General features: G+C 39.8%; 6 protein-coding genes and 1 long non-coding RNA gene across 10 annotated transcripts; 4 read left to right on the forward strand and 3 right to left on the reverse strand.

The window, feature by feature from the left end:
* Positions 1-9,741: 9,741 nt before the first annotated feature.
* LOC145551478 (uncharacterized) lies at positions 9,742-10,126 on the forward strand. The gene is made up of 2 exons (XR_014087323.1): positions 9,742-9,799; positions 9,870-10,126. It is a non-coding gene; the product is annotated as an uncharacterized LOC145551478 (long non-coding RNA).
* Positions 10,127-12,772: 2,646 nt separating this feature from the next.
* On the reverse strand, positions 12,773-126,581 carry sema6bb (sema domain, transmembrane domain (TM), and cytoplasmic domain, (semaphorin) 6Bb). Its single transcript, XM_081606460.1, has 10 exons — positions 125,461-126,581; positions 43,311-43,438; positions 39,969-40,083; positions 32,314-32,374; positions 32,128-32,190; positions 19,540-19,638; positions 17,489-17,579; positions 14,760-14,879; positions 14,122-14,210; positions 12,773-13,344 (listed from the first exon to the last, which is right to left on the reverse strand). Exons 2-10 carry the CDS (start codon positions 43,417-43,419, stop codon positions 13,090-13,092), a joined length of 1,002 nt encoding a protein of 333 aa, XP_081462586.1. The 5' UTR covers positions 43,420-43,438; positions 125,461-126,581; the 3' UTR covers positions 12,773-13,089.
* A 15,358-nt stretch (positions 126,582-141,939) lies between these two features.
* On the forward strand, positions 141,940-151,414 carry plin3 (perilipin 3). Of its 2 annotated transcripts, none has more exons than XM_008407082.3 (8): positions 141,940-142,099; positions 146,460-146,547; positions 146,769-146,964; positions 147,329-147,411; positions 147,986-148,217; positions 149,242-149,591; positions 149,948-150,163; positions 150,839-151,414. In XM_008407082.3, the coding sequence occupies exons 2-8, from the start codon at positions 146,479-146,481 to the stop codon at positions 150,959-150,961; spliced, it is 1,269 nt and encodes a 422-aa protein (XP_008405304.1). In that variant the 5' UTR covers positions 141,940-142,099; positions 146,460-146,478; the 3' UTR covers positions 150,962-151,414. The 2 variants fall into 2 exon arrangements, with proteins under 2 accessions (XP_008405304.1, XP_008405303.1); XM_008407081.3 differs by having other exon boundaries at positions 149,945-150,163; positions 150,839-151,413.
* Positions 151,415-153,085: 1,671 nt separating this feature from the next.
* Positions 153,086-162,229, forward strand: LOC103463616 (AN1-type zinc finger protein 5). 2 transcript variants are annotated; one of them, XM_008407083.3, is made up of 6 exons: positions 153,086-153,243; positions 154,361-154,559; positions 154,843-154,954; positions 157,913-158,055; positions 160,216-160,323; positions 162,009-162,229. In XM_008407083.3, the coding sequence occupies exons 2-6, from the start codon at positions 154,400-154,402 to the stop codon at positions 162,155-162,157; spliced, it is 672 nt and encodes a 223-aa protein (XP_008405305.1). In that variant the 5' UTR covers positions 153,086-153,243; positions 154,361-154,399; the 3' UTR covers positions 162,158-162,229. The 2 variants fall into 2 exon arrangements, with proteins under 2 accessions (XP_008405305.1, XP_008405306.1); XM_008407084.3 differs by lacking the exon at positions 153,086-153,243 and adding an exon at positions 153,350-153,477.
* Positions 162,230-168,601: 6,372 nt separating this feature from the next.
* abhd17ab (abhydrolase domain containing 17A, depalmitoylase b) lies at positions 168,602-178,904 on the forward strand. The gene is made up of 5 exons (XM_008407086.2): positions 168,602-169,372; positions 170,714-171,078; positions 172,469-172,663; positions 174,255-174,434; positions 176,431-178,904. The coding sequence occupies exons 2-5, from the start codon at positions 170,720-170,722 to the stop codon at positions 176,654-176,656; spliced, it is 960 nt and encodes a 319-aa protein (XP_008405308.1). The 5' UTR covers positions 168,602-169,372; positions 170,714-170,719; the 3' UTR covers positions 176,657-178,904.
* Positions 178,905-180,933: 2,029 nt separating this feature from the next.
* On the reverse strand, positions 180,934-207,417 carry rgl1 (ral guanine nucleotide dissociation stimulator-like 1). 2 transcript variants are annotated; one of them, XM_008407088.3, is made up of 18 exons: positions 206,885-207,417; positions 191,977-192,087; positions 188,108-188,316; positions 187,903-187,962; positions 187,617-187,807; positions 187,381-187,505; positions 186,287-186,502; positions 186,097-186,200; positions 185,833-185,917; positions 185,606-185,695; positions 184,957-185,043; positions 184,708-184,740; positions 184,474-184,595; positions 184,134-184,223; positions 183,818-184,007; positions 183,006-183,257; positions 182,772-182,886; positions 180,934-182,570 (listed from the first exon to the last, which is right to left on the reverse strand). In XM_008407088.3, exons 1-18 carry the CDS (start codon positions 207,044-207,046, stop codon positions 182,383-182,385), a joined length of 2,430 nt encoding a protein of 809 aa, XP_008405310.1. In that variant the 5' UTR covers positions 207,047-207,417; the 3' UTR covers positions 180,934-182,382. The 2 variants fall into 2 exon arrangements, with proteins under 2 accessions (XP_008405310.1, XP_008405311.1); XM_008407089.3 differs by lacking the exon at positions 206,885-207,417 and adding an exon at positions 195,470-195,726.
* Positions 207,418-215,118: 7,701 nt separating this feature from the next.
* colgalt2b (collagen beta(1-O)galactosyltransferase 2b) lies at positions 215,119-243,312 on the reverse strand. The gene is made up of 12 exons (XM_008407090.3): positions 242,998-243,312; positions 228,867-228,977; positions 227,830-227,947; positions 226,716-226,850; positions 226,429-226,633; positions 223,422-223,541; positions 223,135-223,208; positions 222,933-223,039; positions 222,403-222,535; positions 221,545-221,672; positions 221,260-221,466; positions 215,119-218,536 (listed from the first exon to the last, which is right to left on the reverse strand). The coding sequence occupies exons 1-12, from the start codon at positions 243,231-243,233 to the stop codon at positions 218,263-218,265; spliced, it is 1,848 nt and encodes a 615-aa protein (XP_008405312.1). The 5' UTR covers positions 243,234-243,312; the 3' UTR covers positions 215,119-218,262.
* Positions 243,313-255,184: the final 11,872 nt, after the last annotated feature.

A 255,184-nucleotide genomic window follows, 5' to 3' on the forward strand; every position in this document is an offset into this window, starting at 1 on the left:
GATGGGGTCTGGTGTCCACACGTTAGGCTCATTATTTATGACTTAGTGGTGGTGGAAGATTATAACACATTACAGGTTAGACTCAAGATGTTCAGTGTTTCTTTTGTTGTGTAAGTTTACAAAAAGTTAGCAACTGTATAGCTTTACCATGGTGCTAAACATGGTGATTTAAAATGAATAAGTATTTTTCTGAGAAAATGATGTCCAGATATCATGTAAAAGATAATTCTTTGTTTTTGCAATCATTAGGTCCCACCAACCCAAATATCAGACGAATTAATAATGCATGCCATGCAGAGTTTGGGTCTTAGGTGGTTACAAAGAATGTGGAAGTTGAAGTCAACAGTAGTGCCTGTGGTCACTGAAACCTCAGGGTAATGACCCCTAAACTGGAAGAGTGACTCAAACAAATACCTGGAGATACATCAAACTCTTGATACAGAGAAGCACACCTTTGGGAACTGCTAATATACTGTGAAAGACCACTCACGCTCCAAGGCTTGTGGTAGAGGACCCAAGCTTTTTTTTAATTTAATTTCCCTTAGGATAATAAAGTATTTTTGAATTTGAAAGAAGGGATAACCAGTCATCGAGTAATACAGAATTACAAATATAAAATAAAAAGCATTTATTTAAAAAATATTTAAAGTGCCAAAAATATCATGATTACTTATGTTACTGTTAGCACAAAACTTTTAAAATGTATATTTTGTCGTATCTCAATGTCACTACTCTGCATACATGTAGATTGTCTAGGTAGTCTAAATTGTCTATTGGCAGGTACATCAGCCAACCTTTTCTGCAGGTGTTGTGTCTGCCATTAGACAACAGTTTATATTGGATTTTATCATAAAAACAGTTTGTTTTTAAGATAGTGTTTGGAACTGCCCTGCTGCTGAAATGTGCTATACAAATAAACATGATTAATTGATTGAACAGAAATGATTAAAAGAAGTGACATTGCTGGTGGGAGATACCATCTAACTGTTGCCTCTTAAATAAAGAAAAATGTATGATAAACTATTTAACTTTGAAATATTGAATGAAAGTTACAAAATATTACTCAAATAGTTTTTTCTTATTCCTGGAAAAAAATCAGACCTTGTGTGCTTCAGAAACAAAATGGAATTCTCCTTTTGTTGTATCCCTCCTCCTCTATCAACTTGGTACAATCCGACAAGTCCAGGTGCAAGCCATTAGTATTATTTAACTTGTTTCATTTGTTTTGCGTGGAGAAAGAGGTAAGACTCATACAGAATCTCTTAAGACATTTAAGTACATATAGTTTAGTAATTTTGCAGAATGTTGTAGGTTACTTGATGCTTGGATACACCAAAGCATCTGATTGCAGCAGTTTAGCTAGTAATTACAACCATGTTAGCCAGTGTACCAGAGTTAAAGGGAAGGTGCTCACTCCAGAATGAGATAAAACTGTATTTGGTCATTTCTGTACATTATGGTGATATTGTTTCACAGGCACAAATCCTAGATAGTAATCATTAGTATTAAGATGATGTTTTAATTTTTTAAGATTTGAGAACCTGTCATAGAAAGTCAATTATGTAGAACTGTGTACTTCAGTACATCATTTTCGCATAAAATAACACCAAATCATATTATGTACAGCAGGGGTGTCAAACTCAAGGTCTTGAGGGCTGGTGTCCAGCAACATTTAGATGTGTTTCTGATGTCACATGGCTGGATCAGATGGGATGGTCATCAACTTGACTGCACTGAGAGCTATTTCAGTAATATACTTAAGGTGTTTTAGACCAGACAGACATGTAAAAGTTGCAGTACACTGGCCCAGAGGCCTGGAGTTTGACACCCCTGGTGTACAGTATCATGTTGTTACTCAGCAACACATTCTCTGATCTTTGCAGAAGATGTCAGCAAAGAGGTCTCAGAGAGCAAACATGATTCCAATTGTTATTGCTCCTTAGGTGAAGATAAAGAAGGATTTGATGTAAAATACCCCAATTCATTTAAAGGTAAGTTGTGACTTTATTATGCATAGGATTCCAGTGTTTATTAAAGGATTGTTTTTTCCTTTGTTTTGCTTTTTCACTTTTAAACTATTTTTATACTACACATTATTAGCATAGATCATGTTCGATGATCATATAATATATAATATATATATATTATATATATATATAATATATATAATATATATATAATGTGTGTTTATATATATGTATGAGGACTGAGTTTTGAAATTACAAGTACAAAATAATGAGTTGCATTCAGTTGACAAAAAATGTTTAAGTAACCACAGAAAGACATACAATTAGATCAATTGACTGATTTTGAAAAATGTTAATTTCATTTGCTACTATTTGATATATCTGCAATGTTTAAAGTTTATCCTACTTATTATGTGTGCCTACAGGTAGAGGTGTGTTCAGCTAAAGGTGCTTTGCTCATACAGTTGGTGGACTTTATTTATGGAATAATTCAGTGTACATCCCTTCATTTCAGATTTCCAAAGTTGAACTGTCAGGCTGGTGATGTGTACATGCGGATCCTGTTCAACCAACCCTCCAGAGGTAATTTTGGTCTCCAACGACCAACTTATTCTCTAAAATAAAGTAATTGAAATGATATTAAATATTGTTCAAACACACATGTGTTGTGTAATACTAGATATGTTAGCTGCATAAAAAGGAGGACTGAGTTTTGAAAGGACAAGTATAGAAGAATGAAAATTACATTTAGAAGTGCACATACACACAGGTCCTGTGTAATACTCAAAATGTAAGGTGCAGGAATAGGGAGGACTGAGTTTTGAAATTACAAGTACGGAAGAATGAAAGTTACATTGAGGAGCACACATACACACAGGTCCTGTGTAATACTCAAAATGTAAGGTGCAGGAATAGGGAGGACTGTTTTCTACAATGGGAACAAACTCACATATAGTGAGTGTTCTTTACATTTCAGATTTCCAAAGATGAACTGTGTCAGGCTGGTGACGTGGATGCATGCGGATTCTGTTCAATCAACCCTTGCAGATGTAATTTTGGTCTCCATCGACCAACTTATTCTCTAAAATAAAGTAATTGAAATGATATTAAGTACTGTTCAAACACATAGGTGTTGTGTAATACTAAATATGTTAGCTGGATTAAAAGGGAGGACTGAGTTTTGAAATTACAAGTATAGAAGAATGAAAATTACATTTAGAAGCACACATACACACAGGTCCTGTGTAATACTCAAAATGTAAGGTGCAGGAATAGGGAGGACTGAGTATTGAAATTACAAGTACAGAAGAATGAAAGTTACACTGAGGAGCACACATACACACAGGTCCTGTGTAATACTCAAAATGTAAGGTGCAGGAATAGGGAGGACTGTTTTCTACATTGGGAACAAACTCACATTTAGTGAGTGTTCTTTACATTTCAGATTTCCAAAGATGAACTGTGTCAGGCTGGTGATGTGGATGCATGCGGATTCTGTTCAACAAAAGCTTGCAGAGGTAATTTTGGTCTCCATCGACCAACTTGTTCTCTAAAATAAAGTAATTGAAATGATATTAAGTACTGTTCAAACACGTAGGTGTTGTGTAATACTAAATATGTTAGCTGGATTAAAAGGGAGGACTGAGTTTCGAAATTACTAGTATAGAAGAATGAAAATTACATTTAGAAGCACACATACACTCCTGATCAAAATCTTAAGACCAGTTAAGACCAATTAAAAAACTGCAAGAATTTGCATTTCGCACTATTGGATCTTAAGAAGGTACTAAGTAGAGCTTCACAATGTTAAAAGAAGAAATCAGCATAAGAGACAAAAACTTTTGAGTGGGGAATTCATTGAAAACTGCATTTACACTCAAACATGATTTTTTTCAGCTGATCAAAAGTTTAAAACCATAGCTCAAAAAAACCAGAGAACCCCCCCAAAATAGAAATCAGAGTGTCAAAAAAAGGATTCGGTAATGAGTAGCTCCACCATTCTTGTGGAGCTACAAGAATGGTAGCTCTTCAAGAATGATTGAAGTTGATGACTTCAATCATTTAGGCATGCTTGATGCCAATGTTTCCAGGAGGCTAGTGGAAATGTTGCTCCAAGTGTTGAAGATGGCTTCACGAAGGGCATTCACTGTCTGGAACTGATGCCCATTTTTGTAAACTTCCGTTGCCATCCATCCCCAAATGTTCTCAATTGGGTTTAGATCCGGGGAACATGCACGATGGTCAAAAAGAGTGATGTCATTCTCTTGGAAGACCTCCTTTGTCAGGCGGGCATTGTGAACTGCAGCATTGTCCTGTTGAAAAACCCAATCATTACCACACAGACAAGGGCCCTCAGTCATGAGGGATTCCCGCTGCAACATCTCCACATAGCCAGCTGCTGTTTGACGCCCCTGCACAACCTGAAGCTCAATTGTTCCATTGAAGGAAAACGCACCCCAAATCATGATGGCGCCCCCACCACTGTGCCATGTAGAAAACATCTCAGGTGGGATCTCCTTGTCATGCCAGTAACGTTGGAAGCCATCAGGACCATCAAGGTTAAATGTTTTCTCATCAGAGAAGATAACTTTCTTCCACCTTTCAATGTCCCATGTTTGGCGCACCCTTGCAAAGTCCAAACGGGAAATTTTGTGGCGTTGAAGAAGACATGGCCTTTGAAGACGTTTTTTGTTTTTTGTTTCTTGTTTCTGAAGCCCTTCTCTCTCTCGCAGATGCAGTCTGATGGTTATTGGGCTGCAGTCAGCACCAGTAATGGCCTTAATTTGGGTAGAGGATCGTCCCGTGTCTTGACGTACAGCCAATCAGATTCTGCGGCTCAGAGCTGGTGACATCTTTTTGGGTCTACCACTTGACTTTTTTGTTCCATAACCCTCAGGATCATTTAAAAAATGCAAAATGACTGTCTTACTGCGTCTAACCTCAGCAGCGATGGCACATTGTGAGAGGCCTTGCTTATGCAGCTCAGCAATCCTACTACGTTCAAAGTCAGTGTGCTTTTTTGCTTTTGCCATCACGAGGTCTTGACAGTGTAAAGACTTGACAGAAAATGACATGGAATCCAGAGTTTGGCACATCTTTTGGCTTTTAAAGACTATGGTCTTAAACTTTTGATCAGCTGAAAAAAATCATGTTTGAGTGTAAATGCAGATTTCAGAAAATTGCCTGCTCAAAAGTTCTTGTCTCTTGCACTGATTTTTTCCTTTAACATTGTGAAGCTCTAATTAGGACCTTCTTAAGATTTAATAGTGCAAAATGCAAATTCTTGCAATTTTTTGACTGGTCTTAAGATTTTGATCAGGAGTACTCACAGGTCTTGTGTAATACTCAAAATGTAAGGTGCAGGAATAGGGAGGACTGAGTTTCGAAATTACAAGTACAGAAGAATGAAAGTTACATTGAGAAGCACAAATACTCAGGTCCTGTGTAATACTCAAAATGTGAGGTGCAGGAATAAGGACTGTTTTCTACATTGGGAACAAACTCACATTTAGTGAGTGTTCTTTACATTTCAGATTTCCAAAGATGAACTGAGTCAGGGTGGTGACGTGGATGCATGTGGATTCTGTTCAACCAACCCTCCAGAAGTAATTTTGGTCTCAATCGACCAACTTATTCTCTAAAATAAAGTAATTGAAATGATATTAAGTACTGCTAAAACACATAGGTGTTGTCTAATATTAAATATGTTGGCTGCATAAAAAGAGAGGACAGAGTTTTGAAATTACAAGTATAGAAAAATGAAAATTGCATTTAAAAGCGCACATACACACAGGTCCTGTGTAATACTCAAAATGTAAGGTGCAGGAATAGGGAGGACTGAGTTTCGAAATTACAAGTACAGAAGAATGAAAGTTACATTGAGAAGGACACATACTCACAGGTCCTGTGTAATACTCAAAATGTAAGGTGCAGGAATAAAGAGGACTGTTTTCTACATTGGGAACACACTCACATTTAGTGAGTGTTCTTTACATTTCAGATTTCCAAAGATGAACTGTGTCAGGCTGGTGATGTGGATGCATGCGGATTCTGTTCAACCAACCTTGCAGAGGTAATTTTGGTCTCCATCGACCAACTTATTTTCTAAGATAAAGTCTTTGAAATGATATTAAGTACCAGTGGTCCCCATCCTTTTTATCACCGCGGACCGGTGAAGACTTGGCAATTTTTCTGTGGCTCGGGTTCTTCTTTTTTTACCCCGAATTTCCCCTTACAACAATCTTAGAACGTTGCTTGCGATAATCGTAACCGTTCATCCTGCCATCTATGGCATGCTAAGACTGATCGCATCCAGTCGTTGGAACATTGGGACTGCTCCGATCTAAAATCGGGCATATTCTGACAGCTTGTAGGGTTTTCCTTGATTGGGAGCTAGAACTCAACCTGTTTAATTTGACAGGCAGCCAATCAGAAAGCGCTGTGACATAGCTCATGGAGGGGAATCCCAAACAGCTGAGCTGACATTCCCAAAATGAGTCCAGTGGACATCGGAGATATGTGGAAACAGCATGAATGTTTATTCAGCATTTCGTACAAAGAATATCCACAGAAATGATGACGAGTGGAGTTGGAGCAAAATTGCTACCACAGTTGATAAACCCGGTAACTTTTCAGCTATCCATCATTAAATTAACGTGACACAAGGCTATTCATTCAGTCAAGGCTTGATGCTTACACTAGCTATATGCATTGCAGGTAGATTGTAGTTGTGACATCATTTTGTACTAAAGCCTGCTCACATGGCAAGATTTGCTCCTGTTATGTGGCTAGACACACAAACCTGTTGTACTTTTATCAGCTCTGTGGTCACAGAATTTGGAAAATCGTCTGACAATCCTAAAATCTTGCCGTGTGAACCAGACTTAAGACTTACAAGCTATACTCCTCTTTTCTGGTCTCGATCACTGCCATAATGCTCTCTGACTCTGGTCGCTATGCTAACGTTCACACATCCCTTCAATATAAGATTTGAAAATGCCACAAAAACAAATGTTTATTTTCATGAAAATTTTAACTTACGACAATGACAAATTAATGGGAGACCTGAGCTTGTTTCTCTGCAATGAGATGATCCCACCTTGGAAACGATGACACACAATGCAGAGGGTGTAATGGCAAAGCAGTTTGAAGCTCCATTGACTCATTTGTAAGCCGGTACATATTATGCAGAGTGGGCTTGGAACATGGGAGTCACCTACAGGTAAAGGATAAATCCACTCTCCTGTCTCTGGTCCTTTTCCCCTTTTCCAAAGAAACTTTCCAAACATATCGCTTTCTTACTCATTGTGGGCTCAATGTTGGTGAGCAAGACGTAACCAAGAGAATCCGGTTAAAGGGTTTTCAAAATAAACGATCCTCCATACTCAGACAATATGTAACACGAAAATATTTTTCTTGTGCGGCCCGGTACCAATTGGTTCACGGACTGGTACTGATCTGCGGCCCTGTGGTTGGGGATGACTGTTAAGTACGGTTCAAACACACAGGTCTTGTGTAATACTTGATATGTAAGCTGCATAAAAAGGGAGGACTGAGTTTTGAAATTACATATACAAAAGAATGAAAGTTACATTTAGAAGCGCACATACACACAGGTCCAGTGTAATACTCAAAATGTAAGGTGCCGGAATAAGGAGGACTACGTTTTGAAATTACAAGTACAGAAGAATGAAAGCTGCTTTTAGAAGCGATCATACACACAGGTCCTGTGTAATACTCAAAATGTAAGGGGCAGGAATAGGGAGGACTGTTTTCTAAATTGGGAACAAACTCATATTCAGTGAGTGTTCTTTATATTTCAGATTTCCAAAGATGAACGGTGTCAGGCTGGTGACGTGGATTCAGGCGGGTCATGTTCAATCAACCATCCAGAGGTAATTTTGGTCTCCAACGACCAACTTATTTTCTAAAATACAGTTTTTGATATGATGTTAAGTACTGTTCAAACACACAAGTCTTGCGTAACACTTGATATGTAAGCTGCATAAAAGGAGAGAACTGAGGTTTGAAATTACAAGTACAAAAGAATGAAAGCTACATTTAGAAGCGCACATACACGCAGGTCCTGTGTAATACTCAAAATGTGAGGTGCAGGAATAGGGAGGACTGAGTATTGAAATTACAAGTACAGAAAAATTAAAGTCACATTTAGGAGTGCACATACACACTGGTCTTGTGTAATACTCATCATGTAAGTTGCAGAAATTTGGAAAGCTGAATTTTGAAATTACAGGTAGAAAAGAATGAAAATTACATTTAGAAACGCACATACACACAGGTCCTGTGTAATACTCAAAATATAAGGTGCAGGAATAGTGAGGACTGAGTATTAAAATTACAAGTACAGAAAAATTAAAGTCACATTTAGGAGTGCACATACACACTGGTCTTGTGTAATACTCATCATGTAAGTTGCTGAAATTTGGAAACCTGAATTTTGAAATTACAGGTTGAAAAGAATAAAAATTACATTTAGAAATGCACATACACACAGGTCCTGTGTAATACTCAAAATATAAGGTGCAGGAATAGTCAGGACTGAGTATTGAAATTACAAGTACAGAAAAATTAAAGTCACATTTAGGAGTGCACATACACACTGGTCTTGTGTAATACTCATCATGTAAGTTGCAGAAATTTGGAAAGCTGAATTTTGAAATTACAGGTAGAAAAGAATGAAAATTACATTTAGAAACGCACATACACACAGGTCCTGTGTAATACTCAAAATATAAGGTGCAGGAATAGTGAGGACTGAGTATTGAAATTACAAGTACAGAAAAATTAAAGTCACATTTAGGAGTGCACATACACACTGGTCTTGTGTAATACTCATCATGTAAGTTGCAGAAATTTGGAAACCTGAATTTTGAAATTACAGGTAGAAAAGAATGAAAATTACATTTAGAAACGCACATACACACAGATCCTGTGTAATACTCAAATATAAGGTGCAGGAATAGTGAGGACTGAGTATTGAAACTACAAGTACAGAAGAATGAAAGTCACATTTAGGAGTGGACATACACACGGGTCCTGTGTAATACTCAAAATGTAAGGTGCAGAAATTTGGAGGACTGAGTTTTGAAATTACATGTAGAAAAGAATGAAAGTTAAGTTCAGATGAGCACAGACACATGGATCCTCTGTAATAAACTGGATAGGTTCATACATTAGGTGAACATTGTTTTATTTTTAGAAACAATCATTCAGTTTTTATCCCTTCATTTTAGCTCTCCATAGAGATGCCTTGTCAGGCTGCTGAGTTGGATGCATGCAAATTATTTTCTGGCAACTCACCTGACATAAGTTTTATCTCAATGACCTTTTTATTTTCTAAAATAGTCATGAGAATACTAAGTACTGTTCAAACACATGATTATTACGATTCAAAACAATTAATCATAACAATTCAATGGTTTTGATACCTACACAAGTGTCAGGATCAAATTCTTATTTTAAGATTACACTTTTTTCGGTTAACAGTGGTTAACTGTGTGTGAGATCATGATATCATTCATGATGAAATGTCAAGTTTAGAAAAATGTTTTATGTGAAGGACTGTTTTCACCTCTGAAATGGAGTGGTGTGTGATGTAAAGGTAATTTTTTTGAGGATGGGAATTGGGTTCATCTTTTGAATATGATCTTCCATGTCTAGTTGTGCTGTATGTTGAAATTGAGTCATAGTGCAGCACTGACTTTTTAAATACTTATACTACCTCCCTTTGTCAATTCTTACTTTTCTCTGTCTAGTTTGCAACCAGTCCCCGCACAAAATGTGTTATTGTAAATAAAAGGAGGACATCACTGGTAAGCTTTTAGTAGAAATATTCTTGCTGAAACGCTTTCAATGTATACAAAATATGTTTTTAATCAACAGGTCTGTCCAGAACAAAGTTCAAGTGAAGCGATATCATCAGAAGAGGAGTATGCTCCTGATTCCGTAGATGATTCAGACATCTCATGGGATGACAAATGCACTCCACAGAAATATGGACTAGTTATTGTCCATATTTCCATTTTTGGACTTCTTAATGCACATAAATTTTATGTTTTTTGTATGTGTATGCCATGGTCCTGATAAATAAAATTGGCCCTGACAATTACTGTTGGTGTCATGGGCGGAGCCAAGCACCTCATTATCGTTTGTCCTTTTAATACAGCATTGGGTCACATTCTTGTATTTTGAGTTCTGAAGTGTGTATCTAAATTTTTAAGTGAGATCTATGTTGTGTAGCACTAACAAGATTTTTGACAACTTACTACGTCTTTCTAGCATAAGTGGAAAGGGGTGTCCGTTTAGTGTTGCAAAAAACTGGTTTGAAAAAAGTGTCCTGCTAGTACACCAAAACCAGTATAGGTGTGTGCGTGTGTGTGCGTGTGTGTGTGTGCGTGTGTGTGTGCGTGTGTGTGCGTGTGTTCAGGTGGTCCTCCCATCCTTTGTGCAGAGAAGTTAAAGCTTTTATCAGGGAACCGTTTTAATTGTTTTCAGAAAATGTGCTTATTTGTGTACGAGTCTGCATATGTGAGGCATCCATCTGACTCTGCAGGCAGCGGCCCACTCTCCCGCCGCGCATTCTTCCAAACACGCAGATAAGATGCAGCTGATGAAACACTTTTAGGTCTCAGGGAGTGGGAGGCACACGTGGTGTCCATTACAGACTTCCCTGTCCTTGGACTTATCGTACTTCTCATCTTCCTTTTCGTTCACACCATTTTTTTTTCTTTCTTCTTCTAATGTCAGTAGCAAAGATGCAAAAGATTTACTATTAAATTATGTATCTGAAGATGTTCTTTTGCTTATATTCCAAAAAAAAAAAAAAAATGCATACATTAATATGCTGGGATAAAAAAAAAAAAAGCTTGGTAGGTTTTCCAGCAACCTTAACTCTAAAAGTCATTTTATTTTATTTGAATTAGTGAAATTTAGGGAGTTTCTTATGGTATGAGTGATCCGGCTTTATTGCATCACTTCTAAATTTGTCGCTAGAATGTTATTTGATGTTTTTATATTTAATAAAATAAATAAACAAGATGTTGACATCCCCAAAAAGTAACGTATCTTGTTATGCTACATCATAACACTACGAATTTTGTCTCATTGTCTCCATTCTATTGTAGACACTGAGGAGAATAGAGGCACTGACAAAAAAAAAAACAAACTTCAAACTTCAAAGACTCAACACTTGATGGTTCACAAAAATCCCCTTAATTTCCACACAGTTAGACCCAAATTTTAGTTTCGAAGTCGTACCTAGCAAGGCGGTAAAGATCGCTTTTGGTTTCAGCTGACTGATGCACACGCCTCCAGATGGAGTTCATGAAGTGCTTGAACTCCACATGCTTACTTTTGTGATCCAAGTACAGAAAAGGCTTTTTCTCACACCATTCCCAAACACCAGCTGGCATGTTAAGAGTCCCATGGTTGTTATGGTGATCCAAACATACCACTTTGCTCTGTGCTGCAGATCTCTTGCACTGAGCTCTGGAAGCTTTTGGAAAAACTCCATTACAATCCTCATTCAGCTCAGTATCTAGTGGCAAACAATATTTTTTCCGCAAGGAAACAAAAAGTTTCTACATTTTTTTTTAACAGGGACCACACGAGGTTTAGAACGACGGCATATAAAGTGATTTGTGTAGATATACTAAAAAATGCGAGGCAAGGAGATTACTCTGTGTGAAAGAGGAAAGGAAAAAATAAGTATTGGAAACATCAAAGAATAAGCAGAAATGAATTCCTCTGTGTGCATTAATGTTGCTGTAATTAAAGCATAGCTCTATATTTAGATCATAAATAGCTTATCATGGGGTGTACATAAATAATATCGTCTCACATTCCCTCGTTTCCTCCGCTGAACAGTTCCTCTGGTTTAGTGCTTGATTTGTATTTGAGCCTTAAAATCCCCTCAGTCTCTGTGTTGCGACCCTGACCCTCCACCACGCTCGCTTCCCATCTTGACCTCTGCACCTTGAAATCGCCACTGAGATTTTTCTGGAACTCCGTCGGGGTCCGTGGGAAGACTCGCTGTTTTTAGCTTCAGAGATGAACGAACAAACAGCAGCGGTTCAATGAAATTTCAAGGTGCGCCATGTGAATGCGGCTACACACAGGGGGGGGTCTGCCTAGGTCTCTGTTTGAAGGAGGCTAAAATGGGTTTTTATTCATGTGGATCCAGCTGTTCTTGAATATCGAAGCTGTTTTCCTTACCCATTTTCTGTGATTTCAGTCACTAATTATATCCATCTCCAAGTAAGCAAAGCTCTAACAAAGTCTAGGTTAGATAACACGGTATATTCACTCTTCGGATTTTTCCCCCATTCATTAGCCCGATGTGGAACTTTCTTCAAGATGCTGGTAAAACACAAAGCTTCCTAAAATAGGGAGCAGTTCCAATCCCCATAGTTAGATGTTTAAATAAAATGCACTTACCCCGTGCTAAGTTTGGTGCAAACAATGTCCACAAGCAATTAGCCGTTTTTGAAATCGTGTCTGTCAGACATAAATCTGCATTACGTCTGCGTGACAGTCCAAGAAGTGGAAGTAACGCCTTCTTTCTCACCAGAAAGAAAAGGAATGACTAAAAAATGGAAATAAAATGTGTCGAACATGGCTCGCCACAGAAGGGTCTCCTGTCAAGGGATAACATGATGAAAATTATTCAGTGGAGCCCTGAACAAGTTTTCTTCTATTGTTCGTTTCCATATCCATTAAAATGGAAACAGCGCCTCGTGTGCAACAAAACATTACAGTACATAGCAAGTGATGCTGAAGTTGGTAGGGGCAGAAATATATTCACTTTAATGCTAAATTCACAACACGGAGAGTCATATATTAATGGAAATGGTTTAAGTTATATCCACCTGTGTCAGAAGGCAAAATATAAAAAACAAATCTAAAATAAACAAATAGTATTTTTTTACTGAATCAGCAAGGATATGTTCCATAAAGTTTGGAAGAATGCTGAGTTAAAAAAAATATGAACAAGATGAGATGCAGCACGCTGTCAAGGTAACTGAAATGGGTAAAAGCCTCACTCTTACACTCATTAAAGTTAAAGTTCTTCTTAAATGGTTAAATTATGTTATCTTTTCTGAATCTATGAGAGGGGTGGGGGATATATGTATGTGTCGTACCTGTTTGCTGGTGTGGAGAACACACCCAGGATGATGTCCCTGCCGTGCATCCTGATGACGGGGCTGGTGGAGTGCAGCAGGTTGAAATAGAAGTGGGAATCTCCGGGAATGGAGCAGTTGAGCCGGGCCTTGAGGAACGACGTCCACTGCTTCTCCAGGACGCGCTGCGAGCCGCCCTGGTCGCGTTTGCACACGCGAGCGACGCGCGACACCACCACCTGTGAACGTCAGGCCACGGCTGGCTTTGTGATGGGACTTCATAACATAGACAAAACCCTCGAAACTGACGATAAGCTGGGGATGTTTGCATTTTTATCTCCAAAAGGAGACATTCGAAAGCTCTTCGGCTCCGACGTGATAAGTCGTTTGCGTGCCATTTGCAATGCGATATCCCTGTTTTGACAGATCATTGTTTAATAACACTAAAATCGGCATCAATTATTCATGAAAATGTCAGCGAATCCCCAAAATTGGTTCTTTGAACACCCAATTCCGTCGGCGTTTGAGCATCCATTTACTCTGCTCTCTGTAAACACGTCAAAGCCAGAAACCTTCTGCAAACACTTCCCCCAGAATGTGAATTGCTCATTTATTAGATTTGGCACTTCACAAGCTTTTCAAATGCGCCTTAAAAAAAGAAATTACTTTTTAATAAAGATGTGTTATCAGCACTGGAAATGGCATTAAGACTAAAACAATCAACATCTTTGTCAGGGGTAACAGAATCGCGCTCTGTGATTTGTTAGATCAGATACGCACGCAAACAAGTGAAAATAATAAAAGGTCATTGTGGCAGTGAGTAAAAGTGTCAACGCTCCAATGTAAACAATACTGCTGGTTCAGCTTCACCTTTCATGTTTGTATTCTAAACAATGCATTCATATAATCCGCAGACGTCCCTTTTAAAGTGTGCGATGAAAAGACGGCTCCCTCCTCTGCATGAAAAATTCAGACACAAAAGAGGAAATACATTTTCATCTGATGTCCTTTCATACCTTTTCCAAGTAGTTGAACTCCATGGCTATCTCTCTGAAGAAGAAGTAGATGTGAGGTCCCCACTCCACGGCGCTCACAAAATAGGGCTCTGTGTTATTGTGTGGAAGAAAGAACGCATAGATGGCTCGTGAGAAATTACGCACCCAAAAACATCTCCGTTTGTGAATGCAGCGTTAATTCCCACAACGCCGGAGTTAACATGAGGGCAGGGGCACAGAGGCACCAGCCAGGCCTAATTTCATTACATGCTGAAAGGGGATTTCACAGCAAATAATAAGTGAATTATGTCTCGCTGGCATTTTTTCTGAGACGCGACTTTCATGCCGACTCGGGTAATAACTCAGCCAGGACTTTCTGTGACACGTGCTAACGGTAACATCGAACTTGATGCGGAGGGATTTTGCATCCCGCAATCAGTCTGCCGAGTCAAACCTCAGCTGCCGACGCATCCATCCGGCTTCCTGAGTAACGTGGACGTTCAACTCAAACCTATCCAGCTCTGACGAGCAGCAGGAGCAGAGGACGTGGATTCTGAACACAGGAACACACCGCGGCGGGGGGAGCGACTCGCTTAAGAGCACAAACGTACGAGCGCATCTCGACGAGCGCGCGCATTCACACCAGCGCCTGTTGGTACCTCTGAACCACTTGGAGTCGTGCTTGATGGTGCGGAGAGCGGGGCTGTCCCCAAGGCTGCGATAAATCACCGCGTCAATGGCCAGGAAGTCTGTCACCGTAGCTGTAAACAGATTCCCCTCTGAAACACACAAACACACACAGATACTGGTGAGCTGAACAGAATAAAAAAAAGCAACTGTAAACAGAGAAATGCAAAAAATTGACAGACCCCTGGTCGCCCTGAAAATACTTCTGTCAGCTTTGTTTTTTTGTTTTATTTATTTCCTCCTGCCACATCTTGATCCTTTGAGATCTTTGGTTGTTTTGTTATTATTCTCATTGGAATATTTAACTTATTTTTGGACAATCTTGTGATTCAAGTCTATCGGGCCTATAGTAGAATTCCCATTATGTACTTCTTGAGACAGTTTTCATTTTATTTTGATGTGATATTTTCATGCACACTTTTTCCAAGTTATATAAATGTTGCACTATTCAGTGGAACCATTCTGGTGAAATATCCCCTCTGCCACTTCCTGCAACACCTTCAAGACTGATCTGTCCTTGAACTGATGAGTTGGAGAGGCTCGATTCCAAGGACGCTGTGCACATTTTCCAATTTCATTTCTATGCTGGAAATATTAGGGACTGCTCTTTTTATTTTTTGCAAAAATGCTGTGGCTTGTGTTAAAATCATCTTTTGGTCAATTTGGTCAACACAGCAATTTGGAGCCATTTCATTGCTTCCTATTTTTAATTCATTACTGCAAACCATTTTGTACCCATCTACCAATTTTTATTTTTTTTTGTTTGTTTTGGTCACATGTCTGTGTTTTCTAATGTGAGATTAGGACAAATAAGCACACAAAAATAACACACTTTGGCTCACAAAACCAAATTTCCTTACATAAGGAAATATATGTCCAAGCTGAAACATCAGGTGGCTGACTGCTCTTTTTAGTAAATGGAAAAAAAAAGTCAGGAACAAGATTACCAGAACTGGAACAGCATAAAATAAATAAGGGGTAAAATTTAGAGAACTCGGGTGTTTTAGTCAGACCCAACTTCATCTATCTCGACACTGATTTCATCAAAAGGAACCTCAGAGATTTTTCTCTTCTCACAATCTTTTCTTCAGATATGAATTCTTCACATTTCTGCCTTCCAAGTGATTCCCCTTTAAAAACCCTCAACAGTTTCATATGGAGAAAACAAAAAAACAAACACCGACTTTTAAGACCTTATTGGCATTTATGGTTACGCATGGGCCAGATTTGAGTTTTAAGACACTAAATAAACCATAAATATCACATATGTGACTTGTTTTAAAACTTGGGATTCAAAAACCAAACCTTTTTGGTAGACCATTCTATAGGAAAAACATTTTTAAACAACACTGGAGAGAAGATCTTTTACAATAGGACACCCACATATTTCTTATCTCTTCAAATGGTTTAAATCACCTCAGGTGCACATGATAAGCTAATCTGCTGAACTGATAAAGTGAGAATGAACATCAGGGAGATCGAAAGAGCTGTTTTAGGTGTCAGAGAGAAGACTGTAGTGGCATAAAGATTTAAAAATAATTTAAAATCAGACATTTCACTGTATGTATTAGAGTTTACAAGTGGAGAAGCAAGTTCACTATGAAAGCAGACTGCAAGATACAAGCCCTGCATACAATATGGTAATATGTTGCAAGCAAGTCTTCTACATATTATCATGGCGTCTACTTCTAAGGCTGTTTAAAAGTGCACAATTGTACAGTCTAAAAAAAAAGACTCTTCAGGTTTAACTTTCATAGAAGAGAAAACTGTTGCTCTCAAAGAAAAGCATGAAGGTCAGACTGATTAGCAGAGAGAAAACAGACAAAGACTAGGAGATCTGAAACAATATTATTTGGACAGATTACTCTAAAAGTTAATTATTTGGACACCGCAACTCCGGACAATGTTTGGCAACTGTATACTTCTAAAATTAGGTTTTAATTGAATATATATTTTTTTACTTCTTCATCTGTTGGGTCATCTGTTGGTGTTTAAATGAACACTGAATGGGAAATTCACCCATTCATTTTAAATATGTGTAATAGTCTAAACGGCACACACATCTTGTTTTACTTATTACATAATCGGTATTTCAGAAATACTGATATTTTTGTCTACGCACTTTGAGGTAGTTGCTAAGGTTTTTATACATAACATACATTCATTCTGTAGAAACATTTTCATAGCGGTACTTTATCGCCACAGAAGTGAGGTATAAGTAGAAATCTGTAATCAAGCTGAAAAATGCTGAAAGCTGACGACTTCGTTTTTAACACTGTTTGAATCTGAGAGCATCATCCACTTAACTATCTGCAGAGACAAACGATGGCAACCTAAACTAATTCAGGCCATTATAATGAGACACAATAAAGCAAAAATTTTTGTTATCGTAGACATGACAGCTGACAAGACTAAAATATTACTGCAATAAAATAAAAAAAATAAAAAAACATGATGACTGTTCCGTAATGGCTCTCTGCAGTTTGTTTTCACAGAGCTGATGATCACATTATCAGTGAAGTGACGTAAACAGGAAAACTGCAGAGGAAAACTAATTGAAGCTCAACCAGTACGGGCATATTGAAGTGTCATGCATTAAGTTTCATGGAGGAAGCGGGTCATTCCTCAGTCTTTCATCCCTGTCTGACAGCAGCATACAAAACGCAGAAGAGGTGCATGGAGCTTGGAGGGAGCATCTTACCAGCAAACAGAGCAACGTTGGCGTGTTTGGGGTCATAAGGGCACCTCGCCATCCCATTGACTGGGTCACCTATCATCTCCAGAGTGTCGCCCTTAAAAATCACGCAAACACAAACAGGTTTCAATCATGGCACTCCAAACAATATAAATGCATCCATGGCAGCATCATGAAAACAAGCCACAAGAGAATGGCAATTAGACAGTGTTATGGAGAGCGCAAACTAATGACTCAGTGGTGGCAATTAGGCAACAAGAGAATCACATTCTCATACATAAATAAGAGACCAACACACACACGCACGCACACACACACGCACACCCCCACACACATACACACATACAGGCACCCGCATAAAGTCTAGTTAATAATTCACACAAGTTTTCATCCCATTATTATACCGTTCTGCATCTATACGGTGAAATCTCTGCTTCTGTGTCAATTACAGCACATGTATATTTAAAAAAGTAGCCAACAAGCACCTATTTCAACCGTTTCTGGAGAGAAAAAAACAAAAAGCACAACTTTGAGTGCCTTCCATCCACCGTCGAGAGCAAAATCATTTATAAATGTCATTTCATTAAAACAGAGCTATAAATAAAAGAGCAGCTTGCATTGCTAACTAGTCCCCTGAGAAGCAGGCAGCCTATCAGGCGGAGACAGGTGTTGTAGGGCGTCATTAGTGGCTGACAGATAATGGGCCAGGTTTGTTTCTATGTTCCAATGTTGTACCAAGTCTGAAATGTGAGAGAATGAAAATAACACTGATACAAAAAAAAAATCTTTGATGGAAGATTTTTTTTCCGACACGGTTTTTCTAGCTCTGACTACTAGGCTGCGTATATTCCCTCAAAACCTCTGCAGAATGATGCGAAATCAGCTGAGCCTATTATTAATATTTATGTGTATTTTTTCCCCCCCTTCAGCGAGTCTCGGGTTGTCGCCGTAATTGAGTGAGACAGGGATCGCTTGGGAAAGTGAAACGAGACGTGTGGAGGGGGTGAGCTGAAAAACTTGAAGGGTGGAACCTTCGGATTCTGACAATTGTTTTTTAGGGACAAACTGTTTGCGTAACACTCGGAAAATGTGAGATAATTAGCTGAATCACTGCATTTGACTTGTTGCTTTAAACTTTGAGCTTTTATATGTTTACTTCTTTAGAGATCTTTGCAAATGTCTTCATACTGCTTGAACGTTTTTTTTTTTGCATTTCGCTATGTTACAACCACAAAACCTTGATGTGTTTTATTAGTTCTCTACGTTGTAGGCAAACAAAATGAGTGCATAGCTATGAAGCAGGGGGAAAATAATTTACATTTTTTAAAACCAAAATCTAAAAAGTGTGATGTGGATTTGAAATTACTTTACTCTCAAACCCTAAATAAAACGTAGCACAACCAGTTGCCTGCAAAAGACATATAAATAATAAAGTATGCTTTTTTTAATGTAGGAGCCTGCATTAAAATTGATGGTAAGCTGGAAAGAAAAAATTCAAATGAAATACATCAGAGTTTGTGGTTGGAAAATGACAAATTGTGAACAGATTAAACAGGCTGAATACTTTTGCAAGTAACTTCATTTGGAATTTGTTTTTCTTTTTCTTTTACCACGAGCAAAACAAAAAATAAAAATCCAATCAAGTAAACAAGTCCTGTCTCCAGCCTTCCTCTAGGCCACTTTCTTCACCCTCCTCTTGTTCTCCCTGATTTTCTGCCTTTGACTCTTTAACGGGCAGGCCTGAAAGTTTAACCACCAAGAAATAACAAGTGTTGTTCCCCTGAAAAACAAGGAACTAAAACTGCCAGACAGAAAGGATAAATAGCTACTTGGGAGGAAGTCAACACCTCCTCAAGTGCCAAACAAACAACCCAAATCAAGCCGTAAGCTTTCACCTGACCAGACGTACTAATTGCACTGCTGAAGCAAGCTCTCATAGTTAAGCTATTTATCAATTATGTTAAAGCAATTCTCCGAATAACTGAGTTATTGGCTGGCCCACAAAAAACGTCTGACAAAGTTACAGCAGAGCTGGTGGATGCGACGCGGTTGCTTACAGTGTAGTTGGCACAGAGCGGGTTGAAGGCGTTGGTGCCACACAAAAAGAGGCCCCCCTGTCTGCTGAGCAGTACCTTGATAAAGTTGCGACATTCATCCTGCAGGAAGGAAAAAGACAGAGAAAGAAGGGAGAGTTTAATGTGTAGCAGGAGTTAAGAAACAGAACAAAATTGTGGTGCAGGGAAAAATAAATGAATAAATAAATACAGAAACTGATTATCCAAAAATAAAAAATAAAAACTCTGTGTGAATTGAAGCTTTTTAGCTGCCTGATGTGAGGGATTATTACACCATTAACGCTGTCAATCATATTGATACACTCCAAAAGAAGCCTGCAGAGACTTTAAGTGCCTACCTGCTACACACATGTGCACGTAGACAGCTGTTTTTGATTGACAGACTATAATCTAAACCAGCCTAAGGATTTTTTTTTTTTTTTTTTTAACGAGCAACAGACTTAAGGCTAATTTCAACACGGGGAATCACACTCTACTCAAAGCCAGCTGGGCGACTCAATCAAGTTGTGTCGTCGCAGTATCCTCGTTCCATGTTTGTTCTTCAGAACGAGTCGTCGTGCTGTTTGTAAGGCGCCAGATAAGAAGCTGCTTCCCTCCACTGCAACAAGCAGCCAATGAATATAGGCACAATGAAAGTTAATCCCTTTTCAGTCTGCTCCCTCGATAAATGTTAACACAGACAAACTCGTACTTTTAGGCATGCTGGTATCAAATTCAACAACGCGAATGTTGTGTTGTATTTGTATTTGTGTAGTTCCTTCCGCGAGTATTCATACCCCTGGAACATGTTCACATTTTGTGACTTTACAATTGCAAATATCAGAGTTTTTTTATTAGGAATTCTAGTGATACACTAAAAAGAAGTAGTAGATTACTGTGAAGTGAAAGGAAAAATGTCACCTGGTTTTCAATTTTAAAAAAATCTACAGAAATAGTTTACATTTTTCCACATTTAAGTCTTACAGCGGGTTTTCATAATCATTCTGTGTTTAGCTTTATCAGTCCTACCATCAAATATGGAGCTTCCCTGTCCCTGTTGCAAAAAAATGACCCACACAGCACAATGCAGTGACCACCGTGTGTTGCCCGTTTTACCATGCTATAGATGGTTCAGGGTGATTCAATTTAGTTTGAATTTAGTTTTATTGCTTCACTAATTAAGTGCCATCTGGGGTCAGTTTTTGGACTAGATTTTATTTAGCGGTGTTAATATGTGAATAAAAGTTCAACCATCTTTTAGCCCAGTCAAGTTCTCTGAATCTTCTTATGGAGGTGATTGGTTAAATAAGGCTTTTAACAAAGTAAAATGGGACTAAATGAAAAGATTTGTATTTGCAAAAGAAATGTGATTTTCAATGTTCCTTCTACTTCACGAATATTCTCCACTTTGTCAAATAAAACACATTGAGTTTGCGGATGTAGCACGGCAAAATGTGAAAAACGTTAACGAGCACAAAAACTTTTGCAAAAAAAGATCATCTGAGGAAATCTTTTTAAAGCACTTGGGAAGAAATTTCAGTTGAAACTTTTTAAGATATAAATGTCAAAAATCTGCGACAGCAGCTTGCATTTGCAAAGACGAGCAAGCCACCTGTAAGTGGGTGGTGATACATAGCACATCAATGGTAGTCAACAACCAGCAAATCCCCTTCCTCAAATGGCAAGTGTCCCAGCCAGCATGGCACCAGAAGTGAAACACACACACACACACACCCGGGTACACAAACACCAAATGGGGTCTACTTCAAGACCAACACCTGCACTGATGTCATCTGAAAGAGCAGCGGGGCTGAAGCAGAGGCTGCAGAGGAGGTGATAGCTGATATGTCAAAGCAAAGTGTGAGTGTGTGAGTGCGTGAGTGTGTGCGTGAGACGGGGATCAGAGAGAAAGCAGTGATATGGGAGACGAGTGAATGTTATTCCAGATGCTCCACCCTGCCCCCTCCCCTTCACCCCTCCGCGTTCCCACTTCACTCCCTGCAGGGTTCTCGTTTTTCACCGGAAAAACAGACACAGGAAAGAAGGAAGTGTTTTCATCTTCGAGGATGCAGGGCTCTGGCGCTTGGGGTGTTTGGGGTGTGTCGAGTTCGAGCTGTTATTTCTAATGCCGCAGCAATAAGTGACAAACTGTGTGGAGGCCGTGCCAGCTTATCCGAGGGCATGCCACTCGCATACATGCGGCATGCGCTCTGCACAGTGCCTGTTACTCATCTGGCGATGTTTATCAGAGCACAGATGTAAGCTCACATTGGGGAACCATTTGCATGCTGTTTGTTGTTGGGTTGTCAGCTTGGTTTGATCGGCAGTGACAAAGTCAGATGGAGCACTCCTGATAACAACCCAGTCCAACTGCCAACATCTCAGAGAGGGGCGTGAATACCAAGAAGACCCAGACCACCGCACAAAATGTCTTCATTTGGTACTGATTGTACAAATAAAATGAGCGATTTCAAGATTGCGGGACAAAAACAACACTTAGAGCCTTTGTAGCATCAACAATTGAGCTCTGATTGCCATTCCCACTTTGGTACCAACATCAAAATGTATGCAGAGCTGCATATGTGCAGCATCAATTTATCCAAATTCAAATATCCCAGGAAGTGATTCTGCACTTCCAAGAAGGAGTCTTTATTCAAAGCCTAATTCTGCACACCGAATTAAAGCTTTATTATGCTCTCTCCACACAAAATCACAAACCAATTATAAAGGATCAAACAGTGAGTCACTGATTTAAATAATTACATATAAATCCAGAGGCTGTGTGTCCTGTTGTCTGCCTTTTCTCCCACTGCATTCCTCTTGTTTTTTGTTTTGCACACTCGCTTGTATAAAATCCTGACAAAATGCCACGTCTACAAGCTGGTAAAGTTTCCCAAGACTCAAACGACTGCAAACCTTTTCCCATTCTCTGTGCAGCCGTGTTGCCTGTGTCCTAAACGCCAACCTGCAGCAAAAAGGAGTAAACGAGAGCAGAAAACAGAAGACTGATCTCTATGTTGTTTCTAATAATTTAAATTGATAACTAAATCAGGTGGGGTCAGTCTGGCTAGTCACAGTGATATTTCAAACAATTTTATGGATAAATATTTCAGACTTATATTTAACATAGAATACAGTCACTTATCATTTTTGATCTATTGTTTTTGACTCTTATTATATATATATATATATATAAATTAAATAAATAAAACAGATTTAATGTGTTCATTTATAATGTAATTCAAATATACATCTTCACTGTATTTCATTCAGTGTTGGGATGGGAAATTACCGTATGATTTATTCTTAGTGTAGAAACACTTAATACTGATACAAATTGGTAAACCTGTAATAATGATAAATTTTACTTCAGTTATCAAATGTCTTGGTGTGCAGAAATAAAGTATAAATACATAAACGGTAAATAGAATAAAATAAATATGATTAAACAAGCAGTATGCAAGCTACTTTATTTAATAAAAAGGAAAAACAGAAGGTTGAGAGAGTACAAAATGTTTTTTTTTTTGTGTGTCTTTTTTTTTATCAAAACAAGGTAATTAACCACTCTAGTTGTAAGGTATCTGTTGTGTTCATCAGACAGGCAGCCTGGGGGAAGAAACTGCCTGTGTGTTTTTTACAAATAGTGCTCTATCTGCAGGTTGAGTTTTAAACAGAATGTGTCCAGAATGTGTGGTGTCTGCAGGAATATTAGTTGCCCTTTTCTGACCCTAAATCTGTTTGTAAATCCCCTGAACTAATTGTATGATACTTTAGGAACTATTTTCACTGTCATTCTGATGAGATTTTCTATAACTACACCTTTTCCATTTTAAAATAGTAACCACAACTATTGCTTAATGTTTAGTGCAGTTGAGCTGTATGAGGTGGTTGTTGTAGTAGAGTAGCCTTTCTGAAAGTTTTACTGTTTTGTTTTTCTGAGCCTCTGACTGTGTGCAGGTACAGATTCATGACCGATACATCATATATTCATCCCGATAAATACAACAAAACACTGTGATAAGTCCAAATTGCCTATCTATAGTGGCTTGTGGTACTTTTGTGCCTTCATACAGAAGCACATTCCTCAGCATGAATACTGATGTAGCTGTTAATGTTAGAGAAGATGAGTGGAAAAGATGCATAAGCGAGGATATGTTTGGATATGCAAATCTGCAGTAATATAAGCCAGACTCTGTACAGGTAGCACGTTTCAAATCAGCTCCTCGCTCTGGAGAAAGATAATAACCAGGCCACTTTTTTTTTTTGCTCTGCAGACGTTAAGTGAGCAAGTGAAGTTCCCAGCAAAGCCACACATCCACCATCTTTCTTTCACTCACACACAAAATAGACTCATCCAAAAAGCATTTATGGGGATATAAATGCGGCTGACGCACACAGAACCCCAGGACTGACAACGAGCTCTCTGTTGCCACAACACGTCGTCTCCAAACAACCTGCAGCAGAGAGACGCTATTAAAAAACTCAGGGGGCTCTAACTTTAGCATCTGCTTCCCATCTATTGTCTGGAACTCAACCTTTTGCTATTAGATGATAAACAGCTTTTCATTTGACCAAAGCCTGGACTCGAAGCTTGTCCTAATGACGAGAAGAAATAAAATAAAAAGTCTTTATGGGTTTTACCTCCGGCGGCAATCAGCGTTCCCTGTTTTGAAAGTAACAAAGTTACAACATTGTTTATGACAGTAAAACATTTGGCTTACATTGTTTTCGCTCTTTTGGGAGTAACAACAACATATTTGTTGTGTGATGAAATATAATAAAATATCCCAGTGTTATCATGATGACCCCACACAGTAGGAGTCATTTGAGGGAGAACATTGGCGGGTCATCTTTTTTTTTTTTTTTTAAGCAAGCAGCTTCTCTAAATCTCCAAAGTTTCCATTACATGCCTGGCTGGTCCCCTGATGTTCAAGGTGCGTGCTGTTCTCCCAAGAGCAGCTATGAGCCAGAACCCTCCCACACACATGAACTCATGCTGTATACACAATAGACATGCACACAAAGCCCTTTCTGAAAACCACTTCTCTGCTCATTAAGGACAGGTCTGTCATTTTCAGGGAAAAAAAAAAAAAAAAAAACAATCCCTGATGCACAATTCTGACTGAAAACAGAGCGACGCTCTGTGGCAGGAGCACAGCGAGAGTCTATGTTTGTACGGGTGTGGGTGGTGGATAGATTAACAGCGGTACTAATTTAGCAGCAACACGCTGTTCCAAGTGCTGTGGTCTTACTCAGCATGTTAAAGCCAATCTACATCCCTCTGAAACCCCTTTTTAGTGTTTGACAGTAATTCTGACTAAACTGACCACACAGGCCATGAACAAACAATCAGTCTTGAGAGGAAGCGTGAGAAGGGAGGAACGGCGGAGGAGTGGAGATGTGACGGTAAGTGAAGAACAGGAGGGAAAAGAGAAGGTATCAGAAGAGTTTTCCAGGCAGGTCAGCCAGAACCTTGATGGCCAAAACCCCCCGTTGAAAACAGACATCCATCCCATAATAGTAAAAGAAGAACTTTGCAAAGTACTTACATAAATAAAGAAAGGCCAAATGTTAATGCTAGAGCCTTCAAAAACCTCAAAAACGACTCTCAGTGTTCTGGCATGTGGGTGTAACACCACATTGCTGAAAATTGTTGGTATTTTCCATTCGACTCGGGACCCAAGTGCAACGAAAGAATGCAGCTTGCTTCTAAACCTGCAGCACATTATTCGTAAAAAACAAAGTGTAAAGCTCTATTAAGAGTCCTCAATATATTGCGGCTATATTGTCATCTCAAAATAAGTGACGTGATTTATTAGTAGTATCACAAAGTGCTCTTTAAAGACATTTTTACTCAAATATTCCTGGGTTCACATGTTGCATGACAATAGGAGTCTGGCTGCAGGAGATGCTAACACCTGACATAGATTATATATTACATTTATGCTTCAGATACACACGGACAGAGAGTGAGACAAAAACAAAAAGGATCAACAGAACATGGGCACCAGTGATCTCTAATTTTGCAAGCAGCGTCACATCATTAATTAGATTTTTTTAGCAGTTTTTATGAGTAAGCATTATTAAAGAAAAAATGTTTTTTTTAAAATAATTTGAAGGAAATACAGGCTATGTATTTCATAGCTTGTAAGCTATGAAATGGAGTCATGTCCACAAATATTACTTAAAACTCTTCTGTGCAGTGAAAAAGCCTCCTATTAACCTTCTCTGGAGGTGGCTCGGATTTCCCTGGACTTTGGAGCGTCTATAATGGGTCATCATGGAGAATAAATCAGTATGCCAGGACTCTCTTTGCCCTTGGCAAAGCTCGTTTAAACTTCTGTAATTGTGGTGTTATTGCAAGAAAGCACGCCAAGATTCCAGATCGAGATAAGCTGCCTTCGAGATGACATGCTTTCCAGGGATTTCAAAGCAATTTTTTAAACAGACAGAGCAAAACAGTTTTCTGCACTCATTACAAAAAGGCGGCAGTAGAAATAAGAGGGCCTGTATTATACTGGAACGCAATTCTCACCTGTATTTAATAGAGAAGGTTTGAGAATTTTGAACAAGAATAATGGCATCCACAAACTTTGATATCCCTCAAGGTTTATTTTCAGAACTAATGAGGCAAAAACACCTGAGAGACACTTTAAAGATTCGTAACACTGTCAACACTGCACCACAAAATAATATTGTCTAAATTTTGTTTGGATTGAGCTTGTAACGTTGGAATGGATGTATTGCGGCTAAAATACAGCTGCTCAAGAGAAAAACATGAGATGACTTGAGTTTATAGCATCTCTATTTATTCATAAGTTAAACTACAGTCAGTACAGAACCTATTTTACTGTGGATAATAACTCAGAAGCTTACAATGCCATAGCATCATCATCTTGTGTTTTAATCATAACGGGGCAAAAACAGGAAATCTTTTGTCTGATCTAGTGTATGTAAACATCTTACTTAAAATGTAAAGGCCTACAGTTACTTCATTAAATTGGGGACGATGTTGTGTAAATTGAACTTTTTGAGCTCCATGTTATAAAGTTAGAGTCTCGTCAAAAATGTACCTGGACTGTTGCTATAATTCTGTCGTGCATGTTTGATAAACCCTTGAATCTCCCATAACAACCTTTTAGGGGGGTCTTATCGCACTTGGTCGTACGATGTGCTGCCTATTCACCCAAATCTCCTCCTCTGAGCTGCCGTCCCCCGCAGAGCTTCCGCCTCACAGAGCCCACATTCCTCATGACTCCCTCACTCAGCTCCTCCAGACTAGCAGCAGCAGCAATTAGCAAACACCTGGTGAAGCTTTGAGTCTGCTGAGCTCATCATGCAAACTATTTCACAACTCAGCTCCTGAGTTGCAAATGGCGTCATGGAAGAGAATCGATATAATGATATGTTGGCGGTGGAGCGTCTGAAAGAGAAGGTGCTTCTTAAAGAGATAAAGGACAATTTCAAGGCATCAAATTACGAAGTAAAATTTCCTTTACGGCATGTTTAATATATACACCATTTCCATAACAACTGATGGTAGCATAGTTTCTATATTGTGCTATAAAATCACAGAGGCGGGGTTCACCCTGGAGGTCAACAGTCACTCGCAGAGCAACTTGGAGACCTACCAACAACCAAGCACGGACACACCAATATGTAGGAACAAAGTAAGACAAATGAGAAACTAATTGGCCTAAATCCCATGTCTATGGACTGTGGGAGAAAGCCGGAGTACTTGGAGAGAACAACAAGGAGAACACACAAACTCGAACCTTGAACCTTCTTGCAGCAAGGCAGCATTTATTATTTAGCAGCCACCAAACAGCAGAGAAACTGATTTGTTTTTCCACGCTCAAACCAAGAAAATATGCTTTGGTTGGACAATTTAAAACCCAAGAGCATGATCAAGGCAATATTGATTAAACAATCTTGCTAAGTGCTGGTTATAGCAATGCCCAACCACTCTTTAGAAGTGCATGACTGTGTTTGCATGCAAATGCCTGCCGTCATTGCTTGATGCTGGCATGGAGCCATTCTACTTTATTTCTTGCTTCTATTGGAGTGAAAGGGTGGTGGTGGTGGGGGGGGGGGGGGGATTAAACAAGGAGAAGATATGACAGAAAGAGACAATCAAATACCAATGATGCAAAAGAAGGAGACTGTGGCAGGCAACAAACTGATCTGTAGGAATGGTGAGTGAGGCCGGTTGTGGCAACAATCCTTTGGTCAACACAACGAGAGGGAAACAGCAGGAGACGTAGGATATTGAATCTTAAACCTAATTAAGGCAGAATACTGTGTCCTTCCTGATCAGCCAAGCAGAAATATTTAATTACAAAACCAATTCTGAGGTGGCAAGTGTATCACATCTGACACAACCTTCCTCCAAGCAGAACAGGATATTTTCAGAGGGCGAAGAAGAGGAGGAGTGAAGAAGGGGAAGGTATAAATAAAACGACAGCCTTGATTCTGGGGGATTAGGAGGAAAAAAAACTTTAGGATGGACAGAATGAGAAAGAATATTAGAAAAAACTAATTTTGAAGAATAAATGCTCAAATATATACATACTTGAACTTTATGGTGTTATGGTTTATGATAACTGCAATAATACAGATGATGCATATTGTTTGTGTGAGTCTAAGTAAGACTCTGACTGTTACGCGTTTTAAATTAACACCTGGAACCTCTGGCTTCAGGTGTATTGAACATACATGCTTTGCTGCAGACAAATGTGACTTTTATACATTCCGTTGTAAAACTGCACCATCATCACTCGTCTGCTCCACGGTGACTCTATTGTATGTTTAAGCCCTGGTATATTGCACTGCTAAAGCTCATCACGGTAAGCGTTTTAAGTTAAGGAGCCTATGGAGGCACTTAAAGCAGGAACTCAGAAAAAGAAGCAATAGGTGCTGCTGACTGTGCAAAGATTCCTCTGAGACAGTCCAGTACAAGATGCTGGCAGGCAAAGTGAATATGGGATGCCATTGCAGAAAGGCTGGAATAAAGGATGAACATCTGTCCTTAGAATAGACCAAAACTCCTCCTGTCCAAGTGGGAGACTCCACCGAGGATGATTGGAAATTACAGGGCAAATGATCCTGTGAGACTTCCAGCTCCAGAATGACAATCAGATGAGGACGAACCAACCACACACTGTGGGGGGAGAACACCACCAAGGCAATGACGCAGAAGGGAAAGACACCGATTCCACGCAACACCATGAAACTCAAGCATGAAGTAGATCTGCTCCCCAAGCCACCCACAAAACAAACAAAATGGAAGTTGAGATATTTTAAATACATTATTTATACCCATGGCAGTAATCTTTGACTTTCTATGCTTCATCTAACCAGAATGTAGCAAAATTCCTGACTTGAATGTGACAGAGAATGCATAGAGGGAGCCAAAGATTAGGGCGATGACACTGATCCCTTCCAGCCTCAAACACCAAAAGCTCATTGCCAAAGGTAAACGATCAGAATATCAGTGGAGATATACAAAACCTGGCCCGCAATTATAAAGTTTGACTGTCATAAAGATTTTTGATTGATTTTTAAGAGCTATCCACATTTTCAACAGGCTATATCTAAGGATGTCAATAAAAACGTTTATTTATACTCCTTTTACATAATTATATTATCTTTTCATCATCTTTCCTGACCCATTTTCAATCAGAGAGAAAATATCTGGTTTAAAATTATTTTGATAACTGTAAACATGTTTTGCATGAACCCATTCAGAATTAAAAAAAACGTTAACGATTGCCATTACCATGTTTTGAGAAGTTAATAGACTGGTTTGAACATTGAAGAACTGAGCAGAGCTTATTCTGGCAGCATTCAATTGTTTCTTATCTGGGGGTGAACAGCTGCTGCAAGCTGAAAACTTTTTAAAATAAACTTCAGCTACCTCATACAGAAAAGAGTCACCAATTGTATTTTTTAAGAACAGATTCTAGCTTAACTCCTTTGCTGTGTTTGTACCATTTTGTAGGATTCATGTTGATTTGTGTGACGTCATGTTAACTGTGAAGTTTTATCTCTTATTGTAGTTACATTTACAGAGCAGACATTATCTTTAAATTTAATAAATATGCCTTTTTTCTCAATTGATATTGTGCCTTAAACCTTGACATATTACATATTCACACATTAGATTAATCATTTTCCTTTGGGGTTTATAAGTTTTGTTGTTTTTTTTTAAGTTGAAGTGAACTGAATAAACAATTCAATTCACAATTTTGTCAAAAAATATACAAGAGGTAAATTTAAATGTTGGTGGCAGTGGTGAATTTAGAAAATAAAGACATTTTTAATCTGCACTCCGAAGTTGGAACTAAATATTGCTAGTCTATAATTTTCAGCAACTTTATCACATCATCTTTTTTGAAAGGAACAATGAATTTAATTGTTTAACATCAACATGTGTTTTTTTCTTGTTTGTTTTTAAATGAATCCAAACATATTTTCTTCTTCTTGTGTTTTTAAATGTGAATATTTCTGCACTATTTCATCAAACGTAAGAAGTGTTTAAAAGAAAGAGTTCATGTGGAAAATGGCAAGAAACGTTGACCTTAAAGTGACTAAAGGTTTACATACATCTATGCATTTCTATGGGCATCCATTGAAAGGCGCCTGAGCCCTCGGAGAGCTGACTGAAAGGACCTGGCAGTGTTCTTATCTTCCTCGCGTTGCTGTGTGACTCACGGCATTAGCAGGCAGTACAGTCATTAGGGGCAAGAAGACCTTTCATATCTCCGTCAACCCCACAGCCCTCCTCAGGGTCGGCCAGCAGGGACTCGCACGCTCCCCGCCTCTTCCCTCCTCTGAGCTTCGGCTTTTTTGTCTCAGTCCCTCGGCCCTCCATTGTGCCTCCGTCTGGCACTGTCTCACACAGATTTAATGTCAGGTGTTCTCTCGCTGTGTTAAATAAGTCATTTTTTTCTGTGCCTGAGGGGGAGACAGCCCATGTGGCCCCCTTCAACCACATTCATCAACCCCTGCACAAAACCACTCGCACACATGAGCTTAACATGCGCTGTTTATGCGTGGCAGACGGCAGCGCGGAATACGAGTGTTGGAAATATAAGAGGTATTCAGGTGTGGGCTGCTTGGCCGCTATTGGGACATATCACCTCGTCTCTTACTCCCCACACTAGTTTGTTGACACCCACGTACATTTAGTGAGGACGCAGGCCGCGGTGTTAACCCACAATGGAGGGACAAGTTTTAAGCAGGAAGAAATTATTCTATTATTTCCTTCCTGTGTGAGCGAGTGGCTCATGAAAAATATGACTTCCATAGATCAACTTACACTCGAAACTGTGTTTTCTAGGATGGATGATGCATGCTGCGGTTTCAACATGCACTCTTCAAATGTCTTATCCAAATTGTTCAAACAAAAATAATTAAAGCTGATTTTTTTTTCCTAAAAAAGTTTTTCATTTTGTAAGTGCAAGATAACAATCAATAAATTAGAAACTTGTTCCGCTAAAGAAACAGCTTGCTGAGAGGTAAAACAGCATGCCAAGTTAAACATAATGAAAAAATTAAATGCCTGCCAGTCTTCTCCAAAATTGCTGATATTTTAACATACATTTTTCCTCCCTGTTAGTTTTAATTTAGACAGACACCTTAGTTTAATAGAACTTTTAATAAGCACTAGTTACTAATCTTTTCTACATTTGCAGAATTGCCTTTAGCATGAGGCATGTCATTAAATCAAGTAGAACAGATTTTTTTTTCTCTCTCATCGTTTAGGAACGTAGCATCTTCTGGGGAGATTGAATTTAATTACAAAAATCAAATCCTCAATTAGGCATAGACTAGTTTCCCATTCCAAGGTATTAAAAAGTTTGAATTTTAAATAGGTTAAGAAATGTCCATCATGCTGTTCCTACAGGATAAAGACTTTTCAATGAGATGCCAGAGAAGGTGACCAGAGTGTGGTGATGCGGCAGAAAGTGGACCGACTAAAACAAGACTACGCCACTCTCTTATTTATGAGGAAACTAAACTAAAAAAGTGACGTCCATCACCCTGATTAGCTAGTTAATCAGATATTAGCTGTACAGCTTATTAAAGGGCAGAATTACATAAAGGAGTAATATTCTTCACAATAACCAGATTTTACACATATTACTATATTTAGCAGGTCTATGTATTCGACTCGAAACAAGAATAAAACCAGGGGGTTGATAATACAATATTTTTTGATTATTATCTGAACAGATGTAGAATTATTTGCAACCGCTTTGTTTTAAATTGAAGCAGTAAAATCATTTTTGTTTAAAAATTTCTGTTTTAAAACAGTGGAGCCATGAAAGTTGTACTCATGGCTGCTGAAGAATGATAATCTCATATTGACTTATTTGCAAATTGAGGAAAAGAACAAACTGGACCAGTTGCACACAGTACCACGTCAGATAGCTCAACACGACTCCAAGCAAAACTGAGCTCAACTTTGACTAGAGTCTCTGATGAGACTCATTAGCGGTTGGATTTGAGAACAGCTGACTGCAAAATCCCTGTGAGACCTTAACATGTATAAATACAAGAGAGACGTATGAAGAAACTGCATCTTGCCTCATGTTTGCCCTTCATCCTGCAGATCCTGATGTCATTTTTGTTCGACTCCCATGTTCTCTTCTGTAAAGGAAAAGAGACCCAAATTATCTCAGTTCGTGAGCTGCACACGCACGTCTCTGCAGACACAAAGCAATATCTCTACAGAGGTTGTAAATGCTACGTGTGTCTGTCCAGGAGACGTACTTTGCTGTAAAACATCTCATCCCCAGCACTGTTGTCCAACTCCACCCGGAAAAGATCATCCCTGCACAGAGAGACAAAGAGAGAGAAGGTGACTGAGCTGGGTTCGCCGGTGCAGCATTATCCGTGGTTTCAGAGGCACAGGGCTACATTAAGCAGACCATCAAGCATTACTGTCTATGCAAGAGTAGAAAATGGATATTATTGCAAGCTCAGTGCATGATGTCCCCCAACCCCTACGTACGCAACCGCTGTGTATCCTTTTCCAGCCACTGTACAAGTCTGCGTTCTGAAGTTTGTGATTGTAATGTGACAAATTGCGAAAAGGTTAGGGTGGTATTTCTGAAACTAAGGTGCATAAAAACTTAGAAGGAGAATATTTCTAAGTTGTGCAGAGTTTTGCACAACTGCGAAGCACAGAAATCGACAACATTAATTTATTAAATCTAACTGATCAGACAGACCTTCAGATCAGAGTTTTGTGAGGTCTTCCACTTGTCTGCAATCATATGAGAAACGATACCAAACTAAGTTGCAAAGCCTCATATTCCATCTCTCAACTTTTTCCTCTGATCATTAAACTTGACTCGCTGCCTTGAATTTTCTGCTCAGCCTCCCAATTCAGGCTTATCAGTCATACTGAACAGCCTGTAATTGAATTAATGAATGATTTAATCAAGTGGTTACACTGAGGCTTTCACACCCTCACATGCTGCCCACACGTAGCCCAAAATCCTAACACCGTGAATAAATTCACAAAACTCCAAACGCCACGTTATTGCACTTTTAATCCCCAGCTAATTGTGTGGCAACCTTGGATGTTCCTGTGAAAAATGCCGACCGAACAAGAGTTATGCTGGGCAGATAACGGCCGTCGTTTGCATATTGATTAAGGCCTCTGTTTCTGTTGGGATGGATCTGAAGTGCGGGCTTCAGCTGAGCACAGGGCCGCGCTCTGATTGGCCTTATCTGTAAATCTCCGATAGCCGAGTTAGTGCTGCCGTATCGATCCCGTTTCTCATCCAGCGCCGCCCCTCGTCTGTGCCGCGTGTTTGTTCTTGCTTTCACCTTTCCTCTGACGGACGGAGAGGTTATCTCTGTGTACTACCTATGCGAATCCTGTTAAAAACTGAGAGCGAACATCGAGACTTACGTGTGGATTTACAGCGGATTTTATTAAATGAGAAAACTTTAGGAGTGAGCGTCTCTTGAGACTGCAGGTGCCATCAATCTCCGGAGTAATTTATCTTTATTTCCTGTTGTTCCGTTTGAAGATTGCCACCCTTAGTCAGCCTCGCAGAGCTCAGGGGAGAAGAAGCGTCGGCTCAGTGAACCCCCTGCTTAACAGGTCAAAGTCTCAAAAGGGTGTGGAGCCGAGAGTCGGGGCTAATCTCTCCAAGGCTTTGCCTCAGCAATGCATCTGAATAAATACAGTGAATGGACCTTTGGAAGAGCTCTGTAAAATCATGCAGCCATTGTGGTTTGAAAATGTTAGAAATATTAAGTTGAAGACTGAACCAAGAAACATTTTGTGATCCCTGAAGCAGTCAATGGAAGTGTGAGAAATCACATGTGTCAATCTGTAAAAAATATTAATATTATTCTAAATTGCAAAGCATATTTGTTTTCATCGCAGAAGAACCCTCAGATAGCTCTTCTAGTCTGTTCCATTCTGTCTGAACAATACAAATGACTCACTGGCTCTGGGTCTGGTAAAATTGAATGGGATAAAAGAAAAAAAAAAGAAACTCCTCTTATCTTTATTAAAATATTTTTCCCTTAAACTTATTTTAAAATGCCATGTAATTATTATGAAAATGAGCGGGGACACGTTTGTAAGGGAATGAAAAAGAGAGAAAATCACAGAAATGATAATCTGACCAATTAACTGAGTTTTTGCCCCTATAACTACATTTGATAAGAAAAAAGAAAACATTTAAGTAGGAGTGGGTGCTCTCATTACAGGGATCATAAAAGTATGTTTCTAAAAGAGCAAAAAAAAATTCTCTACATTACGCGAGCAGGGATTCAAACGGCTCACCTAAGTTGTTTGGTAATTGAATCTTAATTAGAAAGACTGTGTGAGCATTTGTTTAAAAGACATCTAAGAAATAAATTGTAGTCGAGAGTAATCTCCCTTTTCAAGAAGGTAATTCAGTGTTTCCTGGCCAACTTTATAGAACATGCCCTGAAACTTCTTCTTTAAGAAAATTAAACCAGTCCTTCTTAGATTAACTACAACATAGAGACTGCAGGATCATTTCTGAAGGCCCTCTTGTTGAACCGTTGAGTATTTATGTATTTGGAGGCGATTAACCAGATGTTTCGATAAGCCCAGGTAGGGAGTGCGTTCCCTCTTGGAACAGCCCATGGCTCCTCTCATCCTCATTAGCTCAGTTTGGTCTAACATTTTACACCAAGTTTCATATTTCACTCTGCCAGACCTTGTTTTGGTATTCATAATATGCGTGTCCCCCATTACCTGTCTCGCGTTATTAATGGCCTCAACCCCTCCGACCTCAGTATTAGAAAGTCAACATTTGCTCCAGATAAACTGTCAGCATTTCCTAAATTTTTACTTGACCACCTCATGAACCTTCTTCTTATAGCTCAGCCACACAGCAGCAGAGCTGAGGTCAAGACCTCTAAAGCCTCACATTTTTCTTTTTTGGCTCGCCTGTCTTTAGTAGCTCCTGCGCCGCAGCTCGGTGTGCGAGCTGCAGAAATACTTTCTAGTACACTGAAGAAGAAGTCACTCTAATGAACAGAACAAGGATGGATTGAATCTTGTGTCAGACCGACTTACAGTGTTGTGTTTAAAATTGAAAATAAAGATCATTCAATTTTAGGGCTTGAATTGTTTGTTAAACAGAATCTTCTATTCTGTGAGGCCATCAACAACAATAAAAAACTAATAAAAACAATTAAAAAAGCACAAAAACACAATGCATTCACAATACATGAGAGGGTTGTTCAATCAAACCCAGGTAAACAAAAACTGCAGTGATGAAGGAACAAAAAAACAAAACAAAGAACAAGTATTGCTGATGTCAGAGTCGCTGTATTTGCAGTCTTTAAAGACTATGCTATTGAAAACCAATTAAATCATTTTATTTAAATAATCCCGTATTTCAGCGCCGACTGTGACGCCAAACCTGAAAGAACACATTTACATGCAAAACATCCATGTTGCTAAAATTCAACACTATAAAATGTGGGCGTCCTCTCATCACCTGTGCGAGTCAGTCTTTCAAACACACTTCTGTCTGCATTAAAAGTCTGTCAGCTCCGTCAGACTGGCAGCTGGGACCTCCTGGCTTTCCAGTGTTTATACCAACCAAGTTTCATTGTAGCTGTCTGCCGCGAAGCATTTGACCTGACTGTGACCAGAGCAGGACCCCTGTTGACATCCGAGGTCAATGTCCGTGGGCTAATAACCGACCTCCAACCTGGAAGTGAGACAGCAGTTCAAGCAGACTCGCACACAGAGTCCATTGCACAACTGGAACAGTAGCTGGCTTTGTCCTATTATATTGTCAAATATAAACACTTTTAAAGTGGCTAATATTTGCACGGATTAGCCTTTCGGATCCGAGTGAGAGCTGGAGCCCACAGAATCCACCGCTGCTCGTCTTTACAGCAATGAAACAGGGCTTAACGCAGCAAGGTGCTTACTCCCACCTGGCAGCAGGCAAATACATAGTTTAATTTCATTTAGGAAGGCTGGAAACAGAGCAGGGAGGGGTAGCTTCTCTCAGCAGGTGCTTGCAGCAGGGATTTAGCTCAGCTTGCAGTCTCAGGAGCAGCTATGCTAACAGTGACAGGACTCAGGGATGATTGGGTCGTCTTATCAGGCTGCGCACTCCGTGGGAGCCTCTGGCAGCTATACCCTGCCACTACACGTACTTATATATGCATTATACATTTTAACACTCTGTTTCTGACTTGGCATAGACACGCATTCACGCGTGTATCCGTTTCTTTCAAGCTTAAATGAAAAAAATGAATGGGTCGTGGTTTTCCTCTCTCTTTCTTGGTGTTTCCATACCTGTAGAATAATAAAATGACTCAAAGCAAGTCCACTTAAAAACATCAAGTAGGCAAAAACATCTCAAAAAGTATTACATCATCTACTAATACAAAGATATGCTAGAAGAGATGACAAGTGAAGTTAACATCTGTCAGTTTGAAGGGGGTTTTATAGAGAAACCTCTAAGGTTTCAGGACTCCAGTGAACCACAATAAGATAAATTACATTTCTCAGGGTTGATGACCACCAAGAGCCAACAAAAAGCTCATCCTGAACAACAGCTCATCCTTAACTTCGCTCAGTTAAGGTCAGAGGTCATGACTGAACAGTGAGAAAGAGAATGGGCAAAAAAAGCTTCCATGTGGGAGCCCCAAAACCAAAACCACTTCTGACCAAAAAGGACAAATAAAATTTACAAGCAAACAAAAGATGACACTTTAATAATCCCCAAAATGTCTCAAAAGTATTCTGTGGACTAAACAAACAAAAGCGATGATGCTTTGCTGCTTAGGACTTGGATAACTTGCTGTTATTAGTGGAATCATGAATTCTTGAAGAAGAACATCTTGAACCCACAGGACTTGCCCATAAATACAGCAGAGCAATGATTTGTAGCAAACCCTGCAACGAATGGCTACAAAAAGTCGGCTTAACCTATTAAAAGTTGGTACTTAAATTAGATTGCGATGCCTTGGTGTGACTTTTAACAGCCTCTTCATGAGAATGCATCGATGAATGTGGCTGAATTAAGTGACAAAATAAAGAGCAAATCTGTAACCGGGTTTTTTTTTTTTTTGTTTTTTTTTAACTACTATACCTTTGCCCTCTTGCCTCGTATTTATTGCTGCTGAGGCAGGAGAGTATTTTACTATCATGAGCTTGGTAGAAACATTGATATCCCATTACCTACTTAGTAAAAAAAAATGTACTGCTGTAAATCACAGTGAACATTTTGCAACACGGTTCACGGTTCTGGTTATATTTTAGCACAGAGCTTCAGACAGCAGTAGCTTTGGCTGCCTCAGACAGTTTTATTAGCAGTCTGTTTAAAAACATGCGTGTGTTAGCTTATGGATTGTCTCAGTGCAGACAGAATGGCTGCAACCATGTTACATCGTTTGATAAATTTACTACCACATCCCATGAGTGAGGGGGGACCCGCTGGGGGCCGGGGGGACCGGGTCATTTCCTCAACCACGGTGTCTCTTTATTTTTGGAAAACACAAACTTCTTTTTCTTGATCAGGAAAAAAATAGATCGTGGTTTGAATTATACTACCATTCATCCATTCAAATTTAGTCCAGCTGATGCTTGTTTTCTCAGACGTTGAAGACGTACTGCTGCAGTTTGAACTACAATGAGCTGTTTGTCCTTCGCCTTCAGTCTTGACCACCACGGTGGCGGGTCTGCTCGGGATCAGCACATTCCGCAGACTCACACACATGTGGAGAGCATCATTCCACTTGAGACAAAACAAGAACATGCTTGACCTGCCATTTGTTGGTCAAAGAAAAGGTGTGCCCGGACTGGCACCGATTTTTTTTTTTTTTTTGTAAACGAGGAGTGGCATTTGCGATTTGAGACACATGTCCTTTCGAAAAGGACGCACCAATTATTCTAGATAGGCTACGACAGATTATGAGACGTGTGAAAGGTTAGTTGGCTCCTAACACCTATTTTAACATTTAAAGGCTGGCAAGGTTTCTATTACTGTGAGGACGTGAGAGGAGCCCGACGACAGCTGTGACTTTAAGGACCGTGTCACTAAGGAATGGTTAGCGCCTGTTACCTCTCTTTATTGGGGATTAAATCAGTGCAGTTTTACATACTGCTCAAATGCAGACCCTAAGCCTGTCTGTCTATTCCTACTTACAGTCGTTCGAGTTGCACGGTGCAAATTTTTAATGTTACGTGGCATCCCCTTAACAACTCTGTGTTTTTTAAGGCCTGAGCTTTCCTTAACTTGCTGTGTTTTCTGCAGGAACACTGGTCACTGAGAATAACATACTCAGAGTGAGGAAAAGATGACAATTTGAGGTAAAATACAGCCCTTCAGAATCCTGCATGTTTGTCACACCTCGTCACTGCCTGACAAGGTGGGAGGATCGTAGGTCTCCTGGCTCGGCGGGGTTGAAACCTCATGCATGTGGGCTTCCACAAGCTGTGCGACTGTGGAAAAATAATGGTTTTGCCTTCTCATATCAGATTGACCAAGATTCTGTGTAGAGGTTGAACTAAGGCTACGATTTAACAGTTCATAAAGCTTTCACATAAATGCCAACACTGCAGTTTGCTAAAGTGTTTGGGTAATCCAATAACATTTAATGACTGTGAGGAATAAAACGCCAATAAATGAGGTATTGATACTTGACATACGTGCTGAAAAATTCAATCACTGCATGAAACTGTGCATTTGAGCTACATCTACACGCCTTTGAACCTTTTCACGTTTTTTCGACGCTAAAGCAACAAACTTTGATGTACGTTACTGGATTTTAAGGTAGCAGGAGCAACACAGAGCAGCACATAACTAGGAAGTTGATGGAGAATGATTCACGGTTTTAATAAACAATCTTAAAAGTGCAGAGCGCTTTGCGTTTGAAACCCACTTTACCGATCCCCATAAATAAAATCTGGTTCAATAAACTGCTTTCAGAAGATAAGATAAATAAAACACTACCTGTGCATAGCTTAATTTTGGAGTAAATACAGCTGTTCTTTGAAGTTTTGATTTGGAGAAACTTATTTGCAGTCAGATGTCGGAGATATTTTAGACTTGAACTGATGAAACATTTCAAGTCTAAAATATAGTGCATAGTGAAAACAGGAAAAGTAAGAAGAGAGGGGAGAAAAAGCAAATCTCAAAGAGTAAAGCCTTGTGAAAATAAACAACTCAGCAGCGCCGAATGTAATGCACATATTCTGCCGCATAAAAAGCCATTGTGTTCATCCGGACAAAGGAAGCTTTCATATTTTGTCAGCAAAAAGTCAGTCATACACTCCACAAAACTGCCTTTACAGAAGAACGTCAAAAAAAGAGAGCTTTCTAAAGGCACTCTGTGCAGCCATGAAGACTCCTTCCATATGCATAAGGGTGGAAGAAAACACTTTAAACTGAACATAACCCTGCACACAAAATGCCCATGGTGAAAGTTGGTGGTGGCAGAATCATACTGTGGGAATATTTTTCTAGAGCATGAGAAGAGGAGCTGATCAGATTTTATGAGATTAGATGGAGCTAAAAAGCAATCCCCCCAAAAAAAGACATTCCTGCAAAAGGTATTGGGACTGGGCAGAGGTTCTGGCATAATAATAACCCTAAAACGTCAAAAACATCGCCAGACAGAGCTTCAAAGGAATGGTTCAGATCAAGCTGCCACAGTTTCCTGAATTTTAAATTGTAAAACTAATTTGTAACTTTGTGCAATCCAATCTTCATTTTACTTTCCAGTTATGAACCACTTTGTGCTCTACAATATCCAGAAATTTGGAAATGTAACACGGTGGAAATGCAACAAAGTTTAAGGTTTTCCAAGTCCCACAAATTTCACAGGTATAATTGTAAAACACAGTTGGTTATTGGATCCACAGTCCTATGTGTGAGTGTGCGTGTTGGCATTTCTTGTACCTGGCACCGATGTAGAGAGTCCGGTTGACCTGGATGATCCTCTGGATGTGCAGAGGCTCTTGTCTGAGCCACGTTTGGTGCGGTCGACCCAAGAACGCGGGGTATCTTCTTACCACTATTGGTCAACAACAGGGAGAAGCACATAATTGTCTTTAAAGTAACACTTGGTTTTGCCAATGAAAACTGAACAATAAAAAGGCTTGGTTTGAAAGTTCAGCATTTATAAGAAATATTCATCATAAAGTGGAACATTGTGTCTTTCCGTTTACTGGCTTGGGCAGGGGATTCAATTTAGAGGAATGGTTCATTTACTCCAAGATTCAGGGTTTTTTTCCCCATGTTTTGTTGAATGGTGATTCAAAAAGGAATGTGCAAACATCAGCATCTTCTGTATTTTAGAGAACACTGTATTCTTTGTGTTGAGGGGAAAAGTTAGTTTGTAGTGAGATGAAGGGAGAAAAGAAACAAAATGTCGGAGAATAAGGCAGCTATTTTTAAATAGGCTGGATTACGGCTAAGAATCCTGTACAGCTATGTGCTTTGACCTTCACCTTAGATGCAGAGAGAAAGTTTGCATCTGACATCCTTTCATCATCTCTCTTCTCTACCATCATTACTTTTTTATATCCCCCTCTATAACTCGGCTCATCTCTCTTGGTCTTTTTAACCTTTCTACTTCATCCTTTTTTCTTAAGGTGTTTACCAAAATTTCTTTTCACAAACAAAGATGGGCATCATTTGCTGATTCAAAATGTTTCCATTTCTACATTTATGTGTAAAAACTGTATGCCTAGATACAACGTAATATGCAGTGAAAGCCACTGTTGAGCAATACAAACCCTTATGATGCTTTTAAGACTGTAAACTCACACGGATGTCATGAAAACATTTTACTGAATTTCCAACCTGAAAATGAATCCGAATTGAAAATGAAGAGAATTTAAGTCACTTTGACTTGACTGGTTGTTGGTGCCAGATGTCGAGGTCTGAATATTTCACAAATTGCTGATCTGCTGGGATTTTCACACACAAACATCTCTCTGTTTAGCAGAGAATGGGAGAAAGGGACAAAACAGCCAGATGTGAAAAGAGAACTGGAAGACTGGTTTGAGATGATAGAAAGGCAAAATCAAGTAACCGTTTGTTACAACTTTGAATGGATAACACCATTAAACACCTTAGACCTTGAAGCAGACGCGTTACGACATCAGGAGACTGTAACGAGTGACGCTCATGTCAACTGGCAGGAAACTCTGGCTGCATTTTGCACAAGATTACAAAAACTGGACAATAACAGATTGTAAAAATGTTGCTTATTCTCAGTTTTAGCTGCAACACTCAGCTGGAATGGCCGGAATTTGAATTTGTCATTCACAGCATTAAGCCATGAATCTGTCTATTGTTCAGTAGCAATCGTTTGGGTGGTGTAATAGAGTGGGGGATATTTTGGCACACTTTTCACTCCTCACTACCAAGTACCTTCAAAACACAACAGCCTACCTCAGATTATTTGCAGGCCACGTATCGATCAGCTGATGGCTGCTTCCAGCAGGAAAACGCACCAAGTCAAAATGCTCAATTAATCTCAAACTGATTTATTGAGCAGGACAATAAGTTCGTAGTACTCAAATAGCCTCCACAGTCACCAGATATCATTGCAACACAGCACCTTAGCAATGTGGAGGACCAGGAGCTTCACGCCACGGCGGTGCAGTTAACTAATCTGCAGTGGCTTAGTAATGCTAGCATAACAAAGGTAATAAATGCTTAAAAAATAACTTAATTTTGGAACCAAAAAAGTGTCCAACCTGGTACAACCAGGATGTAGCTAATGAGGCAGGATAACCATGAATGCATGCATCATTCCTAACCCTGATAACGGTGTATGTCCACTTGCAGAAGACAGACCCCTTATGTATTTCTAATACTTATATTGCCTCATTAGATCAAGATTAGGAGGCATAACTTTGGGAAATATAAAAAGATGTGTGAGACTGCAATCTCTCATTGCGCAACATGCTGCAACCAGTAACCAGCACATGTAGCTGTAGCTCCTGATCAAAAGGTTTCCATGTAAAAGCGAGTGACGTTTTTGCTGAAGATTACAAATGATGTATAATCTCACATGTTACATGTATTACGTAATATGTTTCTAAGCAAAACCTTAAAAAGTACATTATTTCTCAGATGAAACTGAGAAGCAGCTACACATGTGCTTCTGATTACAATCAAAAGGAAAATAGTTTCTACTACATTTAACTAGGCTACATTTAACCACTATAGCAGTTTCTTTGCTAGAAATGGCTATAGCGTATGTTTTTCTATCATTATCTTTCATTTTGTACCGTTTTATGCAAGATATGGGACATGTACCAAGGTTAAAAATAAGTTCAAGAACTGTAAAAAATAAACAAAAAGTAGATTTCGCTGTTTGGAAACAATTATGAAAGAAAAAAAAGAAACAGACCTTTTGGCAGCTAATCATCCTTATAAAGGCAACACTATCAGAGCAGAAAGCTTGGCCTTTTAATCACCTAACATCAAAATGTGTTTTCCTGGTGTTACTATACAAATATAGGTAGACTTAGGCAAAAGAGACGATCGCAAAATAACAATAAACAAGTGTTTAATTCTAACTTTCATAACCAATGTATGTTATTTTAGCAGCACTGTTGCTTTTCTGTTTCAGATAAATTGCAATGTGGTCATGGTGTGCAGCTTGGTTCCAAATCTGTAAGTTAATGGCGTATTTTCTTTTTCTCTCCTTTGTAGACGATGTATGTTCCTCTTTGACCGTTTTATTCAGACTCATGTGGGCTGTTGATGAAAGCCGCCCACTATAATTCAGCTGATCCGGTGTGGAGCTCAGTAGCCTGACAATGTCTGCTCTGTATCGATGCTCGGGAAGGGTCTGGACTCGGTTGGGAAGCCATCAGTCACCATTATCGAACTATAATCAATCAAAGTCTGGTCAGAGCTGGAGACTGCCACACTGCCGTGGAGACGCAGAGTCTGAGCTCTGAAGGAGCTGCCGTCTCCTGAGGATCTACGCATGTTGGCGAGGGGAAGCTATGAATCTGAGAACCCCTTCTGACACGCATGGTCTCAATCCTGAACGTGGCCCCAAATCACCTGACCTGGACAGCAGTCAACACCCTTCGTGTGAGAGCCTCTGTGACCTGCATGACCTACGCTACGACCGTTCTTCGTACCCCTACCCCCAACTCTATTCATCACCATGCGTGTTTGGCTGCAGTCCAGAGCTTCCCACTTTGTGTCTGGTGAGAGAGCGCGCACAAGGGAACAAGAGTCTACAAGACAGAAAAGCCAGGAGGTCGTTACCTTCAGAGGGGATGAAGTTCAGGGGTCCGGGTTCCTCTGGGAACGCCAGGCTGGCTGTTCGGAGGATCCAACACATCAGGAACAAGGAGTGAGAGATCCCTGCCGCCATCGCAGCACCACTGCGGATTCTGGGAACAAATACGAAAATAAATGAAAGAAATGAGTAAAACACAACACTGAGCTACTGCACAGTCGGGTTGGTTCTCTGTACTGACGCTTCTTTTTATTTTGTACTCCCAAAGCTCCTCTATCTCCATGCTGAGATGTGCAGGGAGATAAGTGGCCACTCCAACTCGGGGATTAAGACATCCTCTGTGGTGGAACTAGTTTAGTCAGCTCCGAATGCAGCCTGATCACTGTGGCATCAAACATCACACCAATATGACACATCTGAAACCTTTGAGTAAGACACATGAGAGCAGAGGAGCGGCTAAAGATCTCGGGTGAAACAGGGTGGGGGGAGGGAAGAGAGAGATATGCCATTTACATGGATGAAACCAAATCTCCAAAGGAGCAGAGTGAGTGAAGCGCTCCAGACGTCAGGCATTATCTAGGATATGAAAGCGACTGAGAAGGGGAGAGAAGAGGTGGTTTACTAAAATTAAATGCCTTCCAGCGACACAAATCACCCCTCTGCCAGAGTGGCTTAAACTGATGGTGTTTTTTTTTTTGTTTTTTTTTTATCAGGCAGCACTGAGGTGCATATAGGCTCTGCGATGTAATTCATGTGGAAATACAAATGATGCCTAAATGAAGCTACCATCCACCATCAATCTAGAAAATAACTCCCCAGCTCTGCCTCTCTTTGGAGAAAAGCTCTTCTGGGATTGCTACCGACTTGAGCCACAAACCTCAAAGGATATAAAGTGGCTGACCACAGCCTCCGCGTCCCGATACTGCAATTTTGCTTCAAAAGCACATGTGTGACTCAAAGTGTTTCCAAAAGGCACTTTGTCAAGCTGTTACTGACTCATCTTTAAGAATGTGTCGGGTCTATCATCCACCGCTGGCATCAAATTGTGTTTTCACTTAAACTGCACACACAGTAATTTGAAGAATCCTGAAAATGAGCACTCCTCCTCTCATCGAGTAATACGATTTAAAAGTCTCCATTCCAACCAGTGGAAACGCAAAACATTTCTTGCAGTGGTGCGCAACTGCAACATCTCACAATTTGAATAGCCAAAGTTGAATTTCTTTATGCAAAATGTAGAGGCATTCCACTGTGGTTACAGATGTGCATTGTGTGAAACTATGCAAATAACCGAACAGTGGATAACTTGGAGAGCTGCCGAACCCGAGGGGTGCAATCGGCTTATGAAGGGGTTTACATTAAAAGGTAAAATCATGATAATTTTCAGAATATTTAAACAATTCCAGATAAAATTTTGCCACTAACAACAAGTTCTATTACTTCTATCCCAATCCTTAATTTGTCCTATTTTTCTCTAAGGCCAATTACTGAGGAGATAACTTGGGTCTCACTAACTGTACTGGTCATTCATGGAAATAATTATTCTCATCTTTTTCTTTTTTTTTTTTTTTTTGCTAAGAAAATTAAAAATTAGAATTTGTTAGGCCATAGATCCAATCCAAATGTAGCCTAAATAGCTCGTACTTCTGCCACAGGCTGTAAAGTGTTGTCATGGTGTTTTGTTTTTTTTTCTTTTACACCATCTATTGTTTATTTGGGTGAAAAGTATACATCATTGTCTTAATCTCAGAAAAATACAATAGTAATTTTAACAAGCACAAAAAAGAAAAAGAAAAAAAAATCATGTTCATGTTAATATTTTTGTTTGTTACATTACATTTTAAGTTAAATTAGTGCCGGCAGGCCCCATGTTTCCGTGCAGCACTGGATTCAAGCGAAAGTAGGCTTTCGCTTGAATTAATGGCACAGAGTCAGAAATGTGCAGTCTTTTTCAGAGACGTATTAAACGTCTTTTATTTGGTCTATTCAGTTCTGGAAACACAAGTAGAACAAAAAAATTACTGAATCGAGAAAAAAAAATGCATTAGTGGTTATCAAATCTGTAGGTCACGATCAATGGAGCCCAGCAGCTGTAAGATAGAAAGCCTGCAACAATGAAAGCATCTGCAAGGTCACTGAACAGTGCTAGCACATTCTTTCACATAACAAATATACAAGCAGCCGCTGCTTTATTTTTTCTGCCCTGCTGCAGAATTCCAGCTAGAGTCACAAAAATCAAAGCCATAAAAGAAAAAAAATAATTAAATCTTGCCTGGATTTAAGATTTCCATTTGTAACAGAGGCAAAGGGATTTACACCAAACATCGTCCTATGCTGGCTGCTTCAAGTAGGTTTTAGGTGGCAGCAGACACATTTTGTGGCTCCTAAAACAATCTGTGCTGACTGTAAAATGATGCAGCTTTGTTTGTTGCTTTTTCTTTGGTTTGTCTTCATTCCCAGCAATGATCCCCCATTAGTTACTGTTTATGGACGGTCAAAGAAAGATGTAATATGGAAGCAGATGTTGGCTGGAAAAGTCAAATACTTTAAAAGGCAAGAGTTTCATATTTGACAACAGCTGCTCTTTGTTTTCCGTTACTTTTTGCTTGTCGTTTAGCATTAGCTTCGGTCATTGTTTTGTTAAATGCAATTTTCTGTCTAAATAATTTAACGGCTATAGTGAAGTGTAGGTCAGAGCACAATCAAATGAAAGGTTTATATTGACAAATGTGTTTATTTAGCAACCTGACCAACCAAATGTCAAGCAAATGATGTTTTTGAAGTTACCGTGTTGTGACAAACAGCTTGCATAGATAATTGCTTAGACGGCCTTAAGTATCTCCACACATCTGGTTTGTCAGATAGGCTATTAATAGCATCCATATTAGAAAAATGTTGTTCTGATTATACCTTTAACACAAAAAACCTCCAACACAGTCAACCATTTCCAGTTTATTAGTGAAACAAACAAAGTTGTCCTAGTCAATGGAAAAAAAAATCATTGCTGATAAAAAATATCTTCTTAAATTCGGTAAATTAAGTTTGTATTTCTACTAAATCAGTTCAAGAGTACTTTGTAAATGCATATCTGTTTTCATAGACTAATAATATAAAGACGTGCAATTTTAGTGATTCACCAGCGATAGAATGAATAAAACTACTAAATAAAAAGCATAAGAAGAAGAAATGTATGGGTTATGATGAATACAACATCAACTTTGTTGTTTTTTTTTACTTTTAAAAACGTCTGACAGAGCAATCTATATTTTTACTTACTTTAACTGCAAGACTCAAGTCTAGCAATGTTCCTTCTTTTATCTAAGTAAAGACTCCACTGGGTTTTAATGTGCTTTCCATCTGAGATCATTGGGGTTTTTTTAAGTTTCTTTCTCACATGCTCTCAGTCTTCCCCCGAAGGATACAAACAATCATTGTGCAGCCCATCTCTTTAATGGAGTCACAGACATAACCTTATCAAGACACATAATCTTTATGGGACATTTCTCAAATTCCCTGGACTGACACCAGAATAAAAGTGGGAGGCATGCTAATTACTCAACACCCACAAGCAAAATTACAGGAGGTGAAGGTTAAAGAGTCACACTGAGAAGAAAGAAAGTCATTGGCTTGAAAGTGGTAGATTTAGAGAGAGAGATAAGCGAGGCTGAATAAGACGCACACAAAGAGAAGATGAGGAGTCAGAGAGATAGTATATCCAATCAGAGGATCTTTTGTTTCACCTATTAAAAATGTATGACTAAATGTCAGGCAGTATGCATTCGATTAGTATAATTAGACACCCTGGGCTATAGTATTTCGCCGGCCAGCAGAATAAGTAGATACACAAGTCATAAACCAAATGTAGGAGGGAGATATTTTAGCGTGCGTGTGTATGCGTAAAACTGTAATTATGACAAACGGCACCAGCCAAGTCCATTCAGAGGCATCTATGTGGGGTAAAAGCTGTACTTCAGCGTACTATTAACACTGGACAAGGCACGCTGCGGCTCCAATTTAACATTTGAAGTAAAACTCTTAATTGAACACCTGGGTGTCACAAACCTCTGTGTTCAAACTATAAATGTCAGCATGTTTTTTTCCCTGTTCATATGGAAGTTGGCACACAATATGAGCTTCAAGGACATGGAAAAAATTAGCGGAAAAGCGACTCTGTCGGAGGTAAATGGACAGTTGGAGCAACTGAGGAGGGATTTTGTTTCCAGGGCTTTAACATGCACAGTCAGGGAAGGCCTTTATTTGTAAGACTTGCCGGGTTGCCAAGTTACTGCTTGGTGTTATTAAAACAAATCGCAAACAACTGTTTGGTCGAGCGTAACTTGAGCTGAAATGTAAAAATGGGGAATCTCGAACCAGCACAAGATGCCACAATAGGGATGTGATCCTCCCTATATCAGGGGGTATTTAATATTTAGCATTTGCCAAAACCAATTCTTAATTCTACATCTGCAATATTTTACTACAGATATTCACACACAACACACCGTAAGTCACCGATGCCGTGATCCTTTTTACCTTACTGCTGCTCCTTGAAGCCTTTTCTGCTTAGAGTTTTCCTCAAAGTGCCTCGTTTTAGGCTTAGTTAACCAGAGGATCTCATCAATAATGGAGCTCTTTCGCTACCACCGTGATAAATACCAACATATTTCGTTTATATTGTTTAGTTTGAACTGTTTCGATTAGAAAATGCAAGCAACAATATCTGAAATGTTCCATAGTGATATAATGTAAACATCTGATACCATTACAGGTTTTGATGTAAATCTATAGACTATGGGGGATTGGGGTTAGCAGGGCAACTCTCGTTTCTGGGAAAAAAATCAATCGTAATTCTGTGCAGGACAGAACATAATTCAGCTATTTAACCATTTTAGGAAAGGGAAATACCTAAAACATGCAGGACAGGAGCTGACAAACCGGGCACAGACAACCAAGATCAGAGGCTTATTACAGTCAGCTACTTAAAGAAAATAAAATCAATCAATCAAGAAGGCAGCGATCAGGACCCCAAACTAATACTTAGATTTGAAACAGGATATCCCCGCTCAAAGGACAAACCAAGACCGGTTATGGTTTTCAATTTAGTTCAGTATAAAATTGAAAATATCTTGGTGTTTAATCCATCTGTGACCCCTAGTTGTTAGAGATCATTAAGTACCACTGAATGAAATTCTTCCTCATTCCTGCTGATTTACATTACAAATTAGCTGGAAAAAAAAAATCTATAACGTCTACTAAGCCAAACCTCAATGAAGACACAGTCAAGTCAGGTTAAAGCTCAAAGCTTATATTGGAAGAATGGGAATAATTGGATTGAAGAATGTCTCCGGTGCTAAATTAGATGCTGCTTACAGACGGTGACCCTGTATTTTCACAGGTCTGGTTGCTTTGCATGAAAAAAGAACACATCATCATCAAATGAAGACACTGATAAGCTCCAAAATGTTTTTGTTACTTATTACAGTTGCCATGGTGTCTCCTGCTTTCTCTTCTCTTTCAGTCTTTTTTTTTTTTTTTTTTTAATTTCAGCACCATCTCGTTATGCAGCGGTTTGGCTCTGACTGTGCCTTAACCCTCAGACTTGATGATGTATTTTTGTAACACCGCTGTGAGGGACTTGCAGAAAAAAAAGGGAAAGAAAAAAAAAGGAAAAATTGGACTAAAAAGGGGGTTTAAAGAAAGCCAAGATTATGCATGTCCTAGATATAGGAGCCTGGTAATGAAATGCAGCCAAATTAATGGGGGGGAAATGTAGGGTGGTGTAGGTTGGGGAATTTTTGATTAAAATATTTAACAGGATGGTTTCAACTATTATGCAAAAGTATCAGAATGCAATAGTGCATAATATAATCCTTTTTCACACTTGCCGCCTTGCTTCAGAAAGCCTGTGCAGAAGAAACGTGAATGTAAACATCCTCCGTTTCCAATCAAATCCTTTTATCACTATTCCACACTGCAAAGTGTTTTTTCCCCCCTCTGTTCACAGAAAATAAAAGTCTGCTATTTCTTATGTGGATTTCATATCTATTACAAGTGGCTTCATCAAGGCTAGCATATGCTCCATAACAACAAGAACAAAAAAACAAATGGTGCACTGTTAAAGGAGACAATCCACGAATTGAACTCCGATTCTGCACTTAACCTCAGAAATTAACTTTCTTGAGCTTCTAGTATTTAAGGCTCAACATTAATTCTGGGTTTGTCTGGCAGATGCCTTACCAGCTGCAGCAGTCTACAGTTTCAGTGGAAAAGCTCTGAGGAAAAGGTTGTACGTTTTATGTTTGGCAGAAAGTGCTAGCAAGTCAGAACGATGCGCGTCGTATTTAGTGGGTGAAGAGACGGATATTTTACCAAAAACATAAACAGAGAGCAAACCAAAAGTGATATTCATTAAGAACAGAATTAAGACAGCTCAAAATAAATTGTGCCATTGCTGCTGCATGATGAATTGACAGTGTGTCGCCACATATTAGCAAACCCGCTTTGATAAGACGATAATTAAGTGAAGTTTTCCTGGGCTTACAACTTCATGCACTTCCAAGCAGATAATTTGCATAATTAGTGCAGGTTTGAAGTTTTTTTTACAACTTCAGTCATTCTTTTGGTTTCTGTGAATTTTGCACTGATCTGAGTGGAAACATTTTCAAAGAGATCTACGCTCCAAGTCTCCCATTTTATTTAATGCTTTAAGGCAGTTTGTAATTGCGCTAGTAAAACTGGTTGATGCTGTATAAAAATCTTGTTTTTATTAGCAGTCAGAACCCAATGAGGGAAGAGAACTTGGTTGAAAAGCAGCCGCTTTTGCATGACTCCAACAGAGCGCAGCACAACGTAGCAGCTTATTTTTTTTTATTATTTCCCCTAAATGAAACTCATGCTGCTCCCCAAAGCAGAAATAATCTGGTAATTCTCCTGGAAGCTGAATGCCTCGTCTACAAACCTAATCAGATACAAACTTTCTCCACTGTGCACCAATGTTTAGCACTTTAGTTAAGCTCCACACATCTTGACTAATAACTCGCACAACATTGTCCACAATCCATGGATGTTCCTGTGTCAGAGAGGCAAAGTCATGCACGTCTCCATTTTGAAAAGGTTTTTGCTACATTGTAAAAACCTCGTTATGACGTGTCCTTTTTCTGATTCTTTCCAGAATTTCGTAGATATTTACCTGTTGTGTCAAGAGGAAAGTGCCACAAAGTTTGTTACTGGCAAGAAGAAAAACTATTTAGACATAATTCTAATGTACAAAGTTCATGAAACGTTAACCCTACAGGGCAGAAATAACTTTCCGATGATTTTGATGGGGAAAAAATCAGTTTTGCTTTTATGTAAAGATTAGGCTCAAAGGCTTCATACTCAATATGAAAATAAACAAAACCAGATAAACCCTCGTCAGTCTAAAAAAAACTATTAAAATGTATATTCACTTAACTTGAACATTTAACAGACTGACTTTATAATGAAGCATGATGTTCATCACTACTATTTCTCAAGTTCATAATTTAACACTTAAATGTTATGCAATTAGATTGCACACAGTTTTTCCAGGATATAAAAACTGCATTGTATTGTTTTAACTGATCCTCCCATCTATGTACTATATTATATTTTATGCCAATGCCAATACATTTTTAAAAAAAGGCTTTGATCTCAGAGCTCAAAGTTTATATCTTAGACAGTTCTGATCATCTGGGTTTATTCTGAGAATTGCTTGACAAATAATTTATTTATTTATTTAACTGAACCCTGGTCATGTGCTGCCCCATATAATCACAGTTCTGATAGCTTTTCTAATAGTGACATCTATCACCTTGGAATCACATTCATTTCTGTAACAGGTATAATCAAAGTATATGCACAACAATCAGCGCAGCAGTTTTGATTCATTCGCGAACAAAGCGACTCTTGGAGCCGACAAACGAGAAGCGTAAGAAAATCAGAGGAGAATGTCAAGATTTTGACCTTTATCTGATGTCTATGACTCAATGCAATCTTCCAGGTTTCCTTTAGATAGAAACTTTTTAAACTACTTTGGATAATTAACTGAGCTTATTGTACCATTTAATCAGAAGGTATATATAATTTAGTTGAAAACATTTTTCTGTAAAGTGCCTGGAGATGTTTGCTGTGAACTGGCTCCATATAAATACACGTCATTGAAATTGAGTTGAGCTGATGTATTTGCTGCATCTGTTTTGGTTCTGTGTTCAGTTGCTTGTCTAAAAGTTTGCTTCAAATGTTGGCATAATGAAATGTGATTATGGTTCATTAAAAAAAAGAGAGTTAAACCAGCAGGTACAATGCCTGACAATCGGGGATAGGACCCCTATCAGGACTTCAAGTCTTGCTCACCTTAAAAAGTCATGCTCTGTGGATAATTAAAAATATATTGAACCGAGGTCAAGACAGACAAGGCCTATTACTGTTTAGCAACTTTTATTACAACAACAACAAAACAAACTCAATAAACTACGGCTTCCAGCAATAAACTGCAGCTTCCAGCAGGCAGGGTAGTGGGAGACACTGCGATGACCTTCAGGCTTCTGAACATGAAACTGTGCAGGAACACGAGGAAGGATGTTATGTGAGCAGTTTTATGATTGTTCCACTTTCTCCATGTGGACTAAAAGACAGCTCATAGATTTCCAGCAGACTGGGCTAATCATCTTATTAGAGAGACGGGAGAGCCTGCTTTATGGTCTGAGTAAAATCAATGACAGGTGAAAGCCCAATGCTCCTCGGATCTCCTTCATTCGACAATGACACAAGAAACTGCGGGGAGAGGATGACGAACGGGGATAAAAAGGTGTGAAAAATAAGCCTGGGAACGGGGATTTAGGAGGTAGCTTAAAACAAACACCGCCACAAAAGATCGGTGGAGGAGGACACAACACAAGGAGAAATAAAGTGCAATCAAAATGAAATACAAGAAGCCAGCTATCCAAACAGAGAGAAGGAGTCACAGAGGAAATACAGAGGGGAAAGCCAAAATATGTGTGGAATGAGAGAGACGGAAAGGCAAAGACTCAGAAGAGGAAGAGTTTGGAGCCAAAAGGACTCGTGTGCTGCCAGATTTATCTGCACCGAGAGCCAAGAGCAGACTAACAGCAAGAACCTTCGAGCTCGTCGTTCGCCTGGTATGCAGCTTATCCAAAGAGTACTCCTCGTGTAGTGAGCGATTGTATATTTAAATAATTGCTGGGGTAAATCAAAAACTTCCTGCCGCAGGAAAGGTATCACAGTCTTTATCCGTGGGAATAAATCTCAACGGTATTGTTGATGTTATTGTCTTCCAGAATGATGTTGCCAATGGATCAGCATTATAAATCTGCTCATTTTTTGAGTATATTAAAACTTTAATACAAAATTTTAATAGATCTTAGTTTTAATGGTTGCATCACCCCCCACATTTTTCAAGGTCAGCTTTTCAATCCAAGTGTTTTCAGTTTTACTTTAAAAAAAAAAAAGACAGCACACCTCTGCTTGATTAATGGACAAAACTGGTAGAAATCCAACACCGCCTGACATCAGCTCTCCGCTCACCGAGGAGCATAAAGGAAGAATGCGAGGAGACCTTTGTTTTACTCTATTTTCAGACGTTAAGTGAACTGTTACTGGATCTTGTTGGTAATGCTTGCACTTAGAAAGGCCTCCGTGAATATCTTGCATGAGAAATAACAGCAAGGAGCAAAAAAAACTGGGAATCACGTTGACGGATGACTTAAATTACACTGTTATGACTGTTAAAGGAATGAGTGGTTTGAAATCTACTATATTTGACTTGTTCTTTTTTTTTTACCCTCAGACAGGCTTTAAGAAAAAAACGTGTTTTGTTCTAAAGGCCTCCAGGAAAAAAAAAAAAAATCAACAAAGCTTTTATCTATAAGCATTTCATAACAGATTACATGTACACTATATATATATATATCTATATATATATATATAGATATATATATATATATATATATACATACAGATATCTCATTCATGGTGACTCCACTATCCCTGTATGCAACATCAGCATAGCAAAGAGCTACTTAGGCTGCAATAAATATCAATATAATTATTTAAGTACCATGCATTGAGCGTCTCTCTGCCTGTAATATATTTGGTGATGTCTGTTTAATGCAACAAAAAGAAAAAATATGTTTCAGAAAGTCAGTCAGAAGAGAATCATTCTTCTCCACTGTCACCAGATGCTTGGTCCGGATGAAGGACTGCTTCCACGGCAACGGCTTTACGCAATTGGCTCAGCTTCTGTGGATAAATAACTCTTTACGAATTGGCATAAGATGATCAACTCAATTTGAGGGTAATATATTACAAAGAGGACAAGGCTAGCTTTTATCTAATTGGACATGAATCTCACAGTGCGACTGGGTTTTATTGGTTTCATTGGAAAGATCTGGGTTGAATTTGAGCCAAATTTGACTCTGCATAAACTAGATATGAATTGAACCTATGCCATGTTTTGAATGGGTGATACGTACCCACACACCGAGTAGGAATGGATACAAAAATCTGCTACCAAAATAGCAACTGTTTAGGAGATTTAAAGCAATAGTTATTCCACGTGAATGTTTGGGCTTTTCTGTATTTAACCTGAGTAAATATTCTTTCTTGTATCAACGGAATAAATTAGATAAAAGGCATATTTGTCTTGCACTGTAAACCAGCGCCAACAAACATTTCTTCTGGGTATTGTGTCTTCGCTTAAGTTAAACCATAATCGTCTGCCTCCATCTCTCTCAGGGCCAAGTGGAAAAAAAAAAAAAAAAAAAAAGCATCTAGGAATTCCCTCCACCGCCAAGTTATGAACACACAATTTCATCCCTTTCGCCTGGCACTTGAGTGACCTGAGGTCTGTTTACTAGAAATTTACATCAGCATGAAATCCTGGAGCCTTAGTAACATCACACATATTTAAAGTGAGAGACGTTGTGTGAGGGGAGAGAGCAGGAAGGAGAGAGGGAGAAGGGGAGGAGCGGATGGTAAATGAAGGATGAAGAGTGACCTTTTTGCACAGAATGCTTATTTTCCCATGCACGGAAAAATAGCAGAGACGCATTTTGTGAGAGAGATGCTCGGCCTCGGTAGCAGAACAAAAATTCATCTCTTTTCCCCATTTTTGCTGTTATTAAATCCTGAGACTCCCTACCGCATCATTACTTTCCGACTACTGCTGATAGGGTCTTTGTGTACTGTATATTGTTCACTGGACTTTTATTTCTGGACTTTGTTCTTCTTCTCATTATCGTTGGGTACAGTTACGTTTCAATCACGACACGTCTCGGTTTGGAGTAGCTTGTCTTTATATTCAGTGTGCCTGAGATTGTTCATTTTTATGTTGTCTTTTTTGTGTTTTATTTTCTTCAATTTGTGTAAAGGTAACAGTGGTTACCTTTACACTTTATATTAAGGTTTTATGTCCCAAAGTTCTACAATTTTAAGCACTTATTATTGTGTTTGCACTGTTTTGCAGTTTTTTACAGAAACCTGAATTGTTTAGTGCACAACTAGTAGTTGTCTTATGAACCAAGGGGTACTTTTGAAATGAACTGTAAAAGTAGGGACTAAAGGATGGAGTTGGTGTAAGATAACCTCTTTCTCTCACAGATGTAGATAAGGTCCCTTTAAGATGTGAAAAGCAGGCTGAAACCAGAGCGCTAGATTAAAGAGTGCTAATGTAACACTTGTGATAGTAATTGTTGATTGGATATATTTGAGTATTGCCAAAGCTCTACATGAAATTGTGTCCCTGTTATTAACCTTCACACTCCTCCAAATTGCAGCAGCAAGGACAAAAAGAGGAAGGAGACTCTAGTCACAATCCAAAAGAGCCAGAACAAAGATTCAATAGGACCGTCTGACAATATATGAATGTTAATTATGGGTCTGAGTTGCAGGAAGACTCTTTGAAAAGCAGACACCTTTTTATCGTCAGAGTTATGTCTTGTTCCACTTTAATGTTTTAATATTCCGCATACCTTCCCTTATGAGGAATTCTGACTGCGTCGAACCGTTTCCTTGCAGTCCTAAATTTACATGAACTTTACTAGGAGGAATGTAAGACTGCAGGTATCCAGGTCAGTCGGACTTTAAAGGCGGGTATTATTTATTTTCCAGGCACATAGTGGCATTTTATAACACTGTTAAGTAACTATGTGCCCGTAAGCCGTTTTGAAAATCCTGCATGCATCAAAAACTAAACAAAATTTTATTTAGACGTATCCGACACCTTAAAATTTGTCTCCGTTTCTTTAAAAGTCCTACGGTTTCCGACATCCCACCTTCAGCACGTTATCCCAATGATTCTCCATCATCGCTGATGCTGAATGAAATCGTTCTTAGGAGAGTTGCAGATGTTACCATGTCCCTTATAAAAGTTTTTAGTGCCTGATTGGGTCTTAATTAATATCCAAGAGGGAACAGGAAAATTATTTTACTCTATAAAAATTGTGGCCAAACTCGATGTGCAGCAAAAACTGGTCGTTTGACACAAAATACAAAGCCAGCTTTGAGATGATGGGCGTAATAAATCTTTCCCATCTCTGTGTCAGCGCTTCGCTCGCTCTTCTGATAAAACAGTATTGCGAGATGTGGTGGTCGAGCGCTGTTAAGAGAACACGTCAATTTTTGAAGTATTCATTCATTTTGACTGCAATGAAGTTATAGTTGTGTCATCTACAGGAGATTTATGTCTTCCTACATATTAATGTGATCAAGCAGTTTTGTGCCCAGAATGTATTTAAATTTACTTACCTGGGGCTACATAGGAGAAACAATGAGCTCAAAGAGGAAAACAGTCCTGCAGCAGACAAGGAATTATGACCTTTCATGAAGAGATGCATTCAAATCGCCTGTTACCACACAACCTGCCCGTCCATTCTCAGCATTGTGAAGATTATTTTTTAAAGCATCGTTGCATCTTGCCAGCTATGTGATTCATCATGATACAGTTACTTCCCTAAAGTATCTGGAGTATTTTGAGACTTGAGAACACGTCTGTCTTCCTTTGCTGTGTGCTAAATATCTTAACAGGGGAACTTGGGACTTAATGAGAGAATGGCTTTGATCGTCAAAACAATGCTTGAAACGAGCAGAAACGTCATGTTACATCTCAACAGCAGAGATAGTTGTGACCTTTGACTTCCCTTCAGTTTGCAGCAGTCATTAGTGGGACGGAGATCAGGGCAGAGTCCATAAATCATACTCAAACCATCTTTGTAGGAGGAACCAAGTCACACTGCGCTAAAAAATGAAAAGAAAACACACTCAGAGACTGACGGGAGGCTAAAAGCGACTCCATTCATCACCGGCCAGAGGCTCCATAAAGTCCGTGAGGGGAAAACACACGGGGCGATAATCCTTAGCATGGTTATAAATAATATAGAAACCCTGCTAATGGCAATAAGAGGTTCTGGAGCATAACAGGACCCCTCTTGATGTGATTATTCGGCTTGATGTTCCCTGAGGACATCATGCATTATCCTGAATAAATACTCAGAGGTAACTTAATAGGTCAATATGTTCCCGTCCAGAGACTGTTTGACCTTTTTGGTTGCGAATCAAGAGGAGAGGCGGATTTATTATAACAGCAACAAGTGGCTACCAGAGGAGGCGTAGGAGTCGGGTGGCAGACAGAAACAGAACATTTTGTGGAGGAAGGAGGACGATGTAAGATGAAAACAATCTGCAGACAGTGCCGGGATGAGTTGTGCTCATTAGTACAATGTGTTGGAGATTTTGGTAATAGCTTTATGGAAAAAAAAAAACAAATTTGCTACGTGCAGAATACCACAGAGATATAAACAAAGGATTCACATCTGACAAATGATAAGTGCAACGCTTTCTAACTGGGTTCTTGGGAATCCTTAAAGTTGTGTTTTCTTAATAGAATGGCTGCCTGGTTCTCTCTTCGTAATGAACCAGTGAGATGCAAACTGCAGACCGTGAAACTCTTTCGAATAGTCCGATTATGAGGTTAAATATTAATGGTAAAGCACATCCAAAGTTCTCATTTAAGAAGCCCTTGATCTGTAAGCAACTTCAGTCACATGGATCCAAGTGCTCCACCTCCTAAGCTTCAACACTGACTTCACAGATTTCTCAGCTAATTTAAGTCCCTGTAGAGAAGTTGTATGTAGGTGTTCCTTTGTTGTATAAGTCAGCATCCTGTAGCAGTGTGATAATTACAGAAACAACTATCGTTCTTTGAAGAAGACAGAGCACAACAATTTTTTGTGTGCGTTAAACAGGCCTGGGCTTCTGATAACATTGTAGACTGCAAATTAATCCCCAGTGCCATATTGCCTAATAATTGTGCAGGCCCTGTAACTTTAGATAATGCACTTTACGTGAAAGGAGAATAAAAAAGTAACCGCCAAAGCAAATCTGTTTAAGCTTAGAAGAAATTCATGCTCGACAGACAGAGATGTGTTTTGTGTTCAACTAAACTGGTTCGGGCACCATTAGTGATGTAACCAGTTTTCATCGCAGGAACAATTTTGACTCCAAACCATCAGAAAAACCACATAAACCCCACAAAAACTTTTATTATTTTTGACATATTCTGTTTAGAATAATCTAGTCTCCTTACTTGAGGAAACCTTATTGGAAGATTCCCTCAAGTAAAAATTTTAATGCATGCATAGAAACTTTCAGTTGCTTCCAAATGTGAGCATTTTAGTTTTATTTTACTTTAAAACTGTATTATTTATAATTCATTGCATTACTTCATGATACTAAATTAGCCTATGTGACTTTTTTCAATTTAGTCGTTTGTTTTCCAGAGAATGTTGAAGAACAATAAATTAGTTATTTAAATTTGAATGAATGATTTGATAATGGGAGGGTTTAACAACTGAGGTGTTGCGAAAAAAAATTTAAACTGAATTTATAGTTGTTCCAATATTTTTCAAAACTTACATGCAACTATTTTAAATATTCAGGATTTTAATCATGACCAAAATATATATATATATTTTTTCCATAATAAAGCCTTTCTGCCAGCTCTGGTTCTGGGATATGACAACAAAGTTTAAACCTCTCAAGTTGGCTTTTCTTTTAATCCGTCTGTTTCAGGACAAAAGGAAGCATAAAAACTTTTAGTCTCTTTGAATAATATTAATTAAAAAAAGTTGGATCAGCAGTGGAACAACATAGTCATGCATCTTCCTGCTGTTTGTTTGTGACCCATCACTGAATTTAAACCAATCAATAGGGCCACACAGAGCTCCATTCACAGCCAATATTTTCAGCTGAATCCATTAAAGCCTTTTCCGACTCGGTTTTATACACGGTTAGAATCAGAATCTGTTAGCAGACGCTGCTGCTGGTTTGAGAGCAGTCGAGTGGGAACGCTGGAGAACTTTACACTGTTTATTTTGATGGTTTAAAGTTTGCTTTTGTTTCCCGTTCTGTGGGCTACACAAGCACCTGTCCTGTAGTCTGTCAACCACCAGTACACCATTTAAGGAAGGAAGGAAAATAACAAGAGTCATGTCAAACTTTTACTTAGAAATAACTTAAATTTAAAAGATCAGACGAAATGTACTCAGAACAAAAAGCTGCTTATTTTTCACAACTGATCCTAAAATATTACCATTTCTGATGAATAAGTGGAAAGTTTAGTTTACAGCAATGATGGGACATATTTTAATATTTATCTGCAAAACCCATAGTTTATTTAAAAATATATATTTGAGTAAAATCAAATGAGCACCTTGATGTTTAATTATTGTCTTTTTTTTTGTTTGTTTTTTTCATTTTATCAACTGTCTTCCTTTCCTAAAATCATCCACAAAATTTGAGGATAAAAAAGCAAAGTACTAAGCATTGATTGTAAAGATGCAACGTTGTGGCAAGTAAGAGCTGCAAATGTAGCACCAGCCCCAGTCAAACACAGATACTGCATAAATAATGTCTCTCAGATATTATTTATCTTCTGGTTCTTTCCAGCTGCTCACTCCTGCACAGATCCAGACCCTTCTGTTTGCTTTCAAAACATTCTGCATAAACATAATGAAGAAATAATTCACAGAGCCCTGTTGCTGCAAAATACGCCCGCTTTTAAAACTGAAAGCAATAACCCTCTGTGTCCAGATTCACAGTACAGAATTTTTTTTAACCAGAATCATGTTTTCACTGTGAATGTCCTAATCATAAACAGTATCTAACAGCAGTTTTCTCTGTCTTGACAGAAACAGTGAGGCATGGTGCTGTATCTTCCCATAGCAGAAGGCTGACGGAGCTGATTGGCGCAGGTAAAAAAAAAAAAAAATAGAAAAATGTACCTGCAAGTCACCAGCCCTTTGATTTCACACAGACACATCCTATCTGCCTTTTCATCTGTGCGCGCGCAGGCTCAAACTCGACACGTCATCGGCTTGGACGCCTCTCGGCCTCTCTTTTCTCCTTTCAGCATTTCACGTTCACCTTCATTTCCCCTTCTTCCGTCTTCCATCGCCGCAAATCAGCCACCTGCTCATCCGATTCATTTAGATCCATTCCACCTGTATCACTTTCAATTTCTAAACAAGCCTGTGCACTGCATTAACTTCAGTTTTCGTTTTCTGCCTCATCCCTCTGCGCCGCTTTGATTGTCACATCTCATGTGGCTCGCAGACACACAGCGACACGCACACACACGCACACACACACACACCGCAGCACAAATTAGCAAGCGTCTACAGTTGACACCAGACGGCTGTGAACAAAGGTGCGTTGGCGCATGTGTACGCTGCAAAAGATCCGAAGCACAAACAAACCAACAGCTTTGAATACACAAACCTACACACACAGCCTCTCAGGGAATTGCAGCAAGAAACCCTCTGACCCGACTGTGTGCAAGTTTGATTCTCCTCACTGTGTCTTAGAGGCATGTTAATCAGCAAAGGAAGCTGGAAGCGCCGACATTTATGAGTCCATAATTCAGTTTCAGTCTCAATCTTCTGTTGCCAGTTTGAGCAAAAAGTCTGACTTCCTGGTTATATCTCACATTGTTACTCCTCCTTTTCGCTGAGAGTTTTAGTTTTCTGAAAGATGGGTAAGGTAAAAGAGCCATTTCCCAAGCACACTAATATTTGACCAATTCCTGCGATATGTATGAGCTTGCATCTTCTTCACCAGAAGGCAGTCCAGCATTTTAGGGACGGAGTGAAGCTGCAGTAAACGGAGGACCGCAACTGGAGAGACAGTCATAGAATCCAGCCTGATTTTATTCTCGTGAGTTCAATATGAATATTTTTCTTCTCTTTTTTGTGCGTTTTAGATCCATATGTGCTTTGCAACAAAACTATTGATTGACAGCCTTGATATGATTCTCTTGACATGGTTCTAGGTATTGGGACCTAGCCAACATGTACAAACAATATTTTTGCGACTATCTAGTTTCAGACTTCCTCTGATAAACTAAGTATTTGTGATTATTATAAGTCATAGAATAAAAAAAAAACTAAAAACTCAGAATCAACATTACTGGCCAAGGTTGTACACACTTCTGTTCCACTGTCTAATTTTGTGGGAAATGGAAAGCATTTTGTTTATAGATTTATATAAGAACATTTGTAAGCTATGCGTAAATATGTAAAGAGGATATGTTTGGCTTGAAATCCTACTGTAGCTTTGTTTGAGGTTTTTGATTAGCTAGGAATGAATTTGTTCAGTTGTAGATAGAACCAATGTTCTCACACAGTTTTTAATCAAGAAAAGTGTTGCCACCTTTCCAATTGATTTTTTCAAACTAGTAAACAGTTTTTCTTTCCGGTTGCAAAAATCTGCTTTACACCCAGCAAACCCTTGCAGACGGGAACAAACAGTAAACTTTAAATAGTTGATGCAGGGTGTTCCTAGTAATCTTTTCCTTTATAGATATGGTCTTTATTGAAAACTTTCCAAAGTTAATATTTTCTTCAAAGTTAGTTCATGGTGAAGCAGGACGCACACTGTCTGTGGACGTCCTGCAGCTTTGGTTGGGAAAACACTTGAAGTAAAAGAAACACTGTTTAATGTGATCCTTTTTTCCCCTCCGTCCTTCGGTCAGCGTCCCCCCTGTTACCCCTGTTGCTCTTAAGACTTTGAGTTCTGCTTGTGGTGCCTTTAAAACCTCTTTGGTCACGGTGTCTGGAAGGCGGTGGGCGACTGTGGGATGCTGGACAACTTTCAGAAGCCGACTTTCAAAGGGGGGAGCTTTGAGAGCTGCGAGGCTAAGAGGAAGAGGAAGGAGAAACAGCCAGAAGAGAGGCCGCTGTGCAGAAGGAGAGAGAGAGAGAGAGAGAGAGATATGAGGCCGTTCCTAAGGAGATTTCAGCCCAAGCACTCAGTTATAATTCATGCGGGGCAGGAAATGAGTGGTGTTGGTCATCGCGGCGCAGACACCGATAACAATGGTGAGACAGATGACGAGGCAGCAGAGGAGACAGAAGAGGGTAAATTAGAACAGAAGAAGAACATGCATTAGGGTTGAGGAGAAGAGCGTGCCCATGCAGCCGTGCCACATGTTTAAAAATGCTCTGACAAAAGAAGCCCTTCAGCTTTATTAGACAAAGGTGTGGTAGCTCAAATCAAAAGAGATGTTTCTTCCTTGACCTGAATGACTCAGACGGGTCGTCAATACAGACGGGTCATGGTTAAAAGCCTCTTTTCTTCGTTTCACCCCCCTCATGTAACTTGGCCTCTATTCATGGCGTTGCACTAAAAAATAAATGCATTCACATGGCACACTTCATAGATAACATCTCAATGGGATTTTCCCTTGCTCAGTCACCCACTAACATCCACTCCGATTAGCATAAAACACCCCCAAGCTCCTCGTCGGCCCACCATCGGAGGGGACGTTTTGCAATTTCATTCGCTACCTGGCATCTTCCACAGCAGATTAAGTCAATAAAAGCCATTTCCTTTTAAAGTCAATGGTCCCCGCTTCAGCTGTCAGGTTGAGCCAATAAAATCAGAGATGAAAAAATTGAGAGCAGAGGAAAAAACACTCGTGAGCTCTCACTTATCTGACACAGGGCCATCACAAGTAAAAGCATTTAAGCAAGTATGCGGGACATTTGCGGTATCGATCGTGAAGGGCTGGAACACACAGCGGGCTCCAGGATAGGCTAAACGCAGCGGAGCTATTCTCACTGTGTTACCTGTCAGGAAGCCAGTGGAGAGGAATGAGGCAGCTCATCTGGGCTTTCCAAATCCCACACAACAAAAAACAAAGAATCCAACACACGGCTCCATCAGCTCTGTCTGTTCTCCCCATTAAATAAAGCGAGGATCCGGTACGCGGAGCCTCCGTTCTTTGGCAGGTCGGGCCATGCAGACATGAGTGTTTTGTTTGTGTAACAGGGCTAAGTGACTCATTCATTGATTGGTCTCTCTTCTGGTTCTTGAGCAATGGGGTAAAACAAATGCAAAGTCAAGCAGACAGGAGAAGAACCCCCTGCTGCATCTGCTGACAGAGGCTGCCATTAAAAAGAAATGGAGATAAGCAGAAACACCAAGGCGCTGAAGCAAACCAAAGTTTCCTCCAACCAACTATCCCAACCTTACGAGAAATACCGAAAGAGAAAAAGACTATTTGAATGACTGTTATAGCCTGGATGTAACATATATACTATAACCTCAATTTCTTCTATTCACTGAATGCATTTCGCATTCCTTGTGAGTACTTTGAGCTAAGTCTGAAAGTTTCTAAAATGCAAAAACAACAAGACATTGTGGAGAAAAAAAATTGCTGGACAATTCCATGTGAGGAGATGTGACGTTTTCCCTTTTCCAGTGTTGTAAATACATAATTAAATTACATTTTTAACAACCATGCAATTATGTTGTTGTTTTGTTTTTATTTTCCATTTTTGTTTTTGTCCTGTGATAGACTGGATAGGAACCAGTCTAATGTAACCAAAGAGGAATACATTTCTGCCAAAACAAAATTTCTGGAAAGACTCAATAATTCGACATTAATTTTATATATTTACTAAAATAACTTGGAAATCATGATTGACTAGAGGTATAATTTTACAATATCATACCTCAACATTGTCGAGGTCAAAATTTGCAAGTACAAAAAAAAATATTTTCCAAAACGTAAGTGGTAGATCCAGCATTCTTTCCTGTATCATAACATCTTCTGGGAAAAGAATCAATGCAAGAATCAAAAATTATTTTTTTTTTTTTCAGAACAAGTATTCTCATTAACCTTCTCATGAATGTGTTTCAATGTCAGAACAACAATAACTGCTTCAGATAATATTATTGAAAATGTCAAAATTTATATTTTCTATTTTTTTGTAGCAGCAGTAGAAATAGTCATTGCTTTTCTGATTTAAGTAAAGGTAATTGTTACACACTTTGGGTTAAATCAAGATCATCATTCTGTGAAAGTGAAAGATCAAAATGAACAATTAGAGGAGAGCCATATCCCCGAGTCCCCAAATGCAAAAATAAATTTGTCATTTAACTCATAGCTGAGTTGTTCTGACCTCTGAGATATTACAGACAGTATTTTCTTAAAATCCGCCCAACAAGCAAATCTTATCGTATTGCAGATTCCCTAATATTTTTAGTCATGTTCCTGACATGGTTTTTCTTTGTGCACTTGAACAGAAATAAAACAAAATCTAAAATTAGATGGAGATAATAAAAAAAATTAAACGTTAGATTTTCAAACATACTTCAAGAAATGCTTCTAAAAGTCAAACTAGACTGTGCAGATTTCTAAAGATTTTTGAGCCAAAGCTCCATGAAGACTGGCCCACATAAAAAGTAGCAAACATGTGCTCCGTTGTCAGCGCACATGGCAATTATAAGTGAAGCTATGGTCGGGGCCTGGATTGATCCAATAGCAACAACAACAACCTGCCTGTTATTGACAGATCTCTGGAGTTTCACTGATGCACACATGCCCAGAGGCCACTTTGACGGGCTCCAGCTCCCACCCCCACCACCCCACCCCTCCATCTTTCGCTCCCACTGGCTCACTCTTTGTGTGAGAAGCAGCACTATTCAACAGTGCCTCAGCGGTGTCAGGCTTGGTGTTCCTATCAACAAAAGAAATCCACTCTCAGAGCCTGAAGACTGTTATTATTCAATTCTTCTCCTGGCATAATACTTTGATAAAGACTTTTTCTCTGCTTCTGGAAGCATGGGCTTGTCTCCTATTGCCTGAGTTTAATTCAGTGTGCATTTTGCATTCATATGATGTGCAAATAACATTTCTGCCACAAACATTATTAAATATTGAAAATGTGCCAGATCCGGATCAACATTTGACAAGCCTCTGTTTACAGGCTCCAGCTCTTTTTAGATGGTTTCATAGAATAGGCTTACATCTTTTTTGTTGTTGTTTTTTGTCTGAAAATGCCTATTTAATCTGCTTTGGTTGGTCAAACCGGACAGAAATATTGGTTATCCTAATTATTGATTTGACATGTGACAAAGTAGATGCAAGTCGGCAGCTAAGCAAATATATACACAGGTAAATAAAAAAGACTCCAAATGAGGAGTTAAAGGCAAAGTGTTTTTAATTGGTAGATAATTACTTCATTTGGTTTGAACTAACATCTTTGAGGGAAAAAAAAAAAAAATAAAAACTTGGGGAGCTTTTAAATGAACAAAGAATTGAATTAAAAGGTTCAGTATTACTTATGATGTTTCATTGCTTTGATCATAATTACTGTTGATAATGGTTCACTTGGCCATCAAGGCACATCTAAACATCCTTAGATCAGAGGCTGGCGCTGCCGCAGAATAAAAGATTTTAAATAATTGCACTGACTGCCATTAAATTTAGGACCAAGATTTTGAACAGTGAAAAAAAAACTGACATTTTCAAACCAGAATTAATTTGTAGTCTTATCTCATGATTCTCTGGTAAGATATCTCAATAACTGATTAATAATTGGACTAACATTGATTATATTTTCTTCTGAGGGTTTCATTTGTCAAATGATGAGCTCAGAAAATGTCTCTTGTATAAAACATTTCTCAATCAGTGACAATAGAGTGAACCGATGAGCCTACTACTTTGGGTCCAGATGAACGACAGCATTCCCCACAGAGCTACATTAGTCTCTAGATGATGATGGCAGATGATAATCTGCCGATTTGTCAACCGTCTATTCAGAACAAAAGAAAACGTGAAAGTATTTCAGTGTATGCAATACATTTTTAGGGCTTGTAAATATAATTTAATGTACTGTCATCACAATACTTCACTGGTTTCATCAAAATAAACGTTTTTCAACAAGGTAATTGCCCATACCTACTGATTTAATCCGTACTCTCTGTGTGGAATTACATGTTGAAATGTTTTCAACAGTTATATTTTCTTGAAGACAATCAGAGGGGAGAGGGCAAATCAAAGCCATACAAATCAGCCACAAACTCCTCCGTTTCTGAGAGACTTTCTGTCGACTCCTGTTCACACCAAGAGGCGACCGCAGAGAGTTTCAAGAGAGCGGATAGAATTTTACAGATTGCAGACAATCAAGCAGATTAAGAAGTTCAGGTCAACGTTAAACCACATCGAGTTGGCTGCAAAGCTGCTGAGTCTCCGTGGATTAAAAATCTGTTAACATTATTTTTGCGAGGGAATATTGTGCCATTACTGGTATTTACATTATATTTATGTTTTATATGCTATTCTGGTTTTTTTTGTTTGTTTTTTGCATAAAATAGCAATTAATACTCTTTTCAACTGTTACACATGGGTACACTACCTCATTTATCCTGCAGAATATTTTCTTGTGAAAAGTTTCAAGCAACTGTGCCAAATCTCCTCATTTCTGTGATTCATACTATGCTTAATGAAACCTTCATTTCAGACTGGATTCAATTTCCATTTTTCCTTAGGCTTTCATATGATTTCTTTGCTGCACTTTAATAAAAAAAAAAGTTTTTTCCTTGACAGATGGATCTGAAATAACCTTTTGTGAGTCCGTTTAAAGGTGGACTTTCCAGTGTGAACTTGCTTTTATGCAAGAACATTACTATTTATTACAGCTGTATCAATAATTCAAATATGTTCTTATACCTCATTTTTCCTTTTAAAAGGGCCTTTTTTACTCTTACACTCCATAAAATATCACAGCGGGAGGTTTAATTTCATAGACAGGTGTGTGAAATCTGTTGACTCTGCTTCTACTTCACATTTTCACTAAATTGAAGCATGTGCATTGTATTTATAAATTATGTTTAGTTTATAAACTAAACCAAAGGTCCCTCCTCAGCATGAAAATGTTCCTGCAGCTACTAAGAGTTTGTTTCAGTTATTCGAAGTGAAAACATGAGACTTGAACAATCCAGGAGTTTATCAAAAATGTTTTCAGGACATTTTTGATTATTCTGTTCCCCAAGTAGATCCATAAAATGAACACATAGTATGATCACTGCCTTTAAAAAGTATTTCTACCCTTTGATCTTTTGTCAGATGACAACCACAAACTAATGTAGTTTATTGAGGTTTCAGATCCAATATCCAGATAAAGGAGTTGACTATACAAGGTAATTTAAACATGGCACACAATACCAGATTTCCATGCAAGATTTTTCTTTGCAAAATAACCCAAACCTGGTCAGATTGTATGGGATGGAGAGCATCTGTAGGCATCCATTTTCAAGGCCTTCTAAGGATTCTTCATTGGAATTAAGCCAACTAAAAAAATAAATGTTTTAAGCAGTCCATGGTAGCTGCATGTTTTTCTGCTGGAAGGTAAGTTTCAACCCCAATTTGGAGTGTTTTGCCATCTCTAGTGAGTGACCACTTAGCTAAAGCAAGATATTTTATATTTGAGCTACTCCTCTGTAGTCGTACCTTTATGAAAAAAAAACACTGAGGTTTCAAAAGCATTTTAGTTTTAATTGATATGTGGCTAATTGAAAGTAAAATAATACTTGCCCCTGTTTTCCCAGGATGCACTGGTTGTCTTGATTTATTCCTGCACGTGTTTTTGTCTTCGTATGCAACTTTTTTTGGACCAATATTGTTTTTCTAATTCCACCATTTTTTCATTTAATAGCTGAGATTTTGAAAAATGTCCATGATTTGAGTTGTAGTTTGTTTATAGGTGATAATGGTGGGAACCAAAGCCTGCCTAGTTAAATAGCTTTACAAGATGAACTTCTGAATTCACTTGGTTGCACTAAATTTTATTAACAGTATCAGAGTAAGTGGAGCAGTGGATCATTTTAGTTGAATTATTATGTTTAAAACAGGAATAATTGAATCCTTTCTCTGTCCTCGTCACAATTTTCCATTACTTTGAATTTGTTGATGCATAAATTCCCAATGAAATACACTGAGGTTTGTGGCTTTACCCAATAAACTTTTAAAAAGGTTCAACAGGTCCTTTTGCAAGGCACTGTGTCTGTGACATCATTTTACAGACTCAGATTTCCCCCCCAAAAAAAGAAAAGCTACACTCAAGACTGTTTACACCGAAGCTGTCATTCTAGTGTGCAGTAGCTATGTTAACTCAGGAGCTTTGTAGACACACATGGCCCGCGTGCGTCCAATACGGTCATGGAAACATCCCAGGCATGCCAGGAAAGCTGAAAGTCTTTAGAAAAAGAAGAAAGAAAAACTAGAAATAGAACCGATATCCGCTATGATACTGAGCATAGGGAAAGAACGTATGTAACTGGAAGCGAAGGCAACAAGGAGAGGGGTAATCTCAGAGTAAGAGGGTCTAAATTAATTTTAGAGTCAGAGTGAGATGACAAAGGCAGATATGGATGGAAATAGGGGGTCGGATTGGGACTGGCTGGAGACAAATAGAAAGATATCTGAAAAGCAGCCTCGCCAGCGGTGTTGTAATGCCGTGTTCTCCTGGCAAAACGGTTTGTCCCTTGATAAGATAAGCCGAGCCATTACAACCTGAGCCTGCATTTCCACTACTCCCAACTGGTGGCTCAATAACATTCCTGAAACATGTTTTAGAGCAGATGTTTAAAAATTACACACTAGAGAGAGAGAGAGAGACATCTGATTAAATGTTTCAGATGCTTTGAATGAAATTAAAAGACCATTACAAAGGGACAGGCATGGATCATCAAACTGGGCACACAAGAATCGGACTATTGGCTTTTATGAGTCTGTGCCTGGAACGTCTCGTCTGCTTCTATTCCCTTTCGTTAGAGGAGCTCTGGCCGAAGAGGAGAGGAGCTTGTTTCAGACTGAATGTTGCAGCCTCTGTCCTCTGAGATGGAGGCTCGGAGCCAATCAGAATGAGTCATGCTGGGGAAAATCTGTAGCAAGAAGGCAAAAAATACTCCAAAGAAGCAACAACAGCAGGTTAAATCACCAAACTTTCATCTGTACGGTTGGTCATTAAGCTCGGCATCCACCACATGCTGATCTCTAACTCATATCTCCCCTGAGCATTTCCTCCTCTGTATGTCCTACATACTGGCTCCCTCTTTCTTTGACTCAGCCTTGCTGGAACCATCAATGCCAAACGGGCACTATGGCAACAAGATACTCCTGCAGAGTTTCTGTGAACATGGGAATCAACATGTGTGCCAGTTTGACTGCATGCATGATTCTACATACTGTTCACTTCAAGCTATGAAAGAGGAGAAAACGACGACGCAGCTAGAAAAACATTTTTTTGCAGTTTTGCTTTCAGGTTTAATCCTTTCAACCCATTTTTGTTTTACGGGAATAATAGTGACCCAAACGTCACAATCGCAACCCTGTGGGGTTACCCAAAGAGAATTGAATCCTGATACGAATGGAGTCCGAATCATAAGATAATGGTAATCAATTAAATCTAAATAATCTGCATTGATCACCAAGATCTGAATCCATTGGAAAAACAGAGCCCCGGGAACACAAAGGTTTGGAAACAACGGCAGAAGACATCTTGAGAATATAAAAAGTTAGAAAATTACAGCAAGTGGCACTTGCAGCATCAGAAGGCACTGGATCTAAAGAAAATTTGCCTACAGCAAATTACATTTAACAAAATTCTATGAGCACATCATTTTATATTTTATATACTATAAATGCAAATTCGGAATGCCAATATTTGGCTCAGTGGATAGACTTCCAGTGCTTGATGTATATTTTTAGTGGACTATATGCTGTAGCTCACAAAGAGTAATTTGGATATTTCAGCATAATGTCACAATTACACATCTTCCTTAGATTTTTAAATGTACAGGATTTATTCTCATTGCTGCGTCACACTCTCTTCACACCCCTGGTCTTAGCACCATCACATAAGATCACTAACATTCTTGATTCGTCATTTCTTCACTGAACGTCGCCTTATCAGTTACTTAGTCATTGGTCGAGCTGCAAACGTAATTTTGTTGCACAAAGTTGTTCAACTTATTTTAATTTAGGAATCAGGACATGGTTTGAAGTGTTCACATAAAACAATGTGGGAGCGAAGATCTGTGGTAAACAAAGACTTATAAGAGAAACTAAAAGCAGTTACTGAAATATCCTTTCAAAAACAGTCTGCAATGTAAGGCTTTTACTTCATCTTTGTACTTTCTCTATCCATTTGAGTCTTTATGTTCCTTTGTGTAACAACAGGAATAAACAATAAGAACATCACAGATGTTGCCATTTCATTCCATTAGGAGATTTTTATTTTTATCATGGTGCCTTCAAAGTAACAGACTGGATACAGATTCTCAGAGGACCTCTTTGGAGTTAGACCTTCATGTCTTTTTGTGTCTTCATATAACATAAGAAACACAAATTGCGTTACATTTTCTGTCAACACATTCAAATACAAAGAAATATAAGAGAAGCCAAGAAATGAGCAAAGATGACCCCGGCCGGATTGCATCTTCTTCAAGGATGGCGTGAAGAAGATGCTACCTGTCAAATAACCATAATCTCTAAAGGAAAAAAGGAGCTTTTTCCCTTTAGAGATTATGTCACAACAAATTGATACATGAACAAGCTCATACTGAAGGAGCAAATTAAGTTACTTAACCATTTAAATCTTTATTACTGACAACCTGATACTTTTTTATTACAGATGAGTATAACTAGTCATCAACATTGCAGTGTTTTTAATTCATTTTGAGTTTCGTCTTTGTTTATTTTATTTTTTTTACAATGGTCAGCTCAGATAAGATGGATCACTAAGAAGAGAATATGCTCCCCAGATGAGCGTGAATGGATTTCTCTGTGTGCAATGAGTATCGCTTTAGGTGGCTTCAATGGGGAATGAAAACACAGGCACACTCTGAAATCCTTATTACAGTATAAAGAAGACGAAAACAAAAACTGAATTAGTTAAGCTCTTGTGTATTCAGCTTCAGCATCATCTGGCCAGAGCTTATGTCAGCCTCCGGCTGTGCTTCTCTGTGAATACATCCAGTCATGAAGAATTACAGCTTCCGATTTTACAAAACTTTCCTCAGAAAGAAGTGAAGAATCATCAAATATAATTTATCTCGGAGGAGGAGAAGGAAGGCGTTTAGATGAAAAAAAAAAGATTGAGAATACGCAAACATTTCTTTTCCACAAACAAGGGGATTCTCCAGATAATTTTCAGAGAAAGAAACAAAAGCCTATGGAGTCTGCAAAAGAAATAGGCTGCCATCCATTACAGATCTAAAGTAAACCACAGTGTTAGCCTCTAACAAAGACTAGTTGGCTTGTTAAACTGAACTTCACACCTCAACTACCTTGTCAGGTGAGCTGCATTGACGGTGACTTGAACAACAAGTAAAACGCTCTGTAATCTCGCAAGATGTTACCAGGAGCTTTCTGGGTGTGAAGGTGGGAGTCAGCCAAGGAAGATGACACATTTGGAGCCTATAAACACCACAACACGTGTTACCGAGTTAAGATACAATTGTTAGTTTTAGCTTCCTGCGGCACAAGGATGAAGCTGCTATTCTGAGAGTAAAAAAGGGACCAGATGTTCGAATGCATTTTCTATGAGCTGCTCTTAATGTAGGTAGACAGGAATCCCGTTATTATGGAAGCACCAGATGCAGTTACAGTGATGGAAGATGGGCGGGAAAATGAATCAGGATAATGAGACGGAGTGAGGAGGGTGCAGATTTTTATAAATAAACTCTACATGTCTCTTGGTGTTAATCAGATCAAAGATTTAAATTTGATCCAAGCGACACTCATGTGGGGGAAAAGGAAGTGGATAAAAGTAAATAACTAAATAAAATATCATTAGGTTTCATGGCACTAAAGGCAGCTTCCCTGCTGATTTTGAAATTGCTACATATTAATTGAAGTGTGGGGGGAGAGGGGGGTTCAGTATATTATTGCAAAAGCCTGATGAAAATGCAGCTTCCTTTGAGTTGATAAAGGCATTAATGAATGCTTCTATAGGAGAAAAAAAAAACTGACTTGAATTTGTTTATTGCAGTTTTTCTTTTTTACATAACTTATATGTTGCTATTTGCAGGCCGGTCAGACCTCAGCCTCACTGAGCAGTTGATTTTGATTTGGACACATCTTTACAAGCCGACACCTTTAAATCTCCGTTACAAGAGGAAGTCAAAGTAAGTGAAGAGGAAACATTAAAGAGTTTCGCTCCTACATTATAAGGCAGGATGTTGGTGTAAAATCTTTGCAGATGTATGTGTGCCCTCACGACAAGTACTGCCCAGCAGCTTTTTAAATCCAGTCATTGGAGGGAGGGGGTGGAAGTCTGGCTACAACGCCTCATGTCCATGTTGTAAGAGCATAATCAGACATGGCGTCAGTTAACAGCGCCAGCACATGCAGTCCATCTTTCACTGCACACTTGGCCCAAACTTCAAGGCTGCTGAAAGAAGGGAACATGTGTAGGACCGTGCGAGTAGGCCATATGCTCACCGACACGACAGCGGGTGGTGGGGGGAGAGTGTGATTTTTTTTTTTTTTTTTTTTTTTAGTTTTTTTGTGTCGGTGTAATCTCCTGATTGTGTGGGGTCGACTTGACGGCTGTGCCTGCTGGTGAACGAGCGACATGATCTGAAACAACAGGGATTGAAGCTCAGAAGCCAGGCCCGCCGTGCTGTCAAATCTGACCCCTTACGCTTCTTTGCTCCGGCGTTAATGAAGAAAACCGCCTTGAAAAAGGGTTGGAGCCCTAAATCTATGCATGGATACAGAAACTTCACTGACAGGTGAGACGTGTTACAGACCAGAAAGCAGTGGGATCGGAAGAAAATGAACGCTTTGACCAAGGCTTTTGGAGATTATTCAATATTTTATTCAAAGACCGTTAAATGAAATGCAATAAAATAGGCTCACGACAAACAACCCACAAATATTTAATAATCAAAGTAGTGTAGTTTAATCTGCACCTTTTCCATACAGATGGAAATTTAGATGACAGAACACTTATTTAATTTTGTAGATTTAACCTTTGGATTGGGATATTTATGAATCTGTCCAGCCAGTACAGGTTTGTGGGTGGGAGAGGTTTAGCACCAGAATGCAAAAGACCATAAAAAGGCTGGAGACTGCTGATTTATGCCACTTGCATTGCCACTGCAACAGAAAATATTGTAAAGACTCTGCAATAATGAGATTACTTAACAGCATGCTATATTTTGCAGACATGGTGGCTGCATTCAGAAAGGTTCTCTCCATTCTGTCTTCCAATACTCTGAGTGGCTGAAACGGCAGGGAAGCTGGGATCATTTTATGATTACTTCAGCTAATAATTATATGACTACCTGGGGCATTCGTGGATTATGCATGCATCACTGAACTCTCCAAAATGTGCTGGCACAGTAGCACATTGTAGATTTCACACCCTTCATTCCAATTTACATTCCCTACATTTGTATATCGTCAGAAAAGCAAAATGATTTTTGAAATTTTGACCGAGAGGCAGTTCAATAATACTAAGTTTGCATTGTCGCAATGTTTTTGAAACCTTTTACAAAGTCCTGATTCTTTTGAAATATAACAGCTGACAGAATTCTCACCCACACAAACTGAAGTAAAAAAAAAAAATCTGAGTTGGGATTTCAGTTACCAGTATGATGGTGTGAGATAAAATTAAGAGGTACGCTTATTTTCTGAGGTCTGAAATGAGGGGAGAGTTATGCGTAATGAAAAGACTGCCTGTGTGTGTGCATGTGCAGGAGCTGAACTGCATCCTTACACGTGTCTTTTTTTGTTGTTGTTTTTTTGCATCAAGCATCAAAACAGAAAAGTGCAGAGTATCTATCGTTCAGTGGGGGTGTAGAACACTGTCAAACGACATCAGGAGGAGCTGTGCTCTACAGGCAGAAAAATCAGCGTTGCTCAGTTAACAGTTTTCAAAAAGTTTTCAAAAAGTGAGCACCACTCACATTTGGGAAAAAGTATAATCAGTAAAAGGAATGCGACCCTATAATTTTATTAACTTTTGTAAGTGTTAGATATTATATATTTAGTTTATTTTATAAACTATCATCCAGGTCTATATCTTTTCACCATCAAATCGAAGATGAGAATAAAACATGGGGATGGGACGGGAAGAGAAAAGAGGAAACTAGTCTGTGAGGCCAGCTTCCCTTTGGCGCCAGTCCAAGCACTAGTTTGTGTGGGCGGAGCACCAACTGATGTAAGGCTTTTCCACTGTGCCCTAAATGCCACGTGCAAAGTTCACACGCAGAGACGTCTCTAATTTCCAATCCACCCTGCCACTTTTCAATGACTTCTATCAAACCCCTTAAGTGGTGGGAGTTTGTTGTACACTGCAGAGATTGGCTCGCTTCCTTTAACTCATCTATCCATCGCTCTCTTTCTGCCCATCCATGCATGAATTTTGCTCGTCTGCTCTGCTCCAACAGGTCTCCATTGATCATCGTATTTTCTCTTTAACTTTAATCAAAAGGCTGGGAAATTCTGTTGTTTAATTGATGAGACTCAATGAGAGTCTCTCTCAGCAGTTCCCACAGAACCCGCTTAAATTTATAATTAATAAACCGCCGCTAATTATCCGAGCACTGCTCCGCACAAGGCACGTCCTATATACAGAGAGAAGAAAAGAGGAGAAGGAGGCTGAGGAGGGAATGGAAATAGAGTCGGGAGGAAAAATGTCTGGAACAAGAGGCAGAGTGGGATTTGCAAAGTTTGTGGTGGAGAAGGATGAGAAGATGAGAGCCGTCACCTGTGGTTGCCTTCCATAATCCATCTCAATTTCATCATTTCGCTCATCTCCCGCCGCATCACAAACTTCCTCCACCCGTTTTAATCTTCCTATCAAAAAAATAAAAGACCTAGAACTTTTATGGGCTTTGAGAGAACAGAAAGAGAAAAAGAGTCATCTGCACAGACAGGAAGAAGAAAAAAAAATGTTACTGATTTGAGAAAGAATAATGTATAAGAGGCGCATATATTTATTTATTCATCCTCGTATGCATCTTTGCACCAAGCGTCTCTTTAGAGTTTATTTTTGAAATGCTGAAAAAAAAAAAATGTCTTGGAGTCTCCGGTTCAAGCGAGCGAGCTTCACACGCGGGGATGGAGACTGGATGGATGGAGCGGCAGTCTGTAATAATGCTCCATCTGGATGTGGATTGACCTGCCCGTCTCCCTACAGCCACCTAATGCAGATTGATAAATGGGTGGACTGGTGCTGGACGAGGGAGTGAGGAGAGCCTGCAGGGGAGCAAAGCGGGACGACACATCATGAGTTCAGAACAGCCACGGCTTCTCATTGCAGCTAGAAGTGGAACTAAAGAGATGCAAAAAGAGGCATGAGTCCGACTTTTGTGTGGGTCTTTGTTTTACTATATTTAAGGAGACTAATCGGGACTCTATTGCAATAGGAGACTCTTGCACTTTTGTGAGGATCTAATTGCTGGAGCCAATGAGCTTAAATGGCTTGTATGGGTCAAAAACTTTTCTTGAGGTTTCTAGGGGTCAAAAACTGAACTCTGAACCCATCTTCCTGCAACATGTTTGAGATTAAAATCACCATTACAGGCTTTTTACCCTTGTGTGATTTCACCACATTTCAATGCAAACATTTGCCAATAGGTTAGCCATAGTCAAACTGTTACGGTTTCGCAACAACAATTCTGTCAAACCATTGTGTCGGCTTTTGTTTATTTTTTAATGAGCTGTCAATTTTCTCCACCAATAAACAGAAGAACCTAACACTGTCTCTCACACTCTGGTTACTGGCAAAATGAGAACTTCTAGAAGTTTTGGTCGCTTATTTTAAAAAAAAAAAAAAGGTAAATAAATGGTTTGTAAAAGTTACTCTTATACAGGAAAAGCCGTTTTAAAACCGCAACATTACCGAGTTAAGAGCCAAATATTTGTTAAGCAGTTGGCTTCAGGCTAGCAACCAGAGAAGACAGTCTGACTAATTAAAAACACTAATAAGCTCGTTATCTTTAACAGAAAAGGCTATAATTCTGTAGAACAGGCACTTTGCAAACTACTACAACAATTATAGATAATAGCACAATTATAATATTCTAAATACTAAAGAGAATAAAGTATTCTAAATACTACTTTAGCAACAGTTGGAACTAGATACAACTTTGGTTTTTAAAGTTTGCTTCAATACAGTGATCCCATGGTATTTCTAATCAAAGTTATTACATCATGAGAATTTAGAATAAATTAAACAAAGTTTAAATTGAAATGGATTGTTAAAAGTACCAACAACTGTTACTTAAATTTTTTTCCCCCCACTGAATAAACGCATTCATTTTAACGGGTGCAACTATTGTTACTGTAGTAAATTATAGATCTAAGACTTTAATGCATGTTTGTTGTTCAGAACCAAATGCTTGTTAATGATTTATCATCTTCATGTCTTTTCATGCTTCAAACTAAGTACCGTTGCTATTCTTTTCTTTTTAAATCCAATCTCAGCCCTCTACAAAAAGCTAAAAAAAAAAAAAAATGTTTCAAGCTATGCGAGTGTAGCGATTAAGCCCGAGGGTGGATTTGAACTTGGGTAGCAAAGGTTAAGATTGCTCCACACTGAGCGAGAGTCCCCACAAAGACGGGAATGTGCGTTTGAACAGATTCGCAGACAGAAATCTATAACAAGCTTAAAGTCTTCATTGCTTAGAACGTAAGCCCTTTAAATCAATACCATAAACAGTAAGAAATCCATGTAGTGACATTCACAGAATGAATAAACTGCAGCTGCTTCGCTGTATTAATTGGCCTCTCATGTCTGTTAAACCAGCAGATGCAACTATTTATCTAATTTAAGGCAATTCTGATGGTGTACGTTGGCTGCCCACGAACAAATTAACAGATTTACTGGTTTCCTTTTGCCTATAAAACCCCCATTTTATGATTCAAAATATAACTCCAGGTTTATTTTAACAAGCTGGAAATATTATTATTAACTTTTACAGTGAGATGCTTTGAGGATTAGCACACAGCTTTCGGTGCCAGCTAGCACTCCTCCTGCTGTTCGCACAAGTTTTTTGAGTTAAAATAACCTTTTACACTGGCCAGAGCCAGAACGGGATTTTATCTTTTAAGCAGCTGACCCAGCCTAAGTTTCTCTTTTTCTTTTTTTTTACAATCTTTGAACACTGCTTAAATTGACCTGATGGGTATGAATGTTTTTTCAGGATCAGTCAGCCTCGACTGCCCAGCACTCCCACTTTAAAATTCTTATCCAGAGATTAAATTACAAAGTCTCGCAGACACACCTCCCGCTTCCTCTACCGTCTTGGCTCTAGTCCATCTCTGCCTCCAGCTTGTTTCAGGCCTCTCTGTATCCCGAAACTTCCCCAGACCATCCATGTTGCAGATATTTTAGCTGCCCCAGCAATCCTGTCAATCTTCAAAACAAAACATACTTAGCTAATCATTTTTTTTTTTTTTTTACAGTGCCTCGCAAAAGCATTCATATGTTATTAAATGCTTGGCCTGTTATCCCATTGCAACCAGCAAATAATGTATTTTATTTGCTCCACTTAGCTTTTTATTACTCTACTGCAAAGTAGAGCAAATATGGGACATGGTTTTATAATTGTTTTTAATACTAAAAGTCTGAAGTATGTTATTCATTCAAAGTTGGACCCCTTTATTCTTGTTCCCCTTAATAAAATCCAGTGCAACCAATTGTCCGAGTGGCGAGGAGAAAGCCACTATTGAAAGACGGTCATTAAAAGTTTGATTTGCAGTTTTCACAGCAAACATGTGGACCAGATGCTTTGGTCAGATGAGACACCAAATGCACTTTTTGAAATGAGTGTGGAAAGGCATGCGAGTCAACAAATACCCTATGTAATAATAATGATAATCAAAATAACTGAATCAGATTGGATACTTTCCATCCAATCTGATTAAATTTAAGCTCATTTGAAAAGAAGGCTTGACAAAAAGTTTAGCCTCTAAATGTGAAAAAGAAAAACAAAATTGCACTACCATGCGTTGATCAGTCACAAAATCAAATAAAATGCATTAAGGTTTGGGTCACATAAGAACTTGTGAAAAGGCTCACATGATATGACTTGTTTTGCAACTTTAAATGATAAACAGGAGTGTCTTCACTGAAATACAAGACTAAAAGAAAGGAAGAGAAAGGAACAGAAGACCCCTCACTCTCTTCCATCAATCTCCCCGACCCACTCATGTAGCCTTGCTCCTTCCTCTCAAATGACACTCTAATGGTTTAAATGGTACATTCCCCTTGAGATCTAGGTGGACTGGGGCCAGGGTGAAGGGTCCAGCTGACAATTTATGAGTCAACTAAAGGTCACTGGTAAGCCTTGCTCTGCAATTATGAAGCTTCTCCGAGCCGCAGTAAACAAAAATGCACTCACAGATACATAGTTGTGCAGCATCTTTTCAAATGAATTCATATGTCACACATGAAGTTTTTTTGTTTGTTTTTTTTTCCCAAAGGAACACAAATCAGAAAGAAGAAAAATTATTCATCACTACAATCTGCAGCCACCAGACAGGGCTAGATAAAATGGTATCTACTATGACAAGCTGTACTCCCACTGATTCTGTCACTCTTGTGCAGAGAGAGGAAAAATGAAGCAGTGAATGTGTAGAAACCTTTTCTTTTAACTGTGCTGTGGATAAACGTTCTCTCTCTGTGTGAAATTAAAAAGAGCCCAAGTGCACCTTCTCCATCTGCTACATGGAAAATTTGTAATTTGAGCGAGCAAATATTATTTCTCTGTGTCAGATCTAATGTGTTACAGTTTGTTCAGAAGCTGTCTGTTCTCAAAAGGGTTCATACATCTGCACCTTGTACTGACAGCAGTAAGGTCCTGTTCATGCTGCTCCTAAAAGCACAAAAGGAGTTTTGGTACTTTGGTACCTTTCACACTAATTTTACCATTTCATTGAAAAGAATACTACAAGGCAAACATGCGAGTACAAGACATGTGCCGATGTGGATTTGTCAGTAGGAGATGCTTGGAGAGTTTCAGTATAGAACTTTAGCAAAACCATTGTATGCATGAGATGGGTGTTTCATCCCAATCAACGTTGCAGCAACCTATTGGTGTTATGAATAGGTCATAACACCATCTTTGGTGTTATGACCTTTGGTGTTAAGGCACCATCAAAAGTGCCTTCTTTTTGAAGGCACTTTTTGAGTGCCTTCAAAAAGAACTTATTCACATTTTGCAACATTGCAATAGATTTCATTGTGAGCTGGAAAAAAACTTGGAAAAAATAATTCTCAGCTAAAAAAAAAAATCAATTTGAAAAGTGCAAGAAGCATTTGTATTCACCTCCCTTGGGTGTGATGCCCCAAAATAAAATCATTGGTTGATATTGGTTGGTTACTTCTATTCCCAGTAAAATACTTTGTAGAATGAAGTTCTAGCACTGAAAAATGTTAAGGGGTGTTGCAAAAGGGTTGCAAATACACTTAAATTTCATGACATTGTGTCACTTGAATCATTTTTATCTAAAGATGGCCTCTGCCTGGTACATATTGCTACTGTTTTTAACTCACCAAGCAGTTAACTCTGCATAAATAGCATGCTAGTGCTAGCTAGGCTAATATGTTCATTATCTATTTTGATAGGACTCATTAATTTGTCTTGTCGTACATTTCAGTGCAGTTCCAGTTAGTTGTTTGGACCTTTAAGAAACCTTTTGGTCTGCTACAAATGCCATAAAGATAAAGGCTGTCAAACAGCTTTGGTTGGATTTTGTCAGTCAAATATTTCAGATCATCAAGCCAATTTAATACCAGAGAAAGACAATCCGGCTAATTACTAAACACCGTTTTAAAATGATGGTTTCTTTTGTTAGGAAAAATGTATTCCAATCAACCTAGTTATTTGTGAAAACATAATTATTATAACAGTGGGGCTACGATTTCTGCTCTCTGACAGAAAATCCTGAAGGAAAATGCCTCGACATCAGTTTGTCACCTTAAACTCAAAAACACTTGGGTTACGCAGCAGGACAATGACTTTGCATGCAAACCGTTTGACTGGCATGTTCAGTTTTATAGGGATTTAATAAAGAAGATTACATTTTCCAAGTTGCTAGTTTGGAGCTAGCCATTACTTTTTGCTGTTGTCTTAGAGCTACAAAACATTTGAACAACTTCCTGATGCTGCACTGACACATGCAGTGACAAAAGTTTCCATATACACAGGTTCTGCATTGTAAAGTTAAATGCTGTTTTTATGTGATTTTATACGGTGACGCAGCATTTCTGCTCCACATAACAGCCCAAGGTTGAGCTGTCCTAAAGCTGGCTCCTGTTTGTCAGTCTCTCTCCCTCAGGGCACTGGGTCTTCCCACACAGACAGCCAGCAGATACAGATGGACTCCACTTGATACATGGCAGCAAATATTTGCTTTTGCTATGAGAGACAAGCTCTGAGTCAGAAAATAGAGAACGACAGGAGAAAAATACACACACAAAGTTCCTTTGCGTCCCCTGTCACTTGCTGACAGCTTCTGTGTCTGATTGTTTTATTTGCCACACCAAAATGAAAAATGTCTGCTCAGTTGTTTCTGCAACAGCCAGATTCTCTTTGAACGTGTGCAGATCACACTTTGAACACATTAGCAGACGACACGCAGACGTGGCAATCTGCAAGGCTGCCTCGTGTTTAAGAAACACCAAAACACGCCGCCCTGAAAGGTTGGAAACATAACTGCATCACCAAAAGCAAACATTGTTCGCGCATTAGGTTGTGTTCGTACAGATGACGGTCTCTGTACAGACGCCCCGACGTTTTTCTAACCGAGACATTTGCTCACTCATACAAAGACACGCACAGCTCTGAGTTCCAAGCACTGGTCTCAAATCGAGACTAAATATAGGCGGTGAGGTAGGACCGTCGGTAGTTGTCAGATGAGGTCCCATTATGAGCCTCGGACTGTGGGGCTCTTGTGTTCTTCCATAATGACCAGCCGCTGCACCTGTCTTTCTGCACATGAGTACTCAGGTCAGACTAAATATAGGAGTGCTCCCCCTCTTTGCCTCTCTTCTCTGTTGCCCCAACGCTGCACTACTCTGCACAGCAGCTCCCCTTCACCCCCCGCCCCTTTCTGCTAAAGCAAAGTAGGTGCAGGAGGCACCGCTGCCAACAGAGCTGCATCGGCTCTCGTCTCGTCCCCTTTTATAGAAACATGATGACATTACAGTTGGGCAGGAATGACAAACGGGGACCAATTGGCATCAGGGAGGTGGCCATCAGACATTTCCCAATTTGATTTTAGGACTGAAGTCTGTCTCTCATAAAGCTATAATTGGAGCACAACAAAGTCAGGCTCGGTTAGTTTCCAAGCAAAACAAAATATCATGAAGTATTTAAACTCTTTACTTTATAATCATTTAAAATGTTGGTTGGGTTCAAACTGTTCTGATGAAATTTGCATCACCCCATCAGACATGGCAACATGTTTGCTTTTCAAATTTTACCATTGGAAGCCATACAATTGATATTAAAAAAAAAATGTTTTTAAGACACTTTCTATCTTGTTGTGTTTTGGAGAAATTCTCGGATTGTTTTAGTAAATGGTCTCGTCTTTACAAAACTTTATGAACTGGTTCTTCAAATCATAGTGACTGAAGGAAATCAATTATGAAAACAAGCAACAAAACAGATAAACACAAAATAATTTGATGTTTCACTCATGGCCATTTCTTCTTCCTTTGAGCAAAGCTTTATGAGAACAGTTTGTTCACTAAAAACAAAATGTTTTATTGTTTTTCAAGGTACAAAAAAAACCTTGATAACTTATTTTGTGTATAGATTCATGAAAAGCGGCCAAATAGCTAATTTCATAAATGGCACAATTATTATTATCCTGTCACGACTACAATCTTCAAGATGTCTGCAACAGATGTCCAAACTAATGCAAAACATTTCCCTGCTAAGAACAGACAATGCACTTTGGTGGGACATGCAAGGGTATATCCATCTTTACAAGCATTTAGCAAACACAAACGCACTTGCATAGTCCTCCACAAGATGACAGGAAATGCTGACTGGCCAGATCTTACAGGCTAATAAAACCCGTTTGCTCCACATGGTATTGATAACAAAAATCTCAAGATTAAGTTTAGTTCAATACATTTCAGATACACATTGCCAAAGCTCTTATTATTTGTGTTTATGCAACTAGTCTCTGCATTTATTTCAGCTGCTTGTCCATCTTCAGGACATGATTTACTACAACATAAAGTGCATCCTTCTACCATAAACAGTCAGCACCTAAATCGCTTTAACGTAACCAGCACTGGTGCTTCAATTACAAAAACCTCATTCAGATGGAAACAAATAGCTTTTGGCTTTCTCTAATGGGCACTTTGATTACCTTTATGTTTGTAGCGATGAGCCATTAACTAAATACATTTGATTAAGTGTACATATACCACATGCTAGTACCCAAATAGTTACTGCTGCAGTCCGACGTGTGTAAACGGCTTCATACTGCAGGCCAGCTTTTGATTAATACGTCAGGGCCGAACGGTCCAATAAATGCATGTAACACTGACCTTAAGGTGTTGCTGGCAGAACAAAGAATCGCTTTTATTGTTCCAACACTACCCAGAGTGAAAGACGTGTGCAGGCTCCAAGCTTCCAGCTACTTTACAGTCACCTGATTGACCCAAACGTGATGCATTAAGCGGCGAAAAGGTGTCGAAAACAAACGTACGCATGCCAAATAAACCACATACCCGACTGAGCGACAGCTTTATATCTGGAACCGTTTTACGATGAAGCATGAGTGTTGATCCCTGCAGCACAAAGACACTCGAAAACAGATCCACTTAGATTGCCTCATTAGTAGATTTATACTCTTTAAACATTTTATATATATATATATATATATATATATATATATATATATATATATATATATATATATATATATATATATATATTCAGCAATATTATATGAATGTTGATGCATTTCATTGTAGCTTAATGCGACAGACCAACACAAGGTGAAAGGAAGATTGAGTGTTTGTTATTTTTCTTTTCTACAAATGCGTCATGCATTTGAATTTAGTCCTCATGCTACAAAACTTTGTATAACAAAGAAGAAAAGAAACACGTTGAGCTGCTGAAAGTCCTTTCCTGTCAACTGCAGGATGTTTTCCTTCTTCCATACATCATCTCGTCAACTCTGACCAGCTTCCCTATCCCTGCTGAAGAACATCCCCACAGCATTATACTGCCATGACCATGTTTCATCATTACGTGTGTTTATGAAAATGCACAAAGTTAGTTTTCTGCCACACACAGAGCAAATTAGTAGTTTGCCCATCAAATAAAAACCATAGGAGTCAACGACGCAAGATAATTACGGGTGCATGGCATACTGTTTGAAACTTTTAGAGAAACTCAGTTTAGCTTTCATTGTGCTGCATCACCTAAATGCTTTTATTAGCACCCTATAAGTTTGTGATAAGCAATCAATCTCCCAGTTTCATGCCATGTCTGGTGTTTGCACTCCTCCTGAAAGTCTAATAAAGGCTCAAGGTGATGATTCCCATTTTGGCTAACAGGAAAACAGCTCATGGGATTCTGTCCACAGTACCAGCAGCCGCATAAAGATTCAACAGGAGAAATTTTTCTGAATGTATTTTTTTCCCCTCCAAATCTCAGAGTTTGTTTCAACTCCATTAAAGAAGGAACATATCCTTTAAAGAATATTAATTCCCTGGAGCAAAGTGGGAATATTACTGTCAGTCACATTATGTTTTCCTTCTCCTTTCCATTCTGCGGCTGACAAAATGCCCAATACTGCAGGCAGTAAAAACATCTGCAGTGCCTGCACCCTGGAGGAGAACGACTTTCTGCGGTAATAAAAGATGAGATGGAGTGATTAGAGAAATGCCAGTGAGTTGCTGTGAGGGATTTTGGTTCACTCCTTTTCCTTACAAATGCCAGTCATAATAACTTTTGACTGTAGTGAATGAATGTGTCCACTAGCCGAATCTTGGCAGAAACACTTATCTCCTTCTTCTACTGAAAAAATGAAAAAAAAAAAAAAAACTAAATGAAAAACTCCAATAATATTTTTGTCAGATAGAAACATTACTGTCCTACATCTTCATTTCCAATTCTCAGGTTACCAGTGATGCAGGCAGCGTGTAATCAGAAATGGGCCAAAACATTCTGCTGATAAAATTGACTACACCACAGCGCACTCTGTGGCCTCCTCTCCCCCGTCTCTGTTACCCTGGAAACTGTTGTCCATGTAGGAAGGAGCAATTCTATTACAGCGACGATACGACCAGCCAGCAGATAGAACCATAAAACGTGACTTAACGGTTAAGAAAGAACGAGGAGAAGCAAAGATGAAAACCGCAAGGGAAAGGAGCAAAAAAAAAAAGATACAAACAAGAGCAAGAGTTGAACAAAGATTAAAAGAAGAAAGGGCATCAGAGGTGGTGAGAGAGATCAAAAGAGGTGTGAGGAAATATAAAGACAACGTGCTGGAGAAGGCGTCCAATCCTCTGACGTCCCCCAAGTCTCGCAGAAATGTAAGGAAGTTTCAACATTTACTTAAGAACAAAACAGGGGAGAATCCTAATGTACACTTGGCACAGTTCACAATAATAACCACCATCAGAGCATGTCTGATTACACATGGGAAGTGTGAGGAGACGGAGAATACGGAACAGGGCCAGAGGCAATAAGCTAGTTAAGCAAACTGCGTGATCTGGCCGCATCTTTCACGCATCTATTCACGTCCCGTCAAAAGCCTCGTCTGTCTCTCAACCACCACACTTACCCTCAACTCATAATGGATCTATTGAGTCACTCCATTTGTCTTCTACCACATGCCCAAAGCCAAATCCTCTCTCTTTCTCTCTTTTCTTTAGTTTTTCCTTTCTTTTTTTTTTTTTTACACCCCCACACTGTCTCCCACTATCTACATCAAGGGTAAATTACCACGCTCGTGGCGAGAGGCGGAGCCCAGTTGCTGCGTTGGTGGGTGTGTGGGGGTGTGTGCAGACGAGCCAGGGAAGGTCAGAGTGGACGGGGCCGGTAGGGAGACGCAAGAGACGAACGAATGGTAGGGATCATATACTAATCAATGCTGAGCACACGGCCGGCCTCTTTCGGTGGCCTTACGCTTAACCAAGTCTTGTCCCTTTCACACTCCCGCTCTACATGGAAGAGGTATCAGCTTTCGCTTCTTTAGCTAACGGTGAGGGAAAGGTCCCTCTCCGATGTGACATAGCCCCAGAGAAACTCGTTTGTGTGTGTGACCCCATGCATGCCTGGGAATCATTGCGTAGGAATATCACATTACGAGCTGGCTTAGGCCTGGCTTACTTTGTTCTGGGATAAACTACCCTTGCCCATAAAGCAGCCGCTGCCTATGGCTGTAATACCCGACACGGGTCACATTACGCTGCCTAAATCCATTTCAGTGCTTTTGTGTAATCAACTCCAAGTTGAACAATGGAAATACAAGCGGGTCAGTCCTAAGGCTTTAAAGTGTCTGGCCCTTAAAACTTGTTAGCGAATCTGGCCGTTAAAGACATTTTTTTTCTTGGGGAAAATGTGATTCCAACGTGTCTTTTAAGAGTCGGGTCATAAACAGGGCTGAAAGAAAGACGGCTTTGAAATTACATCAAAGCTGGGCTCAGAAAGCTGACAGCTACTATGTGTAAAACCTCAAACAACGTCTCTTCACATTATGTAGAGCTGATGTACCGTCCTTCTGTAAGTCTGTCACTTTGTTTTCCTGTTTACATGACATTCACTGTAAACCTTTTTTTTTTCTCCCCATTAAGAGTTTTTGTTTTTCTTCAGAAAAAATAATCTGTATGACATGTAAGCTGCTGATTTTGTGATGTCAACCATTGCACTTCACTCTGCAGTAGATGAGTTTGTGTTTTACAGGTTCAAGGAAATTCAGATCAACACCAGCATATCGTAATGGATCTTCCTTCTCACTTGCCGCAATTTCCCACCAAGGTTAATGCAATTCAGCTGCAAAATACTCCCAAGCAAAAAAAATAACAAAAGTAAAAATAAAAACACCCTACAATAAAGTTTACAGAGAAACTTCCTGTGAAATGTATATTTACTTAAATATCTTAATAATTTGATGTTTTTCATCATTTCTTTATAGCCGTTTTTTTTTTTTTTTAAGTAGAATAAGCCGACAGCAAATTTCAATGAAGCTCAAAAACTGGAATTGAGTGCACTGGTTTGCATTTCTTGGGAATATTCTCCAATTCATGCAATGTCAGGATTATACATTTAAATATGCCTACTGATATGTGATTAATTTCCCTTAGCAAGATAAACCTTAATCCCACATTTTTTAAATGATGGTGGCAAGATAAACTTGATCCATTGCATTGGATCAAGTTTATCTTGATCCAATGCAAGTGTAATTATTAGCTGCCTGTAAAGGTGGGTAGATTTTATATGACTACTGTTCATCTAATTGGTGACTACTGTTCACCAATTGGTTTCCTAATATTTCGTAACACCATTGTCATGTGGGTCGAGTTTGTCGTTTAAGATTGTTATTTATGTGCTTAGCAGAAAGTTTCCCTCTCGGACATCCAATTGGAACGCGGAAAGAATTTTATTCCTGTAGAAGCTGCATTTCTGTCTTTAAAACCAAGAAGCCGTGAAGCAAAGGAAAACATAGAGGACTGATGCTGCTGGATGCAAGCAGAGCACTGCATCAAACATCTGAAGTTTAATGTTTGTAATTTCCAAGGTGCAGCTATAAGAGGAGAGAGGGACACTTGGGAAAACAGGACAGATTTATTGCATACTACATTCGTTTTCCACCTGGGAAGGTTCACCCTTTTACAGAATTAAAGAAATTAATTTATTGTACAATCACTGCTGGAAAGATGCTAATATCTGCATGTCCCTTTTTCAACAACAACCCACTCATGGAGACGGATCACCGTGGATTTAGGAGCCTCTGTGGATAATCTCCCAGTTTAAGAAATGCATAAATAGCGATTGCTTTGAAAATGATTCAAAAGCAGAACAACACACTTCTGTCTTAGTTTTAACTTATTGCTTGGTGGTAATGTAAGACAGCTGCAAGGCAGTTCGAAGTGACAATGCTTTTTGTTCATTTCCTCTTCTCATCCACACTCAATGATGAATGCTGGTTTTCTCTTGTAGTAAAATGGAAAAGATTCAATTAAAGTTGAATGAGTACAAAAATTCCCTAAGAACCTCCCCACTACCCACACAAAACAATGCAAACTAGATGACAGAGAAAAGCATAGAAAGGAAAAGGCAACGTTAAGAACGAGTCATCCAAGCAAAAGGACACAGGGAGGGAAAATAAAGTATAAACTGCCAGGAAGTGAATCCAGACTTTTTACCTCTTGGTTTTTCCATCGCTCCTCGTTACTGAAAGTGTGAGCTGTGACTAAGAGGTGGAGAAAGTTTGACGAGACCATTTTACTGCTGCACTCTTAATAATGGATACCTGCTTCTTCGCTCTCTCGCTGTCAGTTTGTATGATATATTTTTTCAACTCTATCATGGTTGGTCTAACCTCAAAATAACTTCACTTCTGACTAGCAGCTCGTCCCACCTCAACTCGAGCAAAACTTTGCCGCTGGTTTCCTATATTAAATATCCCACCCGTTGCCTCACCTGTTGCTGCCCGTCTTCTACCCCCAAACCGGGTCATGCGTTCTGACTGCTGCTTTCAGACCTCTTGGTGTTGTCACTGGGAAAAGTATTCATCTTGTGAAAATTGTGGGTACAATTCCAGTTTCCTGCTGTCATATTTTCAAAGTACCCCTGGGAATTTTTTTTTTTTTTTTAAATGCACCTAACCACAGGTTGCCTACCAATCTGCATATTGATGTACGATGCGTGCATGCCTGAGTGCATTAGAGATTCAGTCTATTTTACCTCTTCATTTTCTACCATCTTCATCTCCAATGTTGTATTAATCTGACTCTTATGCAGATACTTCAAATCACTAAAGGCTGATCGAGAAAAGAATGTTAAATATTTTCAGATATTACGCTCGCTGACCGCGGTGCCCTCACTGCCGACTGTGAAATAGTGGCATCTCTTCACGTCAGTGTTGTGTGTTAAGAAAGTTGCAGTTTAAAAGAGCTTTACCTCAAGGTTCCTTCTTTAAAGAGACAATGAAAAACGTAAGCAATAATAGACTTTTTAAGCTTGCTCTGAAATATCCCTCCATTTGTTGGAAGCCATTAGTAAAACATTAAAGACATTAGAAGCATTTGTGTCACACACTCGCCTTATTGAGAAATAACCTTGGAGGTCTACCTAATGACATATTACTACGTTTGTTGGCTTTTATTTTATGCAGGCTAAAATAAATTTGGCGGCAAGATTTACTTTTGTAAAAGTTTTAAATTAATGCGCACAGTGAACCAGAGAAAACATTTCATTTTTTTCTACACTTGTATTGAAGGCCGATGTAATGGTGTAAGTGAAAAGGGCAGGAAAACGAGCTGAAGTCAGTCTATTGCATTCACACCGTCACCTCATGCAAAACCATAAGGATTAATGGAAAGTGAAAACTGTGTCATTTGTGGACAATGCAAGTTTTCCAATTCATCCAACTTAATACGACTAAAAGCAGAAGGCATTGCACATTCAAGAGCTGACCAAACATGACCTTCAAAGACTTTGCAATAATAAGTTCAGTGTTTTACATTGGGATTTTTGTGATGGACCCACACAAACTTGCCTGTAATTGCGAAGTGGAATGAATGTTACATGCCTTTCAAATGTTAAGATGGATCAGATCCTAACACCAGAGAATGCAACCAGATGCCTTCAGAAGGCACCAAATTAGTTACTAATTTCTGTCTCCGCCAAATTCAAAATAAATAAAGGCAGTTCTTCTCAGAAGCCCTCAGTGGTTGTGAAAGATCACAGGAGAGCAAACTGTACCCTGTTGTTTAGGGAACATACTAGACAGGTAGAGGAGAAATTTGAGGTTAAAAACACAATCCAACAGCCTGGCATGAATTCAAACCTAACAAGATGAGACTAGGCAAGGCGAGCATTGATCAAATAATCAGCCAAAAAGTCTCTGGTGACCCCGGAGCAGCTGCAGAAATTTATAGCTAAGGTGAGAAAATCTGTAGACGGGAAAACTATTGGATGCTTTTCCTCAGTCATGTCAGGAAAAACTGGTCAGAGTTGAAAGCAGAATGCTATGCGTCTTGACCATAAATAATATTTTTGCAGAATTCCATACAATGTATAGTACCCACTCAATACAATAAAAACACAAGATGGTGTTTTGTGTCAACAGAAATGTGAGCTCAAAAGTGAAATAAAGTGAATAACCTGTTTCAAATAATTCCTGCTGCCATCGGAAAGTGTTCACTTCTCTGTCTAAGCGGCACCAGTCATCTCAAACAACCCATTTTTATCTTCAATACAGTGTTTTTTTCTGAATGTCCATCTCCAACCAGGAAAAAAAACAACGGAAGACATGTCGGCTGTTTTATGGTACAATCATGTCTTTGTCATGTCTAAAACAAACAAATGGGCTTGGCAGAGGTAGAAAAAAAAGAAGAACTAGAGCAAAATGTGAGAAATAAAAGGAAGACCTAAGGGTGAAGGACACCATCTCCTATATCCCACTTCAGTCCTGACAGCAGTAACCTGTTTTATGGCTGTGAATGAAAGCAATACGAGTAGAACTGTACCTACGCATGTTAGAGCACTTAACAGCGCCGCTGCTGCCACTTTCCCCCTGAGTGACTGTTCTCAGTCCTCTTTCACTAATGTTTCTAAATGGTCCTGCCTGGTAATCAGTGTAAGAATCAATAATTAATTTTAAAGTCAGTATTAAGTGCTTTGTTACTGCAACTTTGGATAAAACACAAGGACCCGATCACAACGTCTGGAAGGATAAAAGCTGCACTGCAAAAAGGCCAAAATGTTTGTTCTTCTTATATGAAAGCCGCTTCGTTGGCTAGGAGACGGGGAATATTTTAATGACTTTAAAAAATGTTAAATGTGCTACCTGCTACTGTTCTGAACTTATTATTTCTGTAATGGCCTAAGGCTCTGCTTTTTAGAAAAGGGACAGTTTCTTTCTAGTTGTTCGGTGCTTCTTACAGACTCGTGCACAAACGCAAAAATTGAGCTCATTATGAGTCGAGCCCTCCGAAAAGGCTGCTTACTTACAGCTGGTTGCACCAGCAAATGTAATAATTGGGCTCCAACAACTGGCCAGGAATAGGGGATGAATTAAACATGAATCAATAGTTAAAACAGAGGTTAACAAGCAGCTGTGTACTGCAACTACTCGGGTCAAAGGCTAGAGTTGTTGCACAAAGGTACATTTAGAAATTAATCCAACACGTGATTTTTAAATTAGGGGGGAAAACAATGAGTGACTTTTAAGAACAAGATTTTTAATATTCTATAAAAAGTTGCATTGTGCAGCAGTTTGCATGCACCTTTATTTTTATTGATTTTATTATTTTTATAAAGTAAATTATTTGGGATTGCAACCAGAGATTGAGTAATCAATTCACCAGAGATGGGAATCAAACATTTTTCCCATAGAGTTGCTTTAACTGAGACAGGTTCTGGTTCTGCCGGAGATTTCTTCCTGTCATAGGGAAGTTTTTCCTCTTCACCGTCGCTCTGTGCATGAGGAATTGTTGTAAAGTCAACACAACACAAGGGATTTTCTGCTGTCACCATGTTCCCATAGAAGAGGAGTGAATGCTGCAAGTCAATGACTTGATGCAATCTGCTGGGTTTAGAAACTTTCTAAACCAATTTGAATAATTAACTGAGCTTAATGTACCGTTTGATAACCAGGATCAACTGGAATGTATGTGATTGAACTGAAGTCTTTTTTTTTTGTTGTAAAAGTGCCTTTAAACATTTGCTGTGAAATGACGCTATAAAAATAAACTGAATCAAATTGGCTTTGATAACTAATAAAAAAAAAAGAATGTTTTTCCCAATTCATTAAATGTATCAAAACTAAGTAGTCCCACCATTTTCCCCCCACCTGAAGAAACATATCAGCCAGCAGAATTGACTTTAACACCGGTATATTAAAATGAGCATGCTGTTAATTCTTTCATCTTATGTTGGACTCGAATCCACCTGCCTGCAAGCAAGCAAGCGTTTACAGTCAAAGTCTGCTTTAAAGCAAGCGGAGGGGTTGCATCATCCTTTCCACTGAATTTCCACCAGCAGCCAATACATTGCGTCAAAACTTTACTATTTAATCCCGTGCATCCATACACAACTAATGAAAAATTAAAAGATGTAGGGTTGCATTACTGCTTGGCTTATGCAAAACCGTGGAAGACTTTGTTCCAGTATGGAAAAGAAGAAAACATGAGGGCAGAGAGGGATTGGCAGCCATCACTTTGGAGATCAAAGCCCTGTCTGCTTGTTCTGCCTGCAGCACTCCTCTCCTCTTCGTTTGGGAAAGAGGGAACAGGACCGAGAAGGGGATGCTGGGGGGAGGTCTGCATGGAGGAGCTGACATGGGAAAAAAAAAAGGCTTCTTTTTCTTGCTCACTTTGCTCTTCTTACATCCACCCCGATGCTGTCTCGCTCATTAAAAACAACCTTCCATCACACCCCTCTCAACATGCAAGCAAACAAAGCACAAATTTGCCACACATTCACGCAGGGCCGGGGCTCCAAGCAAATCACGGAGTTAATGAAGCAAAGGTCACTCTTAGCCCAGCAACCCAGGGGGGAGTCCATAATGTGACCTTGATCTGTGCAACTCATTCACTTTCTTCGCTTTATTCTCTCCTGCTCGTGCACACAAACCCACACAGAGATTAAGCTCTTCCCCTTCTTAACCTGAAAGAGGGATTAAACAGCGAAGGGGAAAAAAAAAACATAGATATGCTGCATAATCTTTAGTGCTGAGCTCAGCTGACAGCAGCAGGTTCTTTGCTGAAAGTTTGCCTTTAAAAAAAAAAAGTTTATCTTCCAAAGTTAACTCTTTTTAAACCAGGCATCTGCCTACAAGACTCTGTAAGAGCTAAGAAGCCAATGTCTGCTTCTGAAGAACAAGCACTGAAAACAAGAGAGGACTGATTAGAGAAGCAAACAAGAGGTATTTCTCTGGAGGAGCTGTAGAGATCCAAAGTCGTAAACTCCACAAGTCTGGCATGTAGGGAAGTGAGGCGTGAAGGAAACCATAGTTGAAAGAAAGGTATAGCAAACGTGCCTTAAGGCCCGACTATGTTTAAGCTATGGTGCAAAGATGAATTGGCAAAGAAATAATGTAGATGTACAAAGTAGGTGGAAACAAATCCCAGAAGAATTTTACATGTAATTGAAGTGGAAGATGGGACTAAAAGTATTCACTCATGTGGGTGGAATACTTTATGGGTCTGTCAAATCTCAGTAAAATACACTGAGTTAGCAGTTTGAATGTGACAAAATATAAAAGAGCATAAAAAGTATGATTTTCTTTTTTTTTTTTTTTACAAAGCACTATAGTTGTGGTGTATCTGGAAGTTTCTGACACATTAAGAGCTCTACTTTGTGAGACCTCAGTGAGATCCAGACACAAATGCAGAGGATTAGGAGCCGGCGAGAGGCCTCACTGACAGCTTCTGAAATAAAGCGAAAGTCAATGCGATGCTGCGTCATCTTAAGCTTTCCCCCCCTCTCCTCCGCTGCCAGCCATCCGTCTCCCGTTTGACATAACATGAAGGAAATGGAGGATTTGCTGCGCAAACGTGACCTCTGACCTCCATATATTCAATATTCCTCCAGGAAGACGGTTGGGAAGCCCCTCCTTCTGCAACGTGCAGCTAATGCTAACCGACGTTTCCGTCACGCCACCTCAAGTTGGAGCTGCAGCTACTGGAGATGGAGAGGGAGGAAGACTGCGGCCTCCGGTGCCTTACAGCATGACAAACACCTAAATACAATGCTGCCGATGGCTCTGAGACGTACAGCAATCTTCCTGAGCCGGTTCCTTGGGGGATGACGAGAATCTCATAAGCAGGGACAGGAAGAGAAGGAGGGGGGAGAAAAAAAATTCAGTCCTAACCTCACTCAAAAAAAAAAAACTCCTGTAATAGAGGAAGGCGAGGAAAAAAGCTGGGCCATCCTGTGGCTCCGTTATATTGCCTGCTCCCTGTTGTGCCCTAGGCAGTCTGAGACTGATTTAGTTTTCTTAATCAGAAACTCCTCCGTCCATAGAGCATCCTACGAACCCTGTGCGGACGAAGCAGGAGAGGAGGAGAGTGTGAGAAGAGGGACAAATGAGAGTCACATTTATTGCTGGACAGAGAAGCCAAATAAAACACATGTTATAAAGCTTTGTTAAACAGCAGAGACCCGTCCTTTGGCAGTTCTCTGAAGGTCCACTGGTATTTCTTTGGCATAAGTCCCCACACCTCCGATTCTTGTCCAGAAGCCAAACAACACAATCTCCCCTTTTGAAAAGAAACCCAGAGAGCAGAACCTGATATCCGCAGCACCGGGTTTGTGATCCCACTTTATTGGTGCTGGCCGACGGCGTTACCACAAGTCGTCAGAGCTAACCTGAACAAATGGTAGTGAAGCAAAATGCTCCATAAATAATTTTTTCTGGATTGTGTTGCAAGTGTATTTTATAATGCAATGAGACAAACTCGGGGTATAATGACAAAAAAAAAAAAAACGACACAAGTAAGAGCTGCTGTCATTAATCAACAGTATACTGATGTTTTTAGGCTTTTGTGACTGTAAAACTCAGCTACAGGGTAATATTTACCTAGGTTTTCCTTAAACCTATTTTGAAAAAGTACAGGATTTTCAACTCTTAGCATTAAGACTAAGCTTTGAACTGGAAAGCATTTTATATTGATTAAAGATTCATTAAAACACTGCTTACGTACCTCAACTCAATAGATCCACAATCCAAAACTTAGAATGCATATATTTTATTTGATATTTTAAATGTAAGGGGGCCGGTTGACCTTTGATGACCTCTGGAAACACTAATAAGGTTTGACACCAATTTTATTTCATTTGAGAAAGACATGAGTGTGTGTGTTTGGGGGCGTGGTATGACTTCACTCAGATCAATTTGGGTAACATGTAGTAAAACTCTTGAAAACATTCGAAAATACATTTAGCCAATTGAATGTATTGAATGTTTTACATCTTGACACTTGATACTGTAAATTTCAGTGACAAGGTCCATGAATCAGGAAGAGCATTACGAAAATTGTCCATCAATCCTGCCCTTGTCAAGTAGGCTCAGGGCAGGTTTGTGAATCTCAGTTTTTAACAAAATATTGCTAAAATCTGTCCGTATTAATTCATAATTTAATAATGTCATTGCATGAGTTAGATGTATAGGTAAACCTGTTGTACCATCAACGTAAAAAGGAAAAAAAAAAAAATCAAATGGACTTAGACAGTTCTTTGTCCCAAGTCCAGCGTCAGTGTTTAAACAGCTGACTGTAATGAGGCAGAGCAGGAAACAAGTGAGCACTCGTTGCTGCTCGTTAGGCCAATTAGGAAGGCTCCGGTTCTGCACCATTTCAGGAGGTGTGGCGATTTTTAATTTCAGGACGCCCGGTTTACAGTCTATCTACATTCAGTCCATCTGTTGTCTGTGTTGAGACTTCCTCATTTGCTGCCAGCTAAATGCACTGCAAAACGCATTGGTTTCATGGGAATCTAATTAGTATAACTCAATCACAAGGAGTCTGAACAGAGATCAATTAAAGAGCCAGACTGTAAACACACACTAAAAGATTTTTTTTAATTATTTTTTTTATCATGAACAGATTTTCTAAGTGACAATGATTGCACTATAAAAATCAACACAGCTTAATGTCTTCGTCACACCACAATTTTCATATTTAAAAAGCACTAATGCCCTGTCAAAATCATCACCGTCAGAGTGTTTTCATTTGCACTACAAATTACACTGGGACCTCAGCGGCGAGTATGCAAGCAAAACAGAAAGTAGCCCTGCAGCGAAGCACCCTTCAACCAATCGTTCTCATCTACCACTGAGAGGACAAGAAGCAAGCAGCAGACGTCATGCTTTGCCAGTACGGGGGGGTCATGGAGTTAAATAAGATTGCAGCAAAGTCAAACACTATTCCTCTGCTCCTGACTCTTACATTTTAGCTCCAGTGCAGAGTGATAATACACTGAAGGTGCCCGGTGGTAAGCAGATAAGTGCCATCAAAAAGAGGATTGGGTATGGCACCTTTTAAATGCGCATTTCAGAGCCACTCTCTGAAGCGAGTCAGACCCACAGAGCCTGAGAAGAAGTGTGAAGGCTTGGATCTGTGGATGTCAAGAGTATCTCATTATCAGGAGACACAGAGTACAGTGGGTGTCTTCAAAGAGGTGGGACCGGGCCTTGATCTGGCTACGCACCACTTGGCAGGCCAAGAAACTGTGCCTGTTCCAGAATAAAAACAAGCTTTTAGGCTGCAGCAATGCTGGGACGATGTATTTTTCTGAAAAAAAAAAATATATATATATATATATATTTTTTTTTTTACTGAAAAATACATATATATGTACAAATATACTGGAAAATACAATGTTTTCTGAAAGTGCTGTTTTTTGTCTGTGAACCAACTGAAAGTGTTGTTTTAGCAATACAAAGACAAAGCCAACATGTGGAAAAAGATGTTCTCGTCACACATGAGCAATAAGGAAACTTTCTGGCCTACATGCTAAACATCAAGTCTGTCGGAAAACAATTTACATCACCCGGCGGACACTGGTGAAACTTGGTGGTGGTCTCATGATGCTGCAGTGATGGGTTTTTTTTTCTTTTCAGTAGGACTTAGCAAGGATATAAATGAGAGCTAAATATTTTATGTAAACCTTTTAGAGGTTGAAAAAGACTTGGGTCTGCAGTGAATGACCTTAAGCACACAGCTAAAGCTATGGCGGAACTGACTTTTATTAAGGGGTATCAAATTAGAGGTGGATAAATAAAATGAAAACCTCGTATTGTTTTCTTTCTACTGATTATATTCTTTCTGTTGGTCTATCGCATGAAGTCTCAAAATACAATACGTTTTGTGATTCAAAAGTGGAAAAATGTAAATAAACAACAGTTAGGGTGAATGAATATCTTTTGAATTTCTGTCTGCTGGAACCCTCAATGAAATAATTTCTGGCTGACATTTAACATACAGGAGAAGAATTGATATGGAGCAGATCCAAGGAATAGTACTTTACAACTAAACCAGACAAATCGCTCAGAAAACAAACTTTCAGCAGAACTCTAACGCACCTGATCCAAACTGCATTTCTATTTGTGTTCTCCCTTTGACAATGTGACCAAAGCCCCCCAACATGTAACCCAAGCAATGCTACTTTGCACCTGACAAGAGATGCTTTAACGTTAGCGATAAACTCAGAGATGGATGACAGCTGGCACGCCTATGCCCTCACCCTTGTCGTATCATTACTTAATCCTCTCGCTTGCAATTATCTCTAAGGGGAACAAAGGCGGCTGCCAGGCATCTATTACTGAAATGGCAGCTCAATGAACAACACAGCCTTCATTTCTATAGGGCCAATTTGCAAAGGAACTGCAACAAAGCCCTGCCTAATGAAGGAACATTTTTACATCGGCAAGCACATACTACAGTCCCCTCAGCAGGAGCCCAACGTCTCAGCACGGAGCGAGAGCAAAACGAGGGAGGCGGGATTGTGGAAGAGAGGAGCATTGTGTTTTTGGACAATGCCTAGATTCCTTTTCAAATGAGAAAATTACCCAGAAACAAGAAAGTCGGTTAAAACATCTTAAGTTGACTTTTTCTTCCACGTTGATTTATTAGTAGGATACTTATTCACTTTGTAGTTGAGAGAATATAGCTTGAAAATGGTTATCTTAATTAACAATAAGAAGCAATTGCTAAAACAAAAACAAATCACTGAGAAACCAAACAAAATTACATAACCCTCTTAAGTAAACCACATTTGGTCTCTGAAAACATGTTTTCTCTGTTTGTGGCCCAGAATAGATTGAATGAATCATGGTTCCCAATGCTGTTGCCTGGACACTCCTGAGTGGCAAAGAATTACGCATACAAATCAACACCAGTATTGGGACTGGGAGTATAATAAGTCAACATTATAATGAAATGTGCTCTACTGATCTGAACGCTGATCTTTGCGAAACACCAAACCAATTATTGTTTTTTTTTTTTTTTTTTTTTTGGTTTTTTAACAGAACAGATGAAACACTGTTTTGGGTTTTGAAGAAGTTGACAAAATGAGGTTGTAATACTTTAGGGATTCTATACACTATGTAATCGGTTTAAAATGACTGCATGCAAACTAGACCCAGCAGATCTATTGCAGTTTTCATCGTCACCTCAACCTAAGGTGGCTCCAATGCCAGACACAGAACTGGAAACACTATCATTTGAATGATTTAAAAGTTTCCTAAATGTCTAACTGGTTTTAAAAACATATCAGAAAGAAAAAAAAACATTGATATAGAAGGCACAAAAAGGGTATGTTAGACTTAATCAGCAACAATTAAAATAATGTGAGATCACCTTCAACAAAAATATAAGTCCTGCATCCCTGGAAAGAGCCATTTTGAAGGGACCAAGATGAGAGCAGAGCCAATTTGTCAGGTCACAGGGAGTGATATACAGGACTAGAACAGTAAAGGTAAACCGAGTATGGGAAGAAAGGGTCATGGGATCTGTGTGCAGTCTCCATGTTGTGAGCTAGAGTCAGCAGTGATGCACACAGCAGTCGGGCCATTATCTGTCTTTCAAAACCACGGGACGCAGTTTAGAAAATACTCAGCAAATATCTGCTGGGAAAAGGAGGAGGAAACAGACCGTGCAACAGATAAATAACAGCAGGTGGACATCTTTTGGCAAAAATATGTGCTGGCACAAGAAAGGGGAAGACATGAGTTTGAGAAAGTTACTATAAAAAAAAAAGATAGTAATTAAGAAAGAAATATGTTCGAACGCTCGAAACGGCGTCTGTTCTTTTAGGACAGTGGAGTGATATCTTCTTTCCAGGGTGAAAATAAGACAAGTTCCCCCACAGTGGGAACAAACAAGGAGGTAGAGAAGCAGTTAGGCTTTGTTTGTGGACGGTGTGAATGTTAATCATTCTCACCAAGAACCCAGCATGTCCTGTCTACCAGCACACCGATAAAATGTGTTTACCTGCACAGCTGCAGAGCGACTGGGCTTCTGTCTGGGAATTACTTCAGTGGGGAGAAATGCAACGTCATCGGGAGAGCCTTTAAAACCGAAAACTGACTCAGAGTAAGAGATTTTTCATCGAACTGCTGCCATCATTTCTCTCATGATGAGATTCCCAGCTATTTCTGGGAAGACGAGTAAACAGCCTGAAACTACCTGCTGCACGTTGTTTTTTTTCTCCTCAATGTTCCTCCCATGAGGAGGGAGAGAAGGAAGAGAGGGAGTTCACCTCAATCTGTTTATCAGCCTAGAGAATCAGTTTTAGTCTTTTTGGTTAATTAACTAAGTGGTGTCTCCGGGCCATATTTGTGCGCCGTTCGTTGCCAAACTCCATCAAGCCACCCAACTGTCTCAGACACTCTAACCTCAGGCGGATCGCTCCTGGACTCAGGATGATAATTGCAAAAGCAACAGGGGTGTGGGGAGGAGTGAGCATGCACACACTGAAACAATTATTACTTTCCCATTAGCTCCTGATTTCGCCATTCCTCACACCTACCACTTCCGCTGCTTTGTCACGATTCAGCTTAATATTCCCATTTGGCACAGTGTATTAAAATTCTTAAATTTTTCCACAATGTCTTTTGTTTCGATTTTATGTGACAAACCAACATTAACTGGTAGAAAATTGGGAAGTGGATGAAAAACGATACATGGTTTTCAAACTTTTTTTTTTTTTTTTTAACAAATAAAAATCTGAAAATGTGGTACGTCAGCCCACATTCATGCTTGGTAGAGCGACGCTTTGCTCCAATTACAGCTGCAGGGCTTTTGTGATTTGTCTCTATCAGCTTTGCACATCTAGAGGCAGAAATTGTTGCCCATTCTTCTTTGCAGAATAGCTGAAGCTTAACCCAGTTGAATAATGAATCTGTGGAGAACAATTGTCAAGTCTTCTGACAGATAATTAGATTGACGCCGCAACTTTGATTAGTTCATTGCAACACATGAAATTGCTTTGACCTTAGCCACCACATTGCAGCACCAGCAGTATATTTAGGGGTGTCGCCCTGAATGTACTGGATGGAGAACCTGCTGTCTCCAGTCACTGGGGTCTCCATCAGGTCTTATTTCAGCATTGTACTTAGCTTCATTCATCTTGACATCAAAAGTTTACTACAAAGTCACACATAGCATTGTTAGATGGGCCTTTTTTCCCCCTCAATTGACCAGTCAACGTTCTTCCAGGACATCTTGTGGGTTTCTTGAAACTTCTCTGCACGTTTCCCCTCGACCTTTCCACCGTGTTCTTTGTGGGAATTTTGATGTTTGTTCACCAATGTTCTGAGCCACATTCAGTCGTTTCTGAAAACCACCGAATGAACAGGTTTTTATTCATCAGCGTCTCCGTTTTCCCCTAAATACACATTCATGAATAAACAATGAGTGTAGTTTTACCTTAAAAAAAAAAAGATATAAAAAAATTAAAAGGATGGGAATACTTTTATCAAGACTGCACATAAAATGTTGTGCCCTACCATTATCTTCTCTCCCCTCCTCCCTGTGCTAATGTTATGGCTTTCTACTTAAAGATTTACTATATCCTTGGCTCTCTCACTCGAGAGTGCAGAGAACCCTCTTCCAGACTCCGGCAATCTTTCTCATTTACTCTGTGTTATTCTCCTCTCCACTCCACTCCTTCAGACCCTTCCATTCCCTGTGCTGGGGCTTTGGCAAGAAACAGCCAGACTTCCCTCAGACTAAACTCCTCAAGCGCTCCCTCTCTCTCCATGGTCATTTATTTCTTTGCCTTCTTGGCTGGTAGCAAGTCGCATTCTTCCAAAGGCTCTCATGGAGCAGTGGAAGTTGTTCTGGAAGTGACTCAGGCACTTCTCCTTTTCGTGCCCCTGCAGATACCAACAGACAAGTAAAAGGACAAATGCTGGCCGAGGGTAGGAGAGCACAAAGACACACGTACACTCAAATCTATATAGAGCATAAACAGAGTCAAACTTTGATTCTGCCGAAAGCGTAACCCTCCAGAGCTTGTTGCCAAGCTCCATTTGAAGAGGTATGTAGCTCCTTTAGCTGAAACGGTCATCTTCCAGCTGAAATCACACAATGTTCTCAGAAGTGAAGACCTTTTGCTTCTCCTTCGTTGGCACCACCTTCAATTACCTCTCTTCTCACACAAGCTATATTAATTTACGGTAAGTAGATGTCTCGGCAACTCAACATCCTGGAAAATGTGTTGCAATTATGACATTCTAAGAAACCACAACAACATGCAACATTTAATTTCTTCTGAAGTCACATAACCTCAGAGAACTTGCATTAGTTCTGAGACTGGTGACTTTTCCTCTTATTTCTCAGGAATCTGGGAAACACAACACTTTGTAGGAGGAGGAAAATAAGTACTTTACCTTACGGAGGTTCTTGCTGCTGCAAAGGACATGAGCTAACTCTTGCCTCTTTCACACAAACCATATGGTCATATGCTACAGTGAAAAGCCAGTCATGGTCTGTCCTGCCTTGCTCGGCAGTGTTTTCCCATCAAGGATCAACTTAGATGAATTATGACCCTTAAAAACACCGACTTCCATTACACACCCTGTGGTAATCCATCATATTTTAAACCTAGTGACATTTCAAGCTTTACTTGTGTTTTTTCTTTCTATTTTAGATTGTTGTGTTATTGTACAAAGAGCTACAGGGAAATTGTTTCAGATTCACACTGATAAAACAGAGGTGAAGCGATTTCCTTCCTCTTGTTTAACGGGTACAGGTTTTACAGGATCGGAGGTGTGAAGTCAGGGTTGGTGTCTTGAGTGACATTTCCTTTGTAAACAGCAGGTTGTGTAATTATGGACGAGTCCATTGGGCCTCCACAACCCACACAATTTTTGAGGTTACATTATTGTCGTAAATCTACATTTTCCATAGGTTTTTTTCCTCATACATCGTTATGTTTCCAACACTATGACCTAAGCATATTGGGTGCCATCTTTTTGCCAATAACTTGTGCTTCAGACAACCCCTTTCTGCTGATCGCATTTAGGCTTCTACACCGTTTCACAGAGTCAGAGAATGCAGACAGGAATATTGGACAATTGCTCTTTGCACAGTTTCACCAGATTGTTCTCAATAAAGTTAAAGTTAGACTTCTCTTGTCTGTTGTGTCGTGCCACAAAACTAAAACAAAATGTAAAAATGCATATACCTCGGCACTGCAATATTTGTAGAGGAATTGTGTGTTCCATTTTTTTTTTTTTTTAACCAAGCTGTAGACATTTCCAAGTTTACAGTTGGAAGAAAAAGCAGAAATGTCTCCAGATGCGAGAATTCTTGATGGGGAAAGTCTAACGTTTCTCACAAACCTCAACCTCAAAATCAAATGTGGATTCCCCTTTATTTAAAACTTAGTGAATATCAATGCCATTTATTTGTGCTGTAGCAATGTTAGTAGGTCATATGCAATAAAAATGACTTAATTTAAATGCTTTCCTCACGTTTTTAACAAGGCTACCATGATGTGTGGCAGGGACGGTCTTGCTGGCAGGCAAAGAGTGGATTTATTACTCTTGGAAATACAACATGCAATACCCACTGCTCATTCATATTTTGATATGAACATTGTGTACAAAAATATTGCAATGTATATTTTTAATATATTTTAAACGTCCTGATTCCTGTGATATATTACAGAATAAATATCATGCCCTGTGACGGACTGGTGACCCCCGATTCTCACCCTATGACTACTGGAGACTCGGTCTCCCTTCCGCAGGCTAGCAAATAAGCAGGATAAGACAAAGGATGAATGAAAGAACAGAAAAAAAATTATAAATCAAATAAATAATTCAAGTCAGCTGAAATTGTATGCACATGAGAGACTTGGGACCATGCAGTGGTCAAGCCTGATCTGATATCTTTTTGCCATCACAAAAGGCAGCCGCCATTTAAAGTAGAAACCCAATTATTGGCCAGTTAAAGTGCCAGACTGAATTTCACACGCTGACACACACCATTACATTAGTGGGTGGGGGGAGACCCCGGCCCATTTGCTCAGTTCTCCTGGAATAATAGATCTTTGAAGCCTGATGCTCTGGCCAGTCTTGGAACTCCTTTAGGGAGTGATTAAAGTAGTTACACTCTTATTATGTGTTTATGTATGTTTAATGCCAGGCTTTGACTTAATGTGCCATTTAAGTTGAGGGGATGTTCAGGTCCAGAATGATTTCTAGATCGCTCCTTAGAGGTTAGTCCGCAAACGGACACTTTTCTGAAAATAACAGGCTTTTTTCTGTTTTTGTTGCAGCTGTAATGAGACACATAATGGCTGTAGTTGGGACAGTGGGATCACTCTGGGGAGCAGTGTTTGTCTTTTCCTCTGAAGTCTCTCTGCAGTTGAAGCAATAGCAGAATAGCTCACAATTATGAGGTTTATAGATTAAATCCAACTTTGTTTTCATACATTCATGGAGGCCACAGTGCCCTACAGAGCAAAGTACACATGTTTTTCTCATTTTTACCTCCACTATCAGACGCCTCTGATTAGTAAATATGAAAGAAAGCATGTTTAAATAACAAGCACCTATTGGCACAAGATATTCTCAGTATGACTCCACCATTCTGCCATAACACTGCATTTTTATTTTTGCCACTTGTGCAAAAAATTCGCATGAATTGCATTAATTAAATCCCAATTATGTGTGGCACTGAAACACTGAAAAGCATTTCTGTGTTTTTAAACTATGACTTTTTGAAACCTTAGTATACAGTTAAACCCAGAAACTGGCTAAAATATGGATAAGCTTTGTTATTCTTCTCTGATATCGCTCCAAACTATACAAAAGTTTGACTATGTGAAGACATATAGTCAAACTTTTGATTTGTTTTGGGCATCCTTCCTCGATTTTCTGGTACAACTGAGTCAGGGTTTGTAAGCCACAAAGCTCACACACACGCGCGCACCCCCGCACACACACCTTTTTGTTACCATGTTTGCCAAAACTCTAACTTCCTGGCTTTTGTCTTGAGATGTTGTTTCAATATTACAGCATAAATATCCTTTCCTGATGATGCCATCAATTTTGTGAGATACACAAGTCCCTTCTGCAGCAATGCTGTTACCCCTGTTCTCCACAATTGGCATGGTGCAGGCTTCCCCTATATAAAAGGGTTGGGCTCTATGGGAAATTAACCACAAAGGTGCATATCAGCAGTCTCAGCTCAGAGACAAAAAACCAGACAAGTCCGTTCACCATGTTGCGATACACTCAGTTAGGTTTGTGTTTAGCCACGAGTATATTTTAATGACATGCCGGTGGGTTTTCTTGCTTCTGTTTAAATGAGGTTATGCATAAGTGGCAGTTAAGTAGCATGATAGATGTGACTGCTAACTGGTTCCTAGCAGATAGGTTTGTTGTTATTGTGTTGCCGTTTCTGTTCCCTGTGTAGTCGAGGATAAACAGTGTGCGGTTGCCTTCGTAACTGGATGCTGTGTGATAAATCGTGACTGATTTTAGGTTTACATAAACAGTCTGTTATAAACTGCATTCAAGTTCTGGTGTATCCTTTAAGTTTGTGATGCAAGTTAGTTTCTAATTAGCTTGCATTATTATGCTTTGTCTACAGAAGCCACACACCAATACTATATATCTGTTATGGCACAACAAACCATATCATGGAGCACAAAGACTCCATAACATGTCTTGTCATGGAGTCTTTGGACTAAGTTCTTTGTTCCTGTGTGCATTTGCAAACAGTGTTCTGGCTTTTAGAAGTGCGTGTGTACATTGTACATAAATATCTGGCTTAATTTCTACTTTGACTACAACCCATGCCTACTAGCTTTTTTTTCTCAGTGAAATCCAAAGAAGAAAGTGGATCTTTTTTATTTTCCAGGGTAAACATTTCAGCTATGCATGTTTAAAAATATCCCCTTGCGATAAATTAAGTTTCTCACTTTTTTCAACTGCTTTAGATAAAAAATGCTAATTAAGAGCATGATCAAAGCCCTAAAATCCATTAAGTTTACATCAGCAAATTTTACTTTGGTTTTGAGGATGCTCAAAAACAACATTACAGAAAAGTAGCAGTCTGCCAGACTAGCACTTACACACACACACACGCACACACACACAAATAAGATAAAATCCATTCCAGACAGAGGATGAGATGTCAGAGGCCTCCTTGCAGCCGTCCGAATGATCTAAGACACAAATGACTCAACATGAGTAGACATTTTGATTTTTCACACTTGTGAGCCAGCAAACACTTTGGCTGACTGGCTCACGACTGTGGCCTCACTCTCTCCAAGTGTATAATCAGTCACATTAATGAGAGTTGTAATGCGATGCACAAGAATTAGTACGGGTCCTGGGGGTTGAGTCTCAGGAGGGGTTTTGGAAGACAAACAAGTTGCCTTGGCCATGAACTCGCCGTGCTTTGAAAAACGGCACCAAGCTGTCGTAATTGTGGCGTTAACAAAATATCCCAATGCATGCACACTCTAAATAACAATAATTCACTGCTGAAAGTGCTCTGGCAAAATCAATAGTGTACTCTTGTTAATAATACAGATGCAAGCTGAATGAACAGAGCCCTGGGACTCACCTACCCACAGACAGGCACTTAGCCAAAAGAGAGCAAGTTCGCCAAACCAACTCTGATTCCTGTTCCTGTAAGGTAGGAGCTAGATTTGTGTTTACAGACACAAATTCAGGCTATTTTTATAACTAGCTTCCCTTGAGAGTCCGCGTCCCATGGCACACAGATGAAACAGAACTAAGTTTGCCAAAATAAAGCGCCGGTTCACAGGGAATGTCCCGCTCTGAGATTAATCTCTTCATCCGCCAAAACAAACATTTCTAAAACGTTAGTCAAACTAAACACCAGCTCCTCATTTAACACAAGTTGTTTGCTGAGCTAATTTTCAAGACTGTGTGTGTGTGTGCGCGTGTGTGTGTGTGTGTGTGTGTGTGTACAAGTGATGGAGCACAATTGTGTCTGGGCATGTTCAACATTGTCTCTGTTGTTCTCATTATTTCTTTCCAGCTCTTCATTAGATTCTGAATGGACAGTAATATTTCACACCAGGACATGGTGGGGCGTTCGCTTTAGGGTTTATACATCTGTACTTCTTGGAGAGGAGTGAGATGACCATCATTGGTTCATTATTTTCCAAGCTCAATTTGTGAAACATTTGCTGGGTTTTTTTTTTGTTTTTTTTCCAGGGGTGAGGAGAGTGATGACTCTAACTTGGGACTAATATGTTTACATATAGAACATGCTTTCTATGAATGGTCAGTGGTGCAATAGTCTACGTTTCTATTGCGGTATATCAAGTTTTCAGAACTCCAAGGCGCTTTACTCTACATTAATATACACACTCACACACTGATGGTGTTAACTAACATTGTAGCCACAGCTGCCCTGAGGAAGACAGACAGAAGCAAAGTTGTCATGCAGTCGGTGCCACCGGGCCTTCTGACCATCTCCAGTAGGAAAGACGCCTGAAGTGAATCTTAAATCTTTTTGGCAACTTGTCAGCTTCACCTGAGTGAAGCCTGCAATCGCTTGGTTGGTTGGATATTTTGATCAAGAGAGGGTTAGATAAAGTTCTCAATAAGTTCAAACTTTGGCACCCAAGACTCGTTTTTAAGAGCACTCACTATAAATTATAATTCTACCTTTTAGAAAAAAAATTTATTTAAATAAATAACTGAAAGCCCAAAATTAATATGACATCAGCATCAAATGTAAAAAAAAAACAAAACAAAAAAAAACTTGAGAACACAACTGTATCAAGAACATAAGCTTTTTAGGAAACTTGCTTTTAAGGATGTTTTATTATATTAATATGACAACAGAGGAGAAAGTGGCATGTCACAATACTTTTTCAGCTACAGCAAAACCTTTTAAAGCTTTTCAGCACTTAGTAGGAACCCTGGAACCACTTCATATCAGATCCACTTTGCTTGAATAAAGACTTCCTAGATGAACATACTCCACAACCCCCCCACACACACACACACACACACAGACTCTCCACTAATTTTCCTATCTGTTCTGTAAGCCTTGTTCAGTTGTAATTTTGCTCCTGTGTGCTAGCCTCAAGAGAGAGAAACTAATTTTCAGGAGTGAAAGGGGATTATCAGATGCAAACCAAATCTCTCCACCTCCAGACAAAGATACTCGCACAGACTTTTCTGCTGGAACAAAACGCGTCTCAGGATTTGCGTTAGCTTGTATGTACGGCAGCTCTCAAGGAGGAATCTCGTCAGCCGCGGCGCTCACAGTTTCTCCTTATCAGTGCGAGAGAAGAAAGTTCACAATAGCAAAAAAAAAATGCTGAGCTGGTGGCTCAGAAAGCAGAGGGGGGAGTGACAGCTGATAATATAATCACATTTACCTCATTATGTGGTCTGAATTTTGTGTGCAGTATCAAATAAGTGAATGGGAAGTGATGTGGTCAGATGGAATCCTTGTGTGTTTGTACCTCAACAAACACTGGGATATTTTTATCAGTAAACCAGTAAAGCCTCATCAACAAAGAAGAGCCAACACATAAAAGTATCCCACTCAGGGTGGCTTTTTCTTTTATGGTTTGGACCGATTCCAACATGTCATTAATTATCCCCCTCATTTTAGCTGTTCTCATTCTATTATTGCAGGGTGTGCTGTTATTTTACCTTATCTGCTCACAGTAGGTAAAATAACTATTGAACACTTTGACTTTCTTACGAATAATAAAGTGGAGGGAGAATAGAGTTGAATGCATGGGGGAAAAAAACGGTAGTGTAACAAAGCAAGGAAACTGAACAAAACAGCTCAAATCTGTCAAAAATTAATCAAATACATCCCATCACTGTAGGTTAATGTCATATTTAGGTTAATGGTTTTCTCAGTGCCATATTCAACGTACATTGTTTTCAAACTTTCAGATTTCTAGACTTCTCAATGCTAGCACAGAATCTCTGCACAATTACAAAAGTAGAAGAAAAAGTACATCAAATTTCATGCCAAGTTTGATGCAAACCATGTGGACAAATCAGTGAAGTGCTGGGAAGACAGCTGAACCGACTTTGAACTCTTTGGATTTAAATGATTACCACTCAGAAAACCCCGTACCAACACTGAAGTTTTAAGCTTTGTGCCTGTTTTTTTATCCCCAGTTAATTTTAACTTCATTTATCGACTCATTTGAGTTTGACTCTTAGGATGTGTGAATCGCTTAGGTTATAATTAACATGTGGTGTGAATTTCACGTCAACAGCCCCGTTAGAAATATGTTTGCTGATAAAAAGGTTGACATTTTCCATACTTATTTTCCCTGCTGCATCCTCGCATGCAAGCAGGGCCACATACACACAGGCTGACACACAAACCCCCTACTGCACAAGCCAAGGAAACCATAGAGACAGGCTCAGAAAACAAAGAAAAGGAGCGGAAGGAAGATGAAAAGTGTCTATGTTTGGAGCCAGCTGGGTAAAGATAACAGTAAATTAGAAATTGGATTAAGATTAAAAAAAGAAAACAAATTAACAACATCCAATTTAGAGGCAGCAATATGTACATAAATAGAGAGCTTCATAAAAAGCCTTAAAGAAAATTATTTATGTCATGCATTCTCTGCTTTGGCATACTTAATCTTTGTTGATCTATCTTGCTGCACCTGTCAAAGTCAAATTTAATGATTGAACAAGCAGATATGTGAGCAGATAGGAGAAGCTGCCAAGGAAACCGACATAATTGGTCCAGATGTGTTGAAAACCTTATCTTATGAAAGGGGGATAAAATCTGAGCTAAGGTTCAAACAGCAGAGCCCCCAAAGCTTTACTTCCATTATATCCTGAGCCCGAAGCTTTCCTATTACAACCTAAGCCCGGCACAGCTTCAAAGCTACTTCATAGTGTCCGTTAATGGCGCTGATGACAGCAGAGAGGATTTCTGCGCCAGGTAGAATGACACAAGTCAAAGCAGCAAAAAGGAGGTGTTGTGTGGTAGACAAGTGGAGAAACTAAAAAAAAAGTGTCATTTTTAACATTAGGCTTGAGCGCTTAAGTCATTCTGTCGCTAAACACAGAGCTGGACGTTCTCATGGGTATGCACAATGAAAAACACACAGAGTTATTGATAAAATAAATTAGGAAGCAAAAAAAACACTTTCAATTCTTGCTGGAAGCATGCAGGGAAGGGAGGGGGGCAGACATGAAAGGTTACTCTTTGAATGCGTGTTTCACAATGCTTTGAATTATTCCGACTCCTGGTCTCTTGCTGTTACAGCAAACAACAAGGCTTTCATGTTTTCCTCCGACATGCAAGAGGAAAAGCTCACTAAGTCAATTCATCTCTGCTGTTGCCGCACTCCTAATGGTTCATGGCACATGAAACCACTCAAGTGCCAGGTTCAGACATTTTCTGTCTTGTTTATTCCTCCGGCTTAGACTCCGGTGTGCAATCTTCTCAGTGGTGCTCGCTGCTGCCACGGAACCACAAAGCCAGGGCAGAGCGTGGCTGCTTTTGAAAGGACAAGAGACGGAACAAGCAAATCTATTTATAAGAAGCAAGCGGGATAATTGTTGAAAAGGTTAGCGCAGCCAGAGCAGGTAACAAGTGAGCCGCGTGTTGATGCGTACAACAGGATGAGGAGGCGATGCTGGCGACAGGAAAAGTCATGGTCAGAGGGAGCGCCGTTTGAATCCGATGTCAGGAAGCTACAAAAGAAGCAGATGTCAGCCATGTTTAGGCATCAACAAAGACTTCACAAACTATAACATAGCACAGATCGACAGACTATACAGAATAAAACAACAAAGAAGCAACAACTGCACTTTTTTTTGTCATATTTTTGAACACAAACCATTTAAGGTAGCGTCACACCAGACTAAGGTCATCCACAGACATGTAAACTGAGAGGTTTTCAAAATAGTTCCTCCAGTTTATTTATGTATACCCACACAATTTCCCACACAAGCGGAGACGGACTCACACAGCCTGAAAAATAATCCACCAGAGCAGAAAGATCGAACTTTGTTTTTTTTTTGTTGTTTTTTGTTTTTTTTACAAATGTACAACAGAAATATTGAGTGGCAAAGCAGACCAGACAGACACGCTCATTTTAGCACCTGGGAAATATTGCAATCTTTTAAACATTTCTGAATGTTTTCACAAAGTGTTTGTGAAAATGTTTTCACTACCCACAAAGCAGAATGTATTTTATTGAGGGGTTTTTTTCTTGAAAGACCAAGAAAAAGTTGTGTGTAATTATTTAATGGGAGAAAACTTATTTTAAAACTTATGACCAAAAGACCGAAAAACACAAAATGCAAAAATACCTAGTCATCTCCATGGATACTGTGGAAAACTCTTTATGAGCATACTTCTATAAGCTTCTCAAACCTAAAAACATTTTAAATCCAATCAAATTAAATCCAATCAAAGGAACACAACAGACGGCCTGTTGTGTTCCTCGACCTTTAATGAAGATGTTTGTTCGCCACTATTTTCTAACAAACTTCTCAAGATTGATGGTTTTTATTTGGGGGTATCAGGCTGAAGGGGGGTAATTATAAATGCAAAACACACTTTGGGTTTTTATTCGCTAATCATTTTCTTCTAGAATAATGTATTTTTCTGTTCAGTAAATCCTAAGAAAAGCCATTTAATTGAAAGTCATTAAAAGTCCGACACTTTGAAAACTAAACATAAAACGAATCGCGCACAGAAACATTTGTACAAGACTAAATATGCATCACAAAATGGTTGAGACAAAAGCTCTAAAAGATCTGCAGGATAAAAAGCCTTGGGAACTGTTGCTCACGACCACTTTAGAAGATTACAAGAAAGTCTGGCTCCTTCGAAGCAAAACAAACTGAAATGAGGGGTGGCTGAGAATTCAGCAGAGTACTGTAAATAAAGATTCCATCTGCGAGTGTGGAAGGGAATGTTTCCTTTACATTCCCATTTCAAGTCCTCCATTTACTCCAACACCGTTTCCCTCCAGAGATATCATGCCCCACAGTGTCCCCTCGCGCCTGCCTTGCTCAGCTACCAGAGAAGCCAGTCAAGCCGAGAGACTCAGAGAAGCGATGCATCACTTGATGACATGGGCTGATAGATGCCTGACAGACTGCCAAACCCGTCGACGTGCTACATGAGTCAAGAACAAACACTCCTCCGACGTGTGTAGATGTGCTTTTGCACATGTATCCATCATCGCCATGTAGGAGGTGTGTGTGTGTGGATGTGTTTTTAAAAGCTGGCCTGGGTGAGAGAAACCATGCAAACTGTCCGTCTCAGTTGATGGAGGAACGAAGGAGGCCAAGTCCAGACCCGAGGAAAGTAGAAATGGAAATTAAGTTCCCCTGACTCAGGGAAAATAAAAAAATAATCATAAATCAATGTGTGTACATGGAGCAGTGGATATTTACATACATTTCATGAAAACTCACATAATCCTTTTTCCCTCCCCCCCTCACCATCTCACATGAAAACAGACTGAGCTTCCTGTTTTAGATCAATTAGGATTGTCGAGATTATTTTAATTGGCAAAATTTGTAAATAATAATATGGAAATGTATATATACTGCTCAAAAAAATAAAGGGAACACTTTAGTGTTCACTTAAATGTTAAAGTGTTCCCTTTATTTTTTTGAGCAGTGTATATATATATCCATCCATCCATCCATTTTCTTTACACCCTTGTCCCTTAGTGGGGTCGGGAGGGATGCTGGTGCCTATCCCCAGCTAACGACCCTGGACAGGTCGCCAGTCTGTCGCAGGGCTTTGAAATATATATAATTTTATTTATTTTTTTTTTTTACAAATTTCTTCAAATTTCACCAGGATGCCTTAAAACGTATGTAAACTCCTGAATTTGAGGAAAGTCTCTAAAATTCTTCTTTTACTCTGGTATCTAATGAATAGAGATGATTTTGGTAATCGTAACTGATCTAAAACAGAAAATGTTCAAACTGATTTAATGTCAGGCAGTGGGGGGGGGGGAGAATTGGGAGCTTTTTAATACATCGTGCGTAAATATCTGGTCTCGACTGCACATCACATCCGCGTGCGCACATAGATGCACTCCCTTCCCGTCTTTTCGCCTCCTCTTTCCCACAGAAATAAATTTGTAAATGAACAAGCCCTGTTGGAAGTAAGCAGTGACGCCAGGCCCGAGCTCTGAATGTCACAGTCACTCATTGCAGCCTCCCTCTAAGTGATGCAGACAGAGCCCCATTCTCATTACCCCACCAGTCAAGCCAGGGGGTGAAAAACATTTACATGCAAATACGAATGACCCACCGGCTACCGCGAGCGCACTGGCTGCCGTGTTGTCAAAGCACGGCAATGACACAAAATCCGCTTGCCAATCAACGGCTCCATTGTAAAAAAACACAAACTATAGAAAAAAGTGGTATGTGTGTAGATTATCAATTTTTTTTTTTTTTTTTTTCCAGCCTGATTGGTTTGTAATTTTTGTTAGTGCTCCCCGTGTCCAGTGGCATTACTTTGAAAGGATTCAGACTGAGACATTAGCAACTACATTAACAGATGTTTGGGGAAGAGGCTTAAAGTCCTTTCTATGGTTTCTACAAACCCACAGAGTTTACAGACCGTCTACCATCCTCACAGGACCCACTTGTCTCTGACAGCTGTGCCTAGCACCCCATAATCAAACACTCTTTCAGTCTAAACTATTAGGAATCCAGAGCTCATAAACATGGGTCCGCCGTCTCACCAATGCGGAGAACAGATTGCTGATGGACTGGCTGGGTCTCCAGGGGTTCTGGGCAAGAGCAGATTCCTCCTGCTCGCAAGATACTTGGATCAAAAACCACCCTGCTGTCATCAGACCTGTTGCCTCCAGATGGGTCCCGGGTCTGTCCGTGTGATTCGCACTCTCAGAGAGCACGCGGCGGCGGCGGTGTCGTCCTCCCTCCTCTTTCTCTAGTCCTTATTTCATCTCCCATTTTTTTTCCTGACCAGCAAAAAAAAAGAGAGACATCAAACCTGACCTTCTCCTTCATCTTTTCAGCACTTCTTAAAGTCCGAGCCGTCGTTCTTTTGTTCTTTAACCTTGGCGCACGGCTCTTTAACTCTGTGTGAGGCTTTCATCTGAAATCATGCTCATTGGCTCAGTTTCTTGGCTAAAATCCCCCCTGAGTGCGGCGTGCGCGGGGGCGTGCGAGTGCATGAGCTCACATGCTCGGTGCCAGGGAGATGAGCAGACGCACCGCGCAGCAAGGCCTCTTTGATGCGGCGCAGTAGAGACCCACGGCAGGGCCGTACATTAATTGCAGCTTCTGAGCCGTTAATTTGGGAGAGTACGTTCAAGGACCCACTTTTCCTCCACTTTCCAACAGCAACAGAGGCTGAACAAGCGTCCCCCTCAAGACTCATCCACTTTTTTTTTACCTCTTCTCGTAGCCTTCTGTCTGCTAAGTGCCTCTCCGGCCATACAATTCAGCTTAATCCAAACATGTTTGCCCCTTTTGCCTCCCCTTCTTTCTCGACCACCGTCACCGAGCAAAGGGACAGTAGGTCACAGCTTCTGCACCGTTCTCCCACCTTCGCCAACTGGCAAGCGCTCCTTGCCAAAAAGCCAGAGTTTTCTTTTTTCTTTTTTTTCAACCCGATTGATCCCCACAAGTTATTAAATGAACTGAGCTGATAATTAACTCAAATAACAAAATAAGTGGAATCGCAGCAGACATAAAGTGTGGATTACGCAAACTATGAGTAGAGATCATCAACAGAAGCTGTAATCTACGGGTGGTAAACAATTCAGTCAAGAGCAGAAATATGACAACGAGAGCATTCCCATTTTGTTTTCGCAGCATCTCTGCGACCATAAAACCACAGGATAGAACCGCTTTGGCTGAAAGTTCCCCTAAGAAATGAATCAGCTATAAAAACCGCAGCGGGATAACTGTAGTCTGCCCCGCAGGGCACGATCTCTCCAGATTCATGCTGTGCTGATGCGGGAAGTGATTCAGGATGTGTGTGGCCAGCATCTCTTCTCTGTTATGTCTCCCCCCCACCAATAAGGTAATTAAACCTGCACACCTATTAGTTATGAGCTTGTCAAAAGTAGACAGGGGCCTAAAAGCAAGAAAAAACGTCTTGGGATACACTGGGTCAGGAACAAGTGCTGCTATTGTTATAACACTAGAGGAAAATAATGTAATTTCATAAGCCACAAGAAGTTCAGAAGGAATATTTTGACAAGAAAATTATTAGTTGTGCACTGAGCAAATCTGGGAGGTTTTTGGAAGTGTGGATAAAGAAAATGGATTGCTAAAAGAAACCTAGGACATGTGGAAGAATGCACAACTAGCAGTTTTACCTTACATGCAAAATGCTACGGAAACCAGGAAACCAACACAGTACATTACTTTAAACACAACATGCCAACTGTGAATCATGGTAATGGTACCATCGTGCTGCTGGGATGATTTTCATTAGGAAAAACAGGGAATTTGGTCATAGCTGAATGGAAGACGGATGGAGCTTATTAAAGAAATGATGATATGTTGGAGGCTGCACCAGATTGAGGAAGAAAGAAATGTTGTTTGCCAAAATGTAAGAAAAATAAATGAAATATAAATAAATAAAAAAATAAAATTAAAAAAAAAACAGAGGAAAGTAAGATAATTTCAGTGCAACTGCTGGCATCAAATATAAAGCTCAACAATTTAGACTTGGCGTGGATTGTTGGTGTGCAATTGTGCATGACAGCATATTATGCAAACTGCATTTAAATGTGCAGTTTGTATAAGCTTGTTGGTTATGTAGGGCCTTGTTAGAGCCCAATTTTGGTCAGAAAATGACTCATTTGCCTCTGAGATTATAAACAGAGTGTTAGAATCTGTGAAAAAGAGAAACCGACCAAAAGAGAAAAAGGGGGGTGGGGGTGAAGCTATGTGAATTCAAGCAAACTGACCATGAAAGACACTCAACCCACACTCACAAATTGTTAATTTGTGTCCAAGGAAGTAAACATCGGTGCCCGTCTCCGTCGTGTCTACCCGTCTTTTCATTCTGACCTGTAATGCCCGTGGCACGCTGCCAAGCGTTCATACACATGGAAATGTCTCTTTCCCAATGCAGAGAACACCCCCTCTGTCACCCCCTCCCTCTAGGACTTTTGTTCAGATATAGGAAAGAGACACTTTTACATACACATGAGCAGAGAGGAAGAAGCCGTGCCTGTGGAAGTACACTAAGCCTACATGGAAAGCCAGTTTTTCCCCCCAACCAGAGTCATCTTTATTCAACAGCCACTTGGCCTTTGGTGATAGCAGCTGCATTCTCTGTTCCTGTCATACTGCACCACCTCGAGCTTACACAACATGATGCGGCTCCAACTTCTCCAAGACAATATGTCACAGTTAAAGTGCATTGGCTAAAAAATACTGAAATCATAGCCTTCCTTAGGAAAACTGAAGAGATACTAGCCTGTGGCTCCTGATGAGAGCAACTGTATAAAAAAGAAAAAAAAAGAAAAGAGTTTTCAAAGAAAAATGAAGGCGTGCTTATTACTGACTGCATCGAGCTTCTGTCTTTGAACTCTCATCTACTGCTTGGGCTTTTGCAGTGGATGTGTAAGAAAAAATGAAGACGAAAAGATGAGAGTGAAAGGAAGACGGTGCTGGGGAAAAAAACATGTGATTAAAAGATAAAAGGGAAAGAGCAGATGATGAGGGAGCAGCATTGTGTGATTAAATGGCAGAGGTGATCCCATTGGACCACAGCCATTATTGCATTTTAATAGACGACAGGGTTGATCCTTGACCCGTTTTGAGGCAGGGGTAGTGTTTAGTGCGCACGGCTCTCCTTGATACACCTCCAACCTGCAGGGCATGTGGGCATTAGAAGTAACGCGAGCTGTGCGAGGCCTTGAAGGGTCACAAGCAAATAGCTTTATTCTCCTTCCACAGCATCTTAAGCAGCAGCCTTGGGCAAATAACAACAACCAAAGCATCTGTGCGTGTTTGTGTCAAAGTGGATTTCAAAATGCGAGCAGCGCAATTTAATCTACGTCTTTAATTCATGCATTTCAAAGTGTTTGAAATGCATGAAAGTGTTCAAAGTGTTCAAAGTGTTTTCCTACTTTCCCCAACAACCAAGTTCCCTTCACCCTGCTGACCCCCCACCACCCCAAAAAAGAAAAAAATAAATAAAATCGACCTTCAATCATCAGTTCCTCCTTTTCACCTTCTCTTTCTTCCAGCTCCACATGCTAAGTGGGAACATTGTTACGGTCAATTTGTCCCATTCAGGGTCCCGGTGGGCAGTGTCCCTGCCCTGACAGCCCGCAGACAGAGACCACACTGCCTGGGAGGCCTTGACATCAAGGTCCGGAGCAAGCTTGGAATGAGGAGGAGGAGGAGGAGGAGGAAGGGGGGGGAGAGCGCAGAGCAGAGGAAAGAAAAGGGAGGGAGAAATTAGAGAGGAGAGGTGATGAGGGAAGTGCTGGAATGGAGACAGAATGTGTGAAGGAAAACAAGTTTTGGGGGAATGCTGCAGCAAAAGAATGCAGAGGGAAAGAGAAGGAGGCAGGGGTCCCCTGGTTTAATACAAACCCAAAGATTATGCTCAGGGTTGTTTCAAAGCTGTCCATCAATCCCAGGTTTGATGCAGTAGGTGATGACAGCTTTGCTTACACAGAAGAAAACCTAAATGCATGATTTATGGTTCTGCATTCATGTTCATTTGTATAGATCTAAGCTTCGAACTCTGTCGGCACAGCGGCCTGAATATAAACGCCATTCCTTAATTTGAGACTGTGTCCAGGTCAACGGCTACAGACGTTGCCCCCAATCAGAAAGATGTCAACAGCAGTAAAGGTCGCTGCGAAGAAAAACAACAAACTCCGGGTTTAAAACGTAAGGCTAGCGAGGGACTTTTTTTTTTTTTAAGAGTGCCTCTGCCAGCTTCTTGGCTCCGATCGCCCAGACAGGCTTTCAATCAAGAAGCATCACCTTGTGTTTAAATACTGGACAGTCAATGGACAGTGTCTGCCGATCGATACAGTGACATTAGCTATTTCATTAATTCAAATTAACATGCTGCTCATTTATCTTGAAAATAATGTGATAATTTAAGGGAGACTATGTCTTAAACAGAAATGCGCCCGTTTAATCAGGGTGATTGACTAGCGATGGCGGACAAATGCCAAGTTTAGAAACGGAAACCCTTCAAAAATGCTTCTAAAGCCTGACAAGTGCGAGTCACCCTGCTGTTTTTAGTGGGAAGTGTTAAGTTTGGCAATAAAAAATTTGAATTACTGATGGAAATTTTTTTTTTTTGTTTTTTTTTTTTTTATCTAAAGTAGTAAAGTTACAGAACAATTAAACTGTTCTAATCTTAGAATAAATAAATGAAATGAAAGTGACAGCAAATTTAACAAATGAAGTTGAACACAGAACTACACACCCTTGGTACAAGCTGATAGACAAACTTCAGATCACCGTTTACTGAATGTTTTTAATATCCCAACTTTAATGAATGTGGCAAAAATGACACATAAAGCATTTAAAAGTTTTAAACAGAAATGTATTAAAACGTCTGTTTTTATGCATATTTTTACAACAGGATGTCTGATGATATCGTTTCGTTTTACTTTGATTAGTCCTATGTTTTTAGGTTGTTCACATGTTTTAGCTGAACTAACCACACTCGGTTAAAACAAAATTGTACTGTACAGGTTACTGACCCCTGGTGTACATGGAGGTAAAAAGACTGGGATGTCAGCACAAAGCAAAAAAGAAGTTTGTTTCAGACAAAGGCCTCAAAATGTTACCGCCAAAAGTTTTGATTTCTTTGGTTTGCTTTCAACAAATATTTTCACATCGATCCTTGGAGACAGACAGCTGAGTGGCGGTTATGCTGCGTAACGCGCCTGTTCTACACCTGTGGAGCAACTCTGAATTAAAAAGTCAAAGCATTAATAATAGCGGTGGAAATTACTGATATCAGCTAGTGCAGCAGCTAGCTACAATGGGCCAAGGCTGGTGAGGAGACACTGCTGACCAAGCAATCACGCTGATTTCTTATAGGCGAGTACGACTGCTGTTTGGGCTCCCAGGTTTCTGAGAGGTGGTGCTACCCTCCCAAGTGCTGTGTGATCTAAAGGAGAATACCGCTTCAATGTGCTTTAATAATAAATACCTGACTTGTTAATTGCTCTCATGTGAAAATACATAGAAAAATTGATGGGATAGGACTTTAAAGCACATCATCACCTTATCGGGGCTAAACTACAGTATGACTTGTCCTACCGTGTGGGAACTGCCCCGGGCCCACAGGTGAAGTTAAACCCTCCACCCCCCGCCAACACGATTCGGCAAAGACGAGGGATTAAGTGACTGTGTAAAGGCACCTGTTACTTCTGCACACAGGACACAGCATTTGCTCCGAAGCAAGAGGCCCGGAGCGGCTGTTAGCGTCAGAAGCGAGGCTCAAACAGGGCACCCATTCAACCAAGGCTGGCAGTGCTGAATCACACTCAGACAGACTGACTCACACATGTGCACACATACAGAGTCCGTACAATACAGGAAGGCAAACAGACACAACAAGATAGACACCGACCCTTATGTTTCTCTCTGATGGACACGGACAAACTTTCACCCTGCCGTTTTCTCCCGTGTCTTTGATCCCTACACACACACACACACACACACACACACACACACACACACACACACACACACACACGCACACACACACGCACACACACTGACACATCGACTTCTTCAAACTAATTGCCAATTCAGACTCCAGAGTCGAGACAGCGGGTATCTGTCAGGGGCCCTGTGTATAGGAAGCGATGTTGCAGATCTCCTTAAATGAGCTAACTTTATAATAAATCACTGGGCACTGCTAGCCAAGGATTAGGCAAGCTCCAGCGAGCAGTTTGTTAAGCTGCAGAGAGAAGAAGCACTGGGGATGGAGAGAGGCCCGCCAAAACTGACATCAGCTCCAGGACCTTGGAACAGTAAACCCTCCCATGCCTCCTGGTTTCTTGGGCACACATTTAGCCTTGTTATCAGGGTTCTCTGCTGACACAAAATCCCAGCGCTATTAGGCCTTTACATGGAATTATGGCGTTTGCTTCTGTAGGGGATTTTAGGCTAAACAGTTATTGTCCAGAACATGAGCTCTACCCTCAGGTACCCAGTTTTTCAAAGTGCTCTCTCCTTACGTTTGCCCTAAATCTTTTCTCTGCACCGTCTTGCCTCCCACCGAGTCATTTCTCTTGGAAGGAGTAATGCTTCCTACAGCGAGGTTATTTATACATGGACCTGCACAACATTTATTCCCTCTCCTGTATGCAGAAGAACAGCAGATAAGAATAATCACTTCTTCTAGCAAATTTCCTCACCGACTTAAGGGTTATCACTGATTCAGTGTTACTGGATATCTTACGAAACTGCAAGAGAAGCATATCAAGAAAAGCAGCTTATGTTTTCAAAGTGAAACTAAAGGGAGCCTTCAGCAGCTTTTTAGTTCGGATACCCTTCCTCTTCATCTTTTATAAGGATAGACAGCGAACATACTTCAATCTAAACTTGGCCACTAAACAAATTAGATTAGCACACACAGATCATAGATCAAGTCATGTAGATTATTCCTCTTTTGTCTTTTAATTTGCCGCTTGTGACAGCACTTCTCGTGTAATTGCTAGGCGATGTGGGACGAGCACATCAGTGGAAGACGACTTTGTTTCTCTTTCACAGTTATCTCAAGAAAGCTGTAAAGTATAGATGATTACACTAAAGTATGGTCTTTTGAGGTTTCATTTAATACTTATTCCTTAGATCTAACGCAGTTTGCAAATGCATTCATTGCCCCTATAAAGGTAACATTTTGTCATTTACAACCCAAGACTTCAAAGTGTTTAGTAGGATTTATATGTGATAAACAAAAAAAAAAAAAAAAAAACGTGCTTAACTGCAGAGGGTAAGGAAAATGACACATATTATACATTTTGAGAACCATATTAAAAGTCAATCTGTTTAGAAACTCACTGCAATTTCAGCTGAAAAACATTTCAGGCTATGTCTTTACCAGCTTTGCAAAACTATAAACATGTTTGCTCATTCTCCTTTATAAATTAACTCGAGCTCAGTCAGACCAAATGAACAGATTCTGGGAATGTCAGTTTTCTCTTTTTCCTATTTTTGTCCGAGATTCTCAACAAGATACAGGTCTGGACTTTGACTAAATTTGATATAAACCATTCAATCTTTAGCAAATCCTGTGATCTTTCACCAGCTTCTCTGTACCTGCTAAAGAAAAGCAGGTCCAACAGCTTGACCTTGCCACCAACATTATCACTATGTAGATGGTGAGCTCCAATTGGTTTGTGATGTTGATTTCGTGAATACATGCACCTACCAAAACCTACTTGCCACCTTACAAATTATTTTGTTTTCCTGTTTCCATCACACTTAACTACTTCACAAGATCAAGCAAAGCGTCCTGCTCCACCATGGGTCACCTCGATGTGTTCTGGGTAATGCCTATTGTTTTGCTTTGCTTGTAAGTTGCACTTAAAAATTTTTTATCTCACTTGACAAAATGATCTTCTTTCACATGTCTATTGTGTCTTAGAACAGTGGTTATTTAATTTTTGCACGATTGTCAAGGCCATGTTTGTGGAGTAAAATATATATATATATATATATTCGTTATCCTGTTAACAGATCATTCCAACGTAGATTTGGATCTATGGAGCTCCTCCAGTTTCTACGAGCCTTTTTGGCCACTTCTCGTATGAATGTTCTCCTGTGATGAATGTTGTCAGTCTAGGTGAGTGGCCAAAAGTATGAAGGCGTGTCATACTCTTTCCATTTTCTGATGTTGGGTCAGACAGTGCGTTCTTTGAAATCAAAGATGGTTTAAACTGACCCCGTTTTTAAATTTCTTAACCTCATCCCTGACCTGTGCTGTGTGTTTATTTAGGGCTAACAGAGCATAAGAGACTGAAAACAAACTCGTGCCACAGTTTTCTAATTCCCCTATGTTTTTAACAACCATGCATCTTGTCCTTTTCACTTCACAATTAGACACTACTTTATGTTGGTCATAAAAGACTTGGAACTAAAACTAGGATGACCAAATGTGAACAACGTCACCCGTGTGAATGCTCTGTCAAGACACTGCACCCTTTATTAATTATAAAAAAAATTTAAAAAAACGACCAAGCCTGGTCCAGCACGTCATTGCCTGATGCGAGCAGCAGGGGGAAAAGGATCCTATGTGCAACCTCCAGCCGCCTCCCTGAGCTCCGGCTGCCAGAGCAGGCGACACCCCAGAGGAAAAGGAATTAAAGAGCCTCTTTTCCACCAAGGTTGATTGATACTGTTAAGAGTGACAGCAAGGTTAAAGGAGCTGCTGGTCTTCTATGGAAGTAAATATGTGCCATCAGAATTTGAATAAAAAATGCATCTGAAACTTGAATGTTGTATATTTGCACTTACTTTTTCAATTAGAAAATTAATTCAGAATACAATTTTGACCTAAAAAAAATTCAGTGTCATTATTTGTACACGTTTGCAATTTTCATTTGTTAAAAAAATTCACATTCCTATTTCAAAGTGATGAAATTTTCAATATATATATTTTTCAGTGTTAAAAAAATTCAGCATATAAAAAAATTCAACTTTTAAAAATTCAAATGCAATATTTTCAGTGTCCTAAAAATTCAACTTGCTCAAATTCGCTGTCTCAAATTCAACATCTAAAAATTCGCTGTACAAAAATGGCGAGGTTACTTCAGGTCACAGACATTAGCAATCGTTGTCAGATTTCAACACTGAGCCAATCACATGACCTAAGCGTCATATTGAAGAAATACCAGCATCACCGAGGCTAGCGACACATGGAGGCGAACGCAAACCCAACGGTGAGTCTGTGCGTTCATATTTCTGTAGTACATTTTATTTTGCGCATGAACTTTGATACATGATATTAAAGCTTGATTTAAATCACGGGTTTGGGCCGTTGTTAATCTTACGCCATGTAATGCTGGCATATTAGTTCTCGCTACCTGCTAGACCTCCACCCCCTTCCCCCCTTCTCTTGGCTGTCCTACACCCAATTTTCCCCTGTTTTATTTAAAAAAGGAATATCACTTGCGCCAAGTCTAGAATCTTTAAAGATAACTGATGGGTGGCGACTTTCTGGGTTGTTTGTTTGTTGTCTTAGGTGAGACTGAGACAGGCAGTCTTAGTAAAAGTCGTAATTTTCCAGGAGATGCTACCGCTAATGTAGCTAATATGGCTGCCTTGTATGCTTCAAGGAGGGGCTGTGAACTCTTCCGACATTAATTATAACCACAACCCCATTCTGTTCATCTACTGTATTGTTCATGTGACTTCATTTATGAATAAATTTATACATTTATGGTCATTATAGCGTCATCCAAACGGCTGCTTCTCTTATCTGACAAGTGTTGATATATATTAATTTACATTCTTTTACTTTGCGTTACAAAACGTCGTTCTGTTACCTAGCAACATTAGAAACTACCTCCTTTGTTTTTTCATTTGATTTTAACTCATTTGAAGAAAATATATGCTTGCAAGTACAGCTGTTAACTTATTTTAGATTAAATATCTTTAATTTGATTTCTCAATACTGACCTACTGATTTCAAAATAGTTTTTTTATTTTACTGACAATGTTTTTGACATTTTTTTTCTTTTTTCTTTTCAAGGAACATATGGATCATATTTTTGATAGACTCCATGATCGTTTGGAGCCATTTCTATTTCTACAATTACAGATGGTCCAATCAGTTGGCCACAGGTGAAGAAGCAAAGTGATGACGGTGACGACAACGATGATGTCTTGGAAGCAGAAACTGCAGGTGACAGGGTTTCTCCATCAGTTTCTCAAAGAAGGTAAAATGTCTGTATAAACATTTGGCCAATGTTTGTTATTTTGAGAATGATAAATAACAAATGTATTATGTATGTATTATGCTGGTATTATACCAGCATAATACACTACATTTATTTTGTTATAATCATGACTTACAACACTGCACAGATAAAGCTGATAAAGCTTTTCAGGTTGATTAGTGAAAATGGCAAAAGGTATTCAAATGATTTTTGAAGGACATCACATTCATATTCATTAGTTTCTTAGATGGAAAAGACATTCGCATAAAGTCATATCTCAAAGACAGCTTTATGAATGATTCCATCTACAGGAAACTCACCATGTATCTAAAAGAAATTATACTTTTCCTAGCATTTTCAGACAATCTGCACCAGCTCATGAGATTTGGGTTGGCTGGGAGGCTCCATGGCAGGAACTGAAGCCTGAAGTAGTGCAGTCAACTGGACCAAACCACATCAGGGCCACTTCATCCACCTGCAGTGAACGTTTACGCCTTCCAAGCCATTATTCTACCTACCAGGCTCTGTATGCTGACATGATGGTGTCTTAAATCGGTTGGAACTGGCTTTGGTCTTCTTTGAGAACTCAGTGCATTGGTGTTTCATTTGTTCAATAATTGCATTTCAATATGGCAATTAAGTAAAATTACAAAGTCATTTTATTATTAGCTTCTTTTTTTTTACAAATACTGTTCATCATTCACCGCAGTCTTGACATTAAGTTGTGTTCTTTGAAGTGAAGACTAAGTACCTGAAACGTTTGTCAAGCATCCCTGTAAATCTTAAATGTTAGAGTAACTATGTTCAGAGTTTCTGAGTCAGCACTGTTTGTACAGGAAATATGAAACGGAAACTGTTTTTATGCAATATTTTATTTTATGTTCATCTATGCTTGAAGTATTAGAAAATAAATGACATAAGACAAACTTAACTTTTCCATTCTTATAATGCAAGAAAATTAAGGTCCTACACACCTGTACCTACTAGGTTCCTTTTGAGAAAAAAAGAACAATCAACTCACAAATGTAGAACATTTTAGTTCTTTAACATGTCTACCATAAAAGCACTATGACTCACTTTTCCAAAGCACAAATTTTACCTTTGTGGTAATATGATCAGCACTTAGCTTTACATTTCATAAATGCTGAATTTTGAAACTGGACAAGTTTCACAGAGTGAAGAACTGTTCACAAAACAGAACTGCAGCAATATAAATGTCACAACCAAAAGACAGTGATGTGCCTTTTGGGTTTACTGCGTCCCTTAAGTCCATTTGTTCGTCAGTCAGTTGCACAACTTGAATTTGGTACTGTGACGTTTGACTCTTCCTGAAGAGGAAGCCCGCACTCCTCCCATTCAATTTCGGGAATCTACACCCTGGAAAACACAAAGAAGGGATCAAGAGAACTCAAAATGTACTTGATTGCAGATTCCTATGTAATAAATTAAATGAATGATAGTATACATGCTACACATTAAATTATCCAATTAAAATGTACCTCTATCAAGGCACTGTGGGGTTCAGGAATTGAATGGTGTCTAACTTAATCAGAATTTGCTTTTAATTACAACATTAATCACAAATTTTAGCATAGCTCAAACATTCTTTGTAACCAAAGATATATTTTGGATATACAAAGTAGTGGGGATTAAAATGATTTTAATAAGTTAACAGCTGTACTTGCAAGCATATATTTTCTTCAAAATGAGTTAAAATCAAATGAAAAAACAAAGGAGGTAGTTTCTAATGTTGCTAGGTAACAGAACGACGTTTTGTAACGCAAAGTAAAAGAATGTAAATTAATATATATCAACACTTGTCAGATAAGAGAAGCAGCCGTTTGGATGACGCTATAATGACCATAAATGTATAAATTTATTCATAAATGAAGTCACATGAACAATACAGTAGATGAACAGAATGGGGTTGTGGTTATAATTAATGTCGGAAGAGTTCACAGCCCCTCCTTGAAGCACACAAGGCAGCCATATTAGCTACATTAGCGGTAGCATCTCCTGGAAAATTACGACTTTTACTAAGACCGCCTGATCAGTCTCACCTAAGACAACAAACAAACAACCCAGAAAGTCGCCACCCATCAGTTATCTTTAAAGATTCTAGACTTGGCGCAAGTGATATTCCTTTTTTAAATAAAACAGGGGAAAATTGGGTGTAGGACAGCCAAGAGAAGGGGGGAAGGGGGTGGAGGTCTAGCAGGTAGCGAGAACTAATATGCCAGCATTACATGGCGTAAGATTAACAACGGCCCAAACCCGTGATTTAAATCAAGCTTTAATATCATGTATCAAAGTTCATGCGCAAAATAAAATGTACTACAGAAATATGAAAGCATAGACTCACCGTTGGGTTTGCGTTCGCCTCCGTGGTCGCTGGCCTCGGTGATGCTGGTATTTCTTCAATATGACGCTTAGGTCATGTGATTAGCTCAGTGTTGAAATCTGACAACGATTGCTAATGTCTGTGACCTGAAGTAACCTCGCCATTTTTGTACAGCGAATTTTTAGATGTTGAATTTGAGACAGCGAATTTGAGCAAGTTGAATTTTTAGGACACTGAAAATATTGCATTTGAATTTTTAAAAGTTGAATTTTTTTATATGCTGAATTTTTTTAACACTGAAAAATATATATATTGAAAATTTCATCACTTTGAAATAGGAATGTGAATTTTTTTAACAAATGAAAATTGCAAACGTGTACAAATAATGACACTGAATTTTTTTTTAGGTCAAAATTGTATTCTGAATTAATTTTCTAATTGAAAAAGTAAGTGCAAATATACAACATTCAAGTTTCAGATGCATTTTTTATTCAAATTCTGATGGCACATATTTACTTCCATATCTTCTATCCTCACACTGGACTGCCTCGCTTTCTTTAGATGCCCCTCTCTCTCTCTCTCTCGCCCCCCGTAACTCTCCACTTCTCTCCTCTCACACAAACTGGGGCTCATTTTTAAGAGCACCCCTTTCCCCCTGGGGGCTTTAGTTAGTTCTCTATCTCTCTTTTCCAGTCCACAAACCTCAGCACCGGACAAAAGGCAGCTTGAAAGGCAATTTGAATTTGAAACAGAAGGGGGGGGGGGGCGCACAGGAAAAAATGTGTAAGTCCCAAATGGGAAAACTTGAGGCGACTTGGAGCCAGCTAGGGTAGGAGCAGGGCGTTAATCGTAAACTCAGCATACAGTGTTAAGACTAGATCCTGCAGAGAAAGGAGACGGACATGGTACAGCCTCCAGGCGTAAATTGTAATGGACATTAGAGATCCGGAAGGTTGGACTGTTAAACAGACGACGGATGAGAGGAAAAACCTCCAGTGCAATTCTGCAACACATAATTTAAAAATTAAATTCAAGCTCCAATGAAGTGCGAGCTTGTCAAATTACACGGTTTCTTTAAGAAAATGAGGTTTATTGGTTTCAATTGACAGAGAACAACAACAACAAAAATCCCCATCATGAAACATTTGATATGTGGATGGAGATGGCTCAAATCTAGTTTTCAGTGCGGCTGCAAGCTACGCAGTATGAAATTGGACGCGCAGATGCCACAGATTGCACCCACTACTGACTACGAGACGAGTTGGTTCAATTTAGATTAACTGGATTCCCTCCGCTAATCAATGCATCTAAAAACATAAAGGCGAGACACAGGAGCCAAAGCAGCGCACCACCAGCACCACCCCAGCGCAGCCCTTCACCGGACCCCTCGGATCACTTACCTCTGATTACCAGGAGAGAGAAAAAGCGCCGCCGAGGCAACAACAGTATGACTCAATTGTCTCTGTCCCACTTGGTACCAAATATCCGAGCGCGATCTAGAGCGTTATCAGATCCCGTGTTTGGGCTTTAGAAAGTGTCCCTTCCTGTCGCACCTGTCTCTGGCGAAGAAGCAAAAAAAGAAAAAAAGAAAAAGAAAAAAAACTGTTCCCGGCATCCATAAGAAGACAACTGTCTCAGCGGTTGGTGTGTGTCCGTACCCTCTTTTACGGGTCTCAGCATTCACATATGCACGCACACATGCACCACCTGTCTCCCCCGGTGCAGAGCAGCCCACAAAGAGCGCCTATGTGGCGCAACGACACATGGTCAGTCTCTGCTGCAATGTACTCCCTCGAACCGAGATCTCAAAGTGGTCTGTAGGCAGTGGTTGGTTAAACAAAAAAGAAAAGAACAGCAAGACGGGAACAATTGAAAATAAAAAGACAACACATCCGTTTGGAAATCACATCTGCCTCTTCAGCCGCTCCAGTTGTGAGATCATGTCTCTGCTGTACCCAACAATAGTTGGTATATTTATTTCCCCCGCTGCGCACCGCCGCTGCTCTGTCTGTGCTGCGTGCTCTCCAGCTCAGCTCTCAGTGTTTGGGGGGGGGAAACACTGCGCTCTCTCCACTTCCACGTACAGGCAGAAATCCCATTCATCGGCTGATTAAAAAGAAAAAAAAAAACAGTTCCTGCTCCCTGAAGCTGCGCTCCGGAGCTTCGATGAGGTGGGAGGACCGATGGGTTAGACTCCGAGCTCCAGTATCCACAGCGCTGCTGTCATCCCCGAGACGCCTGGAGACTGTTCGTGCCAAAACCTGAAGCAGAATTACGCACCGGCTGGAATGGAACTGATTAGGGACTAATTAGGGTTAATTGGGAGTGTTGGCGTTGCCAAAAATATCACCCATGTCAAAGTTAGGTTAAACACGTGTGGACTCTTTTGGAGACCTGAAATTCTTTAGGTTCATTTTAGTTAAAAACTAAGACGTAGCTTAACAGGGCAACTTGGTGTACCATCCATTTTAGGTTGATTACAATGAATTTCACATTTCCGATCTAAATATTCAAGGGAAAATAAATGGTTTTCATTTTTTTATATATTAAAAATATGAATGAGTGTGTTATCTTTTTATTCAACCTTTGTAGTTATTGTAGCAGTAATTGTTTTTGGGGGGGTTTTTTTGTTTGTTTTTTACAAGCCATACTTATTTTTTAAAGCATCTTTGGACACCAAATTTTATGTCTTACCCCAGAATTTTTTGATGAATTTATGTTAGAACTTTGACTTGGTCATCCTAACAGACAAATTCGCTTTGATTTAACCATTTATGGAGTCCTGGTTGAATACTTAAGATGGTTGTCATTATCTTTTGTGGCATCTCAGTGCTTTTCTGCTGGCATTGCCCTGAACTTGCCATTATCCCCACATCAACTCTAACCACTTTTCCTATCCCCACTGTAGAAAAGCTTCTCCATGTTTCATTGTCAGGATACTATGTCCCAGTTGATGTGTGGAATTGGTTAAGCATTCATAGCATTTAGCATGTTTGTCACAAAGAGCAATTTTAGTCTTATTTGACCATACCACATTCTTTTACATGTTTAATGTCTTCCATATTGCTTGCGGTGACTTAAAACTGAAGTTTCTATAGCCAGTCTTGATTAAAGGTTACATTTACACACAACTAATAGCTGTGGTGTCAACAGCAACTCAGGCAATTCCCTTGCCTGAGTTGCATATCTTTGCAGCGCCTCCAGAGTTACCCTACAGATCTTCTCTGCCAATGCTTTCCTTGTCGGGCCTATTAATTCAGGTGCATGGCCAGACCAAACCATGCAAAAGTGCCATCTTAAAATCCTTAAAATGCAATTGATTACAACACAATTTCACAATTTGATATTTCTGAAGCTTTTGTCTGCAAGATAAAAATAAATAAATAAATAAAAAACATTCAAAAAGAGAGTTCTCTGTGTTTTCGTGGGATTTGGAGTGTAAAAAGAACCACGTAAAATTTTGAAGTGGATGTGGTCAAATCCAGCAGACTTCTGAAAAAACAGAAGCAGCCTTGTATCTGAGAAGAATGCAGCCTCCATTTTCAGGACTCCCTCATTCTCAAGTCCCAGCTCTCTCTTGTTTTTTTCTGGTTCATAAATCCTTTGCTTTCATGCCCTGACGCCTAAACCAACCCTAACCTCGACATCTAATTCCGACCCATTCCCACAGAGACCGGGGTGCAAATAGAAAACTCGTTGAGCATGAAACCGACAGATAATATATCAGCCAGAAAAGAAATAAACTGCCACAACCGACACCTTTTTTTGACATATTTGACATATGACACCTGGGCAACTGCCCAGGTCAGCATTAGCCAGAAGTACCAGACAGAAGAAAAGAAAAAAAGATATCTACCCATCAGTTTCAGTTTATGCTTGTGTAGCCAATTCAGAGTTGTTTGCATTTTATCCCTCACAAGAAATTTTAACCATTTTCTGCAGCTTGATTAAACGGAGTGACAGAAGGAGGGGCTCACGTCTGGGGCCATTCTTGCAGGAAACACTACAGCAGCTTTTGTTATGACGACTGATTAATACAAATCACTTGGTTGTATTTTAGTCAATGTTTCACTGAGCCTACGTGTTCACTTAAATTTTACAGGATCTTTAGGTAGAGATTTTAATTGATGTTGGAATTTAGCAAATACCGAACACTGAAAAATATTTATATGACAATTAAAATAAGGAATTCATTTTCCTGATGGACTGTGTCTAAATATTCATAAAGTCTTGTGGTTATAAAAACAGTGGCATTAGAATTACTTAGGTTTTATTTGTGACATATCTTGTGCTGATGTTGGAGGAAAAAAATATATATCACGGGGCTGCTCCGAAGCACTTTCCCCAAAAATTATCTTTTGTATCTGAAAGATCAGGTGGTCAAACAGGGAAATTTACCTCAGAGCGGCTCCGTAAGTCACAAAGTGGCTCCAGAATAGGCTGCACAGACAAAGCACAGAGACAGTCTGCAATTTAATTTCACAAGATTTCAGTCCGTTGATCTTCATTTTCACCGTGACGTAGCTTCATATTTGTAGAACACGCTTACAAGCAAAATGTTTTAGTCAGAGATCCTGGAAGTCTGTCTTGCAAAAGTGCATATAAACCCTTTGAACTTGGGGGGGAAAAAAAGATTGTAATCGGATCTGAAATATAATTGATATTCACATAATGTTTTAAAAGACGAAAGATTGTATATATATGTGTGTATACCACAGGGGTAATTTAAGTGGATACGTCTGGTGCTTCATGTGCAAAAGCAGTCAAAAGCCCACTGGACCTTTCCATCAAATTGCAGAAGCCACTTTTAAGATTTGATATATGAATAATTAATATCTGAAATAATGACTACGACTGGCTGAAGGCTCCTGTGCCTAGTGCTCCCTTCACAATCCCAACAAATCTGCTCCACTGCAGCCTGTCAGCCTTCAGACAAGCTGCAGATCAGCTGTGGTAAATCAGACAGCACAGCCTCTGTGTATGTGTGTGTGTCTGTGTGTGGGAGGACACTGCAAAAAGCAAACAAGAAAACCGCACCGTATATCATCTAACCTAACATAATGACCTGCTTGTTATATGCATGCATGAGTTTTTTTCGTCATGCAGCAAGAATCAAACTTCAAAAGTCTTGAATGTGAAGTTGATTAAATGTCCCATTCTTGTCTGACTTTCATATTTTTGGAGGACATTGTTTTGTTGTTTAGTATTATGTCGCCCCCCGCTGCCCCCCCTTATCTTTATTTACACAGGCAAAATTCTGTGTTCCCAAGCAGTGTAATACTCATTAACATTATTCATCCAGCTTATCGCCAAATACCACCTCTAACTTTGCCGCTTCTACAATTACAACTTAAAACAAACACTGCATTATGGCAGAAAGAAAACGTGCCGAGAACAGAGGACACCTCGTTTTGGCAGTGGCATCGTTATTCAGGCCCCGTAAAACTGTGGAATATTGATGAGCTCTTCCTTCTTCCTTGAATTCTGCTTTCACCTGAATGTCTCGTGTGTCTGCAAGAACTTAAACCAATAGGTTTTTTTTCTTTTCACAAGATGCTGTCAATGGAGCTTCTTGGGTCATAATGAGCATGACCAAAGTGGTGCATCGTAGAAAAAGAAGAGACGTTTCCACTTTTCTGGAGGGATTTATAGAGTATATTCACAACGAAAAGACTCCCTAAAGAGCTGATCATAGAAGCCTCCAGTTAGAGACTTTTTATTCTATTTTAAATGTTGAGTGCATTTTTTTTCCAAGATTAATAGTTTGTCAAATCAATAACTTGGTCCAGCTAGGTTCAGATCCGTCTCTTAACCTTTTTGAAGTTGTCCTTTTTATTGAGTAACAAAAGATAACAAGTGTGACCAGATCCATCCATTTTCTTACATCCTTGTCTTACACCCTTGTGGGGTCGGGAGGGTTGCTGGTGCTTATCTCCAGCTAACGTTCCAGGCGAGAGTGTGACCAGGTATAATTCTTAATTTGTTTTCTGTTTTGTTTTTGTTAAGGAAGGGAAAAAGTTAGCAAAACCTAATCCAAGTCTGATCATTTTTGAAATCATGCCTTTTAAAAACTGGGACATTCACACTGGTAACCTACCTATGCCATGATAAAGAACAGAAAAAAATCTAAATCAGTCAATTGGGTCAAACTGAATCAACCCGTCGTGTTAAATCAACCTCAGGCCCATTTTGGTCTCTGGTCAAATTGGTTTGTTTTTAACGTAACAGTTTATAAAATACAAGATGTGTTCCCGTCTACACTCCTGTAGATATGGCATTTATATAAGCAAGAATTGCTGTGTAAAAGTTTGACCAGTCTCACTTTTTGTGCACAGATTTGGTAATTTCTCACAACCAAAAGCATGTTTCTAAGACACAAGTAATAAAGTGGCTTCAGATTTGTGGAGGGGCTTTATTAAAGTTTCTTTCATCACATCATATTTCCTTTGAAACCACATTCCTCTGAAGTTTGTGGAGATTAAAAATATTGTCTAAGAAGAAGTGATAGTAGGATTTACACTTGGAACAAGCTCAGAGATTAAATGTGAAGTGGATAGAATGAATTTGCATCAAATCAAAATCCTAAAAGAAAAAAAAATAAACGCCTCTTAGATGGAATATCCCTGCTGTGCTACTAATAAATGCAAGAGGTGCAGAGGAACTTCAACAGTCACTCTTAATATTCATAAAAATAATTCTGAAAATGTACTCTTCTACCAGAGCTATCCAGAGTTCTGTTCTTTTCTCAAAATCCCCAGATTAGCATTACTATTCTGTTTCTGCTGCTTTGCATAAAAATTTTGAGCTACGTTCAACAAAAGAACTTTGCCGTTTCATCTCCTGTCAAAGTCTGTTTGCCGACAGTAAATAAATAAAGAAGTTCTCATTTTGTTCGTGCTTTTTCTTTCATCCGACTTGTGTGTTGTAGCAACCAGGCAGCGGACCTGATTATAATTAGGAAAAAAACACGGAAAAAGGGCTGACACAAGAAAGTAAACAAAACAGAACAGAAGCCACAACCTTTGATGGTTTATGAACTTTGTAATCATTCAATAACATGGGGGAAGCGAAGCTGAGGAGCCTCATTGTGTGTATGTGACAAGGGGTACGAGAGGAAATGTTGATGCGGGTTGAGATAAAGTCTTTAATCTTCTATATCAGAAGAAATGTGTATGTAAAATAAAGACACCAACTCTCCAGTGGGAGCACTTTAGTCTCTCTACAGTAATCACATGGTTCACCAAGCTACAAACAAGACACAAACAGAGAGACAGTGATAGAGACAGGGTATTGAGCTCATGTGATCAGATGCCGGCTCAGCTCCCATTTTGACTCGTGAAATAATTTCATTTAGTCGAACCACATTTTAGTATTTAAGACCAAGTCAAATTCCTTCGTTTTTCCCCAAGAAGGGTTAGTGAAACAGTTTCTAAATACCTCAGTTTGACCCATGTGAGTTGTAGCTTTAGACATAAACTGGCTCTGGAGATGGGCACTGAATTCATGGCAATTTGTAAAACAATGTTATACAACTTGTTACCGATATTCTGTGAATATGTAATATGTGGTTGAATTACACACAGATGACTATGTTTACTAATGTGATTCTGAAGAAAACTGGTTTCACTGGACTTTGTTTAGGGATATCAGGGCTAAAAGGGTTGAACACTGAATTAGCCAACCTTTTCAGATCTTTGTCTGAAATTTTCCTTCTGTTTTTCAATTTTGTACCGTTTTATGTTGAGTTGTCCATCCAATCTCCATTAAATACCTTAAAATGTATGCTAATGCCATGACAACATACAAAAAAGTTTTAAGTGACGTAAATGCTTTTGCAAGGCATTTTAAATTTCAAATAAAAAAGTAATGAAATAAATTCAGTGCTGGATTTAAATTCTCTGTGCTCAAAGATAAGACCTGACCCCAAAAAAGGGAAGACAGGAAAACCGATGATGTGAATGTTATTGATGCATTATCCTTGTTTTCCCTCACATGTTGTTTTGTCTCTTCTTCTGTAGTTAAATTTAGTTACTCATTTCCTGTCAGCTTGTTTAAATCAAAAATAAACCATCTGTGTGTGCACAAAGATGCACAAATATAACATGAACCTAATCCAAAAGGCAAACAGTACACTTGTTATGTTTCTCCTGTTTAACAGACACCATTAATGGGAAAAAAATACAGTTTTGAGTCTACTTACCTCTTTTTAGCTTATTATTACACAGCCAATAGCCTAAGCTTTAACCCCTTTGTTGTTCTCGTGGTTCATATATGCAGAGTGGTTCCTCACAAGTAAACAAATGCACTAGATTAATTTAGCCAATTTTCCAGACTGACCTCGTGCAAGCTGGTAGCCACATCAGTAAAATTAGCTTCAGTTCTCTGTGTGTGAGCAGTTGCATATTAATACAGATCGTCAAGGCAGTGAGCTCATTGGTAAATGGCTCTTATTCTCAGCATGGGATGTAAACAGCGAAGCAATCAGGGTTTAGAAGTAATCCTTTAGTGAGAGGAAGAGTCCCTTTTTCATTAATGATGGATGTTTGCTCTATATTTGAGACTTTGTGGAACTGGCAGTAATGTTACATTGCACATGTTAATATATCATCATATTTGCTTTGAGTTAAACATATACTTCTTGTTAGTTCATTAACAAGAAGTTAATAGACAAACATTTTATGATCTACACATATACTTAATGATCCACACACTTTAAAAAATACTTTATTGCTTAGTTGTAAACTATGTTGTGAAGAATTGTTGTAATACTGATTTTGTTTTTGGTTTTTTACCTTGTTGCCACACTGACGTGACTGGACGTACTTCTTTGTGATTTTATGGTTCTTTAAACTACATTGACATTTTCATGTTGCGAAGCAGCAAAGCATTCCCAGACCATTGCACCACAACGTCCATGTTTAATAGTTGGTGTGATGTTCTATTTCTGAAATGCTATTTTGGTAGGATCCACACCCAAACAAATCCACTTTTGTTTTAGCAGTCCACAGGACATTTTTCTAAAAGTCCAGGGCATTATCAAGATGCTTTGGGTTTTTCTGGGAAAATATGAAATGGCTCTTTGTGCTGCTTTTATACACTGGTGATTTTTGACTTGGAGCTGTTCCATGGATGTTGTTTTTACCAAGCTTTCTCACTCTACAATCATGAATAGAGGAAAGTGAGAACTGTAGTGCTCTATAGATATTGATTTGCTGTAATTTCAATGTAATATTGGTACTGGCCACACCTGGGAAGTACCAGTGGTTTCATGTTTTTTTAATGTATGGATAAATGCTCTCACTGTTATTGGTTGAAGTCCCAAAACTTTAGAAATTCTTTCTTTCTTTCATTGTAATTCTTTCCAAACTGATTTTGTTTCTCATCTGTTCTTAAATTTCATTGGATCCGCAAATTTGATTATTTCTGGCCTATTTTATGCTGTTAGACAGTTCCTATTAATATTTTTTTAATATGTTGTCGGTCTGGTAGTAATCAGGCCTTTGTGTGTCTCTGCTAAAACTGAACCAAAATGTTTTAATCACAGTTAATTCATCAGGGAAAGTGTGTTGTAGTAATATTTTCATAAAGGGGCATGCAACTTTGAGTTTTCTTCCTTAAAAGGAACCACAATTAGTTGCAACAATTTGAGAAATATTCATTTTAGATGTAAAAACAATAGCAGGCTGTTTAGTTTTTTTTAAGTAAATATTGTCACATGGAAGTCGCCATGTATTTTTACACTGCAATGCATTCTGGGTATATGAAGTAAGGTTGGTCCGATAATTAATGGGCATGTAAAATTAAAAAAGGAGTAATGAGGATGAGGAGGACCATACAGAGGAAGAAGAAAGAGTTGGCTAAAGAAGCTGGTGTTTGTGCTGCTGCTACCACCTTCGACTTCATAAATGAAACAATGAATAACACTTGCCTCTGGTCGGACTGTGTGATCCAGTAAGTAGTTCTGCGTCTGGTTCGGCGGCAGTAGGAATAGTTCCGTCATCATTTCCGACAGTGCCGAGCGCTGTCTATCCCAAATGTTTCTTCCAAACCACCCGAGGCGGTGTTTAGTGCATACAAACTGTGGGCACGGCATTTGGTTTTAGTTTGCCAAAGTAACGACTACGTCTTAGCGCCTTTATCCGTTTTGCCTGTACAAATAACTCAAAGTCTGAGTGTCCCAATTCTCCACATCCGGCCTTCGCCCCGCCCGTTTCCGCCCTTCTGTTAAGTTCACGTCCAGGTCCTTCTTCGTTCAGGTGGACTTCGGTGAAGTGCATTACCCACAATTCTTCGCAGCTTGTGTTGTTTTTATTGAAAATGTTATGACAAAACACACATCAGTAACAAAAAGTTTGATATAACTGCAAAGAAGGTAAATCTGAAAATGTTACAAATGCAAGAGGAATTTAAAATCTTAAGTAAAGCCATTAACTGTCATGAATTGGTAGGTTGCGGTTGAGGAAGTGGACGCAGGTAGACCCAGGATGTAGTAAAAAAATTATGAATTTAATGATAATGATCCAAACAGAGAACAGCACGGGGAAACGGGCATCAACGGGAACAGACGACATAGTATGACAAGGATCCGAAGAAGAACACAGGGAACAGGTGAGACTAAATACAAATGGGGTAATCAAGGGAACGAGACACACCTGGGAGACAATCAACGGGGAAAGACACAGAGACAGGACTCACAGGGAACAGGATCACACAGAAAATCAAAAATAAACACACAGAAACACGGATCACGACATTAACATATTGGTATAAAGATTAGGCTTTTGTGATGTTGCAACATTTAAGCACTTTCTTAAATAAAATTAATTTCACTTTAAAAATGGAGGTGATTTTTAGAAAGTGGAATTTGTGAATAAAAACGTAGAGGATTGAATAGTTAATATAATTTAACTCTCCATCCTCTGTTAGAAGACCACATTTTATTAAATCAAAACTGAAAAGTGGAATAGATTTCTTGTACAAGATCCAGTTTTGAAAATCTTTCTAAAAACATTAATAAAGTTGCATTTGAAAAACAGTGTACTGTCTCAAAATGTCAGTCACAAAATGCACAAGAATTGGCTGCTGTCAATCTAAAACAAGCAATGAATGAAACAAATCAAAGTTAATGGCAGAAAAAGAAGAACATAGCTACTTAAAAGAGATTTAGATAAAAATTTAAAGAAATTAATTGACATCGGGAAGATCCACTACAAGAGAGGCAAATAAGGATATGTAGCAGAATGGATAAATGGTTGACTTATGCACTTTAACTTACCCTTCCAAGTTAAAACTGGTAGCGAAACATCATGCCTTTAGTGTGACGACAAGTCTGTGTTTTTCTGCCAAAACTCATACTAACTCAACACTAAGGAACCATGCATTTTTCATTGGGAGAGACACATTTTCTCTCCACCTCCTTTGAGTCAACTGATTCGATGTCAGGGCCCGGGGGTGAACCAGGCTCTCTAAAACAAACAGTGGAGACCCAAAGAAACACATTGACAGCTGTGGGTATTAAAGAAGCCACAGTGATTAAGCACAGCACTGGGAAAATGGAGCCTGTTGCTCATGGTGGGAGATGGTTCGCTTTTTAGTTTGTATGTTACATATATAGATGGGTTCTGCTGTTTTCTAGGTCCCCTGGTAGTGCCTACAAATCTTTTAGATTATGTGCTTCAAGGTCTGCAAGAGGTTAGCCGCAAATCACCTTTTTTTTAATATCCTTTAAGCTGAAGGCACAAAAGTCGTAAAAAGTCTGTAGCCAGTTAGGTTGTCCTCTCTAGATAATTTTAAAGATTAAAGACGGAAGGTGATTTAATGTCTTTTATGAGCTTTCATTTCACTCTTCCACTTTTTAATGAACATACTGGACCTCCTTATGATGTTCAGGTTGCAGAGACAGAGCATACAGTTAATTGCGTGCATTCTGTGCTTGAAGTTGAGAACATATTCAATTCAGGGGAAGAAAAGATTAAACTACATTCTCATATATATATATATAAAATCTCAGAATTAACAGGAAAATATCAAAGATGCAGTCTGCTTTTGAGAGTCTTCTCACCAAAGGACAAAGCAGGCAACTCAGTAAGAAATGTGTTTTTTTTGTTCTGTCACCTCTTCAAAAATAGTACAGCAACAACCATGTGAGAGGAGCTATGGAAAACAGAAAGAAAACCTTCAGAGTTACCTGGAAATAATGGTCTAACAGCATGTGAACAAGGTATTTGAAACTAAAGGTTTGTGTGTCTGCTAGGATGGCCCATTTGCGCTGACACTCTGCAGGGAACTGCACTATTCTCCAGGATTTCAACTCAGGGTCAAGTTGTCATGTACATGGCTCTGCTGGACTGGTTTGTGTTTTGGTGAGGGTCAACATGTTTGGAGAGTTGTTTGAAAGTCAAAGTCAAGAAACATAGATTTTGCAACTGTAATGGTATTAGGATTTAGGGATATTGCAGTCCCAAATGAAAATATTTTCTCAGTGAATGCATAGATGACAAAATGTTTAAATATTTATTTTTAACACTTGACATGGCACATTTAAATCTGTCATCATCATAATGTACAGAGCTCATCCAGTTTCAGGTCATTAGTGTATTAAATACATGATAACTTCAAACATCCTCTCAAATAAACATGAAAGATTTTATTGCTTCAGATCTGCTGTCAGAAAAAAATAAAATAAACCCTATGCTCTTTCAGAGACCTGTTCAAGAACGTAATGGCTTTTGTAGTAAAGGACTCATCTTTTCTGTTTCCTGAGGGATTCTGGGAGAAAAGATCTCCTCCATACTAATGTTAGAGAGTAGTCATGCAAATCGGAGGTTCCCACACATTGTCTTCTGTTCATGTCTCCACCTGATGGTAACACTGACAATACGACCAGAACATCTAGGAGTGGGATAATGGCTTTCTGCAAAGCATTGCCTGATCATCTGGGTCAAGTGAATCTGTTTTTCAAAAGTGCTTTGTTTCATCTTTTTTAACAACTCTCTATGTGTAAGTACCAAAGACAACACATTTTCTATGTAAACTCTTGTGTTTCATTATCACCTACTAAAGATTCTTTAACATCCAAGTCTGCCTAACAAAACTAAAATGCCACATCCTCCTCCTAAGAGCAAAGTATCCTCCTTTGACAGAGAGAGATGAGGTACAGGCCTCTTGGCTGCCAGCTTGATGAGAGACACAAGTTCTAAAAGACAGGGAGACTCCTGTTTCTACTCAGACAGTAGATATAGTGAGGGCTTTTTTATACGCCAACTGAATTGTTACTAAGTCATTCTTAAAAGTAAGTAGTTAGTTAGATGGTTAGCTAGTAAGGTGTCTATTTGTGTAACTAACTGACCTATTCATTGATAAACATAACAATGCAATTGGTCAAATAATTATGCAGTAGTAAAATTTAACTACTGCAAAGAAAGAAAAGTCAATCTTTTCTTATTTTTATATGGACATACTCTCACATCTTGACCTTGTGATGCCTTGCTAACATGTTTTTGTACGGAGAGTTGTAAATGCAGAAGTCCATATCATCTTTCGAGCCCCTGATAACCTGCCACTGAGTTGTATGTTACCGATACCTTTGTGTTGCAAGCCTCCAGGAAATTTGTTGCAGGATGTTGGAAATGAGATTCTGATCAACTGTGTAATGTCAGTGAAACCAATGTTGGTCAGCTGTTATTGGATAACGTATCATGGTTTCGGGGCTAGTGACGATGGAGATCAGTAAGTGGAGCAGCGAGCACAAAAAATGTGGAGTCAATCAGAACCGTTTGATCTATTCCCAAAACACCTTAGACTCCGTAGATTAATAAAGCAAACATGTAGAGGAACAAGTGGATTTCATTAGAGGATAATTGTTCTGCTTCTTTGATTTTGCCCAACTGCATTTCAGAAGTGCTTCTTAATGGTGATGGATTTCTTGTTGAAAGGGTTAAGGGTTAATCATCACTTCAAAGTTCTTCAAAGACCTTAAAACACATCTGGAATTTGAGCATCTTGAAAGTAAACGTTGTTCCTTTAGAAATCTTCACCTCAATTTACTGAGGCTTTTGAGTATCAATTTTCAGCTAAAATAGACCATGGATCATTTTGGTTGGGCTGATCAATATGAACTAGTCTAAATGCTGTTCAACAGCTACAAAATACAATTTCTGTTTATTCTGGCAAAGAAGGCACAAACCACCTTGTGACGAAATCTATACAAATCAGATTTTTTTTATGTTCTTGTCTCAATTCCTTGACAAATGTTATTGAATTTACAATCTAATGCTTTGTTGCTGGTGTTCTTCCTTCAAGTCTTTGAAGGAAGAAAATAAAGAGTGGATTCAGAGGAGACCGTTCATTATACTCTACGGGATTGGGGCTTTTCCTGTTATTCACTAATCTTCATTCACCAGTTCAGCAGAACAATTCTGCTCACAATCAGCTGGTCCATTGAAGCAGACTTATCAGTAAAGCAGTAACAGATGAAAACCTTTAGGAAAAAAGTTGGCAGAGGAAAGGAGTGTGGAAGAAGCACTGGCACCGATCATATGAAGCTGAACTGCTTAGTCCGTCACATACGGAGACCTCAGACATTTAGTGTCGTCACAAACAAAAATGTAAAAATAAATGTCTATTTTACTACTGTGACATTATATTTAGAAAATAAAATTTTTAATTGAAGTCTGAGAGAAGAACAAAGCTTAGTCAAAGTTTAATCAAACAAAACTTTAGTCAGTTAAAAATAATTTTATTTGCTAACTGCCTCAAAAATTGCTTCTTCCTCTCTGAGTGGCCTTTTCTTGTTGGTTCAGTAGTCGTTTCAATGTTAATACTCTCTTACCATTTAATCCAGCATCTTCCCAAGGTCTAATAATTAATCATTTTGGTCGTCCTAGCTGACCTAAAATAGGAAAGGCTTCATCTTAAAATAGTTAGGCACAATGACTTGGATAAGTAACTTTAGTCTGATTACTGGTTTGGAAATAACAATGCGTTAGGTTATTTTAAAAAATAAAAAAAAACTGCTCATATTGGCGTCATGTGTTACTGGCATAGACACCAGACCAAAATATATAAAAATATATACACACAGCGCAACTATAGAGATGTCTCACAAAAAGTGAGCACACAAATCACATGCATCAGAATATATGATTTAAAAGTGAGGTAAAATAGAAAACGTATGAGGAATATCAAATGTCATATTTAGGCTTTAACCCTTTCAAGGTAAGGTGTTTAACATAGAAATCCAGAAAGATTCACATCCAAGCAGTAAGACATTTACATCATCCCATCTCTAAAGATGAAAACGTCCCAATGCATGTGTAAATCTTCATAAGTCTGGAAATGACTACAAAGAACAGTTGTCACCTAAACTTAGCCATGTATACAGTGAAAGCAATAATTTTAAACCATTTAAAAGTGCAACTGTGACAAACGAGGCTAGACAAGAACCCAGGCTTATCTTGCAATCATTCACTGTGAGGATCATGGTGTAAGAGGGAACATTTTCTTTAAAGGTCATTGAAAGGGAACTGCAGCAAAAAAATTTGCTATTTGAGGACGCCAAGGCTCAGTGTTTTTTTTTTTGTTTTGTTTTGTTTTGTTTTTACACCAGAAATGCAGACAATTTGTGAAGAGTCCTTTGTGTTACAAACCTGAAGGAGACACACAAATTTGATTTAGACAGCCCCCCACATGCTGTTCCCCTCATTCTGCCAAGTCTAGCCTTCTGGTCTGGTTTTATAACCTGGGAAATGAACCTGTAAAACACAGTCACAACAGCGCCGTTTCAGTGAATGTTATCAGTTTTCTTTTTCCAGAAGTCTGGTAGGAGCATTTGGAAAAATTTAACTGAAGAAATAATGAATACTATAATGAGTTGAAAGATTAAAAAAAGTTTCCTCTGAATGAAAGGCATAAGCTGATAGTCTTCTTCTGTCCTCACTCAGGGCAGTCACTGCAGCTTTCCAATGCTCCGTGAGTTAACACCATCCCAGTGCATGTTGGAAACGGTTGTAATTAATGCAGTACTTGCTACAGCGTGTCCTCATTCGTTTTCCATACCCCCAGTTTTCAAGCATATATTTAAATATTTTATTTGTTGACATAAAATGAGCTCCCTGCTATGAAGTTGTGGTGCATCTGCAGAAAAAGAGATCCTACGAATGAAAATGAGATTTAATCTCCATGTGGGTGAGGCTGTGGAAATAAGATCACTCAATGTGTAAAGACTGCCCTCTATGGGTCTTACACATCAACTGAATTCAGCTTGGTCTGGACATATTCTCATGTCTGACTTTTCAGAGTGCTTCTATTCATTTGTCCTCTTTTTGCTGCCTTCCACCTTGATAGTCAAAGAGCTCCCCTGTGTTCTTGACATAAACTGCAATGTTTATGTAAAGCACCTTGAAATGCCTTGCTACTGAAATGTGCTATACAAATAAAATTTGATTGACTTGATTGATTGTTGCAGGTTGTTGAAGTCATTAAGGCCACATGTTGGCCATTTTTACAACTCAGACATCATGTCATAAATCAAGGCGCCAGTGGCAATAGAGATGACTGTTTTGTATTGTGTGCGGATTTTAGTGTTACAGCAATGATCTCCCAGCTTAACTCAGATGGCCTTTTTCACTCACAAACATTAACCGTTCACAAAGTAAACTCCATTATCAGTTGGATACAGTCTGACTGCGAGTCCTGACCTGAAAGACTCCTTCATATAAAGGTCTTTACATTTCCCACTCCACTGAGCTGTAAATTGTGTTGCTGTATTATATCCTAAGGAGGAATTCGGTTTTTGTTTTTTTTTCTTTTGTCTGAGAAAGTTGCTCAGTGTGATGTGTTTGGAGAGTTTATCCAGACACTTAGGCATTGTGTTAAACAGGGATTTTGTTGTCAATCTTCGTTTTTTTCTTCATTCAGCCAAAAACGGCCGGTTTGGGGTATCCACAAGTGCTCTCATTTTCTTTACTTCAGACCATAATGGAAACAATATCAACAGTGTCGAAGAGCAAATATTGAGCTGTGATGCTTACAGTTAACAAAGAGCATAAGTATTCAAGTCACTGGTGCACACCACAGTGCAAGGACAGCTCCACCGTGTTTTGGCGCAGGTATTGTGTGTATGCAATGTGTGCACACTCTATCAAACGTACAAAGGACTACTAGGACTATATCTCTGCCAGAGCCAGGACCAAGTCTTTGTTTTTGTAAGCCAAAAGTAGATATCTAGTCTTTTCCCTCAAATCTCGAGTCAAGTCCTAAGAAAATGGCACACAGGTATTAAGTCAAACCCAAACTCTAAACTTCAAATTTCAATAACAAGTTATTTGACCTGATATGTAATATTGTTTGGAGTCTAGAAATTGCTTTTAAAAAGACATTTTGTTATTTCCTTTTTATGCAATAAAAAAAAAGTGTTTTTGAAAAGTAATTTCTTTTTTGCTGGTTGATGTTGTTTACACAGAAAATTAGTGCTGATGTTGCTTTTCACAATAAATGTAAATTGAAACAAACTGAACGGTAAATTGAGAAATAGTGAGCAGCAAAAACAAAACAAAAAACTGTCTCTTTAAACAAAACAGAAATTGTGCTTGCATTAAACAACTATAAGGGTACACACCTGACTTTACAATAATGCATGCATTATCGGATCATTGAAATAAGAAATCAAGTAATTTATGCAAGTCAAATTCCAGAATTACATCTACTGGAGATGCTACAACTTGGTAGACTATCAAGTTTACAAAAAAATATTGTCTCTAGGTACCTTACAAAACAGTTTTTAAAAAGTGATGTTTTAGTGTAGTATCACATGCTGAATCAGAAGTCACAGGAAGTACCATGTGTGAAGTGTGAGTCATATCCGTGCTGTGATTTAATTGGCTGAAAGTTGCTAAAACATTTCAAGGCTCCGCCCCCGTCCAGCATTAACTAGTTGCTCAACACTTCAGTAGAAATACTGATAAAAGTTGGGTCCATTCATTGAAGAGCATTGACGTCGCAGGTCACTACAAGGCAGAGAGGAACCGGTCCGTCAGTGAGGTCAGTGTTTTATTTCACTGTTTTGTTGTGTTTTAAAAGCTCCTTCAGAAACCTCAAATGTCCAGCTGCTGCTAAGCTAGCTATAATTACGCCAGCTTGTGTGACAAACAGGGCGTTGCTGTCATTTTCAGCCCGCAGACTCAATTCATATTCCCTAACATTATGTTCAGCTGTGGGTTTATGTCTAAAACGCTGATTTCAACATGAGCAGTGTTAGCCACAGCACCAATTCTATGTCCTCATCTGGGTTAAAGTTCATTAGCCACAAAGTGAAAGGCGTGACGGTGAAACGCCAACAATAAGATAATCATCTTAGGTGCTTATTGTCAGTATTATTATTGATATTTGGAAAGATTATGTTAATATTGTTGTAGGCAGGATTGTGGCACAAATTTTTTTAAGCAAAGAAATCTTGGTTTTATTTTATCCAGAAACGTCTTAAATTCAAATACATAAGTTTTTTTTATGGCAATCAAAAGTGAATGCCGTGACTTTGGTAGAATATGGATTTCTACAGTGTAGTTTTTTGTTTTTGATAAAGCACCAAACAGGCTTTTACAGGCTAAAAGCACTTTGAAATGCCTTGCTGTAGAAATGTGCTATAGAAATAAATTTGATTGATTGATTGATAATAATGACCAATTCTGTTTGAGGTTTGATCTGTTAATTCCAATTGACTTCCTGAAAGCTATTGCATACACACACTAATTTGTGGAAATGTTTTAATTCTACAATTAAATGTAACCAACAATGTGCCACATGTTCTTTGATGGGGGTGGAAGTTTTAAATAAATGGCAAATGACTCCAATGATCCCAAATAATTGGTTTCTAAACTTTTCACAAATTTTAAAACTAAAATTTGTTTTAGTTTTAAAACTAAATTTAGTTTTAAATTTAGTTTAAAACTAAATACCTGTTGATGTTTTTACAGATGGAAAGTAATTTAAAAAAAATGTTTTTCTGTATTGGAACTACTGTTCACAATGAAATTAATAGATGCAAATCTTTTTCCTGATATGTCACAAAACCAAACAAAAAGTTAGAAGTAGACATTTATCATATGATTCATCATCATCATCATATGAGATTAAAAAATATCCTTTGAGTTTGTGATGCTATGATAACAATAACGCCTTTTTGGTATTTGCTTTTGAAAGGCTTTCAAAATATGATTAAGCACAATTATGCAGTTTTAACAGCACAGCTTTGCTACTTGGTGATATAATTGTAGCAAATGGGGCTTATGATGAAGATGAAATTTATTTTAGGGAGGGTCTGACTGTACATAGATTTATAGCGCAAATATTTTTGGTCACCACTCAATAAATGCCACAAAATATTGTAATATTTCGAGTCCATATCACCTGTCAGAGTTGCCTCCGAATGCTGTTTGGAATGACATTAAACCTGACTAAAAGTTTAATGATTTACTAATGGATGTTCTTGCTGATCAAGCTAAGTATGGTTAATATAAGATAATGATGTATTTCTCTATATTTGGCGCCAAAACTGCAGAAGTTTTGACGTCTCTCGTATTATTCAATAACTGAAGTTTATTGAATAATACGTGTAAAATATTTTATTATTAAAATTTCTTTTTTGTTTGTTTTTTTCTTTGCATTGCCCATCACTGTTTTCTACACTAGACAGACTTGTTGGATTTTTCAGGTTGGGGGGGAAAAAAAACTGATTCTCCCTTCTTGAATCCCAACTTTTGGGGATCTTTTTTTTTTTTTTTTTTCTAATTAAGTGAAAATTTATACTTAATTTCTAACAGCTCAAACTGTACCTATTACTAAGAACATATATCTTTCTATAAATCTTTTTTTTTTTTTTTTTTGACAGGATACAGAAAAACCTGTTAACAGCGTTGGAGAATCCCAGCTCTAACGTGCAAACTCAGTCTGTGTCTTTTGTTTTATATCCATGATAAGACCTACTAAATCAAATATCCTAATGAAGCTCATAATCAGTGCTGGCCCTAATATCAAAGGTCGTGTTGAGTTGTGGGTTCAAACAGAGTCTAGCATAGCATTCTTTTTCTGACAGATTATTTGTGAGCTCTGTGAGGATCTTTAACATTCACTAGGTAGAGTGTTTGGCAGGATTCCTGTGAGTGTTTTTATGGGAATCTGTTGTCAGTGGGCTGATTATTTATGAATGACTGACAACTTTTTTTCTCCTGGACGTCTCTCGTATCTCAAGAATATTTATCTCAGGTTTATCTTTTGCTCGACTTCAGCACTGATAAAGTCAGACTTTGGTTTATAATAAAGTCAGTGAAGATGTCACCGGCTGACACTTGGAAGAGGCTTGTTGCTCAACCAAGCTGTTGCAATACATTGTAATCTTCCTTTGCTCTGAGCTCACGGAGGCTGTTGGAACGCTACAGTTTTGTGAAAACATCAGAGGGAATATTTCATTCCCTTTGACATCTCAAATATGTGAAATGATTAAACGGCATCCCTTTATTAAAATCGGCTAGAGCTTCTTGCAGCACAATTTGCCTTCTCCTCGAACAGTTCCTCTTGTCAGGTGGATGTAACGGGTCTACGAGAGCATTTTCTTCTGGCTGATTACATGTTGCAGCTGGTCAACCCACTCTTTCTGCTCCCAGCTCCGGCTCAAACTCATGTCCTTCTGTGACTTATTTGTCAAAAACATCAGGCCAAGCCTGTTGAGCAGCTGTTAGCTGTGTCCCAAGACAGGTGGAGTCCATTTATGTCTCTATGTGCCATCTGGTAGAGCAAAAGTCAGATGTCATCCACATGTTCAGGGCACCAGAGAGACATAAGGTTGTTACAGTAGATGCTCTCCTCTTTCCTTCCCTTTTTTTTTTTTTTTTTTTTTTTGAGAAAAGAGGAAATTAATCAATAGAAGGAATTGCTTGCTGAGGTTGGTCATGCTATTAGACAAATTTTCTTTCTGGTCGTAGTTTGACAGAAACGCTGAAGTGATTCAACACCTGACTGCCTGGTGATGAGTCATATCAAAATTCAGCCAGAAACTGCCTGCTCTCTGACGCGTCACCTCACACGTTCAGATGCAGACAAATGCATTTGGCACCACTGATTAAGATGGATAGATGCCTTGCATGCTACTGTCATATTGGTTTAAAGTACCTAATGTGAGAGAGATCTACTTGAGAATAGTTGCAGTTGAAACTTAGTTTAAATTCAATTATTTGGTGTGCAAAGACATTGTTCTTTGCGCTTTTAAAATCAAATATGAAAATGTAAACATTCAAGTTGAGTCAGAGGAAAGTGGATTTCCATCGCCTTACATCTGTGCAGCCTTCTTCGTTTAGACTGAGCTGCACAAACTTTTAACCTGAAACTTTTGTCAGCCATTCAGCGTCTGAGTCGGCGATTTTGCTTGCAAATTGCTGCCACTCCTATCATTCCTGAAGGCTTGTTGACTTGTTGTTTGTCTGGGCAAAATGTGAGTAGATGCAGCCTCAGGCTCTACAATGGTGGAAAATGGTGGTAGTGTTTGATACGGGCGATTCTTGTGCTGTCGGTGAGTAGCATGAAACTTTTTTTAAAAATGGCATGTTGCATCTAAAATGACTTCTCCTTTTGTTGCCTGCTTGTAGAGTCAACAATAGGAATAGGGACTCTATGTGTAGAAATGCTATAAGAAAATATTGCTTAAACCTGGCAGTGATGCTGAAGGAATCCAATTCACATCTTCTGGTTTGTGCTGAAGGGAAGTTGTGTTTTACTGTTTTGTTTTAGTCTCTGGACTGCATTTGAGCAAATGGTTTAAAATCTAAAATACTTGAGCTGAACTGTATTTATGAAATCTCCTGTTCTACTTTAACAACTTTTTTTTTTTTCTTTCTTTTTTTTTTTTTTTTTAAGTTGAACTACCTTAAATCAACAGATATAATGGATGGGTCACAACTAGACTGAACTATTTTTCTGGTCCTGGGAGCAGATTTGAAGCTTATAAAAATGTTGGGCTTTTTTGTTTTAACTTTTTTCTCAAAGCATTTCTTCTGTTTAAATTATATTTCAGACTTTAAGCATGCGACTCATATCCAGGAACATACCAATAATATTGATATTATTTGAAAAAACAGTCTACAAGAAAATAAAGTTAAACATTTTAGGCCCAGTTTTATTGTTTTAAACTAGTTTCATCCTTGTTGCATCATAGCGTTGACTAATGGATTTAACATGGCTGAGTTTTCTTTCTTCGTGCATTTAAACCATTTGACAGGACAGCTATTCCTGCTAGATAAAGTACATCAGCCACTTTAACAAAGGCTTCCAGAGACGGAGCTGTGTTTCATCATGCACTCAGAGCAAAGTGAGGTGAATCTCAATTTCTAACTCTCTCTGTATTCTGTGTCAGATTGAACCCAGCAGTCACAATGGCAGACAGCGGGAAAACTAATGAGGCTGGAGCTGCAGCAACTGAACCAGCTAATGGAGAGCAGCAGGTGAGGAGCACAGAAACCCACCGCCACACCTAATGCAAATTATAACTTATTTTATGCTTGTAACATCTACAGGTTCAAAAAAAGTCAGCGTAATAATGCAACTAAATGTAAATGAAAGCATAAGAAATCCGATTTGTTTCAGAAAAAAGTGTATTTTCCCTTCTTCTTTTTTTTTTTTTTTTTTTTTTGAAGCGACCCTAAATGTTACTTTCTGGTTCCAGAATGTTGTTGCAAGAGTGAGCCACTTGCCCCTGGTCAGCTCAGCCTGTGAGGCTGTTTCCAATGCCTACAGCAGCACCAAAGACAACGTGCCCTTGCTGAAGGGGGTGATGAATGTTGCAGAGAGTGGGGTCCGGACTCTCGGAGCAGCTGCCAGCACGGGGTCCAAACCAGTTTTGGGCATGATTGAACCACAACGTAAGGTTCTCCTCTCCACAAAGTGTGATGTAATGTGTATGCAATAAAAGTTCCTAAATGTTCTCTGAAATCTGCCATTAAATTAAATGGGGACTATAGTTCAAATGGGAAAAAAAAAAAAAGTGTGAGATGAGCTTGAGGTTGGCCTGTTGCCTGAGAGTTTTTAAAAAGAATTTCCGGAATCGGCTAAAAACAAACTTTGCACACGTTTCACCACAAGTTTTATTGAAGCTCTTTGCTTCTGTTGTATTGTAAACAAAAAAGTATATCTGTTCACATTAGTCATTATTTTTGTGCTGACTACAATAGTAGCTGCTCTTATTTTTATATTTGAAGTAAGCTTGTATCCTGCATGTTGTTTCAGTTGCCACAGTGAATGAGTATGCCTTGAAAGGACTCGATAAGATGGAAGAGAAGCTGCCGATTCTTCATCAACCAGCTGACAAGGTAAAGAAGAACCTGTATAAATAACTTCCATGCAGCTCTTTTCTTCTCCTCTTCTAAGTAGATAATTTACAAACCAGCATATCGTCCCCTGAGAGGCTGGAGTGAAAACTGCATACTGGATCATGAACTGCAGTTCTGTCAGGTTTTGGTCTGGACTTTGACTGGACCATTGAAACACCATGGCTCTGTTACTTTTCAGCCATCCTGTTTTGCTAGTGTTGTTGGGGTCATTGTTCTGATGAGGATGTAGTCTCTGTCAAGCTTAATCTTGTTGATAGCCTTATGTTGTATTATAGATCCTGTGGCTGTAAAATATGACAAAGCTACAACGGCTCCAAAAAAAGAGCATTTTTTTTTTAAAATAAGCTTCTTTATCCAGTGTTTCATTAGTACTCACTAATGGTCTGTAGTTTTGTTAAAATATCTTGAATATATCTGAGCCCTAACTTAAAAAGCAGTGAATTTGTTTGTCTGTTTTTTTTTTTCTGTTTTTTTTTTTTTATTTTTCTACTGGAGCTACATGCATTAAATTTTCATAATCTCTGACACCTTGTCTCTTCATTATTCCCCACAGGTGGTGTCAGACACCGTAGGTATGGTGTACCAGTCAGTGACGGGGGCCAAAGACGCGGTGCTGGGCGCTGTGATGAGTGGCGTTGAGCTGACCCGGGCGGCGGTCAGTGGTAGCATCAACACCGTCATGGGCACCAGGATGGGCCAGATGGTCAGCAGCGGGATGGGTCTGGCCCTCAGCCGATCTGAGGACTGGGTTGATCAGAACCTGCCACTTACTGAGAGGGAGCTGGGTCAGTACCAATGCTAAATGAGGAAATGATCGTGTCTCTGTTCAAAAACAGAACCACTGATGGCACACGTCCGCCCCTGCAGAGAAGAATGGTCCGACGGTTTGATGATAATGACATCCTAATGTGATAAATAGGATTGTACACAGGACGGACGACGGGTTTTTATTGCATTCAATTATGCTATGAGCTGATGTCATCAATGGTTAGGTGCTATTCATAGACAGGAAGTCGGGGCATTGCTCTGAACCTGCCTTCTGTTGCTTTGGCTCACACAGTTCCTGTAATTTCCAACACACAGTTTTGACACCTGCTACTGTGATGTCATACATTTGTGGCAACTTGCAGTGCTCCAGGTTAGAAATGATGCTCATGGGGACATCGAGTGATTGTGTGCTGTGAAAATGCACCCGGAAGCATGACGGCAGAAGAAAAGCACTCTGAAGTTTACCTTCAGTCAACATGGACAGGAATGTCAATAATTTGAACATTTTGAGCATTTCTTATTGGGGAGGTGGAATAATGTAATTATTCAACAAACAATCTAAAAAAAATGTAAAAGATGTAAGTTTTAATTGAGATTTTTCTCTAATCCACAAAGGTTGAAATTAGTTGATCTTTAAAGCGCTTCAAATCAAACCGAACATATAGTGATGTGATAGACAATTAATTGTATTTGTTCCATTAATTACTTGCACCCTCAAACTATGGTGCAGAGAAGTAACGGGTATATGTGTGTTTGCAAACTTAAGAATACAAACAACTTGTGTATATAGTATAGTATATAGCGGATATAATGATATCCAGCTGCTGCCCCAAATATGAAGTGATTCTGAATATTGTGTGCAAAAAAAATGAGACCAAAAAGGTCTTTTAATATTGCCTGCATTAAATTCTGACTGTGGGGATATTAAATCTGAACTATTCAATTTTTAACACCATTAAAAATCAAACTAACAGCACTACCTTACATTTGTAACCATTAAATAAAGCATGTGACTAAGAGATTATTACGTTTGTCTTCCAGCTGCTGTGGCTGAGCCTGCCAACGCTGAGGTGTCGACCACATCAGCCAACCCCAGCTACTTTGTCCGTCTGGGTAAACTCTCTGCCAAGGTGCAGGAGCGAGCTCTGGAGCAATCCCTGGGCCGCGCACGAAAGGCCAGGGATGCCACCTACACTGCGGTGGCTCAGATTACCAGCACCCTGGACTTGGTGGAGAGTGCCCGTGCCAGTCTGGGGACAGCAGGCAGCCAAATAGCAGGAGCTCCAGAACAGCTGCTGCAGCGCTGGACCGAGTGGAAGAAGAAACGGGAGGGGGAGGGACTCCCCCTCCCAACCGAGTCCGAACCAGATGGGTCCAAAGATGAATCTGAGGTCAGGATTTAACTATTTTGGAGTTTAATTCATCGTTTGGTTTTGTACATCCTCGGATACCAACACTGACTTTATGTCCTAAGCCTGAATTTGTATTTCAAAGTTTATAGCCTGATTTTAATTGACTGACTGAAAAGTTTATTTGATCAGTTTTTTTTTTCCTACTTTACTGTGACTTGCATCTTATATTTATATTTCAATGGCTTTTTTCATACTTACTTTTACTTTTTATATTTTAAATTTGTCTTTTACATTCAGATATTTTATCAACTTATCTGAAACCCCTTTGCTCACTCTGCCGCAGTAAACTGCAATAGAGCTGCATACTGAATGTGTTGTTTTCACCCTGACAGCAGCTGGAATCCCACGCCCTTTCTATGGTACGAGGCCTGAGTGACCAACTGAGGGCATCGTGCTCAAGCGTGGTTTCCAGTGCTCAGGGTCTGCCAGGAACAGTCCAGGAACAGCTGACCAGTGCGCGGGTAGCTGCTGAAGAACTGCAGTCATCGCTCAGAAACGCCAGTGCTCTCACTCCCGTCCTGCTAGAGCGAAGCCGCCATCACCTAAAACAAGTACGAAATTTTCCCATGCCATTTCAAGCACTGTTTTTATATGCATCAGCATGGGAAGATATGTCTGACTTATTATTCAACTTTTTTTCCTTACTTTGCATGAGTACAGGTCTTCTACTATCTCCACACAGGTTTTTGCGGGTATCTGTTAGAATATCATCAAATAGGACTTCAGTAGTTCAGTTTAAAAACCAATCTAAATTTATTACACAGTTAAGATGGTCTTTTCTGTCAATATTGGTGGTTATAACTTATCAATGATGGCTTCTCAGGAAATTTTAATATTCCAATACAACAAGATATTTAACGTTCCAGTCATACCATATATATTTAAATAGTTTTATGTAGTGAACCCACCTTGTGGAGAGTCAGTGGCTGCCTTCTGGACAATTTACAAATGACAAAACGGCATTACATTTTTGAAGTCATAAAAAAACAACAAAAAAAGATCTTTGTAATATTCAGATACTTTAAGTGTAATAAGTATATATTGATATAACTTTCACATTTAATCTGAATTGCTCAAACTAAATTTTTGCTGCTGTTCTAATTTCTTGAGATGCACCTTACACCCTAAATGTTGTATAAGACTCGGAATGTCACAATTCGTCTTTCTTGTGAGAAAGATTAGCCTGTAATTGTAAATTAACTGCTGTCGGTGTGTACCTTTCGTAGGTTCAACATTCACTGGACGGAGTCATGGACTATTTGCTACACAACACGCCGCTCAACTGGATCGTGGGACCTTTTGTTGCTCAGAAGACTGAGAGCGAACGAGGGGAAGAGCAAATGGAGTAGGCTAGCACAAACAACTAGCACTGAAGATTTTTTTTTTTTTTCCTCACTTTCTTTTTAACAAAAGCTTCCAGTATTGACGTTTTTTCAAGGAATATCCTCTCTAAAACACTACATAATGTTCATTTAATCACATCTTATTGTCGATGCTTTTAAATGAAACTTAAAGTAAACTGATTCATATTCACTGATCATGCAGCATTTAACACGGTTTACATAAAAAGACGGTTTTCCTTTTATCTTTTACATTTGCATGTTTCTTTTCTTTCTGTCGAGTAATAACCCATCCCTTTTAAGACGGGACATTTGTTGACATTCCAGTCATTCCAACAGTAGAACCAGGAACAAGATAGAAGAGGAATTGAGAGCACAGTTTCACGAGTTTATAACATTCACGTTTGTTCCATGTAAATGAGTTGTCACTAAAAAATCTTGAACATAAGACTGTCTCTGTGTTTCTCTTTATTTATTCTGATCTGTTGGCTAATAGTGGAATTATTGGATAAGTGTTGTGCATTGTTGATACAAATCTTTGTCGAAGACCCTTCATAGAATGCTGTTTTTTAACTTTATTTCACCAAACATTTACAATGGTATTCATATCCTTACATACACCAAATAAAGACAAACCTTTAGTTCTCACTGTCTGAAGTTAAATCAGATCAAACATCTCTTGCTTTCAGTCAGAATGACCACAATTATTTCTATTTGCTAAATTCCACAATGAGAGAATATCTTGGTGATCCATTTATTAAGTCTCCAAAATCAGAAGTTTACATAAATGTCCTCAGTATTGAGCACAATTGTCCTTGAATTACCCTGTTGGAAATCTTTGCCCATTTGGAGGACCTGTTGAAGTTTAACTTTTCTTACTGATATCTTTGGATGTTGCTTCAATATGTCCACAAATTGTCCTTTCCTCCTGGTACATATGCAGCTCCACATGATGGTGCCACTCCCAGACTTGACAGATCAAATGGGTCCCTTTATTCATCCAAATGTAATGATGGTCATAAAGGCCAAACAGTTCAACTTCAGTTTTATCACAAAACGGATCTCCAAAAATTTGTTTTTGTCCCTTTGTGTGTTTGCAAACTGCAATCTGTCTTTTTTTATGTTTCTTTTGGAATAATGGCTTCTTTTGTGCCCAGTGGCCTTTCAATCCAGCATCCAGATCCTTAGCTTTCCCCCTATATACAATTTGCACATTTTTGGACCATTAAACGCATTTCTCTGAGACATACAACCCTACAACTCTTTCTTGAATGTGATGGTTGGACATCATATCTATACTTGTATACTTTGGACAGATGAATGAAGCACTTTCAAGCATATGGAAACTGTTCCTAAGGATGAACCAGACTTGTCCACAATAGTCTTTCTGAGCTGACTTGTCTTGACTTTCTTTTTTTATTGTGTCAAGAAAGAAATGTGTTCCAGGTGTGTCCTTCAAATACATCCACAGGTGTGCATCCAATTAACCTGAATATATCAATTAACCTATCAAACATTTCCAAAGCCTTGACATCATCATCTGGGTTTTCCCTTCCATTATTTAATGAGATAGTAATCATTCTATATGTAAACTTTGCTTTTGAAGACATTAAATACATTTCTGATGTGAGAATGTATGTGTACATACACATTTAGGTGTATATATTTTATAAACTTTGTATTTATTACCTCAGATGGAGTAGCTTGTCAAATGAGCAATTTCCCCTTGGGGATTAATAAAGTATATTATGTTCTATTTAGCAAATGCATATATATTCAGCCTATATATTGCTTTCAAAAGCTTTCTTTTGAAGCATTTTTGCAAAAGTATTTCTACTTATATTTTGCTACCATTTTATTTGTGTTTTTTTTTTCTTTTAGTCTGTAAAATAGGCAATTTGCACATTACCTTATATTTGTCTGACGTCATTTTAAAATATTTAATCAGATGTTATCAGTTATCCAGTGGCCTACTTAATTAGTTGTTTACAAATTACTTTTTAAATCTTTTAACTGTTTTTTTTTAAAAATAATTTTTACTTGAGGAAAATATGTTGCTGTAGTTCTACTTTTTCTAAATCCATCCATTAGTCAGTTTTAGTAGCCTCCCTCCACAGTCTTGTGGTTTCTGTTGGTTCCTATGATCTGAATCGATGAAGATGACGTCATGGTCCCTGTTTCGAATGTCGGGAACGCGCCCTGGGTAGGAGGCCGCGCGTTCTGCTGGGGACACAACTTGTTCAAATCTAAAGCTCAAGGTCGTTGACAGCCTCCGGTACCTTGGATTTCAGGTACTGTCTTTATCCCAGAAAGACATAGGACTGTCTCGCTGCGTATTACCAATTTTAAACTCGCCAGAAGAGTGTCGGGAAGCGCACTCGTTTAGGTTGACTATGCTAGTAGCGCGGCTAACGTTAGCCAGCTAAAGCTAGAGTTTATTCGATTAAAAACAACCCGGATTTGATTGTTGTTTGTTACCAGGGATACATTAGTTTTTATCTGTGTGAGTTCCTTTGTAACGAAAGGTAAACGTGTAAGTTTTATTCTTCTTTTCGCGTTGGTATGTAGTGTCAGACAGATAAAACGGCCATCGCGGCTGTTTGCTAATGTTACTGTTTGCTTTGAGCTATGCCAGCACTGGACGGCTGCTGTTTTCTACCACAGCCTGTCAGTGGGAAGTTGCTTAGCTTAATTTTAAGCAATCTTCCCTTCATATTTTGCCGAATATTTTGTTATGTAAGAGTTTTGGGTATGTGTTTGAGTTGGTTTCGTAGTTGCCATGTCTTTCGGTGTTGTTCCTTTTATGGCAACTTTTTTCCTGATCTACATCTTGCTTTGCGGCGGAAGAAAGTGTTCTCCATCAGCTAGCTGCTGTTTTCGCATACCGTCGCTCCCCCTTTAAACGGCAGCGGTGAACGACTCTTTTGTAGCTTTTGTTTGTTGATCCTTTCTGGTTCTTTCCTGATAAATCCTCAGCTTAATAGGATAAGCACTTTTTCAGGCTTTGCCTTAATACGTGAAAACGTAGCTCTATTTTACTTTTATTATATTTGCCCCCCCTGATCTGAAAATGTTGCTGTTGTTGCTTGCTTTCTTTTTAAAACTTGGTTTGGATTCAGATTTTGCTTTCTTGTTCTTTGATACTATAAAGAGTGAACTGGACTTTGTCACTCAGTTATTGGTGTTTGCTGAACTTATAAATCTGTTAGGCTAACTTTTATGAAATTTAACATTACAAAATAATATTGGACCACAGCCATCTAAAACCCTGAATTTGCTTCAGCTCTGTTCTCATGCCGCAATGCCAATCTCCAAGCTCTTTTAGCTGAAAAATGGAAAAAAAAAACTAATCTGGTTAGATGGGAACCGCTGGACAATTTTGACTAACTGATTTTACCACATTTTCAGGAATATCCTCTCCCACCCCCCTTCCCCCTCTGTCAGAGCATGGCTCAGGAGACCAATCAGACGCAAGTGCCAATGCTTTGCACTATGGGATGTGGTTTCTATGGTAACCCCCGCACCAATGGCATGTGCTCTGTCTGCTACAAGGAACACCTGCAGAGACAACAGGGAGGGGGACGATCCAGCCCTCCCGGAGAGAAAGGTAGGACAGAAAACCTGCCAACAACTGGGTTCAGTCTGATATGGTTTGCTTTCAGGAGCTTCAGAGCTCCTGAATTTGCTAAAAGGGGTTGGAGAACAGCTGCCTACACTGTGGCATAAGAAAGCAACAGAGTGACATTGTCATGTGCTGTTTAACCTGAACTCAACTTACATCTGATCTTCTTTGTCCAAGGCAGTGTGTTTTCTTTATCAAGACACTTGAAATGAGCGGGAAAAAAATCTCTCTGTAAGTTCTGTGTTATCGCACTTTTCTTTTCACACAGCTGCTTCATCACCGTCAGGATCACCAACATCAGCGAGTGTAACCGTGGAAGACACAAACTCAGAGCTTAGTACAGAAGCAGCAGGAACCCAAGCTGAGGAACAAACAACCAGGTATGCTGACAAACTCCTGGACCATTTCTCTGTGTTTTACATGTATAAAATCTGTCTCATTTATCATGGCCCCAATATCTGGTCTATTGATCACCAATACAAAATGGGATGGCAAGCCTTTTTGTAGGCATAAAAATGAGTAAAACAATGTTGACATGAAGGTTGAGAATAAGTGAGTTTTTAAAAAAACTGCATATTTGAGTTGGTTATTGCTTAGAATATTCTACCTTTTTTTTTTTTAGTTCTTCTCTTTATAAAGTAATGTACGACAGAGTATTAGGGCCTTTGTAGATCAAATAAAAAATAATGTGACCACGGATGACAAAATTTCTGCCAAAAACTCAGAAATGTCTTGATCAATTTCACATATTTACAAGAAAAGGCTTGGATATTCTCTATCAAAAGTTCTACATTTACAAGAAACAACAATAATTCCCCCTTGATTAAAGGCAAAAATGTACAATGTTTAAACTATGAAATTTGTAAGAAAGAAAAATATCTTGAATTGATCAGAGGAAATCTCAGAAGTTTAATGAGATTATAAAGTCAGACATTTGCAACAAAACATGACAGAAGTCCTGGGATTGCAGTGGGGAAAAATTGGGAGTTGTGCATCTGGATATTTTCCAAAGTGTAAGTGGGACATCTAAGCTCTTTTCCGGTATCAGAATATCTCCCGGGTGCAGAGTCGACACAGCCATGTTGCAGCTTTCCTGACTATCCGTATCCCGTTCGGGGCGCTCATGGTGATTCTGCACCTGGGACGTGTCGTTTGATACAGGAAGAGCCTGGATGTACTATTTACACTTTGGAAAATATCCAGATGTGCACCTCTTTAATTTGCCACTTCAGTCGTAGATGATGTCACAAATGTTTGACCTCAGTAAACCTCAGAAATTTTTTTAGGCCAATTTCTGGCTTCATAATGTCAGAGGATATCTTAGTTTTATTGTTGTAAATTTATGTCTCTAATCTTGGAAAATTGTCCTTTTTTTCTCACAAACTTACTTCTTTGCACATTTTTCTTTTTCTTTTTTTGTTTTTCTTTTTTATTTTTCAAAACATATGGTCACATTAGTTCTTCAACCTTTTCAAAAGTTTTTAGTAGCAAGCTTACTTATGAAAATCAAATTTAAGCAGTATTTAGATTGGTTGAGCGATACATTTGGATTTTTATTTTTTTTGTCCTTCTGTTGTCAACTTGTAGCTTGCACGTATCTAAATGGTTGCAGTGTAGGGAAAATATATGTTGTCTTTGTTTGGTTGGTGTATTGGAGGGTGTCAAACTCATTTTCATGTCAGACCACATCAAGACCATGAATGTCCTCAAAGGGACAGATGTGACAGAATGCATAGATAAAACCATCAAATTACAAACTGTTACAATATTATAGCTTTTTCTGCATTTGAGTTACACTTCTGTTTGTTTTCTATTCACGATGCTGTGATATGTCCCTATGCAAAATAATATTTCATCAAACAACCATTATCTTGAAGTTCTGTTTTTGTGGGTCTCCAATTTCTAAAGGGGTACAGAAATTCTAATATGTCTCACTAAGTTGGAATGTGGCGTGAAAGTGCACTATTTCTTGCACATTTGTGTGTCGAGCCACTCTTGAACCATAGATGTCGTCAGAGGTGTCTCTCACCTGGACTGAGGAGAAAGCGAACTGGACTGTTGCGCAACGGTTCAGAGTCCTGTTTCCAGGTTGATATAAATTCCGCATTTTATTTTGAAATCGAGGTCCCAGGGTCTGAAGGATGAGTGGAGAGGCACAGACTCCATGTTGCTTAGAGGTCCTGTGTAATATTTTCGGTCAGTGATGGTTTGCAATCAGTCATGATCATTAAAATGCTAAAAAAAAAAAAAAAAAAAAGCTTTAAATAACTTTCACTGTCTGAGACGACTGGAAAGAAACATTCCACTTTTGCCAACATAAATTTTTTTTTGATTTATTCTAGCACAGTGGTTCTTAACCTTTTTTGAGGTACCGAACCCATCAGATTCATATGCGTATTCACTGAACCCTTCTTTTGTGATAAATAAAATGATTTTTTTTCCAAATTCAAGACATATGGGGTCTTGAATTAAGAAGATCACCAAGTCTTCTTAAAAGGTAGAGTCTCTGAGAACAGTTCTTCAAAATATAGTCGGTGTTTTCAGCAAAGTTGAGCTGACTGTCCACAGGAACGACCCAAGGTATTTAAAATTTGCCACAGTTTCAACAGGTTGGAAATCAAGAGAAACTGGAACCACTTTAAGGTCTTGTTTAGATTATTTAATTAGCTCTATATTCTTATGATAATGAGAAATTTATAATGAATAAGACTTTGCGGTATTCTGAGTTAGTAATGTAATTATGTTAGTTGTGTTACCACCCCCACGCCACTAGAGATGGTACCAACCCCGAAAAGGTGCGACTAAGGAGCAGATTTAGAACTACACCGAAGGCTACAAAATTTGGTAAAAACAGTGAGCTTTGCTGAAGTAATTAAAAACAAAAGTTCAAATCCATGCTGAGAGTGGAGCTCCTTCAATCAGTGATCCTCCGCAGCACTGATTGGCTAAGCAATGTACCTGATCCTCTGCAGCAAGTGATGGCAAAACGGGGGGTCATCACAACTTTACACAAGTGTGTCTTTACCTCCGCGGCAGAGGCTCCGCCGAACCCCTGAGACCGACTCATCGAACCTCTGGGGGTTCGATCGAACCCAGGTTAAGAACCACTGCTCTAGCATTTGCCCCACAGGCCTTTAGTTTGACACATGATATATAACTTTACGATTGTGCCCTTATCAGATTTCGTGCAATGAACTTTAATTGCAGATTTAATCTGATTTTTCTGTCTTATCTGTCTCATCTTTCTGCTCCCTTTCATAGATACTCTTTCTCCATAAATCTTTTTTGACTATTTGATCTGTCTAATTTCAAACTGTGCTCCTGTTTTGTGATGTCAGTCCCAGCTCTCCGAGCCCAGTAACTCAACAGATGACAGCTATGAGCATCTCCCCAGACTCGGGGGCCGTAGACTCGGATCGAGCAGTGGTCGAGGAAGCGGAGGAGGAGGAAGATGAGGAGGAGGGCACATCCAATAGCGCAGGTGAGCATCACATAAGGGGTTTCCAAAACAAGTCCTTATAGTGGTGTAAATGGGGGAAAAACATGCCTCTTATTTTATGCACTATTTTAGTATTCTAGTATTCAGTCTTTGGTAAAATAAATGTGTATTTCTTAGCTTTCACTTTTTGTTTCAGACAATACCGCTTTAATGCATACTCTTTGAAACTTGTTAGTAGTCATCATCATACTATTTGTATAAAAAGTTGTTACACAACAAATCACCTGTCCATGGTGCTTTTGGTAAAGATGTGTGAAATGTTTCATAATACCGTATTTTCCGCACTATAAGGCTCACCTAAAAACCTTCAATTTCCTCAAAAGCAGACAGTGAACCTTATAATCTGGTGCGCCTTATATATGAACCAATATTGAGCCACAACAGGTCTAACAACTACGGTAAGCAGCCTCCGACTTCATTTTCGCTCGTAGAAGAAGCTGCGCGTGGTGCATGCTGGGATAGTTGTCAAAAAACTGGTTTGCTAATAAAGTTTGACTGACCTATCTACCTACCGACCTGATAATCAGGTTGTTTGCAGGTCATTTAGCACCACTTTCTCCACGAACATGCTGTGCGCGAAGAAGGGTGACCATCGTCCGGCCACGCCCCGGCCCAGTCGCAGAAGGCTCTCCTTGCCAACCCGAGTCGGACTGTTTTTTTTTAACATTCTTTATGTCAACAAAGTGGCTTTAGACATTCATCCGGGTGCTTCGAGTAGGGTTACCAAGGGACCAGCCCCTATACATTTAAAGCCGGAGGGGCGGGGGGAAGAGGGACAGAGACTGCGGTGGCAGCATGTCGGTTGGTCTGCATTACCCAGAAAGCAGTTGGGCACAATATCGCAACACCAACACCGTGAGTGAAATGACGACTGTGGCAGCCTACTATATAAAGTACTCGGGGACCACTTCTTTATTATTACACATCCATACGGGACGGGTGGCAACCGTAACTGTAGCGTCTATTCTATGCACCTTAAAATGCGTTGCGCCTTATATATGAAAAAAGTTTTAAAATAGGCCATTCATTGAAGGTGCGCCTTATAGTGCGGAAAATACTGTAAATAAATCTTTCATCACATTAGCATTAAAATAAAAGCTAACTTTTAAGTTGAGCATATTTAATTATGTCCACTCCTGCAGTGGAAAGAGTAGTCTTGTAGTAGTGAGAGAGTTTTGGGTTCGATTCCAGCTTCCTTCGTCGCCCCTTGTTGATGTTCTCTTGGGCACCTAAGCCCACATTTTGGTGTTTGAATGTGTGAGTGTGTCTGGGGGAATGTGGTTATTCCCTCAACATGCTTCAAGTAGTCCATATAAGTAGCAAAGGGCTTTTTATCTTCAGTCCACAGCATCACAGAACCAAAGATTTCCCACTGCATCATGCTTTGATTAACAAGCTGCTGTCTGCTTCAGTAATATACCAGGGGTCAGCAACCTTTTTAATTCAAAGAGCTATGTTTTCACCTGCTGCTACAAAATGAGTGTAGAGCCAAAAAAAGTATTAATTTTATAAATATGGGCTGAATTAATTGTATTTTGAAAGCTAGGGAGATTTAAACTAAAATGTATTTTTATGTTTAGATGTTGAAGCAAAATGAATCGTCTCATCTTTGCAAGGGGCAAAATTCTCCCTAAATTTTGTGTAATAAAGCCAGCTAAGTGAACCCTTTCCATAACATTGTGAAAGATGGGTAACCCACCCAAAATTTAAAGCACATAGTTAGAAGCTAATAAACATTACATCACTTTTTAAAGCCTCGTACAATCGATGGTCTTCTCTTGTAAATATTCAATGCTGAAAACATAAAAAAACTGAAAATAGCCACCCTTTCTAGTTGCCTTTATGATAACCATACATCTTATTTGGTTTTGCAAGAGCCACTGCATAGAATCCAACGAGCCGCAGGTTGCAGACCCGTACTGTATGCTAACAGGATAAACTTGGATCCTCATCCAGCCTTGCTTGTAATAGCTCCGGTTAATTGAAACCTTAGATTTTCCTTGTAACCATTTCCTGACTTGTAACTTTGACCCACAACTGTCTTTCTTGAATTGCATGGATTTCTTTTTGGTTTGCCTCTTTTTAAAAATGACTAAGGGTCCTCCCTCATCTAAGCATGTGCTGTTTTCCTTCTAACATCAGAACCTGTGGCTGACGATGCGCAAGCATCTTCTGAAGGTGACCAAACCCCTGATAAGAACAAGAAAAAGAACCGCTGCTTTTCTTGCCGGAAGAAAGTGGGCCTTACTGGTAAGTAGGGAAAGCAGTTTCCACACTTTTGGGGTAATTATTAAGCTCTGCCTTGATGCTGGGCTCAAAAAATTTGCAACCTGTGGCCAAGGATTGCTGCAAATTTTTACTTTAAACCCCACACTTAGTAGACCCCTCGAAATTGCTATTAATGCAACATAATTTTGTCATTTTCTTTATGGAAATTGCTTTTCTTCAGTGTTATCAAATATTTTGTTGCTAGATTCTTGCGTTATCTCTCTAACCATGTAGAAAATTGGAGATGTAGTCTGTGATCCAACTTCTACCAGCTCTGTTGTGGTGAACAACACAGCAGGACAAGTGGGGTTTGTGAGCAGCACATACACAAGGGTGATGATTCACAGCACTAAGACCCTCCTCCTGGCTCTGAAAGGATGTTTGTATTGTACACGCTCCATATTTTGCTTTAGAAAATATCTAAGATGGTGTCATGCCAGAAGTACTCAAAATATATTTATATTTCACACAAAAATAGATGAAACTAGGGCCAGCTGAAACGTGTTCAAAACTTTAATCACAGTAAAAGGAGGAAATGCCTCCAATGTCCTCACAGTCGACCACACAGCATGCAACCAATATTGTACAAATGTGAAGTGTTTGATACGTTGCTTAGCAACGTATCAAAGCTTCGAGATCAGAGTCCCCTGCTATAAATGTCCCAGGTAACGTTCAACTCCTCCGCATCCTGGATATTGTATTTATTTTTAGCGCCATAAAGTATGAATAATCTTCATCTCGCATTAACATTTACAGTCATGATCAAAAAATTCCAATATATTTTCTGATGAGACTTGTTTGTTATATTAAAAGCACAAACGCTGTTGATGTGCAGAAAGTTGCATTTGATGTTAAGATGTTCATTTGACAGAGGGATTTGTATTGTTCAAACCAGTTTGAACTGGTGCATATTTTGGTGCTTCGTTTTATTTCTGTGGAAATGACTGATTTTAGCAAGATCTTTGAAAGGGTTTTTTTATCTCCTTGAAATGGCAAAACTTTGACTGTAGAATCCTATTATGCTATATTGTCTTTACTATTCTTTATTGACACAGTTAGGACAATTTGCGTTACAAAAACTGTTCTCAGCGTGTAACCCTTAGGAATTATAAATTCACACTGCAGCGCTCAGCATTTCTAAAACGCTGCTAACATCTTTCAGTGTTGATGTTGAAAACATCTGTACAAATTTGCTGCATTCCTTCCTCTTATCTGAAGTCTGTTTTCAGCCTGAATGAACAGTAGATGGGTAGCAGGAAATTATTTTTCTAAAAGGGCTTCTTCCATTTTAGTACTTCCTCTTCCTTCAAATCTTAGCACTTATTAAGCACTTTGAGTTGTCTTCGACATGCAACAACTTGTGCACTGAAAAGGGGATTCTTGAGCTGCCAATCAAGCTAAATTTCCTATTAATGGAAAAACATTTACTGTCTGAAAGATCTATATGAAAGTACTTTAAAAAAAAAAAACTGTAGTTAATTGAACTTTCACTACGGTTCAGAGTTCAGTGCAACAATCCACGTAAAGCAGAGCTGTTTGGAAGTGGCCTGTACTTGCATAGTGTTTTATTAAGTCCAGAAAACTCCAAAGCATCAGTTTGTGTGTATTTATATTTTTTTATGCTAATGGTTTAATTAAACAGTTTTCTTCTTTCTCTTTTAAATCAGGTTTTGACTGTCGCTGTGGCAACCTGTTCTGTGCCATCCATCGCTACTCTGACAAACACGACTGTCCGTATGATTACCGGAGTGCAGCGGCTGCACGCATACGCAAGGAGAACCCCATCGTGGTGGCTGAAAAAATTCAGAAGTTATGAGGACTAAGTGCAATAAAAGTCTCTAAGACTTTGTGAATTTGAACAATGGCAACTTGGATGAAAAACACCTGACATCATGGCTTCATTTGTTCAAGGTAGTCGAAGGCGGGCGGGGTGGGGCAACGTGGTCGCAGCAAAAAGTCAAGACACGTCCCTTACTAGTGTTTCCCTCCCTCTTTCTCTCGCTCTCTCTCTGCTAGTGACTGCAGCTAAATCTGAGTGTCTGTTTTAGGCTTGTATGAAAGTGTGTGCGCGAGCGTGCGTGTGTTTGCATACATCTGCTTGAGAGTTGAGGATAGAGTAAAGTAGGGGCTTGACGGACATTTGTTTTGCCATGGGGAGGGAGGGGATCTACATTTTAGGCCTTTTTTGTTTCTCAGCTTAGAGGGATCGTGTTAGTCGTTTTTATTTGTGCAATCCCTGTGGGTCATTGAAATAAAATGGGTATAAGCAGTTTGGGAATGTGCCACAGCCTGGATAATGAAACCATGTTATTCAGAAGGTGTTAGTTCAAAAAGAAATCATGTGTCAGACCTTTTTAAGGGCTTTGGAATATTTTTTGTCTTAGACTTTAAAATTTCTGTAACCTTAATTTTGAAATTGCTTTCCCCGCCCCCTCTCTTTAGCTCTCACCCTTTGGATCACCACGTGTTGAAGTCCGAAGGCTCAGCATTTTTTTCAGACATTTCTTTCTTTACGTTGACATGTATGGATACTGGGTACATGAACAGCTATTGATTGGGGAGGGAAAGGTCAGAGCTGACGGAGAATCTTGACTTAACCGAGTGATTGAATCCTGTTTTTGTTTTTCCTGTTTTAATGAGCGTATGACTTCAGAAGATCTATATTAATATATTCTAGTTAGCTTGAATTGTGTGATTGCATTCTATTTATTTTATATTGTTTGGTTGGTATGTGCTGGAGGATTGGCGGCATGTGTCAGCAGATTGTTAGGATTTGCACTTTGCAGTTTTATTTAATTAATTCCATCCTTACTCTATAACCATGAAAGTAAAATAATACAACCTCTCATATGGATTGGAGTGCAGTTTCGCTGCAATCTGCACATTAAGATTGCCTTTTTTCTCACTTTTATTTTTTTTTCTTCTTTGAAATAAAGCACAACAATGGATATCAACTGCAGAGCACAAAATATGTGCAACCCTACTTGGTTTTGTTCAGCATTTTGGTCATTTGAAGTTCATATCTGAGCTATAGAGCAGGCTCAGAGAAAAAAAAGCCTTGTTTTAGTGATGAGGTGTACTATATGAGGTTTTCCTTGAAAACCTTTTTTTATTTTGTGCTTTTTTTGTTTTTGGAGTCAGAGTGAGGCTCCATGTTTCTCTAACCACCAGCAGACCACTGACACATGCTGAATGAAAACTGACCCGGGTCGCGGTTAAGCTACACAAAAACATGTTCTGCTCAGCTACAGCAAAGATTGTCGCCGTGCTGTGCTTTCTTTTTTCTTTTTCTTTTTTTTTTTTTACATAGCAGTCTGATTCAGACGAGTCCTTATGCAAAGATCGCTTCTAGCTAGCTTGTTTTCAGGAAGATCTGACCTGATGCATGTGTGCAGTTGGGACATGAAGCGCAGCGTTGCAAGTTGACTGCATAGTTGGAAGTGTTGGAGCTGTAGTCTGAAAAAGGGCCACACTCAGCAGTAGCACAATGCATGGCTGAAACCTTTGGGGCTGAAGTTATCAGGACTCAACAGTTTTTTGTTTTTTTTGTTGTTTTTTTCCAAATGTAAATAACATATGGCTCCAATTCATATAGTATAATCTTTATGTAGATTATTGCCAGGTAACTAAGGTGATGGATTGAGGTGAAGAATAGTACTATGTGTATTAAAGTGCTTTTCATAATTATCCAAAAAAAAAGAAAAGTGCCCTTACTGGCACTGACAATTTTACCAATTTATTACCCCATTAAATGTACAATTATAACATGTAAAATTTTGTGTTTTCTGTAAGCCACCTGCTACTTGTAACTTCACCAAGCCATGCGTCTTTTATTTTTTACAATCATTATGTTTAAAATAAAAAATAAAATAAAAAAAACGCCTCCTTACGCATTTAACATCCCTTACTCTGTATTCCAACCCACGCTTTTATCCTGTTACTGATATTAAAAGTTTAAAAAGGCCCCTGTGTCGTTCAGGTAGCAGTTGAGGTTTCAGGTTTTCATTATTTAAGCTTTCCCCGTAAACGTCGCTTGATCTTGATCATTAAGTATTTATAGAAAAGCTGAAAGGAAACTGCAAGGTGTTTTTTTTTTGTTTTTTTTAATGATTGTTTTGTTTTGTTGTTTTTCCCGAAAAGAAGCCAATGCAGATTGTGATCGATGTGAAGCTTTTCTTCTGAGATGAGTTTCCGCTTTAACTACTCGATTTGAATTCCTGTTGAAGTCTCTGTGTTGGTGATGGACATGTCTGAATGGCTGCTGGGGTGAGGACTTGGCATGCCAATACCGAGCCCATTTACCTGCGATAGGCTGAGCGTCTATAAACCCCGACTGTGATTAATTTCTCCTGCCATTTTGCATCTAGTGGAAAATTGAAATCCCGATGGGGGTGAATCTTGGGTGATGACGAGACAAATAACGGTCTCGCTTTACAAATACTCATGGCTGGTGCATTCTGAATTTACATGCATATATATATATATATATATATATATATATATATAAATATAAACATACTTCCCAGACTTTCAAATATTGTTTGATGCAGAACATTTAGTTTTGCTTTACAGATGACTTGTAAAAAGATTGTTCGGCTGCGTAAATCATGGGGGGGTCCCATGGTTTGTGCTTATTAATGACTGCTCATATCAGTAACCCGACCCTGTAAACAGGCTTTTTCTAATAATTCCGAGCAGTTTGAATGTAAACCACGATATTTCACACAACATGTTATGATGTCAATTTAACAGACTATTTGGATTTTATTTTGACTGTTTCAGGGAGCGAATGGATAGCCAGTTGTCATTTTTACGCAAGTGTCAGTTGAACCACTAACATCGTTTAGACTGTGATTTGGCACCAGCAACTAGGGTTAGCATTCCTGCATAATCTAGATTCCATCAGTACATTAGCCTCTCTTTTTTTCTTTCCTGTGTGTTGATTATGTTCTGCTGTCTTCAATTCAATGTCAACATCACCGTTCTTAATAAAAGTCTTCATCCAACAGGAGGTTTGACTGATATTGATAAATCTATATCTTATGACTGGTTTAAGTTCTGCTTCACCACAGGAGTAAATGCAGATTAAGGTTATTTTTGATCACTGTCTTTAAAGATGAATTGTGGAGATTTCAGATTAAAGTTTTGTTCAGAGATAGTTACTGTCCTTTCGCACTCCAGTCCCCCAGAGACGCCACTGGATAACCTTTTTTTTTTTCTTCTTCTTCTTTTAAGTTAGGATTGTATGATGTGTAAGATTAAGTATAAAACAATAAAATCACAAAGTTTATTTTAAAGTATACTTGTCTTTTGCTTTCATTTTTATGCACAAATGTATTGCTTTTTGTACATATTTTTCTTACATTACAACTACAAACATGGTAGAGCAACACAAAATAACACATAATTATGTTTTGCTAAAGTAAAAATGATCTGCCTCCTCTCTACTCCAGCACACCTAAGGAAAGTCCTGGCTACTAATTGACATATTTCACAATTTTAAAAGAGGTCACTTTTATGGTTTGCCACAAGTCAGATAGGGGGAAGAGCATCCATGTGGAAGATGATCTAATTGGATTTGATCTAACTAGAAACACGAAGCTGTAGGGATGCTTTTCTTCAGGGGGAACAGGAAAACTGGATGGAATTGAACGCGTTGCAATCTTTGAAGAAAGCTCATTGGTGTCTGCAAAAGGGTTTAAGTCAAAGCATTCTTGTATACATTAGATTGGCCTATTCAGTTTCCACAACTAAGTTTCACAGAGAATATGTGGCATGCCTTGAAAACTGTTGTTCAAACACCACCTCTACTCAGTCTTGGCTGACTTCCAAAATTAAAAAGGAACATGGCTGACGCATCCCGAGACGTACAGCTGCACAAAATAGTGCTTTGGGAAAGGCAGATTCAAACGCACCTCACATTTCCTCTGATTTCTATTTTTAACCAAATTTTGTAAACTATCCTTTTCCTTGTGCACAAACTGCTCGTCTTTTGTACAAAGTTACTCAAGGCAATGCAACTTTTTTGCTGTAACATAATGTGAAAAAGGCTAATGGACGTGAATGCTTCTGCGAGGCACTCATGCGCTAAATGTTGCATTGCCGATGTAAACCGGCGCTCTTGTCTGCTTTTGTACTTATTGTTTTGAGATTCAACAAAATGCTGTTGGCACAAAAGCTACCATTCAGCAGCACATAATGTGTTTTAGTGTTCAGCGACACCAAGAGCCTGCCCAAAGGAAATGAGGCTGTCTTGTCTGTGACCGCTGTTGTTTTTGTAACATATCGTAAAAATATAATTACATGAGCATTTGTGCTCTGCTGAAACTGTGCATTCTCTGATGGTACTGCAAAGACTCACCCCAAAAACATCTGTTAGTTGTGGGATCCTAAATCATATAAAAATGGGTCTGTGTAAAGTGGCCTACATAAATAAGTGGAGCACTATTGCAGGTGCTGTCTCTTACGAAAAAACATCCAGAAAAGAAAAAAAAAAACTGAATATGAACATACTGAATATGTGCTGCAGAAATCTAAATGTTATTGGTAGACTGTGCACACTGTGTGACATCAATTTAGTTCCCTATTTTCAGCTCTGGTTGTCATTCATTTTTACTCGAGATTCAAGCACCTGGAATGAGTCCTCACAGAAGCCCTGCAGGCCTAAAGAAATTAGATGTTTAACTCGGCGTACGCAGCATTCTGCTGGTATAGAGGACGACTGTGTGATAATAACCATGACTGAGTCGTCTTCTACTTCCAAACTGTTTGTCGCTGCTGTTCTAATTATAGTTCTAGTGCTTTAGCACATGCAAAGTAGTTACAAGAAGCAAGGTGTTTTTCAACCTTCTGTAGTATAAAACTGCGTCCCATAGTTGTTTCTGACCTGAGACAAGATGGCTTCTGCATATCTCTATGAGGAAAACAACTATTCATCAACTAAAACTGAATTTAAGCATTTCTTTGCAATGTGCTTGAATCTTTTTGTAGAAATTGCTTAGAGTTTTAATTTTTGACTTTGTAATTGCCCCTTTTAAAAAACTAATTTCACTTTTGTCATGTACTTTTAGACAAAAAATTTTTTTTTATTGTATTTAATTAATTAGATAAGTTGCTCTTAAAAGCAACTTCTGTATAGTTCAAAAACTTTGAAAGCATTTGGACTAACTAGGTTTTAACATCAAGTGATTCTGGAGGTTAGCATTGATGCTTGGAATAAAAAACATTTTCCCTGGAACATTTAAATGTAAATGTTCGAGATGCTAACTGGGGATTGTAGAACACGCATGTGAGCAGCAATACCCTAAAATCCAATCTAGCTTTTTCAGCAAAACCAGTCCATAAAGATCACCACTTGAGTAATATGAGAATATTTATTAGCTGTCAAAAGTAAAACGCAAGCTGTAGCAATCTGAACCATCTAAAGGCCGTGCAAACTCTTGTAAAACTGATAAAAGCATTTCAGAAATCTAATCTTGAAGGACACAAAGGTGTGAATAGGGATTTGAACGTGCTCTAATAATAGACCTAATCTAATCTTAATAACATAACAGATGGAAAAAATGTTTATCTAGTTCCTTTGTGATGGTTAAATGAAAGGTTTGATCAAAGATTCCAAAGGATATTAAGTCTATTGACACAGTGCATAGCAACAATAATACCTCTAAACCAAATCCTTTCAACATCAAACATGTAAAACCAATACTCACATGTTTCTCTAAACCTTACACAGTAATATTATAGAAAATGATACATAAGTTGCAATTCAATCTATATTTAGGCAATACAGGTTATCAGAATAGAACATTCAATCAAGCCTGTTTACAAACAAAAAGTCTCACAAACATAAACAGTGTCTGTGTTTGTTGCATTTTTGTTTCCACCAAATGTTTGGTGGAAATCACTTGGCGCAATTTATTATTATTTTTAATTAAGTTACTTGAGACAGAAATTTTACCCAACAGTAGTGATAATGCTCACTACTGCACTCAAATAAAATACACTTTTACTTTAACTTTACTTTTATTACTCAAGTAAAAGTAAATAATACGGTGTAATAAAACTATTCCTAAAAGCATAAGTAAGTGTAAGTTACTACCCAGTTCTGGTTGTAACACTACATACTAGCTTGAACCAGTTATTGATATTTTTGTTTCGTTAACACTTGGTTCTTGTGCGACTTATCTCTATTTATAGCAAATATGCAAATAAACTGACGTGGGGTTTGTCAAACTAACTCCGGGAGCTTCCGTCACACACAAAAAAGTTTCGCGTCATATCCGGTCAACTACGCTTCCGGATGCGGTGAAATAGCAAAGACGAAGGAAAACACCGCTCTTACTGGGATTATTTTAAAGGACAAGACGCTGCCGGTGTAGTTAGCTGAGACACCAGCAAAGCTCACATGGGACCCATGTAGGACGTTTAAGTCATTTCAGACGGTTTGTTACGGCAGTCTTCATGTGAGCTGTTTGTTTTTTACGGAGTGTTTATATCTCCGAGTTGCTAGCTTAAGCCTCGGTTAGCGGGTGCGCAGACAAACAGCTTCTCTGTGAGATGATAATCGGACTCGCTGCCGTTTAACCTGATATAGCGCTCCCTCTTTTCCTTCTTCGGTGGGGTGCAGCTGTCTGCGCGTTTGGTTGTTTTCTAGAAGCGTTTACATTGGGGGGTTTTTGTACTAGGTTAAAACACAACCAATGGGTTTGTAATCAAGCGAACAAAAAAAAAACGAGGATTTTGGCCCATGAAGCCCACGGGTTTGCTATTTGAAAAGGTAAATAGAGTCTAACTTTACAAAATGGCTGGACCCCGGACTTCAGTCTCTTCCAGGAAAAACCTGCCTATAGTTTGTAAATAGTACTTCCCCGTCAGCTGCTCGGCTCCACGACTTTTTTCTGTTTCTGCTGGTAGAGGACCTAAACTACACCCTGTGTTGGAAACTGAAGAGGAAGATCATTTATTTATTTATTTATTCTCGTTTGTCTAAGGAAAGTTTATATTTCATACGCTGAGCTCTTCAACTCAACAGGTACGTCAGCTTTCCTGCTCAGCATAATGTGAATTAGAGCAGTTTTTCCTGGTTGCCTGATGTATTAATTATTATCTCACTGACGATGACAGCAGACTGTGCAGTTGGTGCTTGCAATTTCAAAATTGGATATGCAGAAAACCACAAAAGAGCTCAATCATGCTTTAGCCCAGTAGTCTATTTACAACAGCTGTCTGGCTAGATTGGAAATTTGTGACAAAAGAGATGAATTAAATAAGATTTTAGAAAAGACAAAGGAATTATTGCTCTAGAGTTAAACCACTTAAAAAGGACCAGTTTTTTTAAAAAGTAGGCTCTCATGAAATAAGGAACAAGTTAAAGCAAGAGATGTTTCAAAATTTTGCTTCCAAACTTTTTGACATGTAAACACCAATTTTAGCCAGTTTTGCTACATTAAGACATGTAATGTAAAAGAGGGAAATAAACACAAGTTTCACAATATGTCGTTCTAGATTTTTATCCAGAGGAGTTGGTTTTAATTGAGAATTCAATCGAGAGCAGTTTGTGTCACCATGTTTAACAAATGCTTGAAAACAAAGATAATAATGCTGTACTCCATTTATCCTACGCGTCGTCCTTAAAAAAAACAAAAAAACATGTCGTCACAAGCGAAATTTTATTTTCAAAAGCTTCTTACGCCTTTTTGTGCTTCCTTTTCGATATTGCAAATTGTTAACTTTGAGCAGTCTTTCCTCAGTAACTCTGTCCCCAACAAAGAGTGTTGCAATAAAGAGTAGAGCTTCTGTGTGGTGCGTTCACTGACCAGAAAAAGATTAGATTATATGGATAGATGGAAATTCTCACAGACTGGTCATCGGTCAGGGCAGGTCAAACTGAATATTGACCAGTTCAAGTGAACGACTCAAAAAAAAACCTTTGCACAGTGCTGTGAATCCTATGTTATTGTAATGTTTGTACAAAACAAAATAATCTTCCTAGTTAATCTGAAAAAAAAATACACATTTTTAGTCATCATAGAGCAAAACCCTCAATATCTAGAGCTCCTTTTATCTTTTTTGTTTTTAGTTGCTGACATCGACTCATCTGCATAGTTGGCAAATGCTTAAATTGGTCCCATATTCATCTTCATAGAAGTTCAAAACAACAATTCGCATTTTGCACCCAGATCTTCTAATATATTATCGTGGACTTGATCATATGTTGAGAAACTTGCCAGAGATGCAAAAATGTTCATTACTGTCACCTCCAGGCAAAGTAAAGTGGCTCGCGCATGACATTGTCATGAGCCTCTTGTTGTGTTAGAATGGAGCTGATGTATATTCGCTGGTACAGTGACCCTCTTGTCTTCCTGCACCGCAGTGAAGGATGAATGGCCTCTCTTTCAAAGAGCTCTGCTGCCTGTTCTGCTGCCCACCATGTCCGAGCCGCATCGCATCCAAGCTGGCCTTCTTGCCTCCGGAGCCCACATACGCCTTTCTTCCAGACCCTGAAGCGGACCCCCCGGCACTGGGCGCGTCCGGGACGTCGAGCCTGCGGTCGAGGAGCGGCGCTTCGGTCTCCGGAGGAGCCGGCGGCGTGGAGGGGAAGTGGAAGCTTCACCTGACGGACCGAGCAGAGTTTCAGTACAATCAGCGAGATCTCGACGAGGTGGAAGTGTTCTTCACTCGCTCCAGCAGAGGAAACCGAGTCGGCTGCATGTACATTCGCGTCGCAGGGAATGCCAGGTGAGAAGCTCGAAACGGTCTCGACTTTTTTTTTTTTTTTTGAGATTGTGATGTTCCAGATTTGAGATTTCTTCTCTCTTTAATTTTAAGTCCAGTCCTCAAATGGAGTCCTCCATGACACTCCACGTCACGGAGTGTGACGTGTACCAAATATGTAGGGTAGGCAGGGTCGCAACTACATATTATTCAGGTGGATGCGAAAACATAAATCCCCACCCCTCACCCCAAGGAAGGTACGTCAGGGTGAAGGAGCGTAGAAAACATATGTCCATAGCACAATAATACGGCATGCTTAGGGTGGATCTACTGGAGTCGCACAACTTCGTCCATTTATGGTGGGACAGAAACAAGCGACAAGCCTGAGACATGCTTACTGTGTCACATATGTCTTAGTCTGACAACACAGGTGCTTAGGTTGAAAAACTTTCTCCTGAACATCCTGGACCTTAAAATAATTAACAGAACCGTGCGGACCCGTGTTGCTCAGCGGAAACGAAGAATAAATGTTGCTGGTGGCCGGTTCTTGAGCCCTAGAGTTCATGCTGTTGATATTAACGTAGAGATGCACCAATCAGAGAGAATGATTCCTGATCTTTGTTTTTGCAAAGGTTAAGTATAAGATATGACTTTTTATTTATTTATCAGAAACTGAAATTTGCAAAAATATTTGATTCAGGTTATCGTCCTCCCCTTCTTCCTGTTAACTGACTCAGAAATGTCCTCATTTGTGGTTTTTCTAATTGATCGCTGTCAACTAGCACTCCTTTTCCCTAAAAGTCTAAACTTTATTTCTTCCTTCTGACTCTTTAAAAAAAGTTAAAGTTTTGGTTTCTCTTGTTTATTTTATTTTTTTTATGGTTGCAATCATAAATAAGCAGCGTTGCCCTCGGTGATGTAAGTTTCCAGTAAGTCGGAGACAAAGTCGTCACAGGTCTGCGTCGTTGACGCCGTGTGCAGAAATCTGTACACGGCTTTATGACGCTGGTTTAAACATTAAACAGTTTGTTATGAGACAGGAACATAATTTAGATTCATTGAGGGACCAACCCTGCTAATGTATGCAGTTGCTGATTAACTTCTAAAATCAGTTAAAGAATAAATTTTCAGAGGTCATAGCCATCTGGGTTTGTGCGAGCAGAAATACAGAAAAGTATATATTTGATGCATATCAGTAAGGAGAGCGACATGTTTTTATTGCGTTGTGGCAAAAACTAGAAAACCCGTTTCCATTAGAGCGGTTTTTATTATTTATTTGCAACAAAATTCTTGTTCTCGGCTATTAGCTGAAATCTTATCGGTCAGAATCTACACTGACATTTCTTACCATAACGACGTGCCAGGAATCTTAAGTACATCTACCAACATTTCCTTTGAATCTGCCTCTCCTCAGATTTACCGTCCTCTTCTCCCATGGCAACGCGGTCGACCTTGGCCAGATGAGCAGCTTCTACATCGGCCTCGGCAGCCGTATCGGCTGCAACATCTTCTCCTACGACTACTCAGGTTATGGAGTCAGCACCGGCAAGCCCACCGAGAAGGACCTGTACGCGGACATAGACGCTGCCTGGCATGCTCTGCGTACGCGGTATGTTCTAGAACCATCCAGGACTCACAGAACTGCATTTTAATTTCTTTAGGGTTCATTAAAGCGCTAGAAATTTGTATAAATTGAATTAAAAAAAAAAAAAAGAAAAAGTAGGAAACATTTAAAGAAAGAAATCTATTTGAGCATTTCTCACTTATTTCTTCCTGTTTTCTAAGCCCTGATATTCATTTAAAAAGTTTTTCTGGCCCCCATCTACAGACCACAAATTAGGTCATCTTCAATTTTAATGGAATGAAAATTTAATATTGATCGATTTTCCAGTTTTTTTAATTGTTAATTGAGTAAAAGTAACCACTTCTGTTGTTTATTGTATCTTTTCAAAATAAAGACTCAACAATCTACAGTTTCATAAACTATCTACTCCATGTTAATAATAAAAACAGTGGATATAACTAAATCCACTGGATTGTTTAAAATCCACGAAGTTAATTTGTGCACAAAAATTCAACTAAATTCAAGATTCACTTTACTGTCACTCAGCGCCACCTTGATGCTGAACTAAATTACATTGCACAAGCTTGCATAAAAAATAACAATAAAAATGACAATATAGTTAAAAAAGATGCTTCTATAATAAAAATATTTATTTAACTGAATATAAGAGGCTTCTGGGACTGGCCAACGCCAAGCTCTTCATTTCCTTGAGACGCTGGAGGTGAGTTGAAATGGGATTTACCTCCCAGAAACCCCCAAAATGTATCGCAGCTGAAACTGAGGGATGGTGGAAGCTTTCCTCAGACTCAGGTCAGAGGTCATAGGTTATAAGAAGCTTCTCACTTAAGTTATGTCCTAACTAGGGGATGTGGTGTCCTAACTCTTTCCCCAGTGAGAATCTACATTTTTATTTTGCGTTCATAAAGTAAAGTATATTTTTTCTGTTTTCTGTTGTTAAAATGTAATTGAATCCTTTTTTTTTCCTGACACTGATTTAAAAAAAGATTAGATATTGTTCTTTGAACATCTATTGTGGAAGACCTGAACCTTTTCTATTGTCCTCAGTTTTCCACATGACTGTAGGTACAATTTTTTCACATCAACTTGAGAAGATGGGGCTTATAATGGCAAAAGTTGTGCTTGGGAGGGGAAAACAGAGATTGGTGGAAACGTTTGTGTTTTGATGCACCGTTTATCTGGAGAGATTACATAATGCAGAACAAAGTAACGGTTTTGTCTACAAAAGTTGCAACAGAACCTTTGGTAACATCAGTATCGTTCAGCTTCGTGAAGGTCAATTAAATGCAGGGCATAAATGTTCAACCAAACAAACTTTCTGTACTGATACCAGATCTACCTGGAAAACTTTGGTGCAGGTGCCTCACAATGTGGCATGAATTCAAAATGCCTGTTCGTCTGCAAAGCGCAGATATGATTTTGTACCCTTCTGTTATTAAGATTAATGGGTTTAGAAAAAAAAAAAGGTGAATTCAGTGTTTTGACAATTTTTTTTTACTGAAATAAACTAAAAAAAAAAGAAGGGATTTTTATTATTAAGTGGCTGTATTTTATTTGTGCTGCTCTCCATCTTGACACTCCTTTTGCTAACAAGTCTTTCTCTATTCATTTTATGCAGCTACTGCATAATCCCAGAGAACATTATCCTGTACGGACAGAGCATCGGGACGGTTCCCACTGTGGACTTGGCTTCGCGGTACGAGTGTGCCGCCGTCATTCTTCACTCACCTTTAACGTCTGGGATGAGAGTTGCCTTTCCTGACACAAAGAAAACCTACTGCTTCGATGTTTTCCCCAAGTAAGTCTTCCTCACCCTCTGCTCAGTGCTACACGTCTCCTTCTAGGGATGCACCGAAATAAAAATCTGGGCCAGTATTGATGCACAATATTAATGTTGCTACTATGGCTAATATTTATAAATGTGTATTCTACACCTACCTTTTTAACGGCATCAAAATAAACATCGCTGTCAACTGACCAGACAAATGCACATGAACAACCTCCTTTCCCCTACTGAAATGCAAAAGGTAGCAAGATGGAAGTAAACATTGGTTGATGATATCGGCCCAATACCGACCTTATTGCGGATATATTGTGCGTATCTATCTCTTGAGGGTGTTCAAAGCGTGGCCAGTGAATATGGAGCGGGAGAATCCCAGTGATAATTCACACCTCAGTGTTAGATTCAATAGGTGGGTGAGAAACAATTTGTTCCAAGGAGAATCTGGCTCGTCTAAATGAGCTCCTGCGTACAACAGGTGACTGCGTTTGGAGCGTGAGGGCAGAAAGGGCTTCATCACCTTGCCTAGCAGATGTTTATGTGCTGTATTGTAGAATGAGGTACTGAAACACCTTCTGCAGCAAGATGTTCTCGCAGGTCTTCACAGGTGATCTGCAACCATTCTCATAATCCTCTGCATATTTTATTTTTTTGGCCCAGCAGACCTGGATTTACCAGCTGCTCTGCCTGTGGCGTTGGATTTCCTGATTCCATTGCTTCCAGTTTGAAGAAACACTTTAGACTTCTGAGAGGCTTTTATAATCTTCCCCTGAACCATAAAACTAAACATTTATTTTCAGAGCTACTGAGAATTCCTTATAGGATCTCATGATGGCACTGCAGAATGAGGGATTTGCCCACGTTGAATGAAGTTTAAGCCTCAGCAAGCTAATGTGGTGTGGTGTGGTGTACGTAATCAGCATTGCGCATTTGCATACATTCAAAGCAGTAAAATAGTCTAGTACAGACGGAGTTTTTTTCTTTTTTTTAATTACATTTAGGTTTTTGTTGGCTCTAGTGGCCTTTGACGGTTGTCAGACAGGAAAGCGGGTTGTGAGAGAGAGGAAATGCATGCGGCAGACCTCCATCTTAGTCCTTGACGTATATGAGTCGCACTCTTTTACCCCTGCAGTTTTCCATGTTTGATTGAATTTCATACAACTAACTGTTGCTTCACTAAAAGTTATTTTTTTCTCGGAAAACACCCCAGTTATCAGAAGTCACCAGGAAAGAAGCATGCTGAGGCGACTTCTCAAATACTATCAGGCCAAACATTATTGAGATGAAAGACTGAACCAGTAAAACCAGTCATGTCAACTTCGATTTGCATTTTTTTCTGCTAGATCGGATACATATTTGTGCTGCTGCATCATGGGTTTTGTACGTCAACACATTGCTGGTTATGAAAGTGGGATTTTCAGTTGTCCCATAAAACTTTAAAAAACATATTGCTGATTACTATATTTCTTATAGTAATTATTTGTGACTTTAATAGTATCTGTGAGTGAACTGTCACTTTAAAAAAAACAAGGGATTTTTTTTTAAACAATATTACTTGACATTCCTTGAAAATAAAAACAAAATTAGTTCATATTTAAATTGTCTTTAGCATCTTTTACCAGCTTTCATTTTACTATGCTTTTCTTAGCGTATTTAGCATAGCTAACAGTACAAAAACAGTCTTTATTTGCATGTCCTGTTAAAATGTTGATCTTTACCTCAAATCTGAAAAAAAAAAAAAAAAAAAAGCTCCCAAATCTGTCAAGTTCCTTGACGGGGCAGGAAGCTGACGAGGATAAAACAAGATCTTTTCTGCTCAGCTTTCCTGTTTTCAGCTGAAAGTCTTGCTGTCGCTTTAACCCTGAGTGACATACAAATGTCTCAACATGTTTAACCTCCACACTGAAGAGTGTTTTCTGCACTGTGACCTGCTAGCTCTTAGCACGAGAACAATCGGTGAAAATTAACCGTACTTCAGTGACGCGTAACTAAACTCTCCGTCTTCCCTTTTCAGCATCGAAAAAGTCTCTAAAATCACGTCTCCGGTTCTCATCATCCACGGGACGGAGGACGAGGTGATCGACTTTTCTCACGGCCTGGCCCTGTACGAGCGCTGCCCGAAGGCCGTGGAGCCCCTCTGGGTGGAGGGCGCCGGACACAATGACATTGAGTTGTACGTTCAGTATCTGGATCGCCTTCGGCGTTTCATTGGACAAGAATTGGCAGCTCAGCACGCCTGACCGTCACGAGAACATCATCATGTCATTTTCTTCTTCCTCTGGCACTTAAAGCGCTGCCTTGTGTGGAAGACGGAAATAATGTCTCCTTGACTGTCCATCATGGCCTGCTGGACTACAGTGTCCCGCACTTCTATCGTAGGCCTCGATGTAGCCCACGGACCAACGAGGCACAAAATCTTTATAATCAGATATGTTTAAGTGTGGAAGACGACGTTTAGACGGTTTCACTTAGCAGAAACCTAAATTGTACTGATCATGTTTTAACAGGGCAGATAATGTATCTCTATTCTGTGCAATAACATGGACACAGTCCACAGAACGATGGCATTTGATGATGTTCAAAGATACCCGCTAAGAAACCATGGAGATTTTCTAGTCTACGTATACCTTGTGTGTGTGTGTGTGTGTGTGTGTGTGTGTGTGTGTGTGTGTGTGTGTGTGTGTGTGCGTGCGTGCGTGTGTGTCTCCGTGTGTAAAACTTTAATCTGTTAACTAAAGTTGGCAGAATAGCATTGAAGCATGGGAAACACTTTTGTTCTAAAAGTCTTCATGCTAAAAATGGGGATTTTCTTTTTTTCCCTTTTTTAACAGAAATTTTAAATGAGACTCCATATCGGATTTTAGATCAAGTAATCATGGGATTTTTGTTTAATCTATTAACACACCTCTAGAATCAAGTGCAAACCTTAATAAATATAGACTCGGATTACTTTTGGTTTATTCTATAGTCGTTGTTTGTCGTGGCATTGGACTGCACTGCATTGGAGGACGTCTCCTGTCTTATGCGTGAACTGTGGTCTGAATATTTTCGGGTGGGAAAGGGACATCTGTACGGATTTAAGTTTGTACTCTTGAGTCTTTGATTTAGTCTTCACTGCACTCAATGTTTTCCTCAGGTAAACTTGTTTTTGACGTTTGGATGGGAGCGTTCCAAACTCATTCTTTCTCATTTTAATAAGCTGAATATTTCTACAGGTGATTTCATGTCATCTTTTCTTTTTTTTTTTTTATTGTAAACCAAGTAATAAACCAAACTTTGCTCCGAAAACGAAGGTACTCTTCGCAGCAAAGATTGGTGAAACTTTGACCTCCATCTTTTCTTCTTAGCAACTTCGTGTAGATCCTGATGGGGGAGTGGGATTGGCTAGAGTGGGATTGGCTAGAAGAAAGGCATTCAGAATCTCTTTAAGTGAAACATTAAAGTTATTCCTTTTTGTTCGTCTTTTCTCTCACACCAGCTCACGTTTGCACGTTGTTCTGCGACAGGAAGGTCAGCGTTGACACTAAACGGGCCTGTAAACATCTTTTTAATATTGATACTGCTGAGATGCATTTCTACCATCATACAGTGAATAAAACATTCTTTATAAATAAACATGTTGATAAAAAAAAAAACAATAATCCCCACTGTAAATACAGAGGGATGCAGGATCTAAATACAGTAATTTTTTTTTATTATTGTGAAGCACTACCTTTTTGCACAATATCAAGCTAAAAGATGTTTTCAGGGGTTTCCCCTCTTTCTTCGGTCTTTTTAATGATCTGTAAACTCTAATATTTGTGCACAATTATAGAAGCTCTACATCTTTACAAGTCTTTGTTTTCTTACAATCTGTATTCTTTTTGCAGATCCTTTCCATTTTTTATATTACAAAACTTTTTTTATGTGATATTTTGAGCTTGGTTTGGGAAGAAAAAGTAATATTTTCCCCCCACTTAGCTTTATTTTTCTTTATTTTGGCCCCAGGCTGCAAACTACCAAAGTTTTAAATCATACTGAAACACACTGAAGCTAAGAATACACCACTGTTTACCCTTATGTTTTTTTGTTGTTGTTGTTGTTTTAGCTGAGAGATGCAATGCAGCAATTTCCAGGGTTCTTCATCAGTTTCTGAACCAAAATGTCATCCTGCGTTTCTGTTGCTGATGTTTTCTGTCTTCATATGCTTCAGAGGGAAAGGTTCAAAGTTGAATTGTTTTTTTTTTCTCTTATTTATGTGATCTAATGTGTTCTAAGTTTGCATCCGTGTTTGAGTTTGAATCTTTACTAAACCATGTGAGCTGATCAAACATCATGACACAGGAGCTTTATGTAAACGGCTTCTTTTCTTACAAACTGCAGATGCTCATGTAAATGCTCCAATTCTTTATTATACTGACAATTTTATTTTTTTTTTTAGGTTGAAAAGATTTTGTTTTTCTCCAAGAGTTGAAAAGAATGAGTCAATAAAACGTACCCAGAAGTTAATAGCTGTTTTGTTCTCCTTGTTTCATCAAGACTGTGCACTGGAGCGTGACAGAAGATGCATTTCTGTCTTTTTTTTCCTATTTTTGTTTAAAAGAATGTTTTCTTAGTCTTTAGGCTTTTCTGGCATTCTTGGAATAAATGCCTCCCATGGTTTAATGAGGAATATCCCATAATGACTTGAATGAATAATTGTCTGATAAGTAAATGGGTCTTTATTTACACTTCTTGGATGCGCTGTTTGGTCACTTGTTGGCCTTTTAGCTGCTGTGTTGAACAAAGGAGAAGGTTCAAATTAGGTTTTTTTTTTTTTATTTAAGCCAGTAACAAGGACTGCGGTGTGTCCCGGCCTCCCCTCTGTCTGCTGCCACGGTGGGAGCTGTGGGAAACGGAGACAGATGGAGGGTCAGCTCCAGCCACTCTCCTTCTTCTGCTCAGACGAAGCGCAGCTGCAGCGGGCTGTCCCCCCTCGTACAAGGCACAGCGAGTGCAGGCTGACCCGCTGCAGACAAAAACAAATCTGCAACCCTTTGACACGGACGCGCCTTCTTGCTGAACGGTGCCAAGCCACAACGATGGGGGAGTCGGTACGAAGCAGTCTGGCAGCTGCCGGTAGAAGGTTCTGCTGCACGTGGCTGACAGAAGGCGCAAGAAAAGACAGATTATCATCCATGTTCCATTGACCTGTGACAGAGATGATCAGCTCGCTGCCATTCACAGATCGCAGCAGTTATCTGTCTAAATGCTGGTTTTGCGTTCAGGGAGAAACTGATGTGCGCCGAATTGGCATTTAAAGTGCAGAGGATTCGATGAAGCCTTACCGTGTTTAAATCTAACTAGTAAATGATGCAGAGACGGGAGAAACCTCTCCGTTTTAGTATGCAAGCGAGGTTTTTCAATATCCTTCCTGCAGTGGTGCCTTTTCACAGATTTATGCCGTATTCCCCTGATCTTGAGTTTATTCCTGTTGGCTGTTTTCTGCTGCGGGTTGACGTTTCTGCTTGGATTCACTCGGCGAACATTCAAGGACAGAGCAGCTTCTGCCAAATGCCAGTAATAAATATCCGCCCCGACCGACAAATCATATTTACGGTGTGTCAGCGATGCCGACGGCTGCTTGACTGATGCTAGCCCACGGCCTCATCTCAGGCATCCCTCTTCTGCTGCACCAGCACCACCTAATGTGCCACAATGGACTCCAAGGTTTTTTTTTTTTTATCCAGATGTTGTGATCTATGTTCAGATTAACATATGCAAACAGTTGGGTTCAAATGAATAGCAGCAACATCACAAATCAGATCAGTCACTGTTTTTGGTAGAAATATGGAAAACAAATTGCTAATAGGAGAAATAAAAACTCAACAGTCGACAATGCATGCTGCTCTCTGTAACTGAATCAATATTTTTGGCTAAATTATAAGAGCGGATTCCAAACAGTGAATCATTTTGTTCCAAAAATTAACAGGTTTGAAACAAACAGGTGTCAAACAGGATGAAGGTAGAAAGTTTTGTACCTGCAGACGGGTCAGTTCAGACTTTGTTCAGAAGAACAACATACTTTGACTTAATAGTGGATTGGAGAGATTCAGAAGTCAAGAAAATGATAGTCTGCTCAGCTAAAATATACCTAACGCTTTGGAAACAAAAACCAGAAAAAAAGTAGAAGAAAACAGGAAAGCACTGTTAAAAGAATAACCACAATCACAAAAGTGAGCCAGTAATTAGCTGGTCTACAGTTTTCTGTCAATACTGTAACATTTGCTGCACTGCTAGATTTATACAACAGGCTTTACAAAGTTGATCTGAGCAAACACAGATTCAGGAAAGAGGCCCTGACTGCTGCAGTCAAGTCAGCAGAAATGTCCTCCACTCCAATAAATATCCGTGGCTCATCCTGCAGAACGGCGCTTTATTATTATTCCAAACGGGAGCGAGAGCGCCGGGCATCACAAGACGATGGACATGCTGCAATGTGCTCAGATATAGAATATACTAATATACTAATCTCGAAATCAAAAGTCAAACAGACAAGTTTGATAATAATGACAATAATTTATTTATTCGTGTAGAATAAGAATCTTTGGCAGTGGAGAACAGGAAATGAGGATGGGTTTTGGGAAAACATCTCCAAGTGAAGTGTTGCATGAAAAAGCCTGGCACGGCGACACAAGTCCCAACTGTGCGCTGCTGGAGTATAACCGGTCAGACTGGTCAGCGTCGCATTATGACCGCGACCCTGTAGGCGCCTGCCGATGCTGATCTGATTTAGTCCGAAGGGAAAACTGGCCTGGCTCTGCCGATGGGAAGAGTTTTTTTTTTTTATGACACAGATGGATAATAAAATAAAGTGTCCTTCTGAATTAGTCAAAGTAAAATCTGGCACAGATGGTCTTTTATAACAAATTTGAGTTCATTAACACTCGTGTTGAAGATCTCTTGTTACCCTCACATTAGTGAATACAATTCTGAATGAAAAAAAATAAAAATACAAAAACATAAAAAAAAAAAAATAGAACAAAACCATGAACTCATTTAGTAAAGAGGGAGAAAAACCACTTACAGAGTGGTTCATTCATCCTTCAGATTCACATAACACTGACATCTGTCAACTGGCATCAGTCTGAGACATTTATCTGCTTTCTCTTTCAGCAGGATGCCAAATTCATTTTCGGTCCTCGCGCATTTTATTCCTTTTATTTTGTTTGTTTCATTCGAAAAGATAAATCTGCATCAGAAAGCAGCACTAATTGCACCTCTTTCACCCTGAAGACAGGGCATGTAAGGCCTTTTCAGTATTTGCCAATGACTTGATAAAACCAAGTACAGGAACCAATCAGAATGCACCGACACGGCATTCGTCACACAGTTCACAATATGAGGGAAGAGCTGGGGCGTGGGAGGGTGAACGCAGACACACAAACATATACACACACGTATATATTATGTACACACATACACTGTGCACACTGTGCACAAGCCAGACGAGGGCTGTTCAAGACGCCCGACTGGGGAAAAATACTGACGTCAAGTTTCTTTCAGTCAACTAATAAGGTTCAGAAACACTGTTGAAGGTCCATTCAGTCATTATTAACAAAGTCAAACAGGACTGAACACCAGAAACTTGCTGTTTCATTTCCGTTCAAAGGACATTAAAGCTTCATCTAAGTCGTTTTCACAATACTGTTGGAGGTCGAGGAGTTCGGCTGCTGCTCCCCCCCCACCTGTGCAAAAAAAATCTGTCGGAGGCCACTTGGGGTCGCTGTTGCACAGTTGCACATTAAGGCTGACAAGGTGATGATGGCAGAGTTTGTGATGAGACCCAAATGGGAAGAGTCTGAAAACAGGAGAGCTCACTGAAATGCATCTGGTCCATGTTAAGTAACTCAGAACTCTTAGTTTATTAATGAATCCTCCCACTGCGACCATCCAAAGTGGCCTGGATTAGCGTAGGGCAGAGGTCCAGGGAGGGGATGGGGGGGGGTCACAGCGTGACTTTGCTGAGTCTGACCGAGAGGCTGGAGCGATGCTGAGCGCGAGGAAGAGTGGAGCTGCAGCGGCTCCTCAGCTGCACGGGTCGACCGGCCGAGCCTCGAGCGCGCAGCAGGAAGTCGAAGTTGGCTGAGGTGTTCATGGCGTAGAAGACGTTGGCGTTGTCAGGAATCACCAGCTCTGAGAGACGTTAAAGAGAAGACAAACACTTAGTGTTAAGAAGCTGTCAGTGATGCATTTCTAAACGAGATCAAGGTCAAATAATCAGCGGAGAATATAAAATGTCACTCAAGTTGAAATCTTTGTTTTTGTGTGTGTGTGTGTGTGTGTGTGTGAATCTGTTTGCCTTTAAATGACACTTTTTGACAGCCATGTTTTTACCTTTCTCCTCAGAGATGACCTGCACCAGCTCAAATCCTTCCTCTGGCTCCACCTCCAGGTTGTGCTTCGCCATGGCTCTGGTTATCACAGCCGGGGTCTTGTCCTGACTGGTCAGCTATTAAACAATGACAACAGACACATCAGGATTTTGCCTGCTTCGTCACAGATTGCCTCAAAATGCCAAAGCTGTTATTCTTTCGAAAAGCACAAATCCTGCTGGGTTTTTTTGCCCACCAGTATGCTCTTGTACAGATTGCCGTTGCCGTGCTCCAGGCTGACTCTGACGATGCACGCGTCCTGGGCTTGGGTGTTGTACGCCGGGGTCTGGCTCGGGGAGCAGGGGCACATGGGCGTGAGGGAGATGCACCGCCTGTGGGTGCCGGGGCGCCCGGGCAGCGAGGGCGAGGCGGGCGTCATGGAGCCGCTGGCGGTCGACGAGTTGGTGTCCATGGAGTGGAGCGAGGTGCAGGACGACGACTCTGAGAGCTGGGAGGAGAGTCAGACGTGGTCGTGTACGAATGTTAGTCATTTGAGGCAGCAGCTGAATACAGCTGAAACAAAGCGATACTTTTGGCAAGTTTTAAAAAGTAAAAACAGGTTTAACTCGTTAGAAAGTTAAACTGTCTTTCCTTTGCCTTTCCCTCCTTCCAGTAACCGTAGAATCGTGAAATCTGGCTCAGCAATGTGTTCCACCAGCTTTTTACTTTAAATGTAAAACAGCGTGTTATTTGTAGTATATTATTGTTTGCAGGGTTTTTCCCCACTTCTTGTAAATAGTCTGCTTTTTATGCACAAAACATTCACATCTTGTTTGTTCTTTGAACTACACCACTCCTTTGCATATTTATCTTAATCTGAGTAAGATTTTTTTTTTAACTGTACAGTTTGATTATCATGCTTTAAATTTACTCTGCATCTCATTCTTATCTTTTATGTTGTGTGAATATTCACTCTTCCACTTGCACTTTGTCATTTCCCCGCGGTGGGTCAGTAACGGACATTTCTATTTTGTTCTAGCCCTGACAACCATTTCGGTCGTAACTCACCTTGTTTTGACTGGAGTCGGCGTTGTTGTGAGTCGGACTGGCGAGCCCCTCGTTGTCAGACGGACTGCTGGAGTCGTTGGACGACACGCTGACCGAGTCCATGCTCTCTCCCGAGCTGCCAGCAGGAGGCGAGCGCGGCGTCTCTCTGACTGGTGAACTGGCTGTGCTGCTGTCTGGCCCAAGAAACAATCTGCCCAGCGGAGGAATGGGAGTTATATGTTAGTAAAAGAAAGATATGCTTAGATTGTGACTGCAACTCCCCCCCACTTCCCCAATCAGATCTTCTATTGTTCATCTGTTTTGTGAGTGAACTCACAGGCTGATTCTCTTCACCATGCTCTTTCGAGGTTTGGGTAAAGTCGGGCTGCCGTCGCCGAGCCCTTCGATCTCACAAGACAAGGCGTAGCTGCAAGACAGAGCAATAAACCCTGAGCATCATAAAACTTTAATAAGCCGCGAGGCAGCGAGGAGAAACAAAAGACAAAATCAACACGGTAGATCTGTGGGGAGTGAAGGAATGGTAGAAAAGAGGGAGAAAGAAGCTCATCGTGTGCTTTTGAGCACGAACGACTGATCCAACAGACCGTGGCTCACGCACTAATGTGATTGTTGACACATTTAGGAGACGAGATACAGTGAGGGAAAAGCAGCAGTACCTCTCCTCCTCACTGAGTTGAGGTTGGTTCTTAAACCAGCGGAGGAAGGCCGGGTCTGCAGTCAGGCAGTAGCTGTTGCAGGCCGACTGGAGCAGCTTGATCTGGGCGATCACCTCAAACTCCTGCAGAGGCGGAAGGACAGAAGGACGGTCACCAAAGGCAAAGAAAAAAACCTCACACCAGAAAAGCCATTTGGATCCTTCTTGTCAGCCAATAAATAGGAGGATTCCTCACCCTGCGTCTCTTCTCAAAGTTGATCAGGCCCCTCTGTGGATACAAAGACACAAAGAGAGCGTACGGTCAGACCCTGGGGGCGTCACACACCGGCGACCGCTCAGGCAAACAGCATTAGGTGGAGAGCGCCGACTGGGACGGCGGCAACACGGGCATCAACATCACATCTGCAAGGTTCTGTTCACTCACAGCAAACAGACGAGGGACTAAACCTGCTGGTGCTATTTAAAAAATATATATATTATTTACCTCCACAATGTCTGGCAGGGCCGTGTCCAGCATGGTCAGATCAGTCAGAAATGTCCCCAAGTACGGTATTGTCCCCTGCATCGCGCCCTGTGGAGAAACATTTTTTTTTATTTTTTAGGTCACTTTAATAGTAAATAAGATATTGCATTTGATCTTATAATATTGGTTACGTGTATTTCTAATATTTGAGAGAGAAAACAAAAGCCTCTCAGATTTGACAAATTGTCAGTTAATGTGTAGAAAGTGATCAGACAGAGAGCAATGTTGTGGCTTCTGTAACGGTGTGTTAGCCACCAAGCCCTTCTCTCTTAGCTCTCTCCCCCTGATGCTGATGGAAGTTTTAGATTTTGCTGCTTGCAGCTTTAATTTACACTCAGCTGTTGACAGATGGCGAGGCAGGCCTGTAAATTACAGCCCCGACTTAATGTGCGTCCAGCAGCACACAGCGCGTTGGATAAACAAAACATGCGGCTTCAGCATCCTGGAGAGGCAAGAATTCTCCTTTCACTACACTGCTCAGGAGGAATGTGTTTGTTTGCGTTTTTCTTTTCGTGTCAGCCGCTTTTGAAAAAGAAAGGAAAAAAGAAAAAAAAGAAAGAAGTCCATCTGCCTGGTTGTCGTTTCTGAACTTCACCGGGGATTCTCTCACCATTTCCTTCTGCAGCTGCAGTCTCTTGTGGGTGCGCTTTTGGTGATCTTTGGCGCAGCTCTCCAGACTGGCAAACTTTGAAGTACCTTCCTGTGAATGAACGAAAAACAAAAATAAATAAACAAATAAATAAATAAAGGGTTTCACTTGAAGTTTGACGCTAGTTAAATAGGAATGAATTTTGGGATTTAGCTGGGACGGTGGGAGGCGATCTAGATCCCACTTACCCTCATGAGCAGCTCTCTGCTGGTCAGGTAGTTGTTGTGGTCAGAGAAAATGTCTGAGAGCTCCTCAAATGTCTGCATGCTGTCTCTGCATCAAAACACAAGCTTATTTCAGCAAACGGGATCAGAAACAGGTCCTGAACTACAAGTGCAAAAAAAAAACAACCCCCAAAAAAACCCGAAGCAACTTGCTTCCAGGAAATTCTGCCAAAAGTCCGACTTGTTTAAAACAGATTATTATGCACACTGGAGAGGCTGAATGCTTACTTGTGAACACAGGCCCACAGTCTTTTCAGTCTGTACAAGGGGTTGGACTGCAGCGCCGACACAATCGCTCTCAGGGATGAGAAGTTCTTGCGTATCCTGCACTCCTGCGCCGAGAAACCAAACAAACGGTCACAACGTGGCTCGCAACTTTCCGTCCGTAATCTGGGATGCTTGTGGGACTTTTCCCGACCTGGGCGATGTCTATCCAGCGCTGGATGACCCTTGCCCTGACGTGCGACCTGAGCTGTCTGTGCTTCAGCACCGTGTTCACCACGCAGGCGGCAATGGCGTTGAACTGGGTGATGGTTGCGCGGATGGTGGGAGCGCTGTGCTTGTTGTCCTTCTTGTCCCTCTGGGACCAGATGGAGCCCAGGCAGTGGTGCGGGACGACCTTCTTGAACAACAGCTGGAGGGAAAAGATACAGAAACCGCTGCTGAGTATGGCCGGAGGAGCTGTGAGTCCAGCGCAGAAGTAGCTGGATTTTCATACAAGCTCAAGTAGCTTGAGTAATTTCTCAAATTAGCCGGCGTATGTGGTGCTAATGGATGTTTGGTGCTCTAACAGCTCAACTTTTGCTTCTACAACTTGTGCAGATTGAGATTATATGGATATTTGAAAAAGTTTCTAACGTTTCCCTTTGTTGTTCCTTTCTTTTTGTCAAGTCTTAAAGTTTTTACTCAATTACTTTTACTTGTCGAAGTAAGGTATCAAAGAATCGGCGGGAAAGTAAAGTACATGAAAAGAGGCCAAAACTGAAAGCCGAGCAAAGATTTCACTTTATACATACATACATACATACATACATACATACATACATATATATATATATATATATATATATATATATATATATAAAGAGAAAAAAGTATCCACACATTTCTTATTTTCTAAAAAATGAAAAAGTATTTTCTTAAAATATCCGAACGAGATAAGTTTCTGTGAGGCTTTTCAATTCACTTTGGCAACACACGAGAAATTTTCATCATCTGGTTTCATAAATGGTAACGAAGATTTTTCAGATCTACTTAATAAGATGAGCTTCTCTGACTTTACTAGGATACATTAATCTTTTTTTTTTTTTTTTACAAAGTATTTGATTTTAAGCAAATGTATGAAATTCCAAAGTTTTCTTGTGGGCTCATCACATTAAAAATATTTCTGAATATGGCGTTCAGAAAACATCCAGGGGCCTCCTCTGACGAAGACTGAAACCGGAGGGATTTTTTCAGAGGAAAAGCACGGTAGAGATGTGCAATGTTTCCATTTCCTCTCCCTCCTCTTACCGCGTCCATGTAGGTCAGCTGCTCGGCCACCAGGTCGGCCTCAAACGACAGGAAGTCCTCCTGGACCTCGATTTCCACCTCCTCTTCCTCCCCGAGGCAGAAGGAGCTGTTTCCCTGGAAACCAACTAAAAACAGACCAAAAAGAATAAATAAATTATTAGTCTCCAAATAAACTGACGAAAAACAGAGAGGAAATTAAACATAATTGGAGAAAAAAAACAAAAAAACACAGATACCGTCTGTTTCGTCCATGTTGGCCTGACCCTGCAGCTGCTCCAGCAGACCCTCGGCACGTCGGAGCGCCTCCGAACCTGGCAGAGCTTTGCGCAGGTACTCCATCAGCCTTTGGAGGCAGGGGTAGTCCGGAGGCTCCTGGAAGTCCTCGGGACACTGGTCCAGCCAGGCACGCAGGATAGAAGCCAGGGCGCTGTCGGTGCACAGAGACGGACACGTGTAATTAATCACTGATGCCAACAGGAGCTCAGCCGGAAGCGACTGTGACGTATTGAAACCGAGTCTCACTTTCTAATGGCTTCACTGCTTTCAGTGCCTTCCTGATCATTTTCTTCCACACTCCCATACCTGCCAGAGATTAAAAAAAAAAAAAATCAATTTAATAAACTTGCAGCCGTTCACAATCACATATATCATGTTCTTCTTTTTTTTATTTTTTTATGTAGATTTAAAAAATGAAGAAAACAAAAAAAAAAACTTATCCGGCCTATACCTGTCCAGCAGCAGCTGCAGTACAGTCTGGGTGCTGGCAAAGGCTCTGTAGGTGGAGAGGAAGATGGAGGTGTAGGTGAGGTCGTTGTCTCCGAAAGCCGTCAGCAGCGTCTCCACCAGGCGCTCCAGAGTCCCGGCTCGGATGCTGCGGATTTTGCAGGTTTCCAGCTGGCTGACCGTGTGGCCGGGAGGCAGGCGATCGCCCTCCGCCTAAACACGAGCAAACACCTTCAGACTGCTGCAGCAGGACACACTCAAACACCTGCGACCCGCTTCTTCTTTTGGTCGCTCTCAGATGGAACAAGTATATCAGAAGATTTTACTTTAGGTTGAGTAATTTACTATTTTCTGCAGGTAAACTCCAACAAATAGTCTATATCTTCACCATAAAAGTGTTTCCATGATAGTTTTTCTTTCAGTATTTGAACCCTTTATTTGTGCGTCATTTCCTTCTTGTGTTTTCTCCTCCCATTTATTTATTTTTTGCATTTCTTTTTAACATTCCACTGTCTGCGTTGTGGAGTTTTGTAGTCGCCGCTTTTCGCTACGTACTTGAGGAAGGCTCTTTTTTTTTCATATAGTGTGTCGCACATTGGAATGGACCTGGTGAAAACTTTGAAAAATCTGAATTTGTAACTTTTACACCAATAGTTTTTGTGAACATTTTAGATTTCTAATTTTATCTGCTTAAAGACCAAAAATTTGAGGAGAATATCTCCTGAACTTTTGAGTTGGAAAGTTGGAGATTTTTCACCAAATCCGACTTCAAAGTCAAATATGGGTACCGATGTGAAAAAGCTAAACCCGGGATATGAAAAGGAAATAAATAATTAAATATGAAAAGGAAATAAATAAATAAACATAATGAAAGAAAAAAAAGCGAAGAAGGAAGTGACAGAAATGAATGCACATCTTAATAAAACATGCAATTATTTATCTTAAGATAGATTATTAAAATTACAAAAACTGCAAAATTAAATAAATTATGCAAAAGAAATTGAAGAAAAAATATATATGCTGAAGTAAATTCAAGTGCAGTTACCCCCCCCCCTCCCCCTTGTTATTATTTTGCATTGTTGCCTTGGTTACTTTGTAATTTATTTACCATTTATCACTTTTTACCCCACGAGGATGTTTCACACAGATGTAAAGCGATTTTTAATAGTTTTCTCATAGTCGACTAGAAGCAAATGAGGTCAAAGGACTCCAATAAAAACATCCACCAGCTGGAGGTAAATTCATAGAGTTATTTTGACTTCAATCAGAGGTCATGTCCCACATTTCGAAAGTAGACATGGCTAGAGGGATCAAAACCAAGAACAATTTAATCGGGGTTCAATAAAAAATTCTAAAAATGTAACAAACTGTTACATGTATCTATAATTCTGATTTTGACATTTTCATGATCATTTTTATGCTATATATGAAGATGCCGGAGTACAAAGGAAAACAAATGTCTTAAACATGGTTAAAATGCGCACAAAATGGCAGCAAAACACTTTGAAATAGTCATAAAAACCAGCAAAGGGATGAACAACCATCCCTATATCTTTGAACCAATAAATGCAAAGATAAAATTAAACACTTTAAAGGGCTTGCATGATCTCACAAGTTATTATAATACTACTGCTACACAACACTTTTATGTTTTATTTATTTATTAGCATGTTCTGTACTATAATGCCCCAGATAATAATGACACTGCCTACATTTAGTACTATAGGAACATGTATTTCCTGGTTTTACCCATGACATATTTTTCTGCCTCAGAAAAAATAACAAGCACACGACATGTTAATAAGACACAAGGTTATAAATTACAGTCCGAGATTGAAAAAAATAATCAACCCAATCCATCTCTGATAACCAAAGAATAAGGAGGAAACAGCAGCGATAGCCGTGACCTATTTTTAATCCCGGTTTCTCCAGATGTGTCCGACTATTGTGTCCGAAGGGGGAATCGCGCAAAAAAAAAAAAAAAAACAGGGCAGGGAGAGACGGTGGGAGGGCGGGCGGCACATGGGCGCACAGAGAGGAGAGAGACCTTGGTGAAGTCAGCGCGCTGCAGCAGGAAACGCTCCCAATCTGCTTTTAATCACAGTGAAGCCCCTCCTCCACCGGCCCTGCAGACACAGAGGAGGACAGCGGCGGAGCAAACTTCTCCCACCACTCCCTTCTGATAAGAGCCTAAACACGCAACAAGTAAGATTTCTAAATGCGCGAGTTGAGTCGCCGCTGGGTCACACGGAGTCTTAAACGTCCCGAATCGCGAGTGCGTGAAAAGTAAACACGGTCTTGCCCTCTTGAAATCCTGTAAACGCAACTGAACTCGTTAAGAAGCTGCTCTCTCCTTCGCTGACCACCAATACCGTCCAGGGAGTTGTACTGATGTGTCAGCTGGAATTTTCTCCTGCTTTCCCTGGTCAGTAGCTGGCGCTGATCAAAACACCCCACTTTATTTTAATTAGCTGTAGCACAGTCGGTGCCTCACGCCACTGTCAATACATCGATAGGCCCTTATAGCCGCAGGGCTTTTGTGTTATTGTTCAGCTTATACCCACCAAGTTCCCCAACATGCCCCATACAACAAAAAAAAGAAAGAAAAGAAAACACCAATGGGACAAAATACAAGACTCTGATTTATGTCAAGCAGAAACTCTGTGAAAACTTCTAAAGCAAGCTAATGCCCTATAATTTGTCCCCCTCTGTGCTGCATAATAATACAGTCCACAGCATCGTATTATGCAGGGCATAATAGCAGAGGAAAACCGTAATGCCTCATATTCTCTGGAAAAGCGTTTAATACTCTGTTTTTTCCTCCGTACCAGCATTTGGTAGGACGCGTTTCCCCCCCCTGTGCGGAGAAACAAGCAGCTTTACCAGCAGCTGGAAAAGTCAGGAAATCACATGCTCTAGCAAAACAGTCCAAGTCGAGAGAAACTGTTTTTTATCCAGCAGCAGCTGAAAGGTGTTGCCTAAGTTAAGCAGGCTTAAAACGTTAAAACAATAACAGCGGCGTCTGTCGGCCCACAAACGGCTGATTTGAACAGAAAGGGTCAGTCGAGGCGTTCTGGTTTTAAACTCAACAACAGATAGCTTCAACAAACCATCTGCATATAATCACATTTATGGCAGTTCACAAAAAAAAAAAAAAAAAAAAAAAAAACTCGGGGGGTTTTTACATTTTTGCAGCAGAAAGCCGGGAAGGAAGAAAAGCATTAGGAGTTCATGTGCCGTGCTTAAGGTTTGTTTTGAGCCTGCGCTCACAACCGATTATATAAGGTCATATTTTTATGATCTAGTCATAGCCCAGTGTAAAGAAATGCGGTTATATGGCTGCAGTGTAGGAGTTATCAGAAGGTCACTTTGAGACGTTATGACTTGATCAGAGGTCGTAACCTGTCGTGTTTCATAAGAGTCGACTGGCCCAAACAGGGACCGGAGCCAAAACAAATGGGAAAAAGGTTTAGCAGAAAGATATATTACACAACTAAATTAAATCATACATAAGAGAGGGAATTTCATGCCTCTTTTTTCTCCACAATTCATGGAAAATGCTCACGTACGGAGAAAGAGAAGCTGATATCCATTGGTTACGTACAAGGTTATGGCACAGCAGGAAATGTGATTTTGAGACTCCAATAAAACATGAAGTTTCCTTTTGGTCAGGGGCCATAAGCTCTCATATTATATATATATATATATATATATATATATATATATATATAATTACCAAAACAAAATCGACCTGATTCGGGTGCGAAATGAATGCAGGAGGGAACAAAATGGCCGCTAAAAACCGGGAAAGACGAGACTTGACCCGAACACTGGAAAAGCTTGACCAGATGCAGCCCCTCATGTCAGACTCACCCCCAGCCATCTTGCTCCCTTGTTGGCCGCCTGTTGAATCTGAACCCTCTTCAGTGTCACATTGTAGACGGCTCCTTCCTCTACTTCCTCCCCCCAATCCTGCACCGAGCTCTGAAAAGAAGAGGAAACATATTACTGAACCTTTGCAGGAGAGGAGCGAGCTCATGTTGAGGATTAAGAGATAAAACAGCTTCCAGTAAGCAGCAGCAGCAGCAGCCTCACTTGCACAAATGTCAATGTGATTACTTTAAAACAACAACAACAAAAACAGAAATTGAGTTTTTAGAGACTGGTGCAGGAAAAAGAAGCAGAAGGTTGAGCACACACACACAAACACACAAAAAAACACAACCACAGCATAAAGTGAAACGAAGTAGGGAGAGAGGAGTGCAGTAAAACATAAAGAAGGACCACACTCCCCCCCCAACCCCCACCGGCGCAGCAGCCTGCCAGGCCTCCCTCCCTTTCTCTTTACTCCCTCTTTTATTCCACATCCATCTCTTTCACCGCCTGTCTCTGGAGTTGAAATCTGGCTTGGATTGCTCTCTGAGAGCTCAGACAGACAAGACGATAACAGGCTAAGCGAGTAAACTCTCCCGAACAAACACCTAGATTCTCACTTCTCCTCCTCGCCGACGCCCGTTTGGCGAAGCTCAAAGGAGCATGCTTGTAAGAAAAGAGCGCTGAGACTAAATAGATTTGCTCTGATCTTGTCGCCAAAGGATGATATGTTTGCATCTGCATGTAAATTACTTCCAAAACACGAGAGTGCACGAGCAAACAGAGCGAGCAGAGCGGAGTCATAATGCAAAACTCCTGCTTGGAGAGAGATCTGCTGAGGCATCAGCATACGGAGACAAAAACAAAGGCAGGGCTGGCTACGAAGGAGAAGCACTAGCCAGATATAAACAATCGGCTCGCTGCACTTTCTGGAGAAATCCTTAAGAACACAAAGACAACACCAGCCAAGATCCTTCCCGCTCTCAATTACACAACTCGGTTTCAAAGTCCACTCCTACTCCCCAAACAAGAGGGCCCGCGGGTAAAAGGGATCAAGGGTCAATGTTGCCATTAACAGGCTCAATGGTCGGCCTAGGAGGCCCATGACTGGGCTGTGTTTGGGTTTTAACAGAAACATGGGGATGTGAAAGTAAAAAAGCAGACACACACACACACACACAAAAAAAAAAAGATAAGAGAAAGAGTACAAATGATTTGCAAACACACAATCTGCATCACGTCTGACGGTCAGAAATATGTACCCCGCCTCCCAGCGACCGCCCTGACCCGCTTCTGGCTGTCCGGCCGACTGGCGCAGAGACAGATAAATACATCAGTGGATGACTCATGCAGTCCACACACTCCCAAAACAATAGCGGGAGGTCTTAGCTCCGCTGAGCTCACAGTCCTGCACACGCACACACGCACACACACAAACACACAGTCTGTTTTTTCATGTGCTGCAGATGGAGGTGTGTTTTGGTGCGACATGTTTGAAGGCTCGTTTTGAGGCAGCATTCGTGGAGTTTTGAATGCAAACGGAAACCAAAAACATTTCCATTTGCACGTGAAGTTATTCGACAACAGCGGCGATGTAGATAGAGTTTACAGAGGCTGCAAGTGATCAAACACAGCAGCGAGGCGAGCTCCAGGAGTTGAACAGTTATGACTTAACTCTCCTGATGACTTCATTCAGCGTAACGGTGGGTTTGATTTGTCTTTGGAGTTGGAGCTCGAGTCTGAGTTTGACTTGAGCATCGAGTTGAAAGTCATGAAGCGAGCGGGTTGGCTATCTGCTTCGGCGTTGACGACCAGTAAAAATGGAAATAAAAAAAATTGATATTTCTCTCTGTTTTATATACTCAAACATTGAAAGAACATGCTGATTAATAGGTACCATGCAGCACTATGTGTGTCCATGGTTTAATGAGATACAAACCGCTGGAAGTGCTAATAAATAGCTGCTACCTGCAGCAATTGCTACATTTTATGTGCACAGCAGCCATATTGGATGCTGAACAAGCAGCTGCTACCCTGAAATCGTAATTCTTCCTTCAGGGGATGTTCTTGCTGTTCTCATAAAATGCATTTTGAAAGTAAAAAGATATCACATCATTAAGCTGAAGTCAGAAGTTGAAGCTAATAACTTCTGACTTGTGGCGAAGATTGACTTCTTAAAACAACTCGAAGATGCCCTCTGTGCCAGCACTTTGATGCAAACTTTTAAATCGTTCTCAAGGTTGGTGGTTATTTACAAAGAAAGCAATTATTACTTAAACACCATAGCAGTGGTGCGCCACAAATAATCGTCCTGTGTGCAACATGCACCAGAAACAAACCCTATGGGATGAGGTGTAAAATTCAATACAATACCATGTACTTTAACCTCTAGTATGTGTAATTTTTTTACACCACTTTATTTCATATCAGAAGGTTATTCTGACCAAAAATATTTTACATTCATCATTTTCAGTCGTTGTTTCACACAGGAGCATCAGTGATGGTGCACAACCTCCAACTAACATTTCTAATGCAAAGATTTATCAGCTTCTAAGTAAATTCAACGCAAATGCAATAGTTGATAAAAAACAACAAACATGTTTTCACGGTTGTTTTGAGGCAGTAAGAGTCAGATTTGATCTTAGTCATTCTAGCTGTTAGCTGTAACAGAGACAAAAACAAAGGCGCAGCAAAACTCTATTTATACTAAACGAGCACACCAACTGAGTTATAATGCAGATACGATATTTTCTGTTTTATAAACGAATCAGAGAAACCTCACTTGAAAAATCCGGACATATATCATCGGATCTCTCCACAGAAGAAACACAAACGCTACAGAGAGGCACATATTAGCAGCTCTCCTCAAAAACCAGCCATCCAGCCATTATCAGATGGTTTGAAACAATGCCCACAACAAAACAAAAGTTGTGTTGAATCTGCTGCGCTGATCTGCTGCATGTTATTCTTTCCAGGACGCAGCTGGGACCGGTGGAGAGAGCCTGCTTTGGCCCCTGGGGGCTGCGCCAATTGTTCCCCGTCTCTGTCACACTGTGGATCCCCAAACAAAAGTTTTCATATCCATCGTTACGCAGGCGTCAGCAGACGGGTGGAGGATTTTAGGCTATATCAGAGGTCGCTTTGTCCAAAGTCTGCGCCTCATCTTTACGCAGCAGCTCTACGTGGGTTAAACTGGGTTTAAAGCACAATAAAAGCAAAAGTGTTCAGCTGTCCATGCCCCCCCCCCCTTCACCCCCACATATTCACTCTCTTCCTCCTCCTCTTTCTTCTTTCTCCCGTTATCCACAGCTTTCCCGAGCATATGCACCCCTCTTCCTCCTCCCCTAAACCACCAACTCTATAACCTAACCCAACTCTCTCCCCCTGCTTTCTAAACCGCACATAACACAGCACAGACTGAAAAACTAATGCAGCCGGGGTTTTTTTGTTGTTTTTTTTTTTTTTTGCTTGTTTTGTTTTGTTTTGTTTTTACCATTTTAGTTTTCCAGGCAAACTTCATGGTTAGCGTTTCTTTCATGGTCCGGGGACAGCATCAGCGCTCCAGTATAATCCAATCAGGTGGGCAAAAAAGAAAAAAAGAAAAAGTGCTCCTGTTATCAAATAAAGATCCTTTAAAAGGGTTTTTATTCCTCCACACGTTTCTCTCTAAAGTCAGACTCCTGTTTCTCTGGTCTGTCAGCGAGCACTCCCTTCTTCCACTGAATGACCGACCTCCTCCTCCTGATCTACTCACAACAGTCCCGTTTAAACTCCTCCTCCTTTTTTTTTTTTTTTTTTTCTTTTTGTCTGACTTTCATCAGACTGACAACAATGTGCGCACTCGGTCGGAGCTGTGATTTCTGTTTGCGCAATTTCACTGGAAACGTAAAACCCGTTTCTTTGCGAGTTAGAAGGAAATACTCATCTCCAATCATTTGGATTTTCTCTGTTTATTTTCGAAAAGAAGAGATGCTTATAGAGAATAAGAGGCAATACACACACACACACACACACACACACACACACATATATATATATATATATATATATATATATATATATATATATATATATATATATATATATATATATATAAAACCTTTGCAATATTTCATTGCTGTTGGATGCTGAGCATGGATCATGGAGCAAAAGTAGTTGCAAAATAAACAAAACATAATTTAAAATAAACTTTTTCACATAATATAGTCTATGTCAGATGATGCTCAAGTTGTAATGAGCATTTACTGCAATTATCTCTTACAATGCCCTTATTTGTGTCATTAAGACGCTCATACAACAAAATAAGTCTGGAAAACGTTTCATGCTAGCTGCTAGTTTAATATTAGACTATCTAGAGTTAAAAGTAGCTGCAGATCCTGGTTAATAAGACATTATTCGTAACATTTTGCCTGTTAAGGTAACGGTTCTCTACCCTCAGTTTAAGTTGACGTTTCCAACACAAATGGTGTAAAATAATCTACATATAGATTATTATCTTCCCACCCCAACAGCTGCCTTGTGTGTGATACATCTGCAGCCCCTCGGCCTCTGCGTGGGACAATACAAGGAAAGCGGCGGATGCCGTCACTGGTACTGTGCATTGTCGACGGCGGCAGAGGAGAATGGGCTTAGTGTGTCAGAACGGGCAGTTCTGTTCCACTGTGAATGTGTCTCCACACGTACTCAAACGGCCCACTTGTGTGAATAAACGGGAAGACGTGAATCAAGCTCTGAGCTTGTGAGGGGTCTTTTTGTATCGCAAACATGAAGCGAATGTGAGCAAGTAGACCCATAAATTTATTATGAGTTGATAAATGACAAGGGAAAATTCCTGGGGGAAAAAAAAACTGTTTTTGTTCCTGTTGCCTTAAGTTTCCAAAATTAGACTTTATATTTTAAAGTATTGAACCACTGAGGCACTTTTAATTCACCGTGTCTACATAAAGTTTGTGTGACAAAAAAGCTGACTCACACCCAATCTATCTAAAGTTTGACTGATTGATCTGAGGTTGTGAATGCTTGTGTAGAGGGGTGAAAAATGAGTTCTTAGTAAATAAAAACAATAAGTAAGAAAATAAGCACCCCAACATAATTTTTATTTTTGTATCTTTAATTTCTCATTGTACTAACGCTGCCACATTGGTGGCATAGAGAAGATTGAGCACACAAGAAGAATAAATCTTCCTGTTGAATGTGAAGGAAGCTCAATGTGTGTGTCTCGTCTTTCTCATATACCACAGGTCAGTAAAAATGTGTTTTATGCATATATATAAGTTCTTGGAAGAATTGAAAAGGTTCTTGAATCGAATATCAGCTAATGAGTCGCGAAGTTTGTTTTGTAATTGTTATTGTGTACAAAAACGGGACTTGTTCTGAATGCTAATTGGAGCTAATGCTAGCGGGCCTGTACACGTGTGTGAGAGCTAGCTGAGGAGCTAGCTGAAGGACAGCGGAGTTCATTTGAACTTGTATTTTGCACTTTTTGAGAGAGTTCTCACTCAAAGGACATTGTTCGGGTTTCTTTATTGTATTTTATGTGATTAATTTTATGGGTTTGTTGAAAAACCAGGTAAACTATGTCTTCGTGTGAAACTGAGTACGGAGGTGCAGTATTAAAGGAGCATTGCGCCTTTTTCAGTTTGATATTGAGAGAATAGTTGTCTATGCAAGATGTAAAATAGATCATCTTATACATTACCCTCAGCCATCCAAGGTTGCAGGGTAACACTTGAATTACATTATGATGTATTGTCTATAATTTTAATACTAAGTTTATAAGACTGGAATACCCTCCTTTCTTGACCTTCGTCGCATCACTACATAACCAAAACGTCACACTCTACGTACACGCGAGGTGCCCAGCTGTTCTCCCAAGCAGCTTTACTAAAAGGCCACCGAGAGGCCAGGGAAGCCTGCTGTACATCTCCGTCAGTCGTTCTCCGTGTGCGGTATCAACCAGCATCAGTTTCCCTTCTCGCTGGTTCCTCGTTGCGCTGCGAGCGAATCTGGCCCATGTCCAATTCCCAGGCCAAGTTGCCCCCGGTGTCCACGCGGGTCTGGGGAACTCTGGGAAGCCCAGAGGGGCAGTGGGAAGGTTGTGACCCCAGAAGACCTTCGGCCCAGTCCCAGGGGTTAGGAGTGTCGGTCTCACAGCGGGACTAAATGTCACATGTCCACAGAAAACGAGACACTGGACAAATGTGACGGCTGCAACTGTGTCTGATGGATGACCGCATGAGTGTGTGTGTGCGCGTCTTTCAACGTGGGAACAACACACAACCTTTTCTCCTCAGGTTCATGATGCTCTGTATAAGATTGCTGCCTGTCAGATTTTAGGACATCATTGTTGCTTTTATCATTATTATGAGTTGCAATTGTTGGGTAAGGGATTGGTTCAGCTTCTCTGACATGCAGGACTTATGATGAATTAATATTTTACACGCAACTTACAGAAATCTGTTTGCTAGCTGCTGCTCAAACCAGAAGCACTTAAAAACTGAAGCTGAATTTACAACTACTTGAACTCCAAGCCAAATTAGCTCACCATAACTAGTTTTTTTCCCTTTTTTTTCAACTCAAGTATAATTTAAAACTATTTACACTTTTGCTATTTTCTCAACCGAACAACGATTGTTGTAGTTCCTGATTGTAAGCTGTTCCAGACCACAGGAATATTTTGTGGGGAAATAAGGGGATTCCTGAGTGAAACAAGTTGTAAAGAGAAACAAAATGTTTGTCCCAGAGATAAAAAAAATAAAAAAACATTTCCAGGCTAACATAGTCAGCATTAAAATAGTTTCAATCAGAGTCTCTGGCAACAAAATGTTGTTTTCTTCAAGCGACAGTTTGCCTTCAGATTGCTGCAGATAAATGACTATAGTTTAAATACTCCACAAAAAAATCCTAAATCAATCAATTATTTAAAGGCTGGAGTTGCAATATGTTGTTGGTTAAACCCAAAGGAGTTTAACAACTCATTAAAAAAAAAGAGCAGCTTATGCATTTTGGTGTAAGGGCAGATATGGCTACTATATTAATGTCGCCACTAACAGTGTGTAAATGTGTGAGTGAAAGGTTGAATGACTGAATGAATTGGGCTCCTCTGTACTTGTTAGTACAAGCTATTTACCATTTATCAAACCATTTACAAAGTTGAAATTGGAAAATAAAAATTAAAAAATACATGTCATTTCATTTGCATTTTATCAAAAATATTTATATTCATCCTGATGATAAATAGAAAAATCTTTAACCGATAATTCAATATTATACAACATCGCTCTATAAATGTTCTCTCAGTCTTGTCTCCAACTGCTAAAAGCCAAAGGGTTCAGTGAGGTTGGATGTTTTAAAGCCCAGCAGTAATCCAGCATTGTAATTCAGACCATTTCCCTGTCCAAGGTTTTCCCTTTCTGTGGATGCCTAGTGACGTAACTTCACTCAGGAAAGTCCTTGACCAGAGCGGATCCTTTCTTAGAATTACTCATCAAAGGAGTCCTGCCATTATCCGGCCTCTCAAGCGCTCTCTCCTCTGCTCCACGGATGGCACCGTGAGCTACAACACCCACAGAAAGGGGACAAAAACAGGAGGAGCACTGCAAGCACTGTTATTGCACCACAGTGGGGGGGGGAACACACATTCCAGGAAATCTCCCGCTTCCTGCCCTCAGCCTCCTGACTCCAGCGAGGCTGCTGTCCTCATACCTGACTGGCTGGGGAGCCTTTCTGCTGGCCTGAAAGCGAGGTCACAAAAAACTGACCAATGAGGGGGAAGCAAAGGAGACCCAAAAGAGGTGCAGAGAAGCAGGTAGCAGCAGCAGCAAAAGCGAGGGATGCTTGAGTGAAAGCAAGATAAAGACAGCAACTGTGAGAATCCTGAGCTGCGTTTGTAGCGTCTCTGTTTATGTACGAGATAAGCAGGTCATGTATCCGACAAAGTGCAGCACACTGCTGTCGAGATTAGCTCGAAAAGAACATTATCTCAAGTTTGGGGAGTGAGAGACCGAGGAGTTCACAGCTCAAACAGAAACCGAGAAGAACCACGCTGACCGGAAGACAAGAGTGACGCAACTGGACAATCTCTCTCTGCCTCGGAGAGAGAACAAATTATTCCTTAATTTCAAACAGGAAGGCGACACGGTAAGAGAGAACAAGAAGTATCTGTCAGGGGAAATCTGTTACACCTCGAAACGATGCACACAACCTGAAATAATCTCTGCTTTCAAATCGTTTAAATCCCGTGTGTGTGTGTGTGTGGGTGTGTATGTGCTAAGGAATATGCATGATGCTTTTGCTTTTGGTCGAATGTTTGCGTGTGGTTGATGACTTTGGGTTGCTAAAAGCATGCCTCCCAGTAGAGGGCAGAGTTTATAAACCGAAGTGTTTATCCAGAGTCAGCAGAGATTTTAGAGAGAGCAGGCAGGGAGGGGAGAGAAAAAGAGCACTGGAGTTATAACTCAGGGTCGCAGTGATATGTTTTAGCTTCACAGACCTTACAAACGAGACAATTAAAGCTGAAACATGGCATTTAAGTGAAAGATAATCAGCGGGGTAGTGAGAGTGCATGAATAAACAAAACGCTGCAAGATTAAAAGTCGAGACCATCTGGATTTGCGTCCTCCTTTAATTTCCTTCTGCTCCAGTCTCGGTCGAATGAACCTTTTGTTGAAGGAGTTGCATTAAAGCTCAGTCTCTCTCTCTCTCTCTCTCTCTCTCTCTCTCTCTCTCTCTCTCTCTCTCTCTCTCTCTCTGTCTCTGTCTCTGTCTCTCTCTCTCTCTCCTCTGCACTCTTATGTCACGTCTCTATTTACTCCCCTTAGATCTTTTGTCCGCGCTGTTGTTGAGCTGTCTCTGGTTGGGTGACATCATTCGTTTCCAGTAAAGTCCAAAACTGCAGACAGCCCCCCGCCCCCACTCTCCTCTTCTTCTTCTTCTTCTTCTCCTGCTCCTCCTCCGAGCTCAACATTCAAGCGCTCTTAAAGGAAAAATGTTAAGTCCAGGTGTTGCACTGTTCTTACAGCTGCCAAATGAGGTTGAGCTTAAATAAAACTGAAATAAAACATGTTTTTCAGACTGCGCGGGCTGAAAACCTAGGAGGATTCAAGGGTGATTCAGATGGTGATAAGTTTAGAGAGTTTTTTTTTTTTTGTATTTGGAAGAATTGCCAAAAAAAAAAAAGCACACACTAAACGGTTCCAGAAAACCCTTCCCCCGCATGTGCCCTCGAGCCTTGACCCCCCTTGAATCTAAGCCCTGCTAAGCCTGGAATGAATCGGCCTGAACTGGCTTGGATGTCTGTCTGTCTGTCTGTCTGTCTGTCTGACCCCGTCAGCTAATGAGAGCTGGACCATCTGTTGCCCAGCAAGTAGATCCAGACCCGAAGTTGTCACATTCGCAACAACAACAAAAAAATAATAACACACGGCGTCAATCAAGCGAGCAGCAAGCCAGCGACGACCGCTGCCACTGTAAAACTCAAAACACTGGAAAACCACAGCAACACACAAATGTAGCAAGAGGAAACGTGCTAAAACTTGTATTTTTTTTCTTAAACATTAAGCATCGTGGAGTTCTGGGGTTTTTCTTTAATGTTACGATGCAGTCTTAAACAGTTTGTTTACTCAGCTCATGATCACTGTAGGAAATGAAACTGCAGCCAAGCGCAGATGGAGGCCGTAACGCAGCAGAAACAGGGCAGTGATTCAACTGTGGCGCAGAAACATGCGTCGACAAACACAGCCGTTACCATAGCGTTGACCAAAATGTGACACGCTGTAAAGTTTTAACAGCACATAAAGCGAAATGACACTAATGCATGGCTGGATTTCCTGCACTGCATTTTTCTGTTTACATCCTTTTTATGACACAGGGACTTTTTTTTTTTATTCATGGGCATCTGCTGACACGGGCACTGACTGAATGCTGACCAGTCACATTAAAAAGAGCGAAGCACAAGTCCTGAGCACAAAAAAAAAAAAAAAATTAAACTTGGCAGTGGCAGCTTGATCCCAGTCATGCGTCGTGGCTAAAGCTGCATGTGCTGCCTGAGCGGGAAAAGAGAGAGAATTAAGTGTGTGCATGTGTTTGAGAGGGGACACCTAACCATAAACCCCCCCCCAACACCCTAGCACACACACACGCACCCAGATCCTTTTATGTAGCCATCAAGCCATGAAACACACACATACACTTAGTTGCACGTGCCGCCATCAAGAGCACCAGCACTACCATATGGTGCAATAAATTTGTGCCCCAGTTAAGCGAGCTGCTGGTGTTGTGTTGCTGCTCCGAGACAACATGGGGGCGACAGCGACAGTGTCGGCAGCATTGACTTTTCACACCAGTCCTTTTATATGAACTAATTAGGTCCAGGATCACGACCTCTGCCGAAGCCGCAGGCGCAGAGACAGCTTTACAGGCAGGAGGTCGCTTGGAGAGAATAAACAGCATCTATACAGTGTTCAACCGATTAAGAAGGTCAGGCTTTGGCAACGGCGCGGTTTGAAACGGCAGAGATTTCCAGAAAAGAAAAAGACCTTGAGACCTTGACTGTTTCACGACTTGAAATGGATGGTTGAGTCCCTTGCAAGCCTTAATGAAAGTCCACCGCAACCAGTTACCTCCAGAAGTCACAAAAATAACAAACAGAGTCCACCTGATGATTGTTTGTTTAAAATTATGGAATTAATTTATTGAATTTCTCCAAGTGATTTACACTGAAAGTGTTGTATTGTGATGATATTAAAGTAATCCGATATATCATTAATGTTTTTGAGATATTGTTTTTGTTAGTTTTTTTTGTCCTTTCTTTTCTTTCAGCAAAAAAAAAAAAAGAAAAAAGAAAATACCCAGATTAGAATATATCCATAAAATGGTGGCTATATAAAAATGACACGTTTTACACAATGAAACAGGATGGTGGCAGCATTATGCTGTGGGGGAAGCTTTACTTTCTGAGGTGCAGGCAAACTGGTCAAAGTTGAACAGTGGAATATGGATTGATGGATTAAGCACTAAAAATACAACCAGTGGTTTATATCAAATCAAATGCAGCTGGTAAAACAGATCTGTAAATATAACTGAGAATCTGTGGCAAGACTTAAAAAGTGATGTTTACAGATGCTCTCCATCTGACTGAGCTTAAGGTTTTTCACTAAGAGGACAAAACAAAGCCGTTCATGATTTATTGTCTGAAGCTGAATCACATTGTTCTCTGACTGGAAGTGGCAGAAGCATAAAAATAAAGCGGAAAAGACAAAAGATGTTTCTAAAGAGCTTAAATTTTTTTTTTAAATAATCAAATTTATAGTTCAGTGAAGTTTGGTCAGCAGTATGTGGAAAAGTTTAACATGTGTATAAATAGTTTTGCCTAATGATGAGTTGGACAGAAGGAAGTTTCTGCCTAACTTTGACATGTCCCAATTATTCTTCATTGTATTAGTGTCAAAACCGAGAAACAACCAGGTCAAAGGTTACGAAAACCAGTCACATCCAGATGAATGAACCCCGTTTAGAGTGTTGAAATCGTTGACAAGTCATCAAAACACATGACAGGCAAAAAAGAGCCAAAACATCAGAACTGGAAACACTGAGACGTCACAGAGCCTCGGCATGAAACGTGCTCTTCCCGGTGCAGCGAGGCAGAAAAGGGGAAGAAAGAGCGCCAACTCAGCTTTCTTGCTTTCTTTCAATGGAAAACACAGAATCATCAAAATTCTCTGTCATTCCCCTTCTTCTCTTTTCTCCTCATTTTCTTTGCATAAAGTAACTTCTGTGTTCCCGCTAACCGGCCAGCTGAGGTTGTTGAACTTGCCCTGCTGAGGGGGTAGAGGATATTCCCTCTGCTGGAGCTTTTATTGATGGGCTTGTGGCTTAATTACATCGCTTTCTAAGTGGGTAGTAAAAAAAACCCCCCAAAACTTCTGAGGATTTAAAACGAAGTTAGAAGTGTGAGGCAAGACACACTGATGTGTCTTAATGCCATTTGGTTAATTGCAACGCGTCTGGTATCGGAAAACCCGTTGCTCTCATGCTTTCAAGTTACTGAAAGTCAAGTCAAATCAATGTATCCAGCGCTTTTTGTGAACTGACATCGGCTCTGATAATGACTGACACCTCAGCACTCTTTCCTCGTCTCTGACCTGAACTGTGGACTTGACAGTTTTCTCCAGCAGCACAGCGTGGAGATTATGGAGAGGAAAAACTAGAGCATGTCAGTGGCTCTTGTCGCTCGCACTGTTTCATAACCTCCTTGCAAGGAGGCAAAGGTAAAGGGAGGAGGGCGGCAAACACCTGACACCCGTAAAGTCAAAGTAATCTGCGTCAGCACCGGGCCGAGGGTAAACTCGTAAACGCGGCTTCTTAATCACAAAATGTGATCCATTTGGTGGAGAAGAGCAGCGTTGGATTTTTCAAAGGGCGCTAATGTGTTAGCACCGCCAACAGCTCTGTTGGATCCTTGCATAACCTTATGGAAAGAGCTTTGCTCTCTCAATAATCATGCTGTCAAAAAGTCATTCCGGCTGAGGAGGCGATGATAAGTCGACTCAGGGAAAACAGTCACGGGGATGAGCCTCGTACGGCAGAGTTCATGCAAGTAATCTGAGCCCTCAGAGGGTGTCTGCCAGCTAACCTCCACTCTCATCGCCCCCTGGAACAATTGGAGGAAACGGGGCTCTGTGATGGGGCCGCGTTTCGGCCAGGATGTCAGATAGGCGGCGAGGAGGATGACCTGCCGAACTTAAAAACACTTACATGCGCATCACAGCGAAACTGCAATCCTATTCAGATTGAGGAAGAGGTGAAAGGACTACAGATTCAGCTCTACCGAGTTTCAGGAGGGCAAAACCCATCAAACTGTTTTAAAGAGCTTCCCCTCCCATCAATTTTTTTCATCTACAAAATGGAAAATACAAAATTTGGAGTTGTAAATATGGACAATGTCTGAGTTTGTTCCTTAAAGGGGGATATTTCCTGCCCATTTGTAGTTTTCTGTACTCTGATCAGCTGCTATAAGGACATGTGGCTCCAATAAACATGAGCTGCCAGTGGGAACTTCATCAGTTATTTTGAATTGGTCATAGATTATGATCTGTCACATTTTATGAAAACTGACTGGTCCAAATGGTTGTGGAAACAAAATAAATTGGCATAGTTTGCAAAACAATGTTTTCTGATAATGCTACACATTTGAATGAGTTTTGAACATTTTTATGACCATTTATCTTCATAATTCACAGGAATACTCAACAATATGAAAAACACAAACTCATACAGCGCAAATAATGTACATAGATATGAAAAGGGACAAACAGAGGTAGGATATACCAACCAGGAAGGATGGAATGGCTAAAAATTTGGATGCCAAATGGGGGTAAAATTTGGTTTATTTCTTTCTTTCTTAACACATATTGATAAACCTTTTGTCAGAAAATCTCTCATTAGTTCTCCAAGTATGAAAGGTCACAAGAAAAATAAATTCTTTCTTTAAAGGTCAAGACTGGGTTTAGTTTTTAAATTAAAATATACTTGTGCTTCAGCTTTTATGTGTAAACTCAATAGATGACACTTTGTGATGCCCAATCGCAGCGTCTCACTTGGTGATGGTTGATGGTTACAAGAACAATTCAATTTACTACAGTACATTTAAATTCACCAACAAATCCACCTTGTTTTTACTTTTTAAAAGTCAAAAAAAAAATTTTTAGTTTCCAAATCACACATTTGATTACAAAGGCTGCCTCATTTTTTGATCTAATGTTGACATGGGAAGCAGGCAGGGTTGTTCTTTCAGATATGAAAAGGCTGTTTCTCTGATAACTACGTGGACGTTACAAAAGGTAATTATTTTTTTTATCCAATCAAAAGGACACTCATGAGAGAATAATTAAAGACCTTCAGGCCGTTTTCAGATTTCACCCTCTCCACTTAGAAAAAGTCTATGTGGTCATGGAAGACAGTGTGTCCATGCACACAGTTATCGATAATCTGATGCTTCTGCAGGTTGATTTCTTTTAGAGTAAAAAAAAAAAAGAAAAAGGCATGTATGATAGCTCTGAAAGTAGCATCAGCCGCACTTATGTTAGCCTTGGCAACTGCTCAACATTTATCATGCTAAGAAAAGAATCGGAGAAAAAGTGAAGTCAGTAAGCAAGACGCAACACCCAAAACACAGAAACCATGTAATAGGCGGCGGTTATGGTAGAAATGAATCACAGATTCATACGAATCCAGCCGTCCTTCAGTCTGTGCCACCAAAGATTGCTGTAGACTGTGATTTATCGCACTGCGACTTGCCAATTCAATGCATAAAATATTATCAAGAAGGAGCCAAGAGATGCACTTGGCTGACTTGTGATGATCCCCATCACAAGTCAGCTGCTCAGGGGTTTATATGCAGTTAATTGGGATTTTTCTAGTGAATTAAGTTAAATTTTGGTGTAACTAAGCAAGATCTGATAGGTTTTTTTGTGTTTTTCTTTCCAGAACATTTTTCCCATCACTGTCCTTCACTTTCTCAAAGTCAGGGAGCTCTTCTAACCAAACAGACCTTGAAGAAGTTACAAACACAGCTGATATCGCTGACCCTCACTGCATATCTTTAAATGCTTTCAATTCCAAGCTTCTTTTTCAGATATTCATGTTTTACTCCCCACGTTCTAGGAAATCTCCTATCTACCTTAACCCCCCCCACCCCCCCGAAAAACAAACAAAAAAACAAAACAGTAGAAAGCACAAACCACAACACCTCACACATACTGAGCGGACACAAGGCAGCTGGTAACAGCTGGTAACGTCTGCCGGATTGTTTAAGGAGACAGGAAGGATCTGTGCTTTCCAAGAAATGGAAACAAGATTTCAATAGACACAATCGCTCTCGGTTTATGTGGACAACAGGTGCGGTACTGACCCAGTGGTGGGGGCTGCTCTCCGGGGAGCGAGGCTGGTACCTCTGCAGAGTGACACCTCCCTCCCCCTCCAGCAGCAAGGTGCTATCCAGGTCGGGGCAGTGGTTGAGCTGGGCGCTGATGGGCAGAGACAGTAGGGTGGACAGAGGGCAGTGGGAGATCATGGCAGCCACCTGCTTCAGCGGCAGGGATGACAGGGATGGCAAGGCATGCTGCAGTCTTGACGGCAGAGTGGAACGAGCTTTTGGTCTTCTCCACTTGCTGGAGCTCAGGATGGAGAAGATGCAAATCCTTGGGGGACAAACACGTTTCTTGCCAGATAAGTCGGTCCTCCTCTCAGTGGCAAGGGTTTCTCTGAATCTTCGTCTTACTCTCTTCTGCTTGCTTTTTGTCTTTTTTTCCTTCTTACTCCTCAGCACACATGGAGTTCAGTGTGCCGACAGCTCTACACCACGAGTGATTAAAGTCTATTGTCTCTCTTTCTGTTTTCACCTACTGCATTCATCACAAGAGTGGGGAGGAGTCATGGCTCGGTGGCCCTGCCTCCCCGCCTTAGAAAAAAAAAAAAAAAAAAAAACAGACCAGGGACCAAGGAGAGTTTGAATGTGAAGAAAAAAAGCAAAGAATGACAGGAAAGCTGGGATAGAGGGAAGGATGTTAGTGGAGAGTTTCTAAGAATGAACAACAATGGTAACTGCTCAAAAAGAGAGCTGGCTCAGCGGCAGCTGAGCAAACTTTAAGCCGCCAAGCAGAGTTTAGGTTTATGAAAAGTGTTTGGGGTATGTTTACATGTGCTCTTGCAATCAAATCTGATTAAAATCCAGCTGATTTTATCTGACAGGTGACTGAAAGAAGGGGGACTGTACATTAAACGCTGATGCTTCCTCGCCAAGTTATTAATAATTTAGAGTCTGATTAGCAGCACAGCTTTGTGGCAGCACAAAGGTCACGCTACCAGAAATGTGTAACGATCATGAACAGAGAGAGAAAAGTTCATGTGTGTAATTAAATGCTCCACATGTAGACCTTACAGGGACTAAAACCGATGTTGTCTTAGCTTTTTTGTTTTTTTCTCTTTCATTCATTGGTCTGAGCTGAAAACCTGAGTTTTTGCAACAACTAACTTTGACGGATGCCAGTTTGGCTTTACTGCTTTTCCAGTGGCTGTTTATTTACTGCGAAAACAGGATGCGAGATTTGATTTTATACTAACGCTTTCAACGGTAGGAAGCAACTTTCATCATGCCTTGTACAACATTAACCGGTGAGTCGTCTGTGTGTTTAAGCGTTTTGTGTGTGGGAGACACTCGGAGCTGTGCCTGGTCCCAGATAATCCTCTTTTCTGTGTTTCACACTTGGCTGGTTCTTATTGCGGCACCGAAGTCGATTCCCCTCACACAAAAGAGACGCTACCTCCAAAACAACCTCTGAAAGCTCCGGTTGGCTCCGTTCAAGAGTATGGTCACACTCTCTCTGTTAAGAGATTGTCACAACTTTGACTAAAGACAATTCTTCTCAACTTTGTGATTTCATTCATAGTTAAGCCAAAAATATATATTTATATTTCCCACATTCGCTGGCAGTCTTCATCTGTTGAAAGAAACTGAGTTAAATGCGTGCTCCCATTTATCTTCAACAATGAAATGTTTAAAACACTGTGTTACTCTTGAATAAAAGTGTTGTAGCATGTGTCAGAAGGCATGAAGATGATTTATGAATGTAGAAGAGATCAGAGAACCTGGGAGGATCCATGGATCACGTTGAACATGAAGAGAATCCAGAGAGATCTAGCAGAAATGATTTCTCTGGAAATGAAAGCAGAAATCTAGAAGAAAAGGCTCGTGATTACCGAATTGAGGAAGATGTGAGTAATTTTACTACTTGCTAAGAGGAGCTGCAGGAAAATAAATTCACAGATGAAATATTCAAGGAAACACCGAGGTCTGGCAAACTAACTAGACTAAAATGCTGAAATGATCAGAATGTACAGAAAGACAACAATAACATAAAACTGAAAACCAAATGACTAAACTCAAAACTCAAAGAGTCGTGAGAATGATAATTAAGACGTTTAGAAACTTTGTTGCATAGTTTATCAATGCACAATCATGTTCAACACATTAGAGTATGCATCATAAGGAGTCTAGTTTGTCAGATTTAAAAAGTATGTCTTCAAAAAGTTAATGTTCAATTTATTTCTATGACATGTTAACTAAAACGATAGCAGCTGACCAAAGTGCTGAACACCTAAAGTAATAAACTAACATAAAAAAAACATAAAATGACAAGACAGGAGAAATAAAACAATATAAACCTGCATAAAAAACAACTTCTAAATATTTAGTCTAACTGTGCTGTATGCAGAAAATTGTCATAATTAACACAAATAAAGTCTTTAAAACCATCTATTTGTAATTATTCAGTGTAATTTGTTCACTTAGTCAATGAAGTTATTGTAATAGATTAACTTTTCAGTAATTTTCTGATTGTTGATCATGTTTCTTTTTTTCCTTTTCAAGTAGTATGTCTAACAAAGAAATGCAAAAGTAATAAATCAAATACTTGCATGCAAATTATTTTTATTAGACAATTAAAAAAAATTACATAAATGGCTCTCAATAGTAGATGGGACTCCTAAATTAAATGGGGTTTTGCCTATTTAATTTGCCACAAGCCTCTGGCAACATGTTGGAAGTTTTTCTTTACCTCCTATCATTTGTGGAGACGAACTTAAATATTTCACAAAAATGTTGGTGACATAAGTGAGGTTGGAAAGAAAAGATTTCTGTTGCACGTTTTTGGATCACAACAGCGGCACTTTAATCATCAGGGCATTTTTTTCTGTACTTGTCATTCTTTTTATTGCCGTTCAGATTACCTGCTGACAGATCCGTTGCCGTGGCACCAGGTAGCCTAACCGGGACTTGAACTGGGTCCAGTTGTGACTCAACATCTGTGTGACTCAGTCTGGCAAAAATTCCTCTGTCTACATGTTTTACTCATAAATTTAATGAGACTCAAGCTAAGCTATGTTTTTATTTAGCCGTGATTCATGGTTTGAGATTGAGAAAGAAAAAAAAAAACTAAACATACAGCATTAAAATGCCTCTCTAATCAAACCAGATAAATCAGGCTCAGCTGAAGCAAGCAGAGGAAGTGAGTGAGTCTTTCTGCTGTGAATCTGTGTGAGAGCTGGAAGTGAAAGAGAACATGACGAGCAGGAAGGATGAGTAAACATGCTGTCCTGTCAACTTGCTGTCTGACTTCCAGCGAAGCTCCCACTGACTTTTCTTCTGCAGTTTGCAGAGAGCTTCATTTTCCAAAGTCTTGACTTTGTATTGTCCCGTTTGGTGGTCTGAACTCAAATGGCAGATAGGATTTACTAAAGCACAGTTACAAAACGAGAGGAAGCAAGATTAGAAAATTCTTGGCTTTCTTGTTAAGTCTTAGATTTCAGACCTCCCTTCTGACACTTCTCCGTGCATCTGGGTTCGTCTTCCTTCTCAATATTGACGTGTGAGATGCTGACGGTTTCAGTGTGGCCAGCATCAGTTTGCACAGCTGGGAAGCCAAAGCTCTCTTACACACATTACACACCGAAGTTCTTCACAGCCTGGATCAACACAAGCAGAAATTTTGACTCTTTCTCCCATTTCCTCTCTTAAACTTAAAAAAAAAATATTGAGGTTATAAAGACAATAGAGATTATTTTACAATATGTAACACATTCAAATGTATTTTACTGCCATTTTATGTAAGAGACAAACACAAGGTTGCACTTAATTGTTTTTTTTGTTGTTGTTTGTTTTTACAAATAAAAAGTATTCATACTTTTTGGTACTGAATCAAATTCAGAGTAAAAAGCGGGCTTCAGTGTTAGTAAAGAGAAACTGTGTGTAATTTAACCTCTATTGTTTTTGTTGTTGTTTTTTAAGGCTTGACAGGTAAATTGGAGAATATTAGAGACTAAACAGCATCATAAATACGGACACACCAAACAGCTCAGGGATGAAGTTGTGGAAAAGTTTAAAGGTGGATCAGAGTTTTTAACAACACTAAAAATGGAAAAACGTTTTAGTGGGGATGTTGCTGTTCACTAAAACTTAAAGGAAGGGCAGAAGATAATTAATCGGGGAAGCCGGTGGTTGCTCTGGAGAAGGTGCAGGGATCCACCGTTTAAGAGAAGGAAGTTGTTGGCATGAGATCTGTTAGTTTTATAATTCACACATTTTGCTTTCATGGAAGGGTAAAAAGAAAGCTGTAAATGAAATTACATTTCTGTGATGGATTTGCAGTTCACTACATGGCAGGTGGCAAACAATGGAAGAAGGTATTTAGGTTAGAAAAGATCGATATCGATCTCTATGGCCAAATCCAGGCTTGAATCCAGGTGAACGGATCTGAAAACTGAAGGAAAACTAAATACATGTGCACAATACATTTAATTTTAATTTTTTTGTTTGAAAATGTTTGAAACCTTTCATCCACTCAACTATTATCAACTACTTGTTGTGTTGTCCTTGATTTTATGGCAATATAACAGAAACTGATTGTAAATACAAAAAAACCTGATGAAACTATTAAAGGAGTCTAGAGAATTTAAATTTGTCTTCACATTTCATCTAGAAAGCAGCATTTTGGAAATCAAATTGCAAGCTCAGTATGTCAAAGTCCTGCTTGTGTAAAAAGGGAGAAGTATGTATTTAATCACTTTACACCACTGAAAGCACATGACAGCAGGTGAGACAAGATGGCAATACATAACTGGGTTATGTCCAAGGTTATAAAAGGACAACATTTTACGTAATGAAACGTGCTTCCCAAGCAGTACCGTCAACTCGTTACTGCTCTCTGGTGGCCAACATCAGAGTAACATGTAACACACACACACACACGCACACACACACACACACACACTCACTCACTCGCTCAATAGATGCCTGAGAAGATCCTGTTGACACTGACGAGTTACTCATTATCAGCAGAAGGAAGAGGACACAGATAGAGAGAACAAACACTTTCTCCTGACCGCTGATTGAGAGAGAAGTGAAAACAAGGGGAAAGGTGGAAGCTGGGGAAACATGTTTCTTCCATAATTTCCTTCTCCTTTTGTTCCTTAATGTTTTTTTCAAACTTATGCATATTTGCATGGTTAGGTCACTCCAGGCCATGTTTAAGGGCATTCTTGAAAAGATGTCTAAAAAGCCTTGAAACAAATGTTTATCTCTTTTTTGCAGTAGCATTGAGAAACGTAGAAAAACCAGAGTCGTACTTTATTCAGTGGGTAAAAACATTTTCTGTTTTTAACTTTTGTTGGTATGCCTGACAATTCTTGTAGCATAAATATAATAGGATAATTTTCTCACTTTGCTTTTTGAGCTGATCAGAGTCTTTGAAAATTGTAAGTTATTAATTCGCAGCTTTCTTTTTTGTCGACAGTGACGTTTGTAGTGTTGTTGCCCTGCAGCAAGAAGGTTCTGGGTATGAATTCTGGCCTTTCTGTATGGTATTTGCATGTTTTCTTTGTGCCTCTCTTGGCTCTCTCCAGGTACACCTACAGTCCAAAAATACAACTTCTTTGGAAAATTGGTCTCTCTAAATTTTCCTTAGGAGTTAGCGGGTGTGCACGCCTGTTCTGTGCGTCTCCGTGTTGCCCTGTGATGGACTGGTGACTTGTCCAGAGTGTACTCTGAGTCTCTCCGATCACTGCTGGAGAAAGGCACGTCAAAGGATGGAAAATTACAGGAGGAAGGAACCAGATGAGCTGATCAATGAGGGACACTGGCAATGTAAATAAATGGACAAGGGAATAGTCAAAGCACAAACACGAATGAAAAACCAAAATCCTAACAGCCAAAGAATGTAACATTTATGAAGCTTCTGTCCAGGAACAAAAATAGCAACTTCACCTACTTTGACACATTTACTTAACACTGTGCAACTTGAAGTTGTTATTAAGCTCAGCAGCTATGAACAAAATGGTGAAGTTGGTTGGTATTATTATTTTTTTTTTTCAATCACATTATTACTGACTAACTGTCAATCTTTAAGCTTCCTGCCTGTCCAAAGGTCAAGACATCTATCTGGAACTAACTGGGACTAGCCTTTGACAAATATTAACTTAACATAATTTAACATACAGTCTACATACATACTTATGGTAAGATATCTACATCCATCCATCCATCCATCCATTTTCTTCCGCTTATCCGGGGTCGGGTCGCGGGGGCAGCAGCTTCAGAAGGGAGGCCCAGACTTCCCTCTCCCCAGCCACTTCTTCCAGCTCCTCCGGGGGAATCCCAAGGCGTTCCCAGGCCAGCCGAGAGACGTAATCCCTCCAGCGTGTCCTGGGTCTTCCCCGAGGCCTCCTCCCGGTGGGACGTGCCCGGAACACCTCACCAGGGAGGCGTCCAGGAGGCATCCTTACCAGATGCCCGAGCCACCTCAACTGGCTCCTCTCGACGTGGAGGAGCAGCGGCTCTACTCTGAGTCCCTCCCGGATGACCGAGCTTCTCACCCTATCTCTAAGGGAGAGCCCAGCCACTCTGCGGAGGAAACCCATTTCGGCCGCTTGTACCCGTGATCTCGTTCTTTCGGTCATGACCCAAAGCTCATGACCATAGATGAGGGTGGGAACGTAGATCGACCGGTAAATCGAGAGCTTCGCTTTTTGGCTCAGCTCTCTCTTCACCACGACGGACCGGTACAGCGCCCGCTTCACGGCAGACGCTGCCCCAATCCGCCTGTCGATCTCCCGCTCCCTTCTTCCCTCATTCGTGAACAAGATCCCCAGATACTTAAACTCCTCCACTTGAGGCAGGACGACCCCCCTGACCCGGAGAAGGCACTCTACCCTTTTCCGGCTCAAGACCATGGCCTCGGATTTGGAGGCACTGAGCCTCATCCCGGCCGCTTCACACTCGGCTGCGAACCGCTCCAGTGAGAGCTGCAGATCACGTTCCGATGAAGCCAACAGGACCACATCATCCGCAAAAAGCAGAGATGCGATCCTAAGGCCACCAAAACGGATTCCCTCAACACCTCGGCTGCGCCTAGAAATTCTGTCCATAAAAGTAATGAACAGAATCGGTGACAAAGGGCAGCCTTGGCGGAGTCCAACTCTCACCGGAAACGAGCCCGACTTACTGCCGGCAATGCGGACCAGACTCTGACACCGGTCATACAGGGACCTGACAGCCCGTATCAAAGGGCCCGGTACCCCATACTCCCGGAGTACCCCCCACAGGGCCCCCCGAGGGACACGGTCGAACGCCTTCTCCAAGTCCACAAAACACATGTAGACTGGTTGGGCGAACTCCCATGCACCCTCCAGGACCCCGCTGAGGGTGTAGAGCTGGTCCAGTGTTCCACGACCAGGACGAAAACCACACTGCTCTTCCTGAATCCGAGGTTCGACTATCCGACGGACCCTCCTCTCCAGGACCCCTGAATAGACCTTACCAGGGAGGCTTAAGAGTGTGATCCCCCTGTAATTGGAGCACACCCTCCGGTCCCCCTTTTTAAACAGGGGGACCACCACCCCAGTCTGCCAGTCCAGGGGAACTGCCCCCGATGTCCATGCGATATTGCAGAGTCGCGTTAGCCAACACAACCCCGCAACATCCAGAGCCTTAAGGAACTCCGGGCGGATCTGCCAAAAAAACAAAACAACTAAAAATCCAAACAAATTCACAAAGTTAAAAAAAATAAATGAAATCAATAAAGCACAGTGAAACAAATATAGTTTTGTTTAGATATTAGTGGAACCAGTCAATAAATTTAAAGCAGTAAACTAGTCAGTGTTGCTCCACTACAACTTCATATTCTAGTAAAACATGTTGATCTTCAAGCATCAGTGAACCTTGGACTAACAAGCTCCAGGTCATTTTGCTACTTCAGTCTCTGTGTTAAAAATCTGAATTTAGAAAAACAACCATCAAAACACTCAGTTTGTAACACACATTAACGTGGTCAGACAGCTGATTCTGTGACGAGATTATCACATCAAATTAAACTAAATTAAACTAAACTAACCTACTTCTTGTAAATCATTACAATATATAACATCCCCTAATACATATTACTTTCTTATACATACAGTGTAAGAAACACAAAAGGGGAAAAAATATATTAAAAACAAAAAAAATGTATAATAACAATATGAAGTTATTCAAACTAGTAAATATTGTTTTCTTATTTAAGAAGCAGAATTAAAGGCACACTCTTACGTCCATAATTTCATTATTCCACAATTTAATTCTGAACACAGAAAATAAAATGTCTGCTAACACAATTTTGCTCCCAATGTGTTTATTTATCACTGATAATGGAGAAATGTAGTCCAGAGCTGGTTCCTGAACGCATCACAGGAGTTCAGGTTTGTGACACTCATCTGCTGCCAAAGCATCACTGATGGCTTAAGATGCACAAGAGGAACATTTAATCTTTAACTACAGTGAACCTTTGCAAACCTCCAGCAGAATTATTTTATGATCTCTCAGAGTAATATAAACTTTACTGCTGCCTGCAGAACATAAAAACTTTAACTAATTAAAAACTCAACGGCAGTTTCTTCTTCTTCCGCTGGGAAACACCAGATGTCATTAGCCAGCTTTGAAACAAGAACTGGTAGAGATGTATGATTATGGAATATTTACAGACTTATTACTCCTATATATTCTGCAAACTCTGGTCATTTTTCCTACGTATAACCATGCAACCTTAGAGTTATTGCTGCTCATCTGTAATCAGGTCACAAAAGCAATGAATTGGAAGAATCGCATATAGTTATGGATATAAGTAAATTAAACAAAGCTGCATATAAAGTAGAACTGATGTTTACCTTGTAAATCTTGTTAGTCAATGCTAAATAACATCTAGTAACATGTATAACACACTGAATGAAACCCACTTTAAAAATCTATAAGTTCAGTCTTTGCCCAATAGATGGCAGCATAGGACAAAAAGGTTTATTTAAATCCAGCGCTGTAAGGAAGAAACCTACAAATAGTTCTTAACAGCAACAAAAATGTACTTTATGACAACACAGCCGCACAAATAGAAGGATAGTTAATATATTTTGACTCAGTATTTTCAACACAGATTATTTGTCTAAACATAACCAGATGTTTTTTGTTTGTTCGTTTTTTTTTTTTTACTTCGTATTCCAACCCAGCTGAAAACAAACAATAAATCAAATTAGGCATTCACTTTTCACCCTTATTCTGAACCAAGTATACAAAAGTATTCACACCCCTGAACCTTCTTTTTTTGCATTTTAAAATAATTCAGCTGCAAACGTCAAAGTGTTTTTGTTTTCAAAGCTTACAAACAGAAAGAAACTTAAAATTTACATCTTAACCTAAATATTAATCAGAAAACTTTAACTTCAGCCTCCCTGAATCACTTTGATAAAAACAATTTGAACATGTTTATTATGTAAATAGGTTCACTATCCGGCTGGAAGGTGAACTTTTGTCAAATTCTGAATTTCTTTCTGGACTTTCAGAAGAAAGACATCCCCACAGCATGACGCTGCCACAACTATGCTCCACAGCGGGGCCAATATGTTCAGGGTGGTGAGCGGTGTTAGCTTTGGCTCACTGAAACTTCTGCAGAACATTTTTCCTAAACTCTCTGATGTGTTCCTTGATCTTTATGAAGCTGTGTGTTCAACAATGTTCTCTATAAAACCTTAAACGCTTCTGCAGAACAGCTGTATTCACATTGAGATGTTTCCAATTCTGCACATTTACTAAATTATGTGACTTCTGAAAGCAACCGGTTTAACCGGTATCCATTTTTGGGTGTCGGAGTGACGCGGATGCTTTTCAGATTTTTATTTGTGAACAGTTAAAAATGAAAGTCGTGAATCTTGTTTAAGACATAAAATCCCAGCAAAAACGCAGAACGTGTGCGAGAACCTCTGCAGGAAACTGCAAATGTCGCTCATGATCCCCCTCAGTTGTGGGTCTGCGCTCTCCTTCCAACTTGCACCATCTACAGTCGGATCCCACAGCGAACAGGAAGCATAAAACTGTGAGACATATTTCACAGAACTGGTCGAACACCAGGAGGCAGCACGCCACAAAGACGGATTGTTCCCTACACGATCCACGCTCAAAACCTTAAATTAACAGGGAGGCCTAAGCTTTTATTGTGTTTCACCACCATCTGTGTAATCCCATTATCTTCATTATAGGAGATTCCCAGGAGGTCATGGGAACATTCAGAGGAAAGTTATGCTTGTTCTAAACCCTTTAAACAATAACATACACACAGTTAATGACTATTTTAGCCCAGCAGAGAAGAAAAAGTGATTTGTCTCAAGAGTTTTAATCAGGCCGAGGGAGGTTTTTTTCTTTCTTTTACTGTCTCCAAACACTACCGCCATGTCTGTACAACAACAACCCGAAAGAGTGTAAAAAGACAGATAACATCTGCCCGTTTAGTCTGCGGAGGCAGATGAAGGAGAAGTGAAGAAGCCGTTTTTATTGCTCCAACTCTGCAGCGCAACTCAACAAAGAAGAGCCCGTGTTCAAGAGAAGAATCCAGTCTTTTTTTAGAGACAAAAACAAACTCGCATGTTTTTTTTTAAGATTAACAGAACTGATTAAAACTTTGTTTGCTTCCATGGCAGCAAAACGATGCCCTGAAATATTAAACAAGCAGGTCCAGCCTGCTCTGAAAGATCCTCTTCCTCCTGCAACAAAAAAAACTTTAGACCATGAAAAGCATCTGTTGCTGCCCTGCTGCTTGGAAGAAGAAACCGCTGCATATTTTTATTATTATTATTTTTTCTGTTTGCATGACATCATCTGAAAAATGACTCTGGGGTACAAAACGTCAGCCTCCGTCCTCCCATTCACACTCAGTTCTGTAAGAATTACAAATACAAACCAGCGAGCAAAACCTAGAGATGTTGATGCACAGCTTTGTGAAAAAAAAAAAAAAGTTTTCAGTCAGCTTTAGGTTTCTTTTATTCCGCAGCAGTCTCTTAGACGCACATCTGTTCCGCTTAAATAAAAATAATAATCCTTTTGACACATGAAATTAATTCACAAAAGATTTCTTTCCTTTCTTTTCACATCATGTAAATGCTGTCAGCCGACTTCCATGTGTAAAGTCTTTCAGGCCAGGACTGGATCCACACGCACATGGAGAATAAATAAAGCTCTTTGTGAAAGTCGTGCTGGCCTTCGTCCCAGAATCTGCGAGCCTTGTCCCTTCCCCCCAGAGCGGCAGATACGAGGCTCGTCTGATTTCTGCCGCAATCCACCTGTTGTCCATTGGCGTGAACGCCTGGTACAGTATCCCAGCACCGGTTTCCTCTTGGAGCGCGCGCACGTGGGACGTTCACCGAGTCTCTCGTCCGAATCCATCAGAGCTCGTCGCGTGAGGCTCGGGCAGCGGGAGGCGGCGAGTCGCCGGTGACGCTGTTCTGCGCCACGGGCCGGATGCGGCCCTGCTGGGCCGTCTTGCGGGCGTGTTGCCGGTCCCAGTCTGTGGCGACGGCCTCGTCGTCCCAGATTGTGGAGGTCTCGGTGTCGCTGATGTAGCCCGGCTCGCCGGTGTAGTGGGTGGGATAGAGCAGCAGCGGCTCCACGGAGAAGGCCTTCAGGTCCCGTGGCTCGAAATGGGACATGTACTGAACGCTGAGAAGGATTAGAGAGACAGAAACAATGGAGGATGGTGTTAATTTGCCATTAATGTGATTAAAAGTGTCTCAGTGTTTAATATTTCTTTTCCCCATAACTCTTTCCTTTCTTCAGTTTTTTTCAGATTTTTATTGGGGTTCTCCATTTGTAATAGTATTCACTCCCTCTTAAACTTATAGTGTCAATTTCTTACATTACAAAACACACACTTCAGTGTGTTCTTAGAATATGGCAGATTGCAATAAATGTGCAATGTTGTTGTTATCGCTGTTAAAGGACAATCAGCCGCAAGTCCAAAAAGGTCACTTCCTCTGTTTTGAAAAACTCTCGACTCATCAGGGCCTAAACATTCAGTTCACCCAGAATTTCACTTCCGCCATCACAGACTAACAGGAAGGGGTTCCTGCTTCATGTTCCTTTCTTTTTGCAGAAGAATGGGGCCAGGAGTCACTGCATTTATTGTTTTGCAGATTATGCACAAACAACAAAGACATATTTTAAGATTTTGAATATGTTTTTCTACCTAATATATATATATATATATATATATATATATATATATATATATATATATATATATATATATATATATATATATATATTATCTCAGAAAACATTTAAAATAGACCAAAGATTGATTCTAATTGAACAATACTGACAACTGACAAATCTGTTCATAAAACTTTATGACTACTAGATGTTCGCTAAAAGAAAAAAAAAAATCAAACTATAATCATTTTTAGATTAGAAGGCCTGCTTTATATTTTGTTTCTTGTTGCAGCCGAAGCGAAAGGAGAGCACTGAGAAGAGACACGTCACTACGGCAACCCTCACCTTTTGTAAGATCCGAGTAGCTCAGCTCTAATAACACACTCACACACATCCTCCACACAATCATGCCTTTTACACCAAAACGACTTTTGACTCCTGTCACCTCTGAGTCTTTGCATTTATGAATGAAAAGTGAGCTACATGAAAATAATAAAAATTAATAAACGAATAAACCGAAACGTACTTGTGACACATTCTCCTCGTACACTGTCGATCTTATAGTTTCCTATTTTCTATACCGTTGGAAAATAAATAAACACTCTTTATTTAGTAATTTATGAGCACACACATCGGTGTGTTGAGAAAGAGCCACACAGAGACACACACTGAAACACGCACACATGCACAGTGTTCATCTCAAACCAGCCCCCACGCTCAGAGCTCTATCAATGGGAATCTTGTCCCTCTGCACCAGCCGGCAGGAAGAGCCACGCTGCTCGACATTCCTCAAAGAGAGGAGGGGGAGGAAAAGTGGGTGACACGGCGACGGCGAAGGTGCGCTTTCGACCGGAGCGGAGTGGAGCCCGACTTTAAAGATCTAGAGCAACACGGAGGAAGTGTGGAGAAAGACAGAAGAGAGAAGTGGAGATGACAGAGGAGGAAGGTGGGTAGTGGAAGAGGAACGCAGGGCACCAGTGGAAAATCCTAATCCGAAGAGAGAAGAAAATGTTGGCATTGTTTGTCCTGCTCGAGGCACCGTAAGGCACGGTGAGCCCCCAGAACAATCTGTGCCCTGTGTGTGTGAGGAGAGGAGAGGAGAGCAGGAAAGCTGTGCTGGACAGAAAGGGAAAACTGGAGAAACACAGACGTATAAAGAGCCACTAGCAGAAGGCGAACATGAAGGAGGCTGTGGTTTACCACAGACTAAAACGCTACACGCCGTCCACAGTTGCGCAGAGGCCAGCGACTCGATTGTGTGTGTGTGTGTTTTTTTTCTATGTATAGATTACTGTAATGATGTTCAATTAGTAGTTCTGCAATACTTTATAGCTTTTTGTAGCAATAAAGGCTCGGTTTCTGTTTGCTTCTTTTAGAGGCAGCGTGATTGATGCATGTTCCTGGAGTTTTTTCATTATTATTTTACACAACAACCACCTGACGGATTTCAGGCGCTAACAGATTGTTGGTCTGTTTGGTGTCTGAAATGTACAGAGCATTCAGGAACTGCCAACTTCAGCATTGTGGGGGTTTTTTTCTATTCTGCGACTCTAGATGAAAATGTTCATTTGTTTTTAATCGCTCTTTACATTCAGTCACCGTCACGTGAGGGGAAACCTTCTCACGCCGTGAGCATTTTTACATGTTGCCACATTTCTATCTATTTTATTGGAAATTCACACAATATCCCGCTACACAGTGGAGCACAACTGAAGTGGAAGGAAGATGATGAATGGTTTTTAAATGTTTGCAACTAAAATAATTTGCAGAACCGATTTTCACTGCAATAAAGCCTTCAAGAATTTTGGGATACCAGCTTTGCACCTTGACAAGCTTACATTCTTTTTCCAAACTAGTTTGTGTCAGACTGGGTGGAAAGAGTCTGTGAATGTGGATTTTAAAGTTTTCTGGACTTTGATTAAACCATTCTCACCAGACTTATAATGATCTAACCATTATACTTCTGGTTGTATGTTTAACTTGACCAAGTACTGACTTAAATCTTTCAGACGTTTAGTTTGATAACTTTTAAAAACTATGGATCGTTTTCCTTCCGCGTCACCGTTGTGTGATACCTTGTGTCACTCTCTCACTTAAAAATCTCAAATAAACATAAATACGCTGAAGTTTGTGGTCACCGTCGGACAAAAAGGTCGAATTATTTGCACGCTTTTGCAATGTCCTGTTTGTGCTTTAATCTTAGACCAGAGAAGACCAACGTGAACACTGACTTGGGGTGTTTGTTGAACATGATGGGAAGAAATTCGTCGACAGGGAGCATCTTGGTGAAAGGCTGCACCGCCAACAGCTTTCGGGCCCCCTGCTGTGAGAGAGCGTAGGCCAGGGTCCAGTAGGAATAGTCGGCTTCCACCAGGTTGTTCACACCCTCCACTGAATGCTCCGGCTGCTGCACCTGCATTCGCTTCCTTCCCACGTAGCTGAAGGTAGAATGAGGAAGCCAGAGTATGTTTAGCTTTTAGAAAGACGCTAATTTGTGCATTCAGAGAAGTTCTTACATGAGGTCCCAGTCCAGCTGGGCTCTGTCTACATCCTCCATGATGGCCTGAAGCCTTCGTTTGAACCTGGGTTCAAACCTCACGTCGTCCTCCAGAACCAGAACCTTCTGCAGGCCACGATCAACCACCTGATGACCAGAGAACAAAAACAAGGTCATGAAAAATACTTTTTGCTCAATTTTCTTCTTTTGCTTGGTGCTTATAAAGGGGCAATGTCAGTTTTCCCAAATTACCACCCCGCACCACTGTCTGACATTTTGTACTAAGTTTTAAACAGAACATGTATGTAAAAAGAAAACCTTCTTAAAATTCTGTTAGCACTTAATTTTGCACAATCCTTTTTGGGTAAAATTTTAAATAGATAGAATGTTAGAATAAATTGGGTTTTTTTTTGGTATTTTTGGTCAATCGTCACCAGTCCACTGTCATGCTGGACACTTTTAGGACTGATTTTAACATTCATCAGCACAAAACGTTATGCAATAATTTCATTTTTTCACGTCTTCTTCCCTTATAACTTCAGTAGCATGCTTATCCATTGGTGCAAAGAAACTTTGTCTGCAGACACTAACCTGCATCTGCAGACATCTTCTTGCCTTACAGATGGAAAGAAATGACCATTACCACAAACCGTCACCATTTCCCCACCGATCTTTAAAGCTTACGTGAAAAGTTTGAATTGCATGAAACACTGCTAATAATGAAATAATAATTTATGCAAATTTCAGCACAGCTGCACATCATATGTATCGTCTAAAGGGCCCAAATGTTGGTTCAAGCAGAGTGTTTAAAGAAATCCAGACCTGGGTTTACTCTGCACCTTTCCTTTAGACAAGAGCCATATCCTCCTGCCCTCACCTGTTTCCATATAGAGTGGTGACTCAGGAAGCAGCCAATCTCCCCTCTGGTGAGGACGCGACCAGAATATGGATCCTTGTAGCCTGGCAACATCTCAATTCCCAGAGCCTGCAGCTGGGATGTATTTAGAGCTCTGAGAGAAAGGCAAGAAAAATAACATGGAAGATAAAGAAGAATAAAATCCAATAAATAAAAATCCAACATTATTAAAAATGACTTAATTGACCATCATTAAAACACTGCAAACAGTTTGCAACCCAGATTGTCAGAGGAAAAAAAAAGGGAGGAAGGAGGATTAGAAGATTTCTAAGAATGGATTAAAGTCTGCAGAGAAGAGGGGGGAAAACTCGAGCAGGAAGCAACAAATGCAAAGTTAGAGAGGAAGGATGGATTTAATGACAGGAAATATAGCGAGCTCAAGATGAAAGACGAAAGCAGCAGGTGAGACTTCAGTTTTTACAGATATTTCAGTCAGTATCAGATGGTCCTTTAATTTTCCGATTCAGATTTGTGTTGTGTTTGTGACCTACTTCCCGTCCACCGCATCAATCAGAGTGGGACGAAGGCCCATGGCGCCCATTGTTTTCAACATCCTGCTTCTTCTGTCCAGACGGCGTTTCAAGTTAATCAGGAAAATCTAAAAATTGCCAAAAAAAAAAACTCATTCCACAGTGAAAAATAAAGATTTGACAAATAAAAAGCAAGGATTAAATATCTAATTTAATCACTTACATCATCGAAGCCCACGGGGTCTGGCGGTAACGGCGGAGCGTAGATGTACTGAGACGGCTCCATGTCGTGTTCAACTGGGAGGAAAAACCAAGAAGGTCTATGTTAGAAAATCACCGAATTTCTGAACCGGGTGGGGATGAGCAGGCAACAAAAGGGGTGGAGAGGGGTCGACATGAACCGACACGGTGCAATCGTCAAAGGTCGTTGAGGTCAAGAGGGAGGAGAAACGACCCAGAGAGATGAAGGGGTCGATAAGTAATAAAATGTAAACAAGTGTGGAAACTCACTCAGAGCTTCTGAGATGGTGTGTATGAAGCTCTCAGTTTCGTCCTGCACATTTTGCTGAGCTTTGAGCGGGACGGGCAGGAAGCCGTAGTGTTCCCTGTTGCACACGTACATCTGCACGCCTGAAACACACACAAGCACACGCATACAAACAAGCGGGTTTGCTGTAAGACAAAACATTTCCAACCGTCACGGAAATTAGGCGAGCGCTTCATCCTCGTCCCTGATTTCTGTCATTTTGGGAGATCGCCGAGTGGCCAGTGCTTACATGTGGAGCTGATTTTATCAGCAGGTCTTATCTACCTCAGCACAGGTCTAGAAATCAACTGCTGTCCTCTTTTGTTCTGCCGTGAGAAAGGTCTGACACGTCCACCCACCAAGTTATTTTACAGTCACCCCACTGATGCCAACTCAGTGATTTTCTTGCTTTATTTAGCAACATATTTCAGACAACAGCAAAAAAAAAATCGACATCGGAAAAAATCTGAATCTGTAGGTCGGGCTTTTTTAAAGATTGTTAATCGTGATCGGCCAGAAAACTGCAATTAATATAGGAAATTAATTATTATATATTAATTAATATAGGTGTGAAACACCCAAAAAACAGAAACCCTTAAAAAACGAATCCATACCAGAAGTTATTTGCTCTTAAGCGCTCTATACCAATGGCGTTTAAAGTTCAGGTCTTCCATCATTTGCAGGGTCTGTAATGATTTTGTGCGGCCCCGGACCACAAGTTGGTGATAGATGAGAATTGAGGATTTTTTTTTTTTCTTTTAGAGCAAATTTTCACTCACAAATTAAAATATCCTTTCTTTATGATGTGCATTTTTTTTTAATTAGAAACCCTGTTGGGGAGAAAAACATCCACAACTAAAGCTTGGTCTGTTGGTACAGAGTTATTGACGTTGTGCTACCAATTAAAAAAGTAAGGCACGGGAGCATAACAGGATAAGGATGAGTGGAAAACTAGTTCACAACAGTAAAATGTCCCTTAATCCATATAAAGTACAATACAGAAGCCCATGCATAGAAGTATGAGCTCTCCGTTTCCTCCATCATGGCATCTGGCCGTTGTTTCAAGTTCAGAGTTGATTTATAGTGTTTTAAAATATTCCTGGAAGCTGCAACAAGACCGGCCATAATAACAAAAAGTGTCAACATTGAAGTATCCTTAAAATATAAAATGTTAGGCTGAGCCCTGAAGTTTGTGTCAAATAGAATCACAAACTTCCGGCGACTTTTACTTAAGAGTAGACTTGGGTGCACCCAAGTAGTAACCATTCACTACACTTGGTTAAATACCAGCAAACATTTTCAGAGAAACAGTGACCCATAAAAAACATTTATAGACCAAGACAAAAGCAAAATAATACATATTTCAAATAGGCAAACATGCAAGATGGTTATTTTAATCTGATCTATAATGTTTACATTTTGACAAAAAACCTGGCAACTTCTTTTGTTTCATTAATATATGACTTGCTTAGTAGATTTCTGTGCATGTAGCCAAATAAAGTTAAAAAGAAGACTTTTTGCAGCCCAAGAGAACTTTCAATTTAACAATTTCGCTCCAATGGCAAATAACTTTGGAGTCTACTGGTTTAGTTGCACTGTGTAGCACTTTGAGATTTTTTCTAATGAAAAGTGCGATACAAATTAAATTTATTATTATTATTATTATTATTATTATTATACCGTCATTCACATTGTGAGTTAGAATAAATTTCTGCAAGTTTTAAAACGCATTTGCAAAATTGTACAACAGAAATATTGTTGTAATGTTTCGAGATGTTTGTATGTAATCTTCTGAGCCAAGTTTTAGACTGTCCGGTAAAAATAACACAAGTTTGTCTGATCTGAAGTTGTTTATTTCAAGGCAGCCGGTGCTAAACAGCGACATGAACAAGGGTATAATTTAAGCAATTACTTTCTACTGAAGTCACAGCAACACCAAATAGTGCCATAATGACTTATGAACGGAGTCCTGCAGTGCGCAAACTGCTTTTTTGTGCTAGTCTCTGAAATTTTGAGACATTACAAAACTGCATTAAAAAGGTGTAAAATTCACTAAGTAGTACATAACACCTTCATATGATTTTTTTTTAAATGACCAAAAACAGTTTAGTTTTATTAAGCTGAGTGAATTGTGGTTATTTTTCATCACTCTGAATAATGACTATAATCAACAAAATCAGCTCACAATTTATTTAACTAGAAATATGTGCAAAATACATAACAAAACATACAAGAAGATTTGCTTTTATTTTTTTTATGTTTTTGCACCCCCTCCTGCTGCGTCTCAAGAAATAATGCAAAATCCATTTAAATGAAGTGAATAGATCGTCTCTTGACCATAAAAGCAAACGCATGAAGGGTTTGTTTTCGCTTCAAACCGCCAGAAAAAATGCGAGGTGGCTACAGGGTAAGTAAGGTCAGAGGGGTCAAGACAACAGGTGGTCCACCTGGACGGTAAATCTTTGCAGCAGGACAATAACGAGCTTCAAAGGTGTAAAAACGAGCAACTGAAACGCAGACTAATTGGACCCGCTTTTATCCTCGTCGGGGCTGATGTTCATTTATGAGTTGGAAGAAGTTCATGTTTCCATCTGCTAATGTTTACATGAATGCTTTCATGTGTTTGTTTGGTTTTTCTGCACATACGGGAAACCTTAATGGGCCTGTTTGTTACCCACTGGTGATTGTTCACTCGGAGCCCAAACTCACAAGTTGTGCAGCCAGCGAAGCCGCACGTGCTCAGTAGAGCAGCACATTGCCGACTCATCTCAGCAATCAAACATCATTCACACACACGTGCAGAAAACTAATAAAACTCCTTCGGATGTTTTTTTTTTTTAGTGCACCCTGGTATAGCAAAAAAAAAAAAGACAACCTTTTGGGTTTTAATTAACTGCTAAGAAGCTAAGATAGTCATTGATGGTTTGCATTTCAAGAGGAATTTGCCTCTTTGCATAAAGTCTCGTGGTTTGGTGAGAGTTTCAAACCGACCTGCTTGACGTGCCGAGAAGGCAAACACCATGATATCATCAAAGGCCCAGCTGTAGTCCGGATGAGGCGGGTAGAACGCTAGGTCTCGGCTGGCTTCGCGCCGCAGGTCCAAAAGGAAGGTGCTGTGCACCATGGGAACAGGGAAACAGCCGAGCCTCTTCCACTCCCTGATTGGCTGGTAGTCCGGGGTTCGCTTGTAGTAACCCTGAGAGAGGAGCCATAAAACCGTGTTCAGCTGGTAACTCTGAGAGAACGGATGAACCTGCTGGCTTCTGTCTGAGCCGCACCTGCGGGGTGACGCCGCACCAGAAGTTGGAGTAGAGAGAGCGAGACTCCATCATGGGAGCGACCAGCGTCATGTTCTCGGCCATCAGCAGGCTCAGCACTCGAGGGTTGGTCAACAGGTTGTCGCTGTCAGCAAACTGAAGGGCGGAGGGGGGTTTTGATCGAATGAGTGATTTCATGCGAACAATGTTTTTGCTTATAGTTTAGTGATCAAACTAACTGTGCAAACAGCAGAATGACTGAAGACCAAAACAGAATAACACATTCTGTTTAAGTCTACTGTGCAAAGCTAAAGTATCCATGCCCCGTTAATCTTTTCACATTTTGACAAGTTACAACCACAAACCTCAGAGGGTTTTATTGCAACTTAATGTGATGGCTCATCACAAAGTAGGACAATATGTGAAATGGAAGGAAAGGGATCCAACGTTTTAAACTTTTTGCTACTTGGTGCTGCTTTAGCGAAGCCTTTTCTAGCTTTGAGCATGCAGAGATTGAACATTTAAGCATTTTTCTCTCCAAATAAACTCAAGGTACACCAAATTGGATGGAGATCATCTCTGATTCTCAGTCTGTTAATGGATTTAGAAGTAGACTTTGACTAGACCATTCCAACTTAACATAGATTTGCTTTGCGGTAACCCTTTCTCTGTCTCCAAACAGTTTTCACAAAGGATTTTCCTGTATTTAGCTCCGTACTTCTTCCCATCAGCTCATGAAAAGCGAATTTCCCAAATATAATGTCACCACCATGTTGAGAGTTATGATCGGTTTTCGGTTTGAAGGAAATAACTGCCGCCAAATAAATCAGTCAGACTAAACAGGGCTCACAACAAAAGAACGGCACACTTCCAAATTTATTTTTTTACTACTTTGTTTTGGTCTATCACATAAAATCTAGATAAATTATTCTGAACGGGCATGAAAGTTTTTGCAAGACAGTGAGAATATTGCACTCATGCTTTTGGGTCCTGGGGATTATGACCTCTTAAAAGCATGGAAAAAAAAAACATTTTCTCACTAATAAAATCAAAACAGAAATACTGATAGCCTAGGATTATTTACTAATGGTCAAATGCCTGATGCATGGCTGCGTATTTGTGTTGTAGGCGTTACCAGTATGTAGTCGGCCCATCGCTCCCGCGCAGCCTTCAGGGCCGCCTGCCTCAGCTTCATCAGATGGTTGAATCTGGAAGGGGGCCAGTGCTTCGGACCCCACTCATCTGTGTAGGAGCTGACGCAAAAATGCAAAGTGTCAATCGAAGCATCTGAATTTTTGTGTTATACTAGGAAGGAAATTATTGCAATAAAATGTGTAACATTTAAAGAGACTAACAGTTCACACAGATTTTTTAGTGTTTAGTGCACCAGTTGTTTACCTGGTGACTGGATGCCATCCAGTTTTTAACTTTGAACAATCTGACATTGAGATTCAAATGATTCCCAGATCAATAAACAGACACAAAAAGTCATGTGTCAGAGGCTTTTCAAAGAGCAGCTGCAGCCTGTGCTCACTGTGCGTGATGGATCCTCATTCGGTTTTGGGACAGATTTTATTTTTTATTTTTTTTATATTTACTTGTTCAGTTTTGCTCTGACTGTAGATAAAAACAGGTAAAGGTCAGGAGTTGTTTTCGGACTTGACAGGATTCTCATCTTAATCAGTGGCAATATGTGAATGCAAATTTAATGGTGTGGTTTAATGTCAAGTGGAAATATGCCATGCAGAAGGACAGAACAGAATCAATAATTGTCCAAAAAATCTTCTCAAACATTAGGTCAGATGAATGGATTTACTTCTAAATGAAACATTGTGGGAAAGTAGTAGTTTTCTCATGACGGTAAGTTTTTCCATTTATGCTATAAAAAGACGAAAAAGATAAAAACTGTGTTACTTCACGTAATACAGTATGTACTGTATTTTAACGCAGATTATTGTGCATAAAGGAGGACATAATCTGCAGGTTTCTATTTACTGAGAAAAGGCTCTCTAGGCTCATACTTCAACATAAGAAATTAGGAGAAATTTACATCTTTTTGCCATCAATATTTTTCAGCTTAAAATTGGAATCAGAGGGGTAGACCTTTTAAAAAAATAAATAGAAAATCTCATATTAAAAGTATATTTGGTGCATCTCAGCTTGTGAACATACCTGGGCTCCTCCATCGGTCTCCACTCCACATAGTGATAAATGCGCTGCGCTCTCTTCAGCCATTCTCTCAACATGGCAGTGGTATTGTCTACGTTATGGTCCGTCGCTGCCCTGTAAACAGAAAACATGCGCTCATTAAAACACAGTGCACGTTATAACAGAGTCTTATAACAGAGTGAGGTCCCATCAAGCAGCCTCAGTGCTGCAAACCTCATTTACTGCCCTAAGTAACTGCAGGAGAATGGACTAGGTCTGAGGAGCCGCGGGGCAAACGAGGCTTTTCTCTGGTGCTCTGGTTAGAAATAACGACACTGCAGGCTCTAACGCCCCCCTTAGAGAGTGACTGCTTATTTTGCAACTGTTGATAAAGACAGTCATTGCAAAACTCCAACACAGTCTTAATAAAACACTAAGTATGCCACAGCAGAACTAACGTATTACCACTTTACACAAAAGCTGCTCAAAACCAAAGCACCCACTTACGCAGATGCACTTGTGTTGGAGGGGAAATGAAGTCAACACGGGAGCTTCTGCTGGTTTGACAGCACTGTGGTTTGTGACTCCGTTTCTTTTCCACTTTGGTTAACGCTGTTGACTCAAAGAAGACACTAGGCCCACTGTATGCAAGGATGCGTGTGAGTGCGAAGGTGATGCATTTATGCAAGACAGAAATTAAATTCACAAACAAGCCCATCCACTGCATTTTATCTGTCTAGGAGTCACTAAAAAGAGCTCTACCGCGAGTTAAAATTAAAAGGTAACTTAAAGACAACTGTCAACAGGATATTAGGAAAAATCCAGAGCTCAGCTGTGCGAACACAAATACACATTTGGGCGTTTTTGGACTTTTCCACTTCCAGCTGTAATATTCCTAGCTGTGCAGCCATTTTTAGGTTGGACAGATAGACAGACAGAGACAAACAAACACACTGACACAACAAAACGCCAGAACCCTCTGCTCAGATTTTCCACCTGTTTTCTGTGTGAGAATTATAGGATCTGTTATAAATGAATATATGCAGGCAGTTCCAGGTTTTAACTTTGACATTTAACCCTTTAAGCAAATATTAGTCCAAGTGTTTTTATCATAAACAGCTATTTGCTCAAGAACAGTGTGAGGACAGGGATGTCAATGAATCCGGGCGGGAAGTTGGTTCCTCCAAGTAGTGGGTTATTTTCTCAGCTCAGTTATTACTTCTCGGTTACTTCTCTCAGTTATTGCTCAGCTCAGGAAAACAGACCTTGCACCTGCAGCTAGAGAGGCGAGAGCTGAACAGATTCTAGGAGAAAGGTTATTGTGTGATGATTTTTGCGGGGTAGTCTCTTAACAAAAACTGTTGTTTGGGGTAAATCCTCCGATCATTTTGGCCGTTTTGCTGTCAGATGTTCTGAGAGGTGTGATCCCAAAGATATGTCTTTGTATTCAATAAATATTACCTTGCCGACGCTTTTTGTGCTGGCTCAACCCTTTGCGTGCAAATCTAAGGGGAGATTTATTGTTCATAACAGATCAAATACCTTTTTACACACAAGAATATCATCACACAGAACATATATTTTTCCAAATCTTTGCCTCAAAACTCAGATCTTTTTTTTTTTTTGCATGTGGTATTTCAATCTTATTCAGTGAAACATATAAAAACGTAACAGGCCAAAATAAACATCTGCAGGCCATAAACCACAGGGTCAAGCGGTCTAATTCTATGTGTCTGGGTAAGTGCTCACAAATATGTGGCAAAGAATGAAGATGATAATTTTTGCATCCTGGGAATGCTCTTTTACACCAGTGTGACCTGTTATTTATGTGCTGCAGGACTGCTGGTTCAAAGTTCTCAATAAGCATGTAAATCCAGAGTCAAACTGGGAGAATAATAGCACAGCGGCTGGAAAAAACCGCCTTTGATTACTGGCTGCTGATATATATATATCTGTTTTGGGGTTTTTTTTCAATCACAGAGCAGGTCCATTCTGAAACACCTGACTTTCTAATAATGAGAAGATGTGCAGGCACTTTTTTTTTTTGCACGTTTCTCTAATAGGCAACTTGGAATAACTATGCTTCTGGAAACCCCTGGTGTGGATCACCAAACATTGTAACTTTTTTAAAGGCAAAGAAAACACAATGTATGCTGTAGTACAACAAATGTATCTGTGCGGCAGGGTCTATTAAAACACCCTCTGCATCTCAGTTGTGCCTCAGACTTTGGAATCATCATTACATCATCACTTTCACAGGCTCTGTTTGGCAGGACTTGTTCCCCCTACATCCAGATGACATTAAGTCCACGGCAACCACATGTCTGCTGAAATGGTTTATATCAGTTAGCAAGACAATTTTATTTATGCAATGTTTTTTTGTTTTTTTTATTCATACCTGTGACCTGTGATAATTTAGTAATTTCTCCACTTCTATGTTGCTGTGACATTTCAGGCTTCTTTCATGTATTTCTCCTATGAGCTGTTCTGGGAAACGTGACGTCAGTACACTGCGTGATTTTCCATTACTGCCTTCACACCTCCGGTTTCTCTCTTATTTATGGATGTGTGAGTCTAAATGATGCTTGCAATTCATACCCCTTGAAATTTCCATATTTTGTCACTTGAAACCCATAAATATCCAAGTGTTTTTTATTGGATTTTGTCTTTCACACCAAAACAAAGTAGTGCATAATTGTTAAGCGGAAGAAGGAAATGATCCAAAGTTTTCAACTTTTTCAGAATAAAAGCCTTGAATGCTTTTGTAGTTAGGAGAATAACACTCTTCTTTTAGACTGTTTAGCATGTTGACATTGTCTAAATCCCACTGAAAACATTTTGAGAAACATTGGCAGGAGCGACACTCCTCATCCTCACCACATTAAGCTCCAACCAGCCTACTGGAAAAAATTGCATCAAGCATTTCTACACAAATATCCAAGTAAACAACCAAAACATTGGCGGTACTCAGTACAGAGTACTTTTGTTTACAATTTCAATTTCTGTTTTCGGCAAATGTTCTCAACTTTTGATAAACAAATCAAAAGTCTGTTAAACATACTTTTTCATACACTGTATTTCTGATGTTCTACTCACAACCTGATTCACAGTTGTGCACCACTTTATGTTAGTCTGTCACATAAACCCCCCTGTGACAATTGCTCAAGTTTGTATTTGCAATGTGACAAAATGTGAACGTTTCCCAAGGACTCCTGTTTTCTCTGCAGGTCCTTCTTCTTGAAGCAGTAGCAGTAGAAGTGCCTCCCCTCTTCCGCTTCTTCGTCCCTCAGGCAACCAAAATCTACCAAAGTCTCTGCAGCTGATTTCAGATCCACTTGGGGATTTTGTCCATCTGTGCATGGACAGGAAACCCAAAATGTGTATGCAACCCTCCATGCAAATTAGAGAAAGATTCACTGCTACGCAGTTGTTCGCATGCGAGATCTGCAACAATCTGGTTTTCTTACTTAAAATCCCTTATTTCCTTCGGTCGTACCTATGTCTGCCTCATGCTGCGTCCACACGTTGCTGTTTTTGAAGTTTACAGTAAGCAACAGCCTCATTATTCTGTCGCCTGCAGCTTTCAAAGTTGGGCTTCCTCTCTGCTCTGAATTTATGAGCGCCATCTGGACAACACATGAGCGCAGGGCCCTCACCTACACACTCCGCCGATCCCGCTCACGTCTCCTCAGAGATGTCCGTTTATACGTCCCTGATCGAGTCTCAGACAATTCAACCTTCATGTAGATATGAAGGCTGAGTTATCGGCCTAGCACGGTAACAAATTCTGCTGGACGATAAACTGACCCAGAAATGATCGCGATAAACAACAATGTTACCGTTTTGAGACCATTATCGACTAATATAAAGATAATAATGGGAAAATAGCACATGTACAACTACAATAACAAGTTTTCTGGACAGTAAATTGTTCCAAAAATGATAATTGACAATAATTGGTGTTTTGAGACCATTTTTGAGTAATGTATTGATAATGGCATAATGATGCAAAAGATTTATAAATCTTTGCCTGCCAAAGATTTTTAAACTTTAATACTCAACACAGAAAGACATTTTAAATATCCCACATAAAAAACATAACCACCTGAAACAATAAATGAAAAGGAAATAAACACTGAAGGAAAATCTTAAATACAATTGATTATGAAGCCTCTGAACAAAATTTCTCTACAGAAATTATTAATCATCAGAATGGAAAACCTCAAGTTCGTTCAAATTTATCATGCAATTAGCTAATTATTGCAGCAGACTTAGCAGGTAGTCATCACCTTCAGAGATTAGAAAAGATGCATCTTGTTAGAAGCCAAATCGTTCATTTCAAAAGCACCGTATGCAAGAATTAGTCTTCATTTTCTAATTTATTTGTGTAGCCACAATAGTTCTGGGAAAGCAGTGGGAGGTTCAGGTTGCAGGATGGCGCTGGTTCCTGCAGCTTCTCAGATCCTCAGTCGGACTGGAATCTGAAGTGTTTGGACACCAAACCAACGCATTTGTATCTTTGTTCAAATGATTTGCGAGGATCTGACTTCTTGTTATTTTGTACAGTCATGGATGATGCTAATGTAGCGGTTCCATTTATCCTGATGCAACACTTAGCTGATTGCTAACCCTCCGTCAGCACTTTGCTTCAGTTACCTACTATAGAGACGCCTGTCAGATAAGCTGGGCTTAAAACACAGAGGCTGGCCCCTGAAACCGGCCCTTTCAAGTAAACACAGGTCTGAAAAGAACCGGTTGGCTGCTTTCAGCTCGTTGTTTACTCTATAAACTATCTAATATCATTGCCAATAATGAACCTCGCCCCTCGCTGCCACCCCCTCTGCATGCAATTAAGAAGTAAGAATGCTCCTTTCAGACGGGGCTGCTGATGGTTTTACCACATAATCACCCTTCAGGAGTCCAAGTACCTCTGCCTTTGTGGTTCAGCCTCTGAGCTGACGTGGCTGTCAGGTTTCTGATGGCCTGAGAGGGCAAAGAGGACAGGTTGGGGGTGTCGACTGAGAGGGACTGGAATGAGGGGAAAAGAAGGAGAGCTGAGGTGTTTGGCTAGACAGAAGCGCTCAGCTGAAATTCCTCACAGCTCTGAGGATCAACAGAAACTTCGACGCTCTGCAGAGTGGCACTGAAGTGCGATGCTCAGCATTGACGTTCAAAAGCAGAAGAAAAAAAAATATGATGCCTCTTAGATATTCAGCGGAGCAAACACATTTCATACCGACACTTAACTTCAAGTAGAGATCGCTTTGTGTCAACCTCTTGCTCTCTTCGCTTTTGTTATTGTTCAGCAAATATTTTTGATTGGTCGTATGCGATTAAACTGAAAACAATGCGATAGTCTGTGGAGATTGGTGTTCCTCGGTGCATTGTGGGAAATGTAGTGAGAAATTTCTCGTCCACAAGACGTCAAGCAATTTTGCAGGCGCTGACATTTACAGGTTCTCAGTGTGGTGTAATAATTGTGTACCTTTGCGAACTGTGCAGGCAGAAGTGGTGGCCTGGGCAAGGAGGATTCTGATCAAAACCACATTTTAATGAAATTCACAAGAGCTCCATGACTGTAGCAAAACAGTATGTCATTTTTGTCATGCTGCCAAACAGTCAACTATACAAAAATCACAATAGATACTTAAGTATGATCTTCTGAGCACTTCTGTTTCTCGTTCTTTGTTCTTTCCGTTTTCTTTATCTGGTTCCATATCAAGGCCTCCCTCCTCTCCATGAACCATCACAGCTCTGGAGTTTGGTGACACTGCCAAGATCTGACAAAAACGCTGGAGTGCATGCCACGACGACTGAGCAAAACTTACATAAAAACTTATTTACTCCTCAGAGAAGAGGTGGAGGGCTTCAGAGCGGCCCGGGATTTGGAAAAATCAGATCTCTTTGTTGGTTTTTGCTCACTCGATTGAAAAGATACGGCGTTCCTGAGAAGCCTTTCTTGCTGCACGGCGATGAGGAAAGGGCTGGAAAGCTGCCAGGTTCATCATTGGCTGCATCCTCAGCTCGCTGAGTGCATGGCTGGAGAGAAGACTCTGAAGTCAGTCGGTTTGGAGCGTGTGGGCCGCACAGTAATCCTCTCAAGTTACTGTACATCACAATGTGTGGAAGAAAGCAGGTGCGATTCGGACGCATGAGCGACACCGTGATGAATCTAAATCAACGAATCGCAAGTTATATTTAACACTCATTTTAAAGTGATTCATCCACAGTGCTGTGAGCTACATATCTTCCATTCCTTCACACACACCTAACTAAGCCATACAGTCCCACTGCACACTGGGTTTTTCATATACCGGACATACTGAGGATCAAAATGTCCCTGTTTAGGTTTGTTAGGATTACCAATGTTATCTGTGTTTGTTACATGCCAGAATAATTAGTTTTTTTATAGACCCATAGATCTCTGATGATGATGTTACAATTTTGTGAGAGTCTGACAAGTTGATTCACAGAACCAGTTAGTTAAACCGAAGCCCTTTCTGCAGATTTATTTTATTGCAAAGCCTCAAACACACAGCTTACTTGTGTGACTTCGTGGGAAAAATGAAAAGAAATCAGCCAAGATATCGGATTGAGGATTCTGAACCTCCACAGACGTTACTCCTCCTTTCACCCCCTCGCCACACTTCCCGAAGGTTTCGCGTTCAGCTGTCACTCCCAGAGGAAAAGTGCAAGATTCTCTGAAGACGCTGACATCCACATCCACCAAAACGAGCTGAAAAGAAGAAGTCATATTCGAGTTTGCAGTAAAGTCGATAATTGAAGTGCCATCAATATGCCAGCCACTTCAGAAGAAATACTGACTGGTCTGACTTTAATTTAGGTAGTGGTTTAACATTTGTAAACAAAAAGCTGTTTTTACATGTGTTGGTCAGATATTTAAATTTAAACAACAACCATTACGAAGTCTAGATTAAAGCAGGCCTTTTAGATGCAAGTTGAACTGTTTTGCATTTTTGTTGCAATGCCAGGAAAACAAAAATTATGAATATGACCTGGTTGCCTGGCAGCAGGGTTGTGACCCTAAGGTTAACTGCTGGTTAAGGACTTTCCTCAAAGGCCAAACGGGGTCAAAGGTTAGGGTAGATGTCAACTCAGCAGTAAACAAAATCTTCTTTTGACACCACATCAGTTTTTGCTATCTTTATTTCAGTGTATCGAATAAATGTAAAATAAATATGTAATTATTTCATCCACTCGCAAAGCAATACGCCATTATTTTGTTAAATTTGAGACTAAATTGTCTGTTTTACAGCCATTTGCAAAAAAACATTCTTCATCTGAGTCAATACGTAGTGTTGTGGATCCCTTCAGAGGCTAAAGACAGGAGCGTCTTACTCTGGATTTGTCCCACCACCGACTTTGAGTCTTTGTAATGTCACACTGACATTTTTTTTTCTTTTTGAGCTTCCAGCTAAAATTGGAGCAGATGTCAGATCTTTAAAAGCTCTCTAAAAACTGGATATCACGATAAAATGCAACTCCACAGAAGATACTGATTTAAAGGTCAAGGCTAATTGGATCCAGTTACTTCACACAGTTCTGCCATATGAGGGACTAAATGGAAAGTCAGGGAGTGAGTCCAAATAACAGCAAAACACATGTAATTGAATCCACACCTGGCTGTCTAGCACAGACATGCATGTGAAACACACGCGATTGCACAGCCACAGGCACCGGGACAGAACCTTGTGTGTAATTAAATAAATTGTTTACGCAGCGCCAGGGCTCTGATTGGATGCGTGCTGGCACAACCCAAAAGCTAATTGTTCACAAATGCAAGATCCTGCACAACCATTCAGATAATCCGTTGCACACAACTGGATCTCCCAAGTCCAATAAACCTCAAGGTTGGACCCGATTTAACTCCTTCCCTGCACTTTATAGCGTCTGTATGTTGTCTGTGTTCGTGTGGATGAGTTTGGGGATCTTCTGGTGCCTTTTATGGTACAGAGGGAGGGGTAACCAGCGACCATGTCTTTTGTTTAAAACGAGGACATTTCAGGGAGTCACAACAAATCGAACAGCTACAAGCTAAAAGCAAACACACTCACCTTGTTGTCACCTAAAATGCCTCCCTTTGAACATTTCAATATGCCATCTGCAAGTGGATAGAGTATGCTACTGCTGAGCTGAAACGAATACAGATAAACTATTTATGTCGGAGGTGTTTAAAAACAATCTGTTGAGGTTTATAGGAGGATCTGGGTGAGAGTGACTGAATACAAATGCATGCCGCACATTTTAGATTTTTTTGTTTCCCCCACAAAAGTTTGAAAACTGTGAATCTTTAGTGTTTTCGTTCCGCTTTGCTACTTTCTACTGGTTCATTTTCAGTTAAAAGTTTATACATATTTCCTCGGTATTTGGTAGAATTTCCTCTTAAACTGTGTGGCTTTGGTTAAATGTTGAGGAGATCTTTCCACAAGCTTCTCACAAGATTTTGAGTGTTTTGTTCAAAGACGCAAAAAACACTTTCATCTCTGGGACACGGTATGGTGGTTGGACATGCCCATGGTGTTTATGCTTACATATTTGAACTGATGCATGTTCAACGCTCAGGAATCGAGAGACTGCACCCAAGGAAGAACCAGACCTGTGCAGGTACACAATTTATTTTCTTCCTAATATCTTGGCTGATTTTGTTAGATTTTCCATGTGTTGCCTTTAAACACGACTGGCAGGTGTCCATCGATTTAACATAAGTTATTCCTTTCAGTTTGGTCTTTGAGAGTGTAAAAAAGACAAACCGCATGTCAGCACTTTCACCAAAGGTGTGGAAAAGCCTTTCAGTCCACCAGACTGATGTGCATTATGGGGATGCTATGCAAACTGCTGATATGACAAATTTTCTTCAGCATGAAAACTTTCTTCCTGTCAAACCAAACATCAGTAAAGCTCAGTACTTCACACAGCATAACTCATCCAGCCAGGCAGACTTTAACTCAACATTCAAGTTCGATTTGTTACGGGCCATTTTACCCACATTTCTCAGCGCACTTGTCAAAATAGCTGGATGACATCATGTCACGAGAGTTAAATGTCCTCAGGCTAGGTTATGTGAGAAATGGCCTTTATCTGCAGTACATAGGGCAGATCTGTCAGAGCTAAAGTGTTTATGCAAATGTGGAAAATTCTTACTCTGTGCAGTTATGTCATATTCCAGACCTTTAATAGATCACATTTCTTAGCTGAAAACTAAACATCCACTTACTGCAGATCAGAGTTAGTCAGTTATTTTATAGCTATGTATCATTTTACCCAATAAATTACTTGAAAGTTCATTGACTTAAAGACTGTTATAAATCAAACCATCCAACACCAACCTCATTGTTTCCGAGCTCTGTGATGGTTGGCGGTTTTCTAAGAACAGATAACATTATGCCATAAAAGTGAGAATGCAGGTCCTGAGGGGAAAGGCAATTATGTAAGTCTCATTTCCACTCTAGGTCCAACTCTGACAAGTCCACAAATCATCTTAACCCCGAGCTCAGCACCTGGAAAAGTGCTCCACCCCGACATGAACAGAGCCGGCAGGCATTTCGACAGCAGGCAGCCAGAAACGAATGTTATCACAGCGTGTTTGAAACATCAGGACGCTTCATCAGCAACGAGGCTAATACAGAAAGCCAAGACGCAAAGTTCACAGTTCACGGAGTCTCTTATGATTTCCCTCACCGCTGATTATAAGGAACACCATTCTGGTTATCTACTTCTAATAAAAGAAATAATCAACAGGGAGCAAATCTGTTAATGAAGCGTTGGTGACGTTATCTTGCTGGGTTGTATCTCTATCATGGATGCATTTCAGTGAGAAGCAAGAAACCTTTCATGGTTCAAGTGGAGGGCAGATTTAGTTGAGCTAGTTTGACAATGCAGATTACCCCAGTTGCTATGCCTTCTGGGTAATTTCGAACACTGCTGACCGCTCTCTCTCCAGCAGCTGCCCCCCTCCTTCTGCTAATACCTAGCATTCTTTCATTTACTAACAAGGGCATGAGAGGTTTTCTCCTTCCTCTGCGACTATTCGATAAGATCAGTACCCACTTCAAGGGGAGAAACTCCTAAAGGAGAGCTGGTATTCAATGACAAACCAACAATCTGCACAGAAAAGAGCAGAAGTATTATGGATTACATCTAAACTGAATTTTGTCCCACTACCTTCACCTACAGGCTTCCTGTGCTTTTTGTAAACATATATGTTAGTTTCATTCATTCATTGCATAAAATGTTCAGATGAGCTTCATCATCTAAGCAGCTACTGTAATATTGAAGAAAATATTTATATCTCCTAAACATTATTTTTTAGTAGGAAGTCCAAAGTTAACTTTTTTAAAACCTTTTGGACACTTTGTCACTCACCACTAAATCCAAATCATGACTGAGTGAAAATGTATTACTTTATTAAATAAACACGTACATTTAAAGTAAAGATTTTCAAGTTAAATCTTTCTGGCAACGTTCCCTCTCGGTTGTGGAGCGCCTCAGGGCTCTGTTATAAGCCCCATGCTGGTCTTTAAGGTTTCAACTTTGATCAGAGTTCACAAAATACAATTATCTCCATCTACTTTTTTCACTGATGATTGGCAGATCTAACTACATATTTGCTTTATGATTTAAAGATATCGCACTTTTAATAGGAATTAATTTATAAGCTTCATCAATGCCACCCATCTTCTTCCTATTTCATAATTAATTTCAAATATTGCTACAAAAAAAGACCTTGCAATACGATTGTCTTTTATCACACTGTGATTGATTTATTTACATTTTTCTTGCGCAGCGTTTGTTCCAACTAAGTTTATTTTAAAGATAGTATGTAAATGAATAAACAAAAGTGAAATGAGGAGCCCAAACACATTAATGCCCCAGGTATGTGTCCTTTATCATTAATGACTGAAGGCTACAACATCTCCAGCAGCATGAAGCGACAAAATTTTAATCTCAGAAAAGCACAGAAAATCTTTAAATAAAAGCACAAGTTGCCACAATATTTCTTCACGTTCAAAGTTTTTTCTCTCACTCACTGGATCTTGTCAATATTCAATGTAAAAATTGTATAAAGATAACATCCCAACACACAAAACATGAGAAAACAATGCTTCAAATTACCGGCTTGAAAAAAGTGAAAAGCTTCCCTCATTCCTGCTTTAACAATGTTTCCTCCTTCATTTTAGGAACCCAGTGTTAAGATGTATTCACCTGTCAGCACATAAAGACAAGACAGAAGTGAAGTGTGCTCCCCTAGCTCCACCTGACATCTGTATTTTACCATATAAGCCCTCAAAGACTGAAAAGTCGCAAAGTTTCACCTCAGTCGCGTCAGCTGGGATCTGGTTCCTCAAAGAGCTTGTTTCCCTACTTGTGTGAATGTTTTATTTCCTATATTATGCTTTTTGAGCACAGCATCTTGGGCGTTTATTGGGTGGTTGGCTCTGGCCATGAGCTGCAATGATGATGAACACACAGCAACACAGAAAATGACTAAGACATCTCATTTTCCTAGCCGCAAAAAGCCAATAAACTTTGTTCAAAAACAAACAATTATAATTCCACTGCATTAAAATATACTTGACGTTTCTAAACGCCAGTCTTTCCGTTTCACATCAACAGAACCCAGTTGTATCACAGTATTTATCACAGTATTTATTTAGCTTCAGTATTTAGTTATTAGTTGACATTTATTGGGCTTCTGGCTAGCTTTGTATTGCACACTGAAAGCGCTTTCTTTAAACAAACCTCGTAACCACAAAGGCAAAAAAATCATGGCACTTCTTCATTACATCGTTAGCGCAGTAAGTTGCGTAGTAAAACAGCTACAGCGCTCCTTGTGGTGGCGAAGGAAATTGCAAATTCACTTGAATCCGTCTAGAAAGTCATTAAAGCTGGATTTGAATATCCACTTGCTTGCATACATGCTAATGATAGCACTGCAGCACAGCAGAAAGTTTCAGAAGCAGCACTTTAAACAATCACCTCAGCTTTTACTTGAAAAGACGACACTGAAATAACTAATTCCATAAAAAATTACGATCTAGTTTTTAATATTAGTGTTGCTAAAAATGTTCCTTTAATACTGTAGCTAACAGCTGCCATAGTTATTGGCTACTTAAGCGACGGCTCACATGCAGTCAATGTTTTTGTCGAGTGGCGACAGAGTGAAAAGCCAAAGCTGTTATCTGTTTATCATCTAATATAATCGTGGAAATCAATTATTGTAGTTTGGCATTTAGTGTGAATAGGTACATGAAACACCTGGCCTCAGACATCCAATAGAAATAATAACCTTATTATTTGAACTTCTTCCGGTGAACAGCAGCTGAATCGTGTGTTTCACAGCTAAAAGACATAAAGGTTATATGAAAGGACTGGAGATCACTGAACTGAAACGTATGTTGTCGTGTTGTGTTCATCAGAGCTGGAAATGTCGATGTTTTTTTTGTTTTTTTTAGTTAGGTTACATTAAGTTTGCACATCAGAAGCTAAAAACTGATCAATGAGCTTCAGCCTGTTCTGCATCTGCAAAATCCATCAGAGAGCATTTGTCCTGTTTGCACTGACAGCAGAGCACAGAAACGCCCCTCATGACTAATAGGGCCCCTTTCTCTGTTGGTTAATATGATCACAAATCTGTGTAAGCTTCAGTGCCTTTCACACTTTGCTGCAAAGTGCCGGTTCTCTCTCTCTCTCTCCGTGGGAAGTTTTCCCCCCAGCATCTGAGTTCTCACGTGAAAACTGGGTGAATCTGATGAGGGTTGTTGGACCGGAAGTGGACCTCGTGCAAACAGTGTCGTCCACAGAAGGGAGAGACACAAAACAACAAAAAACAACAATGCTCCACCAGCTGAAATGCAGCAAAGTTATTCATATCACTTAGATCAGATCACAGTTTGATATGTGGAGCCACAAGCTTCAAAGTATTTTTAATGAGATTTGTTAGTGAAGAGAAAAACAACAACAACAAAAAAATGTGATGTGCGTATAAATTCAGCCCCAGTGAGTCAGTACTTTTCAGAAACCTCAATCGGCCTGATTAATCAACTCCATTTGGAAAGCTAAAATATCCCACAGGATGACGCAGCCAACACAATGTCTCACAGTGCAGATGGATTCCTCTCCTATCTGTGATTTTTGCAGGACAACATGTTTGATTTTGGTCTCAGTGCACACCGACAGCACCTTTCTTCATGCCCTTAGAGGACATTTGGGACGCAACAATAGATGAAGCATGTAACTCATCTTGTCCATTACACAACTACAGAGTTGTGCTATTCATTCATGGAAAATCCTGTGCAGCACAGAAAAGGATCAACGGCACTTTTGCAATGCATCGTATAAAAGAGTGGTGAAAATCATTGCACAGATTCAGAACCAGTCCTCCTGAAAGTTGTCCTTCATAGGATAATTATCACATCTTTTGAGGTCTGCATAGCTGAGGCTCAAATTCTCAGATTCCACAAACATCTTCTATTATCTGATTCATAATCCTGCACAGCCACCATCCAGTCTGTGCAGAGGCTCACACATATTTCACACATGACTTCCAGGAACTCTCTCTCTCTCTCACACACACACACACACACACACACACACACACACACACACACACACACGCACACACACACACACACACACAAAAACACTCTCCCCTCCTGCTGCTGTCAGACCAGCTCAATGTCTTCTTTCATCCCTACACCTGCAGGCGCCCTCTTTGTCTCCTTCATCTTCTCCCTAAACACGGCGGGAGCCAGCCAGTTTACGGGACCCTACCTGTGGTGAAGCCCCTCTTTCATACCTGCGAGTCCTGCTGTTTTAAAGAGCCACTTGTTTCCGCAGGTTTATGCTTAATCAGGCGGATGGGGCCGTGATTAAGGGTTAAGTCTAACCCTAACACGCCACAAAGCTCTTTCATCTTCTTCCACAGCGTGCAATTTGGGGAAAACGCAGCGACAGGTCTGGTCGGTAAAGTTTACGAACCGCTTGTTTTTGGACCACCGTGCAGGTCACAACTGAATAGAATCTGGCACTATGATTTTTTTTCTTTTCTCTTCTTTTCTTAAATGACTAATGCAGCAGGTAAACTCCACATCAGCACCCCCCCTCCCCCCGCCCCAGGCGGTCCCCGCGCTCTCACCAGATCGCTATGCGCTCCTTCGGGTACTCCAGCCGCTCGACGCAGCCCAGGTAGTGCGGCAGGCTGTGCGCCGCGTTCCGAGCCAGGATCGCGATCATAACCTTCGGCGGCAGCACCGGCGACTCGGGCTTCACCTGCTCCTGCACCAGCGTCACCATTTCGGACGCGGCGCCGGCCATCAGGGCGGCCAGCACGGCCCACAGCTCAGCGACACCCGCGACTCCGACCGCCCGCATCTTCACTCCAGGATTCAGCCGCGAGTCAAGCCGGAGTCCTTCAGACTGAGAGGGAGAGGAGAGGAGTGAGAGACCCGTGGAAAGGTGGGACAGAGAGGCAGGGTGGGCGTGGAGGTCTCTACCTCCGTTACCCCTCCTACGGTCAGTGGCGGTTCTTGTTTGAATCCCACCCGGGGAAAAAGCCCCCCCATGTACAGTAAAGCCCACTGTGTGTGCGATAGATTTGATTTTAGTGTTGAGGGTGACACATTTTAGACATTACTCAATGTTAAATATATAGTTAAAGGCCAAAAAGAAATGTTCATGTCATTGCAAAATTACATTTAAAGTTTTTCAATCAGTCGAGACGTTTGTTTGTAGTATGCCGAAAGAAAACAGCGCATGGAATTATTTTAATTATTTTAATTTTTAATGTCATGTTGAAAATCAGTAAGCTTCTTTCCATTTCAACAACTTTTTTTTTTTTTTTGTGACTTTTGTGTTGGTAGGCCTCCTTGCCGTTACCCTATAATGTTCAGTTCAGGAGAAAGGAAGCATGTTTTTTTTTTTAAGTTAAACATCACTTTCAGTGTAAATCTGCCAGTGGTATAAATAATTTGGGGGCTCAAATATAAAAGGTTTTTATTATTTCTGCTGAAAAAAATTTTATTTATTACCAAAGTTGCTCTTAGATGAAGTTTTGAATGCCTTCTTTGTTCATGGCTGTACTTAAATCTCTCTTGAGATATAAGAATTGCTTGAGGCGACGACTCGTGGATGCTTCACTGTCATCATGATGAAGCAGTTAATGTAGCATTCCTTTTCTTTTCCTTTCTCCAAACAATAATTTTTTCCCCTAAATCCTCCAAACAGTGGGAACAACCTGGGGTTGTCCTGTCCAGTCCTGGTGCTACTTCCAGAATCTCAATCTGTCTTCGTGTTTTCCTTGAAGATGTGGCTGCGTTGTGCTGCTGCTTGTTGACACCGAACCAGCCTTTGAAAGTCTCTCCCTCACCTCCAGAAACATTCACACCTGCTACCATTCCTGAGCTCTGCATTGGTGGCTGCTCTGTGTCACAAATCAACGATATTTAGGCAACAGTCTTAGCAATTATCCAGATTCACCTACTGAAATCATCGGTTCTTCTTCTCAAAAGTTTCTTCTCAGCTAATCGTTAGATCATATAAATCAAGCTTTGTGCCAGGACATAGACAAAGCGCAAATGAGGATTTTATGATTAAAGCAATTTGAATTAACTTGTAATTATTTGAATTTCATCGGACTGTTATTTGTACGACGCTAGATCCAAATTACCACTATAAAAACTAAAGCCACGAAACTGGTGAAACAACAACAACAACAAACAACTAGGACCTCTTTCAGTTGGAGGTCTGCACAGGATGTTTTTCTAGGACAATGTCACAACATGTTTCTTTGTTATTAAGGGCTTTTATTGTTTTCCTTTCCTGTTTTTTTCTGTAAAGCATATCCTTTGTCCTGTTTTCACTAATTGTCCTTTTACTCATCCGGAGTACTTCTTTCCATCTCCACACCCTGACTTTGTTGAGCATTTTGAATGTTGCATAAGTGGAGAATATGAAATCATCACAATGACAGGCACTATTCGACTGCACCTAGTTTTAATTCCTCACAGCAACACAAGATGGGCAGAACAATTTCCAACCACAGCTTACTTATTCATATTTGCTTCCAGGGATCTACATTTCCATGTGAGCTTTCGAAGCTATCTCATAATGTCATAGGCGTTATGATTTTTCTTTCAATAATAAATAAAAATAATTAAATAACCAAATAAAAAATAAAGTCTAACTAACATCACAATGAAACAGAAACAGCAGACATTTCACACAAAACAATAAAACATTCTGAAATTCACTTTTCCTCCTGTGGGTGGAGTTTTCTATCCCCAAACTTGGATCTCCTGCTCCAGAACTTGGCATCTACGCTCAACATATTACTATAATATTATAGTGTTCCCTCTTATAGGATTACTGCTGCCTTCCAGCAACCTCTTTTAATTATAGGAGCCTAACAACGGGCTCAGACAGACGGGCAAAGCTAGCTTACTTTAGCTGCTGTCTTGACTTCATTGTGTTTATTTAAGTTAGGCTCTCTGCCACTCTGTAATGTTTTCCCTTCCCTGGAGTAATGACAGCATTCTGCCATGTCTGTGGATGCCCTTAGCGAGGGTAATCTCTCAGCTCCCCCTAGTGCCTCCCCGAAGATATTAGCAGTCTGATGCACAGAAACGTCGAGGAAATGACCAAAACATGCCGTCCCAATCCTGCAGCACCTGCACCAAGAGTGTTCTGACAACTCTGAGCTTTAAGTGTTGGACACACGCAGGTTTTTTTTATTCCTTCAAGTAGCTGTGGTAAACGCAGAACATCTGGCTGAGCAGTTGGGACTTGTGGAAGCTGTCCATGCTGTGACTCGCTCCGGTGGATGTTAACAGAGCGAACCTCTTTGGCTGAAGCTGAAGGTCAAACAGAACTGAGAGTGTTCAGTTTTTCATTAACAAGTTAGCGCATCTGAATGAAACCCCAAAACAAGATTTCCTCCCCGTTTTTTTTTTTTTTTTTGCTTTGTTTTGTTTTGTTTTTTTCCAACTCATGTTAGTCATTTTATTTTGCGCTCTGTGTAAAAACAGCCTCACCCTCCTGGCCCAGGGTCAGCCCCTCTGCAGCGAGGCTGGGTTTTTCATTTTTCAGATGGTTCAAACTCCCTGTTCTGTCATAGCGGAACATCTGCTTTGTAATTTGGGTCGTGTTCTTGACACGTACCCATTTGTCTTCCTAAGAGCTGATCTGCGGCAGACAGACACAGAGCTCTCTCGCTTGTTTCAGTCATGTTTGGGATAAATGTATGTTTCAAGAGGTGCCAAGTTTTTGTGTTTGGTAAACTGTGGTTTCAGGGACGGCCGGGCTTAAATCACCAAGCTCTTTCTCCATTGTGGCTTCTAATAGTAGGGTAAATCCTTTATGAATAAGGTCAGGAAATGCAAAAAAATGTATCACTGGAAAAAAACTAAATGGAGAAATATGTATTCCAGCAATTCCTTGAAAGATTAACTTCAGCTTTTTGTTACATTCATGAGGCAGAAACAGCCTACCACATTTTCAGAGTATTTGATTAGGATTTTAGATGATACACTATTGAAAAGTAAAACATCATTATGAGGAAGGACAATTACAAAATGTTTTTAGTTTTAACCCTAGCCCCTGTTGCTCTGATACACTAAAATAAAAATTCAGTGCAACTAATTACCTCCAGAAAGCATCAGTTAGCAGAGAAAATCCAACAATAAACAGCAAAAAAACCCCCAAAAACTGGCGTGCAAATACAGAGGAAGCGAAAAGAAAAAAAAAACAAAGGAACCAGATGAAGTAATCAGAAAACATGTGGTATGAAGAGTCAGCAGACTAGAAACAACTGGGAAAAGACTTTCAGAGTACTGAATCTAAATGCACTCGCCCGGAACGTTAGCTGGAGATGGGCACCAGCAACCCTCTTGACCCCACTAAGGGACAAGGGTGTACAGAAAATGGATGGATGGATGGATGAATCTAAATGCATTAAAAACACCACACCACTGAGAAACTACACACAAAGGAATGGACTTATATGGCAACATCTTGCTAACAACAATAAACACAGAGAAAAAACCCAAACATTGGAGGATGGGAACACTGCAAGAGCAAGAGAGCGCTAACCAGGAAAGCTGCCAAAAGGACCATTGGTAACTCTGGAGGGTCTGCAGAGATCCTCTGCTCGTGTGGAAGTACCTAAAGAACAAAAAGTTAGTTGTGCAGTTCACAAATTTAGCTAATATGGAGGTGTGTCAAGCCACTGCTGGGAAGAAAGCCTTCAGGTGCTCTGGCGTTTGCCACAAGCCATGTAGGGAAGGTCAGTAAGGATGTGGAAGAGTGTTCTTCGGTCAGATGATGCTAAAATGTAACTTTTTGACATATATGTAACAAAAAAGAAGCACAACAAAAAAAATGTTGTAACAGGAAGCCACACTAAATATCCTATCCCCATAGTAAAATAACGTCATTCCCCTTTAGCAGACTCCACTCCTCCAGCATGCAATCGTTTCTCAATAACTGAGGCAACAGACTCTCTGTACGGAGCAAAGTGCAAAACAAGGGGCTGGTTTTTGCCACGCTAATGCCACACTTTGCATTCATTTATTTATGAACAAAAAATGCAAACCATAAATCATTTCCCTTTCACATCACAATTATCCATCTTAGGTTGATGCCCCCATAGGCTAGTAATAGACAACGCAGGCAGACCTCCGAGGGCGCTGTTGGACCAGCAGGTGGTGCTCTTGTGTTGTCCTTGTTGCCTCCCCTGGTGAGTGCACGCGCGCACACACACACACACACACACATGCACACGCGCACGCACGCACGCACACACACACACAAACACACGCAAACACTGACAACAATTCTTCAGAAGAAGCAGATTTCCCATGTGTTGTGTAAGAAAGCTCCTGCTCCTGACACAGAGTCCCCTCAGACAACTACAACTCCAGACTGTGACTGCTTACTCAGCTCGCGTAAACTTGGCAGGCTGCTGAGAAACAAAAGTGCATGAGCATCCGTCACTCAGGCGGTCAGGCTTTTTGCTGCCAGTGTTTTCAGTCCTGTCGGTCTCTCAGCGGAACGATGCAGGGGATTCCGGCGCAGCTCAGCCCTCACGCTGGCATGGCGACATTAGGTCACCGTGCCTAATGTTGCATGGATACGTTCAACAATTAGCTTCCTGCATTTTATGTAGGTCACTTATTGTGGGTGATGAGCAACATGAATCTAAATGTATGTAATCCCCCCCCTTCTCCTCTTAAGAGCTGCTCTGCGAATATAATCCAGAATATGGATCTGCTGCATAAATGGGAGGAGGAAGAAAGAGCAGAGTCTGCTGATGTAAGGGAACAATGTAAAAGGATGGGAGGTAATATTTCACAGGACAAGCAAGGGGGAAAATGGAGCTGGTTGTGCAGCCAGGTGGGTTTAGAGCCAGTGTAGGTATTCCAAAGCGGGTATTAGGGAGCCAGGAACTTCTGTGGAGAGCTGAGACACTGAGCAAAAGGCCTGCAGGGCATCCAGGCAGGAAGCCAGCCAGTGCCTCTCACTGTTGACTCATAATGTCTACGTGGGCAAAGTCTGCCTGCACACACACACACACACACACACACACACACATGGACGCAAATTTGCTGTGCTCCTAATTTGGAAAAAAGGCAATATCTATGGATTCTATTTATTTTCAAGCACAATAAAAGAAGATTTTGACAGGTTTTACGTGTAAAGATTGAGTCAAAACTGCTTGAACGAACTGTACTTTTTATGGTGATGATACATCTGGACAAAACTACTTATTCTGAATGTTTTCTGTCACTTTTGTAAGTAGAAAAAAAAAATCAAATGAGAGCAAAAGCTAAATTCTGTAAAAAACAAAACAAAAAAAAACAAAAAAACAGCCAGCCAAGTTAAAGGCTGCTACCATGCAGTGATTGGTTTTCTTTGCCAAAGAAAGCTCACTACTTCTAACCTGTTTCCTCTTAATGAGAATTCACACACAGACCTGCTGGAGGCCATAGCTGCTGTTCTAGTCTGATGACATCACACAGTGTCTTGTTTTGTCTGGCGATCACTTTGTTTCAATAGGAAAGATGTGAGATCCCCGTTTGGGGTGCTGGTCTAAAGTATTTTTGTAATGTCTTATCTGGCCTATCAAAGGGTTTCCAGAACACCGTGTAATTGTGCGTTTAAACATAATAACCTGAAATTAGCTGCGAATTCAATGTTCTCGTGTATTACACTGACAGGTACAGAAATGCACACAAATTAAGGGAACACGTTATGAAAAGTCAGTGGACGAGAATTACAATGGTCGACTGCCTGTCGTGCTCTTCCAGCTGGAACAGAAAACCGGTGAGGATGCCGTCCGCTGACCACAGCTCCACTACATGACGACCATCATTTCATAAATCTGAACAATCTAGCCAGGATTCAGCTGTGAAGTTTGACAAGGGTTGAACAATCGTGATTAGATTGGCTCGGAAAGGAGTGCAACGCTGTCATCCCACAAGAAACTCAATATGAAACTGTATGAAATCAAATGACAAGCTGATAAAACTTAGCTCATCAAACGTGTACCTACTGGTGCTGTTCGGAACACGCCGGTTACACTGATTCTTAGCCATTTTCACACAAATATTCCTGAAACCTTAGCCCCCTAAAACACATAGCAGCCAAGAACATGTTGTTCCTCTTCGAATGCTCTCCGCTCACACACATACATTACACTCACAAAGCAGGGAGGAGAGAGCTTTTTTTTCCTTTTTATTGGTACTTGCGTCAGGGTGGAAAGAACATTTTCTTGCCCATATTCCTGCCTGAGGTTAACGGTCAACATCCGTCTCTTCCTCTCTCCTTCCCTGCCTCATTCCCACTCCTCCGAACACCTCCTCTTAATTTCTCGCTCCAGCCTCCCCTTCAGCACTTTTATATTTTCCCGTGTGGGAGATCACGACTGCCAGCGCCGGCCCACGAAAGGACCCCTTTCTCTTTTTCTGATTCGCTCGCCGGTTGCCGATCGTAACCCGAAATGCCCCTGCCAGTGAGTCATGCGAGGTAAAGAAAGAGTTTGTGTGCATCGTGTGTCGCACAGAGGCAGCAGGGAGCAGCTATTACAGAAACACACTTCAAGCTTTTTTAACTCGCTGAAAGCGTTGTGGGATCCGGGCCCACTGGGAGCGCGTTGGGCTAAACATCAGAGCAGATATCGATTCAGAACTTCAATGTTTTACAGTACTACATCATGTGGCTATATATATTTATACGTATATACCTATACGTATAAAAAAAGGCTCAGTTGACGACAGAACTATAAGCAGAAATCACTTCTCCATTATGAAAGCGTTCAATCAATGAAGCTGCATTTTTAACCTATAGTTCCTACAATAAAAAGGAGGGGAATTATTACTTCAAAAACCAAAGACATAGTTTGGAACAATATTTTTTTTTTTTTGCAGTTTACAATTAAATATTTTAACCAAGCACGGCACGCACTTGTTTAAAGTTGCAGAATCAAATTCAATTGAATAGTTAACGCTGGGCGTTAACTATTCAGTGAGAAATTTACAATCAATTTTTTTTGTCATTAAAACAGAATAGCACAATGAGAGGCTGAACATTAAAACAGAAATCCAACCATTTAACTGGGAAGTAATTTGTACAACTGCCCAGTAGGTAGCAAATTCAAGTGAACAGACATTAAATGTAAGGTTACAACTTGGTGTGAAAAAAAATTATCCCTAAACTATTCAAACATTTGTTGGAGAAAATGCAGTACAGAAATTGGGTCTTATATGTTCAGACTTTGATCAAATTCAAAAATAATAGAATATTGGATTAATGTTTTTGGTGCACTACATTATGAACCCAAAGGTGGTAAAGCTCAGGGAAATGCCTAAAATATTTGAAGGGTCAGACCCTGTTGCGATTTTATCTTCATAACAATGTTTTTAACTGGAAAATACTGTCATGATTGGGGGTTTTGGTGAGGGAGGACGCAGGCAGACCCAGGTTGCAGCGATGATGATGATAATAATTTAATGAAATAAACCATAGAACGGAATACAGGCAGCAAAGACGTAACACGACTTACACAAGACGAGGATCCAACAAGAGACAAAGACAACAGGTGGGTTTAAATACACAGGGAGGGTAATCAGGAAAACTAGACACAGCTGGGATCAATCGACAGGGAGGACAGAGACTCACAAGGGAACAGACTAATAAACACAGAAAAACCTCAAAATAAATACACAGAAAACACAGATTACCACAAATACACCTTTAAATAGGTCATTTAACAGAAACCAACCAGTTGTTTTGGTAATAATGCTCATCATTATTGTAAATGATGAGCATTAACATATCTTTGATTTTCCAGAGTGAAGTGACCTAAGCAAACAAACCATTCTTCAGAGAACGGTCACATAGTCGATGGAAAAAGGAAGAAAACGTAGCTAAAATCTGGCTGGTCTGGCTGGATTCGTTTGGCGGTGACACAGATAGAGAGTTGTACGACAACGACTCTTGCTCTAACTGTGGAGCCACTTCCCTCAGGCTCCTTAACAACGGCGCCATGATTGCCCTTCCACCAGGGGCGGATCTACTGGGGTAACAGGGCATGCCACCCCAAACGAGAGTCTTGGCACCCCTGTTGCCACCCCAGCTAGCGACTATGAATTCAATAAATAGTTATGGCAAATCGGACATTAAGCGCATGAAACTCTTTTTTCCGACAACATTGAATGCAGCACTATGTAACCTGACATCTACTGCTAAGTGGCGGGAAGTGCGAGAGAAGAACAGAGCGCGAGGCAGCAGCTTTGATGGAAATACATAGTGTTGAATATATATACACTGCTCAAAAAAAATAAAGGGAACACTTAAACACTTAAGTGAACACTTAAGTGTTCCCTTTATTTTTTTGAGCAGTGTATATAATTACTGGACTGGGCATTACGTGATTTATCGTAAGTCACACATGCGCCATTGCTGTCCATTGAGTCAGGAATATAGGTGGTCAGGAAAATACTACGATCACGCAAAGAATCAAAAAAACGGACGCAATGTTTAGCCGTTAATTCAACCATAGATAATGGTAACAAGGGCTTCAGATTTCACAGGTGAGGAAAAAGTTTTAATTCAAAGAAAAGATTGAACAGTGAGCAGTGGGTCAGTTATATTAGCCTAACTGTTATTAGCCTGCTACTGACTTTGATAACCTCAGCATGTGCTACGCTGTTCGGTGTTTTGGTTTCGTTAGCACTAAACAACCCGCCCACCAAGTCATCAGTAGAGAAGCTGTTTAAATCAGCTAATCAACCGCCGCGGTAGTCAGGCGAAAACGTATTATTAATCACATTGAGCCTGACAGCATAATGTAACAGACTGGATTTTCTGTTTTAGTGTTTTTGCTACTTTTTTGTGTGGGAAATGTTTGTTTTTTTGTTGTTGATTGCCCTGATCGGTAATCTCTGCTCTATCTGCTCGTTGAGCTGTTTTCTGACGGTTGCCATGGCAACGGGTGTGTAATGCGACATACAGAGCGAGAAAAGGCGGAATAGAAGTGGTTGGAGCTATTTTTCCTTTATTTTTTTATCCATTTAAATTTTGTTACTTTATTCTTACATTTCTATTTTTTTGCATTATTTACAGAGTTTATTTGTAGGTTGATAATTTTATTTATTTTTTGTTTTATTATTTTTCTTATTTATTTTCTAAATTTAGACAGGAAGTAAAATAAGTGCAGGGGCCTGGTGAAGGACCAGCAGGCATTCGGGTTTTGGCAGAGCAAGAGTGGTAGCATGAGAACAAATGAAAGTTTGATCTCTGTAATTGTTTGGTGAAAGAGGAAAATAAATCACCAAGAACAATCAATAAGTTTGGACATTGAACCTTGTTATGCCCGTGTCTAGAAACTTGACCCCAGTGCCTTAGGTAGTGGCACTTTTATTGGATGTTTGGCTTGGCAAACAATCAGAAGTGGTTCTGTCTAGTTTGGTTCTTCACCTGTTTATCAGCTTTATTGTAGGTTTATTGTGGCGCACTGCAGCCGCTGCAATTCCTAAAAACAAGTGACAAAAACTGAGCTAACCTTTCTCAAAACGTGGTGATATTTATAACAGTCGTCAAACTGCGGCTCCTACAGCATATTTAAAATAAAACAATTGACCAGTATAAATAGAAATTCACCCCTTCTTGTATCTTGACAGAACTAACAGAAACTAAACTGTTTATAGATTTGCATCATGGAGAATTTATCAAATATCCGTTTTTAATCTTTATTTTAAGTCGTATTTAATAGATATATCTAATAACAAATGATGGCACTACTAATATTTTCGTGACGATTTTTCTTTGTCCAGTATTGGGATAAAATGGTTTTCTGGACACAATGAATCACAGAGCGACCAATAAGCGCTGTCCAGTCCAGTAATGCATATCAATTAGCAGGAGTATGAAAGACGTAAAAATAATTAACTATACTACATTAAGAAATTGTATTCAAGCCTCGGTGCTACATGAGGCTCATTTTGAAACATCCATCCATCCATTTTCTAACACCCTTGTCCCTTAATGGTTCTTGGTGCCTATCTCCATCTAATGTCCCGGGCGAGAGGCTGGGTCACCCTGGACAGTTCGCCAGTCTGTCGCAGGACAACACAGAGACACACAGGACAAACAACCATGCACACACTCACTCACACCTAGGGAGAATTTGGAGAGGCCAATTAACCTGACAGTCATGTTTTGGACTGCGGGAGGAAACCGGAGTACCTGGAGAAAAAACCCACCATGCACAGGGAGAACATGGAGACTCCATGCAGAAAGACCGGGGCCAGGAATCAAACCCAGAACCTTCTTGCTGCAAGGCAAACAGCTCTACCAACTGCTCCGCTGTGCAGCCCCCATTTTGAAACAATGCAAGTTAAAAACAATACTTTGTGTGTGTGTGTATATATATATATATATATATATATATATATATATATATATATATATATATATATATATATATATATAGGAAGCAACACTGATTGACAACGGGGACCCTCGTCGGGTCAATCAGTGTTGCTTTCTAAGTGGACAGTTTAGGAAGCAACACTGTGTGTATAAAATATTGTTAAAAACAAAGAATATATATATATATATATATATATATATATATATATATATATATATATATATATATATATATATATAGGAAGCAACACTGATTGACAACGGGGACCCTCGTCGGGTCAATCAGTGTTGCTTTCTAAGTGGACAGTTTAGGAAGCAACACTGTGTGTATAAAATATTGTTAAAAAAAAAAAATATATATATATATATATATATATATATATATATATATATATATATATATATATAGGAAGCAACACTGATTGACAACGGGGACCCTCGTCGGGTCAATCAGTGTTGCTTTCTAAGTGGACAGTTTAGGAAGCAACACTGTGTGTGTGTATAAAATATTGTTAAAAACAAAGAATATATATATATATATATATATATATATATATATATATATATATATATATATATATATATATATATATATATATATATATATAGGAAGCAACACTGATTGACAACGGGGACCCTCGTCGGGTCAATCAGTGTTGCTTTCTAAGTGGACAGTTTAGGAAGCAACACTGTGTGTATAAAATATTGTTAAAAACAAAGAATATATATATATATATATATATATATATATATATATATATATATATATATATATAGGAAGCAACACTGATTGACAACGGGGACCCTCGTCGGGTCAATCAGTGTTGCTTTCTAAGTGGACAGTTTAGGAAGCAACACTGTGTGTGTGTATAAAATATTGTTAAAAACAAAGAATATATATATATATATATATATATATATATATATATATATATATATATATATATATATATATATATATATATATATATATATATATAAGGGAAAAGGGCTAACGAACGGCTAATTCAACTCATTTTACAAGTTTAATGTGTTTGGAGTTTCTTAAACTCTTTTGGGGCAATTTACAGTGACCAACTGACCTGACCGACATGTTTTGGGAGATGTGGGGGGACCGGAGCACCCGGAGAAAACCCACGCAAACACGGGGAGAACATGCAAACTCCACACAGACGGCCTCTGTGAAGGCGCAGCGCTAGCCGCTGCACCACAGTGCTGCCCACGTTTTTCCAATTGGGTTGGGAAGGGATCTATTTTCTAGTTTGTCAATGGGGGAAAGCAGGGGGGACTTGAAGTTTTAAATTTCCTCTTGACGGAGGGTCGCAGGGCGCCCCGTTCACACTGGCAACAACCTCCATCTTTTCTCTAGTCAAAATTAAGAATATTAGATTTGAGTT

The sequence above is a fragment of the Poecilia reticulata genome, chromosome 4, assembly GCF_904066995.2.
Source record: "Poecilia reticulata chromosome 4, P_reticulata-male-v2, whole genome shotgun sequence".
NCBI classification, from domain to species: domain Eukaryota; kingdom Metazoa; phylum Chordata; class Actinopteri; order Cyprinodontiformes; family Poeciliidae; genus Poecilia; species Poecilia reticulata.

Bases quoted from the DNA above. Each gene is read 5' to 3' on its own strand.
- colgalt2b (XM_008407090.3), bottom strand. From the start codon at position 243,233: ATGCGGGCGGTCGGAGTCGCGGGTGTCGCTGAGCTGTGGGCCGTGCTG. The intron at 223,040-223,134 runs GTAAGTGATTAA...GGCAATTTTTAG, and splicing joins ACCCCGTGGGCTTCGATGAT to ATTTTCCTGATTAACTTGAA. The intron at 222,536-222,932 runs GTAGGTCACAAA...CCTTTCTCTCAG, and splicing joins ATTGATGCGGTGGACGGGAA to AGCTCTAAATACATCCCAGC.
- sema6bb (XM_081606460.1), bottom strand. From the start codon at position 43,419: ATGGCGGCAGGGATCTCTCACTCCTTGTTCCTGATGTGTTGGATCCTC. The intron at 32,375-39,968 runs GTACAAGAAATG...CTCTCTGTGCAG, and splicing joins ACTCTCTACATCGGTGCCAG to GGATGATCTTTTCCGGGTGG. The intron at 32,191-32,313 runs GTACGTCTCCTG...TTTCCTTTACAG, and splicing joins ATGAGATGTTTTACAGCAAA to AAGAGAACATGGGAGTCGAA.
- plin3 (XM_008407081.3), top strand. From the start codon at position 146,479: ATGGCAGACAGCGGGAAAACTAATGAGGCTGGAGCTGCAGCAACTGAA. The intron at 147,412-147,985 runs GTAAAGAAGAAC...TATTCCCCACAG, and splicing joins TTCATCAACCAGCTGACAAG to GTGGTGTCAGACACCGTAGG. The intron at 148,218-149,241 runs GTCAGTACCAAT...TTTGTCTTCCAG, and splicing joins ACTTACTGAGAGGGAGCTGG to CTGCTGTGGCTGAGCCTGCC.
- rgl1 (XM_008407088.3), bottom strand. From the start codon at position 207,046: ATGATCTCCCACTGCCCTCTGTCCACCCTACTGTCTCTGCCCATCAGC. The intron at 186,201-186,286 runs GTCGGGAAAAGT...TTCTCGGCGCAG, and splicing joins GCTGGATAGACATCGCCCAG to GAGTGCAGGATACGCAAGAA. The intron at 183,258-183,817 runs GTGAGTTACGAC...CTCTCCTCCCAG, and splicing joins CCGACTCCAGTCAAAACAAG to CTCTCAGAGTCGTCGTCCTG.
- abhd17ab (XM_008407086.2), top strand. From the start codon at position 170,720: ATGAATGGCCTCTCTTTCAAAGAGCTCTGCTGCCTGTTCTGCTGCCCA. The intron at 172,664-174,254 runs GTATGTTCTAGA...CATTTTATGCAG, and splicing joins TGGCATGCTCTGCGTACGCG to CTACTGCATAATCCCAGAGA. The intron at 174,435-176,430 runs GTAAGTCTTCCT...TTCCCTTTTCAG, and splicing joins TGCTTCGATGTTTTCCCCAA to CATCGAAAAAGTCTCTAAAA.
- LOC103463616 (XM_008407083.3), top strand. From the start codon at position 154,400: ATGGCTCAGGAGACCAATCAGACGCAAGTGCCAATGCTTTGCACTATG. The intron at 154,560-154,842 runs GTAGGACAGAAA...CTTTTCACACAG, and splicing joins CAGCCCTCCCGGAGAGAAAG to CTGCTTCATCACCGTCAGGA. The intron at 154,955-157,912 runs GTATGCTGACAA...TTGTGATGTCAG, and splicing joins GCTGAGGAACAAACAACCAG to TCCCAGCTCTCCGAGCCCAG.